At 45.5% G+C, this 288,358-nt stretch overlaps 2 protein-coding genes and 1 long non-coding RNA gene across 3 annotated transcripts in view; 1 reads left to right on the top strand and 2 right to left on the bottom strand.

Moving 5' to 3' along the window:
* Positions 1-82,473: 82,473 nt before the first annotated feature.
* On the top strand, positions 82,474-256,342 carry PAPPA (pappalysin 1). Its single transcript, XM_053962175.1, has 22 exons — positions 82,474-82,870; positions 108,508-109,576; positions 133,654-133,799; positions 138,285-138,578; positions 142,457-142,649; positions 148,714-148,835; positions 154,310-154,817; positions 171,961-172,089; positions 173,669-173,760; positions 186,372-186,568; positions 203,882-203,995; positions 204,397-204,532; positions 208,076-208,289; positions 217,551-217,722; positions 224,111-224,294; positions 226,924-227,134; positions 227,733-227,904; positions 231,295-231,442; positions 234,006-234,115; positions 240,682-240,753; positions 244,995-245,093; positions 255,909-256,342. Exons 1-22 carry the CDS (start codon positions 82,474-82,476, stop codon positions 256,014-256,016), a joined length of 4,887 nt encoding a protein of 1,628 aa, XP_053818150.1. The 3' UTR covers positions 256,017-256,342.
* On the bottom strand, positions 177,150-181,314 carry LOC128798536 (uncharacterized). Its single transcript, XR_008434449.1, has 2 exons — positions 180,167-181,314; positions 177,150-177,775 (listed from the first exon to the last, which is right to left on the bottom strand). It is a non-coding gene; the product is annotated as an uncharacterized LOC128798536 (long non-coding RNA).
* Positions 256,343-269,462: 13,120 nt separating the features above from the next.
* Positions 269,463-288,358, bottom strand: part of ASTN2 (astrotactin 2) — a 320,575-nt gene continuing 301,679 nt past the window's right edge. The window contains exons 21-23 of the mRNA XM_053961860.1: positions 277,565-277,665; positions 276,163-276,346; positions 269,463-270,393 (exon numbers count right to left, since the gene is read on the bottom strand). Coding sequence (XP_053817835.1) covers positions 270,156-270,393; positions 276,163-276,346; positions 277,565-277,665 — 523 coding nt within the window. The 3' untranslated portion in view covers positions 269,463-270,155. The remainder of the gene's footprint in view (positions 270,394-276,162; positions 276,347-277,564; positions 277,666-288,358) is intronic.

Below are 288,358 nucleotides of genomic sequence, written 5' to 3'. Positions count from 1 at the left end.
TCATTCAGTCCAACTCTCTTCTCCTCCTGGGACTGCCTAGGGGAATCATAGAATGGTTTGGGTTGGAAGGAGTCTCAAAGACCATCTGGTTCCAACCTCTGCTATGGTCAGGGACAGCTTCCCCTATCTCAGGCTGCTCCAGCCCTATCCAACCTGGTCTTAGACACTTCCAGGGATGGGACAGCCACAGCTTCTCTGAGCAATCTGTGCCAGGGCCTCACAACCCTCACAGGAAAGAATTTCTTCCTAATCTTTAATCTAACCCTGCCCTCTGTCAGTTTGAAGCCATTCCACTTGTCTTGTCACTACATGCTCTTATCAATAGTCTTTCTCCATTTTTCTTGTTGGCTTCCTTCAGGTAAGAGCAACATCCAAGATGCTCCCTGACAGGGATGGTGCTATGGGGAGCCGGTTCCAGGGATCAACCACTCTTTCTCTTTCCCTAATGTCTGCTCTGAACTTCCCCAGATGTAGTTCCACTCCCTTTTCTCATGTCCTCTTGCTGGCTCCCAGAAGAGGGATGAACAGCTCCTGCTCTGCCCTCGAGGGAGGTGTGGGCTGCCCTGAGGACATCCCTTGCCCTTTGTCAGTGCTCCTTTCAGAGCCCTGGGCTCTGTTTTCCTTTCCCCAAGTCAGAAGCAGATGCCTGACCTACCTATATGTTTTCTTGTGGTTCATTTCCAGCCATACTGCTGACTGCTGCTTCCTTGTCAGAGCTCGAGGAAGATTCATCCCAGGCTGGCTGGGCTATTTTAAGGCCAGGCTTCTATGTATCTGCACGAGCCTGTGTGCTTCAATTAGCTTTTGTCTGGCCTGAGCTGTTTTTGTTATCACCCTCGTTTTGCTGATAAAGCAGGAACATTTTTAGAGGTGATTTTTTCCCCCTCTGCAGGAGCCCTGGGATGGATGGGAATGAACTTTGTCAGGTGCTCAGAGGAAATGGAATTGTTAGGATACCTGGCTCCTCTGTCTGTCCTGACAAATTACTCGGGGGCCTCATGTCTCGGGTTGTTCTCTTTGCAAAGCAAGGCTAATATTTATTTCCATTATATATATTAATAGCACTTAGTAACTTTGAACAAGGTCGGGCCTTCACTGCATTACACACTGTGCTAAGACATGCATATATTAGTGCCTCTCTTGTGCCTCCTTCGAAGGAGTGATGTCAGAATGCAGTGCCTGAGAGGCAGGAAATGATCCATAATGCCTGATGTATTCCAGGGCTCTGTCCTGGCTCTCTGGCTCATCCCAAGGAGTGCATTATGGGCAAGAGATAATTTGGACTGGCCTTTCATAACTTGATTATCCTATTTCAGGTTCAATACCCCAGATAAGGATCTGTGACTAAAGGGAGGTGATGGCTGAGAAACCTCTGCAAAGTTTTGCTGCTGGAGTCATAGAGAGACTAAAGCAGGACTGCCAATGTATGGGACCTCCAGCATAGCTGACACAGGTTTTGTCTAGATTTAGGCCTCTCATTTTCATCACTGCCTTAGTCACAGGAATCACTCTCCAGATGATCCCACACTCCTTCAAGTTCAGAGCAGCATCTCCCTGAATTGACAGATTAGCAGACAACAACTCTGTGAACTTCCAGTATGAATTCATAAATAGTCTGTCTCCAACCACCATTAATGCATCCCAGACTTAGGGCTGCCTGACAAATCATGTTCTCCCATTGCCACCATGACTTTGTTCTACACTTCAAATTTGAAAACCATGAAAAATAAATAATAGTTTGGAACGTCTGGTTGTTAAATCATCGCAAGCTCCTACTGGGGACGCACAGTGACACCACGATTGCCAATGTCTATTAAACTGCTTTACAGGGCTCAGTTATTCTGGTGGGACTCAGTTATGTGAGTGCAGCAGGGATGTGCTGGGCTGGCATTGCTGAGGTTTTGGAGATGGGAGTTTGGATATGATTTTTTTGGCTTTTTCTACAAATGAATGCTATTGAGAAATGGTGCGTCTTGCTGCTACCATGTCCATATATTCTGGTTTCATTCTTGGAGGCAGGAGTTAAGGGTCAGGGTGGGACTGCTGGTTGTCAGATAACTGTTGGTGACAACCAGAGTGCATTTTGTCCAGGGCTAACCTGAACTGGAGTGGGTTGGGTGCTTGTCTCTGAAGTATTAAAGCACTTGATGAAAAAAGTGACATCTGAGCAAAACTGTAGTACATTCTTATCCTCTTTGAGGTGTAGAGGTGGAGCTGCAAAACCAGTGCAGCAGCAGATCTAAAGCCTTGTGTCAGCAGGACTCAGAGAGACTGACACCAACACCAACCACTTCAACTGAAGTGGTTGTCATGGGCAAGCTCTAAAACAATGAATTTGAGATTAGCAGCACCGTGTGGAGAATTACATCTTAATCCTATATTAAAAGATACAAAACAATTTGTCAGAGGGTAGCCAGTTGCTGAATGGTGATATTCTCAAAATTTGTTTAATGTAGAATTAGGCAGAAGTCTAAAATCTGTGGTGATTAAAATATCCTTCTGGCTTTCCATATTTATTTTGTTATAGAACCCTACTTCATAAAGTTTAAAAGTGAGACAGAAGTTTACTGAAAGCACTGAGTACAGTTTGAGAGAGGCTGGCTCATCATGCAGGGCAGTACTTGGGGAGAAAAAAAGGAAAAGCATCCACAGCTTTCATTCCAAGAGAGTCTAGACATTAAGCCACTGCATAGAAAACTATTGGAAATTCAAGGATTTCCTTACAAGTACTTGTATCTTTCTTTCCTGGCTTCTTCTGGAAGCTGCAAAGAGGTCCATTGACTTTTTGGAGATCTGTAGTGCCACATAAATTAGGTGGAGAGACTCCATGGGAAGTAGGCCAAAGGGAAAGATAGTTCTTAAATACATTCTCTCTTTCGCTCTTCTCCTTTATACACTTCTCCCCATGACAACTGTACTTAGTCAAATATGCTTTGAAGTAAGTTGGATTGCCAAAAAAGTAGGATTAAATGCCAGAAAATAGTTAAGTTATATTTTCATTCTCCATTCTGTGTGAAATAATATAGCAGGAATTAGCAAATATGAGCATCATGTTATTTTTAGTGTTGTTGCAGTGGTTTCAAAAATCACCTCAAATTGTTTTGCCCATCTCTGTAAGTTATGAGGTGACGACAACACCGAAGAAGCAGTGAAGCAGGCAGAAGGTCCTGTGGAGCAATTGGAATACTGGGTCTATTTTAGAGCTGGTGATTGTTTGGATGCAGGAACTCATGGAAATAAACCCCGAGTGTACAGCTGGTACCCAGGGAAAGTGCTGTGGAACAGAAATAGGAGAGTCACAAGTGAGGTGTCCGTGGCTGGTGGCGGGCAGGGACTGTCCATGCCTGACAGGAATGTCACTGCAAAGGTAATTTTCCCTGTCTCCCATTTCAGGGTTTAGGGGTGTCAAGTATGGCTGTCTGATTGTTCATGTTGGCCAGCTCCCAGCTGCTTTTTGAAGATATTTATTTTTGTAACTGTTGCATTTATCAGGGTGGATTAGCCAAGTCTGTTGACTTCAGTTCTTTGGCACAGGCTGTCAGAAATTATTTTAGCAATGCTCTGCCCTGAACAAAGTGCATTTACTTTTCAACCTCTGCTCTTACTTCCAAGCAATGAGCTACTGAGGGTTTCATTTACAGTCAAACATTCAGCGGAGTTCCTATCCACGGCTCTTTGTTGTACATTGAATTTCTGTTTGTGGAAACCAAAGGGAAGGGGAAAGGAACATCTCCACCTAATGGCTTCTGGCTACCAGTAAATGGTGGCAATTCCACAAGGAGGTATAAAGCACAGGAGGATGTTTTCAGAGAAGTAATAAATTTGCTGGGATAGTCACGAGGAGTGCCAACATCACTTGAGAGAGAGGAACTTGTGGGCATTTCTTTTGTTCCATCTCAGACATCATCTTCAAGAAGGCTTGAATGCACAGACCAAGTGCTCTGCCCAGCAGATTTACCATTTTCCAGCACCAAAGGGCTGGACCCTTCCTCTGCAAACTGTTTATGGTGACACCATGCTTTATTTTCAGTGGGTTAGGGTACTAAAATATCATACCTTTTCTTGGGTAAGCTGATTGGCCTTTGAGAGTACCTTCAGGGCTATGAAGAAGTTTTAATGGAATGTATTCCCCCTCATGTTGGACAAGGTAAGGAAGAATTAATTTTGAATTAAAAGCTCACTGTTTAAAAGACTTTCATTGGAAACTGAATATCCAGCAAAAAGTTCCTTAATTTTCTCTCCCAGAACTCGGACTAACCTTTGTATCCATATGTAGCTTTAAAGGAAAGGCAACAACTAACTGCAGAGAGGTTTTTCACTCACCTGAATTAGTTTGCTCATTCCCATAATATTCCACTTGAATGTCACCGTAACCTCTGTGCTGCCACCCCCAAACCTGATCTCGTCACTCACTTCAAAGATGCAATTCCCTGCCAAATGCCTCACCTTCATCCATCTCAATCTAAACTCAGCAAAATGACCTCTCAAAAAGTACTCTACAGAGGCACTCTTTAATCAACATCTGTTTAGAGCTTTCCCCGTTAACTTCACATAGGCAGATTGTTTTCCATAATTAGGCACAGATAGGCTGTGATATAACCAGCTGACATATAGAATACATATTCATTTCTCCCGCTGACTCCTTGAAGGATCTGAGTAATGCACAAGAAACACCTAGTGCATTTAATACTAGTCTCAAGAGCTTCAGACTTGTCTAAGAGAGTCGCTGAAGCACTTCAGGTAAAACTCATGTCTTGTTAAATGAGAGGCTTAGGACAGTGTGATGCTCTTGATGAACTAAGAGGCTGTATTTAGAAAAGAAATGGAGAGCAACTCGTGTCTCCTTATTTTCCTTTGCCAAGTGGGCTATAAGGGGCAGAAATGTTCTTTAGGGGCAAGAAGATGGTGACATTAATAGAGCTGGCCCTGCAAAGAGTTTATGGGTTTGCAATTAGAGCCCTGAACAGCTACCTGGGGCTCTGTGCTGTGGACTTTGCCTGGTCTCTATTGTCTGAGGCCCTTTGTAGAGACTGGTTCAGACAAACAACCAAACGCTTAAAGTTCTTCATATGTAAAATGCCCGTTAAGCTCTTTCTACTAAACATGACCTTGATCTCTTGGTGCTGCAGCTCCCCAGTGAAAAATGGAAATCCGATAACAGCTTTATCAGTCTGAAAACTCCCAGCAGTCCCATGCTACTATTTCTCATGTAACATAACAAAACATATCTATAAACGTGATAGTATTTACTGGCTTGATTCTGCCCTTTTCTCTTCGGTGAAATTAAATAACAGCCAGCTCCAGGGGCAGCCTGATTGATTTCAGTGAAACTAATGCTACTACTCAACAAGACTGAGGGCAGAAGGAGCCGAGTCAGGCACCGAGCAGGTTTTGTTATTCTCCTGTTACTGCCACAGAGCTCTGGTTATTTTGAGAGAGCCTGTCCATATTTTCTCTTTTGCTGTCTCCTCCTGATCTTTTTGCCTTTTCTCAGCTTCACACAATAGTCTCAAATCTTATCAATTGACTGTCAGCTTTAAAAATCTCCTTCTGGAATTTTTAGGTTCCCCTCAAGTGAGCATTTAAAGCCACTGTGTCTCCAAGCCATCTGCTATTACTGGAGAAAAAACACCACAAAACACTTTAAAAACTGACAGCTGACTTTCAGAAGTCTTTAGTAATTGCAGCCCCAGTTGAAATTATTGAGACTAAATAGCCTGAAATGTTTTAGAAAGTCAGGGCACGAGCTGCATTCTGCTACCTCCAGCCCCATAATTTTCTACTCTTTTCAATGTGTTATTGTTGAAGGTATCAGAGTTTGAAGGTGATTAAAACTCAATAGTTCATTTGGTCCTTAGCATATTGTTTTCAAACATTTCCAGCAGAAGTAAATGCTTAAATCCCATTAAATTGGAGGCTAAATGCCTTAGGTTTCTTTACAAATCCTTCTGGTAGGCATCAGATATCAAACAGACAAAACAAAAAAATTAAGTTGAAGCCAGGATATTTTTCTTTCCCTATGGGGAAAAGGGCATCTATTATGCAATGAATCTTTTGTAATGATTTGGTGGCTTTGACAAAATCCATTTTACTTCATTGTCCTTTTATTTTACATAATGTCCTATTATTTTAATAATAATACATAAAATGGCAACACAGAAAAAGTTATTGCTGATCAAAACAATTAGGATAAAGCTCTTGAGTTAGAATAATGTTACACAAAAAGTGACCTTTTTGGGCCAGAGCAGCTTTCTCAGGGACTTTATTCTGCATGAAAGGGTAGGGCTTGTCTTGCAGCCTTTTAAAGCAAATTTTGTCTGCTGTCTTTATATAAGAAACAAAAAAATAATTAAAAAATAATAGAAAAAAGGAGCTGTCTTAGTTCCTCTCATATTGTAATTAATGTCCAGCATGTTGCAAAATAGCAAAGCAAATGTTACAAGGCAGGTAAATCTTAATCCTACCATGATCATAAGGGATGCTGGAAACTCGAGTAAAATGAAATTTTATGAAATTCCAACAACTGAATAATCTTTTTTGACATTAGGCCAAGGAAGACCTGAAACAGGATCCATTTGGGAGACCCTGTTCTCATATAGATTCCTCTGGATTTCAGAGGGGAGGTCCAGCCAGGTGCAGGTGTGTACCCAAATACACCAAGTAACAAGGAGGCTTAAAGATTTTCCAGAGTGAAGAAAAAACTAATAAACCTGTAGGTCATATAACGTTACCTTGTAGTGGACAAGCCTTCTGTAGGTCAATTCCTGGGCTGCAGAGGGCACATTTAAGGACAACAAAGCCCATGCTACAGTTCTCATGGATTTTTACTGGGAGCCTGACTCCCATTTGCCTTTGATTGTTGGCCCTTGGTTTCCATTGACTGTAACTACTCCTCTTCCTTAAATGCCCTGCAGTGTCCCCTGTGGGCTGTCCTGTTCCCTGCTAAAACTCTACATTTTCAAGTAATTTAATCTTCTAAAAATTTCACCTGTGATGAGGAGGATTCTTTTTCTCCCTCCTAAGCTGAAACACAAAAGAACCTTAGATATTCAAGGTTAAAGTGATAGTGAACGACTTCTTAAAAAATTACAGGCCTAGAAAGGAGATGCTGCTATTTCTAGTAGAAATATTAATGAAAATTATTTGCTAATTTCACACAGCCCTTTGGTGCTGAAGAGCTGCACTTGGTGATGGTGTGACCCCATGGCCCTGGGACAAAGGTGTTGGCTGCCTTAGTGTGCAGAACTGCAGCAGCAGAGACAGAAGATGCTGACATTGTTACAGGAGGCCTTGCAGTCAGCACATGGTTCTGTAGTTCTGTAGGTGGGTATTTCTTTGGAGAACAGTCCTTAATTAATCCCGAGCCTCCAGAGCACACTTTCTCATCTTCCTTCCTCTCACATAGGTGTCTCTGCTCATTAATCAAATAACTTTTCTGTTTTGGCCATGGTTTGAACACTGGATTTCTTGCCAACCTGTGCTGGAGTGAAAGCCAAGGTATTTGGTGTGTGAGAGCTGCTGAGTGCTGCACTGCAGCTCCCTCCTTCTCCCCATCCCTGATCTCATCACTCCAATTTAAACACAGGGGCCACACTGACAGGGCAGAGATTTGTTTGGCTTTTGGCCCCAGCAAGCTCGGGCCTGCCTGGACATGTCCACTGACCATTTGAGAAGAGGGAGTTTCTCTCCGAACGCAGATTTTTCCTGCCCCCATTCCCGGCACAAACCTCCTTGGCATGAGTTCACCCTCCAGAAACCTCAGTATTTACACAGGCTCCGTGGCTGGGATTTACTCAGGGCCCAGCTGCTGGTGCTTATCTTCAGTTTTCTGAAGTAAAAGGTTGAAATCCAGAAACACAGGAGAACGCTTCTGCTGGTTGTGCAATCCCCCAGCTTGCTCCAAAATGCGTCTTCCTAAACCACCTCCAGCAGCTTGCAATTGGAAAATGTGCCCTGAAGAGGGAAAAAAAGTTGTTTGGAAAGGCCATCTATGTGCAAACAGGACAATTCTGTCCTTAGGAGATCTGGGAACATTATCATTGATCTGAGATTCTATCCATTAAGATCCTGCGTTCTGCTCAGAGAATGAGAGAGCAATGGAGAAGTTTGTGAGATACAGATGGCCCTGACAATTATCAAGTGCAGCTCTTCAGCACCAAAGGGCCGTGTGAAATTAGCAAATAGTTTTCATTAATGTTTCTAGTAGAGATAAAAATATCTCCTTTCTAGGCCTGTAATTTTTTAAGAAGTCGTTCACTATCACTTTAACCTTGAATATCTAAGGTTCTTTTGTGTTGCAGCTTAGGAGGGAGAACAAGAATCCTCCTCATCAGAGGTATAATTTTTAGAAGATTAAATTACTTGAAAATGTAGAGTTTTAAGCAAAAATATTGAGTGCTTTTGTTCAGGACCCTTTAATAATGCAAATCTTCCAGACAAATAAGAAATCCTATTTTTAGGTAATAGTCTGGAAAAACCCCACCATATTTAAATTAAATTAAATCACAATGAAATGCAGAAGACTTAAATAGATTGGCTGTCTGCTGTAGCTGCTAATCTGGCCAATGTTCAGTTCACCCTGCATAATCATCATCTATTCTGTGTGTGTTTTTCCAGACCCACTACATCCCAAAATATTTTGCAGAGTTAATCAAATACAACCTGAAATTCAAAGAAGCGGAGAACAGTTAAGATGTTCATGCAGGAGATAAATTTATTGATTCAAGGTACAGCTTGGAAACAGGGGGAAAATCATCAGATCCATGAGGGAATTTTCTCAGAGCTGCTGTAGCACATCCAGTGACTCCTGTGAGAGCTGCAGCAATTTCAGGGGCTCCTCAGTTGGGTTCCTGAATCTGGGGTCTGTGGGTTAATAAAGAGGAGATAGAAGATGTTCCATCACCCTGCTGCAGGCCAGCAAAGTTCAGTTGCCAGATTTCTTTCATGCCTAGGATACAAGCTGTCTGAAGGAATTAGCAGTGCTGCCTTGGAAATCAGCAGGGTCTCTCTTGCCTCTGTTCCAGCAACATTGGTCGGCACCACTTTGGAGGAGTTCAGCCTGAAGACCTCCAAAGTGAGGCACCTCGCTTGTTTCGAGAATCTGGGATTTTTTCCCAGATGTTTTTCAGAGCTTTTGTGATTGCCTGACTCTTTTCCATTTCTCAAATTCCATGTTTTCCCCCCGGCCTCCTCTGACCCAGCCTCATCCTTCTTTCCTTTCTCAGTGCCTCTAACCTGCTTCTTGAACCATTTACCTGTTTTTCTGATCAAAGAATATTTCAGTCTGAGTTTGGGAAGAAATTATTTTTAGTCAGTCTGTATCAGAAACACGTGGCCCTGTGCTACCAGACCACTTCACCATCATCATTCTTAGCCAGGTTTATTCAAATTTGCACACAAGTCTGTTCAAAGTAGGAAATCAGGCAGAAACAAACCTTCTGGTTCCAGGCAGACACAGTGTTCAGAAATCCTCAGTTCAAATTTCAGCCATTTCTAATTAAGAGCTCATCAAACCTCATAAAACCCTCAAGGTTCCCAAGGTTCTCTTGCTAATGGCCACACTTGGAAGAAAAGAAAAGTACTTTAAGTTAGTTTGCTTTCCAAATGCACTGTGTACTTTTTTCCTCATCTTCCTTTGCTTTCTGTGACATCTGTGGACAAAATGTGTTTGGAGATTATTTGGTCAGTTAGATGAGAAATTATATATTGAGTACATTAGCGTGTAAATTTGGGCTTCCAAATGCTTTGGGTCATCAGCTCAAACAGAGATGCAAACACACATTGGCTTGTGTACACTGGTTAAAACAGCACAATAAACTTTCTTAAAGAACAGCAAAAACTTTTGCTTTTGTATTTATATTATTTAAACTTCTGTTAATTTCTAAGGAAATGTTGTACTTTTTTTTTTTATTTAAATGGCTCTGAGTTAATTTTGAAGCCAAAAATCGAGCATAAACTCATCTGCTCACAGTATTTGAATTTCAAGATAATACACATCCTGCTCTCACATTACATTACCCCCCATAAATCTGTCTCAGAGTCAAAACCCCTTAAAAACATAAATGCAAATATAAAAACAATGAGAGTTAAGAAAGTTAGCCCATGACTTAAAAAGGAAGGAGAGGAAATAACAAATGCAGAGAATGAAGTATTCAATGCCATTTTTGGTTGCTTCTCCCAGAAATACAAAAAAAAAAAAAGGTTGATTGTGACTGTGTACGAATGCATTAAGTTTTAACAAGGGGGTCATCTGAAATAGCTAAAGACTATGCTGGCTAAAATTTGGGTAATTTAGATGTTCTGCAATTCAGCAGGACCTGATGAAATCGACCCTGGGGTACTACAGGCTCTAGCTGCAACAATCCCAGAGTGATTAGAGATTATCTTTCAGAGTTCAAGATGACCAAGGTAGAGCCAGAGGCCCAGAGAAGGGTAATCACAAGGTCTATTTTTATATAGGGGGAAAATGAGAACCAGGGGGATTATGGAACAGTAAAACTGACTTCAATACCCAAAAAGTTTCTAGAATTAGCTGTTACAAGCACTCAGAGAATTAGAAGTTAATAAGAAACAGCAAATACAGATTTGTCAAGAGCAAATCACGTCAAACCAGTACAATTTCTGTGCAGGGGAAATGAACTGGTAAATAAAAACCAAGAGGTGCAAATGATGTTTGTTAGTATTTTAGTAAGAACTTGAATTCATGGCATCCTCGTAGTCTAAGTAGAGGTACATACTCTGTTTCAAATTGAGAGCACAACCAGGTGTAAATTAAGGCCCAAAAAGTAGCTGTAGATTGTTTCCTGTCAAGGTGGGAGGGCACAACAAAGGGAGTCCCTCAGGGGGCTGCCCTGGGCTGGGAAGAGCTCGGGATTTTAGAGGCTGTCTCCTGTGGCATTACAAAGTGCAGGTTAATAAAACTACTTGAGGTCCTGCTGGGTGGCATTTCAGCGTTTTGGAAAAGAGAAGCAGAGCTGTGAATAATTTTTATACCTGGTTATACGAAATTTGCAACCTGAAATGGGGTAAAACCAAATCATAGTAGCTAGAGAAATAAATTCAAGTGCAGAATAGAATGCAAACCAGAAAATACTCTGCAAGAGAGGCAGTGTTTAAAAATTAAGACAGTGCAGAGTGATGGAAAATGCTAAACTGAATATATCATAAAACTGCTTCAAAAATGACAATTAATGCACCGGAGAATTTGAGTGGGGCTTGCAGGTAAAAGAAAAGGGGTAGATTTTACTTTTCAGGCAACATTCATACAGCCTTGGCTATGCTCTCCTTTGGTTGAGCTGTTCAAGAAAATTCTTGACAGATTGGAGAGGGACTAAAGGAGAGCCATAGGAATGATAAGAGGTTTGGAAAAGGCAACCTATGAGGAAAGATTGAAGGAATTGGATTTGTTTAGTCTAGAGAAGGGAAGACTGACAGGACGTGAGAACATTCCTTCAATATGTAAAACATTGCTAGAAAGAGAATGGTGATGAATTGTGTCTTCAGAGCAGCAATGAGGAGAGAATTCACATAATTTTCAGCAGAAAAGATTTAGTTCAGATATTAGAAAAAGCTTCCCAGCTTCAAGGTCATTTCAGCACTAAAATAAGCTGTATGAGAAGGTTACTGGAGCTGCTTCCTTGGAGGTCTTTAAAAGCAAGTTACTCATCTGTCAGGGGTGGCCTGGGAGGATTTGGTGTTGCCCTCTGTATGAGGGAACAGGCTGCAGCTTTGGCTATCTGCTGGCTCCTACATCTTAGTTGTAAATACATTTAAAGATCAGGCTGAATATAATATTAGTAACTGACGGGTAGCTGGAGGGTCGATTGTTTGTCCACTCTGCTTTCCAGGGACACGATATCGTAGTTGCAGCTGAGTTCATACAATCATGAAAGGTTTTATTCAACCAGCATCTGTGCAAGGGGAATTCTGCACTTCTCACAGCAGGTGAGGAACAAGGCAGAGTAAGTGGTTTCATCAAGGTTAATCTGTATTATATCATCTCACTGGTTTGTGTAACCCAGCCACGTGCCTTTTGATCTACATGTCCTCAGGTTTGTGAGAAGAGCTCTGCTCTTTATCTCTGGTTATTTGGACAGTAGATAATTTGGAATAGTTGTTCACTATGTTCATAGTCTTCCTTGGCAGTTGTAGTTTCCATATGCTTCTCTACCTTTGTTTTACTTCCTCATGTTGCTGTGATTGGCAATTAACATGCTTATGTTTTTAAATAGCTTAATTTGTTATTTAAAGTTGACTGTGAGATAACCATGGAGAGTGGAAGGGGTGCAGTGATACATAAACAGAGAGCTACAACTTCCTGAGATGGATGAACAGCTCATTGCTGAAAGGAGGATAATTTAGGATGTAGCTGTGTTTTAGAACTGTAGGACTGTGACTAGAATATATATGTTATGGGATAGGATTTGTTGTTCATGCCCCAAAGTCTAAAATGGGCACAAAGGAAATGTGGGCAGTTGTTGCACATGGTTTTGAGTCAAACCATGGGAGCAGCCTCTAGAAAGGTCAGATACCTAAAACCATTGGCATTTGAAATTCCACGATGCTGTTGAAAAAACAAACAAGAAAGCACCATTGTGACCTTTCAAAATGACATGTTGCTGTGGTGTTTCCTCAGGCCTGTGCTGCCGTGGTGGGGAGGATCTCCAGGTGAGGTGGAGCCAAGCAGGGCTGGCACTGTTATCCCACCCCAAACTGCCTTGCCCCAGGGATCTCATGGGTCTCTGAAGCAGAACCTGTGCAATTATGGGAAACTGAGACACAGCAAGGCTTCAATCCCCATGAAATGCTTGTGGTCGTGTTGGCACAGCCCTGGGAGTGTGCTGGATACCTGGGTGTTGGAGGTTTTTGTTGGTTTTTTTTTTTTTTTTTTTTTTTTTTTTTTTTTTTTTTTGTGTTAAGACGTGACCCTAAGGACAATTTGGGAGAAGCAGCAGAGGTTTGCAGCTTCCCTGCTTTCACAGCACCCTGTCTCCCCTTGGTGGTGTTATTTGTGTGTCTGAGCAGCAGGAAGCTCAGCCCTGATGTGTGTGTTTAGCCTTGGGATTGCTGGTTTTGTGCCTGGGGAGCAGGGATGCAGCCTTAGGTAGCCTGATGGTGGCTTGGAGGGAGGTGGTGCAGCATTTCTGGCTGCCCCAGCATGACCCTCACTAGGGCTGGACCAGCACAGTCCAGGCAGGACCTTTTCCAGCTGTGCTGACCAATTCCAGCTTTAAACCTGGGACCAGCAATATCCAGCAGGCTCCCAGTTTGGAGGGGGTAGCAGTGAGTGTTCATGGGCCTTTTGCTGCACAGCTGCATCATCCCAGAATGAACTACCCTAACTAGAGACAGGGACTGTAGACAGAGGAGATCTCTGGATCCCTGCATTGGTGATCCAAAGCTGCAAGACTCTCTAAAATGATCCCACCTTCACACTTTGCCTGGGGAACACAAGAGGTTAAAAGCCAAAGCTGTGTGTTACTTTCCTGTGGTGATTTACTGCTTTTTGGATAAAGATAACAGGCGAGATGCTCCCCCTCCCCACATACACCTTTTTTTTTTTTTTTTTTTTTTTTTTTTTTTTTTTCATTCCTCCCTGCTGATCCCTCCTTCTCACCCTGCTGCTGCACACATCACTTCTGCTTCACTTCACATTGTAAGTGGGGGAGATTTCTTGAACCAGGGGCCTCCTGCTTAATGCACTGAGGATTCAGCCAGGCCAAAAACGCCTATAGCATATGGGGAAGGGAAGGGCCAGCAGTGAGCAAGCTTGGACAGATGTGCTAGAGAGGGAGCGTGGTGCTAGTGGGGGTGGAGAGAGCTCTGCCCCACTCCCAGCCGGTTCAGGGGGTGGCCAATCGGGAGAAACGGACCCTTTTTAGGACCCCAACAGTTAGGGAGAGCCCCTGAGGCATTTTTGGCCGGGAGGTTGTGTGCACACACACACTCACACACGGAACAGTTCAGCAGCAGTCCAATCCCCAGTGACATGGAGCTTTTTCTTAATTCAGAGCATATTTCAGGCTTCAGTTTAAAGGGAGGGGGGGAAGCAACACCAAAAACCAACCCATAAACCATAAAGAATCTATTGAAACAATTGTAAGGGGAAAAAATAGAATGTGGCTGCAGCCAAGGTTGTTAGGGAGGAGATGTATGGGAGACATGAAAAATAAAAGGAACAATTACCATGTTCCTCACTGCCCTCAGATTAGCCTGGCATAGTAAGGACCTGGGAAGGCACTTTCCAAAAAACCAGAGAGGTGGAGGTGTCTCCCCCAGCGACATCACTGCTCTCAGGTGAGCTCCTGGTTGAACAGGGCTGTGTGGTGTGCCTCTGCTCATGCCCTCTCACTCACATGGCAGCATCTCCTGTGCTCCTCAGGGTTGGTTAAAAAGTTAAAGCTGGTGAGCAGTAATTTATCCTCTTGTTTGTTTGTGCACTCTGAGCACTTTATTTGAGGATCTCAAAGCACATTGGAGCAAAAATCTCCCAAGATTTCCAGTGAAGTGAGGCCATCTGATGAGATTGCACAAAAACATCCTGTTCAGAGTGTTGAAGTGATTTTTAAAGGGTGCCTGGCAGGATTGGGAATGGCACCTCCAAAATCTCAACCCTCCTTCATAGAATGACTCTACAGTGGGATTTTTTCTGATACCAATTTGTTTGTTTGTTTGTTTGCAATTAGGAATTAATGCCTGGACATCAGCATCCTTATACAAAGAGCAATTGAGTCAGTCCCTGCCCCAGATATCTTCCAGTCTTCACTCTCAGGGATAATTTTCCTCTAAAGGCAATTTAGATGCACAAGACTCTTAGCACAGCTTGTTCATTACTGCCAAGGACCTGCAGTGCAGGATGCGTCTCCTCAGTTAACATCTGTTTTTTTGACCAAATTGCCTTTGTTTCTGCATGGGCCCACAGCTGATATAAAATGCTGAGAAATTATGACTATTTTTGTTGTTTGGGTGTTTTGATTTCAATTATTTATATATTTTCCTAAACCTGCAGTTCATTTTGGCATACCAAGCTGGATTTACTCGCAGTTGTACCCAGGCAATTATGATGTTTAAAAAATTACTCCCAGCTTACCCCAGTGCAGGGAGGTGAAAAGCAGGGGAGGGGTGTGTGTGTGTCTCCTGAGGGGGTTTTTGGCATCAGACCAACAGGAGCAGTCGGCATTTGGAGGGAAAAGATGCATGTGCACATTAGGAGGCAACATCTGGTCCTAGGGCCACATGTTCCTGCCACAGAAGAGAAATGCTGCCTCTACACTGTCCTCCTGCGTGTGGGGTTGGGTCTCTGTGGGCAAAGAGGGGTCTCTGGGGAGGTTTAGGTACCCTGGACCAGATTTTAGTTGTTATTCTCTGTCAAATAAGTCGAGAAGAAAGAAGACAGGCAAACAAAATGAAGTTTGGGCATGGAACTGGGCACCTGAGATTTTTCTGTCCCCATGTTTGAAACGTTCATTATGCACTTGAGGCTTAAGGGACTCTTTGACTGCTCCCTGGGCTCTGATTCCAATTCAGATCAGTGAGAAATCAATAGGGGTGAGATGCCTGGAAATTGCTCTCCTACTGAGGGCTTGAAGTGGCTCGTGTGCCATTGGCAATGCAGAAGCACTTTGCCACTCAGCATTAATTGTCCCATCAGCCCTACAGCTCTGTTCCAGGGAGCTCCTGGTATGGTTGCTTCTGACCACATTTTACTGCCTTGCTGTTCTGGGTCTCTTTCTAGCCCTGACAAGGGTTGTCCAAGGCAGACAGGAAGACTTTGAACTAAAAGCAGTAGCAGTAATTTCCTTTACTTTAGTGGCAGCCTTTGGGGGATCTAACATGGGTTGTTTCGTCCGCAGTTAAATTTTGGATCTGATGGCCCTGATTTAGGAATCTAGAGTCAGCTTTGAGTCACCTAAGGCAATAAAAGACCTGGAAGACTAATTGTTGAGATTAAAAGGAGACAATGTGGCTTGCTGCCTTTTCCAGGGGATGCAAGACATGCAACCTCAAACCAAAACATCATTTATTGTCAGAGTCTCTCTCTAGTGAATTTGGAAAGCTTGAAGGCAGGAGAGCAAGAGAGCAAAGTGCAAGAACAGGGGATCTCTTTTCCTTGCCCCTTATTTGATACTATAGAAAGAGTTGTTAATTTTTATACTCTGCATTTCCTCAAACCTTTGGGCATATTATGCTACTTTGTGTAGCTCCCTTTGGACCAAATCTGAATTACCTGCCAGACCTCCTCAGTTTAGATTTAACTCTGCATTGTGTTTGTAGCCTTAAGCTGAACTCTAAATTTTGTTTTGCTTCAGCCCTGCCTATTTTTTCACTCTTAAGCATTGAGACAAGTCTGCCCAGAGAGGTTTGGAGTTTCCATCCCTGGAGGTGTCCCAGGAAGGCCTGGATGTGGCACTCTGGGTTGGTGACAGGGTGGGGATCAGTCACAGGTTGGACTTGATGGTCTGGGAGGTCTTTTCCAACCTCAGTGACTCTGGGACTCCATGACTCCACCCATGCACAGAAGTCCAGACCATGAGGTGAGCAGTGCTGGCTCCTCCTGGGCCGTGGTGCTGGATGGGAAGGTTGGATGTGCACTGCACGTGGAGGGGAGGCAGCACAGAGGGGAAAAACAAATGGGAAGATGCCAACATCTACTAGTCTTGTGCTATGAGCAGTCCAGCCATCCTCCCACCACTGGCTGTGGTAGAGACCTGTTGGCCAGGAAATGGTGCTCCTCTTTGAGCACCATAAGCCTTGAGCCCCCATCTCCTCTGGCAGGAGAAGAGCCGAGCCCATGGTGCTGCCAGCCTGGCACTGCGGTCCCGCTGCTCTTTGCAAGAGTATCTCCATCTTCTTGGCCAAATATTCATGTGGGTAACTCCATACTTCCTTGCTAAATTCCTCTTGGAGTTTTGTTTTGATTTGTGTGTGCTCCTCATGTGATATAAAGTTTTAATTAGTCTTAAAGAGCACTTGCTGAAAATCCATTCTTTTCCTCACTGTTGTAAAAGCCTGAGTTTGGAAAGTGGGAGGTTTTGGGGAAAGTGTTGCAGAAGATTTCCTTGTTCCCAATGTGTTTAATTTTCATCCACTGTCAGGGAAGGGGTTGGGGAACAGACTAAATGGGCCCAGTGGAGTTTAGAAAATGCAAAAGGAGTTTAAAAGCCACTCCTTTTCCAAGTTAAGGGGTGAATTTGGGTAGCCACGTATCTGGATATGCTGGTGAAATCAAAGAGCTGTAAGTTCAAGTGAGTGTTTACAGCTCCCAAATTCAGTTAATTTATGACATGTTTAATATGTTTTCACAAATGTTTGTTGTACTCATGTAGTGACGATGCTGTATTTGGTCAGTAAAATTCCATCCTGCCTGCAGTACGCAAAGACCTCAATGTCACAAGGATGTTCTGTGTCCGAGGAAAAATATTCACTTTCATTTTAAACACTCCAAATTCTTCTGCTTTTTTTTCTAGTAGAAACTTAAACCTGTCACTGAAACCACCATCAGGACTTTCCAATTCTCACTAACATTATGGGATATTTCTGGTTTTTCTGGTTTGCATTCTTACTCTTTACCTTTTTTCCTTTTTTTTTTTTTTTTTTTTTCCCTTCACCCTCTTTCTTCAGCATAACAAGATTGGAAATTAGTGCTGGCTTGAGGCCATGGCTGCATCTATGAGGCCATTTAAAGTTATTGCTCTCTAGTCCCCCTGGGCCAGTAGGAAGTTCAGCTGCGATCACAGAGAAAGAAACCACCCCAAAATTCTACAAATAAGAATTTAAAAAGAAAGAAAACACAGAAGAATATGCAATTGCTTTTATGCATTTGAAGTTTAGGATGAAAAGACTTGTGAAAACAGGTAGAAATACTGAAAGGCAGCTTTTTGTGCTGAGGTGATGGGATTGCTCTGGAGAGATTTGTGGTCAGAGTCAGAAGGGAAAGTCTGTTTTACTTTGGTCTGAGTTTAGGCTTCTGGTGTTGGACTTTTACCTAGGTAGAGTCAGCATCTGTCCCCACTGAAGCTGGTGGGGTTCAGCTGCTGTGCAGTTGGAGTGAGGGAATGCTCTGAGCATCCCAGCAGGTGGGGAAGGATTTGCAGCTTAATTCCTGTTCTAGATCTGAATTTTGCAAATCATCTTATGCAGGAGCCTGGTCTGAAACACATTAACTTTTAACGCAGCAGCATGGCCTGGGCTGGGATTTGGGAAGGTGGATGTAGGATAGGTTCACCTGGGTTAGCATTTTGGTGAAAGCCCCTACCTTCTTAGAAAATATTCTCTTGTACATGGAAGGTTTTTTGCCTGCTAACAGGGGCTGAAGGTGAATAAATGACAGCATAAATAACATTTTTCATGTACAAGTTGGTGTCTTTTCAAAAACTTTGTGCACACCTCACAAAGCATCTGGCATGATCTAGTTGGTACAAAAAAGCAGACCCTGGCTTATATGAGTGACAAATTCTCACCCTCTTTTTCTTGTTTTTTTCCTGAAGTTGAGTGAGCTGGTCCTGTGAAATCTGTCCACACAAACTTTCTTTTCACTTCTGTACAGCAGAAGCTGCTGAGCAATATTTGGACTAGTTCCTCTTGGGATACAAAGGATAATTTTTTGTCTTTAAAGACAGACATTCTCTAGGTGGGAATGAAAGGAAACCTCAAACACATTGACTTTCAGTGAAATGGTGAAGAGATTTTTGGACACTATGAGTGAAGAGAGAAAGATGTTTTTTAATGGATTTAAACCTTCTTCAAGAACCAAACATACAAATTATGGCCCAGACCCATGAAACAGGCATGGGAATGATGACAGTTTAAAAGAAATGAGCCACTAGAATACGTTGGGTCCGCCTGATTATTTTCTTGTAGTAGCTCTGGATTTCTTTTCCTTTAAAAATGTCAACTTTCCATTCAATTCTGAAATGATTAAACATTGATGGAGCTACTGGCGGATCTATGTGACATTGCCCATCCAAAAGGCTCCACAGTTGAAAAGAGATCACAACAGTATGTGGTAATTTGATTTTTTTTTTTTGCTGTTATTTACTTCACAGAACCCCCACGGACTTTACCTTGATGTCAGTCTCATTCTTGATGCTGTGCACATGAAGCTGATGTTCCTCCTTGCTCCACAAACTTGGAGTCAATACAGGTAAGGTAAATTTATTACATGTCCTTGGTTAATAGAAAATTCCAGCTGTTCTGCTTTAAGGCCATTTATCCTACAGCTCAAACCACTGCCACATCCTACAGCTCAGCTTGGTGCCATATCCATTTCTCAGAGTATTTTAGATGAATGCAGGTCCTTCCCATCACTGCACACAGATATTAACACAGTAATTGTTAACATCTAGGAGAATTCCTTGCATTTCCACCCTAGGGTTTCCCATTTCTCCTGTGGTCATTCCCTTGGCAGATCCTGCCTAAGGAGCTCCCTGCTTCCCTGGTTTTCATGAAGGGTTAAAGCAGAAACAGCGGCGTTATGTCCTGGGGTGCCAAACTTTTTCTTCTGCTCCGTCTCCTTTTGATTTAAAAGCTTTGTTTATCTCTCTGTAAAGTCACTGGCAGGCCATAAAGAGATATATTGCCTTGGTGCAGACAGCACAGACTCCGCTCCTGGGAAAGCAATGGGCTGTGAAGTTGAGTGTGTGTGTGTGTGTGTGGGCCCTCATAATTCAGGAAGGGTTCTCTTTTGGGAAGCTCCCAGTGGACACTGCCTGCAGCCGCCTGTGGCTCCTTGTAGGAGAAGCCTGTGTGTATCCAGGAGGCTTGGTCAGGCTCAGTGCTTTTGATGTCCTCATAAAGCCATCACTCCAGAGCTTGGAATCACAGAGCTATTGAACTCGGTCATAATAGAATGGGTAAAGTGCTCCCAGTAGTTTTGATTTTATTATATTTTTATTTTTTGATAGACAATATAATGTCATGTCAGATCCCAGCTTGCTCGGGCATTCCCATCATTGTACAGTGAGATACAACATCAGAATTATTGCTTGGCTTCTAAGTCACTGCCAGGGGTTGAACCTCCAAGTGAACATTCCTTGATAGAAGCTGTATTTTGTTGAGTGTTTGCAAACTCTCTATCCCCCTGCACATCCCATGACTGCTCCCAGGAGTGCAGGGAGCAGCGCTTCTGGCTGGGATGAAAGGTAGGGTGTCTAGTGGAAGAGATGGAATAGGGAAATTATTTCTGGCTGGCATTTAGACTGCAGAAACTGCTGATTTAGCTGAGCTGAGGGTGATTGTGTTTAATCTGCAATGGAATTGACTTGTAATGTCCTTTTTACTTATCACCAGAGGAGGAATCTACTGAAAAAGAGGGCAGAGCACCAAACTGAGCTGAACCACTGCCAGCAGAAAGGTTATTGATTCCCTGCAGGAGGAGAGAGGAAGCTGCTTTCATAGAATCACAGAATGGTTTGAGTTGGAAGGGACCTTAAAGCTCATCCCATTCCACCCCCTGCCATGGCAGGGACACCTCCCACTGTCCCAGGATGCTCCAAACTCTGTCCAACCTGGTCTTGGACACTGCCAGGGATCCAGGGGCAGCCACGGCTGCTCTGGGCAACCCCTTTGAACAGCAAGTCATTCCTTATGGGAATCCCTGCCCTGGAATCACAGATTTCCAGAGATCTCAGTGCAAACCTTGAGAAATGGAGCTGGGAAGCAGCAGAACCCTCTTTTGGAGCATTTTCTCACATGGAGGATTGGCATGAGAACGGCAGATCATTGCAATCTGCTCCTCTCAACGCATCAAGTGACACACAGCCTAGAGCAGGCCCCTGAAAATGAATGCTTTCCACAGATTCAGTTTGTTTTGGGAAACTCTACCAACATGAGCCTGGCCCCTCAGCCTGCCACCTCCTCATCCCTGGCAGGCTGTACCCACCCTGTTTTTCTCGTGGCTGGCCCAGAGGGGATCCAGAGCCCCGTGTCCTGTGCAGGACTGGGTGGCTGCCCTGCAAAGGCTGTTAACTCCAGCCTCTGTGTGAGCTCCTTTGCCTGGGGAGAAATCATTGATACCTTTTTACAGCGAGGATAAATCTGAGAATGGCCTGAAAATCTGCAGGAAATTACTTTTCAAGTGACCGATGATATGACCTCTAATTTCCTAATGATCTAGGAAGAGTTCAAGCCCAAGTGCTTGTATATGCAGAATGCCAAATTTATATATACAAAACATCATAATTACTGTCATGGAGATTTACAGTGCTTTACAACTCATTAATAACCATAATAATAATATTTACCATAACTCTTTCTGGCAGATTAATTGCAATTCTCTTTGACCATTCTCAAACTACTCTTCTCACAACATCTTTCCCATAGGCATGAGAATGAAGTACACAAAATGTAATTTATTGACATTAAGGGTGGCTTTATTTCCATGTGTTTATTTGAGACAAAAGGAGATATTTGCTATTGAAGGGAAAGCATAAGCATTAATGAATCAGAAAATCTTTTAGGACAGTGCTGTATATTGCTCCACTTCAATCTGGCATTAGCAGGTGATGTGTTGGTGACAGACAGGTAGGATTCTTGCTACTCAGTTAAGGTACCATTTTCAAAATTAAGTGTATAAAAGAAAGGCATAACCATTTGCATGAAAATCTTTTAGGTCCTTCACATCTGTTTTAAGAGGGGGAAACATCCACAGATGAAAAATGTCAAGTTTAGGCTACACTGACTGTTGTTTAGCTAAAGAGCTGAGGTGATAGAAATTTCTCATTCTTCTAAATACCATCAAAATGATGAGATCTGGAGAAAATAAAAAAGTAAGAAAATATTTCCCCATTTTCTCTGCTTTCCTACTCCTCAGTGTACAAAATTTGTGAGCAGTGTCAGATGGGATAGAAAATTTTGGCATGCAATGGAATTTTTTAGCTTTAACTTTTGTATGCTGTTGTAATTTCTTATATTTCCTTGTATTTTTATAAGATAACAGTCTTTAAAATTGCTGCAATAACATAGCTCATATTCATTTTCCTGCCCTTTTTCAACAGCCTGTGCTATTCCTGCCAATGCCATGGGTTCCTCTTTAATGAGTTGTTCTGTCTAGGTCTGATTTTATCCAGTACTAGAAATTTGGGGTTAATAGACCTTTGTTCCATAGCAGATTCATAGAAACATAGAATCCTAGAGTGGTTTGGGTAGGAAGGGACATTGAAGCTTGTCTCATTCCCCTCTCTGCCATGGGCAGGGAGACCTTCCACTGTCCCAGGCTGCTCCAAGCCCTGTCCAGCCTGGCCTTGGGCACTGCCAGGGATCCAGGGGCAGCCACAGCTGCTCTGGGCACCCTGTGCCAGGGCCTGCCCACCCTCACAGGGAATATTTTTTTCCTATTACCTAATCTAAACATACTATTTTTGATTAATCCATTAATTTGAAATGGCAGTTAAATTAGTGTTTATGCTTTTTGACATTGTTCTGTTGTCTGTTAAAAAAAAAAAAGGCAATATTAACATTTTGCATCTTAGTTTCATGCTTCTCTTTGTTTACTCCTCCAAAGCACATTTTGGGTATAAAATGACCATTCCATTTATTGTGTTGGCATGACTGGGGGGTAGAAGAAATGATCTGCTGTTGTTCATAAGAATAGCACCCACTGAGTGATGGTTTAAAAAAGTCTGGCTCCAAGACACACCAACCACTCACATCTCTGGTTGAACTCATCGTGAGCTGGGAGCACCATGTGTGAGTCAAAGTCACAAAAACACGTAACCTCATGTTGAAATCCTGCTTCAAATGTATTATACAATAATTGAGTAATTTGTCAGACCAACACAACCTTTAACTGCATCCAGTGTTGCGGAATCAGACTCCCCACTGAGATACAACAACCTGGATATTAAGAAAACTTCCACAGGATGACAGGCAGAAACCTCAAACACCCCCAGCCTCGGCTCTGTCTCATCTGACTTTCATCTCTGGGAGACAATTACAAAAGCTCAAGTGTTATAATATAAAACACTGGACTATTAGTGCCTGCTGACATGGAGAAAAATGGTAATAGTATTTCTCTCCCACCTGCCTGTCCTTCAATTTAATTTTATAGCAGTTGTCTCATAATTTTTGAAGTTTCCAAAAAAAAGACTTAATGAACCTTTTCTAAAAGAAAGTGCCAAGCAAGCTAAATGGAGAAGTTGCTGCCAATTCTGCCTTTTTAATACTTTTAAAACAAATACAGATTTAGAGGCACACTCATAGCAAAGCTGTGTGCCAAAGGCCATCGGAACTGAAGACATGTTTTAGAATATATACATATAAAGTGGGTCTGATGAGTCACATAATTTGTTGCCTGGAGACAGAATACATTTACACCGTGTTCTTTAATCTATTTCTAATTTATATAATGTTCCTTGGTCTAATGGGTTGGTTCCCTGTGCCGAGTGTCCAGCAATAGACTCCTAACAAGGACCAGTCTATGTTTATTCATATATTCTCCCTTACGTTCTCCATAATTCCATAGAGATAATTACCCATGACTGTATTCTCCTTTCTCAAGTAAATTAAAGGGTTTCCCATGCAGGGTGTCCTCCTGGGACCACAAGGAGTTTTCTGAGGGTCTGTGATGGTTCAGGTACAAGGAGACTCCCAGCTTAGCTGTAATTTTTGAGGTCCTTCCTATTTTCATACCGACACCTATGTCATCACTCCCATTACAGAAAAATTCCTCTAATCTGAAAAACCCCGCTGGTGGAAAACCTGCCCTCATCCCATGAAAAGCAAGAGGTACCATGGGGATGTTTTTGTTGTCAGTGAATCATATCTGGTAGGAGTTGTTTCTTTTCCTTGTGCCACAGCTCCAGCCCCCTCTGAGCCTCCCAGCCAATTGCTTTGGCTGCAGAAGCCCTTGGAAGCCCAGAGTACAGTAATTGCTTCATTGTGTTGCTTTAAGAGGAAAGGAAAATAGTTATTACTGTGAGCAAGTGCTTCTGGTTTTTTTTCCCCTATTGCAGTTGTGTGTTTTGGTTACGAAACGTACCCTACTCTGAAGCGGGCGTTTTGAGACTTTCTCTTGGTGAGGTGGAAGGTTGAGAATGGACATCTGATTATAATGCAGCCACTGGTAATGACAGAAAGCATTGGCCTGGAGAAATGTTCTTCATTTATAAAATGGAAGAGAAACTATTGCTGATCATTTTTTGTCCTGATTTGTTTATGGAAGGTGACAAAAAGCAGCAGAGTTGTGTTCCTGGAAAGTGTGCCGAGACTTGAGGCTGATGTACTTCCATCTCATCTTCAGTTACAGAAAACTTAATGGAGATTTAACTTTTTAAATACTGCACTTACTTGTTTACCCATCTGACTATAGGTGTAAAAATGGAATTTATGGTTGGTCAGTGGCTGAGATAAAGCTCCCCTAAATCCTTGTGGCTGCCTGTGAAGAAGTTGTTTTTCCATAAGACTGTTCTGAAAAAAAACTAACAGACAAAAGCCCAGCTCCAGTAAACTGAGATATCCCATTATTAGAGATACCTAGAAATTTATGACTGGAAAAGGTATTAGGTTGTGACCTGATGGTCTCCTGCTGCTGAGGCTCCAATGGTGATTAGGAAGAAGTGATTTCATCTCCATGGGAAGGCTGCTGCCCTCAGCCCTGTTTTATTTCTCACTGAGAAGCTGAACATGGTATTAAGGACTAAGAGGAAAAAATGCCTCCCCACACATCCACACAGAGTGTTATCACTGCCAGCTCCTCTCTTCAAAGACCCCTGACTGAAGCTCTGTGTGACTAAGTCCATTTAATTCCCCCCCCCCCAAGAGAAAAAAAATAGAGTTCAGAAGTTCAAGGAGCTCTCCTGAAAACCACACGCTTGTGGTTGTCTGGGCTGCAGGCAGAAGAGTTCGGCTGAATCGCTCGGTGTTTGGGACGTGGTCACACTCATGTGATGTCTTCATTCCAGGCAAGGAATGGCCAGAAAGGTGGAAAGTGACACACACTGCTGGTGGGACATGACCAGTCTTGGAAATGTTGCCTTAGATGTCACCTTGGGAGCTGTTTGAGATGAAGTATCTGGAAGCCTCATCCCAAGTTCTGGGAACATTTAGCATAAGATTGTACATTCATGGCCTTGACAGGCTCGTATATAACCCTGAATAGATCTCCCTTTCCTCCCAACTTGTGGAACTGTTAATAGTAGTAGTCTCCTGTAAAGCTTAAAGTACATAGAGCATTTAAAGCTTGTAACGTTTATAGATTGCTACAGCAGCAGGAGAATCAAGCTAATGAAAGGATTGGGTGGGTGCCCTGAATTAATATGACCATAATCTAATTCATTTTAACTTCTTTCTGCTGCATATAAAACCTTTCTCTCTCCTCCAGCAGCACAATTAGGACCCAGTTCACAGGCTGGTGGCAGATAATGGGAGGATTCCTGCACAGTGGGGCTGAGAGGGTCTGAACAGCAGGTCCTGGGCAAAGGCAGAGGGGTGATGCTAGAGGTAGCAGAGGTCCTCTGTGGGAGATAGCAAGACGTCAAAGTTTGAGGAGTCAATAGGAGAATCAGAGCCAGGAGGTAAAGATAAAATGTTTTGAAAGGGTTTTGAAAGGGTACACTGCTATCATTTGAATTAGAGATTTTATTTTCTTTTCCTTTAAATGTCCATAGTTTAGAGCCTACTTGCACCCTGATAGAGGCTGCTCCTTTCCATATGGCATTTTACCCTCCCTTCACTGCCCTTGCTATTCCCTGAAGAAATTGTATTTGGAGAATACTTCTTGTAGTTTTTAAGTGTGGTGAAATGCATTTGACTGCGCTGTCTCCTTTTGTTCTTTGTTTCATCTCCATCTCCCATCCGTTTTGCTTTGTTTCAGCCCAAAAGGAAGGGTTATTGCATGCTCTGTAGCTCATCCCTGGGAAGCTCAGAGGGTGGGGAGGGAGCTGAGGACCTGCAAGCAGTCAGGTGGAGATGCTGGAGGGGAAAGCAGGATCTGGAGAGCAAGAAACGCATTGTGGATTGTTCTGACAGAGTTTGTTGAACTGTGTTACTGGATCACTGAGGCCAAGAAAATATTACAACACATGTCAGTGTAACAGCCAGTTCATACTTCTGACCTTTTCATTTGCTTCTCAGAAGAGGAGTGTGACACTGGTTTCTATGTACGTGCTCTGACAGCCTTCCTTGTCTACTGGAGAGTTATGGAAAATAGTACAATAACGTAATAAAGGACTATCAAATCCTTTCCCTTAAACCAAAACCCATGCATTCCATGCTAGGGTTTCAAAGCTTCTGAGTGCTCATAAGTTAAGGGATGGGCCTGTTCTAAGATGTGGAAAATTCAGTGAAAAACAAGGCGTTAAAGAAGGTAATAGCTGGACACGATTGAATGGGGAGCACTGTTCTTCACGGGCCTGTCCTGAACCCGTGCACCAGCACAGCTTGTGGGCTGCTGTTGTGCTTGGAGTAAACCTAAAACCAAAGCTGAAGCCACTTGCACTCATTAAAGAACTCGTGGCTGCTTTCACTGTGCTGGATGAGCAAACCTTGCCCTGGTCAGACACATATACAAGTGAGTCTCTCCTATGTGTTGATGGCAGCTATTTATAACACCTTATTTAGGAGGCTCTCTCCATCACTTTCTTTCTCCATTGAGTCTATGAAGGCAGAGTACATCTAAATTAAGCTTCTTTTCTTTCTTCTCTCCTGGAAGTTTTTTTTGTTTTTGGTTTTTTTTTTTTTTTCTGATCAGTAAGTGTACAAGAGTCTCACAATGGAGGCTAAGGTAGGTATCTAAATGTAAGTGGTGTTTACACTGAGGTCTCTAATTGTGTCCTGCATCCTCATTCAGATAAGATACATCTTGTCCCTTCCTCCTCAATTGATGTGCCTTGTTAAAGTGTTTCCAAGGTGGCTGCACATCCATCCTGATTCTGTGTACTTCTGTGAATACCTGGATGTGCATGGGGGTGATAAAATCTGTTTTATCTGAAGGAGCAGGAAAATACTACCTTAAATAGAGAAATGCTTGCAGGGATTTGTGTGTATAAGAGGTGAAGAAATAGCTGCAGTTTAGAAAAATTGTGGATTCCCCCCAGGCAATACAAGGAACAGCCAGTACCTGTAGATTTAGGACTGAATTAAAGTTTAGGTGGATGAATGCAGTTGTGCTACTGAGAGAGCTCCTGCTTCCATTAAGCCAAGATCTGGATGATGGGCTCTGCAGGGACAGAGGTGTTTCCCTGCAAACAAGGACACTACAGACATACAGCTCACAGAATCATTCCGGTTGAAAAAAATTTTCAAGATCAAGTCCAACCTCTGCAGCTTCTTCATTTCCAGGCTCCACCTTTTCCATCCTTGATCCCACTGTGAGGTGCCCATGTCAGATTATGCCATCATCTCCTGGAGGGTTCTGTGTGCTGCCTCAGGGGCTGTGGCTGCTCCCAGCCAACCTGCAGAGCAGAGGTGCTCCCGTGCCTGTCTGCCTGCTCCATCTGGTTGGTAGCCATGTGGTTTAGGATGCCAGCAGTGCATCCCACAATTAGCATCTGCTTTGTCAGCCCCTGGTGTAATCCTCTAGATAATGCAGAGACCTCACTTGGTGCCTGCAGGGGAAAAGAAACCACAGCACTGAAAAGGGCAGTGTCAGGATTCATGGAAAACTCAATGTGCTGTGGTGAAATACACCCATACTGGGCTGAAACCTGCTCACATTCTTTGTGGAAGAGCTGTATTTCAGAGCCTTCCCTTAAACAAAATATCTGCAGGCAAAGCTGATGAGATCCCATCCCTGAGGAGCACCTGCAGGGCCAGGCTTGTGCTCTCCAAACCACTTTGGGATGAATGGCAGAGCAAAGCTGGGCAGCCTTTAAATACAATTATTTGTTTATTTACACAGAAACTCCCTCCTGCTCCTTGCAGGGCCCTGAAGGCAGAGCTTCACTGGGGTCTGTGTGTGCTGGTTTGGGCAGAAACCATGTCACAGGGGGCACCTGACCTGGTTGAAAGACAGCTTCTCTGACTCATCAGCTGAAAGCAAAATGAGCTGTATATATTTAAAGCAAAGCCCTATTTTAAAAATTAATGATCTGCAAGGGAGAGAGGAGAAACTGCTTCTCTGTAATGCAGAAAAAGGCCCTGATGACCACAGCCTGGGTCCCTTTCCAGATGATGTCATCATCAGTCTAAATAATAAATTTTTAACGATGTGGAAAAAAAAAAAAAAGGAGGAAGAAATAAAAAAAAGAGGGGGACTCTGTTTCAATGAGGAGTAAAAGTAGCTGGTGGCAACAGGGTCTAAGGAAAATATATGGTTGTGTGAGGTTTCTGCCCTGTGTAATTAGATTATCCCAAGTGTAGGAGTGTGCTGCAAAAGGCACATTGAAATGCCACTAACTGAGTGCTCTGTGTCTTCCCCTGCCACGTGCCCATGGAAAACTGGGGTACTTGGGATATATAAGGCAAAGGGGTATTCTATAAATGGGGTTGCTAATAATAGGCAGTCAAGATTAGAAAAGAAAGCAGAGGCTCTCGTCAGCCTAGAGAATGGGGGAGACTTTCCCCTCATAAATAAAAGGCCACAAGAAATCCACTCGAATGGATTTGTGTTGGGTTGACAAATGTGAGCGGTGTGTTACCAGTGCAGTGCTCACACGGGCTCTTTAATGCAGTTTACATTCCTAGCAACACATTCAGCTGAAATGTGCTGGGTAGTTTCCTTGGACCCCCCTGGCAAGGTGCTGCCCGTGGCTCTGGGTGTGTTGTGCAGGTGAGAGGGCTCAGGGAGGCACCAGCATGGTGGCTCTGGAGGGCCTGAGGCACCAGTGTGGGCTCAGTGATGTTGTTCTTTCATTTCATGCTGACTCCTCATCGTGGGGAGCCCTCAGGCATTTTCCGTGAGACTCCAGCCAGAATTTTCACCAAAAAAAAACCTGATCCAAACCTTAGCTAACACTGGAATTCTGTGGGATATCAGAATGTGTCTGAGGTCATTTCAAGCTGTATTTTAAGTGACCTGACTCCCAGATCCTCCTGTTCAGGGCTTGAGCTCTGGTGCTTGTGTATTCCTGTAGGGATGAACTTCTCCATGAAGGACTTGGGAGCTAAGGAGACAAGACAGCAGCTATTCCAACCTGGCAGGAGAGGGGGCTCACTTGGCCAAAAGCAACACAAAATTCATGCCAAAACTGTGGACCAAAGCTGCATTTCTTGAATCTCAGTCTTGTATATTCCAAATGTATTAACTCAAATTGAGTTTTGTGTGGACCTCAGTGATCTGAAAGTCAGGCCCTGAGAGGAACAGATGGGTTTCATGAGGGGTCTCTAATGGGAGATTTCAATGGTTTTAATACCCAAATCCACACCTTCTCCTCAGACTGTAGGGGACAGATTTATGCCATGTTTTGTAGTGGGCTGATCCTAATACCCTTGTCGTGAGACAGATTTACTGGAGTTGTCAGGGCTGATTTGCTGTAGAAGTCAATACCTCAGCACACCAGTGCCTGAAGGAAAAAAGGCCTGGGCGTTTAACACCGTAAATATTTTATTCTTGCTCTGCCATACAAACCTTGCTTGGTCTTTCAAAAACATCTCACTTCTATTACGCCCCAGTTTCTCACGAGTTAAGTGGGGATAACAACATTTCTGAGAGTGGAGTGAGTAAGGCCGATGAAATAAAGAGACTTCTGCCCAGGAAGATGGAAAAAATTGTATTTTCTCTCCTAGGCCCTGTTATTTTGTTTAAATGAATTTGTTCCTTTTTGCTGTTTTCATTGCTCCTGAAATAGTGACTGAATTTCCTTTCAGTTGTGTTCTGGTATGCAAGGGCACACACCTAGTAGACAACCTCCAGCTTTGTGGGTTGTTTAGTGGCTCTCTGTGTTTGATGCTACTATTCCCATAGTGAGAGAAAAAGTCACCTGGGACAGCTTTTGTTGGGGGTTGAGGGTGACATTTCCAGGACCAAGAGGAGATGCTGAATTTAACAAGTATATGACATGGGTCTTTCTGCAGTTACCTGGTGATGATGCAGGGGAAGACAACAAATATTCAGTCTTTGCTGTCAAGGGTTTTTGTCTGCTCTGGGCCCCAGTGAGAAGAGCAGACTCTGCTGGGTTTTTGTTTTCTGCTGGCCAGGCAATACAGAATCAAGCAGAATCTGAATCCTCAGGTCACTGATACATCCTGTGTATTCCCACAGTCCTTCCACCACTGGCAAACAGGCATTGAGTGTGCTACAATCTAAACAAAACTCACATTTTACTGCTCTAATACAGGTATTTAAGGGCTCTTTTTTTTTTTTTTTTTTTGTTATTAGCTTTCCCAGAGTCTGCTGTGGATTGACAGCTTGTTAAACTTTGGCTCAGCTTGTGTGTGCTGAGCCTTTTGTCTGGTTTTGTCCCCATCAGAGGGTACACGTGTACAGGGTGACAGTGGGCTGATGATAAAGATGAGCAATTTGGATAGAAAAAGGACACCAAGCTGGCACTGAAAACTGACATTTCAAGCTGCCCCTGTTTGGTGGAAACAAATAATGCTGCTGGGAGGATTGGAGTCACCCCACCATTTCTTGTGTGCATGGCACTGGCTGCAGTGGAGATTTTTTGGCAGCACACTGGATGCAGAGCTGGGAGAAAAAGGGAAGCAGCTGCCAGGGGTTGTGTGGAGGGGCTGAGTCTTCAGAGGAAGTGTGAGCCATCACACTCATCTGCAGGAACCAGGCATGCTCCAAAATGTGAGTTACATCGTTTCTCAAATGCTGGATATAGCAAGAAATGACTGGGAGGCCAGTGATTCATTCTGGGTTAATGTAAAGGTACCAGAGGGGCTAATAGAGAGGAAGAAAATTGATACTGGCTTTGCAGTGTTTGTGGTGCAGAAACGTGTACAAATGCTTCCCAGGGAAAGAGTGAAACAATCTGATGCAGTATTAAAGCCAAAAAATACCCACCCAACAACAAACAAACAGGCATGGGGACGCAGGGGCTGGTAACAGTTGTTTGCAGGGCTGTAAATCAGAGCAGACTGCACAGGTATTTGTGCTTAGTGCTACATTTCATTGCAGCTGAGAGGAAAGGACCCTTGTGGGATGGTAGGAATTGTATGGGAAAATTTTGTTTGAATTGTAGCAACATGATTATTGTGTCAAATACACTTTGGTGTTTATCTCTTGAGTCACAGGAGGGACAGATTTGACCCTTTGGGATGAATACTCTGGGCAAATTAAAAGTGGCTATTAAAGCTATATATAGTTGAAAAGGCAATGGTAACATTTTATACACTTATGAGCATGTTCTATTTGTTACAGAAACCCATATCTGTAAAAAAGCAATTAGAAGTGCTTCCCTTAAAAAAAAAGGCAATTGAGCACAGTGAATGAACTGCAGGAATTGTACAGTTTCCAGAAAATGGTGGTAGTGAAGCATTTGTGGGATCCATAAAGTCACCATAAATTCCTAACTGAATATGGATTCACTCTCCAACTTTAAAACCACAAGATTTATTTCCTGCTGGCAGGGGAGGTGAAGTTCTCGGAGCTGGATCTGCCTGGAGCATGCCAGCAGGTGGGGGAAGCAACAGTCTGCTCCCAACTGTTAAGTGTTCCCAACACCACCTTGACTGGCCACGTCCTTTCAAGATGAGAAGACAGGGCTGGGGTTTGGTTTTGTTTGAAGACCTGTCTGTGCTCTCAATACTTACATGGGAAGTTTGTTCATGCACAACATGTGCTATTGGGAAAGAGGATGAGGTAGTGGGACACCGCTGGTTTCACTCAGGAAAATCAAGTTTTGGCACAAGAGCTGGCTTTGAAGTCACAAAGGCTCTGTCTGCTCGTGGGAATGCTCAAAGCTGCTTTCCACGTTGTGTGGTACAAACCTGAACTGTGGACAAGGACACACAAGGACATGGAGTGACAGGGCAAGGGGGAATGGCCTCCACCTGATGGAGGGCAGGGTTAGATGGGATATTAGGAAGAAATAGGAGTGGTGAGGCCCTGGCAGAGGTTGCCTAGAGCAGCCTGGTCTGCTGGAAGGTGTTCCTGCCCATGGCAGGGGTTGGAACCAGATGACTATTTCCAACCCAAACCATTCTGTGATTCCATGAGCATGGTAATGCTTTGTTTCCTTTCCATGTAATCCCTTTGTTCCCAAGCCTGAAAGTTTCATGGTCTCAGGAGGGGATATTGCTGTGGAAGGTGGAGGCTTTCCTCGAGTTTTTTTCCCTCTCTGCACATTCCCACTGGGCCTTGGTTCCAGCTCATTTCAGACTCCTCTTCCAACTGTGCTGTGCTTCTCCTACAGAAGGTAAGAAGGACACGAGCTGTGACAGACAGAGCTTTGAGTCTCTGACTGCATGCAATGGTGATGAAAATATGCATATTCCTGTGGAGTGGGGGTGGGGAAGCTGGAGAATAGTCACCACTTCAGGTTGGATGAAGTAAGACAGGGAGATATGGACTAAGAGTTTCTGGATTGCAGTGGAGAATTCTGGGGCTGCAGAAATGTGTAATTATTTGCTCCCGGACAGAGATGAATGGCTGTGTCTCTCTCTGAAGTCATTTGCATAGTTGGGTGAATGAGATTGCACTGATTTAATGTGTCTTCATGAGTCTTTTTACAACCACGGGAGCCAGAAATGGCTTTTGTTGTTGTTGCTTTTTTTAATGAAAGCTGACGTTCTGGAGCACAAGTCAGCAGGAAGTGAGGGTAAGTTTATTGGCTGTTTTGGTGGGGCCTGGAGAATAATTTTGCTTTTCTCCTGCCTTTTGTCTATTCAGACTGTAAATTCATTGAAGCAAGGACTGCTTTCTACTGTGTCTTTATAGCACTTGCTGCAATGGATCTGTGCTCTCAGCTAAATCCCCTAAGGCTTAACAAAATATAAATTAAGATAATGGTATAATAAGTTAAATGTTAAATGGTCATGAGGGGTGGTTTATTTACATGAATTATCACATTAAAAAAAAACAAACAAAGTCCTTCTGAAATCCTGGTGGGAGTTTTAGCTTTGTGGCAAAAACTGTTCATTATTCTACAGTATTGAGAAGACAGCACAATCTTATAGAGGTTGTGCCCTGTTTTAAGGAAGAGGTTATGAGCTGGTTTCTTATACCTTGGAGCACTTTTCAGTACTTAAAAGGGCTACAGGAGAGCCTGAAAGAGATGTTTAACAAGGACATGGAGTGATGGGACAAGGAGGAATGGCTTCAAATTGACAGAGGGCAGGTTTAGATTGGATATCAGGAAGAAATCCTTCCCTGTGAGGGTGGGGAGGCTCTGGCCCTGGTTGCCCAGAGCAGCTGTGGCTGCCCCTGGATCCCTGGGAATGTCCAAGGCCAGATGGATGGGGCTTGGAGAACCCTGGGATAGTGGAAGGTTGTGGCAGGGGGTTGGAATGAGATGACCTCTAAGGTCTCTTCCAACCCAAATCATTCTGTGTTTCCATGATGATTTCAGACTTCTGTAGTCCAAACTTCTCTAAGCTGAGTTTGCTGTTAGCAGTGGGAAATTACTCCTTGCAATTCTTTTCCACAGACTTGAGTGATTGCTTTGTGTTCAACAGTGCCTTGGGCAGAGCTTTGACACCCAGGAATATATCCTGGAAACATAAAATAAATTCTCCCTCCTTCAGGCTCCTATGCAGAGTAATCTTCCATCTGTTTTATTACGAGATAATGCAATGCTCAGCTGGGCAGATGTGACAGAGGTGTGCAAAAGCTGCAGCAAGTCCCCAAAGACCTAGAGCAGATTTGCTCATTTATGTTGTGTGAAAAATGATAATCCTAATCCTGTTCCATAATCTACCAAATCTGAGCCCCTACCAGCAGCTCATTCTCCTGCAGACAAACCCAGAGTCTGTCACGTGCAGCCCCTCAGGTGCTTTGCTTGGGGCAGTGCTCACCCCTGTGGGCCCATCTGTAGTTCAAGGAAAACTGGTCTCCAGTTCTTGTTTTTAGTGTAGTTAAGGTCTTAAAGGAGATGAACAAGAAAGGATGACTGAGAGGGGACCTCATCAGTGTCTGCAGTGTCTGCAGGGAGAGCTCAGAGCAGGGACCCAGCTCTGCTCTGTGGGGCCCAGCAGGAGGACAAGAGGAACGGGCAAGAAATTATACCTAGGAAGTTCCACCTGAACAAGAGGCAGAACTTCTTCCCCATGCAGTGCCCGAGAACTGAACAGGCTGCCCAGACAGGCTGTGGAGTCTCCCTCACTGGAGATATTCCAGAAGCATCTGGACTCCACCCTCTACCATGTGCTCTTGGGATGACCCTACCTGCATGGGGTGTTTGGGCCAGATGACCCATTAGGGTCCCTTCCAGACTGACCCATCCTGGGATTCTGTGATCAGCAGCAAACCCTTCTCCTATTCCCAGATATTCTAAGTCCTCGTGTGAATCAGTGGCCTGTCTGTGTCAGTGCTGCTGTCCCTGGCAGCACTGGCTGCTTTGAGGGGACCTGCCAGATGTGTTGTCAGGGCAGCTGGAGGCCTGCTTGAGGCTTTGCAGTGTGAAGCAGCCCTAAAGTTGGTGAACTTTCCTACCACAAACCAGCCTTATTTGCAGGTTTCTCAGTGATGGGCTGCGCATCCTGCATCCCTCCCAGCTCCTTGATGGTTCCTGGAGGCCAGAATACCCCAGCTGCTTTCTAGCACTCTTTGATTCCAACATTTGTGTACCTGCCCCTCTGAAGCAGCCGCTTCTGTGATAGATCACCCTTGTTTTTCCATTTCCAGCACAGTTCAGACATGCCAGAGAGCCTCGCTCCAAATATAGACCAGTGTAAGAGAGCCAGACTGAGGCCAGGGGTCTGTCAACAGATAGTCCTGCTTGGGAGGAGGCAGGAACAGGATTTGCTGTCAGCTCCATGCCAGTGACAGCACCACGACCTTACTTACTGTAGATTAATGTGGGAGAAGGTCTTTGCCGACAACCCCTGCAAAACAGCTCAGCTTCGAGTGGAATTACAGTGGTCCTTTTAGATCAGTGTACTTTTGCCAGCTGATCCCCAACAGCACTCCCAGCAGTGGGGAAAGCTGAGACTATTACTGTAAATACAAAAGGAAGACATACTTGGCATCCCTTTACATTAGAGCTGGCTCAGAAGAACGTCTGCGTAGCTGCTCCACTGCCAAGATGGATTGTAGTCAGATAGTACACATTGCAAAGGAACCAGAGCACACACTGAGATCTGTTGGGGTTTTTTAACAATAGTTTATTTGTGTTTCAAAGGGATAGTTACAGGAATCCAGATCAATATGCTTGTCCAGAACTGTGCCTTCCTATTTTAGGGCCTGGATGAATAGGAGGTTACTTGAGTTCACATGCATATTGAGGGACCCGTGCCTGCGGTAATGCAGCTTCCCAGGCTTGTTACTTTTCCTTTTTGAAAGTGAACGTGAAAGAGCTGCAAGGCTGAAGTTGGCATTGTTCTGGCTCCCGAAGTTTTATTTTTTTTCCAGCAAAGTCCGTGTGGCATTGCATGTTTGAGGCTCTTTATGAACGTGAGGTCGTGTCTCAGCAGGAGGTGGTGGGAGCTGAGCCGGCCGATTTGGAGCGGATCAAACACTTCTGAAAGGGAAGGAAGATGGGGGGTTTCAGTTTAAAGCTCTGATTATTTCTTTTTTTTTTAAAGGGAAAATTATAAAAGTTCAACTGCTTTGATGGAAATAAGTTTGGCGTTTCCCAACCCTATGTTCTGAAACCATCTCTGTGTTTTCATGGTTTCAGCACTCTCCACTGTTTGCTGGGACAAGAAAAATGGTTGACTAATGGAGTTGGTTGCATGGGACCAAAAAAAATTATGTCTGAGATTTCTGAGATCTTTTGAAAAAGCAAACAATGACTTATAACTTCTTGAAATTAGACCTGGAAGAGCTTTGAAAAGATTGGTTTGTAGCCTGTTTTTTCTTTTCCGATCTTGGTATATTTTTAAGGGACACAGGCAAAACAGGAGTTTTAATAGACAGAGGTTCTGAGATGCTCAGTGTAAGAGTGGGATATTTTTCTATCTAGAATTTCAAGCTCTGATTTATACCAGGCAGTACATTTCTGACAGTTTTAAGCAAGCATGTGCCCCTGCTGCACCTGGATTTGTGGGGGCAAAATGATTTCCTTTACTTGAGCATATGTTAAAGATGGATTATTCTGCTTGTGCTTTGAATGGTGCCACTGCATATTTTGTGAAGTGTAGACTCAACAAAGGATATCAGCAGACGGAGCCAGTTTCTTCTGAATTCAACCTATGACAACTTTCTCAGCACTCATTGAACTACGTTGATCCAAGGGACTGTCTTGACTGGTGCCTGCCAGTGCTTCAGAGGTCAAACTCTGGTGTCATCTGGCACATTTCTGATGTCTCTGGCCTTACTGATGACATCCTGTTGCATGAAGAATTTTGGCTGGTGCATGGTGTTCTCCTTTCAGCTGTTTTGCATAGCTGAGGAAGACACCATCCTGACTAAGTGCAGTTGGCAGCAGCGTGTCTGGTCTTTGTGTGAGAAGGGTTTCTTGGCTCCTGCCTTATTTTTCTGCATTTTTTCCCTCCTTCTCCCATGTGTTGTGCATTGCTGATGGATGATGAGGCAGTCACTGGTGGTGACACTCTTGGAGGAGCAAGAAGCACTGTGGCAGTCACAGGGGAAAGCAAGGGAAAAGAGTTGTGGTTTAAAACCCTCACTGTTAATAGCATTAAAAGGTGAATGATTGGGAAAGTTATGAAAAGGATGTGGATTACTGTCTTCAGTTTGGCACTGATTTTATTGTTCTGTTTTTACCTGAGCTGATGGGATGGGGGGAGTGTGGAAGCCTTCTTAGTCACGCCAGCACTGTGAGGAAAAGCAATGGCATTATAGGCCTTAAAGAAGCAAGGGAAGATTTCCAGATATGCAGAAATTAGGAACCAGGCATGATTGTGGGCGATATTATGAGAACATAGCTCTTCCCAGATCCAGGTCGCTTTAAAAAGAAACGTTTAGCATGTTTCTGACCCAAGAGAAATAAGGGGCTGGTCCACCCGCGCTGTGATCAGAGGGACAAAGTGAGCACGGTCCAGAGGACTGTTGCACAATCCTTCCTGGCCCTGGCTTAGGACTGGAAGTCCCTTGCTGTCCTGAGCACAGTAGAAAACTTTGTGCACTGACATTGCCTCTCAGATGGGCTGGGAAAGGATTTCTTTAGGGCTTATTCTCCACCTCCACCCACACTTGCAGTCCCAGAGTCACCAAAGAAAGTTTTAAAATATTCTGCCAAATGTTTTCTCAGTTAATTTCTTTAGGCCTTTTGGTGTTTAACCCCTGTTTTGATTATTGATTTGCTTTGTCCCTTAAGAAAATTTCCCTTCTGGGGGATGATCCTTAGGCACTGGATGTGTGGGAGACTTGTACAGAGACTACCTTAGCAGTTGTCACCTTGCAAGTACTCACAGGCAGTGCTTTTCTCTGTACACATTTGTGAGCTGGGAGTTCTATTTAGCACTTGATGGGAATCAAATCAGGTTGGATTTCAACACCTCTCAAAGAGAGGGAAGGCACGGCACTGACTGCATTGCAGGGAAAAATCCCAGCATGTCATGTGCCTACTCACTGCTTGTTCCTCACTTTGCTTTTACTGTTCCTTGAGTCAAAGGACCAATCTCCATCTGCCCCTGTTTAGGAGTAACATCACTGAACGAGAGCAGTGACTAAAAGTCAGAGGAGTTCTTGCTTTGGTGTAACAAGAAGCCTTTTGCTTCTGCTTTCTGTGCTTTGCACAACTTTTGGAATAAACTGTAGCTCAAGATTTGTGTGTCAAGTCCACCTGTGCTTTCGGTTGAAGAATGGAAGAGAGGACATTGTGCCACTTCAGGCTCAGCCCAAGTCACTTAATCAGCCCCTCACCCTCAGAGAAACCTGCTTGGGATATGGTTCCAGCCCCTCCTGGCTTTTGGAGGTAGAGGATCATGGTCTGTCCCAAAAACAGCTCCCCCACCCTGAGGTGATGGAAGTCCAGTAACTTTGATATATAGGCAGCAGTTCTTGCAGGAGGTTTACAAGATTTCCTATGTGTGCATGGCTGGAGAGGGATAAATCCAACACATTTATTCCTTTAGGATGTGGGTTAATCTTGCCTCAGCAGTTCTGGGCTGGGGGAAAGCAGGAGAGCTGTTCCTGCACACGCAGGGCAGCTCGCTGTGAGGTGCATCACAATGAGCTTCACCTCGGCACTGCAAAGCCTTGGCTTCCTTAGCAGCTCTGCTCTTCAGCATCCCAGGAGAACCCCCAAATAAATTACCAATTACATTTTGTGCCTTAATTAAACAGAAAGGTGGGCATACGCTCCAGCTTCACTGGGAGCCACAGCATTAACTAATCTGAATGATGTCAGAGTCAGCAAACTGGGCCACTGCTCTCTGCTTCTCTTCACACAGCAGTGAATTGCCTCACAGATCCCCCTGCGAGTGTCCTCCTAACCTGCCCAAGAGATGTTTTGAGGCTTGGGGATGGTATGAAGAGCCTTGAGCACCTGATGAAGTCACAGGGTGCCCCGTGTCATAAAGAGCTGGCTTGAAGATGCTCAGAATGCTGTGGCATCTGAGCCCTGTGTGTAAGACCTGATATTAAAGCAAGGACTGCATCCAAAATTTGCGCCACAGAGGGAAGCATTGGCAATCTGACAGGAGCCCAAAGGTTGTGTTTCATTTGCATGTGTATTTGCATAATTGCAAATGCATGAGATGCACGTTAATGATCACTCCTGCATCTTTATCATTCTCAATAAGTACAGAGAAAATTTCTTGCTCTTGGAGTGCATCAGCAATAAAAACCTGCAGTGTCCTCATTCTGTAATCACAGGGAATTAGGGACACCTTGGGAGAGACATGTTTTATCATTCTGTTGATGTGTTTGGCCTTAAACCTGTAGTCCATAAAATTTCGCTCTGGACTTGTTTTGGGTAAGAGAAATTAACTGTGAAGGAAAAAGTACATTGACTTTTTTATACTTAGAGAGGGTATTTTGAGGAGCCTAAAGAAGTTGGGACCTGGATCCGATTGAATTTTAGAGGAAGTTCCACTGTCTCTGTTCAAAGCCTCAGAAAACCTCATGGGGCATGACCAAGGATGTGTGTATATTTTTTTTGGCATATAAAGACTTCTTGGGACAGACTTGGAGTGTTGAGTTGGATGGACCTGTTTGCTCCAGATGTATGATCTGATACTGCTTCTGCTGCAAACACTTTATTTCTCATGTAGGCAGAACTCAAAAATTATTGGAAGAGGGAATGCAAAGTCAGAGGTTTTTGCATATTGGAAAAAGCTCTTTTTTTACCAGCTTGGCTTTTTCTTTTAACCTTATCAAATAAATTTCTTAAATTCTTGATCTTTGCAGTCATTCCTTCTGACACCTCTGCTCTGCATTTCAGTGTGATGGCATCACTTTGCTGCTGAGAATCACAGTGACTGTTGTTTGGAGAAGGATAGATTTCTACAGGTGAGTAAATGCTGCAGGTGCTGCAGGAGAGCCCAGACTCTGATGGCTTGGATTTGATGGACCAGTGCTGTGTTCCAGCTTGAAAAGTCTGGGCTTTGCTCATGAACTTCTACAATGTTTTTGTTACAGTTGGCCCGAAAATGAAAACTCAGTTCAACAGAAAACATTTTTTGACTTTCTAATGTTTGTTTTCATTTTTTCTCAGATTTAAATCTTTCAACATTTTTCAGGTTGGGGGAGATGGAAGGATCAAATTCCATCCATCCAAAACCATCACTGTCCAGTGGCTTGGATTGAGATGACTCAAATTCAGAGTCTTCCTTTTCTTTATCTGGGCCTTGAGTCAAATCTAGGTGGGTACCTTAATCATGTTAGAGGACATTCTGGAATAGATTTATGAATTCCATCTTGATCTTCTTTTAAAACAATAGCATAGCTGAAAATTATCACTACAGTGTTTGTTTCAAGAAATCAAGATTTTCTCTAAAAAACAAATAAATATCAACAGGAATCATTGATATTCTTCCTTTATCTTCTCTGCTGTAGATGTTGTAATTATGGAATATCAGCTTAATTGGTAGAGACAGGATAGGTTATGAATTCACTGCTGCAGCATCTCAGTCTAATTTCTGTCTTGGGATATTGGCTCCAGAGTTTGCTCAGTGAAAAAGGAAATCTTCATTAATTTGTCCAAGGAAGCAACAGGCTGCACGGAAGGGGACAAGCCACTCTCAAGCCTTGTTCTGCATGAGAGGAGTCCCATGATTTTTCAACAAGCAAAGCCATGTTTCAGGCACCTGCTTTTCCTCAGGAAGATGAATTCATTGCTGTTGATCGACTGCTCCACTGCACAGTCTCTCAGGGATCTGGGAAATTGCTGAGCTTTGGCAGAATTGTCTTTGCACTTCCATTTCAGATGTCTTCAAATGTTTCTAAACTTAACACATAGGAGACTGAGAAGGCATTGATTGGTTTCTGTGAGGCTGAGATCTCTCATTTTCCTTCAACAGGATTTCACTTTACCCTTCAAATAATGTTTGTGCCCTCAGAGTCATTGTGGCTTCCGTGCTTACTTTGAAACTGTATTGATCATGTAATTAAAGTGTCTTCTGCCCACCTCAGGAATCCAGCAAGATTGAGACCTAGGCTTCCTTGTCTGGTTTCAGAAACCTCAATCTGTCCTTCATTTTAATCTTAACTCCCAACGTGATTTTGCAGTTACTTGCAGGTCTTGCAGCCTCCTCAGAGTCTACAACCACGCAGAATTTAGTCAGATTTAGATGGAGCTCAGTCTGCTCTGCGTTAATTCCAGTCTTGCATTGCAACTGCCTCATTTCAGTGGTAGCAGACTGCTGTCCAAGGCAGATTTGAAGAATCACTGCATGCCAAATGCATGCAGACACATTCCCTTGAGTTTCACTCACTTCCAGCAATGCAATGGGAATGATTCTAGTACTTTTTATTTAAAATTATACATCTGATGGAAAGATGATTGCAATAATCGTCATTCACTGTTCAAACTCATCATGGGGTCACTTTATACGGTGTGTGGATGATGCCAAAGGTGTTTGGACAAAAAGCCCTATGAAAGATGTCTGGTTGATTGAGTAAATTAAGTACAAAGTGGGCCAATAAAAAAAAAAAAAAAGAAACAGGCAAGACAGTCAATCATACAATCTCTTTTCATCTCTGCAATATCTTTCACAGCTGCTACTTCAAAGCCCTTCACCAAGTTATCAACATTTCTAAGAGCTGTTAGGGATAGATAGCACAATTCCAGATGCAACTAAATTATTTTGGGAAAGAAAGGGTTTAAAAAAGATGTTTTAAGGAATAAAATACACACTAGTAACTAGAGGAGGCAAGTCCAGAGTGAATGTGAGTACACTCTGGCAGAGAGCTGAGGAATATAATGCAAAAAGCCTATTGGCCAAAAGTTTTTTGTCCAAGACTTCCAAAGTCCAGCATTACCTATAATCATGTCCAATCTCTTGCTGATCCAAAAGTCAATTTTTCAACTCAATTCTGAGTGAAATTGGAAACCCATGTAGAGATCTCAGATTGGTGAAAAAAGCCTGTTACCATGCATGCCAGAGATCATTCCTGCTGCCACATTCTGGACCAAGTGCAATTTCTTCTAATAAAAACATTTCTGGCAAAGCTGTGCATTAAGAGTTAGTGTAATCGAATCTGGATGTGAGGAAAGCATGCAAACTCTCTTCCAAGTCAGCAAGAGTTAGGCAGGATTTAATACTCCATGTATTTTTATTATGATATAAAAAGCTGTTATATTGGTATTTTTAATGCATTTATCAAAAGGAAACTGCAAATCCAAAGTCACTTCCAAATTTCCCACTGATACAGGAATGAGTAGCTGAGACAATTCTGAAGTGAACTGAGGCAATGGGATTTTGTAATCCGTGTTCAGCTGCCAGGAGAGCAATACTTGGGTTTGACTTTTAACCAGTTCTCATTAGACCCGTGCAAACATTTTCACTGAGCATTTGCTGTAGCATGAAGCTGATTTTTTCCCCCGTCTGCTCCGTCCATGCACATTTTTGTTGGGTTTTTTTCCATGAACGTTTTAGCAACCCAGGAGAGCTCCTGGGATGACAAAGTCAGTCACCAGTCATGCACCAGCAGCTCCCACCACAGCCAGCACCACTTACTTAGGGGCCTAAGAATAGGAGGCGGCAGACATTTCTATTAAACCCTCTTTTTTAAAAAGAGCTTGGCTCTCATTTACTCGTCTAAATAAGGTCCAGATTTTCAGAAGAGCTCCACAGATTGCGTGCTGAACACTTGTGAAAATAGAGTCTACATTTCACGTCTACTCTGGGGCTCAAGGCTCGCAGAAAACTGGCCTCAAATTTCTTGTTCTTGGACAAACAGGAATGTTTGGGGATACCTTGGGGTTGGTTCTGCTTGCCCGTGTTGTGGGGTTTCCACCAGTGTGACGCCATCTAGGGCGAGTGGCAGGGCTGGCGTGGCATCCCACGGGATGCTGTGGGAGGAAGTGGTGAGGGGCCTCTGATACGGGAGACGGGCATTTCCTTCCCTGCTCTGCTTTTGGGGTCTTTGGCTGGGAGTTTCAGGCTGCTCAAGGGATGTTTGAGGGTCAGAAGGAAGAGATGCAGCTTTGGAGTCCTAAAAGTAAGATGCTCTGAAAGGACGTGTCTTTCAGTCCCACCTCTGCTCTTTGATGTATCTCTCAAATCAGGTGGGGGAGCGAAGACATGTGGGCATTTCTCAGTCACTTCTCAGTTGGTTTGTTCTGACTTCTTGGGTGTTTGTTTGCCTTCTAAAATTCTTGCCTCCAATGGATTTGTGAGGGCAAATGCATTAATGTTATAAATGGTGTTTGGGAACTAAGCTAATAGAGAGTGTAAATCCCATGCATCCACTTTAGAGCAGCTATGGGGTATCTCCAGCTTTTTATTCCTCCTCAGTGCCAGCTACTTGTGGGCGCTAAACTACCTGTCCAAAAAGGCTGACTGTACTCCAGTAACTTTCATCCTGAAAACCCTAAAACTACACAGCAAATATATTACATAACCCGTAGAGGGATCGTTTTACCCATCTTTAGAAAGCAGCTTTTGTGGGTTTGGAAACTGTGAGCTGAGAACAGCAGTGTTATGCAGGAAGCATCATTTTTAATCAGGATGTTTCATCTACAAAGTGAAAGTCCCTTGCCAAAAGCACTCTCATCTCTGACCCCTTATGCAGTGATATAATGTATTTCCTCCAGGGGTATGAGAGATGCTGAGGTCAGTCTTGCCATGTAGTCTGAATTACTGATATTAAAGAGGATTAAGTGGTATTTCTACCACCTGGTACAGTTAATAAGACAGCATCCAGATCAACCGTCTTGAGCCCTGTAAAATAATCATAAGGAGTATACAGTTCTTTAATGGCAATAAAAGTATAATAAGGTCTTCTAAATAGAGCAACAAAAGTTGAACAAACACAGTATTAAAACCCTATATATTATTAGATTTTTTTAAGAAGTCCATAACAAGGAGATCCTTTGGCACACAAGTACAAAATCAAATTTAACAAGCAAGTTAAATAAGCAATTAGGAGTGGGGATTTTAAACTCCTTTCTAGTCTCAGTTGCTCTAATTCAGCACAAGTGGAAATCTGCCTTGTGTTTTGCAAACTCTCATTGGTGATGGCTGTACCTGAACAGTTACCAGAGATTGGTATTTTTGCAAAAAAAGAGAAGGCCTGATTCTCATAGTGGGTCAGATTCCCCAAAGTGACCCTTCCTTCCATGTCACCCTTGTGTCTGAGTGCTTACCCAGGATGTTGGAGACCCCCATTCAGCTTTCTCTTCTTCTTGGGAGAATTCAGACCTAAATTTCCTTTCTAGAAATATCTTTGACCAGAGAGCTGGTTCCTCTGCACTGGGTGAGTTTTCCAGTATAGCAGTGGGTTTTACTGGTCTCTGAATCAGAATGCAGGAGTCATTGGATATGGAGGAGGGGAAAAGAACAAAACCTGACGCCTTGTAAAAGTGTCTTTGCCAATGACAGGAGACCTGATTCCAGCCATAACTCCAAGGTTGTTAAAGCATTTCCCATGGCACAGCTGAGCAAGTAAAGAAGCAAAACCAAAAGGAACTTGGAGAGTTCAAAGGAACTGAGTAAGGTGCCCTTAGGGTTGGCAGAAATGTTTTGTGCATAGGGATCCAAATTCAGAATCTAAATCTAAAGATCCAAGTCCTATTTTGGCCTCATCCTGATGCACTCAAAAAAATTGCAATGGACTTAAAAAATGCATATACAGCAAGACATATTTTCTGTTGGATGAACTCTCCCCGGAAACCATAGTATCTTCCTAGCTCAGCCACTGGGATTTTACTGGCAAATTGCAATTCAGTGTGTGAGGTCCTCAGATGCTGCACGTTGGAGGAGCTCCATGACTGATACTGCTGCTATTTGTATTTGCACCACTGCCATCTGAAGAATTTGGTCGCTTATAGCCATAAAGAAGATGAGCCATCTTCTCAGCTTTTCTAGCTGTTGAATCTGTTGTGGACGTCCTTAAAATAAGGTGGGAGTTTTAAACCATTCTCTTCAAATGTTGTTACAAGAGGGATTTTAGAGGGATTTTGCAAAGCTGGACTGGTGTGCTGCCATCCCTGGCAATTCTTTGTTGATAATGGACTCCGCCACCTCTAAAGTCTCTGTTTTTGCAATTATTGGAAATGTCATGGATGGCAACTGACAGACAAAGTAAAGACAACCAACTGTTTTGGAGGAGTGTGGTGCTTCAGCCACATTTTTCTTTTCCATTTTCATACAGCATCTGTCTTGCTCAGGAGCAAGTCTTCATTTAACTCTCTGCTCAACAGCAGCATAGCAGCAATGCTGGCCCTGCACTCAGCACTAGGCGTGTCCCTTTTCATTCTCCTTTGTATGACCGAATACTTGCCTTCAGTTATTTTATTTTTTGCAAAGAAACTTTTATCTGTAGCCACACGTGCAAAACTCTGAAATGGACTGTTTCAAACCTACTCAAGGTCACTGAAAAAAGATATTTTTAAAGTAGCTAGGGCTCTTAAAAGTCCTTTTGGATTCCCCAGAAGCAAAAAAAGCAGCATTTACCCTGTAAGCCTTATAGATCAAGGACTTGAGTATCTTTCAACATCCTAAGGCCCATGCAGACTTTAAACTGGTATTCCCAGCTCATTTGCCAAAAGAAGAAGAGGAAAATGAAATGAACTGAAAGCTTTTGCCTTGAGGTCTGCTGCAATGGGCCTTCTGAAGTCTGGAGTCGGAATTGTTTCAATCTATGTAAATATCGGGAAATTAAATTCCATATGTCCCATGCCAGATGCTCCCAGCTGCTGCTGTTGTGTGGGGAACGGTAAGTAGACAGTTTAGCCTCGTCAAGGAAGGGGGGAATGAAAAATAAAAGGGGGGGAATTGTTATTTTGGGGTCGGGAGGGTAATGTGCACAAGTGGCCATGCCAGTGAGCTGACAAGCCAAATCGCTGCACAGTTGTAAGTGCTGTGTGAGCCTTAAAACTGGGAGATCCCAGTGAGAACGTTGCAGTTCTTGGCGTGAGAGCTTGGGCCTAATGTACATTGTTTATTTCAAAGTGTACAGAAATTGTGTGCGTATGGGAAACAGTCAGGTTTGGACCATGAGTGGCTTGAGTGGGTAAATCTGATTTTGTTGTGGCCTGGGAAAAACAGGCCAGAGCAGGGAAAGTTCAGTCACTGAACCAACTGGCCATGGCCAGGGACTACACATACCACTCATCGTCAGCCACTGCCACCCTGTCCCTGTGCCAGGCTATACCCCACTGTCACGCTCACTCTTCACCCTGGTTTTAGCCTTTAGGCCAGGCCTTATCCCTGCTCTATGCTGGGCTCACACATTGATTTCATCAGTTTGTTATTTCTATTCCGAGCCTCGCGCTGTGGAAGGGAAAGAAGTAGAACGGCGCAACCACAGCTTTAAACGACCTGTTCTTAAAAAAGCCCCACACAGCCTAATGAAACTAGAGATTTAGGAATCCTCGTGGAAACTCCAGCTGCCTAAAAATAGGCAGTGCCCCTCTTGTGTCCACAGGGATCCTTTGCCGCGCTCCTGGCTGGCAGTGCCGCCGTGCCCCATCGCGGCTGGAGGCGTGTGGAAGCGCTGGGATCTGGCTGGCTGCTCCTGCCTCCCTCCCCCTTTTTGTGTTTTTTCTAAGGTGGTGACAAAGTGGAACAGGATCCAAGAGAGAGCGGCCTTGTGGCTTTGCCCCGCCATCGCTGCAGACGTTCAGTAAACACGAGGGAAGTCAGAGCCCCACGGCCGGGGCGCGGGAGGGAGCAGGCGAGGAGGGCTGAGCGGTTACTCAGCATTTGCTGTCTGAGGTGAGAGTTACTGTGGAAAAACCCGGCCGTTTTATTGTTCTAACCTTTATTTAAACATAGAATCTCTAACCTGTTTTTCCACAGAATGTAAAATAGTGGGTTTTTTTCTGCCTTGCAATCTCCCCATCCAAATTCTGAGGTATCACATACTCATGTGTTACTTTATGGAGGTGACAGAGGGGGAGTCTAGGAGAAAAAAATAGCCAAAATAGCCAACGTCAGCATGTGGAATAAACCCATATATGTGTAGGTCTCGCAAGGAAGGTCAGCTGCCACGAGCCTGCCAAAGCCTGTGCTGGCTTTTGACTTCTCCCTCCATCCTCCTCCTAGCACAAGGGGCTCAGACCTTGAGGCTGCCAACAAAGAACACTTGCATGTTTGCCCATGCAGGGCCTGTGAGAAGAGCTTGGGGTGGCCACTGTCCCACCTGAAATAATGATTTGTAACCTTCTGTAGCAGAGGAATATAATTTGAAGTGATGTTTTGTAGTGGTGGGCCTGGAAAAAGAAATGTGTGTGTGGCAGGGCAGAGAATGTCGAATGAGGAAGTTTCCTCAGTGCTGCTGGAGCTGCTGGGCCTGGAGTGGCTGTGCTGCTCTGTGTGGGCTTTGCTGTGTTCAGGGATGCAGAACCTTCCCACCACTGCCCTACCCGAGACAGGCGGCAGAGCTTTGGCTTCTGGCACATCAACAGGTTCTGATGTCTTGGTGTAAAATAGCAAGGAAAGGTAAAATCAAGGTAAAATTACCAATCCTTTGGCAATCTGTGTGATGGATGAAGTTGAGGAAGAGGGTTATTCATGTTTATTATTCACTGACCTCTTGTATTGCATAGTAAGAAAATAAAATTTCTTCGATGCTCCCAGAGCAAACCTTCAAACTGTTTCAAATAGATACCAAGGCAGTAGGTTAATCAATATGTTCTGGTACAGGTTTTTAGATCAATCTTGATTTATGATGGGAATATACAAAAGGATTAAGAGAGTATTGCGTGCTTTCTGAGGGACATCAACCAGGCAGTGAATCAAAGGAGATTGCTAAGGATCTAAACTGAACAGAAATAGAGAGATGGGAATGATATTTGAAGATGTCTCCCTCTGTGTTTCCTCTGCTGCTGTCCAATATGGCATCTAAGGTATTCACAGGAAAAAGTCACTTTTTTTCAGGTGTCCTTGTTTGAACATAAGTTGCTCCAAATGTGAATGTCTTTCTGACCAAGGTCTCTAAACTTGTGGAATGTTAACTGAGCTTTTTTCAACCTCTGTAATCACACGGTATTTAGGTTTCCTTTGAAGTCCTCAGTGAAAGTTCAGGTTGGTTTTTATTTACCATAATTTATTTACCTACTTTTAACTGTGAAAAAAGGGCACTTCTACCATGATGTCAGGGGCCCAGCCTTCCTCTCTGCTCCCCTCCCACAATGTGACCATTATATCAACATATGGCAAACATTTCTCCTATTCTGTGTTTACTCCCAGCAGTAAAAATTCAGTAAAAAGCCAAGGGCCTTCCATAGAGAGAGAAAAACTCAGCTACAACCTTCAGGACAGGAAAGGCAAATACACTTTTAACAAGAAAGTTATTGGGACGTTGCTAAATATTTCCAAGAAATAAAATAACAAAGGAGCTTGTATCCAAGAGGAGTCACATATCTTCAGAAAGTATAAGCATCATGGAAAAAAAATCCTGAAGGATTATTATTGAAAGGTTAGCTGAAATTAAAAGCACGTTTATGCAGCCAAAGGAGTTTTTGGGCTTTAATTCATTAGCTCAGGTTTCATCTACCAGGATTCCGCCCCCGGCACGTGTAATAAGATTAGTTCATTAATCGTTGAGTCCTTGGGAATTAACATACTAGAGGTGCTTTTCTCCCCCTCTGAAAAGTCCCCCTGGATATATAAACACAGCAGAGATTTTGTTGAACGTGGGATCAGAGTTAGTTGTGCCAGGTTTGGCTCGATGAGAATGACTGAATCCTATAAAGAAGTGAACAGTGGGAGAAATGTATTAAGAAAAAAAAAAACTTGTTTTGTCTTTAGAGTTGTACTGCAATGTTTGGCTGACGGCAGATGGAAATCCAGTGAATTAACTCTTTAAAAAGGGAGGAGGTGGGGAGAAAAGGAAGGATAGAGTGGTTTGTTTCACATAATTACCTTGGGAACTCATCTCCCTACCTGCCATCCCAGGAGACAAGTGAGGATGAAAGGTGGGAAGGGACCCAAGCAGCAGTGGGACCAGTGTGTGGTGTGGGTGTGTGTGGATCCCCGGGGCTGGGGTCGGGCAGAGTGATACGGAAGCATTTCTGCCTCCCAGACATGTTGTGGACACTGGTGGAGGGGACAGAGTCCTGGGGCAGCACTGGCCGTGCTCCAGGGGCAGGACAGAGCCAGATCCTACAGCAAACCCAGGGTAAGTGGAGGCAGCACGTGGTCAGCACCATGAACAAAGGATCTGGGGACTTTCCTTCCCTCACTCAGACCCTAAACAGGGTTGAGGCATGATGTGGCCCAATCCATCTCACTGACCCAGAGGGAAAGAGCCACCTTTGTAACAAGGCCTTTAAAAAACCCCCTGTGCCGGGCGCCCATTCACACTGTGCCATGTTTTCGTGCAATTTAAGCAGATTAAAAACACATTTAACAAAGTGCAAGGAAGGAAGTGCCCTGATCTCAAGTGGCAAGGGTCAGAAGTGACATGAATGATTAGGTGCCTTATTGGGTACTTTGAGATGCCGGTGCTCAGTTCTGAGGTTCTTTAAGGATTTTGAAGCAGGGAACATAAGGCATGAGGCTCTGGGCTCCTGGGCATTTTACCTGCCAGAGGATATTCGGCTTTCCTTTTCTTGTAATTTCTGAATTGACTTTTTCTTCTTACTGCAATCAGATACAAGCTGTTTTGTAACAGGGGCATATTTCTCTCCTAGAACTGTAGGAAAACATTCCTGACATTGGCAAAGGAGACCAGGGAGGGATGATTTATGAGTAGGAGATTAAAAAGAGTTAAATATTGTTAAATTTGGTTTAAAATGACTAAGTAGGTATATGATAACTATCTTCAAACACATAAATACTAGAGAGAAACAGAAATGTCTCATTTGAGCCAACAGAAGCAAATCTGTAGGCAGCGGAAGGAAAATAAGTGAAACTCGGGCCAAATATCAAGAGAAAATTCCTTGCAGTGAGACCTCTCTAAAAAAATCTCAAGGTACAACAATGCTTCAGTTGTAATAATGTCGTAAAAACGTCCCAGTGCTACAAATATTGTAAAGAGAACTAGAGATTTCCCATTTATTATGCCCAGGTGGGATTAAATAACACAGGCAAAGGAAGGCTTGATTCAGTCATTAGCCCCCACAAGGATCTGGAAGTGGTGCAGGAGAAAACCGGGTAAAACCCCTCAGTGCCAATAAGTGGAGGGAGACGATGACCAAAGGAAAGGTGAATGTGAAATTATCCTATTTGGGCTCCAAGTGCCACATGAATGGTGAATGCTCTTAATGAAAGTGTGGCTGCTTTAGTAACCTGATCCCTCCATTACTATTTTAGGCTGTAATTGTAGCTAATAGGAGGAAATGGATTTATATTTTGCTGGAATGCATTATTTATCAGTCAGAGTTTGAGGATTCATACAGCCTTGTGGTGAGAACTGCTTGATAAAGTGCCTGAGGAAGCTGCACTGTGTGCACTGGCCTTTTGGGTGTGAACTCAGAATCCAGAGCAAAATAATAAAGAAAAAAAAAAATGACATGGCCAAAGGAGGCTTTGTAAAGTAAAGAAAGTAAAGACAGCAAGAAATCCAAGGTGAGATTGTAATGTCCCTGTGGGATCTGGATATATAGGGAAGAGAAGGAAAAGCTCTTGACCATTCTTAAGATCAAGGAGGCAAGGTGTTGAGTAGGACTGAAAAAATCAATTGCAGCAACCTTTTCCAGACCTGTTGAGCTGATGACCAAGCTCTCCTAAGATCATAAAGGTTCAGGGGACATCTGCTTTCCTGGAGCAAAATCCATATTTCCTTAAAAGAGAAACTTTGTCTTGCCACGGGATAAAACACTGCCATCCCAACCAGGTGACTCCTGAAGGATTTTCATTCTGTGCCATGCCCTTGCCAGGAAGGGAAGTCAAGAAAGGAGCAAAGTAGGGGAGAAACACAATTTTGGTTATTGGGGGATGTTTACAAGCGAAGGGTGCTGGGCTATGAAGCCGTCACTGCAGCGGGCTGGTGGAATCCCATTGTTTAGGACTTCTTTAGAGCAGCTGGACAAAATCCTAGAAAACGTCCTTAAAGACAAACCTGTGCTGGCGGGGAAGTGAGCTGGGTGCTTGTCCAGCTCCAGGAGGGGAGCTGAGGCCCCGCTGGCTGCCGGAGCTGGGGCAGACCCAGAGCTCCCCACGCTCCTGGCGGGCGTCCCCCAGCCCTGCCGAGGGGACACGGCTGTGCCGGGAATCCTGCCCTGGGCACAGAGTCATTGCACAACCCGGCCCTCCCCTGCGGAAGTGAGCCACCCTCACGAACAATCAGCCCTGCACACACTGGATGTGATTTCTACACCATCGCTGCGGGTTTATCATCCCTACCTACGTGTTTGTGGCTGCTGCTGCTTTCAGAAACCAAAGGAAACAAAGCGAGCTATTCTATATTTTGTTTTTCTTAGCAATTTATGATTAATGGGGTAAATCTTGGAATCTCTGCTCAGGGGTTTTCACATTGCATTACCGAGGCCTTCTGTTTATACATGTTTTGTAACAGAAATAAAAAAGTATTTCCTTTTAGCCCAAGGCACCTAATCAGGATTAGGCCTGGAGCAGAATATTTGGCATTCTTGCGTTCCAGAAGTACCTTGATGTGGAGTTATCTTTTGTTAACTGTAGATTGAATAGTCATTTATACTACTCCTTTTTTAAAAGGTATTTTAGGGCCTAGCTGATCAACTGATACTGAATACAGTTATTCTCTGCTCTGCATTTTGTGGATTTGGGTCATCTTATAAGTTCTCTAGCTGAAAGTTGATAATTGTAGAAGAATTTGGTTTGTGAAGCTGCATTGCTAATGGGACTGAGGGATTTGGTGTGTATGTACTACAAGCTGTGCAGCATTCTGCTCATGTCTGGCACTTAAGTTCTGAGTCTCACTCCTGCACAGAGCTCAGACTAACAAGTCAAGCTTTTAGTCCCTGGTTTACCCAGTATCTGCAGCACAATAGTGTCCTTATCCCCTCCTACCTGTTGGCACTGATTCCCTCTCTGCAGACCAAAGGGCACTAAAATATTCACAAGGAGGTGTGATTTTTGTCCAAAATCAAAGCCTCTTGCAACAGCATCTAATTTGCAGTTGCTTGAAATAGCAGTCTTGTTTTTATTGTGAAGGGGCTACAAGGAAGCTGGAGAGGAATTCTGCATCAGGAATTGCAATGACAGGACAAGGAGTAATGGGCTCAAACTGGAGAGGGGAAATTGATGTTAGATATTAGGAAGGAATTCTCCTCTGTGAGGGTGTAGAGGCCCTGGCACAGGGTGCCCAGAGCAGCTGTGGCTGCCCCTGGATCCCTGGCAGTGCCCAAGGCCAGGCTGGACAGGGCTTGGAGTAACCTGGGACAGTGGAAGGTGTCCCTGCCATGGCAGGGGTGGCACTGGATGGGATTTCAGGTCCCTTCCAACCCAAACCATTTTATGATTCTGTTCTCCAGTGAGTGAAGATGAGTGACTGGGAGCAAGACAGATGTCAAATCATGGCAGTGTGCCCTAGATGCTTCTCAGGCAAAGCCTCTTCATCAAAGCCAAGCTGCATTGTAGAGCTTTTCTGCAATTACAATAATAAGCAGCTTTATTTAAGCGTAATTGCCTTAACTGAAAATATCTTAATGTGGGGTTCTTTGTTCCATCTGGTGTTTGGAAAATTCTCCATAGCTTTGAGTCACCTATTTTGAATTTTTAAAAGGTTTATGTCTAGTTACAGTACAGACATATTATTACACATCAGTCTTAGTCATTTTGTTCTGCTCTTGCATCCTGGTGTGTTTATTCACTTTGGTTTATCTGAATAGAGAGGGAGAGAACCTGGAGGGAGTGGGAAGGGTACACAGATTGAAGGGAAGGACCTGCTTATGTTTAGAAACAGTTGGACTTTACTTTTTTAGATTCTTACTTCATGGACTTATTTTAAATAGTGATACGATTGTGAATTGATGAAAAGTCCAGAAAAACCCTGTTTTTCCTTAGAAGTTTTGTGAGCTCTGCACTGGGCTGGAGGATCCCACTGAGTTATAACATCAGATCTCACCTCACCAAATAACTTCTACAACACATTATTTGCTGTTATTTTTATATGAAGGGATTCCTTGTTTCTGTTTTATTAATATTGGTTTCCCTTTTGCGTTACTGTGCCTGCATCATCCTCAGAAAGCAGCTTTGTTACAGCAGGGCTTGGCAGACCTCAGTAGGAGCCGAGCAAAACTTCCAATCCCTTGACCTTTGGGTTTCCAAAATTAAAATTTGCAGCAGAAGTGTGTACCTTGGGCTTATCACCTAAAAACCCAGGCTAGTGCTGCTGGGTCTGGGCTGCAGTGAAACTCCTTGTTTTCTGCTCCCCACCCTTCCTGTTTGAGCTGTGGTCTGGTCAGCCACACAAGAGATCTTGAATCAGGGCTCCTGAACCTCCCTTTGACCCAGTGCAGGACTCTCTGTACAACATGAGTCACTTCACCATCAGCAAAGTTTGGCTTCATTTTGTCTGAATATTGTGCAAATTACATCAGATGACATCACCAGGCTCTTGATGGGATTGCTGTGATCTCTGGGTCTTCCTGGCCTGGTGAGAGGACACAGAGGTGACACTGCTCAGCACAGCAGTGGCCCCAAGGCAGCTTGTGTACCTGTGTGCTCCTTGTCATCTGCAGGCAGTGGTAAAATAACAAAGTGCAGAAAAAAAATATTATTAAACAAATCTCATGTGTCAGGAGAACAACTTAAATGCAGTGTATGGAGGAAAAGCACTGGCCAGGTACAAGAATAGGGCACAGGAAAATGAGGAAGGACACACTGTAAATTAATATGGAAAAAGGAAGCTGGAATTCCTTTCAGCCTGTCCTGAACACAGCTCTGTGTTTGATTGTTGTTGCTTTTACCAACAGAGAAGTCAGCCTTTTAAATCTCTCTGCTGTGCAGGTGGCAGTGTAAGTAGAATAAAACAGAACTTGTCAAATCCAGGAATCTGGCTTGCAGAGAGCAGATCCCAGAAAGAGTGAAAAAACCCCAAAACAAAACCAACCCCAAAACAAAACAAAAACACAATACCTAAACCAGACTTCCACTTCTGGGATCAGATCAAAACAACAAAAAGCCCAGAAAGATTACACTAAGCCCAACTCAAATTAGTTTATTGTGTTGCATGTTTCTCGAGGCAAAAGAGTTTACTTTGGAATTAAAGCACACCCAGAGAACACAGCCCTCGACTGGACATTCAGAGCTAATAGCTTGCAGAGGAGTTCAGGCCAGTTGACTCTAAAAAACAGATGGGTGTCGAGAGGCACCGTCGAGGTCTCCGCATTCCTCCCCGCGCATTGACTTGGGGCTGTTATGCTGAGATGGTCAGAAACTCTGCAGCTGTTTGATTCCTCTGCCTGAGCAGCTCTGACACCCCCAAGGGCCCTATGGACCGTGCAACGCAGCCTCTGCCAGGGCCCATCCCGCTGCAAACGGGGGGACAGGAGAGGGAGGGCACTCCACGGGCTGGGGACCTGCCTTGGAGAGGTGTCCAAGAAGTGGATGGCTCCTTCAAAGTGTGTCTGTGTCCATTGTTCCTTGTGGCTGTGGGGCTGTTGTGTGAGAATTCCCCCTGAAGATTTCTCTCCTAGCATCGGTTGGTAGCATTGTGTAATGTCTTGGCAGGCAGGATCCTGGCCACAAGTAATTAGTGGAGAGGTGGCATGAAATTGAAAAATGAATTCTGAAAATATTTGCTTTTAAACTTTCAGTGGGAGCTTTGGTGTCATGTTTGGGAATAGTTCCTGGTTTATCCCAGCTGGGCTGAAGTTTTTGTGCTTTTCTGGGTCATTCCTCTTTCCAGGTGAGAGAAGGGCATTTCTTTAAGCTTGGGGTGTCCCCAGAAGTACAGCCCCCTATGTCCTTTGTGAACAGGGAATGGGATGCCATAATAAGAAAGGATCACTGTGAACTCTCTGTGCACTTGTCCCAGGGGAGGCTGGTGTGTTCTCAGCAGGTCTGGCACAATGGGTGCTCATTGTGGGACAAGTTTACATGAAATGATGCTTCCAGGTGAAAGGGAAGCCAATGGCAAAACATCTGGAAACTGCTGCCCCAGCGACCCTCTTCTACAGTGTGGAACCTTCTCTGTTACTCTGAGGACTGGCCAAGAAATGGAGATATGGCCAGTCTCAGGTTTCTATTTTATTTACTTATTTGTCAGGCTGCAGCTCTGGTGATAGGAAAATGCCAGTGGCTGTTTGTGCAGGAGCTGCTGAGTTCCCTTCCAGAGCATCTCTAGGCTGTCTGCCCTGGGAAGAGCATTTCTTTCAAGGCCATCTCCTGAGGACCAAGGATTGCTGTGTTCAGATGAGGACAGCCTCTTCTCTTTCCTCCTCCAAGGCAGCTTGGCGGGAGGCAGTGCACTGAGAGCTTCCCAGTTTGGCTTACTGATAGGCTGGGACATGATGGATGTGAACTCAAGGACACTTTGAGGAGCTGGAAGAGTGGCTGAGATGGAGAAGCAGCTCCTCTTTCCTACTACTTCTACTCCAAGCCCCTCCTTTACCCCGTATCATCACCCAGGACACAGCTGTGATCCCCTTGGAGAAGGCACAGGAAGGATTACAGGGCTCTCTGGGAGCAATTAGAGGCAGCCCTGAGGTCTCTCACACCCTTCCCAATTGCCTGCAGCAGCAAATCTCCTTGCTGCTCCAGCTTCTCCAGGTCTGAGAGTGCCTGGGCAGCTGTCTGTGCTGGCTGGCAGCTGGAAGGAAGGTAAGGACCAGGGAGTGAGCAGAGGGCTGCTGGGAGAAGAGTTGCTGAGAGAAGAGCAGTTTAGAGTCCAAGAAGAAGGTGTCAGAGAACTGGGATGCTTGACGAAAGGACAGCCTGGTTTTCCTTAGTTTATTTTCACATTTGACCTTTTGGTTAAAGAATCTAGTCAGTCCAATTCGTTCCAGCATAAAGAAAATATGCTGAATTTAATTGATGACTGGCAGTGGAAAGTCACATTTTTGGGCTGGGGTTGTACACTGAGGGAACCTATTCATTACCTCTCCTAATATTCTGCCTATTAGCTGCTGCTGCTGCTGCTGCTCTCTGATTCTGGTTTCGTGTGAGCAGTGTTTATGTGAGCTCTCTGCTTTGATGGCATTGGATGTATTCCCCAGGAGCAGCCCCTGAGGTGCAGTGAAACAAGGTGGAACAAGCACATGATAAACACAGCCACCTGACTCTGCTCTGGCCTCACATGCCCTCACCTCTCTTTGCAGTCAGATGAGGTGTGAGGTGGGGTTTCCCTTGCACTAAATCTTTGTGTCTTTATGCAGAGTTTGAGGTAAGAAGGGGGAAACTGCTTGGTTGGGTTTGTTTGTGGTTTTTTCATTTTTCTTTCTAAAGGTCTCTCTCGAAATAACACATAAGAGTCAATAGAGCTGTTAGTAGCTGCAGTGGGAATTATTAATCCCACTTTTGCAGAGCAATGGCAACTGTTAAGGATGGGTGCATGGCTAGATCCTCTTTAAGCTGTAGCTGGGATAGTCAAAAACTTAAATTCTCACCAGTGTTTTGCTGTGTTTTTGGTGTTTTCTCCATGGTTTTGTTCCTTGCTAGGACTTGGCCACACAAGGGGCTGTACTTACCAACTGTTGTGTCCAGTCCCAATGGAAACAGAAAATATTGAGGAATCACAAGAAATCCATCCAAATCTCCATTAAATGAGAATCAAAATAGTGGTGAACAAACCTACTGATTCTTCCCAATATCACACGGCTGTTGGAGAGGTGGTCCCTGAAATCAGCCAAAAGTTGATAGAAACGGGTGGACTTGAAGCTGGAAAGGGACTTTAGTAGGGCTCCAGGGAGCAAGGATGAAATGTTTCTTTTCTCCTTTACATATGTCTTTGCTGTATATTCAGAATATCTCCATGTCCCCTAGCATGGCATCAGGGTTTTTCTAATTCCTCATTGATTTGAGGGAAGATTTCTGTTTGAAAACCTCTGGTATGGGGTGGTTTGTGAGTAACAGAGAAGGAAAAACCATTTTGTGTTTGTGTAACATTTGCTAGAATTGGTTAAACAGACACACATCAAAATAAATGCTGTAACCTTTCAATAATGTTTAGTTTCCCAGAGAATGAACATACTGTGAGTATGTGTGTTAAGTACACACCATTAATAGTCTCAGTGACATTTGGGCTGGCTCCGCAGGGGAGATGAAGGGCATGCACTGAAAATGGTATCAAAAGGGAAAAATAATCACCTCAAAACACAGAAATAAAATTTACCAGAGGTTGCAGGAATAAAAATAGGGTTTTTTTTTGGGTTTCCTTAATTGGGTTTGATCTCTGTGATGTCGCCATCAGAGGACACATCTTTGGTCCTTTCATAGCCTGGGTTTCTTCTCCGAAGTTGTTAGAGGAATGAGTCCAGAAATTCCTGGAGGAGCATCACAGGTGATGGATAATTCTGGTTTAAGTTACTGCCATTACTTAAAGGCACATATTTATTTATTATTTTTCATTCTGGCTCTGCTGGTCTTTTCTGTCTCTGTTTGGAATGATATAAGTCCAAGGAGAAATACCTAAGGGCAAATCCTCACCCTGGTGGTCTTCATCCCCAGCTCATTCCCAATGTCAAAGCAACCCAATGGTCTGCCAGTGGAAAGAATCTTCTGCCCTAACGTGAACAACAGCAGGAGGTGAGGCTGGCCTGGGTGCCAATTAGGTAATTCCATGAAGGAAAAGCAATTTTGAAGGAAAGGATGATAAAGTCAGTGAAGGTTCTGTTAACATTGATGGACTTGAATGCAGTCTTTAAAGAGCATAAACAGGATTTTTAAAAAAAATTTTGTTGTTTTTTTCTTTAAGAATCAGGCTTTACTGGTCTCTGCAAAACATCCTCTACTCCGATGGTTTTGGTTTTTATTTTCACTTAGACTAAAGCAGAAAAAAACATTACTTAACTGAAACTCTGAGTGGTATCAAGCTTTGCTTAGGCTCCAGAAACCCTGGTTATCCTCTTATTATCTTTTCTTGTCTCCCTTTATCTCTCAGTGATAAGAATGGTTATTATTCCTGGACTGTTGAGCTAAGAATATTTCAATTGTTTATTGGTCTATGAGGGCTGCTGTGATTTTTGTGGTGGATCACATCATCCTACAATAAACAGATAAAGAGAGATGGGAGCCCCAGCGTGGTGGGTTACTGGTGAGTTTTAACAGAACAAGAGATGCACGTGATGTTTTTGGACAGTCTCTAGAGATAAGACCATGAAGGTTTCTCCTCAGAGTGGATGCACATTTAATTTGGAGAAAAACTGTTCTTCTCATGGTGCACTGCCCAGCCCTGGGGTGTAGTTGGGGTGAATGTAGTTGTTCATCACTTTATATAACTCTCTCACATCTACATCTTGCATCAGCCACAAGGTTTGATTTGATATTTTTTTTCTGTGGCTCTTAACATAAACTGAACTGACAGAGAGGTGCTGCAGGTGAAATCTTAGGGCCTTTCTGGAATACCCCTGGTGACAGCAGGACTGGGGAGTCCAATGCAGATCTATTAATTTTGTATCACCTCTGCATCAGCCACAGCCTTGGGGAATGTTCCAGGGTGGACTGGAATAGGCTGAGATGGGAGCAAACCGGGGCACGGCTCAGACAGACCTCATTTGGCTGTGGCTCTGCCGACAGACAAAAGTGGTTTTCTAGAAGATTTTATCGTTGGTGTGACTCAGCATCATTAAACTTGAAAGCAATGGCCAAACAGGTGATCAGAAAGAACTTGAGGATCATCTCTCAAAATTTGATGGTCTATAATAAGTCAGAGTGACATCCAGATGACTCATGTTCTTGCAAGTCTTCAAGCCAATGTTTTTCAAACACAGAAGGCGTTTGGATAAGCTTCTGAATTGGACCCAACCTTCCAATGGTTTGAGGTTCACCTCTTACTATTTTCTGTCTAACTTAGGCAAATGCTTAAATTTAGAAAAAAAAAAAAGAACTTAGTGTATAAACATTGAGCACTTTGTTTAAATATTAAGCATTAAAGTTACATGTTGGTTTTTTTCACATGAGCATGGAAATACGTAACTTAATTTGCAAAAGTGTGGAGGCCAAATCAATTTTGGGACTGGATTGAGCTCAGCTCTTATGCTGTGTGTGTTCTTTAGAGTTATAACTCCAATGTTTGCAATTTCACTCTGTGGCTTGAAATAGTCAATATTTGGGATGAAAGAGAAATTATTTGCAATTGTAATGCTCTAGTGGTAGGAAATGAAACTGATAATGTCTGATTGCATTTGAATAAGCACAGAAGAACACAAACCCCCAATTTTGGAAAGGCTTTTGTGTGTAAACAAAGCTCTGCACCTTGGGAGTAGCTGCAAGAAGCAGCAATCATAAGGTACATATTAAGAATGTACACACACCTTTACAAGACTGGGGATGTAGATATTCCCCCTCTGAGAGCCAGAAGAGTATGAAATGAAAGTATAGACTTTGCCACTGCGATGTTTGTTTGGGGGAATGTTGGAAAACAAGGAACTATTGCATAAACCCTTTCTCCTTGTTGAGGCTTGTGGTTTATCCTCCTCCCTCCTCCAACAATTACAGTTTCTCAAGAGCAACCTAAGAATTGTTGAGTAAAGGTCATTTATCTAGCATGGCTTTCCCTAGGATTGCTTTACACCCTGGCTGTCACAAGGATTTGAAATTCCCTAATTCATTACAGAAATTACTTGCTAGCACTGAGCTTGGATGTGGATGTTTGGAGGCAGCTGGCTGGAGAGAGGAAAGGTCTTCTCCTCTGTGAAGAAGCCATCACCTTCAGTTCAGTTCATCACCTCTTTGCTTGCCATGTCAGTATCCAAAGAGAGAAAACATTTCTACAAATGAGAACAGGAATGACAGCAAAATGAAAAATTGCCCTCATTTAGTTGGAATATCATCAAGATCTCCCCAATTTGCTTAGATGTGCTGCCTTCTAAGCCTGTTTGCTGCATGCTCTGCATGGATTCAACCTAACTGATTGCATTTTGATGTAGGATTTGCCAAAGCAGACCTTCCAGTGCTGCCAGCAGGAGAAAATGTGTCGGTGCAATTTGTAAAGGGACTTTTCTAGCTCAATGCATTTTCCAGAGATACCTTTTCTACCTTTCACCCTCAACCAAGTGCTTTCTCACAAGCTGTTGTGTCTCCTGCAGGGTGATATTGTTCTCATGAATCTATCCATCTTTCAGTATGTGGGAATGCCCAGGAATGAGAGCTGAATGGGGAGTGAGGTTGTGAGTCAGGGACTTGGACAGCTTTGGCAGCACATGCCATTAGGTTTCCTGTAACCAGTTTGTCATTCAAAGATATCTTGGGTTGTTGGTGTCTGAATGTTGTTGCCAGCCGATGATTGTTCAGGCACCCAGGTGGTTTCAGCTCTGGATGTGTCAGAAGCAAACAAATCCCCTGTCATTTGTCTGGCTGCGGTTGTTGCACTTTTAGGCAGCTTTAACCAAATACTCTTTTCCAACCTTTAGGCAGTTTTGACCAAATACTGTTTTCCATGCCTTTGCCCATTCTCCACTGCAGATTTTTCTCGAGGCCTGGGCTTCAAGACTGTTTTGAGGTCGTGGCTGTTTGCTTGCAAGTGGTGGAAGGCACAAAAGCTGTCAGTCCCCAGATGGTCAGTGAACCACAGAGACTCTCTGTAACTCTGAGTGAGTCACGTAGATGGCTTCAGCTTTGTGAGCCTGAAGTCCCAAGGCTCCCTCAGTGGTCAAAAGGAGATGGATAAGACAAAGGTAGGCTCCTGCTCACCCTCACCTAAAGGGTGAATCATTATATAAATATATACATATATATATATGTACACACATATATAAATAACTGTCTGTAAAGGAAACCCAAGAAGATTAACCTGACAAAACCATGAATGCCCTGTGTGAGTACCCTGCACCATCACCCACCCAGCTGTGCCTTGAAGCCACTCTCCAGTGTTCAAGATGACTCTGCAAGGTGCAGGAAGCAGAGCCTGTGGCTGGGAGGGAGCCATGCATGCACTGCAGCTGTCTGGACCATACCTATTATGTGGATAAGCAATCAGCTCCTGTCTCCAGGGCTGTCAATCTGGAGCCTTTCACCAGCACTAAATTCACTTTAGAAAAATAAAATAGAGAGACAGTGAGATTAGTCAGACTTCTAAAATGCTTCGAGAAACTTTAATGTTATTATCTAAGCAGAAAGTTATCCAGCAATTCCTCAGCTATTTAACATAATAGGCAGTTGCTGACAAACGACGTTATCGAGAATACGCTCCTGAGTGAGGAAGAATGATACGATCTTGCCTAAATTGTATTTTAACAAACATGCCTATCTAACAATTAAGCTGGAGCAATTTTACTCTAATAGATGCTTTTGCTGCTTAATATAGAAATTTACATGTTCATTTGTAGCCCCCAGAGATCACACAGCTGCCAGACTCCCAGCTGCCACCACCCCATTCCTCCCCCTCCGACTTCTCTCGGCTTTGGCTACGAGCACTTGATCTAGTGAAGCACTTTAAAATACAAATCCCACTGTTTTCTTGGCCGTGGAGCTGAGCTCACTGGGCTGTATTTGAAATAGGCTGCCTGCCAGCCAGACACCCTTACTCACCTAAGCTAATTTTATTCCAGCTGATGGCAAAATAGCCATTCCCCCTCCCTCCTTATCAGAATCCTAGTGTGTTACACATAAAGCTACGAAAGCCCAGAAAGGGCAATCCTCCTCCACAGAGCTGTCCCTTCACCCTAACCCTCCTCCTGTGGTTGTAGGGTCAGGACTGTCCTGCCTGGGATCAGCTCTGATGCCGTGGGGGGCAGTTTTGGGCAGGATGGGCACGAGAAGGGGCAGTGGCTCGTCAGTTGAAAGTCTGCCATGCGATTCACGAGGCATTTCCCAGATAAGGAGCTTACAGTGAGAGGTGGCAACAGGCAACTTGGGCGCTGGCAGCATTTTTCCATTCTCCAGTTACTCTGTAGTTCAGCCTGGGACAGGCGCGAGCCTGATGTAATACGCTGTGTGCTATTTCAAGGAGACGGATCCCATGTCCTTCAGGCCAGGCCTCGGAATGTTTGGGAGATAAGAAATCCCACTCTGAACGTTCCTTACAGTCTCAGATGAGAGGAGTAGGTAATGCTTTCTTTTAACTCTGCCAGTGAAATATGGCTGCTCCACCTAAGCTCCCAGAAGCGAGGGCCCGTGGCATTCCATGGGCGTACACACAGACTTTTTGGGCACAGATTTAGCAGAAGGTGACAGGTAGGAATGGATGCGTGACTGGTGAAGGAAAGTTGGTGGGGAAACATGGAATCCAGTCCCTGGGGGCTGCCACACTGTGCTGCGGGTACTTGGCTCATGTTTCCTCTGGGATAAAAAGCAGAGGGCTTTGGTTTACCTTTGGTCTCAGCTGTTGTTCTGTCATGTGGATGAACCTTCTGGTCCTTGTGCTGGGCACAGCTGGATATGGGGTGGAGGCTGGCTCTGATCACAAAGTTCCTCTTATGGAGGAGCCAGCAAAACTGTCCCAAAGTAACTTGTCCAGCAATATGAATAAAAAGTCCAAACTTCTCCATGAAATGATTTGGCATGAATAACTGTGAGCTACACACAAAGGGGCATTTTCTCCAGTATAAATCAATTTATGTTTTCTAGGGATTTGGCCTAGAGCTCTTTTCTGACTTGCATACCATTGTGTCACTTTTGTAAAACATTGTCAGAAATAATTCATTGTGGATTACCTTGTAGCGTGATCAGTCCATAGCATAACAAGGGGCATCCAAAAAAGTTATTTCCTTTCCCTCACCCTTGCTGAGTGATAAACCTTCTACCAAAGGTGCCTGCAAGGGTTGGAAGGCCAGAGAATCTATTCCATTTGTTTTTCATTTGAAACAAAAACACTTTTATATCACCATAATCAAGGAGGGAGGCAACACCACTCCACTTGGCAAACAAACTTATAATAAGTGCACTTGCTGGAAAAATTTATAGTTTATCCTGAAAAAGAGACTGAGTGCATTGATAGTGGAGCACAATCTAACCAGTGCTTCCTGCATGGCAAAGGGAAGAAGCATCCTCCCTCAGTCTGGAGCTGAGCTCTCTCCTGCAAGGTGACAGATGCCTTTGTTAATAAATAGCTCAAATTAGAATCAGGGTGATTCAATGAATCTGGGAAATTTTTACCCTCCCAGAGAGAAAAAAAAGGAAATAACTTCTGATGTAGCTTTTGGAAGACAAGAAGCTACCCCTGAAAGAAAAGATTTCTGGGCTGCTCCAAGGACAGGCCAAACACCACACTGACATGTTTTTAATGAATATCTTTTCCACAGTCTCCTGGAAGCTTCCCAGAGATGAACCAAAATGCCCTTGCAGAGAATAGTCAGTGCTGCAGGTCATGGAATGGTTTGGGTTGGAAGGGACCTTAAAGATCACATCATTCCAGCCCCTGCCATGGGCAGAGACACCTTCCACTGTGGAAGTCAGGAGTGGAAAGCTAACTTCCAGAAAGTACCTTGGACTAGCAATTCAGCCAAATATGGAGGTGTTAATGCAGACAGCAGTGCCTGCAGGATTGAGGAGGATGCCTCTGGAAAGCATCTTCCAAACCACACCCAAGGAGGGAAAGCAGAGCCTCAGATAACCAGAGTGTTGGAAATAGTTCTCTCTCCCTAAGATGTATGCAGAAAGTCCTGGAAAGAGGCTCCTGCAGACCTTGAAAAGATTTCAGCCTGCAGAAGGGTTCTGCTGATATTTGATGCAATGGCCTCTTGCCTTTGCCACCTTGTGAAGTGCCTCTCCCTCAAGATATGGAGGGCATCTGGTTAGAAAACAATTTTTGTGTAGCTCCAAATAAAGCATTGAATGCAAATATTCAGTGCTATAAACATAAATTGAGGTAAATTTGGTCTCCAAACTTCAAATGGAATGAAAAACTGATTTCCATCACTGTGAAAAGTTGGAACTGGAATATTTGGACTCTTTCAAAAGCTTTTGTTTTCTCTTAATTTTCATCTCTTTTGGCCAGAACTATTAGTTTAATATTATATAGCTTCAAGAGGAATTGTGACTGGTCCAGAATTCCACTTGAAGCTTAAAACTCCCAACAAAACCAAAGCAAAACCCCAAACCTACATTAAAACAAATGCCTTCAGGTGTAGCTGCTTCTGAGCACGGGCCAGGTGCAGGACAATGGCCGAGGTTATGATTTTCTAGTGCTGTCAATATAAAACTATGACTTTTTTTCAGTTACTCATGCGGGCTGAAATTTTTCCTTCTGGTTCATCTCTTAAAACATTTGAGCCAAAGTCATCTTCTCTTTCCAGGAACAAATTGGGAGGAAATTATTTTGTATTACCCATTAAAAAAACAAAAAAAGCCCAAACAAGCTCACAGCTGTTTGAATGTGAAACTCTCAAACATCCACACAAAAATACTTGACATTTGTTAATAGGATGTGTGGGCCTCACTCTTGTGATATGCATTTCTCTCATCCTAAATCTGCAGCTAATCCTCCAACTGCGCATTGTTGCCTGGTTTTGGAGCCCCTGCTCCTGAATTATCAGTGCATGGCAGAGGAAGAGCCTCCTGTCCATGTTCATGAGCCAAAACCAGCTTCATCTGCTCTGCAGTGCACTCCTGGGTCAGGGATCTGTGCAGGGAGAGGGGCAGCCCTAAGGCTGATGTGATAACAGAGCGCGTGATTGTAGCGTTGGTGATGTCGCCGTAGTGCGGGGAACAAATTCTGGTCGAGCATAATTCAGAGATTTCCTAATCACTGAAATCTTGACTCTGCAGCCTTATGAATTTTCTCCCATCTGTGGTGGTGTAATTCAGTGCTGTAATTGCAACAGATGGCTGGGCTTTTAAACCATGATGAGGCAAAAAAAATATGAAAGAGGAAAAAATGGAGAGTTTTGGGGGCTGTAACATTATGCACTGTGGGAAGTGTCAGGCTCTGGTGTAAACATACATTTGGAATTACCTGGCTGTAAGATGCAATCTTAATCACAATTGTGAAAATCTCTGCTGATATTTGTAGACAGCTCACAGTTCACTTGTTTCTCTTAGGTAGTGGCCGCTCATTGCTGCAATAACTCTGACAGCTCTGCCATGGCAGCTTTGTGTGGATCATCATCATCCTTAACTGAGCTGACACAGAGCACAGGAGGAAGGTCCAAACTTGTCTTTCTTGCAGGCTGCCAGCTAAGGATAGGTGGTTCAAGTTTGGAGAAAGGAAATGTGTCTTTTCCCCCAAATCTTTGCTTTAATTTACTTTGTGTTTTAGAGGAGATTCATATTACCTTTGCAGAGAGCTTCAGCTTCCATAAACCAGTGCAATGCCTGGCTTCTCAGCGCCAGGAATGTCAAAACATCAGGGGTTTTTGGATGATGTCAGAGTTAACCAGGGGCAATGCATGAATCCTAGGGAAAGTTTTCTGCCCTCCTTTGAATTTTTGAAGAAGTGTAAAGAGCTTATAGCAGAGGCAGCAAAACATCTGAATTTTGGGGATGGTCCTTCAAACAAAATTCTGAACTTCTGGAGGGTTGTAAATGATATATGGAAAATGTCCTTATTCTCATATAAGGATAAGCAAACTAGAGAAAACTAGAGAACAAAGGTGGGGAGCAACCCCTCACTCCCAAGTGTTGGGAAGAAATGTTCCTGCCTCAAATGATGTCTGCCCATCATAATTATCATTAAAATACACTTTGCAGAAAGTGGCTGCATTTTACCTTTGCAGAGCAATTGCTGAGAAGTGACAAATTGATTAAAGATTACACTTTTTCTTTCCATTAATCAATCTTCTGTCAGGAAACTAGTAATAGGACAAGGAGAAATGGCCTCAAGTTGCACCAGGGAGGTTCAGGTTGGATATTAGGAAAATCATCTTTACTGAAAGAATGGTTAAACATTGGAAAAAGCTTCCCAGGGAAGAGGTGGAGTCACCAGCTTTGGAAGTGTTCAAAAATGAGTGGATGTGGCACTTTGGGATATGGCTTAGTGGGCAAAGGAGTGTTTGGTCAAAGGTTGGATTTGATCTTGGAGATCTTCTCCAACCTTAATGATTCTGTGATTCTAAGAGAAACTTTTGGCTGACGTTACCCATCTTCTGATATGGGTTTACAACCCTCCTGCTCTCTGCCACAGCTGCAGAGAATAATGTTATAAAACCAATATTATTATTTTAAAGAGGTTTTCTTTTTCAGTTAATACGATCACTTGAATTTATCATCGAAGCTGCCTGTGACATCCTTTTAATCTAGTAATGGTATAACTCTCTAACAGTCTATTTGGAATGTCAGCATGAGGGAAGGAGAGCTGGACAGCCGGAAAATGTGCTCATCCCTAATGCAATTATTAGTACTTCTAAATAACTCGTTCAAAAAGAGGGAGAGTCAGTTGCTGACTAAATGTTCAAAGCTTTTTCCCACCTTGGGATCCATTTTCATCCCTGGTGGAGGTGTGGAAGAAAGCAAGTCAAAGCAATGACATAACTGCTGCCTCTAGTCCTTTCTGGGAAAACATCCTGTTACGCCTAATATCCTTCACAGCAATCCCTTCGTTGGCCACAACCCAGAAAACTCCTGCTAGGGCCAGAGCCTTGTGCACAGCAGTCAAAGAGGTTGGGGACAGCCCCTTGTGAGGTGTGGCTCTGACTCACCCTTGGTGTTTGTGTCACTTCCTCCTGCTCACCCATCCCAAAACACATCCATGGAGTGGTGCCTTTGGCCACCTGCTCCTGAAGGCAAGCCTGGGGCCTCTCCCAGCATTGTCCTCTGTGCCTGAAGCTGCTCCTGTGCTTGCTTTCTCTCTCAGTTTCCTGAGTCCCTTCCCCTCCACGACCTCTGGCCAAAAACCTGGATGGGTGCCACTCCAAGGTGTGCTGGTGGGAGACAGAGGTTTGACTGGGCACCTCTGTGGTGCAGGACAAGGGGAGCAGTTGGGGGTGTTTTATCTGCTCCCTGTTTTGGGCAAGGATGGTAACCATCAGGATGGATTCAGGAGTTGCCCTGGAGGCTCTCTTCTCCCTTCCCCTATCCCCTTTGGGCACTGCTCTGAAATCTGGGGTCAGAGTGCTTCTTATATGTTGATTTTTTTTTTTTTTAACAGGTTAAGAGGCACAGGAGGAAATCAGTAATGGGAGACAGTTGGGATTCTTTTTGAGCCATGTTTTATTCCCTCAGTCAACTATAATGGGACCGCAGGAGGCTTTATGAGGAGCTGTAAAAACTCACTGCTGAGTGTGGTGGTTTAATGGTCACAGGGACTTCCAAAAAAGAAGATAGTTTATTTTTATGTAGCATCCTTTAAAAAAAAAAAAAAAAAAGGAAGGAAGAAAAGTTAAGAAAAAATTTACAGGGAGAAGGTAAAATAGGCAGGGAGCACTTCCTGGATGCTGATTTGGAGGGAGAAAGGGCAAAATGGTATCTAAAGAAGGACAGATACCATTTACAAGTGGGAAGGATGAGGGGGGTAGAATGGAAAGTGAGAGTAACAGAAGGAGGAAAATGAATGTAGAGGAGTTGGACAATACAAAACTTGAAGGATGCAATTAGAGAATGGGAAAGAAGAGGAGAGATGAATGTTAGATTTGGGGTTGGATGTGGAAGAACAATTTTTGGCAGGAGTGAAGAAGGATGGGGTGAGTGGGAGGTGGCTGCTGAGAGGGGAGGGAGAGGGGCAGGGCTGTGAGAGAAGGGAGGGTGGCTGGGAGAGGGATTTTCCTGACCGAACTGGTGAGTTTCTCTGCTTCTTCTGAGGTGATGGCTGTACCCTGGCACGTGATTACTGCCAATTTAAGAATACACAATTCCAATATTAAGTTTATTGGTCATACCACTAGCTTCTGTACCAGAAATGCAGTTTCCAAAGATGATCTCTGTATGGGATTTACATGGAAAGAAAGACTGATAAGCAGAAGAACCCTCAGGTAGACCAAGCTTCCAGAATCTTCTCTCAGAGATAAGAATACCAAAAGATAGCACTCAAAGAATGTGGGTTTAATCCTAAGTGATGAAATGGCTTCTGCAACGTGCCTTGTGATGACAAACCTCAAAGAAAGGCAAGAACACCTTTGAGCAAACAAATTTTCTTGTATCCACAATAAATGAGAAAGTGACTCTTGTAATCCCACTGAGCACTCAGGCCAGGAATATCCATACACAAAGTCTTGGCATGTGGCAGGATTGGAAGGACACAGAGATGTGGTATCTCCATCTTGGCACTTCCTGCTCTTTTTATTGGATAAGAATTTTTTTTCTTCCCTGTGAGGGTGGGCAGGCCCTGGCACAGGGTGCCCAGAGCAGCTGTGGCTGCCCCTGGATCCCTGGAAGTGTCCAAGGCCAGGCTGGACAGGGCTGGGAACCACCTGGAATAGTGGAAGGTGTCCCTGCCCATGGCAGAAGGGTTGGAACTGGATGGTCTTTAAGGTCCCTTCCAACCCACACCATTTTAGGATTCTGTGAATCTCATCATTTTAAAGTCAGCAACCAACAACTAATCTGAAATCCGGCACCAGAATATTTTAGTTGCAGTCTGTGGCCACTCCTGTTAGAAGTTGGTGTTGAGCCTTGATAATGCTGCCCCCATCTTGGAGACCCCACGGGGCTTGAAACGATGCAGAGATATGGAGGTCTGGAGCCATCGGCCAATTGAGACAAGAAATAACTTCCCTTCCCCTGAAGAATGCAAGTGAATGAATTTTATGCAGATTTTATATGCTTGGTTTAAAAGAGCAACACAACCCCCTCAACCAACCAACCCAAATCCCCAAACAAACCCCAGCATGTCTCATGAGTGGGGAAGGAAAGAGTGAGAGAAAATACCAAGGAGACTAAAGGCTGAAGAGCTTTTCTTCCTTGCTCTGGAGAAGAGCAGCGTAGGTTTAATGGTCTCAGGAGGAGGGATAAGGGAGCTCCAGGCAGCAGAAGTAATTATAGTAAACTGTTGTGGTTTAACCCCAGCCAGCAACTCGGCCCCACACAGCCGCTCCCTGCCAGCCCCATGTGGTGATGAGGGGGAGAATGGGAAGAGGAAAAGTGAGAGTGATGCCTTTTTCAGGCTACCTAAAAACAGAGGCCAGACAAAATTAGGAGAATAAAAAGCAGGAATATTTATTGAAGGGCTTTCAGGTACATTTTGGGCAGATGAAGCCCCCCAGGGGATACACCCAAAATGGATCTCAGGTTTTCACACTTTTATAAGTTTGGTCCATTTGCATATTGGATGTTCATCTTCCAATTCCAGCTTCAGCTAATGAAGTCATTGACCCCAAGTTTGCTCCCCCCAACTCACTTTTGTTTCCATCTCTGGGGGTCTGAGGCAATGAGGTGTCCTTGATTGCCAGCCTGGAGAGGAGCTCATGGGTGGAGATAGAGACAGTCAATAGGTAAAGCAAAAGCCATGCAGACAAGCAAAGCAAACTGAGGAATCCATTCCCATCCCAGCAGGGGTTCCTCAGTGTGTATAAGGTGAAGACAAACTCCATCCCTTTGAGTGTTCCCCTCTTCCTCTTTCTGCCCCACCTTTGTGTGCTGAGCATGATGCCCTGTGCTGGGGGATGTCCCCCCAACTCCCTGGGTACCCTCAGCCTTTCCACTGGTGGGGTGAAAGGCAGAAAAGACCTCTGTGGAAAAGGCCTTGGTGGATAATTGCTGCTCAGCGATACCGAATAAAAAAGTTTTCCCTGAGTTATTGACACTGTTTCCAGCACAAATCCAAAACACAGCTCCACACCAGCTACTATGAGGAAAATTAACTCCTCCCCCAGCCCAAACCAGCACAACTTGCAGAAAATCAGCAGTTCTGAGAGGGGTTTTGTTTTAACAAATTGTCGGTGAATGTTCTTAACTTTTCCTTTGGATCCTCCCAGGCAGAATTACTTCCTACAGGGTGAAACCTTTGACACTCCTAAGCTTTCCTTGGAGTGCCACAGGTTCCCTCCAGCTCGGTGCCTCTGAGGAGCCTTGTTCAGGGACACCCAGCAGGGGCCAGATGGATGAGGGGTGAGCCATGGTACAGCCATGGAAGTACCTCTGGATTTCCATTCCGTGTCATTTTGCCTGAGATGAACCACTGGGAAAGAAAATTATAGAGAAAAAAAAAAACCAAAAAAAAAAAAAAACAACAAACTGAAACAAAAACCAACCAACAACAACACAAAAAAAAAAAAACAACCAAAAAAACCAAAAAAAAACCCACAAAAACAAACAAAACAACAATGATTAAAAAAACCAACAAAATCAAAAACAACCCAGAAAAACCCCCAAAAACAGAAATAAAAACAACACCACAAAAGAAAAAAAAAAAAGGAAGAAACTATCCAGGAGGGCAGCACTGTATTCCTCTGACCTGCTTCCCACCTGCTTGTGTGCCTCCTGCTACCATAGGCATTAAGGCTGTAAAATCTTATTGTCAAATCAATTCTGCTCCTACCGAGCCCATGGCGACCAGGAGTGTGCCTTGAAATGCCTCAGATCTTGCCCCTCCCTGATGATTTGCAAAGTTGAATTTCTGTAATGGGCTCTGGTGACAGAGGCATTCACTGTTTTTCCAGCAGGAATTGCTGAATGTATGAATGACTCATTCTGGAGGCGGGAGATATAATGGCAGCCTTCGATACCCTGATCTAAGGGTGGGGAGGTTGTGTGGGAGGGCAGGAATGGGATACTTTAAGTTAAATTATCCACCTTGCTTCCCCTTCATCAGGCAGCCCCTCCTTCTCTCCAAGTCCCTTCCTGGCCCAGGATCAGGATAATGCTGAAAGAAGGAAAGGGAAGGCTGAGGGACCTCCTGTGGGAGATGAAGTTTATAATATATGCATTTGCCTGGAAATGCCATAAGAAATTAATATTACAGAAACAGTGGGTCTGCATTAATATTTTAATATTAAATGAATATTTAATTTGAAAGCTTTGATTTGAAAGTGAATGAGACAGCCATGACATGAACAGTCGTGCTGTTCCTGTTAAGAAATGTTAATGATTTATTGACAATGTCGGTAGCAATAACTTTACACTGTTTCAGTTACATAATGCCTTTGAAATATTGGTAAAGTGATTACTGAGAACAAAAAGCAGGCTGGCTTCTGCAGCCCTTTTGGGAAGGGCTTCTGTTAGAGAAAAGTTGTATTTCCTGTGGAAAGAGGATCCCACCCTGTCCCTCAGAGCGGGGCTGGCTGGGGCTTTGGACCTCACTCTCCCCAGCATCCGACACCAGTTCAGGGCATCCCTCTTTTCTGGGGTGCCCCAAACCAACACGGTGCTCTGGCAGTGCTTCCTGAAGGTTAGGGCTGATCCTGGAGGAGCTGAGAGCTCCTCAGTGCCAGGTTTCTCAGCCAGCTTCCCACAGTCCCTCCTGCCACGGGCCTTGGCGCCTCTTACAGCCAAAACTGCCTTCCTCCAGCGTTTCTCATGGCTGTTCTGGCTGAAGGCAACTCAGGGCTATCTGTTAACTTTCATGGTCTCAGTGATCTTCAACATCAAAAACATCTTAATAGCTCAAGCAGGTTTATTTTGTGCATTTTAAAGGGCTGTTGAAGCTGTACCTGTAGTTTCTGGGATCTCTCTTAGGGTTTTACTCTGGGAACAGGAACACAAACAGGTCTGTTGCCTCATGAGCATCCTGAGTTTAATCTTAAATTGCAGCTGAAATGAGAAGTCCTGGGCTAAATGGGGCTCAGTCAACCTGAAGTAGGTGCCTATAGCCTGTAGGCAATTGTTCCAAGGAGTCTATGCCTATATGTTTTAGATCCCTTGAAAACTCTTAGAAAAAGTTCTCCTCTGCTGAATAAATAGGGATGTGGAATATTTCTGTGACATGGTCTGCTACCCATTAGCTCAGAACAAGGAAAATTCATCTAAAAAATAATTAAAGAGACACTTTGGCATGGTGTCTTGAAAGCTGTACCATGCTGTAGGTTCCCAATTCCAGAAATGTGTTTCTTCTTAAAGCCAATCTTTGCAAAAAATTAAGAGAAAAATGAAACCTAAATTCACAATGTGACCCAATCTAAACAGACAGAGTGCTTTTTCTTCCTTTCCCCCCCCCCTTGTTCCCCCCTCTTTCTCTCTTAATTTCGTGCTGTTGTTACAATCAGCCTTAGCAAAAGTAAGCTGGTGGAATGAGGAAACAAAACCCCAATATAGGATGCGTTTAAAGAAATGGTTCTTGAGCCTGCCAATCTTTCTCAATTTTCAATTGCATTTCTCTGATGGCAGCCTTGGTGAATTTTGTGCTGGCAGAAGATGCTACACATGGGATGGAGGCTTGAAATTGTGTCATAAATGTCAGCACTGGTTTCTGTCTGCTGCAGCTCTGCCCTGGTCCCTCTGAATTGCAGAATGGTTTGGGTTGGGAGAGACCTTAAAGACCGTCTACTCCCAACCCCTCTGCCATGGGCAAGGACACTTTCCACTACCCCAAATTGCTCCAAGCTCCATTCCACCTGGCCTTGGGCACTGCCAGGGATCCAGGGGCAGCCACAGCTGCTCTGGGCACCCAGTGCCAGAGCTTCATTAATCTCTAAATAAATAATTTCTTCCTAATATCTGATCTAACCCTATTCTCTGTCAGTGTGAAGCCATTCCCTCTTGTTCTGTCACCCCAGGCCCTTATCAAAAGTCTCTCTCTGTTCTTTTTGGCTCATTCAGGTGCTGCAAGGCCACAATTTGGTCACCCCAAAGCTTCTTTTCTCCAGGTGAGCAATCCCAGCTGTCCCAGCCTTCCTTCCCAGCAGAGCTGCTCCATCCCTCTGATCCCCCAGTGCCTCCTCTGGATCTCTGCAGCAGCTCCAGCTTCTTCCCATGTTCAGGTGGATTCTAGGTGGTGTTTTGAGGAGTGAAGGCCCTTGATGTTTTCCAACAAATGGGGTCACATGAGGCAGTCAAAAAGGATCAGATCAGCTCCATCCCCTTGTCAAGTATAGCCATGGTTAGCAAAGACCAGCTCTCACTGCAACCTGGTAGAAAATTAGCACAGAATATTTAAATATCACCTCCCATTTAATTTCTTCTCTTCCACTGACATAACTGGAAAAGTAGGCACCAGCATACCTTGATTTTGGTTAATTTGTCCCAACCTGTGCAGCAGGACTCATCACCCCACTCACCCTGAGTGAGAAAGTTCCCCACATTCCCCATGAAGTCATTGCTGTAAATTCCACAGGCAGCTTGTCCTATTAAAAGCTGGCAATACACTCCTTGCCACAAAGCTTGTGCTGAATTGGAGCACATGACATTTTAAGGGCTGAAATATTGTGAATACTCCTAGCAAAATTGATTTCATTTGTCAATAAAAAGCCTTACTGTTTTCCATAGGAGCTGCTCAGTAAACTATTCCGACAACAACTCAAGGCTGATCAAATTAAAATCAGCCCCAGCTTTTTTAGAGATGAACTGATCTGAAAAGGTTTTGGTATCCTAGAAAGAGTTGCTAACCTTTCTGGGCAGGTCCTATAGTATTTAATAACAAAGGGTACCTTCTTGTATAAATATTATGAATTATGGAATTTAATGAGATTTGTATTGCACTATAGGAATGTACTTTGGAGAATTAATTTTGAAGTCTGTAGGTTTAAATGTTTTCTAAAAATAGTACTGAATATATACAGGGCTTTGTGTTTCTATGTCTATTTAGGTGGGGAGAATGTTTTCATGTATTATTTGGTGCACTTTTCATTTTCCTCATCCTTTTTTAAAGCATTGGTGGCAAAAGAATCAAAGGAGGCTATTTTTTGCTCCAGGATAAATTTTGATATTTCAATTCCAGTTTTTGCCTCCTGAGGAATTTTCTATTTTCTTGAGATTCTTAACCAGGTCATTCACTCACTGATGGGTTTAATTACCTGCCTGAGCAGCGGAGCTGAGCTGCCTTTTCAGCAGCACAGCCTGTGCAGCGTGTCCAATTCTGCACACGGATGTGCTCGAGCAATAACCATCAGCCTTAAAAGAAGGATACGGGAGATCTCCTCCAACACAAACAAGGTTGTAGCTCTTTCAGGTCCAGTTCTCTGCAGCTTTTATAGCTGTCCATGTGATGCTTTCTGGTTTTCTATGCTCGTGGGCAACCAGGGGCTGACACTCACTGGTGAGCTGTGCTGCATCAGAGGGATCTGCGATGTCTCGCTGGAGACCCGGGTGTCACCTCCGAGAGCAAAGGGAATTTCTGAAAATGCTGTTAAATGCATTAACAATCAGCTGGGGATAAAGTCAAAACCCTGCTGAGGCATCTCGACTAAGAGTTGCCGTACAACTGCAGCCAGTGGTGGGTCTTGGCTGGAAATGTATTTATACATTTAGACAGATAGAGATGGACTTCACTTGTTTAGACTCAGCTTTAGTGCAGACGAAAGCAATAGTGGGTGGTGGGGGAAGCACAGGCTGCCACCACCCTCACATATGGCAATTGTTTCCTATCAAGCTTGCTATATTGCATTTATATCATCCCCTGACATATCACAGGAGGCCACAGATGCCAAACTTTTAGCCAAAAAAACCCCCAACCTGCAGCTTTTAGTGAGGGCTGTCCTCCAAATTATTTGTGTTTTGTTGTTGGTTTTCTTTTTCCTTCTGCTTTTCATCTGTCTGGTTTCTATTTCCACTCTTTCTGTTCTTCCCTCCTCCGTTTTGTTTTGTCTTGTTTTGTTTTTTTACCATGTTTGAGGAATCTCAGTTGCACTGGGAAGCCCGGGAGGTATGAGTGGAATGCTCAGATTTAATACATCCTTGCCTAAACTCTCTTTTGACAAATCAATTAATATCTGTGGGCTCTGGGGGCAGAGCATTGGGGGGCACAGGAAGATGAAGCAGCTGGGGTGCAGGGCTGGAATGAGGCTGGGGAAGCTTGGCTGGGATCAGGAAGGGAGGACTGGGGAGGGGCTCCTTCAGGTGCAAGGGGATGACACAGAAAGTTATGAGATTTTTCAAATTCTGGAGCTAAGCACATGACTGCAGAGACTGGCTATACCTTCCAGGCAGGCAGGCAGCCACCTCGCTCTGCAGTGCTAGATCCTGCCTTGCTCTGAGCTCCAGGCCTAAGGGATGATCCACAGCTGGCAGAGGTCGGTTCCCATGCCAGGAGTGCTGTTTGGTCTGAGGCAGCCTCCTGTGCCAGCCTGGGGCAGAAGCTGCCCTTTGCTGATTGATGGGGGATCTCAGGGTGCCATGTGTTGCTGGGGCTCAGGTGCCTGTGAAGGTCTGGGAAGGTTTGAGGGAAGGACTTGACTTGTGCCCTGGGTGCTGTGAATTCAGGACAAGCTGCTCCCTTCAGATCTGCTGCTGAGGGCTGGAGGGTTCCCCTCTTGGCTCCATCCCTGGTGTGCATGGGCCTCTGCAGCTGTGTTTTTCAAATGCCATTCAAATGAAAGCAGAGAGGGGAAATCCCGTTTCACTGGGAACAGCTCTCAAATGCCGAGCAGCTTTTCCATCGAATTCTGTCTTTTGGCTTCCTTGCTGCAGACTGACACATGGTGTCTTTCTCTTGATCAATTTGTTTATCGTTTGCTTGATTATCATCTCCAATAGCAAGACATGGCAGGTTTCTTTTGTTAATCCTGTTAGTACTGGCTTTGAAGCAGAAATCTGGTTTAGGAAAAAACATTTGGGTATGTTAAACTTTCTTGAAGATGCTGCCTGTGAATACCAAATCATGCATGGCCTGATGTATTTGAATTGTCTAGATTATTCCTGAGCCTTGCATTTCCATCTGTTTGGGTCCTGCTCCTCGTCTCTCCCTGTGTGTACACACATGCCTGCACCAAACTTCCCTTCTGGCTTTCAGAGCAGCTTGTGTGTTTCCTCTGAGAGAAAAGCACAAGCAGAACCCTCTTCTCCATCCCCATCTCCTGGACCCACCTCTCCCCCAGTGATGCCACTCTGCCCGAAGGAGCCCACCCTGTGTGAGGGGCTGGAGTGCCACCCCATTGCTTCTCCTGGGTTCCTCCTCCACGAGAGCTGCTGCTGGCCTCGCTCTCATTAATGTTTTCCAAGTGATGTATGGTTCGAGGAAGATGTGACAGCAAAGCCCTGGAAGAGTGATGACCTCCCACGTATCCTCTGCACAGGTACCCAGACAGCAGAGACCCCCTGTGCCTTCCCAAGGCAGCCCCCTCCTCTCTCTGTACCCCTGCAAGCTGTTTATCTTGTGGGGAAGACATTGGGAGGTATAGGAGAAGAGATCAGGCTCCAGAGCTCAGCCAGTCCTTGACCTCTGGGCTGAGGCTTGCTGTGGGGAGGTGACAAATGAACAGTGACTGTGGTGCCGTGGGTTGTGTGTGGATGCACGGGTGGAACATCTGCTAATGCACTTCATGTTTACAGAGCCAGGGCACCCCTGGTTTTTTTTTTTTGTTTTGTTTTTGTTTTTTTTTTTTTTGTTTTTTTGTTTTGTTTTGGTTTGGTTTTGGTTTTGGTTTTGTTTTTGGTTTTTTTTTTTGTTTTTGTTTTTAAGTAAAGAGCAAACCCACGTTTTTTCAGTTGCAGAGTTACTTGGCTGTCTGGTGCTGTCAGATACATCTTTGGTTCAGTGAAAGAGTCTTTCCTCTGACAAATCCTCACGATTTGGTCTTGGCTGCTGTGGGAGCCTGGCTACTCCTATGCATTCCAGAGGTGGATTTGAGGTGGCCCCAGCAGATGTCAGGGTGGGCTTGTTGGTCCTGTCATGGACACAGCTCTCTCAAGGGAGCCCAAACACAGTGACAGTGCTCATAAAGCAATGGCTCTGTCCCTCTCCTGCCAGCCTTAAACCAGCTACCAGTGTCTGCAAATCACCAGGAGATGGAAATCACCAGAAGGTTTTCCCTTCCTGGGCAGTTGACTGCTTGTCTTGTTCCTTATTCCATCCCAACCAGGTCCTATTCTCTTGCAGCTTTTGATCCAAGCCCAGAAGTACTGGAGGATGGCTTTTAAGTGAGATGGTTTGGGAACCACATCTTGCGTTATGGAAAACCAGAGGATCTCCTCATGCACTTCACAGGGTTTTCCCTGTTTTTTCATGGCATCTCCAGAATTCCTTATGGGGCAAACAGTGCAGAAGAGACAAACACAGTGTTCTGCAGTTCTGGCTCTTACCACGATGATTTCATCTGGGAAGCTTAAATCTCTGAGTGAGCAGACTTTTAAAAGAGGCATCATTTTAGGCTTCTTAACTGAGAGGGGAGAGCAGAAAGGTTTTGTGTTCTTGTTGGGATTTTAAACTCGCGTGAGAGGGGCAGGTGGCTCCAAGCAGTGCTTTTGATGGAGGGGCAATGCCAGGAAGGCCTGGAGAGGGTGCTGAGATCTTGTCCCTGCTAAGGGCACACAGGGATGCCCTGGGCTGGGGGTGTGGGGCTGGCTGGGCAGGGTGCTGTGGGCGCTTGCTGAGACCCACGAGGTCCTTCCTCCTCTCAGCACCTTTTGCTTTAGGCTGTGATTTTGCTGCCCCCAACAGTCTGCTGGTTTTGAACCTGCCTGGTGCTCTCCCACATTGAGATGTGGCCCTGGAGCAGTGGGATGTTGAAAACTCACCCTGTGGGGACTCACTGGGGCTGATCCCAAAAACCTGGTGCATCCCCATGTGCATGTTTTGGGTCACAGGGACATGGCCTTGGAGTGACACCATGCAGGTGAGGTCACAGTTGTTCTCTCTTCATGCCAAGGATTTCAGTCAGGGCAGGATTTCAGTGCCAGGACTTCGCCTGGACAGCCCATCCTGAGAACCCAGAATTAGAGTACTCAGTCCAAATCAAAATGGGTCCACTAATTTAATCAGCATTTACATGGTTTAATTTAAGATTGTAACCCTTACATCATCTACCATGGCTTATCACTCTCACCACAATGTAGAACAGAGATTTTTTTTTTCCCACCCCCCCAGAATGTATTTCAAGAATGTGGTGAAAAAAATACAAAGAATATGTAACTTTTTCTGGAAATGCAATATTTCATGAGGGAAATTTGAAGGATAAAGTAACTGAATTCCAGGCAAACAGGCATCAGTATTGTTAGGAAATACAGCTCTCTGCAGGGCAAAAAAGAGTGGCATGCCAGGTTTAAATAGGAATTTATAGCCACTGACTGCAAATTACCTTATAAAATTACTGAAACCTTCCTAAAATCATCAATTATGCGTTTAGTCTTGATTGTCATTTATTGCACTCCTTAATTGTTCAGTAAACTTTTCTGGATTAAAGGGTGTGTTTCAAATTGACATGGGGCTGTTTTATTGATGTAAATTAAGAGAGTATTTTACATAAGGGGCAGCTGAGGGACCAGCAGCAGAAGAGTCTCTTAATAAAAAAGAGTCTCCACTAATAAAGGCAACACAGAGCTGGTGTTGTGATTTCAAGTGAGTGGAGTTGTGTGGAATGATGAGTGTGCAGGCAATAGTTATAAATCCTGGAAATCAGGATTGTTATCAGTACGGAGTGCGACAGTGGGGGCAGAGCACAGACTTTTAATCACTCTGTTTAAAGTAAGAGGAGGAATGACAGATAGAGAAAACAATGAAAAATCTGGTGGACTTACACTGAGTCCACATTAGGTCTTCTGTTCAGTCTTTTCCAAGACAGAACATGCTTCACATGTTTTCACTGTTGGTTTTTTTTCAGTTATTAGCATTTCATTCATTAGTGTTTCCTCAGGCTCACGATGAGCTGTGGCCACACTCCACCCAACACAACCCCTGTGGCACCGCTATGTCACCAAGCAAGTGACTCTATTTCTCCTAAAAGCTGCTGAACTTCATGGGATTCACAAGCCAGGATGCCCAAATCCCCTTTTCTTTGAAGCTATTCTCAGCTCTTTGGGTTTCATTCTGTGCTGTTCTGTGGAGGCAGCGTGATTCCGATCATACCATTGCTGATTGCATAAAATATGCCCTGAATCCAACACGTTGTGTTAAAATCTGGTGTCTGGGCCCTGTCTGATTCTGAGCAGAGTAGCTGTTGGACTGTGTTCCAGCCATCCTTAACCCAAGCCAAGTTGGGAGAGACTTGATTGGGATATCGGTGAGGGGTAAAGACTGTGAAACCTCTGCTGTGATTGATGGAGTTGTGCACGGAGAGGACAAATATGCACAAATACTTACTCAGAAGAGTAGGGCCTCAATTCAGTTGTATCTGGCAGACTTTTCAGCTCAACTTTCAAGAAATATTGTTTTTAATTGACCTTCGTGTGAGTAATTTGAAGAGCCAGGGCCGCTTTTCGCAAGGAGAGTTTCAAGCATGGAAACTCCCATCGTATGTAAAATTAGTAATTTTACTGTATCATGAGTGATTAAACCTGACCCCCCAGGGAGCCAAAAATAATGCTGTGTGACTTCCTTGCCCAATTAACACAGAACAAATGTGAAAATGTGTACATTACAGCAAATTGTGTGCTAATTGGCCTCAGAGAAATACTAACGATGAGGAAGAAACGGCCATGTAATTTCAAACATATTTGAGAGGTTTCACAGTCTGCTTGCAAATAGGAGGGAAAAAAGTCGAAATTTGACAAAACCATTATTTGTTATGATTTATTCACTCAGCTCCAGTCTTGAACCTGGGAGTTATTGGCAGCTTCAGCTAAGATTCCTGCTGAGTATTTCTCCTTATAATGACTGCATACAGCATTTAGCTCAATGCTATTTTTTGGCAGAGTGTCATAAATATCTATTCTAATTCTTCTCTCTATATGTGTAACTAGGGTTAGGTGCTTTTTTTTTTTTTTTTTTTTTTGCCTTTTTCTCATGAAAATACCTCTAGATGCAAGACAATCTCCTTCTCCCTTTCCTGAGGAGAATATTGCACCCAAGTGCAGCAGTAGGATTATTCTCCTTGGGCAGGAACCTCTCTGCCAGCTCTGTACATCATTTAAGTACTGGCTTAAACAGAGAATAAATGTCCATCTGTGCAGGGGAGAATTTCATCTGGTCAGGGAAGTTAGATGTGACCCACAGGCTTAAGGAATCCACAATTTACTCACTATTCCTAAAATCAAATCTCTTCCACTTCATTTTCCATCACATCTAGAGTTTGTATATTACATTTTCTCTATGTTTTCACTATGTCTTTGGAATAAAACTGATTGAAGATGTAATTTGTGGGCTAGAAATAGATCCCATCTTTCCATACTTTCTTCTGTCTCCCATAAGTACAGGAAGCAGAGCTCTGGGCTTTTCCTCTGCAGCAAGAATATCCCAGAATTTGTCACTGGAGCTGCAGGCTGATGCATTGAAGTGTGATTTGGTCACAGTGAAACCCTTTTGTAAGATATAGAAGGTCAAGTATGTCCAAAATGAAATGATGCAGTGCTATCAAATTGAAGTGTTTCAGTAATTTTCCTTGGTGATTTCAGCCAAATCATGACGTCCCTAAGAAACACCACGATTTCACAGAATTTTCTCCTGGAAAAAACTAGGACCAGCATTATTTTAAGAGCCTCTTCCAGCCTCGATATGTGTAGAGTTTCCAGGGACCTTGGAGGAGTTGTCATGTGGAGAAAGCAGTGTCCTGGCAGCAGGATTCCTCCTGGTTTAGCTCTCACTGAAGTTGAACAGGTTCACTTGAAACTTTATGGTTTTTTTGGTTGATTTGCAGTGTCCTCTATGAGCTAAGTTAGAACAGTGCAGTGCAGCACTTAGCTCTGATCTTAAATTGTTTCTGCCAAGCAGGCACAGAGACGGAAGTGTCTTTTGCATATCCCTGAGAGTTCTTCAGGACATTTATAGGAGTTTGTACCGTTTATTTCCCACTTAAATATTTCCTCTCAGTTGTTGAGAGGCTTAATGGCTTGGAGGTCTTATATTATAAACTTTGTAGATGCTCCCAGTGTTTTGTCTTTCTTGTAGGAAGAGCTGTGGTAGAGGGATGGACTGGAGAATAGAGAGGGGCTCTAAGGCTGTGGTTCTGGTGGGACTTTGTGGATAAACCCAGCACCACTGAAAATGCCAATCGTGTGTCATGGAGTGTTCAAATAAGCAAGAAACTTAAAAATAACTTTTTTTTGGAAGACTTGTGAGCATGCAACAGAGCTTTCTCATTGGAAAAAAAATATTTTCGCTACTGTTAGAATGTATATTTTAAGTGGAAGTTGTCAGAACTAAGCGATGCTAACAGGGGAGCCTGCAAAAGCAGAAAGATGCCAGTCCCAGGAAAACTCTGGTGCATGATTCCTGTTGAAAATATATAGGAAAGTAAGATGTGACAATCATCAATTTAGAGATGGAAGAAGAGGATGGTGTGAGTGGTTTGTGACCGGGTTTGGTGTGATTTAACTTGGTTTTACTGGATTTCTTCAGAGGAGAGCATTGGCCCGGACACTCCGTGAGCGCCACTGCCAAGTCATTTCCACTGATTAAGGACTTAGAAAAATCCTTTTTGTTGCCATCAGGGGGAGCTTTTGAGATCTTTCAAGAGTGAAAAAAAAATATTAAAAAAAAAAAAAAAAAAAAAAAAAAAGAGGAAAAAAAAAAAAAAGAAACGTCCCAGCTCAGAAACAGAGATCTACAAACCAGCAAGCAGCCAGGAGCTTACCTGTGGCTACAACCAAGCCAAGGAAACCAGGGGAGCTGAATTCCTTAGGCTGAAAATTAGCAATATTGAGAGAGGATTTTTTTTATTCAATCTACCAATAAAATTAATAATTGATTTTTTTTTAATCATTATTTCCAAAAAATAACCCAGGAGTCTTTGGAGCACTCAAAAGCCAAATCCTACTCTGTTGCTACAGCTTCTGGAAGGCAAACGCTCTTCAAAAAGCTTCTCTCCTTTTAGCTCCTGATGATTCGATGGGGACCTTTGATGCAACATTTGGATTAGCTGCACACAACTGCACTGAGGGGGACCACAAAAGGGGGAGCCTGGCTGATTGCATAACTTTGAGAAAATAATAAGAGGAAAAGAAGGAATTAGAAAAAGAGAGAGAGAGAGAGAGAGAGAGTGGACAAGAGAGAAAGAAAGAAAGCAATTAAAAAAAAAATATCTGAGACTCAAGTTTCAAGACTCTTTATGTGCTGCAGAGGAGCATAAGGTTTACCAGCAAAGTGCAACGGGGAGTCTGAGAGGAGAAATAGCTTTCTCTTTTGCCAAGAAAAAAAAAAAAAATAGGAATGTGTGTTTTGGACTGGACTGAGAAAGAAAGCTGGGGAGACTGCAAAAAGGGGGGTGCAGGATTTTTGTCACATTGATCCATTCATCTTGATTGTCTTCTTTAAAAAATAAATAAAGGGGGGGGAGTGATAGGGGGAAAGAGAGGAAGAGAGGAAAAGAAGGGGGGAAAAGGAAAACAGCAAAAGTGTTTGAACCTCTGGAGCTATCTGCTCCTTCAAGCTGATTGATTAGTCATGATCCCTGCAGTTTTAATGGGAATCATTCAATTGGGAAGGTGGAGCACCCTAGAGTAGATTAGCATATTCTTGTTTACTCATCTTCTGAGGGGCTTTTTCTCTTTTCTTTCATTTTGTGGAGAAGAAGGGAGGGGGGGAGGTTGGGGGAAAGGAGGGGGTTGTGGCTTATGTTATAAAGGAGGCCAAAAAAATAAATAGATTAGAGCATCTTTTGGGGGGAGGGAAATCAGTGGGTCTGAGTCTTGGAGAAAGCTGGGGGGTTGTTTTGGTTTTTTGTTTTGTTTTGAGTGTGTGTGAGTTTGTGTGTGTGTTTTTTTTAAGAAGAAAAAAAAATAAAGGGAAGAAAATTCAGCAGAGAAAAGAAGAGAGAGAGGAGTTCCAGCTGTGGAGGAATAGAGGAGAAGAAGACAGATAGAGAAGGAAGAACAGAGAAATACATTTCAACCAAGAAGGAGTTTTGATTTATTTGATTTTTATTTGTTTTAAGGAGAAAAAAAAATCTATAAGCAGGAAAAAGAAAGAAAGAAAAAGAAAAAAAGAAAAGAAAAAGCAACTGAGAAGGGTTATAAAAAGAGCAAATACCAAGAAGGGTGAACAAGAGAAGAAAGTCAAGGCAAGGAGGAGCCCAAAGCTGGCAGATCGGGAGGATTTGCAGGGGAGAAGGGGGGGGAAGATTGGAAATGCAGCTCTGGAGTTTGCTGCTGCCTCTTGCGCTTCTCTGTACAGCCCTAGCCAGTGGACCCGAATGTGGGATGGACGAGCGCTCCCGCAGGGCACGAAGGGACACCAGGCACAGCCGCCAGCTCCTCCACACTGCCCCGGGCACCTGTGCCACCAGGTTAGCCCGAGGAAGGCGCTCCACTGCTGGGCTGGAGCCTGGGCATGTCCCCCGCAGGAGGCAACAGCGGGAGGTAAAGGACGAAGAGGAGTCCCTTACCCCGAGCAGGGCGCTCTATTTCAGTGGCCAAGGTGATCAGCTGCGGCTGAAGGCAGACGTTGAGCTGCCCCGAGATGCCTTCACTTTGCAAGTGTGGCTGAAAGCCGAAGGCGGACAGAGATCTCCGGCTGTCATTGCAGGTAGGTCTGGCCGTGCCTGTGGCTGCAGCATCCCCGCTCCGTGCCGGCAGCCGGCGGAGCGGGCGGCTGGAGGCGTGCGTGTGTCCGGGAGCGGGGTGTGCACACCCAGCCCCGCGGGAGTGCCCCGCGGCGCACGGGGGATGGCAGCGCCTCTGCCAGCACGCCGGGCTCGCCTTCGCCCCGCCAGATATTCCGGGAGATCCCGGAGCTCTGCGGACCGGCTGGAAGTGTAGGCTCGCAGGAAAAGTTATGTAAACTTTTGCATAGGGGAAATGGCAGTGCCCTGGGGTAGTTTCTGTCTTTCTGGGTGTGCGGATTGAGGTGCAGGTAGAAGAGGCAGCTCTTACGGTGGGGTTTTTGTCTAATTTTCAGGTTGGAAAACTGTAAGTAGAGCATTTGAAAGCGGCTTGTTTGTATGTATGGAAAGAAATGTATGTGACTGGTGTGTGGCTGCAAAGAAACGCATATCTAAGGTCCCCCTACGATTTCCTTGGTTTTATTGGCTTTTTAGTGTACTCCTCTGTTCGCTCTTTAGATGCAGTGTTAGCATGTGGTTTCCAAAAAGCTATAAAGGAACTTTTTGGCTATTGTGAAACCTCAAATGAATCAAATGAGTTTATAAAGTTCCCAACCCCTCGACACTCAGCTACGGCTGGGACTCGCACTGCAGCTAGAGGATGTGTGGAGTATTTTTGTCTCCCCTTAGAAATGGCAAGTGTAACATCAATGATTCTAAGGTCAAACAGCCCTATAAAATCATTTAGTACTCAAAGCAGCTACCAGTCTAAGCTGTCTGAGCTGGACAATAACAAGGAGTATTGCACTTTTCTTATTTAAATTTTATGAGCCCATCCTGAATTTGGGTCCCTCTCCCCGCGTTCGCTCCCTCTCCCCCTCCCTCCCTCCACCTCCCGCCCTTTCCCCGCTTTAGTGATAAAGTGCAGCGAAGTTGTCGTGAAATCGGATACTTTTCGGAGGGTTACAAACCCTTATAAATGTCGCCACATCCATCTTTGCTCTGAAGGAAGTCATAGAAAATGGAAATGTCCTTAAAAAAAAAAAAAAAAAAAAAAAAGGAAACAAGTCAGAAACAGAAACGGGTATTGGGGGGCGGGGGGAAGACATGTTTTACAGTTCTTCTGGCAAGGAGATTCCCTGAAAGTACAAGGTTTCCATGTCCTAGGATGCCTTAAAGAGACAGGGAGGATTTCCCCTTTCCCTTTAAGTGGAGTCACTTCCTCGCGGGAGGCAGCGCTGCCTGTGCCGGCGGCGCGGCTGCCCCGCCAGCCCCGCTCGCTGTCCCCTGCCGCCCTCCCTCCTGCCACATCCCCGGCTCCGCTGCCCCATCCCTGACCGGCGCGGCTGCTGTCTCGCAAGAAAGTTGCTTTGTCCTAAAGAAAACAAAAAACTGAGATGAACTCAGCCGTGCTTTTCCTTAACTTTCCCTAATCGCAGCTGCTCCGCTCGCCTGTGAGGAGGGAGACGCCGTTTGTGCGGGGCTGCCGGGGTGGGCAGGAGGTGCCGGGCATGGGCTGGTCCCGTGTGCTTTCAGAGCAGTGATTTCATAGGTGAACCACATTATTCCTTGATTTATTCCCCCTGGCTTTCTCACACTCTGCTCTTCTGGTTCCCAACCCTAACTTAAACCCCAGGGCTCGAAGTGCTTCCCTTTCAAGTTAGGAAAGGCAGAATTGGGGTTTACACAGATCTCATCGGTACCCAAACAGGGTCAGTGTATTTTTTAATGTGTTTAATCCAACACCTAGGACCCCATGTCTGTCTTTGGTGCAAGTATCTCTAATTCTCACTACAGGGAACCTAGACAAACACACACAAAGATCATTTGTAGTAAAATACTTTAATTGGATGGGGGAGGTTAGGTTGTTGCCTGTATAAAACACTTGACCCATTTTATGCATGGAAATAACATTCCACTGTGAAAAATGAAGAGAAATGCCCCAGTTTTGCACCGTAGAGCTTCAGCTGAGCTCGGGAGGACTTTGTGATTTTTATTTTATTTTTAAGCTCCCCCTGCCCCCCTCACACACACTCTTGAAGAGGAGCCAGGTTTGGCTCTGTGTGTAAACACCTGGAAGAGGTCCAAGAGGAACTCACTTGGAGTATCCTCTGCACACCACAGCCTCCCAGACCTGCAGCAAGCTTAGGGAGAGATTACGCTTCCCTCAATGAGGAAATCAAGGGTTCTGGCTGCCAAAACTCTTGGCTTTCACATTTTCACTGTTTTGGGATGTGACAGACTGAGGAGTGCCATTCTGCTGTAGAATTTGCATCTGTAGGACCCCACTGAAATCAAGAGCCCATCTGGGTGTTTGGAGGAGAAGGGACTGGGGCACATTTGCTGGCAGTGCCAGAAGTGAATTTGTTCCCAACTTTCGTCCCAGTTGCAAAGTGGGAAGCTGTGTGGCTGTACAGATCTGAGGGGAGGGGTGGGATTGACTGGAATACACCTCTTTTCAGAGCTGCTCTTGTGTCTTCCCCTACTTTCTGCCCCCAACTTTCTGCCCGTGACGACTGCTCCCCTTTCACCACTCCCTGCTGGCATATAAAAAATTACTGCCAGTGGTTCAAGAGGAGCCCCATGTGTGCCTATAGGGGAAACCTGTTGTGTCTGTTAAAAATGTCATGTAGGACCCAAGTTGTTATCAGCTTCTGTGCCTGAGCCCTGACATAACGGAGTTCTTCTGCTAATCCAGGCTACAGGAGTTTCTGTCTGGAGCCAACTCTCCTTACGTCATTCTCTGCTGCAGTATTCAATTTGTTTTCATAAATGGCTAATTTTACAGCGCTGTTAAGTGGGTTCGTCATTGTGCCGGGCCATGCCCTGTCTCTGATGAGAGGCAGTCCTGGTGCCAGGCTCTGCCAATTTTCACGCTGCTTGGCAGCGATGTTATTGCCGCCCTGTTTGACTCCACGGATATCTGCTCTGGCATTTGTCACGGGGAAAGCTGTTGGGAAACTGGAAGTCTGACCCATTGATCTGTGTTACGCAAAAGCTCAGGAGCCCTGTCGGGGCTGGGCTGCGCTCCTCGGAGCGGCTCCCGCGGTGCGGCTCCCGGAGCAGCTCCCGGCTCCTGCGCACTCGCCCTCCCTCCTTCCATCCCTCCCTCCCTCCCTCTCGGGCCGCAGAGTTCTCGGACAAACCCTGCTGGGATGTGCGCACCTAGCCCGCAGCTCGGCGCATCCCTCTTGTAAACACGCACATGTGCACGTGGAGTCACTCGGGGGCTTCGGGCACTTTCCCGGCGCAGACTGTGGATGCTGGTGCAGGAAAGGGTTAAGGTGTGGCTGTGCTAGGTTCGGTAATGCACACACACCATGCGAAATGAGGGGCGTCAAAGCCCTGCTGACCTTGCTGCTGCTGTAATCAAAGATGTTTCAGGTCCACTGTGAAAACTCAACCCCATCCTGAGAAACGGGATCCTCCCGAGCCCCTGTCAGGGGGTTTTCTGGGGTGTGGGGTGGCTCCTGTTTTCACAGGAGCGAGATGTTGACTCTTTACTGGCTGGGAGCTGAGAGGAGCGGGATGAATGATCGGCAGCGGGAGCCGGAGTAAGAAGGCGTGCCTGCTCTGAAGAGTGAAAGTTTTCCTGTTTTGTTTTGGTTTTGTTTTGGTTTTGTTTTGGTTTTGTTTTTCCCCCACTTCTTGGTTTCATTCCCCTCTGTCTCTCTATTCCTCAACCTGCCAACAGGGAGCATGATCCCAACTTAATAAAGCTTCATATGTAAGGGAGTGCCTATGTTTTCTCAACTTCAGTCCTTGATGAACATAAAACTGCAGCAGAATCCAAAGAGAAAGAAAAGCCAAAATCAGCATGGTGGAGCTCACTTAAAGCCACAGCTTTTGCATGTAAGGGACTGAGAAACATCCATGTCAGGGTCCAATAATTAGGCAATTATAAAGACACTGCATAGGTCTACTCCTTCTACAGAGTTAAAGAATACATGTTTATTTTGGGGAGTTGTTTCTTTCTGAAGTTTTGGACTCTTATATTGGTTTAATACACTTCAGGTAGAATTGGTGAGCTGGGTCCTGTCTCCAGAGCTGATCCTCATGCTGGGTGTGCTGGGAACTTGAGGATGTTTTCAACAGAGAGTTTACTCAGAGTTTCACTGGCATTAAACAATAGGCAGGTAGGTCATGTGGCATTTTCTGCAGCCTGTTGTCTTTCAATTGTATGAACTTTCTAGTTGTGTTCTGTGATGAAGCACTACAATGAAGGAGAAGTCAAATATAAAACTTGTAGTTCTGTTGATTAATTAGTGCTGGCACGTGCAAGGTCGCAGGGTGCTGGCTGTGGTGGGCAGAGTGGAGTGACAAGAGCTGGAACACCTGCACAGATGTTCCTGCAAGGTGATAAGACCCTAAAACACCATTGCTCAGGGTGGGGGAAGCCGTGTGGGCTTGGTTTCCCTGTGGATGGGTTCAAATGATTATCCACTTCATGACTATGGATCTGGATGTGGCTTGACTCATAGGTCACTGAACAAAATACCCTCATAGCTTGTCATTTACTAAATATTTGCATTTGAACAGCATATTTTCTTCAGCCTGTGGAAGCTGGGACAAAAATCAGAAACTGATTTTTCTTTCTATAATTTTATATTATAATTTAATCTAGTCTCCAATTTAATCTGGTCTCATTCTTTTGACCAGCTACACTCTAGAGTCAGAACAGCACAGTTAGAATAAAGCTGGGATTTTTTTTCCTCTTAAAGCACTAGCATGTTGGCTGCTCTAATTAATTAAATGGTAATGAAACAGTGAGGGCAATTTGACTGTGTGTGTGAAGGGTGGCAAATTTAGATTCCTAAATGGTGTGTGGCTGTCTCGTGTAGGCACAGGGCTGTGTCCCAGGCTGAGTTTGCCTCTCCAAGCTTCATTTCAGCCTGATTTACTTCAAGGCAGCGTGTTTCAGTTAGAGCAACTTGCGTGAGGCAGAAAGCAAGCGGCGAGGATGGTGTTTGGAGAGAGAGCAGGAGCAGGGCTGTCCTCAGGGACTGCTGGAGATGTCTGGAGGAGCGCAGAGCAGAGCTGTGCAGGGCGGGCTCGGTGCTGAGGGCGAGGGGAAGCCCTTGGAGAGCCTTCGCACGCAAAGCCATCGCCACAGCCAGCCCTGGGCAGGGTTGGAGCACCCTGGGAATCAGGCTGGAGCTGCTCTCCAGGCCCCCACTCCCACCCCACGAGGTGCCAAGAGGGGGTTGTAGGTGGCCAAGGGGTGCTGAGGCTGTGGCTGCACTGAGCACAGGTGTCCCCTGTCAGCCCCAGCCACACGTGGCATGAGGAGGGATGAGCTTAAATCCCAAATCCCAGAGGGTTTCACTGATGCTGGCTCCCTGGGAACCCTAACCCAGACCCTGCACAGGTAGGTGCCACTTTCCAGTGCCAGATAGGTCTCTGCTTGCACAGCTGACCCAGGTGTTTGCTGAGGCAGCTCCATGGTCTTTGAGTCCACTCACCTTTGCCAAGGCTGGGAGAGACCCTTGGCTGAGCACATTGACCAGCAAAGATCCAAGTGCCAGTGGACACCTCGCTGGGCACTGGGGCCTGGCTCAGCTTATGGACAGCCAGCTGAGGGGAGCAGGGAGTTTGGGTGCAGAAAGACCTTCCTTGGAGCCTGGTCTGGCTCTGCCAGGACATGGGTCTGTCACAAGAGAGGTGAAGCCACAAGGCATCCAGGAGCACCCTTAACTCCAAAGTGTTTTGTGCCCTGGCAGCCCAGAAAGCCAGTTGTGTCCTGGGGTGTGTCAGGAATAGTCTGGGCAGCAGGGCAGGGGGGATTGTGCCCCTGTGCCCTGTGCTCAGGTGAGAGCCCACCTGCAGAGCTGCCCCAGCCCTGGCCCAGCACAGGGAGGAGCTGGAGCTGCTGCAGAGATCCAGAGGAGGCACCAGGGGATCAGAGGGATGGAGCAGCTCTGGGATTGTTCAGCCTGGAGGAGAGAAGCTTTGGGGTGGCCTCAGGGTGGCTTTTCAGTGCCTAGAGAGGCACAAGAGAGCTGGACAGAGACTTCTGACAAAGGCCTGGGGTGCCAGGACAAGAGGGAATGGCTTCACACTGAAAGAGAATAGGTTTGGATCAGATGTTAGGAAGGAATTCTCCCCTGGGAGGGTGGGCAGGCCCTGGCACAGGGTGCCCAGAGCAGCTGTGGCTGCCCCTGGATCCCTGGCAGTGCCCAAGGCCAGGCTGGACAGGGCTGGGAGCAGCCTGGGATAGTGGAAGATGTCCCTGCCCATGGCAGGGGGTGGAATGAGATGACTTTTAAAGGTCCCTTCCAACCCAAAACATTTTATGAAAAATATTCCAGGACGAACAGTGTTTAGGTACTCTCAAGGCCACAGGATTAACCAAGTGCTTTCACATTGGATTTTCATGCTGGCCTGAGCCAGGGAAAAAAAAAAAAAAAAAAGAGCCAAAGTATAGTGTCTTTTTTCAAAAAGACATATTGAAAAAAACAAAAATAAACCCTTCCATGACCGGGGTCAACTGAAATGCTCCCATATAATAGTTTTGCTTCTAATTTTATCTGTTGCTTTTTCAGCTCCTCCTTTCTTTTTCCCAATTGAAATTACAGGAGCAGAAGCAGAGGAGGGACCACCTGGGTTGCCAAATTCAGTCCCCTGCAGTGTCAGGGACATAACAGCAGATAATTAGTCCAAACATTCACAGAAAATCCACTTTGTAGGTTCTGATATAGCACAGGCCACAGAAGATTTCCCAGTGCTCTACTATAAACCAAAGCTCTTTAGCTAAGACTGAGAGTCACCATTTTAATGTAAGACAGGAAAAGAGAAGGACAGATCGACAACATCTGAAGTACCTAAAATCCAAAACATTGTTTTAGAAAACTGTTAAGTATGAGAAAGAAAAACATTGGCTGGTAAAAGGTATCAGCTTTGTTATTTTCAGAGAGTTAAAATGAATCAGGTGTTTTGACAGTTATGAAACTTCTATTGAAATTTTAAGTTGGAATATTTGCCAAAACTGATCCTTTCCCACAGATAGTCTGTTTTGATTAATTTCCCCTTTTCCTGAGAAAAATATTTTATCAAACATTTCCCTCCCTTCTCTGGTCTTAGCCTGTGTGGCAGTTCCTACATCCCTACAGTTGTACTTGGAATGAATGCTTGATTGTGTTTTTACTTCTTTGCATCTTACATTCCAGATGACTGAGAAAATGCATCAGAAAATACTTGTTTGATCAAAATCCGCTATGTTTTTTTCTCTCAAGTGTATCAGCAAGTCTAATATAATCTATTTCTTCATTTACCCTCCTCTCTCAGTGCTACCAGTTTTTCCATCTAGTACTGTTTACATGGGCAGTGTATGCTAATCCTCCTATTTCATAAATGCAAAATATACTAGACTTTTCTATTGCCTGGGTTCTGGCCATTTGCTTCATGTATTGTTCTGGGCACAGTTGCTGTGCTGTGCATTTTGTTTCTTTGTTTTCCCAAAAAAAGAGGCTTCTGAAGATGAAGATGTCGCTTTTCCCTGGCCTCACCCTTCAATTGCTCCGTGCCCATTTCCCCACCTGGGGGTTGCTGACATCTGGATATGATTCTTGATTTTATTTCACCTTTCTGTGGAGAAGGAATACTTGATTGTTGTGCTATTTTCTCTGTCTCTCCACATTTCTCTTCATTTTCTCTGCTGTGAGCATGCATGCACACACACACACCATTTCCAAAGCCCCTTTGATTTTCTTCCCAGATCAATAGAGCATTTAAACTCCAATGATCAAGGAGGAGCAGCTTGTTTATTTCCCCACATATCCTGACACAAGTGGCACATCTTGTAAACTGCTTTGATTTGATGTTAGTGCCTATTATAAAGTTTACTCTCCCCAAAGCCATTCATGAAGTTCAAGTACTCTTACTCTGAGCAGGAGCAGAGCAGAACTCAAAAAGGCAAGGTAAAAAGAGAACAGGATTGAAATATCTTACCACAAAAATTTGCTTTCTGCTGTCCTCGTTGACAGTGATCAGAACAATTTGAGGACTGTTGAGCATCCATAAGTTTGGCAGCACCAAGTGAGGGTGCATTGTGCATCACAGTTAAAAGTGAAGAAATATGAATACAGGTCAATTAGCCCTTGGCAGAACAGGGCTGGATTCGTGGTTACACAGGAAGCATGGACTTGATCTGGTCAAGATCATGAAAAATACCATTGAGCTTGGCTGAATCTGGCAAAGGCTGTGATTTCAGAGAGTTTTCCACACCCCTTCTCTACAGCCTGGACCTGTCTGTGGTCCTTGCTTCAGTATCCTTTATTTTGGAGACTTTTTTTTTTTGCTTTAGACATGAGAGAAGAAAAACTGTGAAGCCCTAACATCAGAGGAAGGGGACATGTTTATTTGGTTTTGCTGTACTCCAAATCTCAATTTGGCCTCTGTCTCTTTCAACCTTTCTTCTTCTTTTTTTTTTTTTCCCTCTCTTTTTTCCTTTTTTTATTTTCTTAACGTTAAAATCTCCCCTATTCCAAACCCACTCTCCCATTTTCTGTTCTGCAGGGTGATGTAATTGTGTGACTTTCCTGTCCAATCCCTCCACCCTCTCTTATCACCATCCTAGCCTCAGTTTTTCCTCTACTGTCTGGTGTCCTTGATTTCCCTGCTTTCCCTCCTTCCCTCTCTGCTCAGTCACTGCTTTCCTGCTCGTCTGTGCCGCAGGAGGGTGGTGTCCCCTCCAAGGGTGGCCACAGGTTGGTGGCTTTGGCCAGCTGCTGTTGGAAGCGCTGTGGGAACACAGGGTAAGCAGGCAGTGTGCTTGTGTGCTCAGCCAGGCTCACGGGCTCGCCTATTTTCTGGGAATTATTGATATTGTTCTGTTTAATATCCATCCCCGCCGTGCACAAACAAGGAGCGAGCGCTCGCTCTCACAGAGAGGGAGTGAGGGGGAAGTGAAACTGAGAAGCATCTGGAGTTGGCCTGGTGAAGCAGCAGCTGAGAGATATGATACCAGCTCATGAAAGCAAAAAGAATTGCTGTGTTAGAGAAACAAACCACTCTGTTCTGTGCTGGGCACCTCCTGGGGCCTGGTGGGCTCTCGAGTCTTCTTTTTGGGTGATATTTAAGGCTTTTTTATCTCTTCTCCTTCCTCCCCTCTGTCGTGTTTTTCCTCCTTTTCTTTATCTAATTTATTGTCTCTCTGTTTGCTTTAAATCACTTTCCCATATGGATTTCTCTCTTCTGACCCATCTTCCCCTCCCTCATCTGATTCCCAGGAGTCATCTGTCGTCATGGAATTGGGAGAAGAGCAGCCCTGTTCCCGACACCGAGCATCAGCTGCAGGCTCCTTCCTCCTTCATTCTCTTCCTTGTCTGTTCTCTGCTGTTAGTGTTGGAAACATATTCACAAAGATCATCCACTGGATTGAGGAAATAGATTTTATCACCATTATTTTGTTTGTTTTATTTAAGTCAGGGGATGAAATGGAGAGGAAAGCCTTCGCTGTTACCAGTGTTACTTAGTTTTGAATGGAGTTTTTTCCTCCTATACTAATGTATCCTAGTGCTGTTATTTTTCTTTATCTTTGCAGCAAGATTATGGTTTCATAGTCTTGAACTTGCCACAAAACTTCCTGCTGCTGATGGTGATAAATTTCAGGTGTGAGAGAGCACATCCCTTAAAATCAGGGAAATTGAGGAATGGAGGGATGCTCTGACTTGTCCTGGATGTGGCAGTGTGCTGGTGACAAAGTCAGCAATCAAACCCACCAGCAGCCCTTTTGTTGCATTTCATTATAGTTTTTTAGGGATGTTGGTGGTTATTCCTCAGCTGAGATTGTTCTCCATGTGGAGTCACATGCCCTAATTCCTGTAGGGTGTTTCCTTGTAGCTGTTGATGGTTCTTGAGTGGATAATGGCAGTACTGAGCCAGTGGTGATGATGAAGTCTGTCACCTACCATGTGACATCTTGCTGGTGACAACACAGGGGCTGGGGGAAGAAGGCACTTGGAATTTGTGACATGAGCTCTTTGGAGATGGCAGAAAATCAGATGGTCTGGAATTCATATCTCTGAGTCAGACACACTGGTGATGGTTGAATCTGCAAAAATTATTGTATTTCTCGGATGGAACAATGTGTGCAGCCCCCAATGGGAGAGAAAAACAAATATCAGCAAAGCCCCTTAGTTCAGAGTACTCCAATTTAAATTGGAATACTTTGATATTTTTTTATCTGTCTGCACATTGATTATTGTATTGACTTGCTGAAATGGCTTGTAAAACATAGAAGTTGTAACTACTTATCTTTGTAGGAAATGCTGAAAATCTGCCTCTGTATATTTCAGGTTATTAAATTAAGGACAAAAGCAACTCCATAAAGCTTACCCCATAGTTAAATCCAGACTAGGTGAGAGGTTGCAGACGGGGGCCCAGGGGATTTTTGGGGAGGGGTCACCACCCAATGCACACCCTCATGGCTGAACAACCAGTGTTTCTGTCAGGAGCATCACCAGGAAGGCTGTTCATCCCATCCACAGGAGTTTGTTCTGAATGAAGCAGCATCTGTGCTTGTAAAGTCTGAGGTGCTAAAGTTGAAATCTGGAGCTTGCATTACTACTGTCTTACATGTCATCTGTCTTGTGGATAAACAGAGCAGCCTCTTGGAGGTCAAAACAGCACCTTTCACCAGTGATAATTTAATGAGAATTATTTTCAGTGTAAACTAGACAAGAATTGGAAGCCTCCTGTGCTGTAGCTCGTGAATGGAGATGTTCAGGGAGAAAAGGAGTACTGGGAGAAAAAGCAAATGTTAACTAAATGGATTGCACACACAATTTTGAAACATACTTGGCAGAGAGAAGGGCGAGCAATACAAGCCAGATTCTGCTGTTGAACGCACCAATGTAAACCTAGAGTAAATCCTTTGGAGAGGAAATCAGGGAGGGGGGCTGCTCCAGACCTGTGAACGTGTAGAATCTGGGGCAGAGACAGAGGGCATGCAATGGGGAAACTGACCAAGCTGAGAGGTGAACGTTGTGGAGAACAACCTCCAACCACCCTCTCTGCTCTCGGTGGTTTTATTTGGGTGCGTAATGGTTATGGTGATGCAGTGGGAAACATTTGTACAATGTGGGGTTGTTTTTGCTTTTTGAAGTCTTTTCTGCATATACCTATATCGTAATCCCTCCAGACTGTGGAACTGGGCCATGTACCAGTGTTACAGTGAGCCCTTTGTGTTTCCGGCAACAAACACTCCTGAACTCTGCTCTCCAGGCTCGTGGCCTAAACTCCTTCACCCCCGCCTGTACTGTCCCATCTCCAGCAATAATATTCCCTCCTCTGTTTATAAACAAACACCCTCAGAGGAAGTTCACGGGAAGAAAAGTTAGTTAGTGAAAATCAACCACGCGCCCAGGCCCGGGCTGTGGGTTGGAGCCAGCAGGGTTGCTGGATCTTTCCTACCCTGCATCTGCTTGTAGGAGTTTCTTTGATGAGATGTTTGCCTGTCTAACTCTGTGTCTTCCTCATCTTTTCCCATCGTTGTGGAAAATATAAAAGAAGTGGGGAAAAATTGTGGTCTCAATTTGCTTTGAAATCAGCACGGACAGCATTTGGGAACCCCAAGCAGGAAGGTTGACTTCAGTAACCCTGTAGATTTTCTTCTTGGTAAATCCACTGATTCTGTCTGTTTTGTTGTTGTTGTTGTTTTAACATCAAAATCTAGATTCTGGCTCCTGGCAAAACTGTTGCTCTTGAGTTGCGCAAAGGCTGTAAAAGGACTAAAATAGCCCAAAGGATAATTGTCCACTATAGTCTGAGCACAGGGCTGATGGTACATCTGGTGTTGCACACCATTCTCACAGAACCACCCCTTCAGGAGGTAGGAGTGAGCAGGACCCAGGGGAGTGGGTAACACAGGACTGTGGTCATCATGGGCATGAGCAAAGCATGGTAATGGTGCCAGCAGCTGGAAAACACAGAATGTTTTTTGACTTGTTCCGGAGGTCCCACAAATCTCTGACAGCAAAGGAGCAACTGAATAAATAGTCCATTTTCTTGTGGATGCTCCTGGTTTGTGTCTTTATCACTGCACCTTGGTCTCAGGTACGAGGTGAGTGGATTAGATGTTTGTTTCCTTCCAGGAGATAATCGGATCCTCTAATAAGTCTTTCTGGCCACTCAAAATGCACAGGAAGATCATCAGATATAGGAAAGCTCTGGCAGTAAGGGAGGCAGCCCGGTCATGGCTGTGGTTCTTCACCTGGGCAGAGGTGGGGTGTCAATGCAGGGCTCATGCCACTGTTCCAGGCTCCCTCTCTTCCATAAGGAGTGTGTTTGGAATTCAGGGCTAAGGGAGCTTTTACAGATATAATAGATGTGGAAGTTGTGGTCCCACTTTTAGTTCTAAGAGCCTCAAAGTTTTAGAAATGTACTACAAAAGATGTCCACTGCTGAAAGAATCTCCATACCTTAAAATGGGATGGTTTAAAATAGTCTTATCTATTGCTTTTTTTTTTTTTAAAGAGTAGTTCCTCTTACTGAACAAATATTTTCTCTCGAGTCTTATCTGTAAGGCTACCCCAGTGTGGTCTTTCCACCTTCCATCCCAATGGGGGAAGAAAATCAGAAGTGAGCATTTTGCATTGCAGCACGGACAGAGTTTATCAATTCTTGCACAATCCCTTTGCCTGCGAGCAGGTTAAATAAAGGAGCAGGGTGGAGCAGTGGTGGAAATGGATCTGATTTATACTGGTGAGCTTCCTCCAAGAATTCCAGCATAACCATCAACAGTTTCTCCTCGCAGGAAAGTTGAGCAATTCATTCTTACCCTTTGAGGAATTCTGAATTATTGAAGAGCAGAGGATCTTCTGCTGGGAAAGGCTGGAATTCCCCGCAGTCCTCTTGCTGGGGATGGTTTAATCAGACAGACTGTTTACATTCTGTGTCTCAGCAGAGGCAATGCTCAAACAGCAGTGGCCTTCAACTGGGCGCTGTAGCATGGGGGTTTATTTTGTTTTGTTTTAAACATCGGCATACCACCAGTTTTACTGGGAAATGGCCATCTGCAAACACCTGCAAGCTCCATGAAACAGGCCAGAGAGGGAAGCATCAGCAGCTGCATCTCACAGAGGCAAAATGAGACAGCAAGGGGGTCGTGTTTCTTCTCCAGAGGTTTCTGCAGGGCTGGGATTTGGCAGCAAAGGTGGGCTAGGAGCACTTGCACTCCTGGAGGATGAGACCTTGCAGCAGGAGGAGGTTGAATGTTGGTCCAAACTCTTCTCTGAGCCTCAGACACTGATGGTGGAGGCAGAGAAGCAAAAGTCTTTTTGCCAAAACCTTGTGTTTTGCCTCAAACTGTGAAGGCCGAACTGTTCTGTGAACAGTTTCTGTGCTCTCAGACTTAAGAGGGCTCAGACTGAATGAAATGGGAGTTATGTATTCCATGAGAGCGAGAATAAGGAAATGAGATTAGGACAGTTCTCCCTACCACCTCCCAAGTCTCCACTCCCTCAGGAGGAACATCTTTTGCACCTATATCAACAAACCAAACCAACCACCTATTGCACTTCTGTATGTCCAAAATTGGCCATAAAACTTGAGTCAAGATTTTAACTTGTGTTCAGATACTTTCTTTTTTTTTTATTCCTCTTTGGTGTGTTCTGGAAGTGATGTATTTCTGCTCCCCATGCTCAGGATTTTCTGTGCCTCACTGAGGAGGACGCACGCAAGTAGGCAATGTGGCCAACATTCTTCCAAACCCCAGCAATCCAACCAGCTGTTCAGCAGGGCTGTTATTTATTGAGAGCTGTCAATGTGTTCAACACATGGTGTCCTTTGCCCTGTCGAGCCAACAGCCTGGCTTTTATGGGTTTCTCTGACACTTGTCACACACTGGTGACAGGACAAGCTGGAACAGGCACACGGGTTTATGTGGACAATATTCTAGAAGGGCATTGCAACAAGATGTTCTATAAGGGAAGGAGGGACAGAGACCAGTTGGCAGAGGAGAAAACAGAGGCTGTTGCAAAGGGTAGAGGTTCCTTTTTGGCTGGTGCTTTCGGAAAGAGAACAGAGATTTCCTTCAGTGATAAATTAGATGCTTGGGGAGAAAGAAAGGGTGTTTGTTTCAGCAGTGATGCAACTCCTGTGTGAGAGAAGCAGACTCCCTCTCCTGCTAATTCCAGCTGCTGGTTCTGTGGAAGTGCACAGGAAATGCTTTGGGGTTTTAGTTGCTCCTCTGCGATTGCTGCGAGGTGCCTTCAGCTCTGTCCTTTCCATCTCCAGAGGTGGGATGTGGCTCTCAGCAGCCTGCAGAGAGATGCTGCTGTAAGGATGAAGAAATGTCATTAGTGCAGTGCTTCCTTTGCACCAACAGGCTGGAATGCTCAGCCAAGATGCCCTGTTGGCCAGGGTCGTGCTAGGTTCCTGTGCTGCTGTAAAGGGAAGACTGAGGTGGTAGAATGCCAAAGAGACAGAAAGACAGGGGGCACATCTTGCCAATCTCCTACTTATCTATTTGTCCCATCTTTTTTTTCTTGACTTGTGTAAGCTCGCATTCATGAGTATCACAGGTATTTCTTTTCCCCCACTGAAAAACAGAGCCATTGCCTGAACAGTGTGACTCTGGCCACATTCCCTCCTATTCAGCACAATGCAATCTTGGCTCTTTACTAGTTAATATTTTCTGTCAACAACCTGCAAGGAAACAAAATCAGTGCTGATAAAATTTGCAGATGTTGCAGAGTGCAGGGAGTGGTAAACAATGACCAAAACAGGACTCTCAGTTGGGTGTTTTCAAAAGCTGAGAACATGAAAACTATGCATTAGAGTAAAGCCAAATGTGAAGTCATTCATATAGAGAGAGGGGCAGCAGGTCACACACAAAGGATGGATGGGAGGAAAGGATCTTTCACCTGGAAGCTGAATGTGGAGCAGCAACTGCCTGTTGGAATAGATAAAGCATGTAAGTGTGAGCTGCCAGTGTGGGGCTGTGGCCAAAGGTTTGGAGTCATCGTTGGCTGGGTAAACAAGGAGATATTGAACAGGACTGGGGAGGTTGTGTTACCCCTGTAATGACTCTGGAGTTGCTGTTGGCAAAGCACTTTGTCCTATTCTGGTGTCTACAGTTTAAGAGGGATATTGTATGGAAGAGGATTTAGAGAGAAAACAATCAGCAGTGACAATAATTATATGATTTGTAACAAGTCTTGAAATGTTAGACTCAAGAAGATTAGGAGGTGACTTGATCACCATGATCTTTAAATGAATGTTTTAGGAATATTAAACTGATAATTGTGGGTTGGAAATGAATACTAGAGGATATGAGTAAATCCAATGAATCCAGTGGAGAATAAGCGACTTTAGAACAGAGTATTTTAGCAGTGTTTTAGCCTTGAGAGTAGTCAGCAATTGAAAAACCTTTCTGAGCAGAGTGGTGGAATATCTGTCACCATAGCTTTCAATATAGAACTAATTGTTTTTCCAAACTGAAAAGTCTTTAAAGAGGAATTAATTCAGTGATCACCCATATTGTGTCTAAGATCTTCTAATGTCAGAGTATTCTGAGGTTTTTTTCTATTACTGGAAAAATGGTTGAAGCCAACAGTAAAGCACAAACAGCACTAAGACACTAATTTCAAATCTTTTAATTTCTCTCTTTTTAATTTCCATGGACCTTCCTTGACACTGGTAGGATATTTGTGATTACCACAATATTTCCAGCTTATTGTAGGGTTTCCTCACCATCACTGCAGTTGAATTGTAAGGCTCTGTTTCATATGGTATTTTTAATCCTGTTTAGATATTGTCACCTTTTTCCAGAATGATGTGCTGGGCAATGGCTTGACTTCTCCCCTCTGAAACAGTCCAGTGCACTGTCTGAAAACCACCTGAAAAACAAGACTGAAATCTTTTCTCATTGAAGGTTGTAAGAGCTTTATTGCTGACCTCAATGATGCAGAGAGTTTACTTCCAGAATAGACTTGGGGAAGAAAAAAATAAGGTTTTCCTCTAGAAGCAGGACTATTGACAATGCCAGGAATGTGATGCCAACACAGAAGACCCTTAAAAACAAGAAGGCAGAGAATAAGTTGGGGGTGACTTTAACTTGTCATCCCCTTGCTGGGTGGTCTGCCTCAGTCTCAGGGCAGAACAGCAGTCAAGGGGATGCAGGATACTGGAATGACCTATTCCTGTGACTTTAGCTGAGTTGCAAGCATTGACCAAAACCCTGTCAAAGGTAATTAGTGTTCTGAGACAGGATTTCATTTCATTTGAGCCATCCCCAGCTGAAGACTGTTCCTCAAAACTCAAATTATGCCAAGTGCTCCAAATGCCCCAGTCTGCTCCCTCCAAGCCATGTGCACATGTATATATAGGCCCCTGCACAGAGAAAATTGTGCCTGTACATGGTATTTTGTTAGTCTTCATTGCTCTACTTCCAAATTTAACCAGAAGTAGAAGGGCTGAAATAACATAAGAAAGGTTGGACATATGATATTTCCTGATGCTTAGCTAAATACAAGAATTGCCAAAAATCTTCCAAGGTAGCTTGTTTCTTTTACATTTTTCTCCCAGTTCTGCAGACTTGAGAAGGTCAATTACTTTCGAGAAGGATTTAGCTTTGGCAACACTTATGGAAAGCGAAGCAGAATTGTGACCTTTTGGAGGTTTGCCCATCGCTGTCCAATCCTGTCCTTTAAGAACTAAAGGCTGAATTTTCACAGCTATAGTCTTCAGTTTAATAGGTGTGAATTTGTTTCTGTGCACTTCTAAGACATCATGAGTATCTGTGTGAGAATTTGCTTTTAGATGTCTATTTATTTGTGCTCACAGATCAAGTGATCACTGGTATTTGTAGAGCAGAAATACAGGCTCAGGTATTTCCAGGAGGAAAATCATACCAAAACAAATGAAATTGGATTCAAACCGAGCAGAATAATAAAGCTCTAGAATTCTATACTTAGGTTAGTATGTGGTGACTCCAGCCTATCTGGAATGCATACTATAATAGTTATATCATGTTAGAGTGGCAGGTTTTTTTTTTTCAGTAGGATGCTTCCTAGAAAGCAGAAATATCTCTGTGGTTTGTGTATGGGTTTGGAACTTGTGTGCAAGTATGGAGCAGGGAATTTGAGGCATGAAACAGTCAGGATTAGCGAAGGCCTGGATCCCTTTCATAAGCGACAGCAGAAAACAGGCAGGACCAGCTCCCTTCTCCCCACTGCTATTGCAGCCTCCTCCTCTGTGGATTGTTTTGGAATCAGTTCTTTGAAGGTTGATAAATGCCTCAGCTGTTTCTATCAGTACAGGAAAGATGCAGTCATATGGGAAAGCCAGATGAAATAAGATATTTGAGTCTGGATAAGATCTAAGATATTTTTACAATAAGATATTTAATTTTCACAAGGTAAAGTCCTTGCAGGGTATAAATCGGCATAAATGCACTGGAACTACTCAGTTTTGCACTCACAAAGTGTCTGCCCAAGAATGTTCTCAAAATCCAATTAAATAACTAGAACTGTTTCATGTGGAAATGCCCCTCAATTACAAAGACAAGTCTAAGCTATCATGATGTGATTTTTACAGTCTCCTCGCAGGGTGCCCTAGTTTGCATTCATGGAATTTTTTGTTTTTGTTTTGTTTCTGTAATAATGTGGATGTTGGCCATCTGTCTGATCCTGGAAAGGTTGTAAGGTTGTCCCTGCTCCCCAGGTTCTCTTCCCACTCCCTCATTGATCATAATGTTTGATTTAGGTGCCACTAGATTTCCTCCTTTGTTCTCCAGCCCTAACCTCCCCCCTGCAAACACACATGCATTGTGCAATGGTGTAAAAGCTCTCCTGGCTGCAGCTGGGAGTAGTAACTGCTCAGCTGGTTCCAGCGTTGCCCTAAAGCTGCTGTAAAGGTCAGAGACAAGGGAATTCTAAAAAGCAAAACAAGCCGTGTTGTTGTCCCCCCTTTAATCCTGGCTGTGTGTTTTGATCAGCACCACAAGCCATCTCATGTGCAGAGCTCCACTTCTCCCAGCCCTGTGTTTGTGGCCGTCCAGGGCAGCGTGTCGGGCGCTTTTCCAGCCCCGCTCCGCGCTCGGGCGCTGCCGCAGCTGATTGACTTGCACTGCTTGTCAGACACAAAGCACATTTTGAAAGGAAATGCCATATTGAACTCCCCGTGAGCTGATGGGTATTGTGCACGGTCATCTGATGGCACAGATGTGCCCCTAATAATCCTTCCAGGAGGGTATTTCCTCCTGGGATGCTCTGGCCATCTGATCTGCTCTGAGGTATGCTGACCTATCTTGACCCAGTTTATGATCAATTCTCTCTGCTGTTTTCTAAAAGGAGCTCAGAAATATCTCTTTATCATTTAGATTGCCTGGAAGTTATGGTATTCCGTGTCTGTTCTTTCCACAGAAGATACTCTGTGGTTGTTCTCAAGCATTAACTCTTACAAAGGAGGGGAAAGCCATCCAGTGTGAGCAAGAGTAAATTTCTCTGTAGAGCTTTGATAGCTAATCAGTGTTTGGCAAACAGCGCAGGGAGGAAGAGGAGATGTGGATGCAGAGGTGACTTGTGTTCCACCAAACATTGCTGGGTACTTTAATCTGTGCGAGACCAGTGACCCTTCTGCTGCTGTGCCTTTATCTTAGTGTCCTTTTTTCCCAGGTTTGTGTGTGCTGTGCTTGTATCTGTGGAAGATGAATGGTTTCCATGCATTCCTCCTGATGTGTATCCATGTGTTTTGCAACACCTGCTTTTCAAGTGGGAATGGTGTTAATGCTGGATTTCTCTGGGGGTGAATCAGCTGCCTCAGGTACAATGGGAGGGTTAATTTGTAATCTGGTTCTGCTGGGCAGTGAGCAGAGATAAGCTTGGGAGTTCAGAGGTGCGTGATGATCCCTTTCAGCCAAACCAACAAACTTACTCAGTGCTTTCCGTTCCTGATATTTGAAGGTTATCTGTGTTTTCATAAACACTAAATTCAACTTTTCAATAAGGCAACACTAGAGTGTCTAAATTGGCAGCCAAAATCCTGAATTCTTGTCTGAATCAAGCTGGATGCAAAGTTTCCCATATTTGTGACATATAGCAGTGATTCCCTGATGGAACATCAGAGTGTGACTTTAAGCAGGATCCAAGAGAAGCCTCTCTCTACTATTTTCACTGTTCCTATGCCTGTGTGTGTTAAAATCATCTCTAATAACATGTACTGGTTTTCCAAGCTTCATCCAAAAATACTCAGTTGTTTCTGAGAACAAGGCAGGAGAAATAAATAGTTTTGCAGGCATTACAATATCCTTACCTTTGTCTGAAATGTTCCCATGATCCCAGACTTCACAGCGGGGACTAAAGTTTGACCCTTGTGAAGGATGTGCAATTTTCTGTCCATCTAAAAGGCCGCCTAAAGCTGGTTATTAGATCATAAACAGTTTATTCACCAAGCACCAGTCTCCAGTGGTCCTGCAGCTTTATTGTGAAATGCTTAATGAGATCTAGATAAGCAGCAAACCTTCCCACTAACCCTTGTTTACGCTGAGGTTGTAGATGAAGGAGCCCTTGGAAAAGCCATACCCAGACCTGGGCTGGCCCTGTTATAACAGTGCAAGGACTCAGCTCCTTCTCTGCCCTGTGCTGTGTGCTCACTTACACCTCAAAACCCTCACAATCTGTAATTTCTCACTAAGCCCAGCCTACCAGAGCTGCAGTAAGCTCTTCTATACTGTTAGAGGGTGTATTCCCACAATAGGCTCACTGGAGTGTCACTAATATGATTGTCCATGCCAGTGGCTGCTCTCTTGCAGCCCACATGATTTTGTTATCAACAGGGAAGGATTTATGTAATGTTCATAACTAACCAGCCACTATAAATTCATGTTTTGCTGCTGTAGTTGTTCTCACCTCCCTGTTTTCAGACTTCAAGGTGTGTCATTGAGCAAATGAGTGACTGGGAATTTGAGAAACAGTACACAATGTATGCTTAATTTGATGCTAAATTACACTGATATAAAGATTTTGATTGTAAAGAGCCTTGGGCTAAATTCTCAATGTTAATTAGGCATGGCTGTATTAGACTGTATTTCTACACGATGAAGTTCTTGTCTTTCATGGCAGAACAAAAAGAACTCCGTCCTGCTCTCTCAGATCTAAATCCTCTGGCACAGCTTGTAAAGGATGAAGTCTGGTGTGAATTCACCTAGATTGATAGCAGCAGCAAACATCCCTTTTTTGCTCTTTAAGTAGTACGTTGCCACCTGAGCAAGCCTTAGGTGGTTTTCTTGAATGACTCCTTGTCTCAGGGGGTGACCTCAGGAGGCCTCTGAGCTGTGGTGGAAATGGTATAGACAGAGATGTTGCCTTAAGTATGCTGGACTTTGAATTATTTAACTGTTGTGGAAAGAAGTGGGGCTGGGGGAAGCATAGCAAAGAAAAGGAGAGATTATTTCTCCCCTTTGAAAAACTATATTGGGTTCAACGTCACACCATGAAATATCCAGTGCAGAACTCAAGAACTGCTCCAGTGGATCTTCACTGACTTATCCAATTGCATGGAACATGGGGATACTTAACCCAAATCTGTCGGTTTTAATTATTTTCCTCTGGACAGATAAAAGCTTTCTATAGGTTCCTGTAGAATATTTGCTCTTTCAAGCGTTCTTCTGCTCTTTGATACTGAACGATTAAAGCATGCTAAAGAAAAAAACAGCCCCAACCTTTAGCTCCCTGTTCTTGGGCCCCCTGACTGCAGCTTTGATTGTTGACCTAAATTCCCCTTTCATAACTGAGTCCTGTCACCTCTGGTTGGAGTCTCCCAGCAAAACAGGCACAGCCAACTTTCAGAAGTGCAGTGCACTGTTTTCTGTTCTGCCTTGTGTGGCTCTGACGGCTCCGCAGCACCTGATGTGTTCAAAGTCAAACTGAGCTCCCTCTTCCCCTTCCCCCACCTCACCCTCCTGGAAATGAAACCATAACAAGGTGGTTTTTTTTTTTTTTTTTTTTTTTTTTTTTACTTTTGCTTTTCCCCCTCTCACTCTCCCCCCACTTCCCATTGCTCAGCAAAGAGAGGAAACTTTTCCTGCATGAAGAATGAAATTCTTAATTCATTCTATGGCTGGGTTGATTGCTGCAAAGATTGCTGTTGTCCAGACATAAGAAATGGCACTGAAGTGAGAGAAGGAGGCCCTGGAGGATGTTATTTATAGCATTATAGTGGGTTACAGCAGCTTGTATGGGCTACTCCAGCCTCTCTTCTGTCAAACTCTGCCCACAGAGGGCTGCTTCTGCCTCCAGCAGCCTCCAGCTGTGAGTTCCTGTTGCTCTGCTCCCATCCCAGTTACAGCAATGCCTCCTGTCCTCACCCAGGGCTGTCTCCCACAAGTTCAGGAGCTGATGTTCCGTACTGTGCTCATGCTGCCAAATCCTGCCCAATGCACAGAGCCCACGTAAGGATGTGGCTCTATTTAAATCCCCAGAAAAGTCATGAAAACAAAGTGGGTCATAAATGCTGGCGTTGGTTAGGGGGTCCTGGAAGAGGTCAGATGGACAGTGATGGTGGAACTCTTGTGGGTCAGTAGCCAAGGAACCGAGATTTTGCTTGTAAAAGGAAAGAAGGAGACTGTCTTTCTCATTTTCCATGTTTGGCTTTTAGCTTTGAGCTGCTGAACTTGAATTATCCAGCTTTCCCCACTCTTTTGATGCCTAGGAATTTACTTTTCCTATAAGGGACAAACATCATAGGACTGGAAGAAGCCTTGTGGGCCATTGAAGTCTGTCTCTGGCCAAGCATAAAGGAATGTGGCATCTTCCTCTGTTTGTGCACTTCTCCAGAGTCCTCCAAGAAGTGAGTCACTCCTTTGTGGGGAAGGGAGGCTTCCATACTATCACCTCTTTTTTTTTTTTTTTTTTTTAATTAAATATAAAATTCCATTTCAATCCCTTGGGTTTTGAGAACAAGAGCTTTAGAAGGAAAAAAGTCATTCAGACTAAGGAGTAAGAAGGGCTGTCAGTGTTCTCCTCAGCAGGAGCTCCATCCCTTTCTAGCAACTCAGGGCAAGGAGAAGTGAAGAAAACTCTTTGCTGCTGTATGAAACTTGTACATCTTTTTTTAATCTAATTTCTGTGGGGAAAACAAACATCAGTTTTATTTCACACCATTTCTTGGCTCAGAAACTTCAGGCACATTCGCCAAATTGTGGTTTTTCAGTCATTGGCTGTGTCTCATTCACCATGAGGCCTCTTTGGTTGGTAAAGAGATATTAAGTAGCTAAAAATGTCCTTTACTGCATTATTGTAAAGAATTCTCAGTGTAAATGAGAATTCAAACTCTGTACATTTTTCATGTAAATGTTGGTTGTGGTCACAGCTGACTTGAAATTTGGAGTGTCAACCATTATGTGGGGTGATTTTGCTCAAAACCAGCCTTGTTTGGGGTAAAAGAGGCCTCTTCTTGTTTTAAATGTTCTTAATTATGTCTGAGAAATAACTCATGGCTATGGAACCTTTTACTAAATTGAAATAAATTGTGAAAACATCAAATTATTCAGTTTTCAGAAGTTCTGGCAATTATTTCACATGCCCCTCTTCCAATGGCTCTGCCCTTATTAGTTGTCATAGAAGAAGTAATAAATTCTTTTATTATGACATCCAGTGTCCCAGCTGAAATGAGTTTCATTGTGCTGGGGACAAAATGGAAAAGTGACACTCCCTTAGCTGGAGGATCCTCAGTCAAAAGCCAAAAGTAAAGTGAAGGATTGGGAAAATAGGTGAAGCGTTCAAGCAAAGAGGGTCATAAGGAACTGGTACAGCTTGCAAGGGAGTTGGGTTTCTTATCCCAGCACAAGGGAGTGTGGGTTTCTTGTCCCTTTTTTTACATTTTTTTCCTTTCTCTTAAGAATAAAACAAACTCTTGCTGCTGAAAGGCTTGTGCTCAGTCCATCTTTTCATCAAGAGTTGGATGTCAGCAATAGTAAAAGTTTGAGAAAATAATACTATATGTAGCATAAGGATTCAGTAATAACCTTTGCCCTAAACTAGAAAATGCAAGGAACTGGAATAGTAGAGTGTTTTAGTTCATCAGCTCTCATACTGGTGTGTTCAGTGGTGTCCCTATTGTCACTGGATTTTTTCTTTTCCTGCCCTTCTTTGGCTCCCTGTAAATCTTGAATTGATGGCAGCTGTTTGAGCCCAACTCAAGACACATTGCATCACACCAGGGTTTAAAGGCTCAAAGGCAAGGGAGGATTTCTACTATTCTGTAGTGTTCCTCCAGCAGCTCCTCATGCTCAGCCGAGGTCAATCACCAGCATCATGCAGCACTTGAGAGAGAGGAAGATGTTCTTTAAATGCTGCCTGGGAAACTGGATTTCCATCCCACAATAATTTATCAGCTCTTTGGGGGAATATTTCTAGCCCTGGTCAATGTAAAGAGCAAAAAATTCTTGACCCTTAAAGACTTTATGGTGGACTTTCCTGGAACTGGAGACTTGTTCCAGGACTTCCAGCTGTCCATCCAACCGTGGGGATCTTGGATGCCTGAAGAAACAGGTGGAGCAGCTTATGTGTGTGCAGCTGCTTTGTGGTCCACAGACCTGGAGGATTTGGTCACTGGAGATGGCAAATGAGACTGAAGATTGTGGGGATTGTGGCAGGGATGAGTTGTCCTTCTGTGTCTCAGTCAAAACAGCCCAGGGAGTCCCTGGGGTTCCCCTGGCCATGTTGAGGACATGCAGATTCTCAGAGGGATTTGTTGGGACAAGCCCATTTCTGCATCACTTTTTCTTCTCTCACCGTGCTGGCATTTCCTGGCAGGCAAAAACTCTCTTACAAAATGCCTGATCAGCTCTAATGTTCTTATTACAATAAGCTGAGATTTTATGACTTATTTGGGAGAGGGACTTGTCTTGCCAGCTGTCTTCTTATTCATTGCAGTATTATCCACCCACTATAATTGGACAATACCTTCATTTGAGATGCATAAAAATACAGACTTTTATGGGCTCTCATCCATCTGAAAATGAATACTTTGTAAAAGTATTTATTTCTTAAAGAAAAACTTAAAAACACTTCAAAAACAGATTCCAGAAGGTTATTGGTAGCTTTGGCTCTGGTATCACAAGTTCTTCGGCTAAATACCCATCCCAGAAAATGTAATTTTTTTTTTTTTTAGCACATTTGTTTTTTCCTTGCCTGGTTCTCCTCCTCTCCTTTCTCATGATCAGAAGTAGCAGTATAAACCAGAAGCTGGTCTTGAAAAGGTTTTGAACTGAGTGCACCCTACAGATGAATAAACACATTACCTTCCGAACTCTGGGATCTCTCTTCCAAAGGAAACAGGAAAAGGGGGAGCTCAGAATCCCTAGCAAAATATCAGTGTGCAGAAAAAAGACCCGTTTAAATGTTTTTAACTTTCCCATCAGAGGAGTTTTTTTTTGCAGGGGGAGGAGGTGGAGAGGGGCAGGGTGTGAGGAGAAGGGGGGAAGGTGGGTGCTGGGAGAGGGGAGGAAAAATACAGTGAATGCTCCTGTAACCTTTGCTCTGTTGATACTAGACAAGACTGCACTGTTAATGAGTGATTGTTAACAGATGGCTCTTGAGCAACTTAGTCAGAAGCAGAAGATGTTATTTGGTTGTAGTGAGGGGAGGGTGAGGGTGCAGGGGTGAGGTAAGGGGATATTTAGTTTTTTCACGAGGACTGAACTGTCAGAGATTTATGATTTTCCTTTAGGCTTTTGGAAGTGGAGGCTCTGGGGAAGGATTGTTTTCTATGTGCTGATAGTAGAAAGGCCATTTGGTGCTGAAAGCTCCAATTATTTTGTTTTTGGTGAGGGGTGTCCCTGCAGCCCTTGGCCTTTGAGGACTGAAGGATGGAAATGTCTGCCTTTAATTCGGCGAGCCTTGTGTCCCAAACTGGGGAGGAGTGGGCTCTGTCCACTGCTTGGAGCTGTCTGAGGGCTGGGTGAGAGAGCTCTAAGTATGGATCTACCCTTTGGGAGAGAAATCTTTCCATGGTGCATTGAGTTGTTAGGAGGTGTGCCTGTGAGGGAGCAGGAACCTTTCTGAATGTCCATCTGTGTGTATTTCTTGCCCTTCCCCCGTGTGGTGTATACCAGTGTATGCCATGTGCCTACTGGCTTTTATTGGGTATGGCTTTGAAGGCAGCCTGAACACATCCCATGAACTTAACAAGGTGACTGCAGCTGCTCAGTGTATCTCAAAGTGTGCAGAATTTAGATTTTGTATTTATTTCCCTTCTGGACCTTATTAGACACACGGTTCAGGGGTATGAGGGATGAGTGACATCAGCAGGGATTGGTTCTCAAGACTGTTTTTGTTTTCAACCACTGATGAATGGCTTGAGGGAAGGGAAGAACCAAATGCACAGTCTAACGTTTTGCTGATAGGAATTTGCAGAAAAGTTTTGGACTTTGGTCAGGAAAAGAGAATCCCATTTGTACACACCACTGGCAAATCTTTACCTTTAATAGGAAGTCTTGACATGACCTCCCACAATGGTGCACTAGATGATTTAAAGCCTTCCTTGTGCACTAACTATCTAACAGATGTAGGTGAGTGTGTGTATATACATTTAGAGAAATTTATTTACACAATTTAAAGACTAACTCCTTCATTCTGTCATCCTTATTTATTCATATTTCTCTTTTGGGGGCACATAGGACTGTATGACAAATGTTCTTACACCTCCCGTGACCGAGGCTGGGTCCTGGGGATTAACACCGTCAGTGACCAGGGGAACAGAGACCCCCGCTATTTCTTCTCGCTGAAGACGGACCGTGCTCGCAAAGTCACCACCATTGCAGCACACCGCAGCTACCTCCCCAACCAGTGGGTGCACCTGGCCGCCACCTACGACGGGCGCCTGATGAGACTCTACGTGAACGGTGCCCAGGTGGCCACAAGTGGAGAGCAAGTGGGCAGCATCTTCAGTCTGCTGACCTTGAAGTGCAAGGTGCTCATGCTGGGAGGAAATGCCCTGAACCAGAACTATCGGGGTTACATGGAGTACTTCAGCCTCTGGAGGACAGCCCGGTCTCAAAAGGAGATCTTGTTGGACATGGAGCAGGCGATTCACAGGCAAGACACGCCCCTACCTCAGCTCGTTCTTCAAGACAGTTTACTGAATGTGAAAAGCACCTGGTCTCCCATGAAGGACGGCAGCAGCCCTCAGACCAAGTTCAGCTACCACCACGGCTATTTGCTGGACACCAGCCTGGACCCTCCTCTCTGCGGACAGACAGTGTGTGACAACACGGACGTCATCGCCAGCTACAACAAACTGCCCAGGTTCCGCCGCAACAAAACCGTGCGCTACCGCGTGGTGAATCTGTACGACGACAAACATCAGAACCCCACCGTCAGCCAGCAGCAGATCGAGTTCCAGCACCAGCACCTGAACGAGGCTTTCAGCCGCTACAACATCACCTGGGAGCTGGAGGTGCTGGAGGTGAAGAATTCTTCCCTTCGCCACCGGCTCATCCTGGCCAACTGTGACATCAGCAAGATTGGGGACGAGAACTGTGACCCCGAGTGCAACCACACCCTGACGGGGTACGACGGCGGGGACTGCCGGCACGTCCGCCACACGCTCTTCAACAAGAAGAAGCAGAACGGGGTGTGTGACATGGATTGTAATTACGAGAGGTACAACTTCGATGGGGGGGAGTGCTGCAACCCAGAGATAACAGAAGTCACCAAGACCTGCTTTGACCCATATTCTCCTTACAGGTAGGCAATTTGTTTTTATGATCATATTGACGAATATCTGTCTAGGTATCGATCATCCTGCTGGCTGTTGAACCCTTTCATTGTTGTTATTATGGGCTTTGGAGTTTAATGAATTAATTTTTTTTCTCAGTATTTAGCTCACATTGCAGTTCTCCAAATGCAATCTCAGTAATGGTCTCAGCAGTGTCTTACCCCTGAATTGGTATTCTCCAGCCAGGCTAAGGAAAATCTGTGCTAAAGACTGAAGCAGCCAATTTTGAGAGACCCATTAGGCTATGAGCAGCATATTGCAACAGTGCACAGTTTATTTTAACTCCAGACTCTGAGGAGTGGGGATTGGATGTCACAGAAAGCTCATGTGTATTTGGAGAGGGAAAAGGCCCTCAGGCATGAAACAGAACATGAATACTCTTAGGTAGACTTTAATTCTCTAGCACTTCTTTGAAGGTAGGTAGGTAACTCCATACTCTTACTGCTGTGTACAGCTCTCTGTGGGCACTACTGTGGAGGGGCAGCTGAGTCTGGGGGATGTGAGGAGGGAGGTGGGTACCAGGTTCCTGTTGCACACTCTGGGTGAGTAATGAAACTCTTCTGTGCCTCTTTCTAAATATAAATGAGAACAGGGGTAATGCCACTTCATTGCAGGGCAGCTTTCTGTGGGTGGATGTGAGCTCATAAAATCCTCAGCTCCTCAGCTCCGGCTTCCTTGGGCTGCAGTTTGAGGAATGACATGGTCAAATAAGTTGCATTAGGTGGGTACCACATACCTACAATTACTCCAAATTCAGACAAGTTAGTATATTTAAGTAATAAGGTGTTTCTTGTGAATGAGTTAGAAGTATAAGCACAGAAAAGATGAAGATTAAAGCTGAAATTCAGTTGTCTGCATTCGATGTTACAGCTTTTTTAGGGCAATTCATAGAGCCATAGAGGGGAAACTTCTAAATGGTCAGAATACCCAACACTAAAGTTGAGGTAAAGAAGGAAAGTACAAGCTCTTCAGGAGTCCCTTCCATTGCAGCAATTCAGGCTATATTTATAGCTTCCTTAATAGAGAGAAATTTTTAAACAACATTATCAGCTCTACTGGAGCTTTAAATACACATAATTAAGTTGGAAAGAAAAGCCAATTTTTTTTTACTCCAGCAAGGTTGTTGTCTAAAAAATCCTTCTAGCTCAGTTTGACTTCAGTCACTTACCAGTGAACAAAGCTCAAATGAGGAAATTCTTTAAATATTAATGCTTGAAAACATTGAAAAGAAAAATACCAATTTTTAATACTGTTCAAATGAAGAGGAACTCAACTAAGCAAATATCATCAAAGGCATAATTCAAATTGGATTGCTTTAACACTGTAGTTCTGAGAACTCAAGGTGCTAGCTATAGCAACTAATACAATTTTTAGGAAAAAAAAATACATTCTTTTTAATCTGATAGTGGCCTTCTATCACTTGTTCTGTGACCAGCATGATACGACTTGGAGACAACCACCTGGCTGAGCTTGTCTGGAGGACTTAGATCTCATGGCCTTGATCTCACAGATCTTCTATAGGTTCATTTTGACTTGAGAAAAACCTCCTCTTGACCTGAAATAGTAGGGGAAGCCTGAAGATCTTCTTCCACAGCCTAGAGCCTTTTGTGTCTTTTTGGTAACAGACACATTTAATTTATTTATCTTTGCACAGACATTGTATTGCCATGTTGATCATTGGCAATGAAACCACGGAGGGCAGTAGGAGAAATTCCATGTCTCTGGAGCCTTTATTTGGTGGCTGATGTGCTTTGGCTGTGCTCAAAATCACTGCTGTGGTGGGTGTTTGTACTCAGTAAGGCAAAATAGAGCAGTTAGGCCTGTGGATTTATCACTGAAGTTTGTAAGCCTGACTCCCACTGCTTTGGGAATTTAGGTTAACAAATACAGGTTTAGGGCAGTGATTTTGGCAGCAAAGCCTTCAGTGACTACAGGGGTGAAGATTCAAGCCCTGTGTTTGGCTTTGGTATTGCTGTCAGCCTCTGAGAGATTTCCATGTCAATTAGTGACAAAGTAAAAATTTGGTTGGCACCATCTGGTCCCATTTTGCATCCCCAGCCCCTCTTGTCATTGCTTTCATTGGCCAAGTGTCCTCAGTCCCCTCTAGTGCAGACCTTGCACCACAGCAGTGAAGATGCTGCAGCCATGGAGAACTCACATCTCATTTCAGGTACTTCCTCTGCCAAAGTTCAGTCCAACAATAGCAGAAGAAAGGGGCAAGATCCTTCAATCTGGTGAGGAAAGGGAGGGAAGAAAGATGAAATGGTACCAATAAAAATTTTCCTGAACTTTATTTATAAAGACTTTTCAGAATCTTCCTTGGTACTGGGCTTTGTTCCTTCACACCCTCAGTGTCAGCATTTGCAGCCAGCTGTTCACCACGCAGAGCTTATTCATGAAATACTTCTGTCCTCTGGAACCAACCAAAAAGTGCTAATGCTTGACTAATGCTGTAATAAACAGGAACCCTCCTCAGTGCCTCTTTATCCCCAAAAGATGATTTATCTGTTCCCAGCCACTTTCCTTCTTATTATGAGTCCCAGTCCATGAAGCTCCATCCTGGGACAGAGTTGCTCTGAGCCTTGATACAAAAAACACTGTGGGTGCTTTGTGACTAAGTGATTCCACTGGAACAATTCCAAGACACCTCTGAGCTGTGTTACAATTTTCTTGTGATCTTTTTGGGCACCTGGGACAAAGGGCTTAGGTACTTTGATGGTGTCATTCATTCACTGTGGTGGTGAAACTCTGGTGACTTCAGAGCTGATCCCAGCAGCACAGCTGGTTGGTTTCTTTCTGTTTCCTGCCTGTCTTTGTGGCACTGCTCCAAAAATATTTAACTCCAAAAAGCTGATGTTCTGTGCCATGGTGAGGTGGCAGAGATTTAAGTTTGTCAGAGGGACAGCAGTAAGAATGGGAATTTTGCTCTCAGAGCTGCTCAGCAGAAAAGCCGTAAACATTGTGGTACCAACTAGATCATCTCTCCTCTTTTTTAATAGCCTGCAGGGAAAAAAACAAAGGACTGGTTATCATTAGCCACACAGCAGGCTTTATCCAAGAATATCTGCCTCACTTCTTTTCATTAATTTCATGAGAGTGGGACAAAATGTATTTTGTCCCAGCAGAAGGTTTGCAAATATTGTTCTGCTTTTTTGCAATTCCGGGAAATTAGAACATGCTAAGATCATACAGTTTGGCCCAATACAAAGGGAAGGAGCAAGAATAAACACCCATGCCAGAAAAACTCATTCTTTGTGTTATTTGGTATATTGCTGGTTACAAAACAGGGAAGACTTTGAGCCCATGACACCTACCATGGCTGCTTTTCAAAAAACTTGAAAGAAGAAGCAAGGGATCATAGGAAATCATGCTCGGTAAATGCCATTTGATGTGGTGAGTTCTTGCACCATCCTATGGTTAACTGAGACATTCCTTTTATGTAATATTGGGCTTGAACATCAGGCTTCACCACAGGATTACATGGACAGATAAGGAGGCATTCTCCTCGGTGCCTTCTTAGGAAAGCGTTGATGAAATTCCTGAAGCAGTAAAAGTACTGGAGTCTCTTCAAACTCCCTCAATCCATATGGCCTACCAAATACTTGCTGGAAATCACCCCAGAATAACTGTCCTGGGGACAGACTTTCTCAACATCCATATGTGTGTCCCAAAGGCTCACAGCCCTTCATTTCTGCCTAAACAAGGGACAGGATGAGCTGTACAAGCTCTGGTCCATTTGCAGCAAACTCAGGTTGGCACCAAACCAAGGAATCATAGAACCACAGAATAATGTGGGTTGGAAGGAACCTTAAAGATCATCCAGTTCCAACCCTCCCTGAGAGCTGGAGCCTCTGTGTCCTTTTCTAGCACTTGTATTGGACAGTTCAGCTCTGTTCATATCGTGTCACACCACATTCCAGGCATACATAAATTAGACTTAAAATACATGCCTGACCCATTTGTAGGAATTTCCATAGTGGTTTTGAGCAGCAGTGGGTGTGACAGAGCTGTGTGTGAGCACACTGGGCTAGGGCATGTGGGCCACAGCAGTAGCATCAGGAGGAGGAGGTGATGGCTAATCCATAGCCCAGGGCAGCCTCAGACAGGTGACTGAGCTGCACTTCAGGGCTCTTCCATGGAGTACCAGCTCAACCTCTTTTCCTTCTCTTGTGCTGGAAATCTCTTCCTGAGACGTACTTGAAAAATATGGTCAGCTTACTCTGGAGGAGGGAGGCACACTGAATGCCCTTTTCCAGGAGCTGAAGTTGTAAGAAACACTCCTTGATTCCCAATAAAGCACTAATTTCCACTTAATCCTAAACACTAAAAAGAACAGAAGAAATTCTTCAAAGCTCTTCAGTTCCGGAAGCTTGAGAACTTAATCCCCTGCCTTGAAGAGAACATTGTGCAGCTCTTGACATCAAGGATGCCTGCATTCACATAGGTATCAGACAGACATATAGCAAATACCTGAGTTTTTGTCTAGGGATTCAGTGTTAAATGCCCAGTTCTTTAATTAGCAGCTCCAGGGCTGTTTAGGAGGTGAAGAGTAATGCTGTCAAGGATGGAGCTGCTGTATCTTGGTAGTTGTCACCCAAAAGACAAGTCCCAACAGGAAATCCTCTGTTCTCTCTGTTTATTCTGTCCTCTGTTCCAGATGTCAGGGATGTTAATCAGCTGGGAGGAGTTGCATCTGTTCCCATGCTAGCAACTGACATTTATAAGTCTAGTATTGAATTCTGATACAGACAGGACTGCAGTGCTAAAGAAACTATTTCTATACGATTCCACACCCTAGAAACAGTAGGAGTTTGCTCAATTTAGCTTGACCCACAGTCAACTTTTCCACCAGCTTTTTTCAAGAAACATTTTTTCACCAAGACTCATAGAACTCATGGTTTCTTTCATGGATGTTATCCATTAAGGAAAAAGACCACTGTCTGGTCAAACTGCAGGATGCTTGGGATGAAGGGGGCCTATAAAAATCTATGGAGTAAACTATCAGAGATCCTTATGGGAGACAACAGATTAAAGTATTATTATACCCCCAGTGCTGATGCAGACCTGTTTGTCTCTGAAACCTCACGTGGAAGATTTGCAAGTGCAGAGTCTGCAGATTGGACAGGGATTGAATTTGCCCCTTGCTGCTGGGCAACACCACATCCTCTAGGATCAGCTGCCCCATGGATGCTTTCCAGCAATACCTTACCAGCCTCTGGTTAAGCAAATGAGGTGGAGCTCACCCCTTCCCACAATCTGCAGTGTGGCCATGGGTATGAGCTGGCTTATTCTCTTTGCTGATAATTCAGATTGTACCCTCTCTCACACAGCCCCACAGTTTGATCATGTCCAACAGGCCTCTTTCAGGTGCTGTGGGGCCTTGTATTAATCCCCCTGTTTTTCTCCCATAGCCATTTGTGTATACAACCTCTCTTCAACTCTGGTTGTGGGGTGACCTTCGTGTTTTTAATTAACGTCAGCTGAATCTCCTGTGTAAATTCAGGAGGATGCACTTTTCACACTGAAAAAGATGCACAGTATAGTTCTGTGGCAAGCTTAACCAGGTGCAACGTTTACATTTGCAATTCCCATTCTGTCCCTCAGACTTCTTTTCTGATAGGGATTTAAGCCCAATTCTTGCAAGCAATAGCTGCCCCTTGGGGGAACACAGAGCAGCCACCTCCACTGTGTTCCATTTACAGCACCCACAAACAAGGGCACATTTGACTTTTCCTCTCTCATAGACTGCTGGACTTGGGCAAACAGTATTTCAGTTGGGCTTGTTTTTTGCAGGGGGCTGGGGAAACTGAGCGGATGTCTTGGTTTATCTTTTCTTAACTGAAGTGAATGAATTGTCCCTCAAACACCCCAGGATCAGGACAGTGTGGAGCTGTCCCATCACTTTTGTACCTGCCCACCACAAAGACACACTTGTGCAGAGCAAATGGTGAGGCCAATTTCACACTATATGTGATGTCTTCTCCTTTAGATGTAGGTTAAGACACCCACTGGCATCATCATATACTCCTAAAACTTTGTTTGTGGGTGATTTGAGAAGGATGGAGGGTCTTCAGAGAGATGCTGATCATAATTTCTGTAGAGCTCTGAGGGGATGCAGTGACACAGAGCCTCAAACAGACCTGTCAGGGCTACTGAGATATGCAGGAACCCCTTCAATATTTGCAAGGTGTTCGTGAAAGCTGTGCTGTAAAAAAGTGTGACGCTGATAGCCACTGTCATGTTTCCTCCCTTAGAGCCAGCTTCATTGAGAAGTAGGATGGACACATCCCCACCCCATAACAGGGCAGAGTGTTTAGACCAGGAATACAAACCACTGCTGTCAGAAGCAATTGTGAGATTGCTCCATTGCAGCTGGAGCAGAGTTCCAGGACCCACATACTGTGGAGGAAGATTAGGAGCATGTGCTCTGCTGGGGTCAATGAAATCCTGTCCTTCTGTTTGGTTCGGAGTAGATTTGCAATTTTGAAGTTTCTCAGGGTAACTCAACTGAGACTACCTAGTTTGCATGTAATTTCAGTACTCCAAATTACCATAAATTTGCAAGAAGTTGCTTTCAGGTTCATTAATAATGGATGGGTGGCTACACCATCAGAGTGCTTGCTCTCAGCTTCCAAAAGGAACAGGGTGAGCTGCACTGAGGAAACTTCTTGGAGTACTTAAATGCTTGGGGTATGAAACTCTAATAAACCCTCAAAAAGCCAGGAAATTTGGAGTGAAGGCTGAAACTCCATACCTAGTGCACCCTACTGGGTCTTTGTATTTCAGAACATGTTACGTTTGTTCACTGAAATATCTCCAATATGGAACTCTTTAGGGTGGAGTTTCACCTTTAACTCTAAATTTCCTGGCATGTGTGAGTTTGAAGTACATGCTTAACTTCTCCCAAGTGCTGTTTTTCATTTTTAATTTCCTTTCTCTTTTAAAGGAGGGACTCTGCTAAAGGACCCCTACTAAAAAGGGCCCCCACTGAAACCAAAATTAGAGTGTTTGGCCTAATTTGATCTTTCTGAAATTCTTCAGGAGAACCAGCTTCAGCAATTTTTTCTTTCTCTACCACTGTTTTAAAGACTCTTGTGGCCAGTCCACCCCAGTGAAAAAGATCAATAAAATCCACACCTTGCAGACCAATTATTTTAGAAGGTACCCAGATGTTTGAGTAATATATAAGAAATCTTGGAAATATAGAACATCTCCTGTAAATTGAAGTTAAAGATCTGGCCATGGCCATTGACAGGGGTGAGCTGCTTGTTGTGAAATGCACTATTTCCATTAATTTAGTCCTTGCAGAAGCAACCCATGTTTGTTGTTGACACTTGTTGGTTACATCAGTGATGGTAAAAGAGTGGAAACAGCAGTGGTTTGGAATGAGAGCAGTGGCAATTACCTGCAATGCTTTTAAAAATAATTTTGGCCCTAGATGTTGAAAAGATGTGTCATCGCTGATTTGTGTGAGGGCAGCTTCAACAGGCTAAAGTTACAAGGCTTTGGAGAATAAAATTATTTTTGCTGCCTCAAAATGTATCTTTGGAGCTACACTGTCAGTAGATAATATGGAATAAATTTGCTTCTCATGATATAACCTTGTTGTGTCAATAAATTGTGGGCTTCACTGAGAAGCGGTGGCAGTCAGTTTTCCCATCTCTAGACCCTCTTGGTTTTTCAAATCACTCCCATTATCCTTGCAAGGAGAATTTATCCTAGCAAGATGTCTCAGAGAAATTGGCAGAGTGCTGAATATATGGCATTGGGCTTGTGAGTTCCTTCAGCCTCAGGTCAGGTGTGCTGGGAGTGTGGAGAGCCCCAGCCTGATTTCCCTTCCCTTCCCTTCCCTTCCCTTCCCTTCCCTTCCCTTCCCTTCCCTTCCCTTCCCTTCCCTTCCCTTCCCTTCCCTTCCCTTCCCTTCCCTTCCCTTCCCTTCCCTTCCCTTCCCTTCCCTTCCCTTCCCTTCCCTTCCCTTCCCTTCCCTTCCCTTCCCTTCCCTTCCCTTCCCTTCCCTTCCCTTCCCTTCCCTTCCCTTCCCTTCCCTTCCCTTCCCTTCCCTTCCCTTCCCTTCCCTTCCCTTCCCTTCCCTTCCCTTCCCTTCCCTTCCCTTCCCTTCCCTTCCCTTCCCTTCCCTTCCCTTCCCTTCCCTTCCCTTCCCTTCCCTTCCCTTCCCTCCCCTCCCCTCCCCTCCCCTCCCCTCCCCTCCCCTCCCCTCCCCTCCCCTCCCCTCCCCTCCCCTCCCCTCCCCTCCCCTTCCCCTTCCCCTTCCCCTTCCCCTTCCCCTTCCCCTTCCCCTTCCCCTTCCCCTTCCCCTTCCCCTTCCCCTTCCCCTTCCCCTTCCCCTTCCCCTTCCCCTTCCCTCACTGTGGCATTGCACATTTTGTGAGGATAACCCTGAAATTCAGAAGTTTTTTAGTATTTTCAAGAACTCTAGTTCTCGCAAATGAAAATTCAAGTTGAATTCTGGGGACAAGTCCTGCCACAGGGAGCCAGGTCCTTTGTCACCCATCAGCAGCTCCATGCTGGGACTGGTACCCTGCAGCATGAGAGAGGAGGAGCAATTCCCTGTATCTTTTGCTAAGCTGAGTATTTCTCATTCCAACGCATAAAAGCACTTTGTCACTTCAGCAGGAGATGATATTCCTCTCCTTTCACCCTCTCCAGTATGGCCCCATCAACATCCTTGTGTTGTATTTCCAGCCTCGACTTTGTAATACAGATCACAGCTGGTTGGTTTGAATTTCCCCTGAGTTACCCAGGATGCTGCTGAAAGCACAGGAAGAGCAGAAATGCTTTAATCAGTTAAATCAATCAAACAAAAAAAAAAAAAAAAAAGGTAGACTAGACCTTAAAATTTACCCTGCAACCTTTGCTACTCGCTGTGATGACGTCTTTGTCCTATTTCTTTAAGTGCAGGATTTTATTAGGATTTGGCAGAAGGGTGAAGTGAGGAAGACACAGGAGGGGGTTTGCTGAGTTAAAAAAGGAAAAAAGAAAATGTCAGTGAGAAAATGGAAATACCCTGATGTTCTCCAGCCTAGAGCTGGAGCCAGCCTCTCTCCCCCTCTTGCAGGGAAGGGGCTCCTTTTCCATTAGCTTTCCATGGCCATATTTAATCGGTTTGCTCTGACACGGAGCCAAGAAAGGGCTTTGCTGTGTGATGCCGGGTCCTGCGTGTGTTCAGGCATCCACAGCTGCTCCCTAGTAAGGGCTGCCTTTTGACTACGGAGGTATTTTTTTATAGCCACAGAGGGCAACTATTAATAGATGAGATTTACCAAAACACAGAGCTACGCAGTGTGGTGTGGAGGGGAAGAGGGGAAACCTGTGGGATTTATGTCAGGAAAATTCCATGCTGAAATTTTGCTGGAAGATGCAGTAAAAATGAATATGCCAAGAAGGGGATTTAATCTGTAACTTTGGGCCATGCCAGCATTTCTCCTCCATTAAGGATCTGCCCCATCACATGAAACATGTTGCTGAATTATTTCTTCAGCATTAAACAGCACAAAGTGTACAGAGGATGAAGATAAGACACACAGACACAAAAAATCAGCTTTTCTGAGATGTGATTAAATACCAAAAGGAAGCAGAGGCATTCCTGACCTTGGAGACATTTCATTTTGATCATACATGGGATTAGAGGTAAAATGTGAAGAATTCCACATTGTGTGGATGGGATGAGCTGATCAGGAGTTTGCCTTTCTTGTTTATTGATTTATTTCTAATTTCTATGATACAATGTGATGCGGCTGGTGGCCCTGTCAGACACAAAATATATTTGCGTATTCAAGACAACAGGTTTGGGAGCATTGAGCAGAGGGGGTGAGACAATTAAAGCTGCTTTTGAAGTCAGAACTCAGACATTGATTAAATATCATAAAATCCAGATGATATCAATTAATAGACCCATCACTGTAATCATCTGCACATTTTTTGTGCACCTTCCAAAGGCACAATGGGGAGTTCTGTTCTCAGGCCAAGAAAAGATCCACTGACTATTGGGAGAGTGTGGGTATCAAAATCCCCTTTACACTTTGAAAAACTTTGCTTTAAGTTGCTTTGTGTTTCCTTAATTACTTAATTTGATTTTTTTAAATTGAAAAAGAGACAGGGAGAGATTAACTGGCGACAAATTTCAAGTAAATAAAGAGTGCTACACTCATTTAGAGAATGTGGGTAGACACCAGAAAAGCCAGAGCTTAGTTTGATTCACGTGAGTGTCAGAGAGAATGGAAATATTTCCAAACTATCTCAACTGCTTAGGTTTGCACAACTGGCTGAGACCAATTACAAAACAACATTTTTCTGTGATCTCCTGTTTCCCATGAGCTTGATGATGCTCTATTCCTGTCCTCAATCCCTGAAAATGGATCTGGAGGCAAACACAGGCATGCCTGAGGAATAGTCATAATTGCATAAACTTATATTATTCAAAACACCCAAATAAGTTTGGGCTTGGCATTTCTGGTTAAGGGGTTTTATTTTGCCTTCATGCTGATTCCTCCCAAAATGTGAGGTGTCACTCTTACTGCACTGAGAGCTGAGGATGAGCATTGGCTATTTGTAGTTGTTTCTCAGTTCCTTAGGGAACAGTTCCTGCCATCTGTTCACTGCAGGTATAGACATGACTGAGAGAATTAAATCTTAAAGTCTTTATAATTGCTGGGAAAAGGTTGATCCTTCCACTAGGATTTAGAGCATCAAGTTTAGAGCCCAAAAACAGGAATCTAAATTCATTCACAGTTCACATCAGGCTCCACCATCATGCTGTGTTCTTAACAATCATCCCACATTTCCTATTTTTAAGTACATAATGTTGTTCCAAATGGATGTTCTGTCTGCCTGGACTAAGCTGCATATCCCAAGCTCTTTGAAGTCCACAGAAAGATTGAACTCCCAAAGACCTTGGTCTTTGGCTTCAATCTCCCCATCCAAAGAACATGAGAGGCTGGGAGCCTTCCTGAGACAAAGGGTGATAGCTCTGAGGAAAGCTCCTATGGAACAGAACTGCACTGGAGTGAGCAGGAGAAATGTTCTGGGTAAGGATTGATGGCAACAGTTCACAGCATTATAAAAATCACTTCCCTTTTGCCTCCAGCATTTCTACCACGGCTGTGTCAGTGCCAAAACCCAGAACACAGTCACTAATTCCTCCAGAATTGATCGGTCATGATAAACTTCCAAGCACAGAGTAAAATACTTCCTTCAGACACATCAGAGTGTTTCTCCCAGTTTGCCTGGAGAAATCTGTGCCGTTTGATTTCCCTCCCTGCATCCAATTTGATTCAGAAAAGGGCTGCAAGTTCCTGGCTCCCTCCTCATGCACTCACTATTCTTCTGACAGATTTACTTTTGGGGATAGATTTATTCTCATGTTTGTGCTATAAAATGTCCTATTTATAAAGGGTGATTAGACACTGGAATGAGCTGCCCAGGGAGGTGGTGGAGTCACTGTGCCTAGAGATGTTTAAGGAAAGTCTGAAGGTGGAATTTAGGGCCGTGGTGTAGTTGACAAGGTGGAGTTTGGTCATAGGTGGGACTTAAAAACCTCAGAGGTCTTTTTCAACTTAATTGACTCTGTGATTATGTATTAATTCACGCTCAAACCTTCAGCAATTCTCATCTTGATTTTTATATCCCCCTGGGAACAATACCTGAAGAATTTCTACTTTTTGATTTATACAACCATCATGAGGAGATAGTCTAATAGTGCTTGCAGGATGCCTTCTCTTCCCCACAACTGAATAAGGCAGGATGTCAGGTTTTGCAAAGTGCTTTGGCTGGCACAGAGTTGTGGAAGTGAGGGAATTCATAACAGTCCCCTCTGCCTATGACAGGGAGGTGCAAGACATCTCGTGCTAACAAAGGCTTTGTGAGTATGGGTTTATGTAATTCGGGGTCTATGTGCAGGGACAAAAATGACAATCTGCAGTTTTTGCTGGACTCTTTGCAGAGTTGGTTTTGTAGCCATTGAGATCTTAAGTGCTGTAGAAGTGGTTAGTGACACATCACCAATAAATTACAGGAGCAAACCAGAGCAAAAGCTGATGTGTGGCTGAATGAGCAAATACAGTGCAAATTTATGGGCAAATTAAACTGCATGGCTGTCCACAGCAGTCATGATCAGGGCAAAAGTTGCTCAAGAAATTTGCCATAAAGGAAAATTAGAGTTTTCCCCCTCTTGTGCTATCATTTGGCAGTGGAGAACAGATCTTTGCATTCTCACAGCCCTCTGCAAGAGGTCTGGGTTTGATTCACGTGGATCCACAGGCTTGTGGTGCCAAAACAGGCAATTTCTGCACTCGTGTCTGAAGGCCAAATATATGGGTATGATTTCCTATAGTTTACAGTTACATGCTGGATCAGAGCTGTGCGTTTCATAAGCTGCCAGTCCAATTTAGCAGGGTCTTGGGAAATGTGTCCCCCAGGGAATGCTTACAATCAGCCTTGTGTTTTGAGCTGATAGTGCCTGTTTTCTGGTACACACGTTAGCAGATCCATATGTGAGGAAATCCAAACGTCCTTCCATCCAACTCCTGACCTGGGCACTGGCTCAGGCTGCTGCCCACTGCTGATCTTCTGCTGGCTACTTCCTCCAGTTCAGGAACTGTCCACTCTGGGAAGCACAAATGCACACCAGGGATCTGTGCAGGAGCTGTGGGTCCTGCACAGGTTTAAAAACCAGAAATTCTGAAAGTTCTTGAGTGTTGGGAAAAGGCTCATTTATGTCTTTCCTCCTGCGTCTTGTCTCAGGCTCAGCAGAGAGAAATGAGGGGCAGGAATTCAATGTCAAGGAGTTCATTATGTTTGTGGTGTCTGTTACAGACGCTGTTGGCATGTTTTGCTTCCCAGCAGTCTCCTTGACAAAGGTATGATCTACTACATCTCTCTCCTGCTCTTTTATTCATTTCTTTCTGTTTTCCTAGAGAGCAAGAGTAGAAATTGAAAAAAAAAAAAAAATAGTTGGCTTTAGGAAATACACTGTCTGCAATATTTTCTTTTTGCAACTCTGAAGTATTTTCACTGCAGGTGTGTTGTTGTTTCTGCCAGATCACCTGGCAATTGACTGTGGATTCTGGGAACTTCAAAGCTAAATGTTCCCATGTAAAATTTCAGTTTCAGCGACTGACATTTTCTATTTCCTTGTAATCTCGTCATGGCTGGAAAAGAACAAGAGTAACCAGCTTTTGCAAATCTCATAATATTTAGTAGTCCTTTGCATCTGACTATTCAATTTTTTCTTTTCCTTAAAAATGTGTTCAAGGCTTCACAGCTGAAGATAAAGATTTATTGTTATGATCCATCAATATCCCATGAAAAAAACTCCCTAGAAACCAAAAAGAGAGAAATATAATTCCTTTGTTGTGACAGAGATAAAACCAGCTCCTGAACCTTGAAAATGTGAGGCTTCTCTTGCAAGACACTTGGTTTCCTTGAATTGAGGTTTCCATCACCAGACCATGTTCTTTGTAATCTCACTTGGATGTCTCCTACACTTTTCTGCATAAGATGAAATAAGAGGGAATTTCAGCCAGTCTCATTTGAATCAGATTTCATTTTGTTCTCACAAAAGAGGAAGATTGGGATTATCCTAACCATTGATGATCTTCCCACTGCAGCAGGACCCGCTTCATGCACAATCCTGACAGGAGATTAAGAAAGGAGATTTGGAAGTCCATGAGTTGTAAAAAAAAAAACAGAAAAGAAGCAGCATCTCCAAAGCAAAAGGGATGTTTTGCAAGCTGCATATTTGGAGTGGTTATTTTGGCCCATCAACTCCAGAAGGATCTGCAATAAACATGCTAGGTCCTTTGTGATTTTATGTGATTTTATTTTATTTTTTATGTTGATGTCGGCCTGATTCCAAGTCGCTCTTCATTCCAATCTCAATGTATATCTCCCTTTGTGGCACGGGGTTTATGTGCAGGGAGGATTAGTGTCAAAAAGTACGATGAAAGGAGCAAAGAATTTGATCTTGTTCTTTTTTCACCCTGCATTTTTTGCTGTGTGGTAATTAGGGAAGATGCTGAAGGAGCAGCCCCTTAAAGTGCCAGCAGCACTGGCAGGGACAGTGCCACGTGTCCCCTCCTGCAGGAGCAGCAATTGCACTGCGAGCACCCCATGGCCACAGTGCTCCCAACCCAGACCTGTCTGCTGCTCCCTAAAAATCCCAAATATTCCCACATATGTGACCCACGGAGCCTACCCAGGATCCTGACCCATCCCACCCACAAAAGGCTGCTACTGCAAGGGCAGAGGGCACAGGGAGCAGGAGCCCAGGACAGGGCTGTGCCCATGGGTTAATTCAATGCTTTTCTGGACTCTACAGAGGGGACACAAAGAATTTCCCAGTGTTCCAGAAGTGCCAAACCAAAGTGACTCCAACTGTGGCTCCCACAGGTCCCACCAGCAAGGCAGATGTCTGGACAGACTGCAAATGTGATCACAAGCCTGATCCAGGATGGAGATGAGGAAGACAGGCTGGAGTTCACCTTTAGTATTAGGAATTTTTAAACATTTTAATATAGAAATTGCTCTGAGTTAGTCTCATAGTTAAAGAAAATTCTGTCTTAAAATCACAAGTTTCCTCTAGATCTCTATATTACAGAGGCTCTACCTAACTCTCATCCTTGTTCAAGGCAGTTATGACAGGCTGCATTCCTGATCTCTGGTGTTTTCATTAAAAAACAAGTTAAATGAAACTAAAATGTCCCTTACTTGAGCTGTTTTGCAATGTTTGCCCATATCTTGGTTGGTTGTTCTTGAAAGCTTTGGGTTGAGAGGTGGTAAATGCCAAATATTACAACAGTGGCTGCTTCCTCATTGAAAGCAGAGCCTGGTTCCACAAGAATCTGTTTATGAAGTTAATGTGCTGCTTTGTCTTCAGGAATGGTGAAATTGGGAGATTTGGGAAGGACCAGCTCATTGTAGGGAGTGCTGATGTTCCATCAGTGGAGCACCAGACCTTCAGGACTTTTTTGGAGATATTAAAATACAAGCCAAAAATTGTAAAATATGAGTGAAGGCTCATAAAATATGATTAGTGGCCACCAGCAGAATACTTCAAGTATCTGCAACACAGGACACCATTTATTTAAAAGAAAGATGATCCATATTATCAGAGAATGCAGGCTCAAGGGATAGAGGAGCTAATCCTTGCTGTCAGATTTCCCATTCAGAAGACAAGGAAAAATATTCTGTTTGCCTATTTCATGACTTCTTCACTCATGGTAAAATTTCTTGAGGGGAGGCCCAGCACAAGGGGTTTTGTCTTGCTTCAGCATCACTTCAGTGGGTGGATGGGGCTTGGAGCAGTGCAGGGCTGGTGTCAGGGCTTTGACCAGAATGGAATTTCTCTCATCTTCAGTTTAGGAAGATTTCTGAGGCCCAGAGGGGAAGCAGTGTACAAGTGCCAAGCAGCACAACTGAGAGTTAAACTAGTCTGAAATTTATACACCTTCCTCTATGGTTTAAATTCTCCCGTGTATGTGAATGAGGTTGGCTGCAGCCAAAAGAGGTTTTCATGAAGTGGCAAAGGAAATCTGTTTTAACAGAACAGGTTCCTGAAAATATCCTTACGCTACTTCTCTCTTTATGGTTTGACTTTTCTCCTTGTTACAATGGTTCAGGCTGGAGAGTCTGGAAAAACATCAGGGTAACCAGGGCAGAGGGAATATCAGATGGAGATGAGGGGTAGATAAGAGGCAAATTACAGTACATTTCTCATGGGTCATTTGGCTCTAGTCTTGAAAAGAAGAGAAAAAAAAAAATCCCAAAGTTGTAAAAGAAAGAAAAAGAGACAATCAAAACAAATAAACCTGCCAGTGTTGCTGATTTCAAAGGCCTGTGAAATGTGCATATATGCTTCATAATGCTTTGCTGTTTTAAATGAAATGTTCCATCCTTTAATCCTACTCACTGTCTCAGAAGTTAATTGTACAGTAAGATCACAATTCTCTCTGCCAAGGCTTTCCCTTTGTTTTCTATTTCTTTTTTTCTCCCTGCAAGTTGGCCAGCCAGAGTATCTTTTCCTTGTTCTGTGCAGTTGGTCATTTTCTGTAGTATATTATGGAGCTCTGTGTAGCTTAATACTTTGTTATGGTCATGCAAGGAAATGGGGGTTCTCAGTTCTTGCTGCTTGAGGGAACTCAAAAGTTGCTCCACTCTTGGGCATAGATCCTGCAAAAGCAGAAGGCTCAATAATCAGGTATTTATGCTCTGTAGCACTGCAACTCTTCCTAAACCTACGTAAAGGTTATCTAAAGGTGGGGTGTAAGAACTGGGTAGTAAAGCCTGGAAAGATAAAGAGAGGAAAGGAACATATAATGTTGTATACACAAACAGCCATCCCAAGTTTTTGCCCAGAGCTCAGACAGAACATGTTAGACATTTGAAAATTTTTGCATCATCTTTTTCCCTTAGCCTCTGCTCTTTCTTATCCTGGCCAGAACCAGCAGCAGAAGTGCCGAGGGGGAAAAAAGGAGAGAGAAAAAAAAAATCTGTTTTCACTGTATTTCTGAATCTGAGCCCAGGTTTGTGAAGGATTTGGCAAGGATTTACAAACCTTTGAGAGAATCCGTGTGGAGATCTAAGGAAACCCGCCTCCCTCCTTTAAAAAGCAAGTTGCCTTGGCCAAAAATTGGGCAAAAATTGGTCGTTTCAACTGATGTTTCCTTTGAGATTTTGGATTTGAACCTTAAACTGCACTTTGAGAATCAAATTTTGCTCTAACTGTAAATTTACACTGGAGTAAATACATCACAATCAATGCTGATATTTGTGTGCAGCCCAGTGAGAGCGGAGGCTGGCTCAGAGTACAGGCTCACATGAACAAACCAAGAGAGGACCCAGCACAAGGTCTGGAGTAGTCCAGGCACCAAATTTATTCCAGCCTGTTGCTGTGGTTCAGCCTGTTAAGTAGATCGTGCATTAACAACCTCCAGGAGTTAAGTGATTGCATGAAATAAAGCTGTACCATTTATTGAAAGTCTTTTCTGAGGTCAGAGAGGGCTGGGCAGGGACGCACCCTAAGTGTTCTAAGATGATAATACTGATTTTAGAACTTAACAGAAAATACTTTCCTTTATGTATCAGGTGTTTTTTTTCCTCTCAGTCCTATAGATTTATTGTTATAGTAGAAATTTGTGTATTTCTAGGACTCTCCTGCTGGAAAGCCTGGGTTTCAAAGCAAATGGAATGAAACTGATAACCTGACAGTTGTAAAAATTCTCTACTTTCAAGCAAGGAGATGCTCTCAGACTCCCATATTTTGTACAGTAAAATTCTTATTTTCCTTCTATAATTTTTTTTTACATATTTGTTTAATTGGGTGAGTAAAGCCTGAGTCACTATCCTAGTGGTAAAATTAATTCAGTTTGGAAGAGGGAAACCTGGGATCAATGAATGCCCAGAGTTTTATAGCCACATTGGCTTTTATTTTGCATTATTTTTTGCTTAGGGGTCAGTCTTAACTGTAAAAGCTGTCGGTGATGTAAAACCCCATGTCCAGGCTTAGCAGGCTCACCTGAATGTATTAACAGTGTCACAGAGTGACACAGAGTTCAGCAGGGGCTACAAACCTACCCAAGGAGCTGGATTTACATTTGAACAATTATCCTAAGTGGCTTTTCTTGGATCCTTATCGTTATTATATTTTTTTTGCCAAAACATTTCTCCTCTGTCAAAACGGAAGATCAGATTTTGGGGCCTGTAGAGGACATTTTGCTACAGCAGATAAACCAAAATTCTTTCAGAGCTGCCAAGCCTGCATGTGCTGACAGTGCTTTGCAATTTATGCTTGTGGACATGACCTAGCGACTGCCTGGGTTGGATGTGGCTGGAATTACAGATACACACTTGGATTTCAGTGTGCACAGAGGCAGTGATCTGGATCTAAACTGGGACCTGAAGCCTCTCACTTGTAGTATTCTGGTTCTGCTCTGTTTCAGGCTCTGTCCCAATCACTGAAAGATTTATACCTTTATCAATAAATTATCATGATTTTTACTACACTTACACCAGTGTCTTAAATTAGCACTAAACTCAGTGTAGATGAGGCACGCTTCCTGCTGCACATGATTTATGACAATCCGTCTGAAATGAGGAGCAAAATTGAATTTGCCATCAAAAGCAAATCTTTAACATCAGGTCAGACACAAATTTTATTGCACATCCACTGCTAAAGAGAGTTTGTAGATTGTCTTTTTTTATACAGGTTTTTTATAGACCCGTAACATTTCAGGTTTAAAAAAAAAAATAATAAAAAGAAATTAGAAATGTTCGGAGGTCTGAAATCTCTCCTGTGTCTTTGTGTCAGGTTGGAGGTGACAGACAGGACAAACGTAGCAGTTACATGGCACTGATAAACTCTCAGCTTGAGGGCTGTGTCCCCTTTTGATGACCTGCCTTTGGGAGAGATGTGGAGAGTGCAGATAAGAGCATCAGAAACAAGCAGAGGTCTTAAAAGCAGTGAGAAAGGCTGAGGAAATAAGATGGTTTTAACCTAAAAATTAAATGATGTACAGGAGATATAGTAGGCTTTCAAATAAGTAATAGGTTTGGTAAAGCTGAAGGGAATCCAATCTCCCTGTCAGTGGTTGAATGGCACAAATACTCCTCTAATAGAGCAAAAAATATTTAAGCTGACCTTTAGAGAAAAAAAGAAAAACCTTTCTGACCATAAAGGACTTGAAACAAGAGCTGCAGGTTACTGGGACAGTGACATAGTCCCTGTCATGTGTGGTTTTAAGTGAGCTAAATAAAAATTTGCTTGGTGACAGAGGAAGATGCCTTAGCTTAGGGGTGAAGGGCTGGCAGCTGTGGTCTCTGGACATCCTTTCCAGACTCGCTTTTCTGTGACTCTAAGACAGAGGGCAAAAGGCAGCTCTCACACTGGCATCAACACTGCCTCTTCAAAAGGACAGTTAGCTGTCTAACCACCCAGGACTGAGAAATCACAAGACGAAAAGATAAATTACAGCTGTGCACATCTGCCAAATGGCCCCATTTCAAGGTCAGCTTTCAGTGCTGTTGCAGTCGTGGCTCTTGCCACTATCTTCAGGAAGAATATCCTTTATCTCAAAAGTGTTCTGGCTCTTCACTGCAGATACTGAGAATCTCTAGGTGTGCAGTGCACCCTGAAACCTTGGGCACTCTGTGTGAGTTGGACAGCCAGGACAGGAATGTGCTGGGTGCCTGTGCACACACCGACTGCTGTGGTCACTGCTGCTCCCCTGAATCCTGGGGCCAGGATGAGACCCAGAGGAACACAGGGAACACCACCAAGACCTGTCAGCCACACCATGTGGGGAATCACACCAGGATCTGTCACAGGCTTATGGAGAGTGTTCCAGGGCTGTCCAAAGACAGCTTTCTCTTTGTCTAAACCACGCACCATGGTTTAGGCTGGGCTGACACTTCTGGGGAGTCTTGGGAAGAAGAGTGATTCACTGGGGCCCTGTGATTCCAGCAGATTTACCCTGTCCTGCTGTGTGCTGAACCCAGTAGGTAAAGGATAGGACACTGTATGTCAGTATTGAAATCTGATTGAGATATTTTGAGGCTGACTTCCCAATTCAGGGAGTGCTGTGGTTTTTTAGCTGTTGTTGGTTGGGGTTTTTTTAAGGATGAAATGTAGTGCCTTCTGTTCATAACAAACTCACCAGGCAGTTGCAGACCATACTCCATAATGAGCAGATAGCAAAGTTCTTACTCTGTGTTTGGATGGGATCTTACAAATAATCTCTTAAGTACCCTGTTTGTTTTCTAGCTGTAAAGTGACACTTGTCTTTGAAGGAAAAAAACAAACCAAAACAAAACAAAGGCAAATAGAGAAAGACTGGGAGCAAACAGTAGGAAATTTCCTAACAATAAGGTTTCTAAGGCTCTGTGTTCCTTGTAAAAACAACCAGGAGTGCAAGAAGCTGCGGCCCAGCCACATCAGGGAAACTTGGGGAAACCACTCTCTGACTTGGAAGAAAAGGAGGAAATGTTGCCAACCCCCAACAAAACTGCTCAATTCTAGTCACCAAAAACCAGATTTAATATGATTAAACCTGATATCAGCTGAGTTTAAGAGCCATTGCCAAATGTGTGGCTCAGCACAGGGGTTTGTGGCTGGGTTTGGATGTGGAGGGAAGGTCCAGCAAAGGGAGCTCCTCACAGTGGCTCCCACAGGCAGGTGGGGCTGGTGGCCAAGGGCTTCACCTCAGTGCCTGGGGACGAGTCACAGCCCAAATGGACAGGAAATGGGTTTGACAGATGAGACAGGCATGGGGATAATGGCTGGGTGACTGATGGGGTGGGCTGTGTGATGGGTAGGGCTGCCGAGAGACACTGCTGGGTGAGCTAAGAACTCCATTAGACTGAAACTGGAGCACTGCATGGGATCCATATCCCTGACTGAGGGCTGGGGCTCACTGGATAATGGGGAGCTGCTGCACAGAACAGTTTCAGAGGGCTCTTTGCACTGCAGCAGAGGGAAGAAGAAAACAAAAACCGTGCATTGAACAAATAAGTCGATGAAAAGACCTGGGTGGGAATGTGAGCATTGCCTGATATGATTTGATGTCCCAAATGGCCTTAAACAGCCCATAGAATTTCTATGTCTAAAACAGATTCCAGCAAAGGAGACCTTTTATGATGCACTAATAGGCTCATTAGGCTTTCTCCAGCAAGGCATGCTCACAGCATCGTATGTTTTTTCCATTACAGGAATTACACGTGTTTTGTTGTGCTTTGGGTTTTGTTTTGTTTTCCACATAGACTTGCCCTGACAGTTCCCCCATTCAGGTTTATATTGGAGGTACCATCTCGAGCCAATGAATTTTATAAAATATGTTGCTGGCACTCACAGAGAGATGCATAAAGGAAATATTCTAATGACAGTTGGAAAGGCTTTGATCCCTTTCCAAGACTGCACTCATGTCTTTGAAATGCGAGTTTGGCAGTGCTGGAAAGGCTGGGCTCTTTGGCTCTCTCTGGCACGAGCCCATGTGACAGACATAATGTCCTCTGTCAGGGGACCCACATAACCTTGAGAAGTGTAAGCAGCGCTCGCAGATTGCGCTGGGTCAGATAGTCTGGGCTGATAACGAAGCAGGGGGGAGTCAGCCTAGTCCAAAGCAATAACTGAAAGCTGTTTTGACCTGGTAACTGCTGGGTCTGCTGCCTGTGGCTACGGAGTTGGACATGAACTGCAAAAGTAGTTAATTTATGCCTCCTTGAGTGTAGGAATGTGGCGATGATGGATAGGGATGGGAGGTTATTAGAAACATGGGGAGGAAGGAGAGGAAGGAATTCCAGCTCGTGTTTTTATCTCTTACACACGCACACACTGGTTCCTCACATTCTCTTGTCTGCCTCACGTGTGTGCAGTGTCCAAGCCCTCACTGCCACACTCACATCCCTGCTGCTGCACGCTCACACAGGCACACACTCACAACTTCCCAGGGCTCTGCCTGAGCTCAGGGCTCGGGCACGTTTACATGCTGGGGGTTGCTGGCTGCTTCCATGAAGAAGTTTGCATTTATTGCCTTCCAAGCATGATCTACTTACACCTACACCTGGGCAGATCTTTTGCTTAAAACCCTCTTGGCATTCTGTTCTTCCACCACTGAATACATTCTGCTCACTCACAGCCTTCCCCTGGCTAGCAGAGAAAAGTGGTCAGAGAAATATCAGAAAACCAAGTCCAAAAGACTTAGTAGGATGGATTTACATGAGGCATGAGTCCAGTCTTAGTGAAACATTGCCATCACTGGCCAATTAGTTAAATGCTGTCTGCTTTGGATGTTTTTTTGCAGTAATAATCCATGTAGCCCTGGATGTTGGAGCACATGGGCTGTATGGAAGAGAAAGAGCAACTGTGGCTGTGCACTGAGAGATAAATGGGGATTGGATTGTGTAAACGATAAGCAAAGAGACAGCTGAGAATAAAGAAATATTAGTTTAGATTATTTGAAACCATGAGGGAAGAGGAAGGATAAAAATGGTAATCTCAGGAGGGGAGTTGGATTATGGTTACTCCTACAGGGATTTGCATGTGCATAAAGCATCTGCATCCAGAGCCAACAGTGCCGTCAGTCCAGGCAGCAGGACCTTCCTTCCTACTGTGATACAAGCACATAAACATTGTTCTAATCACACTAGGTGCTTCTGTTTCTGCCCCTCTCTCTTGCACGAAGCACCACATCACTCCCACACTCTCTCTTACACTTTTGCTCACTATCAGTGATGCTGCCATAGGTGCAGGCACACACTGTCCCCTCCCTGTGGTCACACCCCTGTCACACATTCCCTCAATGCTCTCACACTGAGAACATTTGGAAGTGCACATCAGTTCTCACATGTAATTTCAAGCTATTGCTCATGGATGTGTCTAAGTAGGAGCCCATGCTTGGAAAAGATGTTTTCTAAGGCACAGAGAAGATCCTGGGAGTAGATGGAGCAGAACCTCAGAGCGTCGTGCCGATCCAGGCAGGACGAGCTCGAGGAGCTGAGGGGAAGGTCTGTGTATTTTCCATGGATGTGTTGAGAACACTGGAGAGATGAGAAATGTGTAAAGGGTCACAGAGCTGACCTGTCCTTCAGGATGTCATCCCCATTTGATTGGAAGATAAACACTCTGTGGAACGGAAACATCCCCTTCCACTGGTGTCCCCAAAGAGCACATCTTCCTCCATGAGTCAGCCAGGGCCTGGGGACACCCAGCCATGGTCTATTTTGGAGGCAATGACTTCAGCAAGTGGCAGGGGAAGCTATTGTGGAAATATGAATGTGTTTTCCATTTGGGAGTCCTCCGGGGAAGGACAAGAAGATCTTGGTGCTGAGCCAGCTCCCCCATTTTTTCTTTACCCTTCTGGGAGCAAAAGCCTTGCAAAGTATGCAGGGAACCCTTCTCATAGCTCGTGGGGGTGTGTGGCTTGGGAGAGCTATGTGAGCCTTACACATCCATGCACACTCATAAAGGGGGACTCCAGGAGGCAGGAATCAGCCTGCTCAAGACCGTGGTGGTGTCTGTTCCTTACAGCCTTTGAACCATGCTTGGCTCAGTGTGATCCCTCGCTCTAGGGTCTCCACCTGTCAAGTGGACATACTACAACATATCCCCCTTCTAGCTTTTCTCTTATCACAACACTTCATATCAAAAGCCAGTGTGAGCTGGAAACAGAGAACCAGTGGGTTTACTATTACATTTTGTTTTCTCCAGCTGTACTGTGAGTTGGAGCAGTGCAAGCAGTGTGGCACCATGGTATGTGCTCCTATATTCCAGTATTAGAAAATTTATTCCTTTAAAGGAGCAAAGGTACCTCCAACAGCCATCAAGCTTAAGGGATTGGCTTAGCTTGCCTGCAAACAGATTGCTCTGTGATTTCCAGGCATGCCAAAAGCTAAGAGAAATGCTGCTCACCCTGGGAGGACCTGAGGAACCTTAGGAATTTATATCATGGTATGGTACTACTCCTGGGGAGAACTTGTGCAAGGAAACCTCTTGGCACAACTTTGCCTTTTGGGAACAGCAGTTCCCAACCAGCTATGGGATGTCAGGGTTAGGCCATGTGGGTTTCAGCTCCAGTGACTGCCACTGGTGCTAAAGGAGTGGCTCTGTGAGCTGGTGTTAGTTGTGGTGCCAATCTGAGGATGTGAAACTTGTTATCGTGCAGGAAAATTAGAGGTAACAACAACAAACAGCTTAGAGGAAATGTGCAAGCTAACTGCTGGTGTAAAAAGATTTACTGACCATAATACTTGGTTAATTACATTCATAATAAATGGATTCCTATACTTATCTTGAGAATGTGGACAGCTTTATGTATTTACCTTGGATTTTGTGGCCTTAGTTAATCAATGGTCTGAAGTTTTAGATGAGATTCACTACATGGATGCAAAGTAATCAATGTTTGGGAGTGGATTATTAAAACATTTCAGGTGATTGATATGCAGGGTATTATAAGACCTTTGCCTGGATTGCAGCACTTCTTCAGTGTTCTGTTGCTTTTGTGTCACCTTTAGGGAAAAAAATGCTTTTCTTTTTCTACAGGGCATACTTGGATGTCAATGAACTTAAGAACATACTGAAACTGGATGGATCCACACACCTCAACATCTTTTTTGCCAATTCCTCTGAGGAAGAGCTGGCTGGAGTGGCAACTTGGCCCTGGGACAAAGAAGCCTTGATGCATCTAGGTGAGTGATAAAGATGTTTCTTCTTTGCAAAGCATTCTTTTGAGGCACTAAGAAAGAAAGACAAATATGCGTTAAGCTCTGTTCTGATTTCTTATCATTCCTCTAATATATAGTCAGGGGAAAAAAAGTATTTCACGATTCCCAGATACTGGCTCACAACCAGGAAAATATTAGGTTATAAACCCAAAGCATATTATGGTATTTGTAGATGATGTCAAGCTGAAAGTATTTCACCTTTTCAGTGAAGCTACTTTGCGGGGCATTCACTCCATGGGAGCAGTTTGCAGAAGATTGGAGGATAGGTGAGGGGATGAGACAGAGGTGAATCTTTAACCTTAGCCTGTTACATTCTGATCCTTAGTTCATTAGCAAGTGTTCAATTAGCTGACAGACTGTAGCTAAAATCTGCTATTTTCTCTACCAATATGCAAAAAAGCAAACAGCTGAGGGATTGTATTTCCAATGTTCACTTGAGTGGAACTGGAAGGAGTTCACTACCCTGCAGATTGCCCGGTGTGTTTCATAACCAGGTTGTTGCTGGAACCTGGGGATCCAGACAAAGCTCTGCAGCCTCCCAAATGACTCACTGCCACCTGCAGTGCCACTGGACCTGTGCTCGCTGCAGAATGTCAGAGGAGCCTCGAAAGGTTCAGAAGGCACTGACTGAATCAGTATGAGCTTCTCCTAACTTCACAAACCTCCCTTGAGCTGCAAACCTGGTCTGGTCATCTCCTCTGAGCAGGAGTTCACATAGGTTTTCCAGATATTTCACCAGCTCATCCAGACCTTCCTAGGCTGGAAGTGAAGTCCATTTTCAGCCAAGTTAAATCTTTGTGATAGACTGTTTCAGCCAGTTTTTATATTACACAACCCCATGTTGAGCTAAATAAAAAAGATATGGTGACTATAAACCTACATGAGGAGAACAAGCAGAGTTTATTATCCTAAAACATACAATGGAAGTTGAGCTGTATGGAATAGCCATCAATCAGGGAGGCTTTTCCAAGGTCAAAAATACCCCAAAGATGAGATGTTACCATGTCTTCATGGTCACCTGCCTCCTCAGCAGAGAGAGGCTCCGTGGTCAGACCAAGCAGTTGGTACTGGCTGCCCTCCTTCAGTTTATTAAATGTTTTATTACAACATCCAGCTCTGCAGCTGCTCTGGAAGAAGTGTGAGCAAACTTCCCTTCCCAAGGAGCAGCACTTACACATTGACACTCCTGCTGAGCTCAGCTGGAACTGAAACCACTTCCACTCTGGCTTGCCTGCAGCCTCATCTCTGCAGGCTCCTATTGGGAGCGCCCAAACCAGAAGGTTCTGTAAATGCCCACCAGTGGCCATTTCCCAAGACAGCATCTGGCAAAAACAAAGATAGATCTTAACCCCAGCCTTGACCAGCACCCACAGTGATGGGATTTCTATCACTTTGGGATGACACCCAGCGTGGATTGCTGGTTGTGGGTTTAATCCCTGTGTGGGCCATTTGCTGAAGCGTTGGACTTGATGATTCTTGTGTGTCCCTTCCCAACCCAGAAGGTTCAGTGATTCTGTGAAACATTAGCCCCAGTCACTGTACAAGTGGGATATGGCTGTAATAGAGCTGCTCCTTCCCTAAATGAGGATTTTCACAGCTTCCCTTGGTGTTGCCATGGGAGGGAGCAGAGAACAAGGGGAGAGTGCCAAGAAGAACCTTCTGCAAGAGGGCTGGGGCTCGCCCAAAGCCCTGATGAGTTCTTCTGTCACTTCGTTAAGCTAATTATCAGCATCATGCCCGAGCAAAACAATTTAAATTCAGCTCCTACAGAGCATTGACAGAGTTCATTGACCAAAAAAAGATCTCACAAGAAAAAAAATAGACATTGGACAACAGATTAAATTTGACTTGCTAGGGGGGAAAAAAAAGTAAAAAATAAATAAATAATGCTCATAATTTCCTGTCATAACAGCCCTCCCAGACCTGTGCTTGGTTTGTAAGAATTCATCTTTAATCTTTTTTACTCTCTTCTATAAATCCAATATGTACTTAATAAAAAATATGAAATATGTCCTGTGGTGCAGATCTAAAGGCTGGGATAGAGATTGTCTGGGTGAGGGAGTTTATCTTTTCTGTAAAACTGCAATTGATTTAGATTCTTGACAGCTATAAAAAATATAAATTTTCAACAAAGGCAAAAATAAAATCTCCCTCTCCAGCTGTCTCAGGGTTCTCCAATGCCAGAACAATTTAACCAGCCTTTACTGAAGGCACATCCTGCTGAGGAATTTCACCAATATTCCTGCCACTGGGAAAAAAAAAAAAGCCTCTGGAATTCTTTTTGGATAGAGAACCCCAAAAAATATGTCAGGGTACTCTCTGTGTATAAATGGCTCCACCTTGGTAGAGACCAAGCACCAGAGGAATCAGAGCTTTTATTTTATAGAGGGGGAGAGAGAGGAATCGTGGGTTTATTGTTGAGCTGCATGCTGGTAGGTCTGTATATAATTATTTGGGAATGTGGAGAACTGGTGTGAGGAACAGTTCAGTGCTGTGAAAAGGAGGTGCAGATGCTATGTGTGGCATAGGAGACGGGATGCTGCAGCATGGCAGATTTCATTTACTCTTTCGTGTACGTATTCAAATTTTCTGTTCTCTTTTTTTTAAAACGATTTTTATGTATTTGTATATGCCCATGGGATTCCTCTCCACCCTGTGCACATTTTCACATGTGTCCCTGCTCAGAGGGAAGATCTTTTTTCTCCTAATATTTTATGCGTGTGTCCCTTCAGGACATCCAAAGTGCTCCTTCAGCACTGACACAGCTTCAACTGAAGTGCTGCATGTTGTGTTTTGGACGTTGTTCTTAAAGGAAAACCTGAGGTAATGGGGAAAATCAAAGCAGAACCACAGTCAGGGAGGTCTAGGAAAAGGGTTGAGCTCCAAGAAAACACTGAAGGGATTACAGTGATTCAGAGTGAAGGGGAAGAGCCTGAAGTGGGGATGATGACAATCTCATAAAAGCTGATGAAAGGGGAGGAGAATCTTCTGTTCTTCATATCCGTGCGAGGAAGGACTTGAAGTCATGAACTTAAATTGCCAAAAAATCAATTCAGATTAGATGTGAGTTAAATCCTTGCAGCTGTAGGGATGCTGAGTGCTGACATTGATTGCTGGGGCAGTCATGTCATCAGGGGTTGTGAAGAGGCAACAGGCCAGAGTGTGTGAGGGGTGGTATAGACCTAATTGGTTTGAGAGTGGAATTTAGAGGACTTCTTAAGAATGTCATGGTCTCATTTTCCTCTAATTTCATGGTTTTTACAACCGAGTCTCCAGGCAGATGAGGATGAAGGTCTATGGTGCATCAGAACCCAGCGACCTCATCTTCCCTATGCTACAGCCACTGATAAAGTTCCTGCTGCCAAAACCTTTTCTCTCCTCATTGTCAATAAGTTATTAGAGTGTCATGTCCAAGATTTATATTCCCACTATAACTTTTACAAAGCAGTCTGCTCTTCTCATGATAGGCAGGATGCAAAAAGAGTTTTAAATAAAGGGCCTGGAAAAGTTGAGATCAACAAGCTAAATAATGAAAATATCAAGCATATTTTAAATACAAAGGTACATCTAACTGAGCTAAAAATATAGTTCATATTATTAATTCAGTGTACTGCAAATCCTCACTAATTTGCCCTTTGCTTATTTGCACATCCCTTAATTCATACAACAGAAAACACCGTTAGTTTTCTTTGCAAGCATTTAATAACCACATAGTTCTTTCAGGGTTATCACATTCCAGGATTTCATATTTTTTGACACTTTAGACTTAATGCATATTCATTAGTGGACTGTGCAGTTCAGATGAAGCCAGGCTTCTCTGAGTACATGAACAGTGTGTTTCTGACAGTTACTTCAAAGCTGCCTCCACGACACCCTGAAAAAAACTGCTCCAGTCCTGGATGTGCACTCTTTGCTTTGCCCAGCTCTTAATTTGCAAGTATTGGTGGAGTCTTCTGCAATTCTCAGGGTGTTTCAGAAGTTAATAAGCTTTTCTCACATCTTTACCCTGGGGAATATTATACACAGGTGTGTTTTGTTTGACTATTGGCGTCAAATATGTTGCTTACACCTTTCTGGGCAGAGTCACACTCTTTAAGCACATGAAATTATCTAAAATAGCACAGTAGGAAGTAATTTCATGCAGGATTTTCCTATAAGTTAACAAAAAAACTAAATTGAGTTTATTCAGTTGAAAGACTGATTGTTGCAGTGTTTTTGGTTTGGGATGTTGAGCTTTGTCCCACAGTTCTCCTCCTTAGAGCTCCAGATTAAGGGTGAGATGAAACTTCGCTGGGCAGGAAATGTGTCTGGTTCTGCAAAAAACTGTCTGTGCTACAGAGGCTCCAACCAGCTGCCAGAGGACCTACCCTTAGGAAGGTGTTTCCCCTTTCTCCTGCTGTCCTGAGGAACACAAGGCCAATCTAGAAGCCATTCTCTTTCCCCTTGCAGGTGGCATCGTGCTGAATCCCTCCTTCTACGGAATCCCTGGTCACACGCACACCATGATCCACGAGATTGGGCACAGCCTGGGGCTCTACCACGTCTTCAGGGGCATCTCTGAGATCCTGTCCTGCAGCGACCCGTGCATGGAAACGGAGCCCTCCTTTGAGACTGGGGACCTGTGCAGTGACACCAACCCTGCTCCTAAGCACAAGCTGTGTGGGGACCCTGGGCCTGGCAATGACACCTGTGGTTTCCACAGTTTCCTGAACACGCCCTTCAGTAACTTCATGAGCTACGCAGGTACTGGCCTTGGCTCGGGTTGCTGGGGGGGTCTGTGGCTAAGCAGGAACAAAGAATTGAGGTATTACCCCTGATTTCTCAGTCCATTTCTTTATGCTGATAAAGGCCTAGGTCCCAGCTTGATGAGGGATCAGACCTGATAGCCTCAGGAATCCTTTTTAGTTCTCCTTTTATTTTATCCCAGTTTTCCCCAAATTCACAGTGTTTCATGAGAAGACCAGGCAGAAGGTTTGGGGGATGGAAGAAACAAGATAAGCATTAAGAAAACAGCTTCTAAAGGCTCTACAGCAAACCTGACACCCTATTTCTCTGAGATCTGGATGCCTGATCTATGAGGTCTTTGAAAAACTCAAATCCAGAGATTGTTTATACTCTCCCAAGGAGCTATAGAATGTCATATGAATATTGATACCATCAAAGCTGTCGGATAACCCTGTGACAAGTGGACAACTAACGAGGCACTGCCCGTGCCTCCAGGTGTCTGTTGAAATGCCATGTTTGGGTCTGATTTGGAATCACATCCCAGTTCCATCTTTAGAATGTGAACAGTGGGATTCTGCCTGGTCAAGGACTACCAGAGTGTTGTGCTGGTTTGTACTGGGAGTGCAACAACAGAGGCTCCATATCAGTGTGGTAAAGCCACCCCTCAAAGCAAAAGCTGACGTGGTTACAACTCTGCAGGCACAGCTCTGCTGCCCAGACGTGCATTCTCCCAGCAGAGCATATCCCAAAGAGGGAATTTGCTCCTGTGACCCTGCCCACTGGATGAGGCTGGAGTGGGGTCCTTGATGCACCTCTGGAAACTCAAGGGGAGCTGAAAGCTCTTCTGTTATTTCTCAGAAGGAACAAGGGATACCTTGACTCGTATTTCCCCTTATTTTGGGCCACAGGGTCTCTCTGTGGTGACAATCTCTGACAGTGAGCTGACAGAATCAACAACATTTTAAAGGCAACCAATATACTTACAGACACTGAAGGGCACCTTTATACTCCAGGCAAAAACACAGATTTCCCACTCAAAAGGTCACAGGAGTGCTTATTCTGTAATAAAACTGTAGAGAAGCAAAGTGTTTAATGTCATCTGGGGCATGGATTGAAATGATTTATAACCAAAATGCTTTTATGCCCTTTGTGGCACTAGCTAAAAGCAATGCCAAGTTTTCTCTCTATTTTTCTATTTGTTTAGAGGGTGCTTTCAGGGACAAGCACACCAAGTCAGCTCCTCAGTGTGCTCTGTGCTGTGGTGCCTGTGGTCAGGCAGGGAGCCTGAGCACCAGGTCCAGCCTCATGGTAACATCCCTCATATAAGACAGGGCCACTCCAGATGACAAAATCCCCCCACTAAATCTGCTCGTGTGGATGTGGTGAGAGGTGGAGCGTGCCTGTTTCAAAACTCTGAGCTCTTATCTTCCAAAGAGAACTTGCCTTGCCAGCTGACTCGGGAGCTGAGGCAAAGGCAGACCACAGAGATACCCATCTGCTCCTGGGAGCTACATGTGTGCTGGTGTTCTGAGCTGAAACCTCTTCTTTTTCCTTGAAAAATTAAGTGAAGCGACATGATAGATATCTCTAGAGCTCAAGCATGAATCTGTTTGCTTTTCTGTTGTTGCCAGTGGAGTAAAATATATCAGGATATCAAATTGCTGTCAAAATACCTTTGAAACATGTAGGTTGAGGTCATGCAGTTCTAGGAATTGCCTTTCTTTCATTTCTGTTTTGCTGCTCATGTACAGCTTGATCCTATTGTAGTTGTCTGTCTGTTCCTGTCCCATCCATCTGTCCAGCTTCCCCCAGCCCTGAGCAAAGCACAGACTTTGACTGATAATTTTTATTTTTCCTGGAATAACAAGTTACAATGGCCAAAAGATTAGGTAGTGTGAGAAATAGGACTTGTAAATGTTTTTTACAAGTCCAAATAGCTGTGGTGTTCCCAAATAAAAGATAAGTTAGCCTTTTAGATGACTTTTCATGAAATCATTACGAATTCTTCCTCTGAATTCTGTTGGAGTAATCATCCCAGCAAAGTATAGAATTTCTCTAATTAATGCTTTATCTGAGGATCTTGAACCTTTCTTGATATTGAGTGGAGCACCCTTCTCCCTCAGCTCTCCTCCCTTCCCCTCCCCCTGGACACAGTCTGTGCTGATGTTTGAACAGATTGAGAATGCAGGTCATCTTTCTCCTGTGCCATTGTCCCACTGCTTTGTCCGATATATATTTTATTGTTCTTTTATGATGGCTATTAAGGGCCTTTGTCTCCTTCTGTGCTTCCGTGAAGAATATTTATGGCTTTTACAGCGTGCTCAGGGGTAGACCATCGATAATTATTGAGGAAATCCAGAGATGTCACATTAAAGCAGCTTTTTGCATGCCCACAGGGATTTGTAGATATTATCAAGCGGGTGGTGTGTGTCTATCTGCTGTGCATGTTTGATCAGAGGAGTGTCACTGCTCAGTGGAATTGGGAGAGACACAGGAAAACACGTGAGCTGGTGTGTCCCTGCTGTGGGAGGGCTGGAGTCTGAGCAGGATCCCGACCACAGCTGTCTCCTTTTGCCTGCATCTCTGGGAAGATGTGGCCAGGTTTTAAATTATCCAGCAAATACTCATTTGTCTTTAGAAGAAATTCATATTTTCTTGTTCCTCTGGAGTACCACAGGGCAAGGACTTGCAAACATCAGAGCACCTCCTAACGCTGTCACAATATTGTATTTACACACGACTCCCAGGCAGCCTCCGGTGACCTGCATTTCCCAGAGAAGTGCAGCACTTGACCTGTGCAGAACTGTCATTGTTGTTTGGATCCCAGCTGGGACCGAGCTCTGCTGGGCTGGGAACTCTGCAGGCACATGTGAAGAAACACCCTGTGTTTTCAAGAGCTTTTCAACTGATGGGAAGAACACCAGAAAAATGGTTGAAGTGCTTAGCATCGAGTTCCTCAGCATAGCTTTGCTGGGTGACTTTGCACAACATATTTATTCCCTCTGGGATCCGCACAATAGAGAAACAGCAATTTTCTGCTTCTCTGGGGCATTGTAGTTGTGAAGCTGTATGGTGTTCAGAGGGCACTGGATGTGTTCTTGTTGCCAAATCATGTTTGAGGAAAACAAGATGAAATGAGAAATGGGTATTTATGGGAAGTCATCCAGCATAATTATTCCTTCATTTTGAATGAAAAAGAAATATCAAGAAATGTTCAGAAAGGGGTTAGAATCATAGTGGTAGTGGGGGAGATTTTTTATAGGACTGAAGTTATTTTCTGCACCAAAAATTTACATTTTTATCAGTATTTGGAATGATATTTTGAATTGATCTTTCAGAACATTTTTATTTGCTCATTAGAAAATTTAAGAACTTTAAAAGTTATGCATTTTTAAATTCTCTGGTGTTTTAATCTAAGAGATCTGACAGTCTGTTGCTCTTAGTTTGCATGACTACCAGTCAGTATTTTCTCCTTTACCCTTTCATCTTCCTTATCTCTTTCTTAGAGATATTCTTTTAAATGTGAAATTAGTTTAAACCCAGAGCTCAACTGGTGGCCCAAATCCTGAGCAGAAGGTGCTGCACTGAAGCTTTCTGTTTCTTCCCCTCCATGTCTCTGCCTCGTTTAGGGATGATCTCTGGGTGCTTCAGGTGTATCCCAGGTCAGGGGGAGGGAACGTTTATTGATTTATTTCCTTCCTTTTTAACCATTGTTTCCTTTCACCTGCCTCCACAAGTGATGGCTGCGCTAATTCCTTCACAGACCATTAACTCTGGAGTGCTGTGGGATCCCAGCCCGGCCCTTCCAAGGAGCTGCCATTCACCAGGTCGTAATTCTTCCCCTTGCTCCCACCTCCTCTCCCACGTGGCTGACGTGGCTTCTGTTTGAATTCCAGACGATGACTGCACCGACTCCTTCACGCCCAACCAGGTGGCCAGGATGCACTGCTACCTGGACCTCGTCTACCAGAGCTGGCAGCCCACCAAGAAACCGGCTCCCGTGGCAATTGCCCCCCAGATTGTGGCTCGCACCTCCACCTCTGTCACCCTCGAGTGGTTTCCACCCATCGATGGCCACTTCTTTGAAAGGTGACCATGCTCTGCTCTGTACTTTCATGCTGGAAAAATGGGGAGAACTGGAGGCCCCGCTCCAGGAGCGCACCTTGGTCACGTGCTGTGCTCAGCCTGGGTTAAGGCTCTTTCCTAAATTGGTTCATGCTGAGGAGATTATTGATCTGTTGTCTGCTCTTCCTTTCTCAGCCCGTAGCACTCAGTTGAAGGCCATTGATTTGCCATGTAAAGGGCAAATCTTTCTCCATATGTTATGGGAGGAATTTTCAATCAAAGATTCCAGCCCTGTGATTCCTGCTGCTGTTGCTGCTCACGAATACCTGTGGGCTTTGGCTGTGCCTGCACGTTCCCCCCTCCTCCCCTTCACGTTCCCTTTGCAAGGACAAAGTGGATCTTGTTTTTACAACACAGAGCTCATGGGCTGGAGGAGGTGGCTGGACTGGGGACAGGGACAAATGCTGCCTCCTCCTCTGAGCTGTAGATGTGAGATGGGAATTGAGCAAGGCAGAGTCAAAGTCCCAGACCCCTGGATATGATGTGAATGTTGTCCTGTAGGTCAGCATAGGGGTGTGTATTCCTGTCTGGCAGGCATGCAGCTATGTGATATCAATAATGGAAAATGTAGGACTCTGGGCAGGAGTTGCACCTCATTGCAGCCCACTTTCAGAGCAATTCTGCCCAGTATGACCTGAACAACTGGGTAGTTGATCTAAATGCTCTTGTGCAGCTCTTGGATGAGCTGCAGGAGCTATGGGAGTCCTGGCAGAGAACTTCCCAAATCACTGACCTTCTCGCATTACCATTAACTCACATCCCCGTTTGCACTTCTTCTCCACCTCTTGCTTTGTTGTTTTATAGAGAGCAAACTTGGAGTGTCCTTCAGGACCGCAGCAGTTCAGAGCACGGGAGGCCAAATTTACAAGCCTATTAGCACCCAAAAAGCTGCCTCAGCACTGCTGCTTTGTGCTGGGAGAGCACCTTGAAACCACTGCCTCCATCAGGGATGAAACTCCTTCCAGCACTGCTAGGACACCGTGGACATTTCAGTGGCCAGCTTGCACTTTATCCCACTAGGCAGAGAGCTGTTATTTTCTGCTCAGATGAGATTTTCCACTCTTATTGCAGATTAATATGGGGAGGGAAATCAAATCCTGTTAGGAATTGATAAAGAGAGGTCTTGTGCTCGCTCTGAACAGTGTTTGCTTTAATTATAGTTTTGTAACCAAATCCTTTTATTCCCTACCTGTGAAAAGGACTCATATAGTTCTGAAAATTAATTCAGAATTTTTCAGCCCATAATCATTTTTAGGTAAATTAAGTTTCTCCAATTTAATTTAAATTTCAGAAGATGCTTATTGTGTGTTAAATAAATGCCATCTGCCTCTAAAAAACACATTGATGCAGAGTTAATTGTTATGTAACCAAATATGTCTTTATTACATATTTCTTATAACTCAATCAATATGTTCTTAATAACCTCTAGTTACTTGCTTCTTAAATAACACACAGTGGATAGCCCGTTAAATCTAAAATTTCATAACAGAGTTATCATATGTTAAATAAAGAGTGATTTTCCAGGAAAAAAAAAGTCCTTTGGGTTTTCAAATCTGTGTGCTCAGTATTACTGAAGAGATTTAAAGAGACAGCCTCAAATACTTTGAGGCCAATTCCTTGTTAAAATGAGATTCCCACTGCTAACGGATACAGCAATGTTGCCGTGACCATTTCAAAATGTCACTGAAACATAGAAATGATCCTGTCTAAAACATGCCCAAATTTTTGATCTGCTAATCAAAACAAGGATGATAGTGTTATTCTAGTGACTAATCCTGGAAAAGCCCACGTGCTGAACTTCCAGAACCGCCGTGTCCAGCTCTGCTTGGTCAGAGACTCATGTCTGTATCAATTTGTGAAATTGGGTCACTGTGCAAGACAAGTAGGAGGTAAAATTGGCCAAGTATAATCTTATCTGTGTGTGGGAATACTGTAAATCTTTGCAGATATTTTTACACAAAGTGCACACCATTGGCCCAAATTTTACTTGCCTCACTTGAATGAATAAACTCATTCACTTCAATGGGACTATTCATGTAAAAAACAGAAGACTGATACTCAGCTGCTGAGTGCCTTGGGCCTGGTTTCTAATGCACAGAGGCCCCTTCCTTGCTGTTTTGACAGTGTAAAAGGGCCTTCAAAGGATGAATGGCTCTGGCTACATTAGCAAGTGTTGTGGCCCAATAGAAGTAGATCTCCAGTGCAAAACAGTTGTTAATGAAGACCTGACGTCACTACTGCAGGGGCTTGGGGGGCTCACACAGGAGCACATCAGGTGTGGTCCTGCAGCACACCTCCACTCTGGTTCCTGGCAAAACTGGGTCCAGCTTCCCTGCTCCAGGACTGTTCCGAGTGCTGGAAGCAGGGAAGAGGAGGAATTTCACTCCCAGAGCTCACTCCTGATCCCAATTACAATGCTGCTGTGGGCGTGCTCGGCGTAACTCAAGTTCCTTTTATGTCCCTTTTATTCTCCAGAGCTGTGCACAGGCAGTGACCTCTGCTTAATGAAAGTCAGGGAGGGAAAATTTAGCCTTCTGTTTAAAAACGTAGCACTGGGCTGGCTGTATCTGCGGGAGGTCCTGACAGGTTGAAGGGAGATGGGGTATGGAAGTAAAGACCGTGTGTCTGTTCCCTGCTTAGATGCAACTCTTTCATAGGTGCATTAGATGTTTTCCTCATAGGGTCTTCAAATTATGTAATTACTTACATGGATTTAGAGGCAGAAAGCAATGTTAACTCCTAGTTCCTGTAAATTTGGGAGTGGCTCTCCTGCGTTCTCACAATTTAGCAAAAGTAGACACAAGAGTTGTGCACAGCAGTAAAATCTTCTTCCTGATGGACCCTCCTGGCCTCTTCAGAGTGTTCAATTGATATTTACTCTCTCACTCTAGAGAGTCACTTACTGGCATGGAAATTTATCAAGATGCTTTGGCCCTAAGCTCCAGCAGCTAGTTGGGCTCCCAGACATCCCTAATAATCAAATATATCAAGAACCAGTGTTTCTTCTTGTAGGTCCTGTCCACAGGATTGGAATCCTTCCCATTCTCCATCCTCCCTTTCAAAAAAGCATGAAAAAATGCACACACAATGACATGTAATATTAAAATAACAATAAAGCAAATGAAACAAGTGAAAACAAGCAAGAAAAAGAGAAGTCACTTCATTTCCTGACTGCATCCATTGGATGTGTTCATCTGCTGTCTCTGAACATCCATTCATGCACCTCCTGTCTGAGATGCGTGGGCAGATGTGAACAGTTATTGTCATGGGGCTCTGCAACAAATTTGGGCAGAAATCTTTGAATGCATCTTTCTCCAAGTTTTCATTGAGGTGACAGCATTAATTTCCATGGATCTGATTCTATCTCGTTCTTAGCAAGCAAATATTTTGGTCAGTATGGTGTCCCAGAGATGGCTGGGCTTGATAATCACTCTGTTAAACCTTGCTGGAGAGTTTCAGTGCCTTAGAAGGGAGAGGACCAATCCTGAATTTCAAGTACAGCAGCTCAAATTTAGTCTATAAACAGGCACTCTTTACCCAAAGGAATGACAGATTTTTAGTGGTTTTGAGTTGCCTACTGAACTGGTGCTGGCCCTGAAGGAAATGGTCTGTTTTTCACTAGTAATCTTTAGATTTTGAACCCACTTCACTGAAATATCATGCTGTAGGAATGAATTCCTCCTGTGCTCTGAACTTCATAAGCTGGAATTTCCCCAGTATTTGGCTTACCAGAAAACAGAGAAGTCTAGATTTTCCATTAGCCTGCACTTTGGGCAGTCATGTGCCACATGTGCCACATGTATATGGTGGCAGATATGGCTATCATTCCCAATTAATTGTGGTTTTGAACCAATTTATGCTCATGTTTTTTTTTTCTTGTTGTCTATGGCTTCATAAGGTATAAGGACCTGGCTTAAGTTTTCATAAGCCTGTAAATGCAATTCCATAATTAGGTTTGACATTCATGGCTCTTTATAGGATTTGTGTGCAAGAATCTGCAGACCAAAAACTTTAACCCAGGAGTCATCCCCTGTGTAAGTCCTTTCAGCCAGTGCAGTTACATCAGGGTTGAGTTTGGCTCCCAAACTGGAAAAGTAAAAAGAGAAAGTTTGCTCATAGCCTTTCCCACATGATGCTCCTTGTGATTTCTCTCTTACCTCCAAGTCCTCACTGGTAAAAGGAAATGTTTGTCCATAAGTCTACAGTTTTTTTCCACCATGGCAGCCTGTGATGAAATTGTATAGCTGCTAATTTGAGTAAAAAGCAGTCCTAATTGTGGAAACTTGGCTTCCAGAGCCCTCTCCTCATCCAGGACCAAGTGCTAATGCAGAGTCTCTTTGTAGAGAAACTGAAAGATTGTTATTGCAGGGACTTCTATCCTGACTGGTCGTGGAGGTGTCTGAAGAACAATTGCACAACAATAATTCTACATTTTGAATTCTCAGGACCATTTATTCAGGTTTCTTGTGTTTTTTTTTAAATTTTGGTTTTGCATGTATTTTCCAGGCAAGCTGAGTCAGACACCTAAACCTCTGCTAAATAGGCAGCTGAGAAATGAAATAGGGAGGCAATATCATGCCAGTGGTGCAGGTGGGTGAAGTGAGACACGAAGAGAAGTTACTCACAACATGCCCACATTTTTTCATTACCAGTGTTAAAGACCATGAAAGGAAGAGTGGGCCACCTTTGTCTCCCTCTTCTTTATTCTGCCCCATTGCCACATTGTATTTTTCAGGTGTTTTCAGCAGGTTCATCTCTTCCTGAGCTGCACAAGTTCAGCCAGTTACTGTCTCTCTCAGTGTGGCTCAGCCACTGAGGTTCCCAAATAACCTCTGCCTGAGGATCACAGTCCTCTCTTCAAAGCAGTGCTGAAATAAATCATGCAGTGGTGGTTATGATGGTTAAAATTTGCATAGCTGATTATAATAGTTGATATAAATTATTTAATAATTGATTCAAGCTGTTTTTACTAGAGTAGCATAGAGAGTACACTGTGTTGCACACAAATTGTTTGCCTAAAACTTCTGTCCTTTCTGGTGCATTTGATCATTAGGATAATTAATTTTTAACTTTCCATTTCAGCAGAAAGTGTTCTTTAAAGCAGAACAATTAATTCTGAATAGTAAGCAGCTTACTGGAGTAAATAACCATGTACTTTGGGTCATACAGAGTTCCAAATTTGTGACCCCAAGGAATGTAGGGCTGAATTGTGTGAATTGCATCCTCAACTGATATAAATCAGCTTAATCTTATGGAGAATATTAGACTTACTCCAGTCTACATCAACTTAAACCCTGATCTTGTGAATGTATTAGCAAAACAATTTAAACTGATAGAGGGTAGTTTTGGATTAGATGTTAGGAAGAAATTACTCCCTGTGGGAGTGGTGAGGCCCTGGCACAGGGTGCCCAGAGCAGCTGTGGCTGCCCCTGGATCCCTGGCAGTGCCCAAGGCCAGGCTGGAAAGGGCTGGGAGCAGCCTGGGACAGTGGGAGGTGTCCCTGCCCATGGCAGGGGTTTGGAACAAGATGAGCTTTAAGTCCTTTCCAACCGAAATCAGTTTGTAATTTGTGAATTGGTATTTAACTGGATATCCCTGTTCAGCCAATGTTGCTGGTGGGACAATCCTAAAGATACTACAAGTTCAAGCAATAAATAAATCCATGGTGAGAGTAGAAATAGATCTGAAAACTCCTGAGGCAAATTTCTCTGCTCTAACCCATAAGCAATGTGTGTTTTCTTTTGTTATGGTTTGGTCCAGTGCAAAGGAGAAAAAAAATATAGGTGAATGTGATTTCCCAGGTTGCTGTCATTTTGTGTTGGATAGAGGGCTCAAAAATGCTTTCTACACAGGCTCTTGACTTAAATCTACAGCAAGTCAGCATCAGAAAACACTTTTGTCAGTGCCTTGAGAAAAGGGGGTTAAGTGGACCTGAATTCTAAGTCTTATTGCTTTTAATATAGTTGAATAAGCAGCTCATTCAGCTGTTACTAAGTTGGTGTGTTTTCCTGTTTTCCTGGCCTCCTAGAGAAGTGGGATCAGCATGTGATCTGTGTGCAGAAGGAAGAGTCCTGGTGCAATATGCCTTCAGCGCCTCATCTCCCATGCCCTGCGATCCCTCGGGGCACTGGAGCCCACGGGAGGCAGAAGGTGAGTCACAGGGATGGGAACAGACACATTGTGGGAGACAAGGTGGGACAGAGCAAAGGGAGAGCCACAAAGACAGTGGGGAAATCTGGGAGTGATTGGTTATACCTGTAGGCAATGTGGACAGAGCTAGCAGGCAGAGGAACACTGTGCCCTGAAGGAATGCCATTGGCTCAAATACCTGTTTTGGCCCCTGAGTCCTGCCCCTGCCCACGAATTAAGTGAATTCCAGGAGCTGAACATGAATTTCGCAAAGCAGCAGAGTGCCAAGAAATGCTGACCATTCACATCTGCCAGATGAATTCCTAAGGGGAGCTGTTTTCTCCCTCTACTCCAACTCCAAAAGTGAAGAGCTGTTATTTATTTGGGCCTGATTTGTGCTGCCTTCACTTGTGGTGAATAGCAGTGGGCTGCAGCAGCAGCCAGGCTGGAAGGAGGTTGCCCTTTGGGCAAGTGCCCTGCAGCAGGGATGCAGGTGACCACGTCAAGCCCTCTTGTTCAGGATGTTTTGCAAGTCATTCTCTTGGAGCCTGTTGGAGGGAGAATGGTCTGCAGGGCTGGTTGTGCAGTGCCATTAGATCTCCATCATTAACTCCTCCACACGTCCCTTCCGTTACGTCCCTGGGTGTATGTGGTGGAGCATATTTAAGAGTGCACCAGGCAAAGGTCAGTCATCCCAAATCACAGTTTGGAAAGAGCAGAGTATTATTTCAGCCTGTCCCTCTTGAGCTTTCCCTTCCGGAGCAGCCACGCTTCACCGTGAGCACACAGGTGAGCTCACTGAGCCCCAAGGACAATCCTGGATTTTGCAAACTCATTATACCAGTGCCTCCTTACGTTAAGGGTTTATTTGTCCTGCAACTAAAGCACATGGGAGTTATTCTGTATGGAATATTATTCAGGCTGGTGCCCAGGAGCTCTCCCTTGTCCTAAGGTCAGCATGTGCAACGAGCTGTGCCCCTGCTGCTTGATGGAACAGTGGTCAGTGTCCTCTGCCCCACACACCCGTGTTCCAGGGTGGGGGCCCAGCAGAGGTTGTGTTTCACTCTGACTCACCCCCTAAATTTAGAACAGGGTACACAGAGAAGCTGTGGCTTCCCCCTTCCTGAAAGTGTCCAAGGCAAGGTTGGACGGGGCTTGGAGCAACCTGGGATAGTGGAAGGTGTCTCTGCCCATGGCAGGGGAGGAGCTTTAAGGTCCCTTCCAATGCAGACCATTCCATGATATTATGACATCCAAGGCTGCTGGGCACAGCTCAGAGCACGCCTGGGTGGAAGCTCCATCCTGGGAAGCAGTGCTCTGGCTATGGAGGTCATTGGATCACCCAGTAAACAGCATTAGCAAAGTTTGGATTACTTGCAGTAATAGTTCAGGGTGGAAGGTGGAATTTCCACTTAGCCAAGGATTACAAGACTTTGAAACCTGTTTTCATTTGGAACAAAACTTGAAACTTTTGAAATTCTCCATGAAGGAAAATTAAAAACAAAAAGTGTTTGAGGCCAGCCAAAACATTTTGTTTAGCTCATATGAACTTTGGTTAAATTATGGCATTTGAAAATATACCCTTTTAGTATAGAATCTAGGTCAAAAGCAACTTTGACTATCACAATGGAAAGTGTTTCAAGGTGCAAAAGCGAAAAGGTTTCTCACAAAAATGTCAAAACACAGTGTTCCAATAGAGTTAAAAATTTCTTGCCATTTTCTCTTCCAGGATAAAATTTTGGCCAAATAAACCCAATTTTGCTAAGTGTTTTTATTTTGAAAAGACTGCATATTCCATTGAAATATGCAGTTCCATCAAAATTTCTCCACCGAGCTTTGATTTGAAAACTTCTAGATCGCACACGTCTTGCCAGAGGCATCATTCCTAGAGAAACTAAGCTACTCTAAGATTTATTACTCAGCAGCATTTTGCATTTAATTTCCTCTTCTTGTTGTGTACGCCTGCATGTTCTTAACTATGAAGGGTGCAGTTTGATCCTTATCTGTCTCATTTAGTTGCTCCTGCACCATTTCCATGGAACAGAAGTTTGGTAGTCATGTTCTCAGGATGAATGACTTGTTGCCACTTTAGGGTAGAAAATATACCAAGTGTATGGTGTTTGTTGCTCCATGATTTTCTGTCTCTACTACCACGCTCCCTGACATTCAGGCCCTCTGCCTATTTGCACTTGGTCTGAGTTACAAATAGCAGTTAGATCATTGTCTGGCTTCTTTAATTGTCTATCTGTGAGTGCTCAAGCCGTCAAGCTTTAAATTCACTTTCTGCAGGGGTTCTTGGGTGTAAATCTCCACTCCCTGAATGTCCGTGGAAAATGAAGACACAGGAGTCACAAGCACGGCCAAAATAAACTTGTTTTAAAATCTGAGATGACACTCATGGAAAATGTTCTGTAGGACTCATCCAGCTTCCGAGCAGAAAACCACACTCCTCACGTGTCTCTGGAGCAGCTCTGGTTGGTCTGATCTCATTTTCCTGAGGTCTCCTACCCCAGGCAGCTTCACCAGCAGTGGTTTGGACTATGTGGGAGCTGTGCCCATTGCAAAACCCTGCTGTGGGCAGTGTCCTTCCTAATTCCCTGCTCATTCCTGAGCATGGTGGGATCCAGCACTGAGGCTGAGGCATCTCCTAGTTCTTTCTCAGCCAGTTGTGGCCCCTGCACGAGGGGCTGCTTGTTCCTTGGCAGGGTTTGTGGGAAGGCTTATGAGATCAGGCAGCTCTGATTTACTCTTTATCTTCACCGTAGAGCCAGAAGGCTCTAACCTACCTGGATTCTCACCAGCAGCACCAGCTAGGTCAACAAACCTAACAGCACCTCCATAACTCTGTCAAAGGGGGGTTTTATGTAAGAAAGGTGATTTTGGCTCAGGCCCAGTGGGTACCTTTGCTTGCTGTGCAGTATATGCATATATCAGTCAGTTCCTCCTGTCTGGCTGACTGCTGACTGAGAGAAGTGTGAGATGAGTATAAAAATGTTGTTGCCTTGCACTGCTCTAGAGCTCAGCCTTTTCCTGGGCCTAATATTTCCCTTAAGAGCAAATTCTTCTGTATTCTAATTATCCCAGCTGGACACTGCAGTCCCATTGGGTGGTTCCTTGATCTTGACCACCTAGGAAATGTGGCAGGTGAGTTGCAGTTGTAGCAGGGGTGATATCCTGAGAGACTCCTGATGCCAGATGGCCTCTGAGGCTCTGTCCCTGTGCTGGGGATTCATCCCAGGGACTGCACTTAATTGCACAATGAAGGATTGACACACCAGGCTGTTGGACAGCATTTTAGGGAAAGGCACCCTCCTAACCTGCCATTCCTGCTCTCCAACCAGGACATGGAGTTTGTCTCTTCCTCACAAACCTCACATTCCTGTTTTGTGTTAGGCAAGACGTAATGTTGCATGAGATGTTGTTCTGTGTCTGATCTGTCTCATAAGGCAAAGGATTTTCAGAATCTGAGTACAGAGGGAGGAATAACTCCTACACCCTTTCTTTTTACATACAAATATTTGTAATTTTCAGAGTGTTTACCTATTTCTAGAAATCCAGTTATATGAAATAAGGTTTTCGTCCTTTTCCATAATTAAATTAATCTTTCTTACTCAGGTCTAGGTGTTGGATAATATTTAAGAAAGAGTCTCTTTATCTCAACTTCATTGAGGTTTTTAGTTTATGAATGGCTACAATCTGCCACCTGTTTTGGGGTAATGCTCTGTGTGCTAAGCTCCCTGGAGGCTGAGTCCAATTCATGCATCTCTAGGGATCATACACTGATCTACCCAAACGTGCAGGTTTGTTTGGAATTTAAGTCTTACTGAAGCCTTGAACTGACAGAGGTGAATTTGCAGGATCCCAGGTGGGGATGTACTGGGCTGTGAGCCATTAGCTCCATTTTCTTTTCTGAGAGAGGGCAGTGGTAAAATTCACACATCTTTCCAAAGCCCTCTGAGATACTGGAGTTAAAAAAGACCTTAGGGCTGCAGTCAGGAGTTTGCTGTGGGTCTGAGAAAGTCGTCAGAGGGCTCAGCCAAGCAATGAGGGTGAGATAACATGAGCTAAGTGGGGTATTGCTGCTCACAGTGATTATCCACAGGGCTTGTACACTTGCCAGGGGGGAAACTCGAGCGTGTTAAATGGACCTCTGTCTTTCTTCAAAATGTATCACTGCTGTGGTCTCTCCAGATGCTGGTCTTAGTGGCATTCCCGCTGCTCTGTGCCATGTGAGGAGGAGAGAGGGGCTCTGGGATATGGGAGGTGAGGGGGAAGCATGAAAAGTTGGGCATCTGCAGGACAATAACGTTGAATCGCAGGAAGGCTGCCAGGAAATCTATTCTGCATCTGGGTTCATTTGGTATGAACAGGAGAATTCCCTGAGCTGTTTATCCTTGACAAAAGAGACACATTTCTAACACTTCATTGAATCACAGACAATCAGAATAACCTTCACACGTTGCCCTTTTCTCTTTAAATTAGTAGTGATGTCCTGTTTGTCCATGTATGCCCAGTAGTTTATCTTGCTTTTTTCCTCAGTTACAAACAGCTGTACTGTCCTTTTTTTCCCCTCTGCCTTCTGCATTTCTCTCCTCTCACTACCTTTCTTTATCTTCTTGTCTGTACTTTGCCTTCTCCCTGTCATGCTTGCCTCCCTTTTTGTGTGATTATTTGGGAAGGAAAAGGGAATTTATAGCTCTCACTGGATTCTGTTACCAACTGTTCCACCCGTCTGACCCCTCTGGATCTTGCAGTCCATGACTCCACGCCAAGTTGTAATGTTACCATAGTATTTGGGAACCCAGCAAGCATTGTGGCTTTCATTATTTTTTAGTACTACCTCCCATGTAGTTGAACACAGCCAATGGTGAGAAGAGTAAAAGCACAAGTGCCTGTTGTTTCATCACAATGAGAGCAAAGAGACAGCTCAGACCTGTGCTCCGTGTGCCTCCAAAAAAAGGGGCCTTGCACGACATGCTAGATCAACCTGTAAATGCCACAGGAGTTGCCCCTGAACAGCACAACCGCTTCTTGGAACAAACAAAGGCTCTTTTCTTGTCTTTGTAAAAGGGAAAAAGATTGTATTTTTGAATGAGAGGCAAGGGAATAAGTAGGAGGTGAACTGGAGGCAAAGTGACTCTGTTTATCAGGTAAATTACCAAGTGGAAGAGGTAGAAAATACCATTGTTTGGAACAGGGAAAAACACTAGAAATAGGAATGCAGGCCCAGCTGCACTGGCACAGAGTGTGTTGTGTGGTGTCCAGTCCAGCTGGGCACTTAAACTGGGTTTGTGTCTCCCACCTGGCCAGGAGACACTGGTGTTCTGTTCCTCCTCCCCATGCTGGCCACACCTGTTCTGGTGAAGTAAATAATTGGTTTCCTGGACAGATATGTTCTCCTGCCTCCAGTCTGCCTTTAAACTAATGCCAATGAAAACTCATGTTCTCTAACTTCTACTTCTGTGCCCTCTCTTTGCTTCCGTCTTCCTTTCCAGGGCACCCTGATGTTGAGCAGCCCTGTAAATCCAGTGTCAGGACGTGGAGTCCCAATTCGGCCGTCAACCAACACACGGTGCCCCCAGCCTGCCCCGAGCCCCAGGGCTGCTACCTGCAGCTGGAATTTCGTTACCCCCTGACTCCAGAGTCCCTCACGGTCTGGGTGACGTTCGTTTCCCCAGACTGGGACTCCAGTGGAGCAGTGAATGACATCAAGCTGCTCACTGTCAGCGGGAAGAACATTTCACTCGGGCCACAGAACGTCTTCTGTGACATCCCACTGACCATAAAGCTGGATGTGGGACAAGTGGGAGAGGAGGTGTATGGGATCCAGATCTACACCTTGGATGAGCACCTGGAAATTGATGCTGCCATGCTGAGCTCTGTCCCTCACAGCACCCTGTGCTCAGGCTGCAAACCAATCCAGTACAAGGTGGTCCGGGACCCCCCTTTCCAGTCTGGATCTTCAATGGTCATCTCAAACCTCAGCAGGAGATTTGTTGACACGTAAGTAGCTGCTTTCCAGAGAGCTGGATAGATCAAAACGATGCCCTGTTCTTCTCATCCTTCTAATGTCCAGCACTACAAGTGATTGTTAAGGTGTTGAACTAGACAGACATGCCAAGAATTACCAAGACAGGGTGTCCTCATAGTTTGTCTCTGATACCAGGAGCATTAAACCCAAATGAGATAGCCTGAGATTTCATGGATAGTTTTTGAGAAATTTCTGGGCTGGCTGTACAGAGATGTGTCATTCAGGCTTTCTTTAACTAGAAAGGATAATGCAGCCTACCTAAGATATGACAAATTAAATGTTTAAGCTAACCTAAATGAGGAACTCTGGAATAACTTGGTCATCATTTCCCTGGCAATCTTTTGAAAGTAATGCTTTAGTAGAGAAGGAGACAGCAAGGCTTTCAGTGCTGGAGCACTGATTAACTGCTCAAGAGAGTGTGCAAAGAAATACATGTGCATGTTCAGGTGTATAAATGTGTTTCACTCATTTCCATTTTCTGCTTTCATGGGTCACTAAACCAAGTTGTGTTGGTGTGAGATTGTTCTGAAATGGGAAACATGGCAAAGGCACCAGTTTGTTGAAGAAACTGAGTGTCATCCCAGATACAGTTACAGTCATCTAGAAAAAGGATGCATTACTGTTGAGGAAAGTTCAAAATATTTACTAATTTCAAGGAGATCCGTGATCTACCCATAAGCATTTGCCAGGAAGAAAAACATCTTTTGCATAACATGATTCCCTGGAAATGATTCACTCATCTGCAGGAGCAACATGAAGCTCCTCTGAAAAATGAACACCAGATAAAAGGAAACCTGCTAAGAAAACTGCACTCTAATTTAGAAAAGATGATCTAATTAGTACAGCTAATATCAAGGAAGCATACATCATTATGGTCTTCTAAAGCATATTTAAATAGAATAAAAATGATTAATTAACAATTCAGTAATCACGAGCTACCATCCCTTTTCATGGCCCAATTATGCATCTCAAAAGATGCAAATTGTCCCTACAGATTTAAAATTTTAAGGTAACTAACAATAGTTAATCTAAAAACAAAACCCAGGACATCACTAAGATTACTCATGTGCTGAAAGTTAAGCATGTGCTTAAGTGCTTTCTTGGGTTCTAGCCTTGTTCAAACAATTGCTGGCACTTAGCATGAGATGGTTATTGGCATATTGGAAACGTGGAAAGTGGTGAATTTTCCCAAGATTTTGCTGTGAAAGCATCTTTGCCTGAAACCTAGCCCACTCTCATTGGAAAATGGGACTGGTTTGGTTTGAAATATTTGCATACCTTAGCACAAATTCCCACAGAAACAGGTCCAGTTTTGACTTCATAACACAGTGTGAAAGAAAAAAGACAAACCCAAAACATAACTTGCATTCTGAATTCTATTCCTTCATCTTTTATTATGATTTTGTGGGTCACTTCTAGCTTACAGCTAGCTCAAGTGGAGGGAGTGCTCTAAGAATTAAATCAGTAGCCAGAAATTAATGACAGTTTTCCGGTGGGTCATTGATTAAATCACATTGGTTAACAGCACTGTCCCTGTCTTTATGTCTCAGGTAGTTACACAGCCAGCTAAAAATCAGACAGAATATTTAATTTAGTCTTTCTGAGCTCCACCTGTGAACAGTGGACAGAAAGGGATGCTCCTAGAAACTCACGCAATGAACTTCACAACCAAATCCCATCCAAACCCTCCAGGCGCGCTGGGCTCAATTCCTCTGTGCCTTACCAGGGACCAGAGGGAAAATCCTGCCAGTGAGCTCTGGCAGAACACTTGGGAAGTGAAGTTTTAGTCACTGGGTGAGGCGATATGCAGATTCTTAAGCACTCATCGTTGGCTTTGAGACTGTTTTGGCTGAATGAGGGAGGTGAGGCCCTGGCACAGGGTGCCCAGAGCAGCTGTGGCTGCCCCTGGATCCCTGGCAGTGCCCAAGGCCAGGCTGGACAGGGCTGGGAGCAGCCTGGGATGGTGGAAAGTGTCCCTGCCCATGGCAGGGGGTTTGGAGCACGATGGTCTTTAAACCATTCTGTGATTGTGTGATTCAAGACTTCTGCATGTGTTCGAACTTTTGAGAAGTGAGATGAATTTTTTTGTTATATCATCTGGGAACAGCACTGATCTGTATCTCCTGGTGATGGGGAGATCAGAGGCTGCTGCTGGACCGTACCTTCAGACACAACAAACTCCCAGAAACTCTGCATAGGGTCATGGTTTTCTGGTAGAGGCAAAAACAATATGAATTTTCCACTGAAACCTTGTGCAAAGACTAGCCAGAGTCTTTGTACTCCCTGAGCAGGAAGGAAAGGACAAGGGAATTCAGGGACAGAGGCACTGGGCCATGCTCCTACTTATCAAAGTGTGTAGAGGTAAATGCTGTCTCTCTCCCCTGTTCACATCTGCCTGTTTACCTCATTCTGCACCTCTGGAATTCAGCATATTTGTGCAGCCAGAGTTTGCAGCCCCTTTATCTCCCTGTGAGCCCCAAGCCAGTTGCCCCTCCTTGGTGCCCTTGCATGTTTTCCGTATTAAAAAAAAACAACACCCCCACATGTCCTGTGGAAGGCTATTTTGAAGGCAGTCACATATCTTTACTCTTGCCTCCTCTGACCTTGATCTTTACTTTCTCTTTTTCTCCCAAAGAAAATATTTGCTTGCACTGTTGTCTGTAAGCAAGATCCTTTTCCCCAGGTGCGGCGATGCTGAAAGAAAAATTAATTTCTTCTACCTTCTTCCTGTCAAAGAGAGGGAACTTCCTTTTAAGCTGAGAGGAGAAACAGCCTTTAATGGATAGCCCTTGCCTAGTCAGCACTGGGTGCTCCACAGAGGAGAGTAAATAACTAGAACAGTGGAAACATTTTATTAAGAAATGCAAAATAATGCCAGACCTTCTGTTCTCAAGCTGAATTTTAATCTCAACTCTTGGCTCAAGTTGAGGTTTAAATATTAATTTCTGAGGGACAGGACCTTACCCAGGACCTTATCCTTGGGCCTTACAGAAACCAGGCAAGATACACTCAATTCCACTGTGTGTGATCAGCCAGAATTGCTGGTATCTGGGATACAAAATGAGAGTCAGAGCCTAGGAGAAGAGAAGAAACCTAAATAAATCAGTGGGGGGAAAAAAGAGGTCAGGCCAGGTGCAGCATGGAAGTGCTGAGTCTTCACACCACAGCAACTGATAAGGAAGGAGCCTCATCTGCAAGTCTCAAAGTCTCAGCTCACAATTTAATCCAATGTGTGGGTTGTGCACATGCTCAGAGGCTGTCCTTTAGAAACACTGTGTGACATGGTCACAATGGCAATTGAGGTAGTGGCTCTTCACCATTGCTGGAGCTTTTTTACATTCACGTTGTGTTGGAGAGCAATCATTGCTGATTTTTTAAGAGCTCAGTGAGCAGGCAGTGCCCAGAGCTCTGTGGATGGTGTCAGAGGCACAGCTAGGTGTCAGCCCCACCAGGGCAGCCTGGGGTGAGCAGCCCGTGTTCCCCATGGCACTCGCAGTATCCCGGTTTATGGGCAGTGAGGAGCAGAGTGCTCTTACAAGACCTACGTGTTCTCCTCTGGCAGACCAAGCCAAGACACACTGAGCTTGGTTTTGGAAAGTTGTCAGATTAACTGAAAAACTTTCAAAGAGTTGGAAATTTTCCCAAGTTTTCCACCACAAACTTTGTAAGAAGCCTCAAAGTGTGGTGGACAGCAATGGATCAGGCTGTCTTTGTGGTGTTAACCAGTAGGGTTTTTTCAAGACAAAGACATTGACTGAAATAACCTGAGAAAGAATCTCAGCATGAAGCCCTGCTGCAAGGTTTGGGTCTGCAGAATTGAGCTTCGCTGAGAAGCCAGTTTGCAGTCCTGTGATATGTTATTCTGAGCCATTCCTATCAGAGCTTTGGTACCGAGCTGACACATAGAGATCCTGCATTCAGACTTCAAAAGAGAAACACTGAGAGAGAAGCTTGCATTTTCTTGTACAGGGAATAGATTTTTCTTCTCAATTTTGGCTATTTTGCACTGACATTCTATGGCTAAACCTTTTCTGTTGCTTGATAATAGTTGGAGGGGATTGATCATCATCTGTGTAAACAGCAGTTCTTGTTCAAGTAAGTACAATATTCTAAAATATGTTGTTAGAATCAGGACTTCCATTCAGTGCTGAACTTGTAAAATCCATGTCATTTCTTGGGTTTTAAGTCTGTTTTAATACCTCAAGGTGGTGGACTAAGATCTCACTCTGGCTTCTTGGAGTGCTTGCAGAATGACAGAGAAATTGCCACCCTCAGGATGGCAGGTGGCTGGGGGGCTCCTGTGGCACTGTTTGTGGGTCCTTAGTGTTTCATTTCCCATGGGTCCTTAGCAGTTCACGTGCTTTAGCCCTCTACTTCATCCAACAAAATAATTTGTTTCCAAATTTGCCTTATTGATGCATATACCATTTGTTACTGGTCCCCAGTTGGAAGGGGCATATGGTCAGTGACTTGTCAGAAATCCCAGATGAGGAGAAGTTGAGTAAAATGGAAAGTGACTCTTTAGTCTGAAGGCTCCTACAAATATGAACAAGCAGGCATGCTGCAGAATCAGCAGTAGCTGTTCATAATGAGCAAGAAAAGGATTTTCTTTTTCCATGGACAAAGCTATTTTGAGCTTTCCTAAGAAGCAAACACCTTTCTGTCCCACCAGGTTTCTCCTACCCCTGTAATTTCCTTACAGTCACTTATTGGTGTGCCTTTTAGCCCCTGAACTCAAGAAGAAAAGTGCATTTACCTGACCTTGGCCCAGCTGAATGGGACTGGGAAATTATGAATATCACACTGATGATGTCTAAACCCAAGTCCCTGCAGAATGCAACACTGAAACTTCACAGCGACATCTGTCCTTATTATGGCATTCCTTCATTCACCTCAAAGATCTATTTCTCTTTTTTTTCTGAAGGTCTACCAGCCAGAGGAATGGTCTAAAGCAGCTAAAATGAATTGCCAAATCTATCTATCATGAAGATAATTAACACCATATTTCCACCCAAACAAGATACAGATCACTGGGTGGTTTTTCTCCCGACACCAAAAGCTGAAGCCCATATTATCACCCATCTTCTGCTCATCCCTCCTCCACAGTTACTATGCCAAACCTCTCTCAATATGCCAGCAAATACTGGGGAGTATCTAAGATAGGACTGAAATATTAAGAAAAATCTTTGCATACCCAGATTTATCTGCAAGGTTGTCCATGTGATACTTGTGTGCTACACATCTGGATTCTCAGCTGGCTTTAAAACTGTAGATGGCATTCCAGCTGTCCTTGTGCACCAACTCTTACCCAACTACCCTGGAAAGGCCTTGCCTTGTTGTGTGCAAGGACCTCCTATGCTTTTTCATCCCCCTGATGGTTCATAGTTGCCTTGCAATTGAATAAATCATAGAATCATAGAAATATGGAATGGTTTGTATTGAAAGGGACCTTGAAGATCATCTCATTCTAACCCCTGCCATGGGCAGGGACACCTTTCACTAGACCAGGTTGCTCCATCAAGAGCTCCATCCAGCCTGACCTTCCAATTAACTGCTCTCTTCCCCTCTCACTTGCAATAAAAAGTTTCCAGTTTATTCTGGCTTTCCTGGTCCTAACATGTGTAGTATTGTCTTATACCAACATATGGACCATTTCAAGACATCCAAACCTGTAAGTTATTAATTTCTGCATTTTAACTCCATCTTTCTCCACATTGACTGAACCTATTTACCAATTCTGTATGTCTCTGGATACTTGAACTTCTGGGTTTCTGATTTTTTTTTTTTTCCAGGAAATGCCTGAAAATGCCTCAAAATGATAACTGAATGAAAAAAAAATCCATTTTCATTCAGGTTTATCTTTCTATCCAACCTATTGCTGCTACTAGATGTAAATGCAAAACAGTGTGTCTGTAGTTGAGTCACTGAGTATTTAATCCCCACTCTCACATCACACACTATCAGGAAACTGCCATTATTAAAAGCATTTTTCACTCATCTCCAACTAGGAGGTTTCTTTCCCATGATTGCACAATTCTCCATATTATTTTTTTTTCTTTAGTAATAGGTTAGAGATCCCTGGCTATATCCATATGACATTTTACAGCTCCTCTCCAGTAGAAACACTTTTACCAAGCTTCAGCAGGAACAGATTTACTCTTATTCACACTTTCTTGCTCATTTCTAAGAGCTTCCCTATCATTAGCTTTCCATGCCAGCTTTCCATGGACGAAGCTATTTTGAGCTTTCCCAAGAAGCAAACACCTTTCTGTTCCACCAGGTTTCTCTTACCCCTGTAATTTCCAGTTTCAGGTTCAAGAACTTGCCTAGTTCTTCATCCAGAGACCTTTTGTTAAGGAGTAAATGTTTCATTTTTCCCTTGCAGATCCTACTTTCCCAGCAGGAATAGTGACCATGCTGTCACTGCATGAAAACCTTGTCAGTGAAGAGCTTTGAGTGTGTTGGAGCTGCCTGTGGTCAGTTTTGGCAAAGTTGTGATGTTTGATATGCAGCTGGTGTAGGACAGTGTAGCAGTCCCGGTGCTCAGCAAGGGGCTGGCATTGTCCCTGTGCTGCTCTGAGGCCATGCCTGGCCTTGGCTGTGTCATCAACTCCTTCCTCATGCAGCCAGTACAGATTGCTGTTCCTGCTTACTGAACCTGGAAATCCCCCATGATGAAAGAGCAAAGCAACACGGGACAATTGCCTGTCCCACACCTTCCCTCCCAGCACCAGGAAACTGCTCATAGGTTCACCTGCCCCTAGCAGAGGTGACGTGCTGTGGGAAGGAGACTCCTCCACATAGTAGCAACTCCACTGCCAACACCCCTTGGGGAAATTCTTTCCTTTCCCAGCAGTGGGGCCTCACCTGTGGCTTGCACGGGTCTGGGCAGGGAGGCACAGAGGTGACTGATGCTGCTCCCTGTGCCAGGTAGGAGCACACAGCCCTGCACTGCACTGAGGGCTCAGTGAGCCAGGAAGGGGAAAAAGATGAAAACTGCTCCTATTCCATCTCCTGTTCCTGCCTCTCTCCCTCGCATGCCATGCTGTTAAATCCCGAGGTAGTTGTTATTATTTATAGCTGCCAGTGGCGTGCTGGGTGTTTCACAGAGGAAATACACAGAGTACCTCCATCCAAAGAGCTCTCAATGAAGTGTTGGGGGCCAGCGGTGCTACTGCTCTCAGGGATGATGCATCTCTACTTGGCTGATGTGATTTGACAGCTGGAAGCCACATTCTGATGGCTTTCCTTCTTCCCTGCTTTCTTCATTAAAGGTGCCAGGTTATCTTTGCAAAAGAAGAAAACCTGCTTCCTGACCTCACACGCAGAGCAGATAGAGCAATTTTTTCCCTTACCACCCTCTGCCAAATTGCTTTAACCCTGCCCTGGAGAGGAGAAAGAACAATTTGACACTCTTTGCCCATTCAGGAGGCGGCTTTTCCACTAAGCCTGTGCAGAGAAGCCGTTTGGTGCCAGCTGTAGTGATAGATTTGTGGTTCCTCGCTGTTGCGGTTTCTTATGTAACGCTGTAACTAAAGCTGGCACTTGACAGAATCCGTAGCTCCTGTTCTGGCTCAGCTGCACATGATGCAAGAATAAAGGTAGTAAGGGTGGGTTGATATCTTTATGGTTTTGTGATCCCAAGACAAGGCACCCCAGGGGAATTTTTCAGCCTGGGTCTATTTCTGAAGGATGGGATTGTTCTAAATGCCCCACAGCTGCCACTCCTAAATAAATTATTTCAGGAAAGAGGGACTGCCCCATCTGGGGAGTGACACTTGGCTTCGGGATCAGCTCTGCTCCAGCCAGGGACTCCCCAAGGACTGCTGCTACATTGGATTCCATCTCCAAAGTACCTCTTGGGCAATACACAGAGGCTGTAGAGAGATCAACCTGTAGACTACAACTTATCTATGTGCAAATGTCCCTTAAAAAGTGAACATTACCATCTGTTCTATTATTATCCAAAAAATATACTATTAGAAATTGATATATTTAATCACTTCCAGCCAGTGTGGAATTTGAACTCATGACCTAGAAGTAGTAGCAGAGTTCTTAGCTGCAGGAGAAAAAAAAAAAAAAAATAGAAGGTCAAACAGGACTTTTCCTGCTGGGTAAAATAATTTATTGCAGGTGAAACAGTCTCAGATATGTGGTAAATTAGGCTGTGCATTATCTCATGGATAATAACTTCTCTCTGATGTTTGGCTTCTTGTGTGCATCTTTATTTTGGGCTCTAAATAAGATAAGAAGCACCAGAAATCTCCCAGGAATAACAAATGCATTTTCTTTGCTTGATTGAGGAAAGAAATATTGGACAGACATGTGTTATGCAACAATTTAAAAATAACTCTCTTGTAAAACTTGGAGTGAGCCTCAAATACCACAGAAGTAGCAGAAATGTGTTACCTACCTTTTTATCAGTCAGCCAATACAGCTTTTCTCAGCTACTTTTGCTGACCTATTGGCCTGATCATTTCCTCAGCATTTTATTTTAATATATTTTCCTAGGAAATGCATTCCAAGTCTCTGTTAAATTTAAATCTACTCTCAAGCAGGCAAGGGTTTGGAAAGAACGCTGCAGTCTGACTGAAATACCTGTGCTGTCCTTTATATCTTGTGGGACCTGGCGACAGAGAAGACAAAAGTGTGTCCAGGCTATGTTAGACAGGGCCCTGAGCAATCTGGTCTAGTTGAAGGGTTGAAATAAGATGAGTTTTAAGGTCCCTTCCAACTCAAACCATTCTGGAATTCCATGATTTTAGATGTCTCACTGCATGGCATACAGCCTGCTGATCCTGCTGCAGGCCCAAGGCACCCATCTTGTGATGGTTTCACCCAAACTTCTCTCAGTCTTGTTGGTCAGGATCTCCTTAAATGAATGGTGGCATTGGGCATTTCTGTGCTGATATCCCAGTTCCAGCATTTTTCTGGTGCTTTTGTGATTGGAAGAGCAAGGTGGAAAGAAAGCTCCTTCTTCTTTTCAAATTGTACCACAGAGACAGTGCCTGGAATTTGATACCCCAAACTATCAGTCCCTGAAAGCCCAGTGCAGTAAACCAGATCATTTATTCACAATGGTACAGCGTTTTTTTAAACTGTAAGACCAGTTGCAGATATAATGACAATAGAGGAAATTAGCTCATGATGGGATTTTAGGAAGAGGCTAGTGGAAGTATGTTCAGTAATGTTCAGTTATTAAACCATTAGAGATCCCACTGGAGACCAGCCAGTAGGATTTCTCATAATCTGCAGCAGTTTACGGCAAAACACAGAACCCCTGAGGAGGGAAATGACAAAATGTTCCTCTGGAAGAGTTGCCTCATCTCCTCACCCATGTCTGTGCTCTGCTCTGCTCTTGCTGTGACAGCACATCCTTGTTTGTTATCCCTCCCTCCTTCTAAGGAGGAGGAGGGCCAGCCCTCCTGCCTGGAATCCCCAAAATAGGTCTTGGTGAGGTGGGATGGTGGATGTGAAACCAGAGAACACTGCAAACATCTGTGTTCACTTGGGGCCCAATCTAAGCTCTACTGAAAATGCACAAAATAACTTCCACTGCCTCCAGGAGCCTTCGGATCAGACACTGTGAGTGTTTGCTCCCATGGCTCTGTTCACCATTTTGGTGGGACTACAGGGAAACAGGAGGGTATTGAGTTCTGAAAATCAGGTCTTGGCTCAGGCCTGTTAAAAAGAAATCCAAGAAGTCAGGTCTGGATTCAGAGAAGGTGAAGAAGATTATTCTACCAAGCCGACCACCCTGAACTGGGAAGAGACTTCTGCCCAAACTCAGTGGACTGGCACAGGGCTGAGGGCAGCAGCCGAAGGGCTCCCAGTCCCAGTGGTGATCCAAAAGTTGGCTCCCTTCTGGTGATCCAAAAGTTGGCTCGCAGGGTGTGGTGGGCAGGGTGTGCACCAGGCACTTCTCCCGCGCTGTGTGTAACCAGGCTGGCGCTGGCAGTCCTGCACGGAGACACCGCGTCACAGCCGGGACGTGGCTAAGGGTGTCAGGAACCAGGCAGTGCTCACAGAGAGGCGTGATGCAACAGGCAGAGCTTCATCAGTGACAGTGATGGCCTTGACAGCAGTTATCCTGTCCCAGCCTGCCTGCTGGCTGCGTTACTGTTTTCTCCCTGCTGCACCGGGACACCGAGCAGTGTCCTCAGGTGGAGGATACTGGCATCATTCCCTCAAAATCAATGGAGAGCTGCTGGCTTCTGCCAGTTGGAAATAGGGTTTTCTGCATTTCATGTCCCCAGTCTTTCCTTCCTCAGCTTAACCACACCAGCCTCCCCTCCTGGGGTGGCCACATCTGAGCCTCACACTGAGAAGTGCTCCCATCTTGCTCAGGGTCTGAGTGCAGCAGTGAAGAAGAAAACACAACAGATTTTTTTCCTTCCTTCATTCCCTGCTTCTAATAGCAACCAGGTGCTCTGACACTTAACCTGTGTGCTGCCGTGAAATTGCCTGTCTAGTGCAAGCACCCATGTGAGGCCCAGGGCCTCGAGGATTTACTTTATCCCAGGATTTGTAACCTAATCTCAGTGAGATTGTCCATTTATATCAGCCACCTTAAAAGTTCATATTTTTGTTGTTGTTAAACATGAGAGGAGAAAATCATCTCTTGACATTGTTTTTTGTTGGTTTTTTTTTTTTTTTTTTTTTTTTTTTTTTTTAAGAACTATTTTTAAGGCCTTGGCTGCAAACTTTGTTTTTTTATTAAATATGCTTCTGTGTTTTAAACTGATAACAGGGCAAATGCTTGGAGGATTATATCAAAGGTTGCAGGAGTTAAATCAGTTGCATACATATCTATAGGTTTGCTACTTAGAAAACTTAACAGTCCTTGCATGAAAGACAGAAGAGAGCAGTATGTGTAAAAAAAAAAAAAGTTCAAAATCAAATGAGTTTAAGGTCCTAAACAGGCCCTGGATTTCAGAGCAGAGGTGCTACAGGCAGGCATGTAATCCTGCCCCAGGGCACCTTGTGCAGGCATGGAGCTGCTCTGAGCACCAAATGCACCTCAGAGGGACAGATGAACCGCTGGATTGCAGTGGTTTAAGCCTGCAGTGTTTTGCTGAGTTACTTCAGGTTTAGATCAATGGAAGCAAGAGCAGAGCTGCAGACTAATTGCCTAGTTTGGATTTGTGGTGATTATGAGAGTGGGTGGTGGCTTTGGTTCCTAGAAATATTCCAAGGATCAAAGGATATTTTCCTTTTCTAATACATTGGATCCTTTAACCTCTGACTTCAGTCCCAAGCCCATGGGTTATTGCATAAGTGGGCAAGGTGGCTGGTTTAGGTGTTAGTTAAACTTTCTGACACAGCCAGAATCAGAAGTTGAGACTGGGTTTCAGAAAGCACAGAGTCCTGCTGGTACAGAGCGTACCCACCAAGTGCTCAGCTGAGATAATCTGTTCAGGCCATTGGCTGCTCCATGGTTCTTCCTTGGAAACACCCAGTTCAGGTTTAGGTTGAGTTTGAGAGCAGAAATCCATCATACAGTCCCCAGTCTCCCACCCAGCCCCTGAGTGTTCATTTAGTACTCCATCTACCCTGTTTTGTAAACAAATCCTGTGCTTGTAAACAAAGCATAAAAAAGCTGGAGGGCACAGAGCAAAGCCTGTGGCCATGTTAGCACCTCTCTTCTCATAGAGAGAAAAAGAAAAGCCTCTCCAAGACTATTTCCTTGGCATTTGTGTCTTCTGAGTCAGCTCAGTATCTGAGAGAGAGAGGCAAGAGAGTTGTTTTGAGGCCTTTGCACCTGCCATGTTGCTGGGCTTATCCAAACAGGGAGAGCTTGGACCACAGCTGAAATAACAGCCCCGGCGCAAGAGCTCGGGATTTTTGATGTCCTTCTTGTGTTTACAGCATCCCGCCCCTCCTCTCTCCCGACTGCAGAGCCAGGCAGGAATTCTCTTCATTATCTTCTGCCGTGCTTCTCATGCCATTTTTATTAAAAAAAAGGCAGAGCAAGGGAGGGCGTGTGATAGAGGAGAAGAAAGCAGTTGCATTTGTGCAGTCAATGGCAATGAGGGGAAAAGAATGGAAGTCAGGGAGCAGATCTGTTTGGCATGTCCTAAAGTGACCTTGTCCCCCTGGCTTACTCTTTATCAGTTGCTTTTGGAGCACCTGAGGATAGTGAAACCTGTAAACACCATGGTGTTTGTGGATATTCAGAGCAATTCAGGACCTCTGGAACTGGCAGTTTCAGAGGCTGCGAGCAGCATGTGGGGACAGACTGGACAGCTCCAGGCTGTGTCTGACAGGGCAAGGGATGGTGTAGACTGTCAGCTCTTCTGTTTGTGGTTGTAATCCAGTCCACCCTGGCAACTGATCTAAAGCATTGCAACGAGGGAAGATGTGGGGTTGATGCTGTTTGCTGCCAGCAGATTTCCTGTTTTGCTCTGCAAGGCTTCCTTGCTAGAGAAGAAGAGCAAAGGTGACAGTGTTGGAGGGAAACAGGGCTGTCACCAGCAGACCAGGGCTCATTCTGGGCTGCAGAGAGATGGCAAGGAAATGTCATCTTTTGTCTCAAGTGTTTGGTGTCTGTTTAAGGTCAAAGACAGATGTGTCCTTCAGGAGGACACTTCAGGTGTAGAATTTGCTGTTTCACACAACACTGGCTGTGACAGCCCTAATTTAATTGGGGATGCTTAAGCCTGTGTCATCTTGTCCTTAAATAAGAGGAACACTGTCTGCTTTCATTGCTGTCTGACCATTTGTCTTTTCATAGGGCAGAAGCCAGGCTCAGCCTTAAGGATATTTTCAATTCTGTTGGAAGCAAGTCTTTGCTGTATAAGAAACCCTCCTGCTGTTATTTGTAGTAGGAAAAACACATATGCCATGGTAGTAGGAAAAGAGGCATTGGATATTTGCTTTCCCTCAATGCTTTCACTGCATCTCGAGTGTGACCTCAGATGCTGAAACCTTACAGTGAGCACAGAGCAGATGTGGTTGGGGCAGTGTCAGCCCTTGCAGCTCTGCTGGAACTCAAGAGCACGAGTGTTTCTTCTGTAAATTCAGTGATCCTTTAAACCCACCTTGGTCTGACTGAAAACCAACTTCCCACAGGTATAACTTTTCCCATTAAGTTTTCCAGGAACACCCAAACTGAGAGCAGAGGTCCCTCGCCTGGAGGGGAGAGAGAGCAAGATTAACTCAACTGCCCAGCCTCCCCAGTAAAAACAGGAAAAGAATTAGAGGGTTCTATATTCCTGACCCTGGATCTGTCACTTGCCACAACAGACAGGAAAGTTGCCCTCGTGGTATTTCACACGGCACGTCCTAATTCCCCCTCTAAGCAGAGGGCTTGAGTCATTGCTTTTTAATAAGGCTGCCTCCCCACAGGCGGAAGCTGCAGCGATCAATGCAGCTTACTTAGTTCTAGAAAAGGTCATTAAAAGATCATAGATATACATTTGAAGAGTGTTTGTTCACATCCTTGATGTTAAAGACGTTCTTCTCCCTCACTTCTTTAAGTTGCACCTCACAGAGCCACCGTGCGCCGGGTCCTGCCCGGCAGCGGAGTGGAAAGTGCCCCTTGTCCCTGTCACTGTGCCACCAGCTCCCAGGGAAGGTGGGAGAGGAAATAAATGGTCAAAAACCAAACTTTTATCACCACTTTGAGCACAGCTTGTCTTGCTGACATCTCCAAATACAGTCAACCTTGGTATCCTATAGCTATAGAGAGGGAATAAACCCTTCCCCTCCGTGTTCTTGCATTCCTCCCTCCCTCACTATAGGACTGGATTACTGCCTGGGCTATTGCACATGTCATCCCTTTAGCAGCTATATTTTTCCAAAATGTGGGCACTGTGAAGGAATGCTGAAACTCTCAGTTGCTGCCAATATGACACATTTAACAGTTCAGGAGGATATAAGTATCTCACGTTCCAGTTGTTGAATCGTGAAATGCCACATGCATCTCAGTCAGCTTTTTGTCACTCGTTGTGTCAGGCCAGAGTTAGTTGAAAGAATGATGCTTCAGTTTTGAGTTTCTGAGGTGTTTTTTTGGTGTTCCAGTCCAGCTCTGTCTGTGTAGTGCTGAAGAGCCCCTCTGGAGCAGACATCCTATTTCTGAGCTCCTCTGGGCACAGCTGGTTTGTTGGCACTGCCCTGGATGTCACACCCTGGGGTTCCCCTGCTGTTCCCCAGGGAAGGGAAGATTGTGAAGCTTCAGGTTGCTCAGAAGGGGATTTGGGATGAGGATGGGGAGGATTGGCCCTTCTGGAGACCTGCCATTGCTCTACAGGGACCACATGTCCCAGACATTTGTCTTCCCTTTCTTTGTATTTTAACCTAAGACAAGGAAATTGGGGTGTCATGAGCATAAATAACTTAATAGCTCTTATTTTCTACCCAAACTGCAGAGGAGTAAGGGGAACCAGACTGTGCAAATAATGTGTAAGGAGGCAGAGATTTTGTTCACCTTCTTTTTGGAGAATAAATGCGTTTGGTTAGGGGATTTTTTGTTTCACTGAAATTGAAGGGTCATTTTCCTGTCACAACAGAAGGTTCCAAGAGCATTCCATCTTTGAGCAGGTTGCAGCTGGATATCTCCCCTCCCTGATGTGCAGCAGGTGACAGGGTTAGAGCACAGCCCAGTGCCACAAAGCCAGCAGCCAATGTACTCCATACAAAGTTTTCCATTGCTAATCCATACAATTAAATAGGTCAGAGTTCTCCCCACCTAATAACTTTCATTTCCAATTTTCTGTATTTACCCATGTACACATTCATCTCCAGCCACCTCATAATTCACACCCACCACATTCTCTCTTGTGCTTGATTTGATTCTAGGTTTTCTCCACTGTATTCTGCAAACTTCCAAACAAGTGTGAGCTTTTCCTGTTGTCCCTTTGCTTACATGTGCACACAAATACTTCCCTCCAGTAAAACCCATGTGCAAGGCACACTCACTGCTCTTAGCCTGCCTCATCACCCGGAGGTATTGGGGGACATCACACCAAAAATCAGAATCTGCAAACTCTTATTTTGCACTCAGGACTGCAATCTCAGTGCATCAGAAAGCTGTGTGGCCCTATTTATTTTGTAGCTGCCCCAACTGTTCATTTGTTACCATTTTCAAAAAATGGAATCTTTTTTTTTTTTTTGTGGTTAGCAAATCCCCAGTGACAAAATCCACATTTCTGCAAGTGTACTTGTTAATCTTAAATATTTTACAAATGGTTTTGAGACAGAACTTGAGAAATAACTGCTCTTTAATAATCAAAGCTTGGCTCTGCTTTGATTTCATCAGTATATATGAAAACCTCACATCTTAGTAAGTGGATTTATCTGGGAGTGAAATCTAGAGGAAAACCCTCATTATTTTACTACAGTGTGTGTTTGGCCACTTTAGTTACTTCCTATATTTTTTTTTTTCCTCCCAGAAAAACAGTTGCTTTAAACAAGTCCAAAGGGGCAGAAGTTTGAAACTTTTCACTTTGATTGAATAAACAGACTTACCAATATCTGGGTAGACATCTCCCAGCCTGTAGGTGAATTAAGATACTGTTTGTGCTACATGACCTCTCAAATTTAGCTAATAGGAGCCATGGATTGTTGCTGACAGGATTCAGGTGCAGAAGGAATGAGAAAGCCAGTTCTGTTTTCCTTCCACTGAGTTGCACTCCCATTCCATTGCCATGTGCAGTAACAAAGAGTCAGATCCCAGTGCAGTTGGCGTGCAGTTCATTCAATGCCAGTTTTTTTTTGCAGGCACAGTACCCATGAGAAACAGCTTTGTTGTAAAATATAATGTGGGATATTGGAGTTTAAGTCATGCTTGTTAATTTAATGAATGTTGTAAGGAGATACTTATTTCATGAACCTGAAGATTTCAGTAACTCATTGATATCCACTTCAATGGCTTTGCTGCTCTGCGTAGTAGATTTATCTCCTCGTAGTACACACTTCATTAGTAGATGCTTTTTGACCAAGTTCCTGTGACAAAAAGCCATGTATATTGCTGTCAGTAATTGGGGCAATGTGAGTGCAGTGAGCAGAGGACTGGCAGGGTTAGGGAAGAGCTGGGCTGCCTTTCCTGCTCTGCAATTAACCTGATTGATGATTTTGAGCAAATCATTTTGCCTTGGCCACTCCATGGCTTTACAAACCAGCACAATGAGGACAACAAATGAGTTTCTTTGAGGAAGGTTTTGAGTCTTGATAGTGTAAAAGACATTGTGAAAGAGCTAAACATTTTTATTAGGATTATATTATTCCCATTTTACATATGAAAAAATATTATTCCTCATTTACAGATGCACAGGTTTTAGGTAATTATGGCTTTGCATAAATATGTAGCAGTTTGCTAATTCTTTCTGTGAATATTTCGATGCTAATACCCTGATCCTGTGCTGTGGTGTGGATCCTATTTTTTGCTCTGGAAGAAACCAACTTTTAATGCCTTTTTCTCTTTTAATGCCCATATGTGATGTGGATAAGTTATTTGTCCATCACTGAAACATCCTCAGCTTACACAAATCATCACATTCCCACTGGCTCCAGGTGCAGTTGGATTGAGCTCAGGGCTGCTCAGGAAATAATGAGTATTTATAATAATGATGAATAACAGGGTATTTTCAATTCCTTAAATGAACAGACTTGCTGGTAGCGCTATCCCTGACGTGGAACAGAAGTGTCCAAGGCTGAACACAGTGAGGCACAGGGCTGGTTCCTCAGGTGTTGAAGCACTGTTGACTGTTGGTGATGCTCTCAGTGTTTCCCACTGCTCATGGTGAGGGTTGGCACTGCCACAGTGTCACTGCAATGCCCGCTCTGCAGTGGGTGGAGATGTAAGCAGCAACTCACCAAAATGCATGGTTTTCATCAGGAAATGGTTTAGCTGTCAGGTGGTCAAGAACTACACCTATTTCACTGTCATGCATAAATCAAGCATAGACAAAGGTAGTGCTGATTGTGCTCACAAAAAAAAAAAAGACACCCAACCAAAAATTAATCCCATCAAAACAAGGTAGGAACGCTGAGAGGAGCTGATTGAACTGTACCTTGCTTTTTTGGCAGCCAAACCCCGCTCCAGTCCCTCTTTCTCTGCCCTTTGCTGCTGCTGCCTTTGTTGTATGAATGACTGACTTTCCTTTTGTCTGGCAGGGAGCTGAGCGACAGGACCACGTACAGATACCAGGTGGTCATTGTGTCTGGGATGGAGGAGAGCGAGCCTTCCCCCGCCCTCGTTTATATCTCTGGGAGTGGATACTGTGGAGACGGGATTATCCAAATGTAAGTCTGGAGCGAGCAAACAGATAAATCTGGGCACATCTCCTCAGCCAGAATCTGAGGCTAGGAAGGAATTGATGACCTCTGATATCTCCTTAGGTTAGGCTGGCTCTCATCTGTAGATAATGACTCACGTGCTTGATGATTACCGGGATGATGACATTTAATTGTAACCTAGGCCCTTCTCTCCTGGCACCAGGAGATACAGACAGAGATACAGATAATGGAGTCCAGACAGCGGGATCAATAGGCAAGGACGCTCTGTGCTGTTTATGCTGTTTGCCCGTGTATCCATATCTTTATACATGGATGTGACATTTCCTGCACAGACCTGGTGCTGGAAAAATTCACACAGCCTTCACTGCTGTCCTTAGCCGTGCTGTCCCGTGTGTGTGGCAGCTGGGTAAAACTCTGCCACGTGTTGGGGCCAAGTTCCTGGTGCAACCCCTTGTTTGACTGACCACCAGACCTGGGAAGCATTTGGAAGCGATAGATTTGGCCTCTGAGGGAGAGTGCTGGGAATTGCATGTTCTCAATCAGCTCCCCTCTCTCACCAGTCCCCAGGCCACTGAAAATGTAAAACAATCCTTCACAACTATGTTAGAGTTTATTCCTTTACTGTGTTGGCCCTTAAGGCTGCTGCTTCAAAGCTTCCTGGCATTAGGTAATTTAATTATTTAAAATATGGAAGTAACAACAAGCAAGTGCTTAATCCAGCCAGTATTATTTGCTTGAAATAATGCTGATCAGCTATCACACAGCACAACTCTGTCAGATGATATACCTGGCAGCAAATATTTGCAGGAAGAGGCCCAACAGGCAAGGAAAACAAAGAAAACAATCAAACAACATATGAATCCAGGGCAATCCTGGAAAGAGAGGTGGAGAAAGACAGATTAATTTTGCTTTACATAACTTTTCTGCTACTGTTATGTTTGCACATTCCTCAAACATCACTTGTGGCTTTACAGCAAGTGTCAAACAATAGCTGAGCTGCCTCAGGAGCAAGCAGGAACCAGACTGTGTCATAGCTTGGTTGGTTGTGGCCCCACTTGCAGCTGTGGCAGCCCCTTTCTCATCTGGTTCCCACTCTTCTCCCCACACGCTGCCGCAGCCGTGCGGGTTGGCACGAGGCAGGACTCTGTCCCCAACACCCCTTGCTCCCCGTTGACTGCTCTCCTCCAAGTGCTGCCACCTGGAATAGCCACACTCCAGGCTTTATGCCTTGTTTTTTCTGGGGTCACAGTCTGGCCCTTCCAGATTTAATACAAAGAGTTTCAGAGATTCCTGTTCTCTTTTTCCCTACCTGCTGAGCTACAGCCACACCAGCTATGAAGGAAGTTGCTCATATCCTCATCAGAGGACAGCAAGTGGTATCCACATGTGCAGGAGGGAACTGGCCAGGCGAGCCTGCGAAGCAGGAATGATGAAAGCCTTCCTTTAAGGAGGAAGGGAGAAGCATTTTAGGGGTGGGCACACAAAGATGCTGTACCAGATATTAGGGCTTTGGGGTTCTTGAGAGGGGTTGCACAGACCATCCAGGTTGATGCTACTTTGCCAGCTGACTGCTTTTTGCCTGCAGAGAACTGGGGGAAGAATGTGATGACATGAACAAGATAAACGGCGATGGCTGTTCCCTGTTCTGCCTGCAGGAGTTGTCCTTTAATTGCATCGGTAAGTCTGGCCCAGAGCCCTTCAGCCCACGGTGGGCAACAACTCAGTGCAGAATGCAAGGGAAAAACCAGCAGTACTTTCAGCATTTCCAGCTGAAGAGTTGTCATGGGAGAGAGAAAAAAGGTGGAATTTGTAGGTTTGAAAGGTGAACATATCTTCCCAGCTTCTGGTCATTTTGATGGGAAATTGGTTCTGCTGGCTTTGAAACAGCCCAGGACTTAGGGCTAAGTCAGCCATTGTGGAACTGATCCAAAGCCCATTGAAGTCAGTGGGTGGTTTTCCAGTGGCTTCAATAGGCTTTAGATCTGACTACGTGAGAAGACATGAACTGATTTTTTTCCTGGTAAACAGAAGGAGGAGTGAAAGGGGAAGGGACTGAGACCAGAAGCAAGTCCAGCTGAGGTCACACCTCCTTTGAGTTGCAAATCAATATCTGAGGATCAAAGGTCTGGCTAATCCCCTTTTTCAGAGGTGAAAACTACTTAATCAGATTTCATTTGCAAGCCTGGTTTGCTCTGATTAGCAAAACCTGTAAGCACAATGGCCGGAAGATGCTCAAACTATCGGGGCTGCAGTTTTGAGCTTTACATATTTATTAAACTCTCTAGGAATGCTGGGGACAGAGAAGGGAAATGGAGACCAATTTACACTGCACCTTCTGTGGAGCAGCCCCACATTGTGGGGTTGCTTTTTCCACCCAGGGGTCTGTGAGGTCTGGGAAAGAACAAAACATGCAGAGCTTCAGGAACCAAAGCTAATGTTTATAGAGGGTCGGCTTTTTCTCAAGACATTTTATGAGATTCTTTATCTGGACTGCCCAAGCAAACACCCTGCCCCATGTAGTGATCCCATGCCTTCAGCTCAGGGCTTCAGTCCTCAGCAGATAATGTAATGTTGGCAAGTCTGAAATTTGTTCTTTTTGGCAATTTGACCATTATCTCTTGTGCCTGGAGTGACGTAGAATGGACCTCACAGGCACCATGTTTCCCTTGGGTGGTAAACTGGGGACTGCTTGGCTCATCACAACAGCTACATTTTTACTTCAGCTTCCCACACTGTGAGTGAGACTTGAGGCCTGATTTGGTGATGTACTTATTTACATATGTAAATAATTCTATTGAAATCAGGGATATTTATGGTCGAGACTAATTGAGACAATTGGTGGTCTTGAAGTTACAAAGTAACTTGCTGCCTTAGAGCCTCAAGCACTGCAAGATTTTAGTCATAATATTTTGAAAGTGGGATAAACACTTACGCAAATGTTTTGGGTTCCCCAGACATCAGGCGTGGTGTGAGGCCGGTTCCAGCAAGGGTTTGGGCTGGTGCTGGATGGTTGTGTCTGTATCACCCTGCTCCACAGCAGGGCTGAATTCCTTGGTCCAGGTCTGTGCTTTGAGCACATCCCAGCGTTACATTAGGACATGACCCAGGTCCTCCCCTGTGTCCATTGGTTTTCCAGGAAACCAGGTGATGTGGGCTGGGTGGGAGCTGCAAATGCTTCAGGTAAGTCCATGGACAGGAGTAAGAGTGGGGTGTCCCAAGCCTTGGACCACACAGTGGTGTCCCAGGGGTATGCAACACTCTGCTTTATGCTATTTTTTATATAAAATCATGGGATTGGCTATTTTGGGAAAACCTTTAAGATCATGGAGTCCAGTTGTATCATCCACCCACCATCATCCAGCCATTCACATCCCATCCAACTCCAGGAGCAGCAACAGGGCTTCCTGAGAGTGTGGGACAAAGCTGTCTGACAGCAGTCTGACTAGAAAATGAAGCAAATAAAACATACAGATTTTTCTACTCCATGACAGAGGAAGTGGGTTTTCAGATTTGCTTGTGTTGGAAAGGAGAGGGGAATTCCAGGGGCAAAAAAGTTGTTTGTTTGTCACGGGCTTTGGAAGGTTGTGGTTTGCACGGATCCTGGATTACAAAACAAATGATATCAAATTCCTTGTGAAATATTGAATATGGGGACTCAGATGAATCAAATTATCTGAATCAAAGGGAAGGTGCAGGAACAGAGATCTTAAAAATGCTTGGTTGTGTGACTTCACAGTTGTGCTGGTGTGACTGCTGTGGTGGTGATGGGCTCAGTGTTTCTGCAGGGTCTGTGAGGGCAGCCCCAGTGCTGTTTTCAGGAAAATACTGCCTTCAGGTCTCTAGGAGAGGTACAGAGGAGCTAGTACCTGTGAAACACATCCTGTTGGCTCTTGTTGGCTGGACCACCATGAATTATGGCCCCAAGAGCTAAGGAGACACTGCCAGTTTGTCTTTCAGACAAATGAACAGTGCTGATTTATATTCTGCTTGGTATATCAAGCATTAAAATCTCACCAGAAAATATAAAGATGTTGGGGAAGTGAGTGGCTGTACATATTACATAATAAATAATAGTAAAAAAGAGCAGAAATTCAGCATTCTCCACAATCTAACAGTATCACACCTAATCCTCTGCCTTAAGCTGAACAAAAGTCTTCTTTGATATTGGTGGGGTGTTTTCCTGGAAAATACAGAATTCTTGAGTCCCCGTTTCAGGAGCACAGAAAAAGAAGTGTAATTTATTTCCATGTTTACAAGGCTAACACATGTTATAATCCTGTAGAACAACAAGCAGTTATTTCAGAGAGTGTTATTTTTTCAGTGATGTTCTTGTTGTATTATGTAGCTCTTCAGAGCCCCGGGAATCACTCCCCTTCACCAAAGAATTCAGTGAGCCTCAAACACATGTTCAGAGGCTTTGTTGAATCGGGGGCCTCAGGGTTTGATCTTGCAAATGCTTTCTTCCAGGCATGTTTCTGAACTACCACAAGGCATTCTTTAGACTTCAGCAAATCTAACCACAACAGTGAATGCAATGCTTGTCACAAATTGTCTGCAGGATTGGGTCCCACGTGGCTGGAAAGAACTGCTAAACATTTTGTTTGCTAAAGACCGGGCTGAAGGGGCGTCGTGGGCGGGTTCCAGAGGAGGAGGTTTGATAGCAAAGCCCAAGTGGGCTCCTGCCTCCAAAAGCAGAGACCACGCAAGTCACCTCGCTCGGTAGGAGAAAAATACAACAGAGCCCGCAAGCACCACCAGGCTTTAGATTCAGAGCTGTGAATCACAGAATAATTTAGGTTCAGAGCAGTCTCAGGAGGTCTCTGGTCCAAGGAGGGCCAACTTCAAAGTTAGAGCCAGCTTCAAAGTTGGAGCATGTTGCTCAGGGTCATGTTCAGCTGCGTTCTGGATATTTCCAGGGATGGAGGCAGCCTGTTTGCAGGTGTCCCTTAGCCTCTCTCACTCCCTTTGCCTTTTAGGATCATGGTGTTTATGGGCTTTTTTAATTGGTCCAACTTTCCTTTGACTAAATGGCACAAGGCTCTCAAGACACTTTGCACTAGTGCCTGTAATAAAATTAAACCTCTTTTTATTTTTTTTGTCTTGCTTTTGTTTTTCCTCCTTCTTTCCTCTCTAATCAGATAACCGTGGATCAATCTGCTCTGCCAGGGAGGAGGGGTGCGGGGGAAGGAAGGAGGGAGGCAGGGAAGAAAACTGTGTGGTCTCACTGTCAGGCTGTCCTGGCCTTCTCCAAGCACAAAGCCGAGTAACAGAAAACAGAGAAGATTAATAGCATTTTCTTCCTGCAACATGCTGAAGAGCGACAGTGAGATTAATTAATTAATTAATGGAAGCATCTGGCAGTGCTCCTTGTTTTAAGTTCTGCAGCACTCTCGTCCTTCCCCATTGTGAAATTTATCATCTCTACCTTTTCTTCCCCCCCCCACCTCCAGACGCTTCCTGTAGTGGATTTTGCATATTTTTATCTTTTCCACACAGAATTTGGTCCCACGGGGAAAGTTTCACTTTGCCTTTTGATTAGTAGGAGACAGGTGATTCAAAGCCATGTCCGTGTGACTGATGCACCCCTCTCCTACCTCTGGGCTGCTTTCCTTTCACCTTGCTCCTGATCCCTCCCGGGATAACAGATTTTTGCGGTTACCGCGGATCTCAGCCAAGTTCAACCCGACGTGTCCTGTGTAAAACAGACCCCATTTGTAAGAGTTATGATTCGCAGTGGTGGGAACCCAGGGCTTAGCACTTGATCCATTCCCAGCGGAGTGCTGAGAAATGGGTGTCTGAGGCACAGCTGAGCACCTTGTCCTTGGCGTGCACTCTCCCACACACCAGCACTGCACACCCAGATATATGTGGGACATTGAAAAAGAGCCCAGCTTTCATTTGCATTCCTTTTGTGGAGTGGGATGTGCATTATGCATTGATTTAGCTCACCAGTGCTGAAGAAAGAGAAGGATATAATAAAAAAGATGCAGAGATCAATAAAAAGGGAGGGAGGGGGAGAGAAAGTAATATGAAAAGAGATGAGTAAAGACTGATAGACACATTGAAACACAGCTGGGAAGTAGCTCCCAGAAGAACTTCTATCTCCCCTTAAGTTTGCCAGGTAATTTATAGGGGCTTCAGTCACATCTTATTGGTGTTGTTATTGCTATACTTTATCTCCTTTGCTTATAAGGGACTCTTGGCTAAAGCCTTTTTATAGCAAAACAGGGCAGAGCTTCCACTGACTTCCAGATGGGAGTGGTCACCCTGAAGAATGGGAATGTTTCAGGTTAGACACACATCTCAGTGGTGTGTGGGATCAGGGCCTCAGGGATATAAAATACAAAGAAAAGACACAGAGCAGAGGCAAAGAGAAAATAAATATATCTAGCTCTTGAATTTACCACCAATTTCTGGCATGCTCGAAACATTAGTCACCAGTGGTTGTTCAGGGAGAAGTATGATTTTAATTTGACAATGATCCTTAAACACCTTTTCTTTTGCTCCTGCTTGGCTGCAAATGTTTTTCTGCTACCTTACAAATCTGGATCTGTCTTCCTCCTCCTCAGAGGCCTCTCCCTCCAGCTGTGAGCCTTACCTTTGTGAGAGCTCTATCCTTTACCTCTCCCATTATCCATAAATTAAGCATAGCACTTTCCCCTGATCTTATTGTTTGGCGGGCTGCATTGCATTCAGGGAAATGATTAATATTCATGAGCTTGCTATCTCTGTTTGGTGCATAATCCTCTGGGGAAATTGCAGTGTTAAATGAGTGACACAAACCTAATTTTATATGTCTTTTCTTTCCTTTCTTTCTTTTTCCTTTTTTCCCTTTCTGACAGAGAAGTAATGTGCTTAAAATAAATTGATGGATGACCATCCATATTCATTGTGGGCATGCTTTGAGAGCGCTCCCATCCTCTCCCCCTCCCTTCCTCATACTACTGCACAGGAACACAGCTTTGGCTGCCCAAACCGTGGCCCCATGCAGCAGCTAATGGTGATTTTGCCTTCTTTCACCAGCATTAAATAGGCCTTGGCTGACCCTGCCGAGGGCTTTCAGTAGAACAACAGCATGGGAGAAACAGAGCCACCTTGCAAGAGAAACTCAGCATCTCCCAGGGCATCAATAAGGTGAAAGCATTGACCAAGGAGCTTGGGAAAGAGAGTTGCTGTTGTTAAAGCAGCTGAGGTTCTATAGCAGAATTTCATGGCAAATAGTCATGAATTTACTGGCCGGGGTTATTCAGATGATATTTGTGTGACTCCTTCAGCTTAAGGCAAATACTTTGAAGCTGACTGTTTCCTGCAGCTTGCAGAAGTGTGGCTGCATGTTCTGAAATGTCTAAGCACTCATTTGGCAAGTTAGTAATCACAGAATCCTCGTAAAGTCTCTTAAAGTGATTTTCAGACTGTCATCATTAATAGTGCAATCCTAGGAAGGCCAGCTGAGCCACAGAGCAGAGAGAGCAGACATCTCAGGCAGCAAAATACAAAGGACAGATGCTTTTTTGTGGGGGAGAATGTGGGTTGGAGTGGTATTTGCCTGCATTTTTCCCTAGGCCAGTGACTCCAACCCAGCTCAATCCAGCTTTAGTTTTTAGGACACAGCTACAATGAGAGTTCTCCAGCAGGAGAACTACTCTTCTACTTGTTGCATCCCTCACACTTTACTCTCTGTGGATCTGAGAGGCTTGCACAGCTGGTCATACTCCCTTTCGGAGAGAATCCTTTGTGATTTAACAACAACTGTTCTCAGAGGATGAGGCTGAGCACAAGTCCTTCCTTTGCAGTAACATCCAACCATATGCACAAACAAGCACTTTGTTTTCCCTGGGGAATGGCACCTCTGGGTTTTTACTCTTGTGTTCCTCCTCCCAAACAAGTGTGCCAGGTGTCTCAAAGGGCCACGCTGGCCACCTTTCTCATGGTCATAACGGTTACTCCCTTGTGTGGCAGAAACCTCAAGACTTCCAGTTGAACAGTTTCCAAGTTGAGCTGATAAATCTGCATAATATCAAAATCAAAGGAAACAAGGTGAGATAGGAAGAGAACAAATGTGTTAGTGCTCTTACAACAATACCTAGTTGCCAGGGCTTGGGGAGGGCTATGCTGAGTCCTGTTGGCCATGCCTGGTTGCCAGGGTCAGGGATGGCTCTGTTGGGTCCTGTTGGTCATTGCTGGTTACCAGGGTTGGGGAGGGCTCTGTTGGGTCCTGTTGGTCATTCCTCGTTACCAGGGTTGGGGATGGCTCTGTTGGGTCCTGTTGGTCATTGCTGGTTACCAGGGTTGGGGAGGGTTCTATTGGGTCCTGTTGGTCATTCCTGGTTACCAGGGTTGGGGAGGGCTCTGTTGGGTCCTGTTGGTCATTCCTGGTTACCAGGGTTGGGGAGGGCTCTGTTGGGTCCTGTTGGTCATTCCTGGTTACCAGTGTTGGGGAGGGTTCTATTGGGTCCTGTTGGTCATTCCTCGTTACCAGGGTTGGGGAGGGCTCTGTTGGTTCCTGTTGGTCATTCCTGATTACCAGGGCTGGGAATGACCACTTTGGCAGTGATAGCTCAGACAAGGTCTTGCTACCACCACCAGCCATGGGAAATATCCTTTCTCTTAAGTGACAAAGACTCATGTTCTTGGAGGTGAAATATCAAATTTCAGTGCCAGGCTCTGCGAGGGAATTGTAATTGTATCTGTCTGCAGCAGGCAGATCAATTGCATAATTCTGGTGCTCCGACTGCTGTATCATAGCGAGGAGCCGAGTCCCACCACACAAAGAAAGCCAGTCACGCCCAGGAATGCATTTCCACAAGCAGCTGAATTACCAGGGAGCCGCGCTCCGCAAAGGCATTATCCCTGCCTGCTCTGCTCAGGAGATGCTCAGACATGATTGTCATATTCCACGGAAAAAAAACCTCCTGCGAGGCCCCTGGATGTTCCGCAGTAGATTGCAACACCCACGCTGCCTTCATTCCCAAGGTGTCTGTTTTATTTCATTGAAGGAAGACGTCACCATTTATTGATATGTGACTTTATTCTGAAAGGTCTGCCCAAGCTCCATGTAATGGTTTTCCTCCTTTCAATCAGAACATCCAGGAAGGAAAGTAACTCTTGAATATTTTACTGTAGCAGGAAATATCTCTGTCTCTGCCTTCTTCAATATTAAAGAAGAGATTAGCAGATATCCTGGAAGCAGGCCATGTTATTCACTCTCTTCCCACTGAAGCCAAAGGTGAAACTCCCATAGAAATAAATGGAGCAGGTTCTGCGGTCACTCAGCCGCCAAGTTCATGTGATCTGCAGTGGAATTATTTCCCTTTTTGTGACAGAAACCTCTGGATACATTTCTCCTCCTCTGTGTGAACATAAACACCAGTGCTGGAGATGCCGATTAAGTGACGTGGTGGTAAAACCCTGCTTCTGCAGAAGCTGCTGACTTTGGTGAGCCTGGGGTTTGGCCTTTGCTATGCCTGAAAGCCTGCTCACCTCTGGACAGACCTTTCAGGGGTTAAAATGCAAATTTTGTTCTGTTCCAAGAATTTGTTACTCTGAGACAATGCTTCTGCATTTTTGTCCCCACCCCCCCCATACAATTTTTTTCTTTTTTTCTTTTCTGAACAAATAGTTATGTGGCATGAGGCTTGTTATAGTTGGAAACATCCCTATGTAAACAGCTGAACTTAAAAATACTCCTTTTTTTTTTTTTGTCTGGCCTTTTAAAAAAATGGTGGTTACCGCACAAAAGAAGACTATGCCGATGCCAATCACCGTGTCCTGGCTGAAAACAGGAAACTGCCCCCAGTGTCAGTCCCCAGCACTTTGACAACCCTGCTCAGACATTCAAAGTCTAATTTGAGGATGTGCCCTATGCGATGAATTGGATCTCTTTATCTCTCTTTTTTTCTTTATTTCATGAGGTGGAATGCTGCCTATCACAGATAAGTGTATGTCCTGCATGTCTGCCTGCTGGTCTATCAGGCTTCACTCGTTTTGCTGATGATTTTCCAGCTTCTCCTCAAACTGGTAAAGGAGATGGGGAGTTACCTGCTTATCCAGACCAGACTGCTCTGGTCAGTGCTTCCCAGTGCTCTCTAAACCATCTGTGTTATCTCAGGCATCCTTTTATTTCTGAACCCCAGAGGAGGGATCTGTATTTCAGTACAAAAAGTTGCATCTTGCACTGTGCTAAGACAGCTTAGGAAGCAAGGAGAGATGGAGTTTGCATAATTTTCTGGTGCAACACCCAAGAGCCCCAAGACTATTTTGGATCTTAAAGCCTGACTTCAGGAGTTAGCAAAACAGGTCTTGCCAATTTGTTTCCTCAAGTCACACTTCTCCAGGTTGATGCTGCCACAGAGCCTCTTTCAGGGTTTCCCAGATGTCACAGAAATCTTTGCTGAATTGGAGACTGCCTTTTCCCAAAACAAGGGCAAGACAAGAACTTTGGTTTGGCCCTAAAGTTTTTCTGCCTTCAGTAAGAACTTTCTAAGGGAAAAAGGGCTCGGGCTGCCTGAATGAAAATGTGTTCCCCGAGTTCAGCTCAGCATCCTCCAGCATCTGCTGTCAATCCCCCAGAGATGCTCTCTCCTGCTGCCAGGTGCTATGCCTCCAGACATTTTACTGTTCTAGATTTAAGCTGGATTTCCAGGCAACTGCTATTTAATTTTTTGAAGCCATTTCTTCCTTGAGGACAAATCAGATATCATTTATGTTCCCTTCTTCCATATCTCCTTCAAATCAGATTCATCTTTGGAGTGCAAAGTCCACAGTGTTGATGAACACAGTCCATGGTGCAGGTCATGCATGACCAGTCCCTGACCATCACCAGGTCTTGGGAGCCTCTAGACCTCTGTAGAGACAAAAATTAGCTCATGTTGCCAAGACCATGGATGCATTTAGTGCCACAGTAATTAAGAAGAGAACAGAAAAAGTATTTTGCATCATTATAGGAATAAAGCCATTACTACTCATTCCTAGAAATACACCACTCCTGACACTGTCCTCTCTGGCTCTGAGCCTGTAGGACTCTATGAATATAACTGAGCTCTGTTCCCACCACTGAAGAAAGGGGAAAAGCCTGTTAGTTTTTATTTTGTGAGGGCAGTTGTAGGAAGAAACAATCTGGTTGTTCTTTGCTTTGCTCATGAAAAGGTAAAGCTCAACATGAAACCTGCCAGTCATCCAAGACCACCGCCAGAATCCGCAGTCAGAGCTGATGCCCAACACCTGAAGGAAGAACCTCTGCTAGTTTTTGGCAGCCCACACAGTGATGCACCACATTTAGCTGTTGAGGGTTGGTCCTGCCCTTATGTCTGGGAAGGATTTAATAACCCTGTTTGCCATCACTCAGAATTGGGAAGCCCACTGGCAGGAAAGGTCTTCCCCTCTTCCCACCAGCACTCTCCTCAATGCAGAGCACTGCACACGGTGTCATGAGTCAATAGTGAGACCAACAGATCTTCCTTAAAAGTAACCAGGGTTGTAAAGCCAGTTTCTCTCATCATTTTTCAGAGCACACAAAGGTGAGTGGGTGCCTCATCTCTCAGCTTCTGTGCACAGTGCTGTCCCATGGATGTAGTGGCTCTCCAGGGCCAGCACAGCTCCAGGGCTCATGACAGTGCAGTTCAGCAGGACTTGGTTAATCATTTAGGCAGCCCCTATTTAATTCAGACATCTCAGGCTCTCCTTTCGGTTCCTCCCTCGGGTTTTGCAGACTCTGAGCAGACAGATTTATTGGGGTCTTAGGCATAATCAGGAACAAATTAGCCTCTGTTAGGATCACACACTGTCCTGGATCACAGCTATTCAAAGGCTGCTTTCCCCTCCATGTGAGTATGAATTAAGTCATCGGGCTGAAGTAGGCCTTGAGTATTCTTTTATCCCAAACACATGATCTTATCAGAAGCCCATTACGTTTATCATCGCATTAGGAGGGAGCATTTGGAGCCAGTGCAGGAGTATGTTGCTCTATAAATGTTGTGCTTACTTCAGTGCCTGTCGTGAAAAGAAGCCAGTGCTTTGGGAAGGCTGGGAAACACTGTCTAAATGCATGTGCCTAAAATTAGGCTGTGAGTTTGTGGGTATGTGTTTGCATGGGGGGTGGCTGAGTCGGGGATGTGTAAAGGGAGCGCCCGTACGTTTGTGTGTCAGTGTTTCTGTCAGCGTGGGTGTGCAGCAGGGTGGTGATGTTTCACTGTACGTGTGCATATCTGACTGTGCATATGTTTATAGGCTGAAGGTCAGGCCTTTTTAACAGCGTAGGTATTTTCCTTTCATCCCCCCACCCCCCTCCTTTTTACAGAAATAAGCCTCTTTTCATCAAATGACAAAGAAATTATTTTTTTCCAAAAATGCATATTTGCATCTGTTTGGCATTTGTTTTTGAGGATTTTTGATTGCTGACCTCAGTCTTTTTACGGCTGAATATTTCTCAGAGATTTCTGTTGGGCCTCTCACTCAAACTGGGACATAGTGGGTAAGCCAATCAATTGTATCCTACTCTCCTGACACCTGACTTATGCCTTGATGTGGGAGAGGAGCAGGACAGGAGATACAGAAGGATAAGGTGAAGGAACCAAGAGTTTGTCTCCATGGCCATCACAGTGACATTCTCGTTCCACCCATTCCTTGAGCTGGCCAGACTCGGGGCATGGCTCTCCCAGGGATGAATGAGCCCCATGGGGGTAGCACTGCTTGGTTGCCTTAGGGTCCATCAGCACATCCACCCAGACACCCCAGGTGCCATTGTCATCTCTTGCCTGGGAAACACTCCCCCAAGCCCTCCTCTGAGCTCTTTGAGGGGTGGGATATATGTTTGGGGGCTCCCAGACAAATGAAGATGTTAAGATGTGACATGTAAGGGCAAGAAATTTGGCCACCCTGGAAATATTCATTCAGGACTGCACCCATACAGCTGAAACACTTCCAGACTTGTGCTCCTTTTCACCAGCTCAGAGGTCTGGCCTGTCAAATACACAGTTCCCTACATTTATCCATGTACAGAAGTTGTCCACAGAGGCTGTGATGAAATCAAACCATAATGACATATTTCCCTGATAGACTTCCCTATTCTTTCAAAGCCACCTTCTCTTAAAGACCTGGAATCTTGCACAGGAGGAAAAGGAGTGAAAGTAATTAAATAACTGAATAGCAATAAACTGATGTTTTCTGGCTCATGATGGTATTTCACTGTGTAAACCAGGAGAAAAGCAGGGGATTTAGTAGATTGGAAGTAGCTCAAAATTGAGCAGCCCTTGGATTTTCTGACACCTAGCTCATGATAGTCCAGTGCTACCAGCAGGATTCTCCTTAGGGATCCTTTCCATCAGTCCAGCTAGAAGCTCTGGCTAATTTCCTACCATTTTTTCAACAGGCTTATTTGCCAGACGAAAATACAACAGGCTGTCAGAACTGGATATCTCTGGGGACTGGCAATGATAATACAATACAAAATAGGATACCAACAGGTCAAAGGTTTCCATTTCACAGAGTACTCTAATGACTGAAAGTCATTATTGCTATGCAGTCTGTTTGAAAAGAGTAGATGGATCTTAGTTCAGTTTTTAATGGGCCAGTGTTACAGAAACAACCTCAAAAATTTGGCATCTTTGTTGGCAGTCTCATTAGAGAAGCCACAGAATAAATGGGCAAGGATAATAAAGTCTCCTGCTGCTTTTGATCCTTTCAGGTCAAATCTGAGTCATGTTGGTTGAAGCTGTGTGTTTATGTGGCAAACTCACCCTCACACTGTGTGTACTGTATCTGCCTTGGATAAACAGATCTGTTTGGCCCTTTGGTCACTACAACTGTGAACTTGGCAGTTTTCACTATCTCTACAGCCACAGTTGCTGTTGTTGTTGTTGATTTGCAGATATCTTTTAAAAACAAAAAGGGAAACATTTTAGACCAAATCCTCTGCTGGCATTTTTCCATCCCAGCTGGTGGAATTATGCCAACACCCACATTTGCCTCTCTCTGTATTTTCTATCTCTGCTTTCTTCTGTGTCTTTAAAAAGGAGATAGATGAAAATAAGCAGAACCCCCCTAACATTGGGAAATAGCTTCAGGGAATTGCCCAATACAAATGTTGTCTATTGTTGTTTGGCTTTATTTAAATCACCTTGGTATGACCTAGAAGTGGTCAATATCACTTCTAGGTCATTGACCACTTCCATGCTTCCATGTTTCCACCTCCCAGTGACCTGACACAGCAGATACATGACCACTGATGGTATCAGGTCCTAAAAACTACCCTGCAGACACGTGTAGTTTGTTTTCTCTGTTTCCCCTGGCAGATGAACCCAGCAGGTGCTATTTCCACGATGGTGATGGAGTCTGTGAGGAATTTGAGCAAATGACCAGCATCAAAGACTGTGGCGTTTACACTCCCAAAGGCTTCCTGGATCAGTGGGCTTCCAACGTCTCTGTCTCACACCACAGTGACCAGCAGTGCCCAGGGTGGGTGGTCATTGGTCAGCCAGCAGCAACCCAGGTAAGGACAGCCTGTTCCTCTTCCTCTCCTGGAAGCCCAGCAAGGACCAATGCTCTCAGGTGGAGCTCACTGGGCAGCATTCAGGAGTGCTGCTACCCCTGCCTGTTCAATTGTTTCTTCACCAAGGATGGCCCCTGGCAGCAACTTCTCTCTTTCTGAGCCTGATTAGTAGTGACGAGTTGAAATTCAGTCCCAGTCACCCAACTGGAACTGGCTGAAGTTGTGGCTGGGTTGATTCAATGAGCTGTGCAGGAGTCACCTCTCCCAACCATCATCACCACAGACATAGACGGGCTCTTCACAGCAAGCACAGGGAACGAGCTTGTGGCAATGAGTTCTGAAGGCTAATGTCGAATAATACAAAAGAGTGTTCTTTCTTTTTTAATAGTTTTGTGTTTTCTGCCTCCCAGTTCCATAAAAGCACCCTATTGTTCTATTCTGAGAAAGGTCCTGTCCATTCCCAAAGCCATTCATTAGCTTTAACCCCCTTCTCCTATGTCTCCTTTGTAACATAAACAGCTCCAGTTACCATAACTTTACCTTTTGTCTCTTTGAGAGAATTAGATCCAAATGAGTTCAAAAAAACATTAGATAGATGTCTGGAAAACAGAGCTGTACATGATGCCGATACAACAGTTCAGATGCAACCTGATTTGGGAAAGCTCACATTGCTTGTTGATGATTTCTAGAGGGAAAGACTCTTCATGTATAAGAGCTGCTTTGTATATTCCTCCTTCAGCCCCCACTGTTGTCCCTTACTAGAGACACAGAACTTATCACACTAATCAACTTTGGCTGACTTCTGGTTGGATGCAGAAAAGTTTTTCTAAGAATCTAATTATCCAAGAGGTGTCTTGAGTGGGCAGTGCAGAGAGGAGTGCCGTGTCACAGATATGACAAGCAGATCTCTCTGTGAATAGTAAATGCTAAGCATTTCCAGTTGGCTTGCAAGAGAAAACATCTTTATGCAAGAGACTTGGCCTTGCTCACATCGCACAAGTCTGTAACAAATTAATGACCAGGTCAGTTCTAAATGCACAAAGCGTGGTTAGCTGGCAGAGAATCAAGACAGAATCCCAAGCCTAGTATTGACTTTTTGTCATGGTCTCATTTATTATTTTGCACTGTAAAAGGAACTTTCCTCTGGACCCTTGCTTGTGCCTTCACAACTCCTTTCTCATTCAAGATCCCTGTGCAGACCAAAGGCCAGTGGCTCCAGTTCAGGTGCTGCTTTTTGGGCATGTCCCCAGGCATTCTGTCCCTGTGCAGCTGCTCCAGAGCTGCCCTGATTTTCTCTGAAGCACTGGTAGGAGCTCAGCCACACCACACAGTAGGTAACACATAGTCCTGTGGTGGAAAAACCACCACCATGCACACACACAACAGAAAGCCCTGCTGTGTAGACACAACTCAGGCATGTTTGTTGTACCCAGATGAGATGAAGTTGTTACAGCCTTGTTTAAGGAAAAAAAAAAAAAAAAAAGTGGCAAAAAAAAAAAAAAAAAGCTGTTGTATTTATAGGCAGAGCAGTGGCGTATCACACACTGGCAGAGTGAATGGGAACATGCCTCCTGTTATTGCCTGGCCCCTGGCGAGATAACAGTGTGCTATTTACTTCCAGCAAAAAGAATTGTTGCTTTAGCTCAGCTGGTCCTATTACACCAGTTTGAGTGCATGGGGTTCATTGACCTTTTTAATCATATAGATGATGGGAAAGTTTTTGTTTCCCCCAGGAACAAGACAGTTGTCTTGGGAAAGCACCTGACTTGTCACACTGGAGAGGTTAGGTGGGGCAGCAGGTCATCAGTCTGTTAGGTTGTGGAGATGAAAATTAACCTAAGATCTCCTCTAATCGCTGCATGTAATGATCACTGGTGTGTAAACATGTTTGGCTTCATTATCTGCACAAGCACTGAGCCTTAGGGGTTTTCTGTATTGATGAAAAGAGCACCTTTCCTCACCCAGATACCTTTCAGAGTAGGTTGTGTGCTTGTTGGTCTTGTGCAAACTTTTCATGTTGTTGCTGGGTAGCTTCCTGATTAATCAGAGTGGCATTTGTGTTGGCTTCTCATCAGGAATGCCATGAAAGATATGTTTGAGTGCAGTGCCCAGCAATATACAGAATACATAAGCTGCCTGTTTGTCAGCCATCCCCGCCTCTCATCATTGCCCCAGCGTTCTCAAGGCGCTTTAAAACATTTTAAGCATGTCCTGACTTAAAATGTTTCTCATCCTTAGATATCTCAACACCAGGTTCTCTGCATGACTGTCATAGTTCTGTCAAGGCTTTTTCTGAGGAGTTTGCATCCCAAGTTGGTTGGTCATCGTGGTATCTCTCAGCAATATCTGCCCATGTGCCTTGTTTACCTGTTGGGGGATTGCTGATAAGCACAAGCTGGAGAGCACTTTCTTGTTATTGTAGGGCTGTTTCTGTGACCTCTTTGCTCAGTTCACTGCAGACATTGCCCATGTCTGCAGCTGGCTTTTCCTTGGATACTTAGTTATTAGTTTGCGATGGCTCTTACATCACTTGTTAGTGTGAGGCTGACGACTGGCAACATAGTAAGGGAGATAAAAAAGAAAGTTCGCAGCATAAGATTTGTTTTGAACAATAAAACGCTTACAAAGAATGACACAGTCTTGGCGAAGAGATACAGATTTGAAAAATGGAAAGGTCAAACAGCCCCCCCTTTAAACAATCGCCCTTTCTGCAGAAGCAAGACTGAGAGACAGCCACTTCTACTTTCCTGGCAGCCACCCTTCAGTGCTGATTAAGAAATATTCTCAGTACTGACAGCATCATATTCAGAGCCAAAGAGGGCCAGTCAGCAACATTGCACCAGCACAGAAATGCAAACACCAATGCAGGGTAATTTTGCAGTTTGATTTCTAATCTCGTGTCTTCCACAGACCTGGAAGCAGATGCTGCTCCCTACCTGTTGTCAGCTGCAGGAGGAATTCAGCAATAAGGGCTTTACTCACTCTTGAGCTGTTTTTATTTTTCCTCTTTCTTCTGCTGTGAGTTTGCAAACAGCCTCTCCTTGCACATCAGTTTTCTTTTGCCACAGTTTATGCTGGGTGAGTGCATTAGCTCCTCTTAGTCTCTCTTGCTGGAGTCAGTTGCATTGAGCAGGGAGGATTTGGATATTTTGCTAAGGCCTCTGAAGGAAACCTCTGACAAACCTATTCCAGGAGGGATGCACCAGCTGGGGTGAGCAGAGCACAGGCAGATGAGTGCAGGCTGATCACAGGACACTGGAGATGCCATTTTTTCCTTTCTCCTTGCTGGTGGCACTCCTGCTTTTGGAGAACTGATTGACCTGAAGCTTCCCTTTGGGCCTTTACAACAGAGAGTTATGGGAAGGGACTAATGGGTCTTTAGGTGGCTGATTCTTGACCCTCTGACTCCTGTCACAGCCATGTGTGCTCAGGACTTGGCTGTTGGTGTGGGTTGGTGATTTAGAGGGACAGTCCTCCAGGAACTGCCTTTTGTTGTATTTCCTCCCAGCTGTGCAGAAATTGTTTAGATCTAGTAACCATACGTGTATACATATATATATATATATATATATATATATATACATATAACTTTTTTTTGCCCTATGCCATTGTTTGAGCTGGATTTTCCAGTGTATGGAAAAAGCCACACAGCTCAGGCACAGTTAACTGAATGGGGACTCTTTCCCAAGGCTGCTGGGCACAGACAGATCCTGGGATTCGTTTTCATTCCCGGACTAAAGAACACACCCTGTTCTCTTCTGGGTACCCCACAGGGGCTTCTATGGAGTAAGAAGTTGTGGAAGAGGATTCTTATTACATCTTTCCCACAAACAGAGGCCCCCTCCTGCCCCATTACCATTCCCACAATTGCACTCATCCAGACTTGCTGCAGCAAACCTTCCACCAGCAGCAAAGATGTCTAGAATTGCAGTATGTCTGGAATAGCCCACAAAAGGAGAAGACAGGAGCACAAAAATATCCTGACTACTAAAAGAAATAACATGGTAGAGCAAGGGCTCCAAGAGTGGTAAGAAAATACCATAAGAAAATTAAAGAGAAATATGATGAAGTTCTCTGCCGTGCAGTTTTATTCTGTCTAATAAATATAATGCTGAAGATAATTCCCCAAAGATCCAGCAGAGCCAGCAAATAGAGTAATCTTGAGCAGGAGAGGAAAGAGAGGAAACCTGCAACTTTTAATGGAGAAGCCATTCCTTTCCTTTGGGGTGATCTTGCTGAGAAGAGGGAGGGTGTCTGTCTGTCGGCTCTGCAAGTGGCCCTTTTTGAACTTCCCAATTCACAGCCAAGTCCTGTTGCTCTTCAACGGTAAGAGTTTTGTTGTGGTTGGAGGGATAAAAAATACCCATTTTTAATAAGATGATTTGCTTTGCAAATGTCTTTGTTATTTATAGCTGAGCCAGACTTTGAACCACTAAGCTCTGGAGGATGAGGGCAGAATCCCACTAAGCAAAACCATTAATGGAGGAACCATGAGTGATCAGAGACCAGTTCTGGAAAAAGATGAACTGGACACTGTGCACAGGCTGTCACAGGAGGAATGTAGGTTTGCTCTATGCGGCTGAGCTCATTTCCAGTACTGGCTGATCCACTAAAGGGCTTCAGCTTAGGTTACACAGTCTCCCAGTCTAAAGTTAGTTCCAGGGGTCCAAAATTTTGTCTTCATTTCCCTTGGAAACTACAGACCAGCCAATTTGGTCTTTTGCCTGAAGCTGAAGAGCTGCGTCATGAGCCTGGCCCTGACTGTCAGGCAAATTCAGGCTGGAATGCTCCTTCCCTCCTTCCTTGGATTAAGTGATGATATTTTTCTTTCTTTCTTTTTTTTTTTTTTTTTTTTTCTCAATGTGCAGTGATTAATTAAGCCTTATCACAGCCACATTGCTTGGTTTCTGTTCTGTTTAATGGAGGTGGAAATGGGAGGATGGAAAGGTAAAGCTACTGTTTGATGATTAGACCTCAAAATCCTTCAGAGACATTGCAGGCACTGGGAATTACTGAGCCTAAACCTCCCAAGGACTAGGAAGTTCAGGATGTCTTGAAAGGGAAATGTTCCCATCTTGGATAAAAAGAAAACTGTTCAGGGCTTGCTGAGAGTTGCTGCCTGGGAGCAGAGCCCTGGAGGGGTTTGAGGTCATTAAATCTGCATTTTAGCTCTGTCAGCCCCCTCACATCATCCTGTTTGTGAATTAATCAGTCCTGATCCTAGCACAGTTTGGCTGTTCATTCCCAGTACAAAGGGACTGGAAAACTGTCCCACCATCTCCTTGCTTTAGTGGCTGGGAACATTGCTTTCCACCTGACTTGCCGGGAAAGTTGAATTCTGCAACCTTTCTGCCAAAGGAACTCCACTGCTCCTTATTTGTACGTTTGTTTGCTGCTCTGCCTCATTGGAGGAGGTGGTCCATGCCAAGGGTCCGAGGTGAGGGATGCTACAAGGATGTGTCACATACCATCAGTGCCATGACTTAGGAATGATCTCAGCATTCTGGGGCGTTAAATGAAATGAGAAATGGGATTTCTAGGTAGGCTGGCTTGGAAAAGGCTCATTTGCAGAGAGTTGGCTGAGGAAGAGCGTTACCCTGAAAGTCAGTTCAGAGCTGGCTGGAGGATGCTGCCCCTCACCTGCTTGCCTGCTCCCAGCCAGGACAGACAGGGATCCCCTCCACCCCCATGGCTTCCAGTGCTCCTCTGCTCCTGGTTGGAGTAAAGCTCAGACCCCATGGCTGATGTTGTAGCCTCTGGCTGATTTGTGTAAGGGGAGGATGGAGAGAACACAATGAGATGTCAGAGGAGATTCCAAGCAATTTTGACAAACACTCAAGGGATTATTTTTTTTTTTTATTTCCACTCCCTTCCCCCCTTGGTTTTTAGAATAATTTTTCAAGAGCACATATGCAAGTCATCTAAGGGAAACAGAACAGTGAGTACCAGGGGCTGGTACACTGTGTTCCCTTTGTGTACTGTAGAGAAAATAGATAAAAGAAACAAAGAATGATGCAGAGAGCAAAGCAGCCAACCGTACTCTCAGAGAGGTTCAATCTGACTTTTTCAGAGATGAAGGTCAAACCAAAAATTCTCAGGTGCCGGAAATTGGTCCCATCTTCCTAGAACCAAGAGAGATTTACCACTAATGAAACAAGAGCAGAATTCCATGCCATTTGTTGTTTCTAGAAGCAAAAAGAAAGGCAAGAAAGGAATATTGTCTTGGGCAGCAATAGGGATTATGTGCTTCTTTAGGAAGTAAATTACCATTTTATGATCATATCTGCTGTACACCCAGCCACCCACCCAGATTAGAGGCATCAATAGAGAACAGCTTGGACCCCCCTGGCACTGGCGAGCCGGGCAGCCGGACCCCCCGACAGAGGCGCAGCTCATTAACATGCACTCCTCTGAAAGGAGACCCCCCCCTCCTCGGCCCTTGCCCCTCAACCTGCCACTCTCCCCGTCTGCTGCTGCTGCTCACAAGCCTTGGGATGCAGAGCATGTCCAGCCGTGAGCGTGGGATAGCTCCCCTGCATCCCATCCAGGTTGTTTGTCTTGGGTCCCTCTCCATTCAGAGCAGAATGATTTTGCATAAATGCATCGACACGTCTGCTTTGTTCATGCATGAAGGGTTCTGGGCATTTCTCATCCCACCCCCGCCCCGCCGTCTTCCCCCTGCTCCCTGGCATGTGGCTTCACTAGCTTTTCCATGATTTCCCTGTGCAACAGCAAATAAACCTGCCTGAAGCAGTGCCAGGCGACACAGCACAGTTAAAAATGCCCAGATAGATCTAAACCAAGCAATGAGAGAAGGGGATGGAAAAGGGTGCAAGAGCAAAGCCATAATGGCTTTTACACTGTAATTTGGTTTCATGTTCTGCACAAGGAAACATGTCAAATATGTAAACAGAGCTCTCCAGGGTTGTAACGTAGCTACAAAACCACGGATGTACAGGCAGGCAGGGTGCTGCTCTCCAGCAGAACGGAATGCCATCCCCAAAACCACACGGTCATTTCTTTAAGCTGAAAGTAAACTTTCTCATGCCAGGAGCAAAGAATTTATTTTTTTCTTGTAAATGAAGGATTGTCTTCACCACTTGTTTGGAGTACCGTGGGCACTTTAGCCCACATTGTCATAAGACACCTCATATTTTGAATGCCAATGAATTTCAGGGTGACCATCTTAAGATGCCTCTAAAAGGCATGGTTTTGGAGGATGGTATTTACCCAGTACTGTCCTAAAAGTGTCTTGAGACAACCCCTCTGTCCCCACCTGAAAATAAGAATCAGCTTTAATAATAATAATAATAAAAAATTAAAAAAAAAAAAAAAAAAAAAAAGAGAAAAAAACCAACCGAACAAACCAACAAACAACAAAGTGGGGACCATTTGGATACACTGTTGAGCTGCTCCAAGTCTCTCCTGAGCTGTGCTGCCTTAGTTGGAGTTGTAACTGTGGAGGAACCCCACATCTGTGCTCACTTTTGGAAGTGCTGCCTGCAAAGCTGGAGGACCGCTCTTTCCTCTGAGGTCATTTCAGTGGGGAATCTGATAAGAAGACATGATTCACCCTGGTAATTCAAATTCACATCTGGTAAGTGGCCCAGCTCCCCCATGCTATCAGCAGGAATCTCTTGGGGACTGGGTTTCCACTGTCGTCTCAGGGTCTGGCTCCAAGCTCTCACACGTGCCAGGAAATGGTTATTTGCAGGATCAGTGCTATTATCTGCCCCCACATGTACCTCCTCTCTGGGAAAAGCCCTCAGCTCAGGAGAACATCAAGTTCTGCTTAGCCATTTTGGTAGCTGGGCCAAAATCCCTACACTTAGCACTGCTGGCAGTGAATGTCATTTTTCCATTTATTTGGTAATTAACCCTTGCATCATCATGCTCAGAGGAGACAAGTCACTCTTCAGAGAGGAGAAGGTAAAGCACAGGGTAGAGATGACCTTCTTCACACCTTTCTTCATCCAAACCCCTTTAAAACATTTGGCCTTCCAGCAGAGCTGCTCTGTCACTGTGTGTACACAGTGAGCTGGACCAGCTGGAGAGGGAAGGCCTCACTCTGTGGAAATTTACCTGTTTCCCAGAGGTTGTTCCTGGTGAGAAAGGCTGAGCCTTGGCAGCTGGGTCTTCCTCCACCCCCTCTGCTGCCAGTCCATCTTCTCAGAGCCTGCTCCTGGAAGTCAATGAGGGTGAAGAAGCTGAGCTTCCTCTTTCACACAACACTTTAATTCCTCCAGTAACTTCTTCTGGGAGCAGTTGGGAGTTCCTCTGAACTCCCCTACAAACCTGGGACATCAAGGACTAAATGCTCCAAGTATTTTGGCTTAATTTGTTGGAGTTTGGGGTTTATCAGAGCAACCAGGGTTGTTCCAAGGTGAGAGGGGAGTGTCAGGCTTCCCCAGACATGCCTTTTTCTTGGGTGGAGATGTGCAAGGGTTGGAGGCAGCAGCTGCTCTGTGGATCTGCCTGGATGGTCCAGCTCATTCAGAGGAATTTGTTTGCAGGATGGTGGTTCCCTTACTCTGCAGTTTCAGTGGGAAAAGCCCAGTGAAGCAAGGGGGAACCTTTTGATTTACATTCTTCAAGCAATAACTTCAGGTATTGAAAAACAAGCCAGAGGGTTTAATCTCAATTAATACCCATTGATGTAGGGCTGATAGTTGGATGGGAATGGAAAGGTTTTGCCAGCTGAGGTGTGACTGCTCCCTGGAGCACAGGGCAGCTCCTCCAATCCCCCCTCCACATTCCCCTGGTGCCTCTCTGGAGCCTCCCTTTTCCTATTAAATTCAGGGCCTCTTCCCAATGCATCATCTCCCTGGATGTATCCAATTAAGGCCTGTTGACAGCCCAGAGCAGACTTACACCCTTAGGATTAGAGGCATGTGTACGTCTTCATATAGGGAAGGACAACAACAGGGTGTCTGGCTGGCTCACTGGGAGCACAGTGGGGAAAGCTGAGCAGCCTGGAGAGGGAAAAGGAGCCAGGGAGAGAGAGATTTGCACCCCCAATTATCCCTGCCTGTGGAAACACTGTGTGCTGAGTGTAGTGTGTGGTTTACACAGTGTGTTTACATGGGCCATAACCCTAAACAAAGCTGAAAAGCACAGCTTTAACTCTGGAAATAAAAGTACTGGAAACCCCTGGTTTTCTGCACATGAGAAAGTTTTGTTCTTTAAACACACAGATGTTTTTAAATGAAAAATCACTCTTTTGACCTTTTCTGAGTGTGATCATGTGGTCAGGGCTGACATTAACCACTGCACGGCTGTTTGCCTCAGGCACAGGCGAAGCTTAGTGAGGGGTCTGCAGGGCTCAGGGTGGCACCTGCCTTGGGTCACATCTCTGGGAAGTGGCTCCTGTGCCCCCTGAGTACTCAGGGTGGTGCAGGGAGCTGGGGCGAGGTATGGCAATATTTAGGACTTGCTCCTAAATTACTGGAACCAAAAGAAACAAGAGGTTTTTTTTCCTGCTTGAGAGCTGAAAAAAAAAAAATGTGGCTTAATTTCTTTCTTATGTATCTCTCTTTTTATTAGTGTCATTGTCTATGTGCTTCTAAGCATCTCTGTCCACCTCAGCCAGTGTGTTATCTGATGGAGAACTCAAGTTCTTAAGGGATTTGTTGTTGTTCCTTTTGTGTTTTTTTTCTACTTAGCTGTGTGTTTTCTTCATCCAAACAAATGTATGGCACCAGCTCTGGGAAGGAAGGAGGGGATGTTACCAAGTGGATTGTACCAACCCCTCTTTGCCTTACAGGAGCTGCAAAAGTACAATGAATCTAGTGAGCCAGAACTATGAATATAATAACAAAAATATATTTAGGATCCTCCTAAAGTGTGGCCCACATTCTGCCTTTGACAGTTTGATTTTCTGGTGCCAGCTGCTCTCGAATGAAACTCTCCAGTCAAAGGAAAAACAAAAAAAAAAATTTGCTTTTGCTCTGCTTCTCGGTGATGAAAGCTGATGGGATGGGATTGTTTTGCTTTGCAGCAGCACCCCCCGGCCAGCCTTGGCTCCACGAAGCTGTGCTGCAGTGGACCTGGCCCGCTCAAGTTAGAGACGGGCAGCTCGGGAACCCGAGCGCTCAGCCAACAATAATGTTCTGGCTCCTGTATTTGTTTAACCTTGCTCTCCAGTGGATGGATATACAGTCTGCTAAAGCACTTATCAGTCTATAATGCCTTCACACTTCTGTGAGCAGTAATGTGGAAGTTGTAGACAGGAGCTTGTGCTGCAGCTTGAAAATGTCTTTTGGTTTTAATGAGGCTGATACTTGCAGAACTGAAGGCATAAGTTCTTGTTTGGGTTCTGCTGCTCGATCCTGAGGTGGGATCCCGGCAGTGCTGGTGTGGAAGATGCTGTTTTTTAAGAGCAGCATCTTTATGTCCTACTGCCAAGCTGAAGAAATAGCAGAGGACTGACAGGAATAAACAGGAGCACATGTCAGATCTCTGGATTGCACTTTCATGTGCTGCAAAGGAGACTGTGTTGTGCACTCAGAACTATCTCTTGGTTCTGCATCCCTTCAGTTTCCATCTCTGAATGGCAAGAGAAGCAGGGGCATGTGCAAATTGCACCCATGAGCTCCAGATGCTGGGGTTTGCTTGTGGGCTGCCGTAAAAGATGAGTTGATTTTTAAATCCCATTAGTGTAATTATTTCTTCTTTTTCTCAATCCATTTTTCTGTAGTGTCTGGCCTTGGCTTAACTGGCATCCTCGTGGTGATCCTTTGAACCGTGCAAAAATCATCTGGTTAGGGTTTTGTTGGAAAATCAAAACTCCATATTGGTTTTTTCCATGAGTCCAGCAAGCATCCTAGATATTTGATTACACCTGGCTGGCTGTCAAAGCCCATGTGAGTTTGGGATAGGGCCAGTCAGAACTGATTTACAGTTTTTTCAGGTATGCCATGTGAAGTTTATGGTTTGATGTGATTTTGATTTGAACTCACTGGTTTTAAATGAAGTTTGCTTTGAATCTGGAGATAACAGAAATTCAAAGGAAAGCTCAAAGAATGCAGGTCTGTACAATTTAAAAATGGAAATATATTGTTCATACCATCTCTTTGGAAGTGAAATAACTGCATTTTTGAGAAAGCTAAAGTTAATAACACACCTTGAATACACATGCAATCTGGGCCATCATCTAATGGAAATCCCTGTAGCTCCTTTTCGCTTGCCTCAATCTAAACCAGCTTACATGACAAAATGAAATAGACCTTGCATCTCCCACTCATTTCTGAATCACAGCCGTGTGTTACACCCAAAACTCTGAGGAAATTTCCCTTTGGAGATGAACACTATTGTTGTAAAGTAGAGGAATTTATCATAATGTCACATTGCAGGCAAACTATTGGTGCCCTGTCCGTGGTGTTTTCACAGAAAGGTCACTTTCCAATTACTAAAAAATCCAGCCAAATCTTCAGCTGAAAATTGTAGCTCTGTGCTGAGGAAGCTGTAATATCATGCTGATGGGATACAGAGTCTGCAAGGTCCAGACACATCAGCTGCTCCAGGTTCAAAGTGGACGTGGCTGTGCTGAGACTGGACACAGGGAGTGGCAGCGGGGCTTTATTTCATCCTGCAGGAGATGTAAGCTGCTTCCCAATCCCACAGCCAAATCCTGTTCTTCATTACACAGGGAAAATTGACAGATGAGATTTCCTCTGACTTCTGAGCCAACTGAATCTGGGAGTAATATAGCATCAGTGTGTTACCCCGGGAGTTTCATCAGCTTCCAGCTGATAAAGCTTTTCTCTGGATCACCTGCCCACAGGCCTTTGTCCTGGAGCAGGACACGCTGCAGTTTTTCATCTTTTGCCATCAGACCTTTAGGGACCCCAATGAAAACCAGTAATAGCAGACAAAGAACATGAAACAGTAAAACTGTGTTGTCAGCCACAGAGGACAAGGAGAGTTTTGGAGGAGAATCTGTAGCTGATGAGCATCAGAGATGAGGGGAAGTTGCTGCCATGGAAGTAGCAAGTAGACTGTAAGGTGGCTGTTGAAAGAGAGAGACTCAGGTTTCTTCCCTCATTTTATGTTTAGACTCTCTGCTGCTAAATCTAAGATTTGGTTTTAGTTTTTTATTTTATTTTATGCAAAAGAAACCCATTAGTAGTGCACATAAAGTTAAATATGTGTACCATATACAGTATATGTGTACCGTATACATATAGTAAATATGTGTACTTTGGGGAAAGTAGCTTTGAATGTTTCCTTAAGTTTTAGAGGCCAATGTGGAATGGCCCAAGGCTGACATTCACAGTTGGGCAGGCAACTCTGGGCTCAGATTTCTGATGGGATAAGTCCACTGACAAAGATGTCTGATAAAGACACTTGTCCGAAAGCCCTTCTGACCAGAATCTAGAAGAAAACCACAATTCCTTGTGCTGCTGTGCGTACAATTTCCATTTGAGCTCTGTGGGCTCCTGAGGTTTGGAATGGTGAGAGAAATTGGCTGGGGTTGGAGGTGTTTGTTGGAGGCCTTTTAATGGTTTGGTGCTCACTCGTGGGCAACTTCATTTTTCCCTAACTCCAACCCAATTCCCAGCCTAAATGAGAAAAGCAGTGCAACAGCTTTGGGAACAGATTGGAGGTCTGTGCTGCAGTCGGCAAACTGGGTGGTGTCCATGTGGCAGTCAAGCTGCCTTACAATATTGGGCAATAAACAAGCAGGAACCTTTCTGATATTTAGCAACTACACTATAGTTTCTCATCCTTGGGTAAGATTAACCGTAGGTTAGCAAGAACAATAACATATTTAAGAATAAAAGGGCTGGGTGAGTGCCAGCACCCTAGTCTGGCAAGGGAGGGAGAAAGTTTTCAGCTGTAAGGGATGTGTTAAAATGCTGCTTATGTCATGGTTGGGATCCTCTGGCATGTGTTGAGTTAAATACAAATAACATTCTGCAGAGCAAACAGATAAATATTGTAGATTATTGTAGAATACTGTAGGTCAGAATATTACATCTGAAATCTGTTCTTTAGCTGGACCTTCAAACAAGAGAAGATGTTCTGTTTGTGCCTCCATGGGTTTTGTATTGGTCTGTGAGTTTTTCTGTGCACTTCTGCAGCCTCACTGAGGATGTTTTGTGCTCAATAAATAGCTGGTACTGTGGGTTTTACCAAGAGATCTTGTTCCTGCCTGCTCCATGGTTGCAGTTTTGCCAACAGGACAAGGTACAGCCTGGTTCATCCCAGAAACACTCTGAGTTGTCTGTCTGGGTGCAGAAGTGTCAGCAGCACAGTCCCCTGTAGAAAGGAGTGGGGAGAGGAAGCTTTTGGAGCACAATCTCCACTTCCACCCTCCTCTCCAGAAGGAGGATGCTTGCCACTGCCTGACCAAGTGCCCACGATGCCCCTCACAGCCAGACAGAGCTTGAGGACACAGTCTGGAGGAGGCCCTGCCATGGTTCACCAGATGGGATTTTGGGAGCAGACAGATCTGTGCACTGGAGGTTAGCTCTGTTTCCAGCTGCCCCTGGGCATTCAGACAGGCACGTCCGCTCCAACCATGGTGCCAGAGCTGAGAAGGGCAACATTCAAGCTTAAATAGCAGCTTTTCTGCCTGCATTTAGAATTATTTCCATGTTACTGCTGAGAACCACCAGTGTGTGCAAAGCCTGTGGTGTCTGACTGTGCTTGCTCGGTGGGAAGGTCAGAGTGGGATGGGATCTCTGTTTAGCCCATTCCTGTGGGGAGCTGTATCCTCACACCTGTGTGTGTTCTCAGTGACATCTGAAAATCTTTTTGTGCCTCATAGCTCATAGTTTTCATCTTCAGCACACCTGTGTGGCGTGGGGGAACATCATCCTCATCTTCCAGACAGGGAGCCCAGGCCTGGAGAAGCCAAGTGCTGGGGCCATGCACTGCCACAGCTGGCTGGGATCTAGTCCAGTGCCCAGTCCAGGGGATTTGTGATCCTTAACATGTAGTTCAGCTGCAACAGGAACCCATCAATGCAAATTCACATTGCCTGCAGTCATGGGATGGCTGGGAATCATTCACAAGGGCGCCTTCCAAAATTTGCTCTTCAGCAAATTTTCCCATATTACTTTGAAGGAAATGGAGTTGATTGCAATAGTAAATGTGTTTTTGATGTGGCAAAAAGCTAAGTGCTCCCAATATATCACTTTTCCCTTTCTGCTGACACATTCCTCAGTCCCCCTGAGTAAGGGAAGGAAAACAGGAGAGGCGGTTTGAAGAACATGTTGTGCCTTTGATTGACAAGAGGTTGTATAAATCAGTCAAAGGGAATCCTCCAGGCATTCCCTCTTGTGGGAAGATCCCACAGTGCTCCCTGGCCTTGATCGTTCTGTCTGCTGATGTTTGTGTACAAAATGTGTGGGTGGGAGACGAGCTGGATTTGAACCTCTGAGAGGAACAGACATCAGCTCTTCTAATTGAAAGCAGCTTCCTCAGGAGGGGGATGACATGGGCTTCCAGTAACTAGACACAAATAGTCGCCACATACTTTGGAGCACATACTAAGCTCCTGTGGATATCCCACTTGCTGTGTGGGTCTGAGAATCTGGATAAGCCCCAGTGAGTGAAGTTTGGAGCATGTGCAATGCTGTCATTCTTCAAAGCAAATACTTCAGTGTTTGGTAACACCCTGAAATGAGAAGTCTATCTATGCATTCTTCCCTCCGCAGCTGTCAGGTGCTTTAGCTGCTGGTTTGCATCACTATAGCAAACTGGAGGACGCTAGGATATAGTCTGTTTCTCATAAGTGTGAATTCCTGTGAATAGCAATGATGAGAGAGATGATATTCTGTCTTCCAGGCCATTGGAACTTGTGGTTCTAAAAGTGTTGGTGCTACAGTAATCACATTATCATTTAGCTTAGAAAAGATCTCTAAGATCATTGAGTCCAACCATTAACCTAATTAATTAATAGGGGCCTTTGGGCTGCTGCCACAGTCTAGGGATGCCTTAAAAGCAGAAGTGTGAAAGACTCTTCTAGCAGATGATTCTCAGGCTTGGCAGGTGTGATGTAACATTCACTGTCTGGGCAGAATTGAAATGGGGTTGGATTTACCACGTGTGTTGGAGCCTGGTGAGATGGTGGAGTCTGTAGGTGACAGGAGCTGTTTATCCAACCCAATTCTTTCCAGAGAAACTTAAAGAACTTTTTATTTTGCCATTAGCTAAGGTTACTGGCCAGCAACAAGTGGGGAAGAGGCTCTTGAAGCCATTCATCTCTCTTAGACTTTTCCCACACTTCTCAAGTAGACTGTTCTAAAGGAGCCTTTTACCCCAGGACCACTTTGAAACACTTGTCTGGTAGCAATGGATCAGCCTCAGCAGGAGGAAGCTTATCTAACCTGCTCAAACCAGGCCAGTCTGACAGCCCACGTGGCCTGAACACAGGCCATTTTATGCAATGCTCAGATGGTTGCTAATATTCTCCAGCAGAAGCAGAAAGTGCTAGGGTTCACACACGCACACAAATCAAACAAGGCATTTAAAAGTTATCAGAGATTTCCAGCCCACCTCGGCAGGGGTTTATTTTGGGTTAGAATCAAACTTTTGGTGAAGCTCTGAGTGATTTCTTAATACAAGTTTTCACTCATCGATTAAGTGGCACTTAAAAAGTATCGAAAGTCAGTGCTTGTGTTTCTTTCAGCCACCTTTTTGGAGCAAGAGAGCAGGAGGAGAAGTAAGAATAAGAACAAAATTGTATAAAAGTAATGGGACCTTTGTTCATGTCAAAGAGCTCTCTGACCATGTATACTGCAGATGTGGGTAAGATAAATTCCCTAGCTGGAGAGGTATTAAAATAAAAACCATGCTCCCAACAAGAGACAGGCTGCTGAAAATGCAAGAAGGGAGAGTTGCGAAACGGAACATGTCGAATTGCTGGCCTGGATTTCAAATGCCAAAGATAGTTTATGTAAAGCCTTGCTCTGCTGTAAAATGTAACACTATCCACTGGCTAGCCTCAATGAAGCTTGGTCCCAGTTGTTTCAAAAAATAAATAAACTAAAAATCTTCTCCCAGCCCATTAAAGCTGATTTATGTTTTGCCTGTAAGATTCCTCTGTGCTGGATCTTGAGGGACTCAGATTTTAAAGGGGATTACCTCACTTTTAGCCAATCTGGTTTCTCATTCCCAGGCATCCCAAACTCTCTTCGCAGTGCCCAGCCTTTGCCTGCCAGGACCAAGAGGGCATTTCTATGCAGGATTATCGAGTGCGCATAGGATTTTGGATGGCTGTTGATTTTCTTGTTTCAATTCAGGGTTCTCTTTTTGGATTAATATTAAAAATTGCTGATTGGAAGAGCTTTACTGACAGCACATCAGCACAAGGAATTCCATCTGTTCCTATGGTAATGACAGTCAGTGAGTTCACCAAATGGTTGTGAATGCAACAGGTACTTTTCAGATGCTCCAGGAGCCTCAGCTATAAGGATCCTTCTAATGCAGTAATAACCTTTTCCATGGTGGATATTCCCTTTTTTCTGTTCGCTGTGGAGGTGAAGGCTGTGGTCATTCATGCTTCATTTTTGAAGCAGCTTCACTGAGCAGTGTGTTTTCAGGGTAATTCTGACCATTTCTTGCAGCTTCATTTTCACGTCTGACATACTGATGGCACTGCAAGGCTCTCTGGTACTCAGATTCTGGCTTTTTTTTTTAGCTTTTCATCCATAACAGGACTTGGGAATCATGCACTTCATTGAAAAGAGCAGTTTGCCTCCAATCTCACTGCTGCCTGCCATGGAGAGGCTGCAGGTGTAGGAAGAAGGTGATTCCACTTGAAGAACTGGTTGGTGAAAGAGGAAACCAGTTTGCTTAAATTGGGTTCTAGAGGCAGGACTTTCCTGGCTACACCTGGTTCCAAGTTTGCAGGCTATGTGTGGCTCCTCTGGGGTTACAGTAATATCAGGTTTAAATAGGGCAGTGCTGGAGCACCGTGGAGGCAGCTCCACACTGTCTGCACTGGGAGCTGGGGTGTTCAGAAGTGATCCTCACCTGGACTCCAGTGGGAAGATTCCTGGTCCATTTGAGGGGAGCAAAGTTGTTCTAAATGCTGACCAATGACCAAATTCAGAGGAGATTGTTGGCTGCCATCCTGCTGCTGTGAGTCTTTAGCTCCTGTTCATGTTTCAGTTCTTCTTACTGGGGTGCAACACCTGGAAACTTAAATTTTTGAATAATCTCATGGTATTTAGAAGCACAGTTGTTGTGCATTACTTTATCCTGGGAGTGCATCTGGACTTTGTTTCCCTACTTCAAGCAGTCAAAATCCTTCCTTGCTGTCCTCTAGGTCAGTTTTGGTGTTTCTTTTTTTTCCTGCTGCAGATGTGTCGTACCAAGGTGATCGACTTGAATGATGGCGTGTCCCAGTACGCCTGGTATCCCTGCACGGCCAACTTCCAGTACTCCCACATGACACAGACCATTTTCTGGCTGAAGGTAGGAAGTTCACACATCATTCAGAAGTTTCTTCTTTGCCTGCCTCTACAAAGATTCTACAGCAGGCAAAATATTGTGGGCCAGCCTTCCCAGGGCCACAAGCTGCTCCTTTCTGAAGTATGTTTAGAGCAAAAGAAGAAAACAATGTTTTTGAGCACTGTCTAGAGAGTCAGTAGTGAAGTCCCCTCATGTGTGACAAGGCTATTGAATTTCTGAGAGAGTTCAGCTTCAGGGCTGTTTGACTTGAGTTTATCTAGTTTGTGTAGGAAAGATTGGAAGAGATTTCTGTGTGACCTGGGATGGGAAATCTTCTTTTAAAAGTCCTGGACTGGCTCCTGGGGATTTTTAAAAGCCCACCACAGTTCTCCACCTCAGGCTTTGTGGGGTTTGTGTTTTCCCAGGCTTATTTTTCCCAGCCTATGGTGGCTGCAGCAGTCCTTGTCCACTTGGTCACTGATGGGACCTACTACCTGGACCAGAAGCAGGAGACCATTGGTGTGCAGCTGTTTGACACCAAAGAGCAAAGCCATGACCTTGGTAAGACTGTGTTGTATTAAACTCCCTCTTTACTGCTTGCTTAATGTGGTGATGCCCCCATTCACCAGTACTCCTGCTCAGGTTTTTTCAGAACTAGACAAAAAAGGTGCTTGCTCAATGCTCCAGTCCCTGAGTCTCACAGAGTTTGTTGAAAATTATGTGTTATTTTATACAGACATTACTCCATAGCTGTTCACTATCCATTCAGGGGTGACTAGCTCCTCTTCAGTCACTAAAATCAGCACTATCTCAATACTTCACACCCAGCACTGCCCTGGAGAGACACTGATGGTGCTGCAGATGAACCCCTGGCAGCAGGGAGTGAGGGACCTGCACCAGCTGCTGCAGCAAAGGCTTCTGTTTCACAGGGAGTGCTGGGTCATCTCCAGGCCTGCTTGCAGGGAGGTCTCCAGAACCATTTAATGATCAGAATTCCCCAGGTGAAGTATTTCAGGTGGTGAAAGTCTAGCTCCAGGGCTCTGCCAGGCTCCTGGCATGGCCTCAAGCAGATGTGCCCGACAGAGGCAGGACCTGCTCTTGTGCTGAAGTGCTGGCATAGACAGGTTTTGTCTCTACCCTTGGCACAGGGCCCTAAACTGGGGGTGTTGTGACTGGTGAATTGATCCAGGCTGCATTTAAGCTCCACAACCCAGGAGCTCTCCCTAGTTCCCAACTCTGTGTCAGGGTAGGACTTGCATAATCCCTTTCCAGATGTTCTCTGCCTTTTTTTTTTTTTCTCCACTGAGGAGAAAGCTGGCCAAGTCACCTTGAGAGCAGTTTTTAAGGAAACATAACTCCCATCTCCCATCTTTCTGTTTTAGCATTTCAGTTTTAACAAGCTGAAACTCCAATGAGCTTCCCATTAGTGATGAGGAGAAGGAACACAGAGTGACAAGTGTTGGATGAGCATCCAGGATAACACAGAATTTGGTGGGGTGTGGAGGAGAACAAAGGAAATGCATGTGGTGTGTCTGTTGTCCAAGAACAAACTGAAATTTGTAGCAAGTTGTGCAGGTTGAGTCAGGATGGCTCCCAGTTTGCCAGAGCCCTTGGATTAATCTTACCCTCCTTTTGCAAAACAGTGGCACATAGCTCTATCCCTCTGAGAAATAAATGATGGAGACACGAGCATGCCAGCAGTACTTAATGTGACATTTTATAGGGACAGACAGGCAGACTGGGAGAGAAAGAGAACAAGAAAGAGGAGCAAAGAGGAAACTGAGGGTTAGGTTTTGAAATCTTCAATGAAGTTGCAACATGAGTTTGGCATGGCTCAGCCTGATGTCTGGATGTCATCCCAGCTGAAATGCTGCTTTCATCATGGAAAAGCCCCTTTGACCTTTCAGAAGAGGCTGCCTGGAGCAGAGGAGAGGTGTAGGTGGGCTACCCAGCAGCTCTCACTCAGGCAGAGCTCCCCATTGCTGTTCTGTTTGAGTTCTGACAGGGACATAAAGTGCTTTTCCTGGATATTGTGTTTCATGTGTTTGAATTATCACCACGGCAAGCTGGAAACTGCAGCTGAGATGCAAATGTTGGCATGCACTGGGGGCAGGACTGACTGAGACACTCAATGAGCCTTAAGCAGAAGTTCGTGGCAAACTAAAAGTACATCCAAAAGGAAGTAGCAATAATTTAAATCTTGATCAGTCCCCAGTGTGCTGAAGACGTTGACACGAGCAAAGAATATCTTATCCAGACATGCAGTTTCCTGCCTTGATCAGAGCAAGTGGACTCCCAGAAATTAATGTGAAGCTTCCTTTGAGTGCTGGTAGGAGATGGAGAGGTTGGGATGCCAAACACCTCAGCACTGTTTGTTCAGAGCCATCGTAGACACCAGGGTTCAGCTGCTGAGCTGAATAGATGGGTACAGAGCTGCAGAAATAGAGGTTATCCTGAGAGAGCTCTGACTGCCCCCATGGGCACCTGTACCATCTTCATGGGTATTTCAGGGCAATTAAGAAACCTTCACCTGTCCAAGCACCGTTTTCCTGGCCAGGGTCAGGTATAACTTGCAGCACAGCTCTGAGGGTCTGTTCTGTTGTGGACACCACCTGAGTGCAAGGAATGAAATAGAAGTGAATAAACAGCTTCATACCATAAGGTCTTGGCTTTCCATCAGAGAAGGCAGAAACTTCCAAGGAATTTGGGAACCCGGGATTTTGAGTATTAACTGCACCTGTTTGTAAGTGAGAAACGTGCACCGTTCCACAAGGAGCTGATATCAAAAGACTTCTGGGAGGCAAGTAGACAGGGAGGTTATTTCAGGGTCAGGTGAAGACCAAAACAAAAAGAGGCTTGCTTTTTTATATTATTTTTTTATTATTAAAGGAAGATTTTTTTAAGTAGAGGGTGGGAGATATATGTTTAAAGAGTTTGTCTTAATTCACAAGAAATCACTTTCTAAGGAGAAAAATGAAAGCCTTTTTATTCCTTCCCTTTTGAGTCAAGAAATTCGAACTGGGGAAAAAAATAATAACAGAAATCCCTGAGCCAGTTAAACATTCAAATAAAATTGATTTTATTTTCAAATTTGTAAGTGTATCAGGGTAGCCAAGGAGCCTGGGCCAAAGCCATTGCTGGGGGAGCTCCAGTGAAGCAAATGGATCTGGAGCCAAGCTGATCCTCGGAGTGATGCCATGGAGCTGTGGAGGCAGAGCCTTGCAGGCAGCCAGCAGGCCATGAATCTCAATTAATGAATTTTGAGGGCAGCTGACAGCTGTCTGTCCTCTGTCTTCCCCCTGAGATGAGTTTGGCCCATTTGAATTCAGGTTGGGAATTTCTCCCCAGCTGTCACTGAGTGCCTTATCCACTGGACAAACGGGACTCAGAAGTCTCCTTGCCACCTCTCTGGTGTTCCTGTGCACCACAACCTTGAGATGCTTCTATTTCCCCAGAACACAATTATTTTCTTCTTGAGTGACATCACCTGTAAAATCCTCAATGGCTCCACCACCCTCATTTCTATCTCCAGGACCAAATCCGCCTTTTCTTCCAAAGAACAAGATACCCTAAGGCTCAAAACTATTGAAGAAAAAATGAAATCTGGGCAAATTTAGTAGAAAACTCATGCAAAAAAAGTTTTACACTGAGTGCTAATGACATGCACAGCTCCAAACAAGCTGCTGGTGTCCCGACCCTGGTGCACAAAGCCCCCCAGCCTGCCGGCACTGTTTGATCCTGCATATAAAGGCTCCAAGTGTCCTCCAGGACCCGTTTTACAATAGTGTGACTCTGCTTCCCCCGTGCTGGTTGCTCCTGATTTACCAGAGCACAATAGAAACGTAGCTGTGGTCTAAAGGAGCGGCTCCGAGGGCCTGCCGCGCTCGCAGAGAGAATGGCAGCCTTTCTTCAGCTGTCTGGAGGGATCTGCTTCTCTGCTAAGCTCTCCCGAGCGATTTGGGAAGCCCCTCCAGGCAGCTTACCATAACTTTTCAGCTCTATAGGGCCATTCCTCTGGGTGAAATGCCTCTGAAGTGCCCACGGCTTTGGGAAGCAATTGTGTTAAGCCTGACCCTTCCTCTGATCTTGTCTCTCCTCTGGCAGGTGTCCACGTCCTGAGCTGCAGGAACAATCCCCTGATTATCCCCGTCATCCATGACCTCAGTCACCCTTTTTATCACACCCAGGCTGTCCTCATTAGCTTCAGCTCCCAGTTTGTGGCCATCTCCGGGGTGGCCCTGCGTTCCTTCCACAACTTCGACCCCATCACCATCAGCAGCTGCCAGCAAGGACAGACCTACAGCCCTGCGGAGCAGAGGTGAGCGTGTCAGCCCTGCTTCCCTCTGCCTCACACCCACCACCCCCAGTGCCGGCCGGGGCTGGGGAGGAGGCAGGAGGGGCACAGCAGCTGAACCCTGCTGACCCCTTTGTGTCACGGGTAAAAAACCGGCAGTGTTCTCATTGATCAGGATGGATGGGACATTTAACCCGCACGGGATGCTGTTAGTGAATTATTTCCTCTTCCTTTCTCCTCCCTCCTTTATGCCAAGGCTGGAACTGGGGCCAGTTCACTCTGCACACATTCCCCAGCCCAGCATCGTGTTGGCCACTCATACACCAGTTCAATCTGAACCCTGTTGTGCTGCCAGAGTGCCAGGGGACCTCCTAGGGAAGGGACCACGAGGACACAGAGTGGTGCCTGTGCCCTGGAGGTGCTGGATCCTGCCAGGTGCTCAGCCTTGGGCTGCAGGGCCATGGCCATCAGCATCTGCCGTGCTTTTATGGCTGGGTGAGGCCCTCAGCACCTCTCTGGATCCGGCCCCTATTCTGAAAAGCTCTGTGGGACCCCCCAGGATGAAAGGTTTATGGCTACCGTTTTATTCTTGTTGTTATTACAGACACATCAATAGATCACCACCAACCCCTCTCAGTCTCTGCTTTACAGCATCCCACAGAGATTGTGACCTTTCATGGCCTCTGGTGCAGCAGCTTCATGGATCCTTTCAGCGAGGCACTGAAAAGAAGAGGAGAGAATTTAGCAAAACCCCTGAAAGAATAATTTTTTTTCTCCCTTTGTGAATTCAAAGTTGTGAGCAGTTGTCATACCAGAGCGGCAGCAATAGTAAAACAAGTTGCATATCCCAGCAAACCTCTGCTCAGCCTCCTAAGCAAGCTGTCAGGTTTTTTGATAATGTTCTGGCTTGTTTTTAGGACCTGCTTTCATTCCAGGAAAGGCGGGAGAGTGAGAAGGGGGAGAGGAAAGGGAAAATAAATTTAAAAAAAGGAGTATATCTATAGCTAAATCAATCCAGTCAGTGTGTTCTGACCTAGATTCAAAGCGTCTGATCATTGTGTGCAATAGGTTGTATAAATTCAGAGGCCCAAAGACAGCAGGATCAAGTTTCAGATGAGAAGTCTGGTGGTGGAAGTGTGGCCAAATCCCAGCGCCGAAGCAGGACAGAAAAAGGGCAAGAAAGCCCCACTGGAAGGAGATGGTGAGAAGCAACAGGGAGCTCAGGAGGACTGAGACACGGGGCCACATTCCACTGCCCTCTCAAGTTTTCAGTAGGAATTGAACCATTTGTTCACTTATTGAACTAGAAGGGCTCTGTGTTTAGAAAGTTATTTCTTTAATAAAAAATGCATCTCCCTTAGGCAAAACTTCAGTGAGCCTCTGCAGCCCAGCAGCCCAACCTTTAGAAATGCCTTGAGGAAGAATCACCTGCCTTTTGCCTCCTCTGTTTCTTCTTGATTTTTTTGGCATCATTTTGTTTTCAGGATGCACTGAACCATCTCAGCCCCTTGCTCTCCCAAACCCCCATCTGAGCCACACTCTTTCAAAGTAATGTTTTAGGTCTTGCAGGTTCCAGCACTGGATTGATCATAAAGTTTCCCATGTCTGACAGGGATCTAGAAACTCTCAAAAGTAAAGCCCTGGTCCAAAGGCAATTGAAATCAGTGGAATTATTTCCACTGATGACAGTGTTTCAGTGGAGAGTCAGTCCCCTGTTTGCCTTGTGCTGGGATCATTTGGGGTAGCCAGATCTGTTTTCTTCTGGACCAAAAACTCCAAGCAATTCATGTACCCAACATGTAGAAAGAGTCGTGCATTAAGCTGTGCAGCCAGGAAATAGGTGACATCTTTCTTGTCACCTGCTGTCTTTTTCTTTGGTTATTTTACCCAATCCAGGAAGAACAGAGAAAGATAGATTTTAAAAATGGTTTCTTAACCAGCTCAGAAGCTGGACGTGGGTTTTCTGCCTCCCCTGCTCACAGTCTGCCCATCAGTTTCCCTTGAGGTGCGAGTTCCACGCTGCCCATCTTTCCCTTCTCCCTTTCCCCACTGATTGCATTTGCCTAATATGATTTTTAAGGTATTTATTGAATTTTTAAAGGAGCTTGCCTTCCTATGTGTGATCATCAATTTTACCCCCTTCATTTTCCTTTGGTCAACATGGATATTTTTGCCTGCTTTTTGGCTTCTCTCTATAAGAGGTATTATTTGTCTTTTTCAAGGAGAATTATTTTTCTTGGAGAGGTCTTATAGCCATATACAGATATTTCTAGGCAAGGGTGCAGATATTAAAATTGTGAGGGAAAAGAAATATATTGTCCCTTAAAAGTTAACACAGTTTTTATTTTGAGGGTGAATGGATCTCTCCCATGGGTTAGTGACAACTTAATGACTGAAACTAAAACATGCACTTACTCTTCTTTCTTAAAATATGTATTATAGTTAATATTTTAGAGAAAAATGGGCTTAAATCTAAAAGTCCAATTGAACTTTATAGGTAGTTGTCCTCAGTCATCATTAGTTGTTTTGAAAATCCATTCCATCCTCCTGAAGACATTTATAGTTTGAAAATTCCTACTCTGTCCTTTCCAATTTAATTCTTCCAGTTGTTTTTTTCTGCTGCCAGTGACTGCAGGCTCCTTTTTTTTTTTTTTTCTTTTCAGCAGAAGTTTACCTCACTGCTGGAGATGTGCTGTAAAAATGACACTCTTTATTTCCACATTGCATCCTTAGACCAGATATAATGGCCTGGTTAGTTCTTCTCTTGTGCTTTATAGATCAAATTATTATACTTTTACCGTTTCCTGTGTAGCCTCATGCAGTGGACGGTGAAATTGAGTGTGCAGAAGCAGAGGTGTAATTTCCCACCCTGCAGTCACTCAAGCAGAAGAAGGCCTGATGTGCTGTGGCTGCCTTTGACAGTGGTTCCTGGAAAATCAGGTTTTTGTCTTTTTCACTGGGTAGGAAACATCAGCTGTGGGTCACCCATCCGTGGCAAAGCAGTTCGTGGGAAGTGCTGCTTTTCCTTGGTGGCACTTCCCTGCCATGGTCACCAGACCTGTCCCTTCCACCACCCCTCCTGGTGCCACTGTTCCTCTCCTGCAAACTGCAGGCAGGAAAGCCCAATTCACCCAATTCAGCTATCAGAACTGTGCATTTCAGGAGTTTCCATCTTTCTAATCCACCATTAACTCAGTGTTCATACTGAGGACAGGTCCCCCCTGGCTGCCCACAGCTCTCCAGTCTTGCCTCACATTTTCACCCCCTTGTGCTTTCTAATGATTGTAGCAAAAATATTTTCCTTTGCTTTCTCTGGTTAAACCTTGGCACAGCCTCACGGCTACAGCTTCAAAATTGCTTCTGCAGGGGAGATTTTGGGTTTTCCTCCCTCTGGAAGGCTGCATATCACTGTAGACCAAGACCCACCCCTGGCTACCACACCATCACCTGCTCTGGCCTCTGTGGAGAAGTTCCCTTTGAGCTGCACCCTTTGCTGCCCCAAACAAGCCCCAGGGATTCAGAGCCCACTCCAGCTCTTCTCTTTGTCTTGTTCTCGCCTGCTGTCAGCTTCACCAACAAGAAATGATGAAGATAAATCTTCAGCAGCAGAACAAATGCAACCGCTCTTTACAACTCTGGTTATTTTTTTTTTTTTTTCCTTTTCATAAGGGGGAAAAAAGGGTTTCCTCGTCTCTTTTTGTTGTGAATTAATGCAGCTTTCTCTTTCCCGGATCGGCCGCCTTTCCCCTGCCCTGCATTCTGTCATTAAGCACAATCTCTGTCAGCTTGCTTCGGGTGAAATTAATGAATTTCTCACAGAACTGTTAATCATAGAAGCTTTGGTCCGTGACATGTGTTATAATTCAATGGGTTTTTAACCTTCGCCCTGTTTTGGTAATTGGCAAACGGCATCATTTGGCTTTTATTAAAGTGGAAGGCAATGCATTTTCTTTGTTTGCCTGGACAGACTCTGGCAGGGAGACCTGTGGGGCTGCTGACGCCCAGGGACATGGTCCCACTTCCAAGCTGGCAGGGTGATGGGGCTTTGAGAGCTTTATCAGTTCAATATGGACCCCCCTGGCAGGAACAGCTCACACCACGGGGTGCAGGCAGGCTGGAGGCAGAGCCTGTCCCAAGGAGAATTTGCCCTGCCTGTGATAGGGACAGTGAGGGGGACGTGCTGGCTCAGGCTTCTCCTTTCCCTGGGGTTTACGTTGGGTTGGCGCAAGGGTTTTCTGTAAACCTTTGGGTCTAGCTTCATTTTGACCTTTCAGTTTGAAATAGGGGCTTGCTGGGATTGCTGTCAGAGTCAAACCCAGCAATACTGAGGTGACATCGCTGAAGGGACCATAGGTGACACCACTCGTGTTGTCACTCTCATGGGTCAGGTTTGACGGCAAACACCGTTTTAGGAAAGGGCTTGATCCTTCTTCCAATCAGCACAGGTTCACCAGTCCCCATCCAGCCCCATGGATTTGGGTAGATAGTCAAGATTTTGTGTTAATACAAGAAGGCAATGTGCTTTAGCTGAAGACTGAAGAAGACAAAGTCATTGACACCTTTTCAGTTCTTTTTTTTTTTTTTTTTTTTTTTTACATTCCTACAGTAAGAAATATGGCTAGCAGCCTCTGCATATATGTAGAAAGAGAGAACCCGCTCTTGCCTTTGGAGTAACCTCTAGGGAGGAGAACACAAACCCATTGTAAGGATAAATATGTTAGAAAAACCCTCAGAAGGCTACACTTGTGTGAGCTGTGAGGATGGTGGCATAGCACAAAACCAAATTGCACTTCAGATCTGCAGGCCAGGCTGGCCCAGACTGTGGAAATGGGAGTTTTTTGCTCTGTCCAAGAGATAATGTTGTAGCCCTTCTCCTAAAAAGTACCCGCCATGAACTTTTAGGCTCACCTGAGTTTTGATACGTGTCAGAACCATCACAAAGGAAACAAATAATTAAGGCACCACGTTAAGATGAGTTCTTGGAGAAGTGCTTGACCTCAGGGTTAGGAAAAGAAAGTTTGGCTGCTGTAAGCTTTTTGAAAGAGGAAGTCCTAGATGGTTTTTATGTGAGGAAGGAAGAGCTCCACTTAATTGTTATAATTTTCTATAAACATGTTAAAACACAAATGTTTCTAGGATTGTGTCACTGAAGCCCCAATTTAGCAAAGCCCTGAGCTATTTGCTTACATCCCCCTGTAGTCAAATCTATCAGTGGGACTTAACTGTGCTTTTGAAGTTAAGCACATATTTAAGTGCCTTGCTGAATTGAGGCCAATATTGGCACAGAGAAATACAGATTTGGAGCCTAATGACTGAGCTCATTTAGATTTGGGATGGGCAGAATGGATTTGAATAAAGTAAGAACTGGCTCAGAACTTCAGACTACATGTGGAAGCTAACTCAGTCCAGGGCTTTTTACATCGTTGAAACAGCCTTCCTTGATCTGTTTTGAACATGCAATGGAATGTGTGCAAGAAATCCACTGCTCCTTGCACTCACCTCAGTGTGAAGATGTTGTTTTACGAAACTGTACTCTGCCAGGGCAAGAAGAGGACCAAGTGAATCCTGAAGGGGACCTAGTAAAATAAACACTTGTCAGGGAATGTCCCAGGCACCAACACTTGCTCAAGTAAATCATCAGTGGTCCTTGGGTCCTTTGTGTAGCTTTGCTTCAGACTACTTTGTACTTTGGTAAGGATTTTTGGGAGTTAGGATAGACCAGGGATGATTTGAAATAGGCAGTATTGATGAAGTCACATGATTTTGACTGCAAGAAAAGGGGATAAACTGTCCTATGCCAGGAGTCAACATGAGTTAAACTGAAGCGATTTCATTCTCAGATGCTCTTATATTGTTTCTTTCCTGAGGAATGCACATTTTCTGGAACATGTGATGATTGACCACTGCTAAATGGCAGTACCCATGCAAGAGCTTCTGTAATCCACAGATGGATGTGATGGGTTCTTTGTCTAAACTTCCTACTTGGAGATATTATTTTCTCCTTTCCAATTCTGCATTTGCAGAGCTCAATTCAGGATCATGACTTCAAAATTCATTGGGATTTATGGCTGACAGTAGCTGATACCAAATTGGAACCAGTAGCTAGAGAACCAGAAATATTTAAATTAGAAACATTTGGTGGCAGTGGTTGTTTTTTTACAAAAAGTGAATGGTTGTATTGTTTGTCACTGAAGTCATTCATATAGAGTTACAGACAGAGAGAGCTGCCCAGATGATCTGCTAACCAAGGCATAATCTGGAGCCTGGAGGGGGTGGCTAAAAATGTTCCCTGGCCATTTCAGAAGACCACAAGGGGACTTGTAAACAGAAAGAAGAACATCACAATAAGTGTTTCTTAATGCCTTTGTCTGTGGTGTTTCAGTTCTGTAGGACTTCTAAGCCTAGGCTTGCTCATCTGGTGTCCTGATCTGAACTCCAGAAACCAGATTATTTTTCTCCTTTACATTGATGGAAATGAAAAGCGATGCCACTGACTGCGGTGACGTTGCTTCAGATTTCCCTCTGTGCAAATTACCAGGGTTTTCTTGGGCTCATCATTCCCTCTGAAGACATTCAAGTCTGAACTCAGTGCTACACTAATTCACATAAGTATTAGATTAAATAAGCCTACTATTCTTTTATTTTTCCAACTTTGATGGAAGAAGGCTTTCAGATTTTGAGGCAGTTTTGCAACGGGCAGTCGAGGTTTGCAGTATGTGCTTCTGAGAGTGGCTTGGCAATAGTGCTCTTTTTTTTTCCCCAGTGAGTCAACTTCCTCAGCGCTGCAGCCCTGGCACAGTACACTTGTGCTGCAGCCTCACTATCTGAAAAATGGAGGGGAGCAAAGTGAGAGTTGGCCCTCATGGGCCAGTCTCACTGGGATGTATAACAGGGAGGGTTCCACAAAGCATCCTTCCATCATTTACACTCTCACTCAACATCCAGCATCAGATGTTATCGCTGATGTCAGCTGAGGATTTAAACAGCAGGACCATGAGGATGGTAGGGTTAGGAAGAGGTTGGTAAGGTCCTGGTCTGCTTGGGGACTTGCAGGATGTGAGGCTCATGGTGTGAAAGGAGTGTGTAAAGCCTGAGGCTCACACCACTGGGTGGCTCATGTTGGGCATTCGCAAGGCAACAGCACCTGGCTGTTCTCCTCACCTTGTTTCTCAGGTGATTGCCACCTGGGCGCAAGGATGTGCTGCTCACTTGTTCTGCTGCTCCTCCATCCACAGCCTTGTTGATCCTTACGGAGTGAAATCCATGGCAGTTCAAATCTGTACGCCAGGCTGTGAGAAGCATTGACTGGAAAACATGTGAAGTCCTTGGTTAGTGGGTGGGGATCCTCCTGAAAGCAGGATCACCCTGGATAGGCCAGCTGTGGCAGAGGATCATCCATCCTGTAGAAGTGAGGAGCATCACAGTTGTGCTGATAGCCAGGGGTTTGTTGCATACAAGGGTATGGAGCTGGCCAACACAGAGGTGGAATTTTCCTTCCTCAGCTCTGTCAGCAGCGATGCTTTGTGCACCATGAGGAAATAAAATATTTCTGAATGTAGAAAGTGCTTATGGCTCATCACACTCCAGGGAAGGACCAACACTGAACAAGCAACCTTAAATTACAAGCAGTGGGCACTTCCCATGTAGCACTAGGCTGGGACAGAGAAATGAGTTGTGCAGGTACATAAATACTGTCATTTAATCTGATCTAGAGCTCAGTAGAGACATGTGCAGATGTGCTTCTCTATCAGTAACATGGGGATAACAATACCAGCCCAGGTGTCTCGCAGGGGTGTCACGAAAATTAATTAGATAATGTCTGCACAGTGCTTTGAACACAGCAAATCTCCATGTACATGCTAAGTCAGGGCTTACTAAGCTGAACAGGACTTTAGTGGCTGTTAACCCTTTTTTCTAGGAGACAGGAATAACTGCTTGTAATCTATTTCAAAATATGTGTATTGATACATTGCTTTCCCTTCTTTCTAAAATTTTCTCTTTCAGGTTCTTCCTTAAACAAGCAGATGGTGAAATAAGTTGACATCTTCCCTCCCCAGAACTAATTTAACTGTTTTAAAATTAAATTAATTTTTCATTTCATCAGAGAAATATCATAGTGTAGGGGTCCTTATCCCAGAACTTTTGTCTCTATTCCAGAAACACTTTGCACATAGAATCATGGAATGGTTTGTGTTGAAGGGATCTTTAAAGGTCATCTGCAGTAAACAGAGACATCTTTAGATCTGATTGCTCAGAGCCCTGTCCAACCTGGCCATGAATTTTTCCAGGGATGTAGCATCTCTGGGCAACCCGTGTCAGTGTTTTACCAGCCTCATTGTAAAAATATTTCTTCCCTATCTCTAGTCTAAATCTCCACTCATGCTTTAGGACCCTCAACATTTTCATTGCTGTTTTGTTGAGGGACTACCCCATACTCACATTGGAAGATGTGCTATAATGTTTGACTCAGGTTATCAGAGATGGTGAAAGATTTTGTATCAATCAGACATCTCTGTGTATATAAAAATTAAACAAAAATCTCTTTTTGCAAGTTGTGCTAAATGCTACAATAATTTTCCAGAGGGAGAACAGACGGTTTCCATGGGGGAAAGATTTTATGGATGGCAGGAGAGCAACTGGAGAGATCTGAAACGACAGCATGCTGCTGAGTTTGATAAGAGCTTATCAACACAGCTACACAGCTGATGTTTGGTGTTCCTCGTGAAGTAGAATAAAATGAATGTGATTATTTCAATCGAGCTTCTCAAAGATAAGAGTGTCTATCACAGAAACCCCCCCTCACATGTGCACACTTATCACTGCCAATATCAGCACTCCTGAATTCAGCAGATTTAAAATTGGATGGGGCATGAGGACTGCTCTTGGAGGGAGTGTTTTCACAGGAGGGAGGGACGGAAGGATAGATGGATGGATGGATGGATGGATGGATGGATGGATGGATGGATGGATGGATGGATGGAGAAATGGACATTAATAGAGGAGTAGGGAGATCATAGTGCAGCTGAATATTGCAGAACAGAAGGTACTTCTGCGGAATTGGCAGGCTCTTCCCTTTTGCTACAAAACCTGTAATTGTCATCACTGTGCCCACTGCCTCTGTCCTCCACGACACGCACAAAGAGGCTGTGGAGCCCTTTCTTGAGCTGGCCTCAGAACTCTCTGACCAAAGTCTGTCAGTCAGACCCTGGTCTTGTGGAATGGATTGAAATATCAAATATCAAAATTATCAAATAACAACACCACCACTCCTTGTCTCCCTCCCAGCTGTGTCCACTACTCCTGTGAAGCCACCGACTGCCAGAGGCTGGAGATCGAGAACGCGGTGCTGAACTGCACCGGTGGCACCGGCTGGGACAGCGGCGCCCAGTGCAACGTCAGCTGCAGGACTGGCTACATCCTGCAGATCCACAGAGATGATGATCTCGTCAAGAGCCAGGTTTGTCCTGCCAGGGTGGTTTTTTTATGATGCACAAGACCAGGATGAGCAAACAGTGGAGAAATTGAGGAATAACTCAGGGTACACCCTAAAATATCATCCTAGCCTTGGGACAAGGTCTTGTCCAAATGCTTGTGATCAGAACAGGAGCCCTTTGACTCTGTAGGAAGAGTTTCTGGCAATGAGCAAAGCTCAGATGTTCCCTGAATTTAGAAATTTTCAAACCAAAATGTTTGCGTTCAGTCCTTGTTTGATCTCACTGGCTCTTCTCAGCCAAACCATTTGGTTTGGTTGAGTAGAGGGAGTAGAGGGGTTGGTGTTTTGGGAGTAGGGTGCTTGTGTTTTTGCATGACCAATTTCTGGGTAAAATACCTAATTTTTAGTCCTCAGATTGAGGCTAACAACATATGAACTCCTTTGCAGCATTTCAGTCCATCTGCTCCCAACCACACCCTGACATGTACAGCATGGAGGGCACAGAAGAAGCACCCAAACCTTTTTGCTTCCAGACAAATCACCAAAAACCTCCCCCAGCAGGGCAGGAAATGCTCCCCATCATCTCTAATCCATGCATTAATAATCCAGTACTACAAAAGCAGCACATCTTCATGCAGTGAGAGGGATATTGAGGAAAACTAGCAATTTGTTTAAACATAAAAAAAAAAAAAAAAAATGCAAGTGCTTTGTGCTGGGAGAGGTGGGTGAGATGCACGTGCAGCCCTGGGAGCAGGATGCTGGGGACAGGGGGATGCAGGGCTGACACCCCACTTTGTGCCCTTGTCTCTGACACTGCCACATCCTCTGAGTGAGACCTGGTGGTAGTTTCCCCCACCAGCACCTTCTCTCTCTGGTTGTGGGGGCAGCACTCACATCTGGGCCGGGGGCTGGGGCAGCCACACTCAGCAGCCTGTCTGTACTTGTGAAATACTGTGTTCTTCATAAGCTCGCAGAGGGGGGAGACAGAGTGGAGGGGAATGAGTCAACCCTTTCAACTCAATTACAAAACAAATACAGGACCCCGCGAGCTGGGGCCTCTTCCATCCTAATTGGCATCAGCACCAGAACCCCAGCTCCAGCTGAGCATTTTTACAGAACAGAAAACCAGTTCTCAAAACGAGCCTGAGAGGCTGAACCAGGAAATTGTTGGAAGGGATCTGTGCATGGGGTACATGAAGCACAAACCAAATAAAACAGCCTGAGCATGCTTCACCAGCCCTGTGTTATTTAAATGCAAGCATTACCTTTTGGGGAGGCTGGGCCAGCTGGGCATGGTTTTGCTGAGAGAAGTTTGGTTTCAGAGCCTTGATCAGACTCATATGACAGGAGCAGAGGATTTTAGCACCCTCTCTAATGTGATTCACTGCCTATTACAACACGCTTCCTCTCACCCTGCTCTGCTATTGCACTTCGTTGTCTTTTCCACCAATAAAATCCCCCGAGGCCACTGGCTTTGTTTTGCTCAGTGCTGTGCATTCACTGTTCAAATCAGGGAAGGAGTGGAGCATCTTAAAGATACCCATGACCAGCTAAGCACATTAAACACGTGCTTTTAAAGTTTTGTTAGTGTGCCTCAGAAATCCTCTGGAAGGGAACAGACAGTTTCTTTCACTATCATCTTGTTTTATTTCTTTGTGTCAGGTGCTTCAAACCAGAACTTGTGTAGGCAAGAAATTAATTATCTGAGAAAGTCCAGAATTCATGGTCTGGATTTCTCATATTAAAAGGCATTGTGCTTCTTCCATATTTGCTTCCCAGCTTCAGGTTGTCTTCTGGTCACAAGCATTTGGGGGTGAGAAAAGGCACGTGGGACTTTCTGTCATGGCTGGAGAACCTTGCACAAAGATGTTCCTTGTTTCATTTTTGTAATTTAATTGGTTATTTCACTTGTTTGACTAATCAGAGGGTATAGAGATACATTTTTTCTCATTTAGCTGTCAATGTGTGGGGCTGCCTGAGGAAGAGGAGGAAGGAAGCAGCTTTGCACATGTTGATGTTTCATACTCTTAGGTAGGAAGGAGGCTGGGCTGAGATGAATTGTCCCAAAGAGCAGACTGACCATCAGTGGCCCACGACCACTGCATGCTGGTGAAGGTGATTCACAGACCAGTGGAAACACCTTCGTTTAGCATCACATTTGTCTTCCCTATTTCATTGAAAGACAGAAAAAAAGGGCAAAGAGAGCAACAAAAAGTGACATTTTCAAAAGCAACTCGATGGTGTAGGGGCACAAGTCACATTTCAAATCAATCTTTTACATCTAAAGGGTCTTTGAAAAATCTTCTCAACAGTTTCTGTGCTTTCTAGACTCTATGTCTTCTGAAGCCACCATTTTAATCAGTTTTAGGGCAAAACATTCATTCATTCCCTCTGTGAGAAACTCCCTTTCCCAAATTCTGTTAAAACCCTGTAAAATCACCAAACCCTAAAACTGGTCAGCACTCTATGCAGCAGAAACTGCTGGCTGCTTGAAAAGAAAAAGAAAGCTGAGCTGTTTACAGACTCTTGGGCTCTCTCTCATCCTCATTTAAGGGATTTCAACAACAACAAAGGGGTTTGCATAGTGATGGAGCAAAATCCTTCATGTATCTTTCTCACAAAGAGGATCTTGGAGATGTTTTCATTCTTCCTCCCTGATTTCTTCCCACCCCCCTGACAACTCCATCACTCTTTCTTGTCTTCCTCCTCTTTTCCCCCTTTGTCTTTCACTGCTTTCCTCCCCCTTGTCCTTCACTGAAAGCCCCGCTCATTCAGTGACTTGTTGTCATCTCTCCTTGAAGCTACCACCACTGCTGCTCTGGTCAAGAGGTGTTATTTAAAACCCAGCAGCTCCCTAATGTTGTGCAAAGGCATCATCAATCATGCCAGGAAAAGAAAGCACGGCTCATGTGGGTTCAATTAGAGGCACAGTAGTGGGCAGAAGTGGAAGAATACTTAGAGGGGAGGGCACAGCTGTTCATTTTTAAGGAGAGGAAACTTCACACGTGAAGCATCGCTTGAAGAAGGGGCTGGCTGGGATCTTGGGCAGCAGGAAGGAGACATGAATTCTCCCAGGCTGTTAAAAGTCCCGAGAAACAAATTTTTCTGGCACCAGATTTGTTAAAGTTTGCATCCTCTTCACTGTATCTTTGGAGGCCCCTTTTCTTCCCCCCTCTTTCCTCCTTGCCCACCCTCCCTCCTTGCTTAAGCCTCTTTTGGAAGGCAGGACATGAAGAGAAGCAGTTGCTGTGATGCCAGTCAAAGCAGCACAAAGTGCCCAAAGTGACAGCTAATAAACCAGATGAGAAATCCAAGTGCTTCGTGTGGGCTGCTGTGAGCTGGGTGACCTTGTCAGATCAGACAGGCGAAACAGGCACGTGCCTGCTCAGCTCCGGGTGGGAGAGCTGCAGAGGCAGAGGCAGATGCTGCCACTAAGACCCAGAGCCAGATCCAAGGGCTGAGTCTATCAGAAATACCTCCAGGGTGTGGCATGGAGCTGGGGAGGGACAGGATCCTGCTCAGCAGCCAGGGGTGCTGTCCCTGGGCACTGCAGTGGTCCCACCCTCAGGTGTGACACTGAAAGAGGGGAAAGTCAAAAGCTGGTGGGTGCCATCAGCAATCATTTCTGTGGTAGGTTTGTCCTCTGTGCTTCCAATCAGAGCCACTGGTCTTTGTGTCCATTGCAGGGAATGCTCTCTGCATGTGTCCTGCTGCACATGTGCTTCAAGTGATGACATGATAGACATGCTCTAAAATGTGCCATTATTATGTCTGACCTTGAAAACCTCAGCTTCCATCATACCAAACATGGAACAAATTACTGGGAAAAGCTGAGTAGCCAGAGTCTTACCTCCATGGGCACAGCTTCTCTGCTTGGGAATGGTCTTCCCAGTGTGCCAGGAAGAGGAAAATCCATAGGGGTCTGAGAGGACTTTTACAGCTTAGGTTAGGGACTTTGTGGGGAAAGTACCATAGTCAAAAACCCAGAGATGAAAATATGGAGATACTAATTATTAACATTTTGATATCAAGGTCTGGAACAGGGGCACAGGCAAAGGACAGTGGGAGTATGGCTGTGGAGAGGGATCCTTCCCAAAGAGAGGGGATCCCAGGCCTGTAGCACTTCCAGCAGGCTCTGGTGTCCTGCTGCTTTCTGCTAACAAAGGCCACGGGCTGCAGCTGAAACACTCTCACAGGTGGTAGCTTGAGCAAAACATTCCTTTTGTAAGGTGGGACTGTCATGCACAGATACGGCTTCTGTTTAAATGTTTGTGTTATATTCTGGTTTCTGTTGCTTTGTGTTCTCCAGAGGTACATCTCATGTGCAACCCTGTCATTAGAGAAACTTCCTTGTGCACCACACTGTGTTTCAGAAGCCAGTAGCAACTAGTAGGAACATTCTTTTATTCCTAAATTAGATCACAGCAACAGCAATAACTTAATTCCTGGAGTTGAATCTCTTATCATGGATCCAGTATCCAACATGAAACTATGCAAGACCTATGTTTTTCCATAACATTTGGATAGCCCCTGACGTCATTAGCTTGAGTTTATTGACATCAATAACTTGGGTTTATGTTTTAAGTTCCAGCAGCCACGTGTCTACTGTGTTTTTTGATAAAAGCATCTGTTAAAGGGAAATGGATGGATGGCTTTGCTGGATGCTGGAGCTCATCCTGGAGTGCTGATGGTTTGCAAGACATGGGAATATGCTTTATTATCCCTTCTCCTGTGGCCATCACACTGCAACACCCTGGAATATCAACTGCCTACAGTTTATATACACTTTTTAATGGTACAGATATTCTGATAAGCAACAAAGGCAGAATTAACAGCCACTGGGGAGTGAAATGATTGGGAATGAGAACACATAGTATCACTTCACCTGATGGCTCTGAGTATCCCAGAATGTGCTACTCTGAGTTTGTAGAAAGACATTTTTTTCCATCAGCAGTGCTCCCTGTTTAAATAAACTCCACGGTCTAGAAAAGGGGTTTTGTGCCCACTTGGGAAGTGTCCAGTTTCTCAGCTCAGGGACTGCTTTTTCCATTCTGAATGCAACCATATATCAAAGGGAGACAGGTCTGAACTTCTGTTGAAACCATTAGGGTGTTTTTGCAAAAAGGGAATACAGGTCCCTTTGATGTGTGCTAGAAAAATTCCCTTTCCTTTTATAAACCCAGATCAATGGCCGGCAGTGCAAATCTCCTGTGAGCATACCAGCCCTGAATAAAATATTCCCTGGGGGCAGAGGAGTGCTGCTGTATGGCTTGGTCAGATTCCTCGCCAGCATCTTCCCCTTCTCATGTTTGGGTTTCTCACATTTCTTAACCTGTGTCTCTCTCTTTATTCTGGTGTGAAGGGAAGAGTTAGATTCTTCACTTTTTGCTTTTAATAATTTTCCATTTTTAATTAGAAAGTGGATATGTTGTTTACTCAGTTCTCTTTGCCAACATCTGTTTGTCCTTCAGTCATTCAGTAAATTCATCTTAGCTTTAGATGGGTGGCTCCTTTAGTTCCCCCCATTTTTCTTCCTTGCCCCTAGCACTCCAGGATTCCAGTGTGCTGTGCAGTTTGGATTATTCCTCAGATCCACAGAAGTTTAGTTTCTGTGTAGCTGTGATGGTAGAGTGACTTTGGGGAAGTCAGAGCACAGGCACTGACTCTGTGTACAATGTCTCAAGTTCCAGGTGCCAGTTATGGGCAGGACACTCTTGGGTCTGCCCATGGCAAACTTTTCCTGGAAAAGGTCTGTCCCTCAGGCATGTCAGGACAGCAGGGCCCTGATTCCGTGTGGAGCCTTGGGGCACTCTGCCAGAGAAGCCACAACAGCAGCTGTCACTATCTGCACACAATGTTGATGTGGCCTGAGGCACTTCCCCTGAGATCCCCATCCAAGGGTGACTGACACCTCTCGGGAGAGCCTCGGATGAGAGTCCCAAATGGCTTCATGTCAGCTTGGCTTTTACTTCAAACCAAAGAACAAGTTTGACTATTCAGAAGCACAGGGGGATCCCCTCGGAGTGGCTGTGTCACCGCAAAGGTGACAGGGATGGGGGACAGCTGTCAGCTCCAAACAGCTCAGGCTTGTGCTCCTTTCTGATGGCAGGGCAGAGCAGCAGGTTCCCTCCTTGTCTCAGGAGGCCAGACAAGAGTTTGGGTTATTTGTAGAGCTGCACTCTTTCTATGGAAGCTCTTTGGTGTCTCGCCCCAGAGGTGGCAGAAAATCCTTTCTCTGACACTGTTCCTTATGAGCCTTGGTGGGTTTGGTAGCCGCTGTCCAAATGATGATGGTAGGGACCAGACCTGGCTGTGCTTAACTTGTGAGCCAAAATTATGGCTATTAGGCTTGAAATGGTTTTGATCTCTCCCTTGCTGGCTGTGGTGGCTGTAGCCATGTCTCTTTTTCCAGACGGAGTCCAGCGTCACCATGACTTGCATGGATGGGAAGTGGAACAAGCAGGTGACGTGTGAGCCCGTGGACTGTGGTGTCCCAGACCAGTATCATGTCTACCCAGCCACCTTCAACTGCAGTGAGGGGACCACCTTTGGCAAGAAATGCTCCTTCACTTGCCGGCCTCCTGCTCTTCTGAAAGGTATTGGGGGGTGTCTGTAGATGTACCTCTGTGCAGTGACCTGAGAGACACAGCTAACACAGACTGCTCCTAGGAATACATGTAACTCTTGCTGCTGGTTTAGAATTATTCATGATATTTTAAGCAGGAAGAATTATGGGGCTCTATGGAAGGTTTATTTATCTTAGAAGTTAAGTTCCTTTGCATCTCTCTATTACCTTGCTTTGACCTTTCCTTGATTGTGGCTGGCCAGGCAGTAATGACAGGGAATATTGCTTCCATACAACCAAAACATGGAAAAGTCATGGGGATAAATCAGATTGAACTCTCTCATCTTCTTTCCCATGCTTTGTCTATTTCCACTGTCTGTCTCCCTTCTGTGCCTCCTCCATGTATTTGGAAAGCCAAGAGGAGACTGAAAAGCCCCACATCCCAATGGCACAGACCCCATCACTGTTTTTTCTAATCCACCATCATCCTTCTCCTTTTCCACACTCGTTTTGCTCTACTCTGACCTTCCTGTCCTCTTGTTTGGCGCTCTTTACATTTTCCTTTTTTCTTTTATTTTTTCCCCTAGAAATTACACAACTTGCCGCCCTCTGTCTTTTCCTCCTCTTCTTCCTTGTTACTTTTCTGCTAACATCCCCATCCTCTTCTCAGCACCATCAACTCTTATGCTCACTGGCACATTTCCCTTTTTGATCTAGCCCTCAGGAAACAAGAAAATTGTTAATTTGAAGGAGCTTGTCCATCTTGTAAATAAACTTAACTGCAGTTGTCAACTCAGGTACAAACACTGTATAAGCTTTTTGTTTGTACCCGTGGTATCTCCTTCTCTGCCAAGATTCATTGCAAACACCAAAAGGAAGGCATGGGAAGTATTCTTTATTTCAGGGAAAGGCTATGTTGATTTCTTCATATATAAGCAAATTGCTTAATTCTTTTTAATTCTGATGGGAGATAACCAAAACCAGCCAACACACAGTCAAAGTTATGACTACTCAAAGGATACTTAAGAGAAAATTAAGACTACTTTTTAGCAAAAACCTCCCTTTTTCTGTTTATACACTCACAGGGCTATCTTCAACAAAGGGATTTTTTTCATTTTAAGTGCTTTAAATTTTTTTGAGCAGGCGGTGAAAATATTTATAATCATCATGAGCAACAAGAGCTGATGACTCAGGCAGGGGTAGCTGGAGGGATGACAACCAACCCCAGATCAGGGGCTGCAGCTCTGGTGTAGCATCACTTCACTTTTGTCCAGAAACACTGAGCTGTGAGGTAAAGGCACTGTTTGGTGTGGAGCCATCACTGATGACTAATAAATGTTGCCACTGAGCTTCTGGAGAACAGTGTTGGAATGACTCATGCCTAATTCAATCACTGACGTCATGACAGCCACTGTTGGTAATGTCACAGCTTATCGCTTTGCAGTGGCAAGTATGATATCACCACGGCTGGGCTGGGAGCTGCTGCATGAGTCAGAGCAGGGGAACATGCTGGTGCTCCAGAAAGGAGCTCCCTTCTGCACAAAATACCTCTGCAGTCATCTGCAGTTGGGGAGGGGAGAGAGAAATCCAGGGCTGATTTAATGTGGCTTCTCTTATCTTTAAGGGCAGGGTAGGAGGGCTCCTCCACATACCTTCCTGAGCCCTCCAGAGCCTTTTGTTTTCTTCTTCTTTGAATTCCAGCCTCATGCCCTGGTTCTCTTCCTCCCCTCAGAGAGAGATGGCATTGCTCCGGGGTAAGCAGTTTGTCAGTATTATTTCGGATAACTCCGAAGTTGGCTCACTGTTGAAAATATGCCTTGTGGGTTGAGAAGCGTTCCTGCAGCAATGCTCAGGGATTTCAATGGAATATTAGGGATTTTTGAAGGGTTAGTGGCTCATAGCTGCGCTTTGTTTCTTAGGAAAAGCTTATTCCTTTTCAACATATGGTATAAAATAACAAAGAATGTAAAATACACTGAGACTGGGCTACTTTTAGCTTAACCTTCTGAAGTCAAGTAGGTCATAGCAGAGGCAAATAGATCTATTGTACCTTTTACCTTTGAGGTGTTGGCCAAGAAAGCTTCCTGAGGAAAATGAGTCTCTAATGAGTATTATGAATCATATTTATCACAGTAGTCCCCAAGGATTGAGAGTCCCCAGCTGAGAATGGCTCCTCATTGTGTTGGAGTAGTGACTCTAATACTAACAGATGCTGCTCCAAAAGGTTCCAAATTGAAATAAAAGGGACAGATTCAGGGAAAAGATATAACACAGAAGCAGAATGAAGAATGTGATGGCACCAAACCCTCTGTTGAAGCCATGGCTTTGGAGAGGAGGGGGTTGATGTATGAAACAAGCTTCCTTTCAGAGAGGAACAAAATAAGGAAGAGAAATACAAAAGATGACAAAGCCTGTGTGGCTTCCCCTATGTTATAGCATTTCCTGAAATAAGCACTGCCTGCCTGTCACCTGAAAGCAGAGTCCTTAATGATTTAATGACATCATCTGGAGCAAGAGAACGCACAGGACATATGAATGTTCAATGCAGTTGAAATTGTCAAATCGGCTGAAGGAGCTTTTGATATCTTATGGGTGTAACAACATTTCAAAAGAAAATAGTCCTGCTGAATGTTGTTAACTTTGCTCACTGTTCTTCTCAGGAAACAACAGCAACTTGACCTGCATGGAGGATGGGCTGTGGTCCTTTCCTGAGGCCCTGTGTGAGCTGATGTGTCGAGCACCCTCCATCGTCCCCAACGCAGATCTCCAGACCTCGCGCTGCCGAGAAGACAAGCACAAAGTGGGCTCGTTCTGCAAGTACAAATGCAAACCAGGTTACCACGTCCCTGGATCCTCCAGAAAATCAAGAAAGTACGTGAAAGACTAAAGCTATGCCATCAGCCTGGTTCAGAAAGCCATGAGTTACAATGATTTTGGGAAGGGGTTGTTTGTCACAGACTCCGTGTGCCGTAGGGAATAGCACGGAGCAATTCCTTCATGCAGATAGCTGTGCAGTATCAGTTTAGGCACCCAGATCGCTTAGGCTTCTTTAAAAATCCTGACCAGTGCTCAAAAAACAGACTTTACCTTAGAAATGCCCCTTTGATGTGCAGCCTGGGGAGTCCCCTTTGAAACCCTGCAGAAAAGGGTTAGTGCTGTCGTATACTTCTGACTCTGCACAAACCCACTTCAAACCAACCACAGCCCACAAGCCTGGGAAGCTGAGTTCTTGGGAGATGTGTCCAAGGCCAAAAGAGGAGTTTAGGCTGGGCAGCTCAATGTTGGTTTTGCAAATAATCGTTATTTTTGCTCAGAGCCCTCATGACGCAGATTCACAACTTGTTCCCCAAGTGTTAAAAGCTCGAGCACACCCATCTCCTTGCAACCTTGCTAGCAGAGCTCAGAGGCTTTAGAGGCTCCCAGCTGACTCAGCCACTCACTAAATGTTGCTTTTTTTCTGCACGAAAAGGCGAGCCTTTAAGATCCAGTGCACGCAAGATGGCACGTGGCTGCCAGGCGCCTGCGTGCCTGTCACCTGTGACCCTCCACCTTCCAAGTTCCACGGGCTCTACCAGTGCTCCAACGGCTTCCAGTTCAACAGCGAGTGCCGAATCAAGTGTGAGGATGATGACAGTCAGTCGGTGAGTCTCCCTTCCCCAAATCACCTCAGCCCATACAAGTCTGGCTTTTTCATATCTTTCCTAAGGACACTGAGAGAGGCCAAGGGACATTGAGCTCTTCCAAAACTAGGGAAATGCAGAAGGGAAAAACATATTTAAAGTTGAGGGAGAACCTGGAAATATTATTTTTATGACAGTAGTAACAGTATTAACTACTACCTGTGGAGGATTAGAAGTGACTGACTTACTGTTTCTGGACAGTAAGTGGCAGAAAAATCTGCCACAGTGGCTTTATGATCTGGCTAGAAAATAAGGAGCAACAAATGAAAGTAAGTAGAATGTGAGTTATCTACACTTATCCCATTTATTAATTCCATTTTACCTTGCTTTTCTCTCTAGTTCTTACCGTTGTATGTCTGTGTGTCTTGTGATAATTTAGCACCATAGGGATTGCAACTATTCAGTTGAATTCTCTCTAAACTTCCATGTTTTTCTGGCTGTGAAGGTGTCATTTGGCACCAGAGGTCAGATCCCCATCTGGCACAAATCAGCATGTTGCCTTTGGCTTCCTGGGAGCTGTGTTCACTGATATGAGAAGGTCTGGCCTCTACTATCTTATTTGAAATGCCTAGTTTTCCTCACCAGAGGTAATTATAGTTTGTGAGATAAGTAACTTCTCCCAGAAGTGCTGCTGCTGCTCCCTCTGCTTGGGAAGAGAAACTGGGGATATGGAAGCTTCAGCAACTGCAGGCACTGCTTGGAGCAGGGTGTGCTCTGACAAGGGTTGTTTCATACCATCAGAATTCAGATCATCAGATCATGAGATCAGAATCTGAGGACCTTTAAAAAGGTACCAACCCTGCTCTAGGGGCAGTTATGTGAAAGACAGCTCTGGTACCTGCTCCACATGTTAAAAGCCCCTGTTCCCTGTCCTCTGGGCTGCCTTCTACACAGTGACAACAAGCAGAGCCCCAGTGTTTCACATCAGGGAAGCTGGAAAAGTTTTCCTTGTTTAAGGCTTGGAGTGAGGTTATGAGCAGTATGAAATGAGAAGTTGCAGGCATAGGTTCAGAGGGGATGGGAGGTCTGGGACACAGCAGCTGTGGCTCTGTGCATCCACCACTTGCTCAGAGGGGCAGCATGTTCCAGAACTGCCAGTGTGGGGAAACTGGGACATCCAGGGAAATGACAGCTGGTGGAAGGGGCTTATGTTTGCTTTTAAATGAGGTGAACATGAAGGGGAGCAAGCAGTGGAGTCAGGGTTACAGCAGTAATGAAGTAAGCTCTGGAAAGGGAGAGGTACAACTCTCTATTCAAAGGGAGAGGAGTGACTGCTCAGCTGCGAAAGCACCTTGGGCAAAGGAGCAGATAAAATCTTGAGAAAGGTATTTACAGATATCAGTAAAATATACAGTGAAAAGTATTTTCAGATATCCCAGAAAATAGGCTACAGAAGAAGAGCAAGGACTCCTGGCACAAGCCAGAACCACTTGAGAGGTGTTAATTATTTAAGGATTAAACCCCACTAAGTCTCTCTCAGCTATATAAGGTGATAATACACGTTGCATCCAAGCAAGAAACCCAGCAGGGGTTTTCACAAGAGATTTTGCAGGTCAGGGAATGATGGACAGTATGTTACTATAGCAATAGATATCCTGGGATGTCTGAGTATGTTGCTGAAACTATACAAGAGTACCCTCAAGCACAGCCAGCTCCAGGAACATAAATCAGGTTTCATGGCTCATCTTTGAGAATCACGTTTGAACCCTGGTATGGAAATTGCAAGGGAAATGCACCACACTTGCTAAAGCAGCAAATGGTGCTCAATTATAATTTAGCAATTTATTCCTGACTTTGTCACCATGCTGGAAGACCATTACTTGGCTGCGCATACAGCATCTCTTAATCACCAGGAATGTAATGGTCATTTAAGCAGGTACCTCCCTTGGCACCAGAGCAAGGGTCTTCCGTTTCTGCATATTGTGCACAAATCATATCAACAGTCAGATCTAAATTAATCAATCTCTGCCAAACTGGCCCTTAGGTGAGAATCACCAAGCAGGATCTCACCCTGAGTCCATCTGCTCCATTATTCCTTTCATATGATTTCCTTATTACTTCTGGCAATGGCCAGATGTCTAGAGAAGGGGAAGCAGGTCCCACACCATAGTCTGCTGCTAATACCACTTTGCATCTCACTAAACACTGTGTTCATTAACAAAGCTGAGCAAAAAAAGGGAAGCATTAGGATATTAAGGATGAGACTGCCACTGAAAGCTGAGCCCTCTTCCCTGCCGGTACCGGGGACTTGTGCAGGTCCCTGTGCAACAATGGATGTGAGTTGTGGAGTAGAGCTCCTCCAAAAAGTTCAGCAGTCCTGCAGGGATCCCAGCATGGACAGCACATTAAGGAATCCCCAAAGATATCCAGCACAGTGTCCAAGAGCAGGGTGGGTAGATTGCAGGCAATGTGTCTGGCACGATAAACGGGTGAGGAGAAGCAGAGATTCTGCATGATTTTCCCACCCAGTAAGGCCCCCACAGGAGTTTTGGAGCCCAACCACACCAGACATCCTCCTGTCGAATGTCCCACATTGCCCCATGGCAGTTGGGCTCGCAGATCTCACAGAACAGCTTGTTCGCACAGAAATCCCCAGTGCTGTGTGGATAGATCTGACAAAAGATTGTCTGTGCACTCCTTTGTTGTTTTTAAAGGGCATGATATTTCCCCTTGGACTTTGGTATTCATTCTTCAGTATCGTATGAAGAATCTCTTCTATAAGAGAAATGTCATATTCCATTCCTTGCCCATTCCCACACCAGAGGATTTTTTCATCCTTCCCACCTACCTCTGTGCGTGTCTGTCTCAGCCCCTTCGCCTGCTGTCACTCAAGGCAGCCAAGCTCTAAAGAGCACGTTCTGCCCTGCTAAGCTCATGTCCCGCTCTCCCTTCCTCCTTCAGATGGCCATTGGGGATTCTTTCTTTTTCAAGAGAGATGATGTAACTGGTTAGAAAATGTGAAGAGGAAAAAGGTTGTCTGCATTCGACACCAACATCTCTGTAACAAGGAGGAAGGCAAATGGGGTGAAGGCACCTTTTTGCAACAGGAGTGGGGCTGTTCTGAGGTGTAGAGCTTGCAAGGGGCTTGTAAAGACCTTGAATTGCACAGAAGAGATGTGTGTATTTTTCTCTTTATGTGTGTATGTGTGTCAGCACTGTAGGTTTCCTTTTCTTTATTCTTTGGAAGAAAACTCCTTCTTGCCCCTCCTAAGGCTGGCAGTGCCAACCAGGTGCTTTTCCAGCTCCAACAGATCTTTGCTCCAACAGCACAGCTCTGCTCACTTCTCACCTCTCAGCCTCTCCTTGCTATTTTCTTTGTCAATCCTCATTATCTCCTTCTCTCATTCCCAGGGCCGTGGGAGCAACGTGATCCACTGCCGGAAGGATGGCACCTGGAGCGGGTCCTTCCACCTGTGCAGGGAGATGCAGGGCCAGTGTGCTCTGCCCACCCAGCTCAACAGCCACCTGAAGCTGCAGTGCGCCGGCGGCTACGGCATAGGTGGGTGAGAACCCCAACACCTGTCCCCAGGTGGGAGCAGGCAGCAGGAAGAGGGTGGGAATGGCAGGGAGGGAGGAAGGAGTCCTTCAAATAACCTGTTTGCCCGAGTGAGTACCTGCTACGGGAGGCTTTTCAGGGAAATGCTTTGAGGAAACATGAAGCTCTGAGAGGCCAGGCGCCATGTAACATGCTCTGACTGCAAGCTCCTCGCAGGGCTTCCAGTTTCATGGTGTGCCTTCTTGGCCAGCTGGTTTTCAGGGGCAGCAGCATGCCAGACTGTGCCAGGGAGGGATTGTACCTGCTTTTGCTCTTAATCTTTCATAATGCCCCACTCCTTCATCCACGTGCACAAACCCACACTCCAGAAGCTGAAAGGCAGGGAGGTGAGAGGAGAATGCAGCACTAGGGTAATTCAGGTCTCCCCAGAAACAGTATGAGACCAGCTGAGCACTCCCTTTGGTATGACAGTTGTTTAGGAGCTGTTTTAAAGGGTCTGTTTCCTTCTTCTTTCTGGGGTGCCTGTTCCCTGTACAAGGCGTGATAACCCCTGTGCTCAGCTTGGCTTTTTGTCACCCAGGCACAGGGAGGGACAGACACTCAGAGCTGTACACATTATATTGTTCTTTCAGCCCCCATTTTGGGGGTCTCCCTGCTGTAAGGGCTGCAACAGGAGCTGCACTGCCTGCAGCCCACACAGGTTTGCGAGGCCCCTTCCTGCAGTCCCCCTCCCAGCCCCTGCCATCCCCCTCCTGCCTCCTCCTGTCCCTTTGAACTTGGAGAAATTTCCTCCTTGCGCGGCTCCCTCATTATATCGCAGCCATGCGGAGGACTACGAGCCTCCTTGTGTTCCCTCCCCGGGGAGGAGAACACGACCTGGATGAGATCACCGCTCTGTAATGATGCCAATTACAGATCATATATCAAAACAATTCCGACCCGCTCCTCTCCATGAGCGTGGTGGAGCACGGGAGAGCGAGCGGCGAGGAGGCTGCGGCGACTCTTAATGTGGAGAGGCGTTTTACCCTTGAGACGAGGTTACCTCCAGGGCCAGACAGGTTTTTGCAAGGAGAGAAACCCCAGTTCCTGGTTTGGAGGGGAACATCTCATTGCTGGGCGCCTGCCAGCACCGGCCTCTGTCGCAGTGACTGCTGGCAGGTGCCAATCCCAGGGACTGGTGGGCCTGACCCCAAGATGGGACCACACAGCATCATGGAGGTGAGGGATGCATGGGGCAGACCCCCCACAAGAGTGTGGCTCTCTCTGGAGAGGGATTTAGAACTCAGAGAGGGCACAGTGGCCACTGGCTCTCCTTCTCAGCAGATGGAGACATACCACACACTTTGTAGGCTCACCCAGCACCAACTTTTGGGATCAGATGTTGGGGTTTTCTTCTCTTCTTTGCATTTTTGAAAGCGTGATCAATGTCCTTTTGAAAAAGTGCCCACCATGCTCATGGAGAGGAGGCAGTCATTCACTCTGGGGGTGGTGTTAATAGGCCTCATCCAGTAGGTTCTTGAAGCCATTTCCAGGTGTCCTGGGAAAGCAAAACAAACCTCACACACTCCCCATCTTTCCAGCCTAGGTCTGGCTGCTCCCACTGACTCCTCCAAGTGGAGAATGTGAGAAGGCAGAAGCAGGTGGGAAAAATAATAGCAACCAGTCGTGGTCACTATGAATCCCACACACCTTCAGTAATTCCTCAGACACCTAATCTGCCCTTCCAGGCTGAGGCGTGTGTTGAGCCAAAGGTTCAGCTCTCCAAACCAGTGCAGAGATTAATTCCTCCCCCAGCGCTGATTGGAGTGCAGAAATCCTAATGACATGTTTGCAGCAGCTGTGCCATTCAAGAGTGATTTTCCAGGGGGGAAATGGTAATGGTCCAACACACAAGGGCTTATGGTTGTGTCACCACAGGGCTCTGGGATATTGCTGCAGAGTATCACAGCATGTTTTAATAAAGAAAGGACAGGATTCCCACTGGGCATGACAGTTAATCAGAGAAAAAGCAGGTTTATGTGTGAACAAAGCCATCATTACCTTTCTGCGTACTTCTTATTGACTGTGGGACTTGGGTGATAGCTGGTCCCCAATATCATTAGGCTTGGTCACCCTTTGGAAGATTATTATTGGATGTTTGTAAATCTGACAGATCAAACAATAGGTTTCTGCCATGTCATAGGTGAGATGAGTTCGACAGCCTCTCCCTAATCAGCCCCACTGCTTGAAAGAGCAGTTGAAATGGAAAAACCTTCACATTTTCTTGATGATCTGAAAGTGCAAAACCTGACCCCTTTCTTGGAGTTAATAGTCAGAGAAATACTTAGATTTGCAGCTTGTTCAAAAAGGCCTTGGAATACCTGCCACCCCCACGCTCTCCTACTTAGTACAGGGCTGTACTCAGCACTTCACGTGTGGCTAGGAGATATGTGATAGTTATGCTTGACTGCTAATTGCAGTTTAGGAAAAACGAGCCGTAATCCTGTCCTTCAGCTGGAAGGATGCTGGAAGGGTCAGAAGCTGCCTGCTTTATCCTTTAGCTTTATCCCCTTTGTGTTTTGAGCAGGCACAGAGTGTACCACCTCCTGTCTGGATCACAGTCACGAGCCCATCCTCCTGCGCGTGAACGAGACCGTGCAAGACATCCAGCACTGGATGAACCCTCAGAGAGTGAAGGTCAGTGCCTGGTGCCTGCACAAACCACGTCTTTTACTGCATGTTTATGAGCAGTGAGTGGTCAGTGTTACCTGTGGAAAATGGGAATTTGGACCTTTAGGAAAGAATTCCTTAATTTTGCTCATTTCTGTTCCAGTAACATAGTGGTTTTCTCTCCAAGTGGCTTTCTGTGTTTATCAAGTGAAAGTCAGTTCAAGGTAGAGGCCTCACATCAGTGGGGTTTGATCTGGAAATGGGATCCATGCCACAGGAAGATGTGACAGACAGCCAGAGAAAGGGCACTGGCCAGGCTTTATTTTCTTCCTCCTGTTCCATATTTTGCATTCTTTGGGTGGCAGGGCTGGATTTTTCTGTGCCGCTTCTGGATGACAAAAGAAGCTGATACAGAGGGATTTTCATTTCCCGACCCCGCAGAGCTGGCTGAGCGCTGCCCCCGCTCCTCTGCCCGCATGTGAGAGCTGCCTGCTCAGCACAGCCCCTTCCAGAGGTCACCACTTCTCCCTCCTGCCTGCTGTGAACGCAGAGCCAGCATTAGCTGCTCACAGCTCCTTGTCCTGAGTGTCCTCCAGCACACACCAGTGGCAGCGTGCCCTGATGGGGACGTGCACACCCACGTGCAGTGCCTTGCACACACACACTCAGCCCCGCTGGCAGCAAACAGCTGCTGGGTGTCATGCCCACACTTGGGTGTCAGTGGGAGACACACTCACCTAACTCTTCCTGGAAACCCTCACGTTCCTACAAACAAACCAGGTGTTTGTGGGTTTGTGGTATTTCTGCAGGTGTGGAAGTCTAACTGGACACGTTTGAGCACGTGGTGGAAGATGGTGGCACATCGGGTGTCACCAGGGTGCAAGTTACTGATGGTGCTTGAGCAACACCTCTGGCTTTCACATACTTGGTCCTGGCTTTGCAGGAGTGTGTTTTACACACCTGAACTCCATTAAGAAGTAGAACAAGCAGCCAAAACAGCCCCAGCATGTCCTGAGCAGCTTTGACAGTCTATTTGCTTCTCTACATGCCTAAATGTACGCCCAGGGTTTGGGATTTTTGAAATCTGGCCTTGGCTGTGGGTAGCAAGTGGCTCCAGAACTCTCCACAACTTTGAACTTCACTGTTTCACACAGAGCAAGAGAATAAATCTGGGAAAGGAGTGGGAAACCTAAGTCCAGAGAATATGACAAGCTCATAGCCCTTCCCAGCTTCCCATTTGCTCCAGATGCTGAGGTTCTGTGACTGCCTTAAGCCAAGGCTTTGCCAAGTTTCTGGCATGAAACATAAAGAAAACCCCTATCTCTCTATGAGGGGCAATTTCTCACCGGCCCTTTCCTGAGTGCCAGACTTTAAAGTGGTTTGTAATTCATGGGGAAATAAAGTGACAGCTTCCCTCCTGTTCTCTCTGCGCTCCTTCACTTATTGATGCGGGTACGTGGAGGGAGCTGTAACGAGTTTTATACCTGCAGGTCTCTGGAGGGCTCATTAGGCAGCAGGGAAAACATAGAGTAGTAAAGGGGGAGACAAGGGGAGTGAGGGATGGAGGAGAAACCATGGTTTCCAAGAGAACAGCAGTAAATAAGCCCTTTTTTCCCCCTGATGGTGAAGGTCTTGCAAGAGTTTTAGGCCCTGAGCAGATACAAGTTCCACCCCACAAATGCTTTGTAACTACAGGGTGAGATTTGGGCTGGAGAACTTGTGTTGGGAGGGATGACATGCCAGAAGGGACTAAAAAAAAAAATCCTTAATTAAAAATTTGGTAGCTGTAAAACATCCATCTTATCCAACTCTGCAGATAATGGGATGTCACCCACGGGGAGCGGCGCCTCTTGGGGAGCCACCAGGAGAAACGCTGCCTCTGGTGGGAGTGGGGACATCCTGGAGAGATGGGACTGGGATGCCTTGGGGGAAGGTCCCCATGGCAATGTGTTATATATCATTAATAACCCGTGTCTCTGTTTATGGCCAGTGACAGCTTTGCTGTTGTGCCATATGAGCCCAGGGAGCAGCTGGTTGCATTTACACGGCGAGTCTTTGTGCATCTCAGAGCACTTGAATGACGCAAAGGAAACACTTTTTGTTGCTTTAATTTCAGGCACAAGTAAAGTACAAATGAGGGCAGGATGGGAGGAAGATAAAGGCAGGACTGATCTGTGGTGCCTACCTTTGAGGGGATGGGGACAGAGAAAACACAGGGACAGCTGACAAGAAAAAATAAATAATTTGTCTGTAGCAGCTCAAGCAACATCTGTTATGGAAGCAAAATGGAAAGAAGGAACTATCCCTTCTCTGAGGGCTGTTTAGAACAGAGATGTGCAAATCATTTGATTTTTCGGTTCACTCAAAGTTCTCTTAAATTGAAAAAAAAGAAAAAACCCTAATCAAAGGGACCCTTTTGTTATTGTGATTTTTGGTGAACCAAAAAATTGGAAGAAAAAACATGTTGGTTTGAACATAACGTAGCATTTCATTTCCAAGGAGATTTTGTAAACTTTTTGTTTAGTGAAAACGAAAGAAAAAACAAAAACACAGCAAACACTTAGAAATTAAATGTCCTCTCAAACAATAAACAACAACAGATATTTCATTTCACAAAATGTCTAAATATTTCTGTGTTTTTTTCAGAATTGGTTAAGGTTGACTTGCTTTGTTGGGTCTGAAACAGTTTGCTAAAATCAGTATAAGCTGGCAGTGTCTTCCAAATCAGTATTTTCAGCAAGAAAAAAAAAAAAAAAATCACCTGAAATCTTCTGTGCCTCTGTTCTGCTGTGGGATGTGTTCAGAGCAGCCAGTGCTGTCCCCACGATTTTCCCTTCACTGTGTGTGGCACACAGAGCTGCTGAAGACACCGATGGATAGAGCTGCCAAGACTGACTGCAGGCAGTGGGGAGAAAAAAGGGAAATATCTCCGAGAGACAGCTTGACAGCTCTTTCCCATTGACAGCATAGAAACAGGGCAGACACCTCATTTCTTAGGTTGTCTGAACTTGGGTTCTTGCCTTAGTGCTGAGCAGGGACAGGCTAAGTAGTGTGCAGGCATGTGCATGCCTGGGAGAGCCTTCAAAGGGTCTGCATGTCCCAGCTCTGCTGGGCTGAGCGTCACCATGGCCCCTCTTCCCACTCAGACTGCAAGCCCTGGGACTAAAAATGTCCAGAACTCATTAGTGGGAATGCTCCTTAAATATTCCCATAATCACTTAACTTTGCACTTTTCCTGTTTCCTTCCCCTCCCTCTCAGTTTTTTTGTTTGTTTGGTTGGTTGGTTTTGTTTGTTTGTTTGTGGGGGCTTTTTTGGGTTTGTTTTTTTTTTTAATTTGGTTTGGTTTGGGTTTTGTTGTTTTTTTTTTTGGTGGGGGCAGTATTTTTTTTTTTTTTTTTTTTGGCATTTTGGGTGGGGTTTTTTTGTTTGTCTTTTGGTTTTGGAGAGTTTCAGGCTCATTTTGCAGCAGGGAAACTGAGTCACGGAACAGTGATGTGACCTACTGTGGTGCAGCAGCTCCACTCCTGGGAAGGCAGGAGATCCCATTCCATCTGTAGCTACAGGAGGAGGCAGCCCCCAAGTCCCCTTTCCTGGCAGCAGTGGCTGATCCCCTCACTCATAAAGCCCACGGTTAATTGTCCTGTTCCTGAGGAGCGAGTTAGCTGAGAGCAGGAGATGCCAGTCCCTGGGCTCCAGCCTGGGGGGACACTTGACCCATCTAAGGTGGAGGAAAGCTCTCCACCAGCCTCTCTGGGGGAAACCTGATCCCCTCTGCAGCCCGCAAAGGGTTGACATCATTGTGTTAGTCCCACCACGGGAGGGAAGCGCCGGCACCGGAGGCACTGGGTCTTCCTTCACAAGGAGAAAATGACAGCTTGATTTGCTTCCTTGGCTCTTTGTCACCTACTGTGGGAGCACAGCAGAGTCCCAGCCACCCACTGCACATGTGGCAGGGTGGCGTTCCTGGGGTGGGGACAGGACCCGAGTTAACCCACCTGGCTGCACAGCTGTGCTGCAGGAGCCGGTGCACAGGGCCAGGAGGGCAGCAGATGTCACCCTGGGGGCCTGGAGCACAGGGCAGCACGGGGAAGGGACAGGGCTCCCAGGGGCAGTGGCCAGATGGGCTTTATTTCCCAGGCACCACCTGGCATGTGGTGGATGTGGAGCTTCCATACACCATGCCATCCTTTGTTGCCATTCTGAGTCTACCTGTCTGTGCACACCGACTCCATCAGATCGTCCTCATGTACCACCTTTACCCACCCTTGCTTGCTTTCCATACATTTGTTTATTTCAGGTGCCCCAGGCAGCACCCTGTGGCACCTGTATGCCTGTTTGAACTGCAGGAAGCAGAAACAATGCCCAGCAATCCAAATCATTCCCAATTTCTTGGTTTTCTAGCCCAGTCTCTCCCTCTACTCACATCCTCTTTCCCAGTGCACACAGCATAGCAGCAGTCTGAGGGTACAATTAGGCTGGGTGGTAGGAACTGAGGGCTTGGAAAACCAGAAAGAGGAGTCAGGACTATGGCCTAGGGTTCTTCCCTCTGCTTCCAGCTCCAGGAATGTTAGCAGGATTGAATTCAGCTCTAGTGGTCTCTGCTAGCAAAGGATGATGCAAGGGGAGGACAAAGTAACTGGCATGAAGCTGTTGGCAGGTGCCACTCCAGAGGAATGGGAATGCCCAACTGACCCAGTGATTAACCTGGCTCCTGGCTTTCCTGTGCTGTGGAGAGCATGGGCTCATTCCCATTCCCTGGAGGATGTTCAGCCCAAGGCTGTGTTTGGGATTGAGGATGACCTTGAGTTCTCACTCACAGAGAACTGTCTCAGAGACTTCACCTCCCATCCACTCCTTTAAGGGAGGTGCTGGCGTTTTAATACTTGAAGGGTCAGGGAGACAGCCAGTGCATCCTCTGTGAGGGATTGCTCTCATGTGGAATGCTCCTTTCTGAAGAGCCTGGTTCAGGGCTATTTGGTTTCTTTTGTTAGCTCTGCATGCTCACACACTCACACAGAGCATGAAGTTTTGTAAATATTGATGCTTCTTACCAGGGGAATGTGAGGTGCTCTTTGGAAGTGCACTTCTTCCACTTATTGTCTGCTGGCCTTGGATACAGGAGACAGATCCTGAGTTTTTCCACTTTGTTCTAATTCTTGGGTTCAAATGCTCTTGAACTGCTTCCTTTACTCTCCCCGCTCTCACTTTGTTGATTGGCCTTGTTTATTTTCAAACCTAGAAAAGTTTCCTTTCTTTCCTCTCTGAAGTGCAATAAACAGAAGGGGGTGTGGGGAGAAAAACCCTCACCATTTGTGGCAGGCAACAGCCTGGAAATCTCCAGTTGTCTGTCAAGAGCGCGCCGGGGGAATGTGTGACACCGTGGGGCCCCGCACCTTGCAGCCTCCCTCCCTCCCTCCCAGGGGATAAACAACATCCTCCCCTCCCCAGCCACTTCTCTGCTCACACAGACAGGCCCTGTTGCGAGGCAGGTGGGGCAAGCTGGGCTTGACTAATAGTGGAAAATCCAAGAGCATCGGAAAGATAAACAGCCCGAGTCAGATAGTATAAAAGTCCTTTTTTCTCGCACACGCCAGGTAAGCTTCAAATGACAGAAACTGTAAAAACAGGCTGAGGTTCCCCTGCAGATGGAATAAATTAGCCCTGAGATGAGCAGGGGAAGGGATGGCTTGTGCGTTGGGTCTTCCCAAATGTTAATCCCTTCCTTCCCCAGGCCTCCATCCAAGCCTGAGCCCACACTTTAGGTGAGTGCCTGTGTGCTCTTCTTGCTCAACTGGACACTGTAGTGCTTCATCCATGGGCAACAAACCCAAAAGAACATTGCTCCTGATGTCCTGCTGGATGGATGGGAGTCCTATCTCCAGGACAACCATGGTGTGGAACCACCATCTCCATTGACCATCCAGAGTTTTCATCCACTCTTTAAATCTAGGTGCCCCTGTAAGTGTCATTATCTAGGAGGCTGGTCATCATTTCTGCCCAAAACTAAGTGTGCAACATTTTTCTATTGACAGAGTTGGTAGAGAAATTATTATACAGCTCATAAAATGTAGCCAAGGGTGCTGTCCTGTCTGGGGGTTATTCTGAAGGTGTGTGGTGGGAGGTGCTTTCATTTAAGATGGTGCTAAAATGTGTCTGAAAATCCATCTTTAGCTGCTTCCATCTTCAAGAATCAAAGGTATGATGGACAGTGAAAGAAAGCAATTCATGGCAGCACCAAAGAAATCCCTAAATTAATTCCTAGAATGCCTCCCCCCTACCCAAGAGCAAAAGTGGACCTGTGCCTTTGCCTTTCCCTGCCACGTTCCCCAACCATGAGTGAAATATTGGGCATGACATTTTAGGAGAACCTCAAATATTATTTTAATCTCAAATGCTCTGTTATTGCAAGTGTCAAGTCCAACACTTCTTGTAAATACCTGGAGGACAGCCAGGTCCTGAGAACACAAGAGGTGTTAGGAACTGAACTTCATTGGTTAAGTACTGGAGAGCCATAGGAGCCAGCACACTGACTTTCTGTACACTGATTTCTTTGTCTTAACCTGTTGCTTTTTTTTTTATTTCTTCCCTCCAGAGTGTTGTCTGCACGGCAGGACTCAAGTGGTACCCTCACCCTTCCCTGATTCATTGTGTTAAAGGCTGTGAGGTGAGTTTGGCTTTAGCTCAGGTGGTCCGTGGTGACTCTCCTAAATCTTACAGAAACAATCACTGCAGGCACATGGGCTGTAAATTCTGGTTTTCAAGTGGGGCAAGCAGGATTTTGCCCTGATCACCCTATGACACAGACTGATTGCCTGCATCGATCCTGACACTCAGTAGGGAAATTGGTGGTTTTCCCAGAGATGATGGTTGGTGACTCTCACAGGAGTTAAATGATCAAGCAGATCAAAAACACTGATTGACCAAAAGAAATTCCCAGAATCTGGGAGTTTCTGGGAAGTTGCAAAAGCCTTCCCGCGTTTTTCCTTGATCTTGACTTATTTGAGGGACAATTCTTTCCAAGGCCAGCCAAGCTTTGGGCATTGGTGTGGGCAGAGAAAGTTTAGGAAAGCCAGGGATGATACCACTGGGTGGACAGCACAGCTGGACATGGAGCAAATCACACCTCCCTCCACTGGCCACCTCTGTCTAAACCAGAAAAGAATAATCAGAAGCATGCAGTTACATTTCAGCTGTGATAGACTTTTAGAGTCTTGCAAGTTACTTGAGAAAAAGTAATTATTTTGAAGGATGTTGTTTCTGCCAGCAATTTTTGAAATGTCTGAGAAGACTGAAGATGCTTCTGTGGTTAAACAGGGCTGGAGCACCTCTGTCTGTGTGATGGCACTCATGTGGTTTCCATCACACAGCCCTTGAGTATCTCACCCACAGCAAGGAGTCAATCCTTGTGGTACCTCTGGAAGGTTGGGAAGCTCCATATCCATTTTGGAAATGAGCTGGCTCACAGGCAGAGGCAGAGATGGCGATGGGCAGTGGCAGAGCTGTGTCTTCCCTCCACGTGTCCTGACTTTCTGCCACACTGACCAGGCTCTCAGCACCTAGTAACCCAAGCACTCTGAAGTTATTTGCCCAAAGTGTCAGAACATGGGACTGAATTCCTGAATATGACACAAAGCTCCAGACCACACTGCTGTGGGATGTGATTTGTCTTGAAGTGAAAGACAGGTTTCCTTCGCATACAAATGTTGGGCCCAAGAGGGTAATAACTCTCCAACAATGTAATAGTTTCTGTCTAGCTGTTCCCTAAATGAAAAGCATTCTGCTGTCAGTGCTCTGAATGTCATGAGCTGTCTCACGCATCGCATTCATGCAGGCTGGCTGGGTGCCCCCATTCTCCAAAGAGAGCTGAAATAGCATCCAGCCACCATTAAAAAATGCCATTCAGGTGCTGATGCACCACTGGATATCCATCCTCCTGCTGTTTAAGGATAGTTGTTACTGAGACAAACTTTGCAATGATGTAATAATTTACCAGAAGCCATTATTACTGACATGCTTCTTCTCAGCATTTTCTTCCTTTCCATCACTGCTAATTGCCAGAGCCCTCTGCATCAACAGGAACTTTCTTCTTTTCAACATTCATTCAGCAGTGTCACTGCATCCTAATCCATCATTTGGGAAGGCTTTGCCCAGACAATTGATAATGGCCTCTAGCATCATTTTCAGAGTATGATGCTTCCAGGATCCACGGATGGGCCAGAGCTTGGCATTAAGATTTCAGAAGAAATGCCATCTTCACCAAGCCTTTTTTTTTTTTTTTTTTTTTTTTTTTTCCATGACTATGGAAACAGAGACTAATAAGCCAGTAGGTCAATAATGCTGGGCCATTAAGCTGATACAACCCCTAATGTATGAACATCCTTAGCATTAGGGAGGCTTCCCCGAACGGGAGGCTGTAAGTGGGGCATTATTTGGCTCTTGGTGATCGCAGTGGGAACCCCTGCAGCTGCTGCAATGTGATTTTTTGTCGCTCCCTAGTGGCAGGAACAGAGGCTTATGAGTCAGCCGCGTGCTTGCCTGCACTTAACTTGGGTGTTTCAGTAGCAAACGAATCCCTCTGGACTTCATGTATCGTCCTCCAAAAATATCAGAGCACTAGGACGTGCATGAAGAGCAACAGAGAGCTCACCCTCCACAGCCAGGCCTCCAGGGTCTCCCAAGCAAGGATTTTGGTCCCAGATCAGAATAGATGCTTTTTGTCCCATTCTTCTCCTCCTCCAAAGGACTGGCTTGTCTACTCCGTGCCAGAGCAAATTCTTCCATGAGTTTCTTTATGGATTTTCCAGCATTCAAAGGTGTAGGGTACAGGCATAGGGATGGAAATTTAAAGTCAACATTTCCCATCAAGCAGGCACAGCCAGGCAACACAAGAGAAACATGGAGAAGCCTGCAGAATTTCCTGTGAGGTTGAGCAAAGTTCACAGTTTTAAATATGACTGTGTTGGCCTCAAAATATCTCTTCATCTATTTATAAATCATTCCCTTTTAACTCTTGGAATACTAATTAAATTGGAAGTGGGCTTTCAAGTCAAAGTCTTTGCCTGTATAAATAAATCAATATCTGTGGAAATCAGTGGAGTTAAGACAGTTTAGAGGGACAGCAGCCTCACACTGTAACTCTGATTTCCTTGTCAATATTTGCAGTATCTGCACGTAATTAAACAAGTGACACTCAACAAGTCTGTCCCCTCCTGGTAGTCCTGCTGTGGTCTGATATTGCCATCATTGCCTACGTTTCCTCCACCTGATAGAAATATTTAAATTTGCAGCACATCAGCAGTAAAAGTGTGCATTTGCCCTGCTCCATTGAGTTCATTTCAATTCTGATGAGTGTGGCCATGGAGAGCTCTGGGGAGAGCACAGTGAGCTCTCATGGCTGCTTCTTCAGGTATCCATCATCTGAGACACTCTGGCTCTGCAATTGATGCAAAATCCTCCCAGGAAACCTCCCCAAGACATCCTGCCTGCTCTGCAATGATGTCTTCTTGCAGGAGAGTCCCTGGTGTGTTTTGCTCAGTGCAAAATAAGTGAATTTTTCAATGAGCAGATAAAATGGGAATGGCCTCATGAGCGTGTGCATGGAGAGTTACAGAGATATGACTGTGCTCTCTGCTGATCATTTATTTTTCTGAGTTTCATTGCTGCCTGGGATTCTCACACCTAGTATGGACCTTTTTTTTTACTCTTGGGTACAGCTTAGACTTCCAGGGAAGACTTCTGTACTTGCAAACCAAGAGGGCTCCAATGTGTAACTTCAGGCCTTTCCTTCAGAATTGTGGTTATTATTCAGGCCCTGTGCAGCACATGGACTAGTGATCACATTGCCCAGCCTAATGACCACTTTTTTTTTTTTTTTTTTCCCCAAGGTGATTTATGAATTTTACTTAGCAGTCCCTCTGAATGATTGCCATTATCCCAGCTCTGAGCTGTGGAGTGGAGGAAGATCACATGCCATGGCCAAGGTCTCCTTCTGCTGTTCAGAAAACAGGAGAACATGGTCCCTGTGCTGAGCTCAGACCTCTTCCATTCCTCCTGGTGATCTGTTTTATGCCCTCGTTGCTGACATGTGTTGTGAAGTCAGAACTGTGGTGAAAAGCTCAGCTATTAAAAGCAAGCCCATTTTGCTGCAATACATAACCTTCTTCTTATCCCACACAGTTTAGGAAGGTTAGCTTAAAATTATCAAAGGTGCCACAATTTTAGATGCCTGGATGCTGTCTCTGGGCCTAGTCAAATTAATATTCCTGAAGCATCCTCTTATGTGGGATGTGAAGAGGCAACAAGGGCTCATTTCCCTTCCATCTACTGTCCTTTTTTTTTCTGTCTGTTTTGAAGGGAAAGGGGAATAATTATCTCTTGCTTTTCAGGGCAGCTCGTATGTTACAAACTGTATGGTTCCTTCAAATTTTAGTGGTTTTCTTCTGAAATATTGTTACAGGTTTCAGGATTGTAGAATCATAGAATGGTTTGGGTTGGAAGGGGCCTTAAGGTCATCCATTTCCAATCCCCTGCCATGGCAGGGACACCTTCCACTGTCCCAGGCTGCTCCAAGCCCCAGTGTCCAACCTGGCCTTGGGCACTTCCAGGGATGGGACATCCACAGCTTCTCTCTGCCAGGGTCCCACTGCCATCACAGGGAGGGATTTCTTCTGGACATCTAACCTAAATTACCATTCTTTCAATGTGAAGCCATTTCCCCTTGTCCTGTTACCACAGTTCCTGATGAACAGTCCCCCTGCAGCCCCTGCAGGCACTGGAAGGTGCTGTGAGGTCTCCACACAACCTTCTCTTCTCCAGCCACGACTTTCTCACCCTGTCTCCGTAAGGAAGGGACTCATTTTATCCATGTCCACACTCTCAGCCTTTTCCTGGTTTTTCCTTTTTCAGCCTTTCATGGGGGACAACTACTGTGACTCCATCAACAACAGAGCCTTCTGCAACTATGATGGTGGGGACTGCTGTGCCTCAACAGTCAAGACCAAAAAGGTAGGGATGCCCCTTCCTCTTTTCATGGGAATTCCTTGTTGAATGCTGCTTTGTGCCTGGAAAAAAAAAAATATTTTTGCTCCAAAAAGGAAGGTCCAATGTCTCAGAAGGACCTTCAGCCCAGGCATCAGCTCACCATAGGCACTGAGTTCTTGCTGGTTCATTTATCATCCATCCTCCAAAGGGAAACTAAAGGCTAGAAGTCATTAGGAAAATAGGAGAGAGTAAAAGGAAAGCATTTCTTTGATCCATGTGTACCCACATGTGCCTGGCTTGCTGCTGACTGTCCCATCCTAGATTGGGACAGAGAAGAATGTAGAGCAGGGCAGCAGGGCTGGGTGGAGATGTCAAATATTTTTTGCACAGAGACCACATAGACCAGAGCCTTGCAAAAAGAGACAAGCTAGTGACACAGATCTATAAAATCATTATTTAAGGTAGAGATAATGCTTAGGAAAGTAAAATCCACTGTTTTTTATCACTCAGCAATGAGGGGGTGAAGTGGTAATTTCCTGGAAGCAGGATCCAAATAGACAAAAGAACATCCTTATTGGCACAGTGTGTGTTTGAGTAATAGAATGCGTTGCCACCGAGTCTTATTAAGAACAAAATTATATTTGAAGTCAAAAAAAGAACAGGCCTATTTGTGGAGCTTTGCTCTATCAGTGGCTTTTAGACACTGTTATCTGGATGCAGTTTCTGGCTGAGGAATATCTGAACCCTTGGCTGTTTGAGCCTGGGGAAGAGTCCCTCCACACACATCCCCCCTTTTTCTGCTTCTTTAACACACATTTCTGAGCACTGTTAGAGACAGTGACTGGGGTGATAGAGCTTGTGGCTTGGAGCAGTACAACATTTTATAGGTTTCGAACCAGCAGGGATTTGGAGCTATGTTCCTCCCCAAAAATAAAGCAAATTTTAGCCTCTGGCAGGTGAATATTTTACCTTATCTTCCAGATTTGTGTGTAGAACAGAATGAAAAATCCAGATGCATTAAGTATCTGATACATATTAATAAATAAAAAAACCTGAGGGAGCTTGAACTCAACATATGACACCATCCATGTTACCCAGCTGAGGAAGAAAATCCTCTCTGCAGAGGTGCCAGCTTTGGCTGGAGACTTCTTTTCCTTGGTTCAGCATTGTGGGCTGTCTCTGCTCCATTTGGGAACACTGGGGAAGGGAGATGGACACGCCCTGGCAAGTGGAAGGAGTTAATTTCTCCTCTGGGGAAAATGCAGGGGAAGAGGTTGTTTCCCTAGCTGTGCTCTTTTTGGACAAACATTCCCTTCTATTGTGGTGTTTCTTTTGAAAAAAAAAAAAAAAAAAAAAAAAAAAAAAAAAAAAAAAAAAAAGTCCTTGGAACCACATGCAGGGAAGCCTAGGCAGGGGAGCTCCTCTGTTCCCCACCAGTGAAGTAGGGCATGGAGACCCCAAAAGGGGCTCCCTTCCTATCTCTGGCTGATTTTCCACCTCCTTGGGAGGAGCAGCCCAACAGCAGCACAGCTTGCTCGCTGACCTCCCACCACCCAGGAGGGCAGAGCTGGAAGTGCCCGGTAGCTCAGCATGGTGTAGGTCTTCTCCTCCCAAAACAGCCTGCCTGGGAAACTTTATCTCACTGCCTGCAGGCTGGAGAGCAGGCGATGAAAAATCCCAAACAGTGTCAGAAGAACAAAAGCGAGGTGCCTGGGAGGGGACTGACCCAAACCAGCCCCATCAAGACAGGAGCTAAGGGCACAACTGAAACACAAGGGATGTGAGAGCTGAACTGGCGGGGGGGGGGGGGGGGAGGGATGGGATCAAGGTTTGGGAGCAGAATTTATTGCTGGGCAGGGAGTTAAGACCAAGTGGGATCTGCACAGAGTTGTGAACACTTACCAGCCAGGCGACTCACGCTCAAAATATCTGCTGCTTCCCTGCCACCCAGAAACCAAGTGACCTCCCAAGGAGGGGAAGCACTTTGTAGCCCAGTGGGTTGCTGTTTTCTGTGCTAAAACTGCTCGATGCAAAGGGCAAATGGTCAGAGATGGGCAGCTGGTCACACGTCTGATTTTCTCTATGGAAGGGGAGGTTTCGTAGCTTTTTGGAGATAAGTCTGCTTTCACAGACTTCCCTGGGAGCTGGATCGTTGTGACTGGGGAATTAGACTTGCCCTAGCTGGCAGTTTAGAAACCCCCATCCTCGAGATCACACAGGTGGAGGGCTGAACCATGGAACCCATCACATCCCTGGCATGCATTCAGCTTCCAAAGTCTCCTCATCTCTCCCAAAACACCAACAACATCCCAGGAGTTAAATGAGACGCCTGGGAGAAGTGAGGAAAACCACCTTCTCCTTGGATCTTCCACACTAAAAGCGAGATGCTAAGTCCAAGTTTATTACATTTATAGGGTAAAAGGGGGAATAATAACCCAGCCAGGGGGGCTGTGGGGTCAGAGTCAAGGAGGCAGCAGGAGAAACTCGCTCCTGCAAAGCGGCTGCCGACACCTGCGGCAGCAGCCATGGGGCCATGGGGCTTGGCTCTCCCAGTTATTTTCCCATCTGAGGCCTTTGACTGAGACCAGATTTCAGGCCAGGCTGTTCAAATACAGCCCTCCCTTTGAAGAGGTTTATGAGTGGAGCATTACAGGAGATATTCCAAAGGGAAAAACAATGAAAGGTGAGAGAAAAAGGAGCTGAATAAAAATACTCCGCATACCAAATCCTTCCAGCACAGTTTGCCACCTACTTAAAAAGGCACAGTTTTAAAATACACATTGGGTGTAAAAGCCAAAAACCTGGAGGAGACATAGGGAGGGGCGAGTCCCGCTCTGTTAATTCCAATACCAGATGAGGATGTATTTTCATACGGTTGTAGAGAGAGTGAGACACATGAAAGAGACTGCTTTGCTCCTTTTCTTTCAGGGTTACATACTATGTGGCAGATGTGTCAGTCTTTTAAAGCCCCTGCAAGTTTGCCCATAAATGTCCAACATTTATGCAACACCTGTTTTTCTCCCAAAATGTCACAGGACATTTTTAAAAGCTTTAGATTTATCATCTTTTCCCCGCAGCAGCCATTGCTGAGGTGACACATGGTTCACATTTAAGAGAACATAGCAACTCCACACATTATTTTGGGAAAGGGCTGAAGATTAACATTGCACCATGTGAAGATTCAGGAGTTAACAGTCGAGTAAGAGCTGGCTTCAGATCTTTAGTGTCCGCAAACTGTCAAGACTTAAGTTTCACTGCAGTCCCACTACCCTCCCAAGCACACTTTGGGCTGCACACAGTGCTGTGAACAGGCTGCCTGAAAGCAAAATGCTTCAAGCCAAGTTCACTTTAAATCTGAGCCCTCTTACTTAATGTGAGACTTTGCACACTCCTGTTTTGTTGCCCTGAAAATGCACAAGGGACTTCCATGCTTATCCCATGTTTTCCCTTTGCATTTGAGTATTAGCAGGGAATGACCTTGTGGATTCCGTCAGCGAGCAGGGAATAGAGCAGTGTGACTTATCTGACCAAGCACCGACTAATCAGCACTGCTGCTTAGATAGGAAATAATGAGTATTTGCCCTGCACTGTTCACAATCAGGCTGGAGAGCTTAAAAGAAATCATTAAAGACCTCTTTTGAATGCTGCAAGTGGCAACGAATAAATTCAGTCATAATCTGGGCATAAATTCGAGGCAAATGCAGTCAGAAAGCAGGAAAAAAGAGACATTCATCAGCTTAATTATTTGTTGTGCGCTAATTGATGAGCGTCGCCCTGCAGTGGGCGAGAAGCCAGGGCTGGCACAGGGACAAGTGCCACCCAAGGAAGCAGGGACGTGGGCAGGCTGTGTGGGGAGCAGGGAGCTGATGGCAGATCTGTTGCTGGGGCAGGGGATGGGGCCGTGCTGCTCACAGCTTGCCCTGTTCATGACCCAGGAGCAGCTTTGAGAGACAGGAAGGCCATTGCCGGCCAACCTCCAAGGGAGAGAAAGCTTCTGTTGTGTATCTGGAGGGGATAAAGTCTTCCGTGAAGGACAAAGCAAAATCCCATCTCCTTTTAATCTTCCTCCCCTCCTGACCCAGCACAGGTTGCCAGCTCCCTTCTGCCTGGCTGCTCTAGGAAGCTGCTTCTTGCTTTGTATCCTGCTGCAGATTAAAGAAGACACTATTCTCTAAAACATTACATACGTGACACTGCCAGAGTGAGGGAAATAAATAACCTGGGCATAACTGGCTGTCTCTGGGCTCCTGGCCACCGGTGAGGAGCTTGTGGGGTGTGCAGCATTGCTGGGAGAGGCTCTGGCTGTTTCCTCTGATTCATTTCAGGAAATCTTCTCTCCAGTAACTGTCTCCTCCACTTCTTTTCTTCCCCTTCCCTTTTATAAGTTTTCCCTAGACAAGACTGTCTAGAAAGGCCTCACAGAAATCAGAAGTTCTTTCTTTAGGCTCTGCTTATGTACTTTGTTCCAGACTGGGATTGCAGATTTGCCTGGTTGAAGGTCCTGCAGTCTGATCCCTGTAGATTTAAATACACTGAATTTGCTGTTTTAAAATTCCCTCAAATTCATCCATTTGTAAGGATGAACTTTCATCTGTCTTTCCTGTCTGTCTTTCCTTTTTGTCGTATAAGGGATAAACATACAGCTCCTATGAGAAAAACCTGCCTCACTCAATTATCACTCAGATTTCCCTTCAACTGCTTTGCCCCATAGCACTTGGTAAAAAAAGAGAAAAATGGTCCTGTCCCTTCAGCCTCTTGACATTTCTGTCCAACACCTTGGAGAGGAAAACCAGCAAGTGCCTTGGCGGAAAACAAATGAGGGCTTGTGGTAGATAGAGGGCTGTGTGGGATTTATCCAAAGCTTTGCTTATCTAAGAGATAGGCCAGTTATCAAAACCTCTTCAGAGCCTTTATGGCCGAGAATTCAAGGCCTAAAGAAAGGAGCTTTGAACTGAGGGGCTGCTGCTGGCTCCAGCAGGGATTTCCAAAAGCTGTCCCTGTCTCCCTGGGAAGGGAAGGGATGAGTCTGCACTCCTACCCCTAAGCCAACAGAAATAACCACTTCTTGGTATCTGGGATAAATAAGCACCTTCTCCCAACTCTCTGACTGCAACACAGGCCTGTCTTAGGCAATCTCAGCTCTTTCTCCATTGCCACAACATGGTTTTGAGGCAGTTTGGTGCCATTAGAAGCTTAAGTGACCACCCCAGCTGAGGAAATCCTGTTTATCCAGAAGAACTGATGCTCCTGCCACGGTGCTGCTCCTAACTACTCGCCTGTCCCCAGCTGGGTGTGTTTGTCAGCTCTATAATTAGCCAGGGAGCTAGAATGAATGGTGGGTGAGCAGGGAGGAAGGCAGGATACAAAGCTGAGTGTTGCTTCATGTCTCTGGAAGCAGCTGAGCACTCCAAGCACGCGGGTTCTCCCCAGCGTGTGGGTGAACTCACTTCCCCACCAGCCCTCGGTCACAGGCTCAGTGGCTGTAGCTGTTTGCCATGTGAGAGGAGCATTTCCAGTCAGGGTTGGTTGGGATGGGAGCTTATTTTGGGGCTCAGAGCTTGGTTTCATAATCCTTCAGGGAGGCTTTCCAGGCGTCAACAAATTAAAAGCAGTGATGGTAGCAGCACATGTTGCCTATCCTGAGAGAACTGTTCTTGGCTTCAAGGGACATGGGGCTTCCCACAGCATACGACATTCCCAGGGGATGTGCTGGTGGAGGGTGTTTGCTTTGCTATCCGACCTCACTTCATTAGCAAGTGTTACAAAAAACAGCGAACAAACCTTCCCTGCTCCACCGCCAGCTATTTGGCCTCTGGGTGGTCTGGCTCCTATTAAATCTTTGGTGATTATTTAGACTAATTACATTCATGTTTGCACAATCAGTAGCACGAGAGTAGGAAGCACAGCTGATTGCTGAGCAACTGAGCTCCGTGTGGTTTGGCAAACGGGCTCCCTCGCTCTGCTCCGCGGGCAGGCGGGGATGCGGGATCCATGCGGGCTGGGCTTTCCCAGGAATCCCTGCTGGCTTTGGGCCATCCTGCTCCCACTGGTTCTGGTGAGGCAGCTCCCAATTTGCACACGATGGAGAGAGCAGAGCATCTGTTGTGTTCAGCTGGGCTACAACTCGGAACACCACAGTTGCTGGTTTCACTGGAGGAAAGTTCAGTTTATAGTGGGGTAGTTAACAAAAACTCAGGCTTTTAGAACTGCATGTGCTGCATGGAGAGGAGGTTTCCTGCCAGCTTTGTCTTCCCAGGCCCTCTGGAGCAGTGCCCTAGGTGTGAACCCACATACCAGCACTCCGAGCTAAACGGGGCTCGCTCTTGCTCCGTTATCTCAAACTGGTGACCTCAATGCTGAAAACCACTGGGAAGACCCTTCCAAGATGCTTTTTTATCCCACAGGAGCCTTGTCAGGGAACAGAATAGTCCCTGGTGTTTGAGCTGGGAGGCTCTGGGGAAGCACAGGGCTGTGACACTCAGCACAGGCTGCCACACTTATCTCCCAGGCCACACTGCCCGCCGAGGCTCTGCCTGCAGCAGGGCCTCTGCAGCCCCAGTGTGGCCTGTCTGGGAGATTTCGCAAACACTTCAGGGCTGAAATCTAACAACAGCCTGTTTCCCAACACTTTGCAGCCCTCCTCCCCTGCTTCCCCCTCCCTGGGCCCGATCCTGCCCACCCTGGTGCTGTGAACCAACCCCCAGGCACGGGCAGAAGGCACAGCCAGGTCAGCCTGATACCAGACTCTGTGAGGGACAAGCTTACAGCCTTTGCAGAGCTGTTTTCCATCCCTCCCTCTACCTGTCTGGGATTTCTCCTGTCAACATTCCCACCAATTCCCTACAGACTGGTCTTTCTCAGCGGGGATCAGCCTTGGGATGTCACCAGCCTCTTCAGATAGGTGCATGTAGTGAGGAGTTATGACCTCTCACTCGTTCCATGACCTGCATCCCAGCTCTGCATTGCTCTGTCACATTGTTGCCTTTGTTCCCACAGTTGGGAGCACAGCATCCAGCACAAATCTAGCCCTGTTTCTAAGAGACAGTTTGAATTTATCCAAAGTCTCATCACTCAGTGTGGGAGAGGATGCTTAGGGCTCCCATGCCTTGGTGGAGAAGGAAGTCTGAGGTCAAATGGTGGTGAGTTGGTCGAGGTGTTTTGGATCCCCTGTGAGTTACACCTGGGTGTGGGTGCCAGCCTCCCGCCCAGCCTGTGAGCCCACACCTGCTGCCCTTGCTCCTCAACGTTCAGAGCAGGATGTGTCATGTCCTGCACACTCCAGGTGACAGGAATGATGGAGGTTGTGTCTCTTTTCTCTTGATGATGGATAGTCTGGTCCAGTGTGGTTCTGCTGTGACTCACATTCCCCTGAGCGTTGTTGATCCAGTGCCATGACTGTTTTGGATCATCTCCAAGAGCTGTGTACATAGGTGTGTGGTGCTGTGTTCTTCACTTATGTCTTTTTCAATCTACTTTAGCTGGTCTGAGGATACAGTATTTTGCATTACTTTATCAAATGTCCAAGACAAGCCCTAAGTTTAATTTTTAGCTTTTTTTCTCACCCTCCTAGACTTTTTCTGGGTTTTCTACATGGGGAGATGGACATAGGTGAAATGCAGGGCTTGGTGTTTTGAAGGAAGAGGAGCTGACTCCTTACTCCTGGCTCTACCCTGGGTCTATCTGGAAATTCCAATGCAGGTCGTGTATTCTGGTAATGAGCTGGGCTTTCACAGACCTATTTAAAAAGAAAAGAGGCAGTTAATCTTGGAGTATGTATATCTGGGCTCCACACCTAAATGGGCTATCATTCAGTGAAAGGCTCAGCATTTATTATTTCTAGCACATCCAGCAGCTCTACTTCATGGCTGTGTACTCCAGAGGCTATCACTGTGTGAGCCCAAGGCAACAGACAGTCCTTCTTCTAAGGGCTTTTACAGTTTCCCTGAGCTGGGTACTTCAGACAGTCCCAGCAGATTCTGTGTGTGGGTTAAATTCCCTAAATACCTATGGAAATCAGGTCCTTGGGGAACTCAAATGTGTATTTGTTATAAATGTTGCTTGAAGTGGAAAACCAGGTACTACTGCTAAGTTTTTAGAGAATTTTGTCATGTCTAATATGACTGTGACTGTGCTTATTACCCATAGAAATCTCTGCCTTTTCACATAATAGAAAACTGATCTCTGGAGCTCACTGCCATAAGACAAAACAATTCATCTATCTGGACAATAGCACTGTAAAAATCAAATTGCATAAAAAGCCTCCATAAGGGACATAAAGTGAATAAGATTGATCTGATCAGGAAGAAACCCTTCTCCATCAGGCTACCCACTGCTGGGAACTGCTGCTGAGCCACAAAGCTGTCTGCTCTGGGGGTCACAGCTCTGCCTCAGAGAAAGCTTCTGCTCTTCTATCCATGACCACTATTGGGAGACAATAAACAGCCAGACATTTCTTCTCTGGTTGCTCCATCTCCCCAGGAATTGGCTGGAATGCAGCAGCAATCCAGTCTCGTACGTGCACCTTTTCAGGTCGCTCCAGGGCTGAGCGCAGCCTGTGAGAAAGCAAAGAGGAAAACAAGGGATTCACGAGGAGAAATGGGAGGAGAGAGAATGGAGGAGGTAGAGCATTTCAGGCAACATCAAACTCATGCCACTTTGGGTGTCTAAGGCTGCTGTTTCAGCAGAAAGTAGGTGAGGGGAATGTGAGCTGGTGGTTTGGAGACAGAGCCATGCAGGGCTTTCTCTCCTGGCTCTGATGTTCCCGCAGGTGAAATGGGAGCTCCATTTGTTTGGGATCTCCGTGCCTGCAGCACATCCTGCTTAAGCCTGGACAGCTGACACAGAGATGAAGTGCAGTAGGCTGTCACCACTAATTCCAGACACTTTACTGAAATGCCCGAATTGGGTGTGTAGCTGACCTGCGTTCAATACAAAGTGTGGATCCATCTTCCCTGTCTCTCCTCTGAATGAAGGGGCTACTTAATGTCCTTTGTCAGGTTGTTACAGGCAAACACAGGGAGTCCAGGCCAGGGAGAGGAAAAAGCTTGATCAAGACAAATGAAAGAATCAGGTTCCCAGGTCTCGCCTCCAACCAGTAGCTTCATTGTACATCGGGGAGGATTTTTAAAGTCAAAATCATTGCCAAATCGAGATTGAACTGAATGATTCAGTATAAAAAAAAATGAAAATAGGGGAAAACTCCAGGCATACTTAAATGTTTTGTTTGAGCATTTTCTAAGTGAAACAAGTTTTTATTTCAAGACATAACTTTTGCTGCGAAATAGTCTTTTTTATTTGTTTGTCTTGAAGGGAAAGGTCAAACCTGAAATGTAGCAGATAATCTAAACCAAAATGTTTCCTTCTACACTGAACAGAAAAACTCAATTTTTATTTTGCATGTATCTTTTCTTTTTCCTTTCCAGTATTTTAACTCAGTCATAAAACAATCCCTCCTCAGCCTCCTCCCCAAACCCCATTGTTTACAGACTTCTCTGTATTCCTATCTAAGAATATTCATAACACTGTGATATGAGACAGTCCTGCTCGGGCTGGCTTCTGTTGGATCAAGTCACCCTTAAGCTCCTATTGTTTTCTGCAGTTTACAAACTTATTCAATTGGAAGTTATTTGGATTCATTAGCTTCTAACTTTTTGGACTCTTTCTTCTCTTTGCAAACCCCATATTTGTGCAATTGTAGATTCAGAGTATTCACTGGTTATTTAGTTCATAAGTCACCGAGGCAGTGGCTTGATGAAGAGTCATCAACCTATTCCACCTGGAGGGTCGGGTCTTCTGTGAATGGAATCAAAAGCAAGGGGAGGAGGCTCTCTAAGCCCTGATTTGGTGATGAACGTTGGCTATTTAGTGTCTCTGTCAGCATGTCCCTGCCTTAGGCTACCCAGTTGTGAAATAAAGCTCCACACCCCTCCTTCCCAAATTGTGTTCGTCAGGAGAAAAGCATCCTGGAGAGGGACAGGCAGGGACTCGTGTGGAAGGTCTAGATGGAGATGACAGCACAATGCTGGGCCCGCATTCCTAGATGGGCTGTGGGTGATGCATAGGGAACAGGCAGACTCAGGCATCGTAGCCTGGAGAAAAGTGTTTGTGAAAGGGAGAGTGAACGTGTGGCAGCAGAGCCAGGGGGAGCAGACAGAGCGTGTGCAGCCCTTGCTGGGAACATTGGAACAGGTTGTGGCACTGCCTTGGAAGGAGTGCAAAGGAGGGGAATGAGGTCATTTGTTCAGTCTGTGCAGATGGGAGAAATTCTTGGGAATTCACTTCAGGGCAAGTGAGACACTTGTCCTCTTACCTTTTCTGCAGGTAAATATTGTGATGCAAGAGGCCCAAATCAGCTTTCAGTGGGCAGGTTTCACAGGCTATTGTTTCATCTCCTTCCCACACTTCTCCAGAGGGGTCACAGAGAGATGACAGATGGTGAATGCAGCAGTCTCCCACTGCATTCCTCTGCTGTGCCTCAGTGCCTGTTAACTGCATCTCCTGACCTCAAATACAAGAGGTATTCCGAGAAGTCTCTGCTGGACCCCAGCTTCACTGATCTGTGAGACAGTGCTTGGTTCTGCTCCTGAGGAACTGAACCCAAGAACATTCATAGTCAAGTGCACAAATGGACTTAAAGCAGCAGCACCCAAACCATAGACCCTTAGGAACCTCCATGCAGCACCAGCTCAGCACTAACATAAATCACTGTAAAAAATAACATAGTGAAGATTGCAGCTGATCTCTGAAGATTTCACCCCAGACACCTTTTTTTTTTGTTCTCCAGGCTGCTGTAAGTGTGTTCCTTCCTTCATGCCTTTGTGTTTTTGTCTTCTTTCCCAGGTGACACCATTTCCTATGTCCTGTGACCTACAAGGAGAGTGTGCTTGCCGGGATCCCAACGCCCAAGAGCACAACCAGAAAGACCTCCGTGGCTTCAGTCTTGGGTAAAGCCAAGTGACATGGAAAGGAGGACCACACTGCTCAAGGCAGGCTAGGAGAGACACCACATCCCTTTTGGTATCGTTTCTAACATTTAGCTGCTCAACTGGATGGCGTTTCTGCACCAGGGACCCTTAGAATTCAACCAGTCTGCCTTTAATTTTTGTCCAAGGAGAACTTAAAGTAGGGGTTTATGTATTAATTATATCTTAAATAGTGATCATGAGAAAAAAAAACAACCAAGAGTCAAGTCAAGATGACTTCATGTACCAAAACAGCATGTTATGCCCACCTAATTTGAACAGCTCATATCTAGATTCAAGGCGAGAAACAAACTATTTATGTACACATATTTATAGAAATAAGTAGAGAAAGAGAGAGAGAGTGAGAGATTATGATCAACGCAAAAACACTTTCCCCTCCCCAGCACTCACAACTCAGACCGTTCGTGGAAGAGGCTGAGCTCTTGGAGGACTCCAAGCTGAGCCTTTTCTGATGCTGAATGCCAAGGTATCGCATGCTCGGGGCACTGTGGTTGGGATGGGATCTCCACAGGACTGGGCCTCTTGGCGAGTGACTTGCCAGGCACCCAGCCAGCTCGAGATGAGGGATGCATCTGCTCCTCACAGGAACGCTACTTCCAGCCAGGCAGCTCAGCAGACTGCAGTGGCCTTTCTCTACAGCTCCTCCTTCTCCCCCTGCCCTCAAAGAGCCAACAAAAAGCCCCCTTGTAGCCTGCAGGGCTTCTGGGGTGTTTCTGTGTGGAGCTGGGCAGGTGGTCCCGTGGTGGAGTGAGGGAGTGGGGAGTCTAAGGACTGGCATTGAGGAACATGGATGATTGCTTCTGAGGAGCACAGAGGGGAGCTCGCACCCGCACTTGTCATTTGAGCATGTCTGCTGCTGCTACTCCTGCTGCTATGTCCCATACAAATAGTTTCCTTACTGTGTCAGGACAGGGTGAAAAACAACCCCATGCAACCAAACAGTCTGCCTTAAAGCTTACCTACAACCTGCCTTTCAAACCCTCTGGTCCCTTCCTCAGCACTGGGGCAAGAAAACAGGACACCAGCCAGCCAAAGGAATCTGCTTTCTGGTCTCCACCCTGCCAAGTGGTTCTCTAGGCCTCCTCCACCCCACTCTTATGGTGATCTGATTCTGACAACTGCTTCATGCTCCTGTTTTCTTGGGAGAGGAGAAGAGGAGGAAGAGACACCTGCCATGAGGAAAGGCCCATAGGAGACAGTATTAGAATTTTGGCCATATTTGTCAGTATTTAGCTGCCAGGCCAGTGGGTCAGACACTTGGGAGAGACCAGGAACCTAGCTGTTTGTAATCTTCCAGAAAGAAGGGCATTAGCTGCAGCAGATCTCACACTTCCCTGTCATCCTCCTGCTTCAGCCCAGAGGGGACATGTGCCAGACCCTCAGTGATTCCCTTCCTTACAGGGTTCATTACACTGAGATACCCAGGGCATCCAGTGCTGCTGCTGCTACGGCCCATCCCAGGGAAATCGCAGAGACCTTTCCAGTGTGGCTTGGCCATGTGCTCCAAGCTCCTGCTAAGAAGAGCACACATCCAAAAGAGCATCCCTCCCAGTGTTAAGTTTGTTTGCTCCTTGGAACTGTTGTGACTTGCACGATTTACTGGGTAAAGAAAAAAAAAAGATTTTTTGTCTAACTCCTGCTTTAGGCACTGGAGCAAGGTAGAAGGGTAAGAGCAGGGGTCATTTAGGGGCAGGGGTCATAGAGATAGACATAAAAATGATTTGGAGAACAAAATGGAAAAAATATAGAATAATAGGTGCTGGGAGCCAGGTTCTTGTTACCCACTGTTGGGGTTGTTTCTCTTGGAATAAACCAGAGAAGAATCTCAATAACTGAAGTGGAGGCCTGGAGAGGGGATTGTCATTAAAAAGGTGAGGAGCTCTCTGTTGTGAAGCTCCAGCTATTTCTAGAGAAGGCCTGGCCGTGGGAACTGTGTGGATGGCTCTGCTCCCTCTGTGCAGGAGTGTCCTGGAAAGGGAGGTGCAGTGGGATCAGGGTTCCTGCCATGAACATCCCCCAGCTTAGAGAGCAGTGGCATAAGCTGCCACTTTTGCCCTTCGCCTTCTGACTGATATGGGAAGTAAATAACTGTGCAAAGGTTGCTGCTTCCTTCTGGTTCCTTTGGCAGTTTGTTTGTGTGCCACCCAGCCTATCAGAAGAGCTCACAACCTCCAAAGCCTTTCAGACCGACAACACTGCAATGCCTGAGGCATCTTGGCATGATTTCCCCTCTCCATCCCACCCGGGTTTCATCCCAGCAGGGAGCCTCAGTTCAGCTCCCTGAGTGTATCCTGAAAATGCCCTTCCCAGTGCAGAGCTCAGGATGGAGATTTCCCATCTTCTTTTCCCTCTTGGACAGTGCCCAGGAGAAACAGGTCTGTAGAGACATTATTGCCACTTGCTGCTGTGGGTTCACAGGAGCTCAAGGCCGGCTGAGCCCCTCTGGCCAGCCAGGGTCAGCCCCTGCTTGCTGAGCTGGAGACCTCAGCTCAAGGGAGAGCGGCTTCTCACCAGCACAGCCTCACCCCTCAGCTTCCCTCCTGCAGTCCTGGTGTGCCCCAACTCCCTTTCCCACCAGCAGGCTTTCCATGCTGCTATTTGGTTTTTAACTCTCTTTTTAACTACTATGTTGGCACTGTCCATCTCCTTCAGTAGGGCTGATGGGATCAGGAGTGGAAAAAAGTTCTGCTCTGAGTCATGTTAAATCCAATGGTTTGTTTTTTTTTTTTTTGGTTTTCCATTGGGGTAAATCCTCTCTGCATTTTCAGGTGCTGTACCAAGCACCCAGACAGATGCCAAGAAGGGAGCCGTGGGGAACGGACACATGCTCAAGTCTTGTCCCCTGTGCTTCCAACCTTGGGCAAGGCCAGCTGGATCCTCACATCATCTTCCACTGTATGGGCCTCAAATGCCCAGTGGAGTCCTAGGAAAGGCCCTCCCTGACTGTGGCCAGTGGGTGGAAGGTGAGAGGGACATCAACCCCCACCTCCACCCACTGAGCCAGCGGCACAGGACAACATCAAACCAGAAGTTTGGGGGAAGAGAAGAGGGTGCTGATACTGGTGAAATTCAGCTGCTCATCAAGTCCAGTTCACATTAGTGCCAAGATCTCTGTCACAGACAGTGAGCCAGGGCTGCACCTTATGTGGGGCCACCGGGCTGTGGGGGATGTCCATGGCCAGCAGGAGGGAAAGCTGGAGCAAGAAGCGGTGAATGGTGCACGGTGGGGTGGGAAACTCCAATCAGCTGCTACCCCTCTCCCTCCCCACCATCTCGCAGACAGGCTGAGCTGGTGTCCTCCTGCTTTTCTTGCATCTTCCACTGTCACCTCCAGGCTGAGAAAGGAGGATCGCACCAGAGGATTCTTGGAATCGGGTTCCAGCTACCTCCCTTCTAGTTTCAGTTTCACTTGGTTGTAACTGTCGGTTTGTTTTAGGTTTTACCTGTGTCTAAGGAAAAAAAAAAAAAAAAAAAAAAAAGGAAAAAAAAAAAGAGAGAAAAAAGAAAGCCCCATAGCCAACAAAAGTTTTTTTTGCTGCAAGTGATTCAAGTGGGGAAAAAGAAATAACATGTGAGGCTTTACAGGGGAATAGGAGAGAAAAAAAAAGAAAAAAAACCACAAAACCCATAAAAAATGGAGAAAAGAAAAAGAAACAAAAACCCGCATAATCCAAATCCAAGAAGAGCAAAGCCTATTTTTGTGTGTTTGAAAGGAAAACACCAATTCTGCCAGCTGAGTAGAGAGCTAGATACTAAGTGTAGATTTCCCTAGAAGTACCGTGAGGTTTTATAACATTGTCTGGTTTTGTTTTCCTTGTGTGTTGTGATAAGTCCAGGAACTAAGGCTAAGGGGTTATCCCCTGCTATATTGTTGTTTGTGGGGGGAGGGAGGGGGTGGAGTTTGTTATTTTTTTTTCCAGATTATTTTTTTAAGTGTGTATTTGTGCTTATTTTTACGTTATCCAACTGTACATACGCATTTAATCAGTATTTCACTGTGCTCTAATTACTGCACTCAGAAGCACTGCACAGTCTGAATCCCAGAGAGCTGCGAGAGACTGGGAGTGAGGGGGGAAGGAGAAAGCTGCTACCTGATCAGACAGGTGATTCCCACTTTGGGGAAGCGGGGTGCTGACCACCGCCTTCCCACACTCCAGCCCGTTGTGCCCATTAGAAGACAGGAGGGGATGGGATGAAGTCAGCCAAGGCTGGGATGCCCAGAGGGGTTTCAGAGCTGGAAGTCTGGTCTTTGAACTATTTTGGATGCCATGGAAATTTCCAGCCTTTCAGCAGCATCTTGTACTCCCCTGCCCAATCCCTGGAGGCCCCAGTGAGAGTTGATGGGCATGTTTGTATCACTGGGAGAGGACCACATGCCTTGCAGAGATCTGCTCTAGATATCTCTAGATATCTCTAGATATCTTTATGGTTCTGGGCCCCATTTTGGTCTCGGTGGTGCAGCTGAGCTGATCTGTTTCAGATTTTTGCCACGTTACCCCATCCTTTGGGGAGGGCCATCTCCCTGCTGTGGGTGCAGCAGCACTCCTGCCTCTGGGTGTCCTTATATGCTGGGTGTACTGAAGCCCCAAGAACAGTCCCATTTCCCTGGAGGACCTTGACCACTGAGTTCAGTGGGAGCATGAGCAGAACATCAGCAGGAGCAGGTCCAGGTGGCCCAAGATGTATATCCTTGGAGCTATGGGCAATAGGGATTTGGTGTTGGGCTGTTCCTGCCACCTCGGGGGGGGTTCAAACCCGCTTGTTCCTTTTAGCAGGAGCAAAGCAAGGCTTAATGTTTTGTTTCTGTCTTCGTTTGGCAAACTGTGTTTTCCCCTTTTCATTGGATCTACACATCCAAGATTCATTAAGAATGAGAATCACTTCCTCTGAGGCTTGGGTTGGCTTCAGGTGTTCAGTGAGGAGTCTTGGTGCTACTTGTTGGTAGTTTTAGTCCTGTTGGGTCGAGATGCGGAGCTAACGAGTCCAAGTTGTCTTTGGTTCCCATTCTGGCTTAGTTTTTAGTCTTTTGTTTTTTCCTTCTTTTGGTGAGGCCACGTTCAACCACCAGTTTCCATCTTCTGAGTGCAAAGAGCCAGGGCTTTTACAAAACATTTCACCAGCAATTCAAGAGGGAATTGGAACCATTGTGGAGTTTGCATTGTACGGCCTCTGTAATTACGTACCTGTCTGCAGATGAGAGGCTGAATTTTGCTCCCATCAAGTCAACACAGGTTTTTGGTGTAGTTGACTTCACTGGGAGCAGGATTGAGCCATACTATATATATAAATATATATATAAATATATATGTGATATATATATAATATTATATGTTTAATATTATATATATATCAGTGTAATATTTACAAATAAAACTGTGATCTCGTCTAGAGAAAAATGTATTCATATTACCAACTGCTCTTCCATATTTATGTATCATATTGTATCTTTTTATTATAATTATTATGATTATTATGGTTATTATTATTATTATTATTATTATGGAATCTTTCTTGGCACCTTTTGGAAGCCATGTCAACCAATACTCCAATGAAGTGCTGAGGATCTATTTTCACAAGAATTCTACTGGTCTACTGTATAAAAGAGAAAAGAAAAAAAAAAAAAAAAAAGAAACAAGCAAAATACAGTTCAACCCTTAATTCTGTACCTCACGCCTGTACGTTTGCTGCTCCAGTTTTGGGTTTTATTTTGCGTTCGTTTGTTTTTAACGGATCTAATTTAAGTCTCCAAGCAATATATAAAGATGTAAATAGTAAAGCTTATTTATTAAGATTGTCATCTTTTTTAATTTATATTTACACAATTGTTCATCTAATTTATTTTTTTTCAATACAGTTTTTAACAGTTGTCCTTTTTTGGTTCATGATGTTTTTTAAATCATTTTCACAGAATTTCTTTATACAGCTTTTTTCTCTTTCTTTGAATAAGCAACAGCTTCCTCTGGTCTTTCAAAACAGGTCATGTTTCACCCCAAAAAAAAAAAAAAAAAAAAAAAAAAAAAAGTTATGTCAGATTCATCAGAAATATTTTGCCATTGTTGATTCCTATACCCTAAAGTTCTATATTATATAAATATATAATACCTTGTATGCTTAAATATTTAACTGTGTGATTTTGTATATATCTTCATACACATGCTCACACACATATGAGGGTTAATGTCCCCAGATGTTGGGAGAACAGAGAATCAGAAACACAAACAATATAAGCTTGTATTAAAGAGTTCTGAACTGGACCCCTCGCTCTTGCCACGTCTCCTTTGCTTTCGGTCAAGCCAGTCCTGAGCAACGCCCATGGGGGTACCCAGCCTGGTCAGTGAGTGGCTGTGGGGTCCCACATCTGGCTGCACAGCTGCTCAGCATCCTGCTCCACCTCTTTGCTTTTGGGGCAGGGGGTTGAAAACCGCTGTGTTTTGCCGGAGGGCTGCGGTGGGTGGAGGGAGGCAGCGCTGGCCAGGACCCTGGGAGGCCATTTCGCCTCCAGTGGGTTTGGATCTGCCAAGGGGGTTCAGGTCCTGCTTCTCTCCAGGCAGGCTGGTGGAGGTTTTGGTGCGAGAGAGCTTGAAAATCAATTTGACCATATTCTGCTGAGCTTTTCCTCACATGCAGAACATGTTCATCCAGAAAACCACTCCCAGTGGGAGCCTGCCTTGGCTCAGGGGTATTACCTAAAGGGAAGCAAGGCTGAAAGCAAACTATGTGCAGCCAGAGACCTGAACATCCCGATGCACAGAGAGAGCCTTTGGACACATGAAAAAACAGACAAATAAAGACAAATCAATCTCCAGTGGTCTAGAGAGAGCTGGGATTGCAGTCTCCCCACCAGACCAAGGCCTTGTGAGGTGTGCACCAATAATTTGTGTGTGGTGAGGGCAGTATACTGAGGGATGAGAATAAATTTTTTTGTTGTTGTTTTTTACTCTGGCATAAATAAGTCAGTAAAAAAAAATGGTTTGCATTTTACCTGTGAAAAAACACTGCAACATATTGAGCAGAGAGAGACAGAAATCACATGAGTGAGAATGCATTGTGTTTTCTATACCATCCTTGTCTTTGGTCAATGCATTATTAATGGAGTATAAAAGTGCGTCACACACCGCCCTATCAATAGCAGATGCTGTAGATAAAAAGGCCCAGGAATGAAGGATTAAAGGGGTTGTGTCTATAGCAATGCACAAATCAATTAGCTGTGTGTTGAACTATCTATTAAGGATTAATAAAGACCTGAAGGTGGGAGCAGCCATGAAGGCAGGGAACAGCAGGCAGCTCACTCCTGCTGGGCTCTGCTCAGCTCCACTCCTCCTGCACGTGCAAAACCACCCCAGGATCAATTGGAATGCACAGTCAGAACAACAGTTTCTACGTCCAGGTTAAGTGTCTTGTCTGGGGATCAATCACTAAAGAAAGCTGGGGAAATTGCTCTGAATTCATGTGGCAAAATCCTCTCCTGGCTCAAAGTCACAGCTTCTCAGACAGGTATGGCATCGGTGACTGTGGCAATCACAGAATCACAGAATGGCTTGGGTTGGAAGGGACCTTAAATATCATCCTCTAATGGGAAAATGAAGCTGTTAGCAGCAGAAAAATTTCATGTCAAAAAGACACAGAGGCTTAAAAAACTTCCATAGGAGGACTGGAATATAAAGAAAACTACTCACAAGTATGAAAAAAAAAAAACTCCTTTCCATGTAAACAAGGACATCTGAAAATCAAATTAATGTTCAGGCTGGCAGGTTTGTGCCCATGGATTCACTTGCTTGCACACATGTAGACACACAAACTCAGCAAACCCTTCCTGGTTCAGCACTACCTTTTCCTGCACTTGTTCATTCCACCTCCTCAGTTTTCCAGTTTCTAAGGCACACACATCCGGAAGTTGAAGAAAAGTGAGTAGATCTGAGGCTGGAATTCTGGTTTTTGCTGATCATTAACTACCACAACACTGTGATGGCCCCAGATTTTTGCCTCTGCCCTGAATTGGAGTAACAGCTGCCTACATCATTCAAGTCAACAACTGGCCTAAGTTCCCCAATAGAATGCAGCCAAAGGGCCAGGGTCTTCATTTTTTTTTAAGTACAAGTGAAGCAATACTGTGTCAAAATAGTTTTAAAGGTCTTGACAATCTTTTGGCTGACTTCTCTTGGGCCTGGGGATGATTGTTAGTGGTTAAAAACAACTTCCATGATTGTTTTTGTTTTTTTTTTTTTTCAGATAAAAGGTTATTCACAACTTTTTGATCGATTTGCTTATGATGAATGAAGAACTAATCCAAAGAACAACATCATCCCTTGTAGCCACCCTCCTTGTCCTGCTTTTGAGATGTTATCTGCCAGGTTTTTTTATTTATAAATCACTTCCCCACTTATATGTTTTTTTTAAAGAAACCTAAGGTCACTGCTGCTCCCCTTTATCCTCATCCAGCCCTCAGGGATGAACCTACTCATGCTTCAAGTCCATTGGCTTTTTTGATGAAAGAGTTGAGACATGGGGATCATTCTGGCTGAATGTCAAAACCCACCTCTGTCTTTGGGCACTCACCTTGTAACACAGACCTGTTCTTTTCCAAACACTGCCCTAATAGCGTGGGTTTTCCCAAGCCCAGGTGCTGCTGTGTTTCCATAAGGCTTCATGCCACAGTGCCTGCTAAACAGCCTTGGAGAGATGGGAGGGTGGGCAGGTGCAAGGAAGGGAATGGGAGTTCTTTTTATTGCACACTTTGTTACTACTGCAATGCTCAAACTTTCCACCCAAGCACTTAAAGCCCCCCAGCCCTCATGGCACAACAGGAAATGCCCAAGCACCTCATAGTTCTTCAAACCAATCCTTGAAGCCCTGGCAGCTCCTGGTGCTCAGGACCAAGAGTCTGTTGGCAGATTTTTGTGCCCCCCAGCCCCAGCCAAGTGCTGTGAGGGGCACTGGCAAGGCCAGAGCTGCCCAGGGCATGTCACCCCACCATGGTGGCACTGTGAGCCATGGACCTGGTTTAACATCCTGACCACCAACACCCGGGAGGCAGGCAGGCCATGTGTGCTTAGGAAAATAAACCAGAAACGTTTTCCTTTGAGTCACATCAATTCATGTCATGATGCTCAGCTTCTGGACAGCTAATCCTGCCCTGGCCCAGCAGGTACAACGTGTGGTTTATATCCTCCCAGGGAAACAAGGCATGAGTTTGCAGGCTACTGAGTCATCTGTGGCACCACAGGGCACCGCCATGGCTAAGTATTAGTGCCACTGTAAGGCTTTGTCCCGCCAGGAAACCCCTGGGATGATGACAACCTGGGCAGCCCACACAGCACAGCCACTGGCACTCCCTTGGCTTCTTCCCCAGCCTCAGCAGAGTCCCATCCAACCAAGGAGAAGATTTTTTTTTTTTTTTTTTTTTTTAAGAAAAAAAAAAGAGGAAAAGCAGAAACCAAACAAATAAATAAAGGAGCAAATGCAGCACTTGACTCCAGAGGCCTCTGCCGTGGGAAGAAGCTGTCCCAAAGTGGTGTGTCATCAGCAGCACAGAAACCCAAACAATCAGCCCCTCTGTGTGCCGTGCCAGCTGCAGCCCGGCCGGGACCAGGGCGGGGGAACAATGGCCATGGGGACAATGGGGATTGTTCAGGCTCCTCCAGAGGGAACAGCCCCATGCAGCCCTGGGAGGGGACCTGCAGCTGTCACCAGCTCTGAGCTGCCAGACAACTGGCAGATTTGGGGTGCCCTCAAGAAGGGCGTGTGCCCAGTGGGACTCTCACAAGACGCTGGAAGTGGCAGTGAATGCTTGCTAAAGGTTTCTCTGCAGGGAAACCCTGTCCCCATGCTGAGCTGGAGTTTATGGAGTGCTGGGGAGCATGGATGGGGAAGTAGGGCCAGGCTGTGCAGGATGCACCCATGACTGCTCTATCAGTGCTGTTACCTGCACATACACTCATGGCAAAGACACATGGAGAAGGTTTCTCCTCTTGACCTCAACTCATCCTAAACCTGGTCACTCCACTCAGGAGCCATTGAAGCCAAGTGACCCTTCCCAGCGATGCCATTAGGGAAATAATTTCAGCTTTTCAAATGGATGTGGGTAGTTTATCTATTAAACATGGAGGATGGCATCTTTTTGCCCCTCTCCTCACTTGTTTTTCATGTTTCATCGACCCCTTGGTGCTCTCCCACCTGGGACAGCATCACCCCTGCTCTGCCAAAGCCCAGGCACAGCAAAGTCAGGGTATTGGCTGGCAAAAAGAGCCAGCTCTTGAAGCAGAAGCAATGTGCTTTGAAGCTGGGATCCCTTTTCCCCAAGGGAGTCAGAGGAGTGGCAAGGGTCTGTGTGTGTGTGTGTGTACACTATAAGGCCCAGGTCCATCTGTCAGCATTGCTGGGCTATGACTACAAGTGTTTATCTTGAAAGCCAGAGGGTTACATTCTCCAAAGTTTCCAGGGAGAAAATACAGACCCTTCCTTTCAGCTGTGTGCTGGAGGATGTGTAACCTCGATGAATTCCTCCGTTTTGTTTGGCTTGGGTGCGCTGTGCCAGGTAGCATCACTGGCCAGAGGCTCTCCTGGCTTTGATCTGGGAGCTAGGTGTGCTTCACGACAGGTTAATGGCCATCAAACTCTGCAGCCCAAAGTCTAGACTCTTCCACCTGTTCTGTACATATTAACACAGGCTCACACACAACTCACTCTGTGCATGTACCCATACGAGCAGCCAGTCTCACCACGGGTGCAAAGCAAAGCTCCTCAGCAGCCTTCCAAAGTAAGCAAATGAAGCCTCTGCAATGGACACAGCTGCACTGTGCATCCAGGGGACAACCAGCCTGTGCTCCTGCTATGTTCCCAGTCAAGGCTACCAGAGCTGAAGGTCTCCTTTCCATCACCATCTGCAACAAAACATGCCCATGCTGCAGCTCTGTCCTTTCCCCAGAGCTCTGTGAGGGATGCACATCCCAGGTGCAAAAAACACCACTGTGAGGGAGCTCGCAGTGTCAGAGCAGAGAAAAACATGCTGAGGGGCAGTCAGCCAGCCGGCTGCCTTGTATTTTGGCTGGCATCTCCTGTTCCTAACACCTAGCACCACACTCACAATGGAGAGGAATCCCAGGGGCAGCATTATCCCTGTCACACCTCCAGGCCAGTCACTTACAGAAAACACAGGCAATTTGTCCCTCAGGTTGGTCAACACTGCCTGCAGTGAGACCACAGAGCTGCTCCCCATCGCTGTGTGCTGCACGGGGCTTCCAAGAGAAATGAATCATCCCCGAGCCAAGCAAACAAAAACAAAATAAACCCCTGTGTTTATAAAGTACAGGGAACGGCACAGCTGTGGGCCAGAGCCTTGAGAAAACAAGACAGCTTCAAAGCACCTGGAGCTGCACCCGGTGAGCAGCAGGGACAGGATGGACCAGCCAAGCTCCCTGTGGCTGCTGCTGGTCCTGGCAGCCTCGGCCTGAGCTGTGTCCTGCCCAGTGTCCGGGGGACCTGTCCTACAGGCAGTGGAGGCACTGCCTGCTCTGCAGATGCCAGGAGGGGACAATCATAGTCACAGGATCATGGAATATCCCAAGTGGGAAGGAACCCAAAAGGACCAGAGCCCAGCTCCTGTCCCTGCCCAGCCCCAGCCCCTGTCCCTGCCCAGACCCCCCAACAACCCCACCCTGGGCACCCCTGGCAGTGCTGGCCAAACGCTCCTGGAGCTCTGGCAGCCTCGGGGCCGTGCCCATTCCCTGGGGAGCCTGGGCAGTGCCAGCACCCTCTGGGGGAAGAACCTTTCCTGCTCTCCAGCCTGAGCTGCCCTGACATATATTCATGCCATTCCCTCAGGAACTGTCACTGGTCACCATAGAGGAGAGATCAGTGCCTGCACCTCCATTGGCCTTGGTGAGGAAGCTGCAAAATGTGGTATCATTTCCCCTCAGTCTCCTCTTCTCTAGGCTGAACACACAAAGTGACCTCAGCCTCTCCTCGTACGGCTTCCGCCCTTCTTCACCATCTTTGTGCCCCTGCTTTGGGCATTCTCCAATGGCTTTAGATTTTCCTTATACTGTAGCACTCAAAACTGCACATCACTCCCAGTCACTCTGCATCAGTGGCTCCAATGGGAGATTTGGGGTTTTTTCACCTGAAGTGCACACCCTGTGTCCTGGCAGCACATGAAATAGGCAGCTCGGTCTGATACCAGTCTGGGCACTGCCCAGGCACCCCCACATTGGCATTCCAAGGCTTTTGCTGTGTGCTGTTGCAGCTCCAACCAGGCAAAACCAAAGTCTTCACCTGACTACAACAAAATATGATCATCTCCTTCACCCCCACAACCAAACTCCAAGGCCACCACTCACCCCCAGAGGGCAAAGGGATGGTGAAGAGGCAGCAGCAGTGCTGGGCACTCAGATTTTAACACATGGTGGTGTCAGGATCCCCCCTTGGTCTTTGTTTTCAATGTGGTACAACCCTCAGAGACACACAGGCCATAGCCCAGAGCCCTCAGTGTCATCCTCTTCTCTCTCTCCATCAGAAAAAGGGATTTAGCCTAAAAATGAAGACCTCAGGCAACCTGCAATGCTTTGGAGCTTGTCTTACAGGCTGCAATGTCACAGCAAAGTTTTCTGTGATCTTCAGCAGGACTTTGACCAGGTGCTGGAGTCCTTCCCAAAGTGCATGAATGTAGCTCAAATGAAGAGACATAACCAAAGAGGGGGAAAAAAAGAGAAGTTCAGAAGGAACAATCAGAATTATTTGAGTGGGTGCAAATCAGGCAAATAGGTTTAGCTCAAGAAGAAAAAGGTCTCTGGCAGAACCTTCTCCACATCAAATTCTGCACCATTGTTTGGTTTCAAAACATTTTTGCTTTGAAACTCACCTCCTGTTTGTTTGATTTGATGTTTAAGGGTTAACTAACCTGAAAAACTAAACAAAACTATTTGCTTTGGGCTGACTAAACTGATTAATTCAATCCACACTCTTCTCTCTTCCCTCTCCATGTTCGTTCGTTGTTCTGCTTTAAAAAGGAAAAAGCAATAGCTTTGAGCTGATCTGATTTTTGTATTTTATCCCCTCTCACCCTCTTGCACTTTTTGGTTTGGCTACCAGGCTGAGAAATCCATTACCCACAGGGAGTCCAGGCCAGCCTAACCCACATCTGACAGTAAAAGAAACCAGATTCTCCATGTCTTTTTAGCCCCTGGTTTTCTTCTTGGGCTTTCCCACACGCTTCCAGCTCCCACTGGGACCAGTGGCTACGCTGGGTGTTGAGGAAGGGAGGACCCTGTGCGAAAGGCTGCACGTTTCCCTCCTTTTCGTGCATCCATCTTGAGCTCCCTCATCTCAGCCACATCTCACCCAGAACTGAAACCCCACGGACGCCCAAGCAGAGGTGAGACCGCGTCAAGAAGAAACACCAGGGAGGCAGCGAAGATGGACTTGATATGAATCTTTAATGCACAGAACAAGCTGCTGGGAGCCTTTCGAACGAAGGCTGCACTCGGAGCCACCCCGTCCACTCGGAGCGGTACAAAAGCCCAGCTTGCCTGCAGCATCCCGGGCACCCGCCTGGCTCCCCGCCCCGGGACCCTCGCTGGCAGCGCGGTGTCACCGGCCACCCGCGCCGCCTCCTCCTGGCGTCCTCGGCCACCACGGCACCGGGGCCCCTCGCCCCACGGCTGCTGCCCGGTGGCAGGGCAGGCAGGGCAGGCAGGGAGGGGATCACCCTGTGCCCATCAGCTCCCCGCTGCCTGGCCCTGGCCTCGAGTGGGTATCTCCTCCTCCCAGGGTTTTGGAGCGTGTAGTCCAGGAAATTCAGTAAGAAAAGATTAAAAAGGAGAGGCTTTTATGCTGAGTCAAATTAGGTAATTTCTTTTTTTTTTTCTTTTCACTCTTGAAAAATTAAAAAAAAAAAAAAAAAAAAAAAAGGAAAAGAAATTAAAGTCCAACTTGCTCATTTCTTGTTTCTCTGCTGTCTGTGTGAGAAAGTCCTGTTTGGCCTCGCTGTCCCCTTCCACCCCCTCTGAACATCACCCGACCCCAAACCCCACCAGCCACTCAGCACATTACAAGTCCTCGACTCCTCGGAGTCCCTTTGCCTCCAACAGCTCCAGGCCCGCTCCTTCCCTCACCGCCCCTTGGACTCCCCGTAGGTGTTGCGCAGCATGGAGACCATCTTCTCCTCGCAGGTGACTTTGGTGTCCTTTAGGATGCTGTACCAGACCATGCCGGGCGGCCGGACCTCCTCGCTGCGGCAGAACAGGTAGGGCATGGTCTCGGTGCGGCTCTGGATGTAGGCACTGCGCAGCAGCGTCGAGCAGTGGCTGCTGACCTTCTCCAGCCTCCTCAGGATCAGGTGAGCCTTCCTGGAGGGGACAGAGATGGGAACAGAGCTGTGCAGGCAAGGAACAGGGGACACCAGGAGTTAGGACTTCTGCCACCAGCTCTGTCTTGTGGCAAGAATGGACAAGACCCATTGCCTAAGACATTGTCTTTCCTGTTCCAAGTGGAGAGAAGCTCTGTTTTTCCTAAAGTTTGGGGTATATCTACCATTTCACAGCACCAAGACCTCAGGTCTGACCCACTGGAGCAGCTTGTATGCCCTGGGGACAGTCTGCCCCAGCTAGATTGTCACCATCACCTGGCCAGCTCCAGCACCTCTGCTGGCCCCACCTGGCACCCTGGTGAGACCCCCAGCACCTTCCTGCCCCTGACTGATGAGCACAGCCCTCCCTTTCCTGATTTCCCAAGTCTGCAGGAGGTAAACAGCCCAAAAGGACTGACACTAGAAGAGTGAGGGAAATAAAACCACAACACATTAAAAAAAAAATAAATAAATAAACCCGTAAGAAACCAAGAATCCCCTTGTGGGAGTCTGCAAAGTGCTAAATCAAACAAAGGGAGGGAAGAGGATTTACTTCAGTGGTCTGAAAGTTTCAAGATCACAGATTATTTCCTCTCCCTCTGGTGCCACAGGAAAGCTCTGGATTCAGGAGTCGGGGACTTCACAGTTCCTGCAGGAATGTAAATTCCTGATAATGATATGTCAGGGGCAGCACTGTCAGTCAGCAAGGCATAAACATGGGGATTATTTGATTATGAAAGCTGAATGGTGTTGCAGCTCAGGCTGTGAGCTCCCAGCCCGGGGGGAGTGTCAGGAGCCTGATGTCCAGGGATGGGACACCAAGGAAGGGCTGGTCAGGGTCACCTCAGTGCCAGAGCAGAGGGCAGAGACAGTGGCAGGAGGTGACAGGGTGTCCTGGCACCCGCAGCCGGCTCAGATCTCTCCCTCCAGAGTGGGAACACTGGATGAAAGGCTGTAGGAAACCACTGCTCCTCCAGGGCTGCATGTGGAAAACTGCCCCACTCCTCCCCAGGGTGATGTGCTCTGGGTCAGCTTTGAGGACAAAGGAAGAACAAAGGAAGCTGGCCCTTCCTGGACTACACTCCATGATATCCATTTATGGATTTCATCCACAAAGACACAAGACAGAGAATAAAAATTTTATAATAATAAAAATTTGAGGGCAATTTGAGCCTCATTAGCTACACACACATCTATAATAATGACAATGTCATGGGCTGAGCTTTGCCCAGCTCTGACACAACTCCTCTACTCACCTTACTCTCCATAGCAGCCACCTGACCTTCTACAGCATCTGGTGCTCCCACCCACACACCAAGACCTGACACGCTGCCAGGAACAGGTCCTGTGCCTCTTGGAGCCACAAATTCCATGATGGCATTAGGTGCTTTTGGTGAAGACTGATTGATTCAAGCTCAGCTCAGCAGCAAACCGAACTCTGTAGTGATTGTCCCTACAATTGCCAAACTTCAGCAAAGCAGTCACTGCAGCTGGAAGGGACTAAAAGCCATCACCTGTGCTACTTCCTGCTGGGATCAACCTCCCTGGATGAATTTCTTCTCACCTGTTCCTAGAGTCAGGAGCTGGTGATCTTCGAGTGCTCCCCATCCTCATGCTGGCAGATTGTTTCTAACCATCTGCACTGGTTCTCCCTTTCAGAGAAAGCTGAACAAGCACAGGACCAACATCACCTCACGGGATGGACTTTTATGCCAACTGCTCAGGAGGAGATCACTCAGCCAGAACACCCTCACAGCGGAGAAATCTCATCTCTCTAAGGCCACAACTCCAGGATCACCCTGATTTATCTCAAAGCAGCTCTACTGGCCCTTCCCCAGCCCTTTAGCTTTTTCTTGTGTTGGTGTCCATGGACCTGAATGCTGTGCCAACATGGGGAAGTTGTTTATTCAAAGGTCAAACAAGCAATCATTGGATTTTCCCCCCAGACTGGTTACTATTCCAGCTCACTGCAAGGCCTCTCCTAGCCACAGCAGGAGGGGAGCAATGAGGAGTGCCCATGACCAGCCTTTGAAGAAAACCCTCGTGGTGGGTAACCAGCAACAACACAAGGAGTGGATATCTCAGCTGGCCAGTAGCTCTCTGCTAGCCATGCTCTCCCCTTCCTCTATTCCCTTCTCACCACTTCCCCTATCCTACCCTCCACAGCTTTCTTCACCCATCTCTCACTTTTCTCCCACACAACCTGCCTTTGCCTCCACTTCCCTTGGCCTTCTCTACCTTCCCTTTTTCATTACTTGCTCCACTACACTTTAATGATCACCTGGATATTGCTAGACCTCACCATGTGGTCCTTGCTTCCTGATATATACTCAAGCCTCTTATCCAGGCAAATATTCCTACATGTGAGAAACACTTCAAGGATGGCAAGAAATTCAGGGGTCAAACCACCCCAGCCTGCTGATGCCTGCTGTGCCAGAGGCTGTGATTCTCCTGGAGCTGTCTCACACACCTGCTGGATCCACAGCTCGCTCTGTGCAGTCAGTCCCAGGAAAAACCTGTGTTTAAGGATGGGATGCGGCACATGATGGGTTGGCCCTGTGAGATACTGAAAACAGACTGAACTGTGGTCACAGAGGAGGCAGGGTGACAGGGGAAAGGGAATCAGGCCCCTCGCTTCTGATGTCCAGTGCCAAAGCTCCAGTTTTGATGGGTTTCACTGCTTTGAGTCATTTATTTTAGCAGGGTAATGAAGTCATGTGTAAATGTTAGATTTAGCTTTTGGCTGTCAGCTGTTCCCTCTTAAAAAAAATAAGGAGGAAGAGAGACAGAGTGGGTGAGGGGAGGGGTGAGAAAGAGAGAGAGGCTTTCTGGTGAAGACTGGGTAATAAATTACAGGAGCAGTTCTTGGGCTGCCAATTTAACACCATAAATCAAGCCCTGGGTATTACCCAAGTGCTCCCTACGGAGGGCTGTTGGGTCAGAACGACCACCTTTTCAAATACTGGAAATGAAATCTTCCTAAATGCTGACCAACCTCATCCCTGCCAGAAATTGCAATTTATTGCCTTATTAAAGGGCAGGAATTGGGAGGGGACACCAGGGGAGCGAGAGGGGAGTCACTCTCCTGACTGCCTGTGGCTGGACCCCAAGCTCTCAGTCCCCAAAGGGATGAAGTGACCCCCTTCCCCCTCACCCCACAGCCCAGATGGGGATGCTCCCATGTTGGTGTGGGCCAGCAGTGCCCTCTCTCCTACCACATACCCACCACAGGAGCCAGGGACTGGTTCTGGACTGCACCGAGGTGGTGGATTTAGGAGGTCACAGCACAGTCACAAATGATGAAGAGGGGGATTTAAAAATAGTGACAGCTCTAAGCAGCCACTTCCCCCTGCGGTGCCTCGTGGCATGGACGGGGAGAGGAAACGGGAGGGGATGGGAGTCTGCTGCCAGGACACTTTCCAAGGGCTCCTGCATGAACCAGTGTTCCCACTGCACAGGACACAGGGCCCTGAGGACCCTGCTGCCAGCCCCAGCTCTGCAAGGATTTGCCTGAGAGTAGGAGCTTCCTGTTCTGCCCAGTGCCAGGAGTGCTCCTGCTGGGATGTTTGTCCCCTCCAGCTGCACCGGGGACAGCCAACACTCACCTTGAGGGCTGACAGGGATGAAAATGTATCCAGAGCCAGCCAAACCCTGCCCTGCCTTACTTTGGAGGGAGGTACTAAAAGAGGGCGAAGCTGCATGAAGGAGCCATTAAAGAATGATACCTGGGCTGGAAGGAAGAATGAGATTCCTGAGACTGCAGGGAGGGGTGGCTGCCTGGCTGCTGTGTTCCTGTATGAGGTGATTTTGTCATGAATTCAGATTTTCCACTCTACTGAGAACTGACCTGGGTCTTTCAGACCCTCATGTGTGAGGACAGTGAGTCCAGGACTTGATGGCCTCTTATCACAGCCTCCCATCAGAACATTGCATTCCCCCTTGTACCAGAAGGCAGCTGCTCTGGAGATGTATTTCATGTCCCTTGGCCAGTCCAGCTGCCTGCCTGGGATGACTGCTGGAGCAGGGGACAGGTTGTGAGCCCTCGGCTGATGCCACGTACTGACCCTGGTGTTGCTGGTAGCCACAAATAGGGGCATGGAAAGAAGATTTTGACTTAATTATTTGTTCTGCCTCTTCTTAAAAGCCATACCCTGCTTGCAGTGGTCATAAGAATCATCCTGAAAACACAGTAAGAGAAAATAATAGTGAAATCTCCCCGTGGCTGTGTTAGGAAGCAGGCTGGCTGCAGGGATCCAGAGCTCTAGATGCACAGTAGCATTAAAGTTCACTGATTTAGACAGATTCTTCTGTCTTGTTGGAACAAATTAACTGTGTGAGATTCACTCGGTGCCTGTGAGAGGAATGGGGGGAGCAGGAAAGGGGCTGCTGTTGCTAGAGGAGATGAGCAGGATGAGGCAAGCCAGGTGTTGAGATGCTGCTGACCACAGAAAATCCTGGTTTAGGGCCACCTATGAGCTAAGTTTTTAATGTCTCCTTAATGTAAACGGTCTGGCTGGGACATCTGGCTGTCAGTGTGTCTTCTTGCCAGCAGCTGTTTGCAGTAACCTGTGGCTTTCATGGAAACTGGGCTCACGAGGACCTCAGTGTGATGTATTTATTACACAGAGGCAATCGACTCCCCTCTTGTCGCTCCGTTTTATGAGCGAGCATTCACTGTGCAGCCGAGGCTCATCTGATAAACATTTCAAGGTACAAAAATGCACGTCCCCCTGGGAAGGAGAACAGCCTGTCAATTAAAATCCTGTTATGAGATGGCCTCCTTTGGCAAAAGAAAAAAATCCTCGTTGCCTCCTGCTGTGTCAATGCCTCTGCTTCTGTCCAAGCTCCCTGAGAAGCCAGGCTGGATGGCAGAGCTTCGCTCTTGTCACGAGCCTGGCACTGGCTGCCCTGGCTTTTATAGATTCACCCTCTTGGCTGCAAATCACGTATTTCTCAGGGCAGAGGAGTGCTGTGAGGAACTCCCCTGGCTCAGTGAGGACAATAGACAGCTGCCAAGTTGACCATGGGCTCCAGATGTAGCTGGGTCCCAGACCTGGCAGTTTAAATGTCACCCTGCTGTCCCACAGCTTGAAGCAGGTATCGGGTTAGACAGCATCCTTCAGAAGGTTGGAGCTCAAGTAACAGGGGAAATAAAGATGTGTAAGAAGAAGCTGATGGCTTCCAGGGATTCAGAAAAAAAAGGAACAATTGCAAAGGACAAACAAGCCTACAGTGTCATCAGAGGGAAGGCAGGGGGAAGATGAGAGTGGCTCTGTGCCAGAGGCCACTGAACTACCAGAGAAACTTCGACCAAGGTCATCTCTGGAGGAGGACAAGCCCCAAGCCAGCGTGGATCTATGTCCAGAAGGGGTGTAAAGTTGTGAGGTGTCATCCTGGTACTATGGAGAGACCCTCAGCCACATCCAACAAGCAGATAGAAATAAAGGGAGAAGGAAAAACTTTTCCAGACCTATATTACACCCTTCCCCCCCTACTCCTCAGTGTTTCCAAGCCCCCAGCTCACCCACTTGGTTCAGGCTGGCTGATACAAGCATTCAGGCAAAGACCACCCAGCTGCCAGGTGTTCCACCAGCATTCATCCAAGGACTGAGCAGGACCTGGTGCTCCAAGGGCACGCAGGACAGCTTGGTGAACACCAAAAGGGGGCTTCTCTTAGCTACAGGGATACTAGGGGGTCACATCCCCAGTGGCCAAGCAGAGGGGTGCTCTGGGCATGGGGCAGGGCAGGACACAGGGAAGGGACAGGTACCTGGGCCCCAGCTCATCCTCACTGCGCCACACGAAGTCACCAAACTTCTCGTAGTGGGAGTTGTAGTGGTGCTGGACTCGGAAGAGCATGGAAGCAGAGACCTCCATCAGGGTGTTGTAGGCTGTCTGCTGCTCCTTCCCGCTCGTGTAGCCGTTGTAGAGGTTGTAGATTTTGTCAGCTATCTCTGGAAAGGATCAGGGCATGGGATTAAGGACCAGCTGAAGGTGCTAACATGGGAAGAGGAGGAGCAGAGCCCTTGGCAGGGCTGGCAGCTGGGGCTGGCAGCTGGGGCTGCCTGCAGTGGGGGTCAGTGACTGCAGAGCATTCAGCAATTCCTCAGGCTGATCCTGCAGTGGGTGCCCTGCATGAGCAAAGCTGGCCCAAAGACTCCAGCAGTACTCCATGACGGAGCAGAAGGAGGAGAGGCAAAAAGCTGCCAGGACAGGCAGACAGCCTTATCCTCCCAGGAAGGGCAGGCAAGCTCTTCCCAAATTCACCAAACCAAAAGCCCTTCGCAGCTATAGTGCTCAAGAGTAGGAAGAGATCAATCCTTGATCCTAGGAAGGTCCTTCAGCCAGAAATGCAGCACCTCATCGTTGTGGGCATCGGCTGGAGCGGCTCAGATGTGTTAAACAAGAGCGTTAACTCTCTGCTGTAGAAAAAAATCTCATTTTGGAGATGAGAAATGCACAAAACTGCATCTCCTTCTTTCTCCTTAGTCTCCTATTTGCTGTTTTTCCATGGGAATGCTTTTCTTATTGAACACAAAATTAAGCAGTAACCATTTATTTTTTTTTTTCTGTGTGATATTCCCAATGGAAAACAAGCAAGAAAGAGAACAGTTAACATGATGGTCACATAGAGGAATCCTTTTAAACCTGAAAGCAGCCAGGTGCTCTGGTTTGGGTGTAAGGACAAGTGGGATCAGTTTCAAAACTGAACAATGCAAATTGTGCAAAAGTAGCTGGGCTTTTATTAACATTTCTGTTTCCAAACTGATCCAGCTGCCTCCAGCATCCCTTCAGACACCCAGAGCCAAAGGTGCCCTGCATGGCCCAGCCAGGGCTGCTTCTCCCAGGTTTGTGAGAAGGGGTTGCTCTTCTTCCAGGGGGCCTGTGTCAGACACACAGTACCAGCTCCCACAGCCTTGCATGGGAAGGATGCCTGTGTGGCATCACAGAGTCATCAGCTGCCCAGCCAAGGACACTTTGCCCCTGGACACTCCTGTAGTTTGTCACCCATCCCCAGATGAACATCCCTGTGCCCTTGGGTGAATTTAAAGCAGCCTTCTCACTGGGAGAGAAGGGCATGGGCAGGTTTGTGGGAGCGCAGTGAAGAAAGAAAAATCAAAATCAGCAGGAAATGTCTCCTGGCATGGAACACAAGGCACCTGAACACTGACCTTCAGCCTTGCTGTCATCTACCAGCGGGCAGGCTGTCCTCAGGGTGACCGTGCTCAGCTCTGAGTGTCTCCCTCGTGTATCCACCGCGTACAGGGTAAATCTGGAAGGCAGGAAGCAAAAGGAAAACAATGTCTTGATCCCTCAGTCCCACACCACCAGGTTGTTAAGGGAACCAGCCTTCAGAGGAGAAAGCAAAAATGTGGTCCAGGCCCTATCAGTCAGTTTTGGCATCTCAAGGAGATGTAAGATGATCTCTTGGAACAGAGGAGAACCCAGGGATAGGAGCAAGGGCTGAGGGGACAGGCCACTTCATCCCTTTCTGGGATCTGCAGGACTCCATTTCCTCTCCCCTCATCCCAGGGACCCCAGTGGGGCTTCACTCTGAACCCTCCTGACTGCAGAGAGATGCAAACACCTCAGGGTTGCTCTGCCATGCACTGATGTGAACATTATAACACGGTGGTGTTTGCGAGCCGGGCTCCTCTCTGGCCCTTCTGGGAGCAGGGCAGTAATTCTTGCCATAACTGGGCTCTGTGCTGACAAGTGACAGCTCGTACTCATCCTGTGAACGGCCCTTGAGTTGTTTGCTCCCTCATTTCCTCACAAGGGTGGGGCTGGCAAAAGGGTGGGAATGATAATTTCACACTTGAAGCTAATGGAGAGCATCTGACAGTAAAATATGGCTTTTGTGCCCGATGGAGCATTGAATAAACAGGCTGTGGCTGCATGGAACATCCCAGGATGCTGAGCTCAGAGTCCTGCTCAGAGCATCAAAGCTCCAAGATGAGAATGCTTCTTTGCAGCAGGGCTGACAATCTTCTGTCCACTCTCCCAAAGGGCATCAGTTCGTGTTTATTCACTCTGAGCAGGGCATGGCAACTCAAGCTGGCTTTGACAAAGTGCAGGAGCTGGTTTGAACCCCTCAGAGGTCTGAGATGCCTGGTGGTGGGGTACCCAGACTGAGAAATAACATGCCACCCCTCCTTAGCCTAAGGTAAAACTGACCAGCTCTTGCAAGTGAGTGTAAGGAGTGTCATAAAAACAGCTGAAGCTTAAATGGGATTGAGCCCCTGAGGGATGTTTATTTAAGTAATGGTCCTAAGTCCTTAGCATCCTTGGGGGTGACAGAAGCAATGCCTCCCTCTTTCTCACCCCACACACGAGCACTGCCAGCCCCCTCTCTCCTCCCTGCAGGCCCTGCACATCCCACATGTGGCTGATAAGAGCTGACATTTGCACGGTAGCAATTCCCAGCACAGGACATATTCCCTCCAAGCAATTAGCATTAGCTCCCTGACAATACTTGCTGTCTGAAAGGATGCCAGCAGACTGCCAAGGAACTCACTTGTGTGCAGGGACAACTCCCGCTTTACAAAGCTGGGGCACGCAGGGGATGCACACTCTCAGCTCACCCAAGGAGATGCTATTTAATCCTTTTGGCATGACATCATTTCTTTAATTTACCAGGAGTGTTGCTCAGAGTGGGAGTGTCTCAAGAAGGACATCCACACTGTGCCACTTCACAAGTACCACACACAGGCTGTTCTCACTGGGGGACACACACAGCAATGGGGCATCACAGAATTCCATGCAGGAGTCTACTGCAGGGCTTTGCATCCCATCCTGAAGGTGCCACCAGTCCTTTCCCTCCCTTCAGCTCAAGGGGAGTGAGGAGTCTCCTGCTGGCAGCAGGGAAAGTTTGTGTCTCAGCAACACCAACAGGGGCACCCAGTGCTGGGCAGGGGGACTCCAGCCCCAGGAGATGAGGAGCTGCAGTGGGAGAAAAGGGCAGGGGATCCCAGCTGCTCACCCACTGCAGGGCTCTTCTTGCTCATCAGCAGAAGCACAACAAGCAGTAAGAGGGCTCAACATCACGGTACTGCTGGGAGCTGCTCCCCATCACCATCCTGGGGTCCCCTGCCGAGCCACAGTGGCTGTGCTGCTGCCTTTGCTTTGGGAAAAGGGTGAGCAGAGCTAATGTGTAACCTCTGCTCTGCCTGCAGCAGCTCAGGCTGGCTCCATTAGCTCTGAGGCAATCAGTGCCAGAGCACTTTCCTTGGAAAACAGAAGACTTTTATCAAAACATAATTGTAATATTCAGCAATTAGTGCCCATTTCACCTATTCCAGCGCCAGTGGGGTCAGGAGGATTGGCTGGGTGTTGAAGCACATTCACCCCTTTGGGTGATGCTGAAGACCTGTGTGAGCCTTTTGACTGCACTTCTCCCCTCTGCCCAGCTCACACAGGAGCAAAGTCACTCAGCTGCCAAGAGCATCTCTCCTGGTCAGGCCTGGGTTAAAAAATAGATGTCAAAAAAAAAAAAAAAAAGCTCTCCTTTTTTCTTTTTTTTTTTAATAATGTAAGGGAAAAAATGTAAATGGAAAAACATCAGAATCAAAGTGATTTTGATCTTGTCAAAAATTCTTTTTTTGAGAACAAACCCAATTGCTTTACCTCACCTGGAGCCAGTCCTCTTTCAAAAACCTTGGAAGAAACTCTTTCATCTCCATTCCTTGTGAATGACATGTTTTGGACTCAGCACCCATCACCCCAGCTGGGGTGGAGGCTGGCAGCCCAGCAGCACACAGCCTCTGCACCACTCCAGCTCCTTCCAGCCAGTGACCTCAGAAGGTTTTAACATTAATTACAGTCCAAAAGATCACCCTGAAGCACAGCAGTATTAATAGCTCTGTTTTATCGACAGTAAACAGAGACATATGGGGTGAAGCATCGTGCCCCAGAGAGGCTCAGTGACATGAACAGTTTGGAAACTCGAGAGATGATGGTTTCCAATCTTGTTCTCAAACCACTTGACCACCCAGCCTCTGCGGCAAAACACTTTTATGGCCAGTTAATGGCACTGTGCAGAGTGCTGGGGTTTAGTTTTGTTCTTTTATTCCCGGAAATGGACAATTAAGAGAAGGCAGTGCAAAGACCTGTGTCTCTGTGCAAACATTCACATCTTGCTGGAAACCGTCAGTAGATGCAGGCAAGGAGCAGTCTAGGACCCAATGGGACATCAGTGAGGTGGCCAGTGGCAGGAGAGGCCACCACTGCATGGGAGGGATGGGGATGTGGCTTTAAGCTAAAGGAGGGCAGGTTTGGATGAGGTATTAGGAAGAAATTCATTGCAATAAGGGTGGTGAGGTTACCAAAACAGGTTGTGGACTCCACATGCCTGGAGGTGTTCAAGACCAGGTTGGGCAAGGCTTGGAGCAGGCTGGGATAGTGGAAGGTGTCCCTGCCCATGGTAGAGGGTTGGAATGAGATGAGCTTTAAGGTCCCTTCTAGCCCAAACCATTCCATGATTCAGCACCTACATGACAAACCAGGGGAAAATCGAAGCGATCACACTGAGGGAGGGAGCTAAGCCAAGGGCAAGGTGGGATTTTGCAGCACTCCGCAGAGATCCTCCTGCCCCACTTAAATCTATTACGGTTGTGGGCCAAGGACCAGGCATCATCCTCACTGATGAGGATAGAGCTGCACTTGAATAGGCCAGCCCTGGTAATTAGTAAACAAATGAGGCCAAAGAGAGGTTCTGAGCACTTGCCCAAGGCAGAGATCTCTGGGGTGAAGTCAAAGCCAGAAACTACAAGGTCTCAGACCTACAGTCATTGCACGAAACCACGTCAGACAACCTGGAATGCCATATGGTAGCTACGATCTGGCAGAAGCTCCTTTATACCCTGGAGATGTTTTGTTTAGTGATAAACTTTCCTCACCACATTTTCTCATCCTCCCCCTGTGCTTTCCAAAGGAGCTCCAGGCTCTCTGCTACTGTCTCACAGCTGATCCTCTTCTTCACCTGTGCCTTCAGTAAGATCCTAGACGAAAACTTGTATTTCTAGAAATACTAGACTATATTTTACCTGAAGAGGTTTCAAAGAGGTCCAAACACATATGCTCTTGGCAGGGATCAGCCCTCCATGCCTGGAAATGCTGCCACCTCTGCAGCAAATCACAGCATACAAAGTCCTATAAAGTACTGCTGGTTAAATGTTTACTTCTAAATTCAAATCTATTGGGACCTGAAGGAACTTTCAGGGAGAGATAGAAACCAATCAACATTTGCCTAAGGAAATGTCAATACCTTCCTTGTAGATTCCCCACCCAGTGTTGGTGAAGGCTGGGTTTTATCACCAGGCTCAAGATGCTTCTTGGGGGGGGAAGAGAAAGTAAGGGGGGGATGTTAGTGCTTTGGTTCCTGGAACCCAGTGAGAGATTGAGATTGTCCACTGCATTTCAAGAGATTTAAAACCCAGAAAATAATGTTTCTATCCTTTCTCAATGCAGAGAAAATAACCCAAAATACAAATTTATAAAGGTACAAAACTGTTAAGACCGAGAATGAAAGCTCAAAACATGTTACATATTTATAGACAACATGTTTTCTTAACTCCCTCTCATGATGCTCATGACGTTTGAGTGCTTTACTCATGATCCTTATTTGCGGGAAGTGAGATAAGGACTTCTGAGTCTGAACTTCCTTAGCTCGGCTGCTGATTTCTTTATATCCTACAGAGATACCACAGGCATTTCTGGCCTGCCTTGTCCGCTCTTTCCGAGGCCTTTGGGCTGGTGCAGCTGCTCTGTGAGATGCTGTACCACATGGGCTGCCTGGGCTGCAGAGAAAGGCTCTGATAAGGAGCTCAATTAGCACTCCCACAGATGCCAAGCCCCCACACTAATTAAGCGTGTGTCTACTCGGAGCTGGCTGCACCCAGCAGCAATGGCTGTGTGGCCAAGCCAGGCTCTGAGAGGAGCCCATGGGAATGAAGGACAGGGCAGAGGTGCTGCTCCAGAGCCCAGTGTCACGCAAAAACACGGCCTCAAGCTTTCCAAAGTGGTGCAAACACAAGATGCTCCTGCCAGTGGGTCTTGGCTTGAGCTTGGCTGATCTGCCTGGGCTTGGTGCCGTGTTCCTGCAGCCACGAGACTCTTGCTGTTAACTCCAGCAGCTCGGCGAGGGCAGCCCTGGCTGGCGTCCCACACACAGCGTGATGGATTCTCCCTCCCCTGGCAGCATGGCTACCACCACCCGTCACGCCGAGCCTGAAAACACAAATCCTGACTTGGCTGAGGTGTTACATGCACGTCCTGCCATCGCTCCCTGGCTGGTCACAGCTCGTCCGTGCCTCCTGCACAGCCCAGGCTCGCGGGGCTCGCACGCACCCAGCCCCACGCCGCCGAGGCAGCTCCGGCGTGCTGACACACACATCACACCCTGCCTTGCCAGCCCTTCTCGCTTCCTGTTCCAGCTGAAAAACAATGCCGAGGCCTCCCTTTAAAAGCCCTCCGTGGAGCAGCTCTTGGCACTCCGTGCTTCCCTGCTGCCCAGTGATCTCAGCACGGAGACTGGGCACGAGGGATGGGGGCTGGGCTCGGGCTGTGCCAGCATGTGAGAATGGAGCTGCCAGAACGGTGCCCCCAAACACTCATGGGTGTGAACAGACCCATCAGACCCTGCACTGTGCGCGTCCCTGTGCTCATGGGACCCAAACAAACTGTTCTCTCCCATTCTTGTAGTCTGGGAGTGTCCTCAGCTCCCAGACACCAAGGTGAGGGGTCTCTGGAGGGAGGCCAGGAGGCTTGAGTGGGGAGTGTGTTTCCTAGTCCTGATACCCACAGGTGAGCAGCATTAGACCTTCATCCCAGCATTTCCTGGAGTTAAAAGCATCCATAAATTACACACAGAGTTTTCCCTAAAAGACTTTTCTTGAGCAGTGTGGGAGCCCAGCGGTGCTGCAGGGTAGAGCAGAGCTTTGGGTGTTTCACCCCCAGCCACATGCCATGGGCTGTGAGTGGTTCAGGAGCCACCCACCCACTCCTGCCTCCCCTCTGTGGGCTTGCACATCCCCTGCAGCGCCTCCCAGCCACTTCCATTGAGCAACATGGAGCAGGAGTGGGGCTTGCCTGCCAGCAGCTGCCTGGGCAGGCATGGAAAGGGGTGTGTGTGTTTAGTGCAAGCATTCCCAATTCAGAAACCATTAGAATTTAAAAAGAAATCAAATCAAATAAAAAGCAGCCGGTTCATACAAGCCACAAGAATGCAGCTGAGCTTATTGACGACTCTGTGATTTGCGAAAATTAAGAGAGGTAAATGAGAACAATCCCCCAGTCTCTGCAGCAAATACTGAGCAGACAATTAGCAGGGGGTGGTTTTGGGAAGGAGAGGATTTCTTGGTCTATTAGTTGGGCCCTGGCTTTGGGCTTGCTCATGCCATGCCCATGTCCATGGTGCCAGGGGAGGGCTGGTGTCCTGGCAGGGGACTGACCACACTGTTTCCCTGCCAAAGGCCCTGCTGGAGGCTTGGGATTTGGGCAAAGCTTTACAGGGCAGTGGTCACTCTTGTGCCATCTCCCTGGGGCTGGCACTGCCACAATTGTCTTCTGTTGTTCATTGTCTTTGGTTCCAGCTCTGCTTTTCCATGGTAAGGAAACAGTGGACAGTGCAATCCTGAAAAAAAAATCCCATATTTTAGGAAGCTCTCCTCACAGTTCTACTAACCAAGAAAAGCATTTTTAAAACTGAGCTGCTTTTAACCATCTGTGACAGCTGACCTGCTCCCATCAGCGTGATGGAGGAGCAGGTTAGCAGCAACTGGTGCCACACTGGAGTATCAAAGCCTTGCCATTACACCAATACACGGGGCTGTCAGTAAACTGTTCTCACAATTCACACTTCTTTTCTACCCAGGACAGCAAATGTTGCAAGACTAATCGTTATCCTTCAACAGATGTCTCCCAACAAAACCAGACCACAGCTGTCAGATGTACCTGCCAGGACATGCCTCAGGTGTCTGATGCCTCTTGGAAGTGAAGGGCACTAAAACAGTGCCCAGCAAATACTGGAGGAAGGAGGCAGGAGGAAGGCACAGGCTGCTCTGCACAATAAGAAGCTGTTTGATCAGGGAGGCCTTGGGAAAAGGGAAGAGGAGACTTGATTTCTGAGACAGTGAGGGCAAGTGGAGCTGCTGTGGGACTGGGGACAGGTTTGCACAGCCTGGGGTCCATCTTTGCTTTGTGTCAACCCTGGGAAAGTCACCCAGGGTTATCCACATTGCAAGGTTGCCTGAATTGCAGCAGATGCCATGGCCATGCTCAAAAATAGTGACTGGAGAGCATAGTATTTCTCACAGGAGGGGGGCAGATCCAGTGATTGCTGATGAATTACAGGGTTGCAGTGTGGGACAGCGTCACTTTGGTGTCACAGCATCCCACACTGTGCTGCCTCATGTTTCCTAGACTTGCCCTCTGAGCTGTGAGACCACAGAGAGCCAAAACCTAGAGTAGGCAGGTTTGGGTGCTGGTCCACTCAACCCCTTGGCAGCATCTGCCCTGCACCTGAGCCAAGCTACGATGCAGATTTGCTCAGCTCTCCCTCCTTTGAGCACTTAATCAACCTCCTTTTGTTTCAGATCCCTGTTAAACAAGATCCAAACAAAGGGTGAAGGGGAAAGAAAAGAAAGAAAAGAAAGAAAAGAAAGAAAAGAAAAGAAAAGAAAGAAAAGAAAGAAAAGAAAGAAAGAAAGAAAGAAAGAAAGAAAGAAAGAAAGAAAGAAAGAAAGAAAGAAAGAAAGAAAGAAAGAAAGAAAGAAAGAAAGAAAGAAAGAAAGAAAGAAAGAAAGAAAGAAAGAAAGAAAGAAAGAAAGAAAGAAAGAAAGAAAGAAAGAAAGAAAGAAAGAAAGAAAGAAAGAAAGAAAGAAAGAAAGAAAGAAAGAAAGAAAGAAAGAAAGAAAGAAAGAAAGAAAGAAAGAAAGAAAGAAAGAAAGAAAGAAAGAAATTAAAAATCGTGACCACTCCTTGCTACTGTCTGGATCTATTGTCTCCCTGACAAAGAAATGCCCAGCAGGGCATTCACCTTCCCAGCCTCAGCCGTGGCATCTCAATTTCCCAAGATTTCCCTCAAAACCCTGTCAATAACCCATCAGAGTAGTGATTCCCATTACTGCCATGGCTGTGAAAGAGGGCCTTGATACACAGGCCACCTTCTGTTCCCAAGAACCCTGCTCCTGAATGATACCTGTGTTGGACGGCCAAGATTCCACGGGAGCCCCTCTGCCAGCCGGACACCTTGTGAGCAGCAGTGCCAAGACTGCCTTAGGTGAAAATGTGTTTCACTGGAAATGAGGGGAAAATGCCAGACAGGCCATGGCTTCATCCAGAAAGTGCAGGAAGGTCACTGCCACCCTCCTGGCTGCTGCATCCCCACAGTGTCTTCATCAGCACCCCGGGGCTGAGAGTTCCAACAGAGCCAGTGTCCCCACTGTGCCTCCTTGCCTTTTTCTCTGCCTTATGATCTCCTCCTTTCTCCCTCCTGATCCTTGCCAGCTGTTGCAAGAAGCAGATAATGACTCCCCCTTCCCTCCCTATCTGAGTACATCCTTTCAGGAGCAGCTTTACCCCACTGAAGAAGGAAGAGCAGAGCAATCTTCTCTGGAGAGAAGCTTGGAGCTTCTGATGGAGATGGGATGTGGATGAGAGAGCAGCTCCTTGGCGTGGCAGCAGGACAATTACACCCAAAACAGCCTCCCTGACACAAGATAACATTAACACAGCTCATGTTGCAACACTGGGGCTTCAGCTCCTAGGCACTCTCCAAGGAGCAAGGAGGATTTAATTAGCTTGGAGATGCCCCAGCAGAATTCTACGGTGTCCCATAGCGATGGCTCCCAGCTGTTCTGAAGGCAGAACAATGGCAGAAAAAGCAGGATCACCATGGAATTACCAGCTTTGGAGAGGATGGATGGAGGGTGTTCGAGGTCCATATTTCTTGGCAGTCATCATGTCCTTGCTTTTGTCCTGCTGGCTGTGAGGATGAAGATTTGCAGATGTGCTTCTAAAGGCAATGCAGTAAGAACTGGCCCAACTATTCCCAATCTTCCTTGTCTGTCTCAGGGCTTGAGGCAAGGTGTTCCCCCCACTGCCTGGAAAGGCCACAGAAGACCTCATGTTAACCAGAATGTGAATTGTAACATCCTTTGGTGGAGTGAAGAACCAGAAGGAGGTGATAATAAGCCACTGCAGGCTGGTGCTTTTGTCTCCAGTGAAGCAACAGCAGCTCATTAGAGTCTGTGAAGTGCCAGAGTCCCTTTTCTGCTGGGATGCCCAACAAAGCCCTTGGACACAGGTCAGATGAGTTGCCTCTGACTCCCTGTGCTGCTGGAACAATTCCTACTGTGCCACAGCTTGGGTTGGTGCCCAAAGCTGCCAACTGAGGGGCTGGTCCCACTCGGGCTCCAAAGCATCAGTGAGAGCTGGTGATGGATCAAGCTGTCCTTGGTGAAGCAAAGGAGGGTTTTCCTCAGGCTCTGCACCCCACGTGTCCCTGAGGTCCTGCCACAGCCTTTGCAAGGGCACTGCAGTGCACATCAATCCCTCCAGCTCCTCAGGGCAGGGTAATCCCTGGCAGCATCTTCTCTTCCTCCTGTGCAATACCTGCTGCTGTCCTCATCAGTTTGGGACACCCCAGCCCTGTTCCCTCAGCCGCAGACACCCCAGAGTCCTCAGGCTCAGATCTGCTGAGGTTGGGACTTTGAGGGCAAGTTTTGGTTTTAGGGGAGGTTTTGCTTGTCTTTGCACTGATCTGTGGGTGGATTTCAGCCTCATCTCACAGCATTGGTCCTGTGTGCCAGGTGGGCTATCCCAAGAGTGACACATCCCTTTAGTACCTTGCTTGGGCCACTTATGGGATGGCTGCCATCCTCCTCCATGAAGAGACAGCAGTGCTCGGCTTGGCTGTGGCTGCAGGCGATGAGCAGGAGGGAGGGAATAAATATTCAGAAGGAGAGAGAGAATGAATACTCTTCCTCCAGATATGCCAAGGAGAAAGGAGAGACAAGCAAAGCCCTGGACCCCTGCAGGGAGCTCCACAATGGGAATGTTCACAGCTAACCATCCCTGCTGCTCAACCTACCAACAACACTCTGCAGAGCTTGGCCATCACCGGCCCTGGGGACACGGGCGAGAGGAAGGTTGTGACCCCTGGCAAATTGGGAAATCTTTGCCCCTCCCAACCTCATAGTCCCTCTAAACAAGAACCAGACACTCCACAGCATGCTACCCCTGGAGATCCCCTTGGTAGGGCTTGTTCTCATTCTCCTGGGGGCTTGGCTTCCATCTGGACTGCTGGTTGAAATCCAGCCCGGGCTGGTAGTGACTTCAAAAGGCAGTGTCATTGGAGGAGCAGTGGGTGGTCCATGGCAAGCAAGTCGATGGCTGACTGTTCTTATAAAAGGCACCACAGTAGGGGCCCTTGCTTTCAGAAGAAAGGCAAGGGCTGCACTGACCGCAGGGAGCAGAGCTGGTCCTCGGCCTGAGGGACAGTCACCTTAGTGAGCTGGCACAGGGAGGTGGCTGTGCACCCCTGAGGGCAGAGCTTTTGATCTGTCTCCATTGGGTTTGCCCCCAGCACCACTGGCCAGCCCTGGCTTCCCCTTCCACAGGCAACAGTGTGAAACAGAGCCCAGCAATAACACACACAGGAGAAGGCACCCTCTGAGCATCCCAGGCAGGATCCCAATGAGACAAACTCCAGCTGGGCTCTGGGAGCACAAGGGCAGCCAACGGGACCCTGCAATGGCCTCAGTGTTGGCACGGAGATGGTGGCAGGCAGGGATGCTGTGTGCCAGCCTGAAAGATGCCAGCCACATCTGCACTGCCCACTGCAGTGCCCCAGGGCCCCCAAATCCAGGGGCAGGAGACAGCAGGCAGACAGGGAGGGTGGAGGGCAGGATGGGGGGGGGGGCAGGGGGGCCCAAAACAAATAATAAAAACAAAATCCCAGTAAG

The sequence above is a fragment of the Vidua chalybeata genome, chromosome 21 (assembly GCF_026979565.1).
Source record: "Vidua chalybeata isolate OUT-0048 chromosome 21, bVidCha1 merged haplotype, whole genome shotgun sequence".
NCBI lineage: Eukaryota > Metazoa > Chordata > Aves > Passeriformes > Viduidae > Vidua > Vidua chalybeata.
This window is presented reverse-complemented; position numbering and strand designations above follow the sequence as displayed.

Coding starts and splice junctions, on each gene's coding strand:
- PAPPA (XM_053962175.1), top strand. CDS start 82,474: ATGCAGCTCTGGAGTTTGCTGCTGCCTCTTGCGCTTCTCTGTACAGCC. Junction 224,295..226,923: donor GCCTCCTGCTCTTCTGAAAG/GTATTGGGGGGT, acceptor TGTTCTTCTCAG/GAAACAACAGCAACTTGACC. Junction 231,443..234,005: donor CGCCGGCGGCTACGGCATAG/GTGGGTGAGAAC, acceptor TGTTTTGAGCAG/GCACAGAGTGTACCACCTCC.